We start from the raw sequence: 288,358 nt of genomic DNA on the forward strand, positions 1-288,358 counted from the left end.
TACAGAAAGTGAAGAATTGACCCCCAATGCATCTCCAGTGGCTACACTGAAATAATACTATGAATAGAATTGACTTACATATAGTAATTCATTACAAATCAGTCCAGACCAACCTCAAGGCTTAAAGTAAAAAGAAAAAGGAATAAACTTTGCTGCTTCTACAAAAACAAAACAGGTAACAAACAAAAGTCCCCCACCTCCACTGACTACAAAAAAACAAGGAACAGTTCTGGTCTTATGCTGTGGAAACAAAGATCATTTCTTCTGTATAGCTTCTGCACCTTTGCTACAGGGAATCTCAGACAATCTTCACAAAATTGCCACAGGGTAACTCACAAAGATGTTGTGGGATTATTCAAACGGTGTTTTCTTATAACCTTTTCTATACCTGCATGAGGGAATCATTGCAACCTGGGCTGGTAGGGTGAAACAGGCAGAGTTCCTGCATGCCTTTTCTCAGCTTGCACTGCATTGTAGAGCAGACAGAACCTCATAAAAGCAGGCAGCAGACTCCTGCAGAGTACGTTGTTTCTTTAGAAGGGCTCCAGTATTTAGACTTCATTAACTCCAGAAGTGCAATAATGTAGATAACACTGCAAGTGTACAGTACTCCATAAAAATAAATGTAAATGCCATGCAAGAAATGGGAGAAAAAGTCAATGAGAAAAGGACAAATCTGCAGCGCTGTGCACCTTCTCAACCCATTCTTTGATAAAAACCCTAAAGAGGCCATGACTACGGTCTAGCTTAGGTTTCAAGATATAACATCATCTCTGGGAGCCTGTGATATGTAGTCTCTTTGAAGCACTGGCTAGTTCATTTCATTCATTCGTATCTGGGTTGTAGCCAAAAATTACAAATTTGTGTTCCTGTCCCACCTCCAGCATACACATCCAGAACAAGTATCCTTGTTCCAGACTGCAATAGAGATGCTTTTTTGAGACAAATACAGAAATTAGCTAGTTCTAATCAATTTGCTTACGCCAGAGGCTTAATATCCAACTATAGCAGGGATTCACAACCACTTCCACCTGTAATTTCAGAACCATGCATTTTTTTTCCACATGCTATAATGACATTTGTCTGTTTTTGTGTAGTCATCTGTGTAAAAGGTGAACCACAGCTCTTTGCACAAAAGGGTTGTTAGGCCAAAAGAAGTGTCTTTTACTCTTCAGTGGTGGAGTATCCAGTCTCAGACGCAGTATTTGGCAAACAAATAAGTCTTCCTTGACTTTCTGTTCAAGTGTGGTATCACAAGGGTAAACCCACTCTGTGTTTTAAGTACAAATCCGTTTTGCATGGAGGTGTTATTTTATTGGATGCTATGAAAATCCATAAGGTAGAAAGAAATCAACAACCTTAATTCGTGTAAGCATATCATATAGAAAACAAAGAAGAAAAAAGCAAAAGGATAAATAAAATAAAAAGGACAACAAAAAGGAAAGGGAAAAGAAGAAAAAGGAAAAGAAAAAGAAAGAGAAAAAGAAGGAGAATAAGGGAAAGGGAAAGGGAAAGGGAAAGGGAAAGGGAAAGGAAAAGGAAAAGGAAAAGGAAAAGGAAAAGGAAAAGGAAAAGGAAAAGGAAAAGGAAAAGGAAAAGGAAAAGGAAAAGGAAAAAGGAAAAGGAAAAGGAAAAGAAAAAGGAAAAGGAAAAGAAAAAAAAGAAAAAAATAAGAAAAAAAATAAGAAAGAAAAAGAGGTTGTAAACTTCCAGGAATAGGACTCTTCTTACCTAGCTTTAGATACTTAGAGCAAAAACACAGAATTATAGAATCACAAGATGGAATCATAGAATAATTTTGGTCAGAAGAGATCCTCAAGATCATCCAGTCCAACCATTAACCTAAATCTGGCACTAAACTATGTGCATAAGAAACTCATTTATACATCTTTTAAACACCTCCAGGGGTGGTGACTCACTTTGCTAGTCAGCCAAGGGTTGCTTGGCAACCCTTTCTTTGAATAAATTGTTCTTAATATCCAATCTCAAGTTCCCCTGTCTCCACTTGAGGCCATTTCTTCTCATCCTGTCACTTGGTACTTGGGAGAGAGACCAACACACTCCATGCTACAACCTCCTTTCAGGTAGTTGTAGACAGCGATAAGGTCTCCCCTCAGCCTCCTTTTCTCCAGGCTAAACAGCCCCAGTTCCCTCAGCTACTCCTCATCAGACTTGTGCTCCAGACCCCTCACCAGTTTCCTTGCCCTTCTCTGAACTCTCTCCAGCACCTCACTGTCTTTCGTCTAGTGAGGGGACCAAAACTGAACACAGGATTTGAGGTGGGGCCCGATCAGCACAGAGTACTTTCACAGATCACTTTCCTGGTCCTGCTGGCTTCCCTGTTTCTGATACAAGCCAGGAGGCTGTTGGTCTTCTTGGGCACCGGAGCACACTGCTGGCTCATGTTCAGCCATCTGTCAACCAACACCCCCAGGTCCTTTTCCTCCAGGCAGCTTTTCAGCCACTCTTCCCCAAGCCTGTAGCGCTGTCTGGGGTTGTTGTGACCCAAGTGCAGGACTCAGAGCTTGCCCTTGTTGAACTTCATACAACTGGTCTCACCCCATCAATCCAGCCAGTCCAGATCCCTCTGTATGGCCTTCCTACCCTCCAGCAAATCAAAACTACTACACAATTTGGTGTCTTCTGCAAACTTACAGAGGGTGCACTCAATCCCCTCATCCAGATAATTGATAAGGATATTAAATGGTATATTAGATGGCTTGGGCCGGAAGCAACTTTAAAGATCATCTAGTTCCAACTCACCTGCTATAGGCAGAGTCACCTTCCACTGGATCAGGTTGCACAAAGCCTCATCCAACCTGACCTTGAACACTTCCATGGATGAGGCATCCACAACTTCTCTGGGCAACTTCTTCCACTGTCTCACCACCCTCACAGTAAAGAATTTCTTCCTAATAGGTAATCTAAATCTACCCTCTTTTTTCTTAAAACTATTACCCCTTCTTCTCCAAGCTACTCTCACTCTGTTCTCTACCCAGCCTGTATGCATGTTTAGGATCGCCCCAGCCTATGTGCAGGCCCTTGCCCTAGACCTTGTTGAACTTCATTCAGTTCACCCAGGCACACCCCTCATGCCTGTCAAGGTCCCTTTGGTTGGCAACACTTCCCTCTGGATATCAGCCACACCTGAGGGTACATCTAAGCTATCTCTTCAGACTCTTTTTTTTTAATTAACAAAGAGAGATATTTTCTTCTAGACCATAAGTTACCTGATTTATCTGTCTGTTTTCAAGAGACATGAATTGCCTTCCAGGTGTGTCTGCTCTCTGAATGAACTCTGAAAGACAGCTGGACAACCAGCTTAAATGTAGACCTTTTAAAAAGCAAATGCTTAAAATTAGGTGGCAATAATATTCCTAGGGACAGAAGAGAGGAGGAAACAGCATGAGAGGAGTGAGTACATTTGTTTATTGTATTAAAAATACAAACGATATGCAGAAGACAGATTTTTCATAATGGTACTGGTGTAAACAGAGATGTTTCCACTTGCTGCTAACTGAAGTTTGTATGATTAAACCTGCTGTGGGCACATACCAGGCAATGTTAGGCTCTCAAGACAGAGAATTCAGACATGGTTTCACAACTTACCTGATAAGCCCACAGGATGTAATTCCTTCCCTAGAGAAACTCTGCAAACCACTATGTAGGGATTATTTAAGTAATTACAAAAATAACTCTAAAGCCTCATAATGATGGAAGAGAAAAGGAGAGACTGAAGAGCTGTAATTAGAGAAATACACAAGAAGCTTTTTAACTTGTATTGCCTATGTTATACTATTTTGGGAATCCTTGTAACTTGAAAGTTCCTCCTTTTTTTTTTTCTCTTTTTTTTTTTTTTGTGTGTAGTCTACAGCTGTTTCAGATACCCTTCAGTCTAGTTTAGCATTTGTAGCATTTCAAGACTGTAGCTTCTTGTTTGATTTTTTTTTAACTTACAAGTGATCTATATTTCCTGCCCAATACCAAGTTTGAAGAGGTAAGAAAAGTTCTTGAAATAAATCAATAACTCAAGAAAAAAGATACCTTCAGAAGCAAAACCCTCTTTGTAACCATGTCTTTTATGCATAGGTTGAAAGAAACATCATTTGTGGGCTTGTACACAGTACGACTGATCTCTGTGCTCTTCACCAGTGATGCCACATTTGCTACTAATTAGTAAACTTGTCATTTACATATAGCACCAATTTACACTGAGGTTCTTCTACACTGGCAAAAGAATACCTTGAAGTCAATAAAAACCATGTTGTTATAAATATTTCACATTTTAAAATAGTATTTTTTGCTGGAAAGTGTTTCACTTTCTAAAGGGAATATTAGGTGAAGAAGAGAGATTGCAGGCTGATGAAACTTTGGGAGAGCAGTGAATTAATAAAAGGAAAAAGAGATATGTCTAACATGTTACAAAATGGATGGTGTCTCCCGTCCCAGTTAAATAAATGAAGGTATGGTTTGCTGAAGTCACAGTGAGACTTCCATAAAAGAGAAACACTGTGTATGTAAACAGAAGGTGAGCTGTATATAATTGAGTATCCATGATGTTTTGTTGAAATGCACACAGAGCATTTTTTATAGGTAGGTTATTAGAACTAAGGTTATGGTTGGGAAAATCAGGAAGGTTTTTGGTACATTTAGAAGCCTCAATGACTTTGTGCAGAAGACTTCTTTTTTCCAAGTGTTCCAGTCTGGATAACTAACAAAAGGGAGTACCTCTCTCAGCATACTTGAGGAACCTTCTAAAAGAGGGTTTTAAACTTTTCGAGGTGCAGTCCTTGTTTAGCACATTACGTAAAACATAGTATCAACATTCTGCTCTGAACTCTACTTCTATTACTTGGTCTGTGCTGCTTAAATGTCCATTTTAAAGGAAAACCTATTTTAATAATCCCTAATTTTGTGTACAGTTTCCTTTGCAAACTGAATTTTAAGCCTGGTGAGAAAGGCAGGCTTGTGGTAAAGGAGACAGAAGCAGTGAAGAATCGTTGTCTTCCCCCAAGATTGCATTTGGGTTCTTGAAGTTAATTCATTAAAAACAAAACAAAAGAGATTCTGCAATAAACTAATCCAAGCATTAAAAACTTCTGTAGCTCCTTCTTCTGAAGAACAGTGACTTGCCTTAGGCCTGCTCTGAAGAGAGATGTTTTACGTACTCCTTTCCATCTGTTGTTTGGTCTTTCAGAACCCATTAGAGTCGCTAGAACTGCTCAGAGTGCCCTGCGCTTGCCTCTACAATAATGCTTTAAAATTGGAAACTGACGTTGGATCATGGGTCACATAGCATGATATCGTCATCAGACCATTCTTACTAATGTAATTTTAAATACTCTGGCAACATCAGTACTTGCAAGATAAAATAGCTCAGCTTCTTGCAGATGTTGATGGCATGCCACAAGTCCAGCTGACAGTCAGAAATGGACTATTGAAGGAAACACTTATTGCTCTCCTATTCAACATCCAAGACTTCAGGCAGTGCCAAATTGTAGCTATCTTCAGGCAAGCTGCTTAAGGTCAGTGAATTAGCATTAGCAGTGAACAATCATTAGTGCACTAAACTCTCACATTATCATCACAATTAGTGGGTCAGCTTAGTAAGCAAAAAAGTGGCAAATAACTGCCATTGAGGAATGCACTCTTTCAACTGTATATTGTGATTCTGTGCTCAAAGAATAATAGACTAAAGTTTTTGAAGCTTTTTCTTACAAGTCTTAACAGATTCGTATTTTAGATCACTTCCAAAGTCTTGACAGTGCTTTCTGAAGTTATTCACAGTATGTGGGAAAGGGCCAACCACAATTGTTATTTTGAGGAGAAAATCCAATATCTTTCAGAAATCCAACTCCAATTCCAACTCCTATTAAGTGTAATCTCTCCATTACATTGCTTTCAGCATTACTTTTCTCATGTGTTTAGGTAGTTCCAGTTACACCATTATAAAAAGAGGCTAAAGAACTGCAGTATTTCAGATAAGGTACATGACTTGCATTAATCATCCAAAGAGCAGTCTTTCACACAAATTTTCAAAGCAGTCTTTGACAAACTCACAACCATGGAAGCTGTCTTTCCTTGTATGTTTCCTCCTGACCCTCATTCACTCAACAAGCTGTTTTCTTACTGTCTTTTTCTTTTTGTTATTTCACAATCATTCTTTCCCTACATATTTTATCATTCAAATGCCATGTTATACTTTTGCCTTAATTCCTCTTGAACCTTTCAACAGCTCTTTTGCTCTCTCATTCACATGTTAGATTTCACTGCATCTGTATGCCTTCTTTGCCCTTTGACCTTTCAATTTCTTTCCCTTCTGTCATAAGGATGTGGTAGGAAGTTACCTGCATCTGGTGAGACAATACCATTTTAATCTCATGGTGGAGAAAAGGGAAGCCAGAAAAATTCATGTCCAAATGTTCAAACTTGCTTAAAAACAATGACCTGGTCTTATGGGTTTCTTCTGAGATAAAGCTGGGGAATTAGTGACTCCAAATACATTATAATCTTAAAGAAGCTGATTACTGTTTTATCTGGTTTTATTTAACCAATGAGTCTGATTCCCATGTTTATGCTTCTGTTAGGTTGTGGTTACTGGTATATTTTTTTTAATTTGAAATATAGAAGTCAATATATGGAGAGGCTTCAGATGGAAACTTACACATTACATTACTTAGTAAATTAGGGCAAGAAGAATGAGAGATTTTGATTACTGCAAAATTATTCATCAAATACAAGTATTAACATATTATCTGTGCAAAAATGACAGACTAATTTCCAAAGTGGAAGAGGAATTACAGGATGATTTCCAAAGCTGTCTCCTCTTTGATGAGTGCAGTGATGGAGTCTCCAAAGAGAAACCTGAGCACAATAGAAGAATAGTTTGCAAACTCTGAATCCACTAGGATCTAGTCATCAGTGGATAAGCAACTCTGCTTTTCAGATAGAAACAGGAAGCATTGTTGTCCCTGATTTCTACTTTACAAATTTTGTATCAGTGTCCTGTGTTTAGATTTCACATTAAAATACCTTGTTGGAATTAAGAGCAATTTTAACATCACTAGCTAACCCCAAGGCACTCTTGCGCTCTGTGTCATGATCTTTACAATGGGGTCTGTGACTGTTCGTACAGACCCTGGCACCCTACTATCTCCTCCAAGGAAAAAAAAAAATGATGTGCTGTTATTTGGGTGTTTTGAGAACTGGTCTGAAAGGAAGAAAAGTTTTTCAGATGCAAATGATTTTCATTTGCCATGGTAGAGTATAATATTTGGAGACTCTCTGTCACAAAGTAGTTTTGAACATTGCTGCAAGAACAGTTTGTTTTTTTAAAAAAATGAGACTGGGCACTCACTATTTTAATGCCCACAATGCTGTTAACACTTACTGAAGCTAGGCTTTAGGTGCTATTTAATCTGAAGCTTTCTGGAGCAAACAATTTTTCTATTTGACTTAAGATTAAATCGTTCATTTGTGAATATTTCTGCCAATATTTAGGATCTTACAGGGCATTTCTACAGGAGGGTAAATTTGCAGGAGCCACATGAAAAGTGGTGCAGCTGCTAAACTGTTTCCATTTTGTCCTTGTGAGATAACCTACCAAATCTGTAGTGCAGATATATCCACAAGGTCAGAATAAGAGTTGAAACGATCTGTACACCAAAAGGTAAAACTGAGTGCTATGTTCATAAAGCTCAGTGTTTTAACTGTGGGACTATCCTGTTTGTGCATGCTACTTTATCCGTAGTATATAAAAACTATATGGTTTTCTACAGATTCCAACCAATTCTGCTTTTGGGATCTTCACCAACCTTAGGACTCTAAGCATGCTAAAACACAATGAAAGATATGTTTAGCACACAGCGGCTAACAAGCACTACTTTGAATTCTGTGTTCCCAAAAGTGAAACATATGTTCTGTTTAAATCAAAGGGGATCTTACATCTAATGCCAAAAGAATCTCACCCGTATCTTCATTCTTGCACATAAGAGAACCTAAATTTAGAAGCTCAGTATTACATCTGGGTCTGGACACAGCGCATTGTTATACAAAGGCTGTTGCAGGTGAAAACAAAGTAAGTAGATGTCTTGCAGGAAGATTAAGTTATGAGGATAAAGTCTCTGTCACTTCTTGTTCTCCCCCAACCTTGTGGTTTTTTCTGCCCTTCTCACTCCATGTTGTGATGAGCTGAATTTCTGCATCTTTACAGTAAGTTGAGTCGGTACAGTAACACAGCTGAAAAGTAACTGAAACAAATAAATAAACTTAACAGCAGAGTTGATTATACTGTTAAACAGGCATTCTTTATTAAGAGAGCTGGGGAACAGGCACTGGGGATCATCCTCCATAAGTGCTCCAATGACTGGAGGCTCTTTTGTTGCTCATATTCATACAATTATTGCATATTCATTACATCTTTTGCAAATTTTAAGCATACAATACATCTATACTAAGAAAAAATTGCATAATCAGAAGGTTAGTATGAAGTTAGTTACAACTGATGAGTTTCTTACTCACAATACATCTATTAATTAATTACTAGTCAAATATAAGCTAAGCACTCTGCTTCTAAACAATGCATTACTTAATCTTCTGTCTCCTTCTGGTCATGCAGAAGGATCTAAAACTTGAAAAATATCCCCTCGTTTTTCAGGGGGTGAGAAATCATTTGTCATATCAACTGGTTAACTATTGGTATGTCTTTTGTATCTTAATCACAGTATACATTGATTTAGCAGCTTCTCTTTATAACAAAAGGAAACAAAAATGGTTCAGTTTGCATTTACCTACATAGCTGCTAGGACTAGCCAAAGGCAGTAGCAAGACATGCAGCCAAAGCAAGGAGTGATGGAGAGATCATCACTTTTAATGGCAGACAGAATTTCTGTTGGTTTAGGGTAACTGTAGAACCACAACCTGAGAAATGCCTTGTCACCACTTAGAAAGGAAAGAAATCCTAATGGGGAAGATGCAGTAGTTAAAAGCCGCACTGTATCTCAAAGTTGTATGGATGAGTACAGACTTTGGGTCTGTAGAGATGGGTATTGGAAATGTTTTAAACAGAAGTTTACTTTGCAAGCAGAAGACAGTAGTTGTTTTTGAAGTACATAATCAATTAAATGTCTTTTACTTAAGCTGGGCAATGGCAACTGAATTCTATGAAACCAGGGAGAATGGCACTGCATATAAAAGTGAAATGTAAGAAAATACCTCTATTTTAAACAAAGTGAAAAGAGAGCATGTGGATAACCTCACAAAAAAAAAAAAAAAAAAGTACTATAATTTTGGAGGACTGAAAACCAACTGCTGAGAGAGTGGATTAGGAGCAGATTGTGGAACAAGAAGGTTGGAGAGGTCACTAGGTTCGGGCGTGGAGCAGAGGACACAGTGAATTCCTGACAGAACAATAAGACTTTGTTAGGGACAGGAAATCAGTGTCTGTAATGAAACGAAGTAAGAGTTCACAGGACTCTGTAACTGAGCGTCCAGTACTACAAGAAAAATATCTGAGGAAGACAGGTGTTACAGTTTATCCCCAGTGGGGATCTGTGCGCCACGCAGCTACTCACTCATTGCCCCTGCAGTGGGATGGGGGAGAGAACCATACAGATAAAAGTGCACACACTTGTATTTTGAAACAAAGACAGTTTAATAGGTAAAGCAAAAGCAGAGCTCAAAAGCAGAACACACAAGCAAAGCAAAATAAGGAATTAATTCACTACTTCCCGTCAGCAGGCAGGTGTTTGGCCATTCCCTGAAAAGCCGGGCTCCATTGTGGATAATGGTCACTTGGGAAGACAAATACCATACCTCTAAACATCTACTCTTCCTCCTTCTTTATTCCAGTTTTGGTTTTGTTTGTTTTGTTTTGTTTCTCTGAGCTTGATAGTATGGGAAATCCCTTTGGGGTCAACTGCCATGGCTGTGTCCCCTTCCAGATTCTGTGCACCCCGAGCCAACTTGCTTGAGAAATAGAGAAGGCTTCAATGCTGTGCAAGCACAACTCAGCAATAGCTAAAACATTGGTTTGTTATCTACACTGTTTTAGTCACAAATTTAAAACACAACACCACACAAGCTGCTATGAAGTAATATTATCTCTATTCCAGCCAAAATAAATACAAAAGGTTAGGTGGGTAAAAGTTGCATACATATCAGAAAAAGTAGAGATGATATATATATATATATGGCCAAGTCAATTCTTAATATACGAGAAAAAGCACCAAGAAACAAAATTCAGAAGTTTACAAATAACAGGCATGTACAATCACTGTACAAAGATGACATCGGCCACATGCTTAGATGAGTTCTTCATAAGGCTGGACAATTGTGGTGCTTACACATCAGACACTAGAGGCAAAAATAGAGAGCAGAAGGTATGGTAGAGGAGTTGAATGAGATTCAGAGTGATGAGCTTATCCTGGCCTAGCAATCCCATCAGAATTTAAATAAATTAATTCTGTTCTGTGTGCTTCTGCTACCAGTTGCATCAAAACCATGGTGTTAATCAACCTTATTCATGAGTATAACCAACCAGCAAGGCATCCTACACTGCTGTTCTTTGGTCATAACTTCTTGCCTAAATTCAGAGATCTCAGTGTTATCCCATTCCCAGAGTGAACTCAATCATTTATCCCATGACTTGAGTTTGATTAGGAATCAACCCCTAAAGCATAGTCTTCTTCTTCATTAAAAAACTATCACTTCTTCCTGATAGGCTTCTTGTTTTTATGGTGGGTTACAAAAATTTTAATATAAATAGTAGTAATTAATAAGCCGATCAGAATAATTATGGCCAGATAATATTCTCTGAATTGATTTTATCAATGACTCCTGATATTTTTTTCATAAACAGAATTAGGACAGGTGGCTTGAGTGGGCCATTGCATGAAGCCTAGAAGGTATGTAATAATAGAATACAGCTAATACCAAGTTTAACTCACAGCAATTATCAAATCATTTGTATTTTTCCCTTTGTGTTAAGATGGCTGCTATGGCAAATGAAGGCAACAAAAAGATAAGCTCATTAGGAAGAGTCAAGGCCAGAAAAGGGAGAACGTATACATGCATATTTCATTAAGCCAACAAAAATTATATATAAACCACTGCAATGTCAGAAGCAATTTACTGCTACTCAGGGTTGAACTCTACTGAAAATTTCATGAGCATCGATCAGGATTATTTTGTGGGACCATCTATAGACGTGTTAAAATTGATTTATTTTCCTCTCTCTGTGTTGAGAGACTGGTGCGTAACCCCTGTAAAGTAAGTGCCATTGAATATTTCACAAGAAGGGAGGTTTGTTTTTCTATCCATCCACAATTCCTTTTAAACCAAGTCATTGATTACTTAGGAGACATGAGCAACTGATGAAAAGGTGAGATACTTCATTTGTTTGTTGGAAAGTCACTGTATTTTTAACAGTATTTTAGGATTTCTGACTCCAATCTACAGAACGTAACAAGAGGCCTGTTCTTGGTTTATATGTGTAGCATTTCACACATTATCAACAAATGTTATGCAGTAAAGAACCATGCACAAGAACAATGAGTCACTACTCTTTTTCAGTCACCAGGTTTCAGAGGAATAGAGGTTAAAAGTGAATAGCCGCTATTTGTCCCTTTCACAAAATCTTCTTAAAAGTTTGGAGGGAATAGGAAGTGAAGGAGTGAATTGCTGATGTCAGATTTTATTATTGGGTAATGTAAAAATTATATTAGAATTGTAGCAGCTTTGCATCTCTATTCTTAAATGATTAAGATATTTTAAAAACCTTATTCTATAATAGTGTGCTTTTACTCCTGGACTTGTTTGTAGGTGACATAATCCAGCTACTAAAAAGTGCTTCTCAGGTTATCATCTCCTTGCAGTTTCCCATCCTTGTCATGGTAACTGCACAGGCTTCCAGTTCTTTGAGCATAGATTCAAAACAGAATCACTAGTCATTTAAGTTTAGGTGTCTGAAGTACAACTGACCTGCACGGGACACTGCAGCAAAGCACATGACAGGAGAAGTAAAACGTAGCAAAAGCAGTGTGGGTGCCCATTTCAGCTAAAAGAAACATGAACTCCACAGGCTATCATAACTGATTGTGATCTGTGATCTGCGTGGTTCTGTATTTAATACCTGACTTGGACTATGACTGATTCATTCCATATCTCTGGATAGACACAGTAATCTTGTCCCCAGATTTCCATTCTTTGGTTGTGAAGTGTTCCTCAGACATACGACATAAATCATACTAGATAAGTCATATCCGTTTGTTGGCTTTTATCATTGAGTTTAAATATTAATTACCAGCCAGATGCTGATGCTAATCTGGTTCCAGATGCTGCCACTATGTGCCAGTTTCCATCATCCAGCTCTGTAGATGAAAACTTACTGATCTCAATAGTTTGTCAACAAAGATGCTTCTTACATGGAGGGTGTCAGTATTAAGCTTTGATTAGCTTACACCTGCAACACAGAACCTCTTCCAGTTCAGAAGGTGTTTTGGAGGCCACTGGAAAAGATGTTGAAGACTAGGGTTTGCATATACAGGAAGCTGGGAGACTTCATTCAAATAATGATTGTGCTAAAAATTACAATATTAAAATTATTACTAGGCTATGTTTACTGGTCAAGGAAAATGTTGGGTTTTATTTAATGAACCGATCCATCTATGATACTTTACTTATCTTTGGCTAAATACAGCATCATGTTTCAGGTTAGTGCAAGGGTCAAAATTAACAGCACATATCCAAGGACAAAAGTAGAAATAAATGGTAATAAATCATTATGGTTTGGAAAAGAACAATAAATAAATAAAAACAAATACTCCCTATTACAATTTACAAAAAAAAAAAAAGGGAGGGGAAAGTCATACGAAGGAATCAGACCACCTCCTGCAAAGAGCCCCTGTGTCATAGGAAACAAGTGATTTGACAAGGTCTTAGACTTGTTCAGAATGGGAAAATCCTGCTCTTTCTTTGCTCTGCTAAACACAAGACATGTTAGTAAGTCGTACCTTTCTTTAAGTCACCTAAACATTTCTCTGCAGCAAGCAGGACTCTAAATCACTCATCCACAACAGATGTTAAGATCCAAGAGAGCTGAGTAACGAAAATGAAAAACTTAAAATATAGGCAAGACAACTTCTTCAAAATCATCCCCAAATGGATTGTTTTGAGACTTGCCTTCTATAGAATACACAGTGGGTGCAGATTTGAGAAGGCGTTGCCACTCATCTGGTACTTGCATTGCATCATTGTTCTTCATTCTTCTCACAAGAGTCACCAACGATTCAGGAGGTTACTTAATATCCAGGGGAATTTTAGTGTGCTTACAGTTCAGCCCATGCTTGGTTCCCCTCCTCCTCTGAGTTGCACCACTGCAAACCCTTCATGTTGATGAAAACTGAAATTTCTCGCTTCATCAGAGAGCTTGTATTCAACTCTCAACCAACTGGTATATGTCAGTCAGTAGGCAAGTCATGGTCATACCAAACCACACAGAAAGTTAGTCTGCATTGTATGAGTTTGTACTCTGCCTTGAAGTCTCAGTCTAAATTACTAAATCGTCACCATTCCAAGTGTCTGCTGAATTTCTGTCACAATGCCAGGATTATTTCTGATTCAGATCTCACAAATGGCTTACAAATCCTCTTTACATAGCACCCTAAATACAGATGCTATTTTGGGGGATGTTAATACCAGGAAAAACCCTTATCCAGTTAATTCCATGCAAAAAGAAGCCTTGCAATGGAACTTAGGCACTTCCTGTACCCTACTTGTCTTCATAGTGTGTACTTCAGTGCCATCCAGTGTTAGAGACAAGGTCATTTACCTAAAACACGCAATCTCTGCTTCTTTAATACTTCAGTTCCTGATTTACCTCTCCAAGCTTAGAGTATGTGTCCAATATCCACCCACTTAATATTTTAAAATAATTTAGAAACAGTCTATTTTAAATTCAGTTACCAAATTTCAAATGCTAAACATAGAAAAGGAAGAGGATCACAGTGATCTGAGTAATTTTATGTCCTGAAAAAGATAATTTGAATCGTATTTATTTTAGTGTTGGTTCAAATAAATTGCAAACAATGTGCTCTCCATTCATTGTTTGGAGGGGAGGTCAGGGTTGTTTCAGTCTTAAAGTACTGAGAATCTACTCTGTAACCACCTCCTTCCATAAGAAGCCCCACTAATGTCTTCCTCTGAAGGAGAGTATCTTATTAACAAAATGTTTAAAAAAAAAAAAAAAAACACTGGTTATTTTCTTATTTTAAATGGCAGACAGAGGAGAAGACCATGGCACTTCATTTTGCTGTCTTTTAAAGCTGATGCTTATCACTCAGTGCTGAATTGATGTACTAGATTTTTTTTCATGAGCTATGGTAGTTCAGGCTCACACTTCACAGGCATTCCCATCCAGTATGCATTACTTCTAAAAAATATATGAAGACAACAACAACTAGATCAGTGGCATATGAACATTTGTTGACTTCACAGCCCTGTAATCCTACCTGTGAAGATGTGGAAAGCCATGTCAGGATGAGAGCAGGAGCCAAGAAAGAGCAAGGAATCACAACACAAAGCTGAGAGGACCAACACACAGGTGCCTCATGGACTGAAGTGGGAAGTGAACTCTACTCTGCAAGAAAAGCAACGAAAAGTGCTGTCAGCGCCATGAGGCTCTTCTGAGAATCTTCACTCAGAACCACTAGCCCCTCAGTTTAGGAGCCAAGCTGAGCTCAGGTTTGGACCAGTCCTGCGCTAAGCTATGCTGTAGGAGTGCCTGCCTCCAGTCATTTTCCTTGCTGCTGCTGGGCTGTTTTTTGGTTTTCCTGGGCAGATGTTGGACATGAGTCATCACTTCACTTTGCCTGAAGGTTGCAGGCCTGTCACTCAACTGGTGGCTGCCAATACACTGCTCTCCGAGCTCGCTGGCACATGTTATGGGAACCATCTCACCATGTCTGGGACCTGATGCTGGAGGAGACTGGATTCTGCACATGGCCTCCATTGCAGACCTGGCAGGGCGCAAGGAAGTCAATGAGATGGTGCCCTAGCTCACAGCATCTTGGGGTTTTTGGGCCATTAAGCTGGTCTGTTCTATCTGAAGCAGATCACAGGTCCCTGGGGCTAGCTCATGTCTCACTTGTGCCAGCCAGTAGATTTGCTTCCTTTTTAGAGCTGGGAAAACATGCATGACAATAAAAGAAATTGAAAAGAGAAATTCCTGTCTTGAGCCAGCTGCTCAAGGGTGGACTGTAAGGAGAAGACACCAATGCACTCCCAAAACATTTACTGTACATTTCTTATGTATATTATATTCCACTACTATAAGCAGTTTTCCTTTTTAATGTATTCTTTTTCTTCAGAAGTTAAAAGGTCTAATTTTGAATAAAAATTGCAGAATCAGCAGCTTTACTATATGAACATCTTAAATTTAATAGACATAGTAAGTTACATAAATAAGCATTTAACTAACCATTCATCCTAGCTTTTCTATAAGGTCAATATTATTCTTCCATTTACATTCGTAAAAGGTACACTGTAGAGAAAATAATTATTTTTACAGTAAAGATCACTGCATTTTCAATTGACATCTGTAAATCCTGATTTTCACATTGATAAGCTACAGGTAGAGCTCTTGCTGACTACAGTTATTTCTGAGGTGTGATCATAAACAGAAGACCTTGACCATACCTACATTATGAAGGTTAATCCCTTGAAATAACCAGTTAAACATGAGCTCCTAATGCAAAGTTGTAGCTGAGGGTAAATGTGATCCTTACATGTACAACTAGAGAAAGATCAAACAGAACAGGGAAACACCACTACATTTTTAATAATAATCATGTAGTGAGACCATTACTTGGCACACATTTTAAACAGTTTGTCTGCAGAATTAGCAGTGTGTAAAGATGTAGCAAAGATGCATTACAATGCTTGTGGTCCACTCATGCCCCTCCCCAGACATGCTTACCATGACTTATAATTAAAGTTCTGCCTAACTCACAGCCTTTATTACCTGCACAGGGGGAGTTTTTGATAGCCATAAATGCCAGGCTTTGGAACTGAATTTAGACAATTTCAATGGGAAACCTTGAGTGGTGAGAGTTATTGATTGCAGGGCTACTGGACTGGATTCTCCATCACATCAGTTCTTCAGCCCAGGTTGAATACCTATTAAAATCCAAATTGTAACATTTTATGCTGCAAGTTCTGTTTTGTTCAACAACAAAAAAAACATGAAAGAACATCCTTCAAAATCTAGGATCAGCTGAATTACAGATAATGATGAGTTATTCCTTTACCAAAGGAGTTATCATTCTCCAGAAGGATGTCAAATCTGTGCTCTGAAATAGATTCAACAGGTTGTAGTCACTTGAACCTCTTCTCTGTATGATCTGATATGATATCAGAATAGGCTGTTAGCCTGGTGAACTCATTCCTTCACAAAGGCATGAGCCTTACATTTCCTCAGCCATTTAGCTGTGCTCTAAAATGTCCTTCACAGAAAGCTGGACTTTTATGTAGCTGAGCAACATGCAAATACTAATCCACTCATCTCAGAAAGGCCGTCAACCTAAAAAACTCAGGATATTGAGCCAATATCCTCAAGAAGCTACAGTCCTTGCTTATCTCGCTCTGGGCCTGTTTGGAGATATAATCCTTTCACATAGTAGTTTCATATCCAGTTTTAGTCATACGAAGCAATCCAATGGTGGTGAATAAACTGTGTACAATAGCACACAACTATTGAAATTATCTCTCTTTTTCCATGTTCTGATCTTCGGCTTAGAGGCTAGCTAAATATTAATTTGATTGTAGAGGTGAAACAGAAAAGGCAATTAACGTAGCTAAAGAGATGACAGCCACAATTAAAATACAGACATTCCTGACTCCATAGACTGTTTATGTTAATGCAGCTTGCAACAGAACTGAATTGATTTCTAAATATGTGATTACAGTAGAAGTAAGGGAGCATTCTCAGACCTCTCAATCATTTATACCACAGGAAATTTCAAATAATTATACCCTGGGAATTCTCAAATTGGGAAAACTCAAACCCTCGTGTGTGAGAATAGTGGATAATGAAAAAAAATAAAGCATGCAAGTAAATGGAATGGATTCAAGGTCTTGTAGACGTAGAATAATATTTTGTTCTACTGAATGTAATATATCTCCCTTCAAGGCACTACAGAGTAAAAATAATGGTGTAAATAGGTTTATTCTTTTCCAGGAACACAAAGAGTGAGACACTGCGTGATGGCTACACGAACACTTCGAAAAGTTTCCCGTTTCTCCCTGAACTCCTATTTGTTGTGACCATTACATCATATCATATAATTTCACTTACCAGAGAGTGTCTCATTCAATGTAAATAATACCTAGCCTTAAAAATTGCACCCCAGAAGATAACTGGATTATTCAGATAATGAGGAACATGGGGAGACACACACAGTGCCTTCTCTAATGGAGAATCCTCAGGACAGAAGCAAATGGATCTAATTTGTAACAAGAAATTTACATTTTGGAAGACTCACATCTTTGATTCCTGTCAAGGTAAGTTAGGATTTGTGTCGGTTAAACATATGGCACTACGGAAACAAATAGAAGTCGCTATTGACAGATGCTCTGACTATAATTTTGACATTTTAACGTACATAATGAAGATTTTTGAAAGGCTTAGAACATTTAAACAACTATGAAGATTTCATATTTATATATGAATATACACATATGCATGTGCGCATATACTCCCCCCCCAACATATGTGTGTGTTTAATATATATGAGTGTGTATACATATATATAAAAGCTGTTATATATTAGAGACTTGCCCTGTGACACTTTACATAATGGCTGTAAATAGTCAGTATATTTCACACGTTAAGACACCAGTGACCGCTGCCCGAGTGACAGATCTGTTGGACATGGTGCTTCACGGCCAGGAGGAATCAAATATCCTGGCCAGGCTGTGTCAGAATTCAGCACTGAACCCATTTTTTGTGAAAGTTTGCCATCTACAGACCATATCAGGAAGCACCAAGGTACAGAATGACTATCTTAATAAAAGAAAAACAGATTAAGTGACATTTCTGGACATAGTTAGTTCAAAACAGCACTGCCTTTAATATCTTTTATGTTTAACTATGTTGGCAATATCATCTTGAAAGTGTCAACTGATACTTACCCTCAAAACAGAATCCGTTCTTCAGTAAATTTGTAACATGTATGTGTAACCTGAACCTGGTTCCAGTGCAAAGGGATTTTTTTAAATGTTCATAAAACCAATCAAAATTAGTACTTATAATCCTTTTACAGTAAGAAAGATTGGTTTAGAAGTTCTCCTTCACTGACAGAGCAAAGATTAAATAAGCAGTAAACCCAAATGTATTCATTTTAGAAACAGAATTCAACATTCGTGACAGAGAAAGGTAAAAAATTGTTTTCTTCATAAAATCAGCCTTTTTTTCCTCTAGATGGAAATTTTTTTCACTGAAAAATGCTGATACTTCCATTTTCATTTGTTTATATAAAATTATACAAGTTCAATGAAAAACCTTTAGAAGATTAAGAAACATCTTGAAAGGTATTTGGCAACCTTTCCAGCAAAGCTTGCAAAAAGACTAGTGGTGTTATAGTATTAGGAGCACATGGGAAGTAGTGACAGTTGTTTTATTTCTTCCTCTTCATTATAAAATCTAATGCATGGGTTTGGGTTTTTTCCTTTTTCTCATTGGGGTAAGTTCCTTTTTCACCCTAAAAAATAAGCTGTACTAAAAAACTCCTTCAAAACTACAAGAAACTGTGCCTACCACGATTTAAAATACAGGAAGGAAGAAAATCTTTGCCAGAGTAGGCCTGATAATTTTAGGATAGTAATGAGGTACTCAGCAAACATTGGTTTTATCTCATGATAACCACCCTCCTCCGATCCTGGCTCAGTCACTTCAGAGGCTTTTATAGGGATGAACTGGTACCTGACAGCGCATGTATTCTTCCTCTGGAAAAATCTTGCTTTGGTGACTCAAAATACCCTGTTCAGTACAATGTACAAAGAGGAACAGACAAGGTTACTTACTCTTGAATTTCATAAGTAGATGATGACTGATATTTCATGGTCTTTAAAGAGACGGATCATGATTGCTACCTGCACTGGTTTGCGAGAGCCACCTATATTCTTCTTGCTATGGGTGCTGTGGCATTGTCTATAGGCAGGAGTTGAAGGTCAAAGGCCAGAGCTCGAGCCATTTCACCAAGGTCCAGACCTCGTTCTTTCCCATAGAGGAGGCACCCCTGAGTCACAGCAAGGGACACACCAAGCTCCCAGGCTCTAGGATGAGTCTAGACCCAAACAGGCTGATCCAGCATTGTCACTGCACAACTGAGACAGTGAATTATAATCTGAGCCCTGCTCTCCAGCTTGGTGTTCTTGGAGGCTGGAAGCTGATTTATTAGACAAAAGACACACCACTGACCCAAGAAAGTGATAAATTCCACGGAAGAAACACCAAACACACAAGAATCCCTTAGTCTGCATGCTCCTGTTTTCAAAATGTTCTCTTCTTACATTTCAGAGGGGCCAAAGTAGCAAGCTATTAGTGCTGGAGGTAGGGTTTTAAAACCAATTTCTTAAAACACACCATTTAGGTTAATCCTCTCTGCATCAGAAGGAACAACTTGGTGTAGCAAATAAAACATAGTGAGAGATTTCTTCTTGCTCTTTCTACACATCTGTGTTAGAGAGAAAGCACCAGCCAGAAACAGGCTGCTTGAGGGACTGAGGAAGCAGATCTGGCAACCATTCATTTTGCATTTTTGCTGGCTCAGAAGGCTTGTGCGCACCAGCTTCTCTGTGCAGAACAGCACAAATGGTAGAAATGGACTATATTTTCTATTTCTAAGTTTAGAAACTCGAAAAGCGACATTATAGCAGCTATGATTTATTATGAGGATTTATTTTACTGTGTTGCTGGATTAGCTAGCGCACATTAAGACCTACAAACAAAGCAAGGAGGCAGGTCTCCAGAGCAGCTCTCCATGGACTGCTTGCTTAGAGCAGGCTGAAGACCGCCACCCCACTCAAAATCCTGACATAGCTGTTTGGTAGCTAAAATAATGCAGAAACTGCAGATTTTTGTAATTTTTTTCACCCCAACATTTATATCAAGTACTTAACCATGTTCTTTCTTGGCATAAGCTTGAGACCCTTCCTTAAAGTTCATCTAGTGGTAGGGCTTCCAGGTTGACACACAGGCAAGAGGGACAGAGCACCCATTTATGAGGGCACGGGGTGCAGCTGGCAGGCAACCTGTGTGGGACCAGGTCTGGAACTGCCCTAAGCACTTGTTTATTTGTTTGCCTTCTCAATACTAGAATCAGTAATTAAAATCTTGTTAACTGCCAATAAATTTATTTTTTATTACATGAAGCTGTTTTGTTGCCTGTGACAACTGGATAAGTCAAAAGTCCTTTAAGTGATCTTTTCTAGAGGCGTTTTGCAGGACGGAGAGAGGAAGCTTTTTCCTTTGTGGGAAGGGTCTGTGCAGTCCCCACGTAGCCAGCTTGCTGCTCACTCGATCAAGGCGCTGTGCTGCTGCCATCAGTGACTCGCTGCCTTCCTCATCTGCCTCTTGGGGGGAGCATGAACCCTGGCAGCAGCTCCTCAGGTTCACTCCTTAACAAGTGAGCAGTTACATGAAGGAGCTAAAGTCTCATCAGAGGAGTGGTGGACAATTGCAAAAGACTTGGGTGAAGATGCATCTATACTGAGCTACATCCTGCAGAACTTGTTTTGGTAGAGCCCAAATATGATGTTTTGGCCGAGTAAGCTTATCAAACTTATTGACCCTGATAATTTTCAAAGAAGGAGAAAATGAATCCCACCCTTAAGGCCTACACTTTTTTTGTAGAGCATTTTTGGGTCTCTTGTGACGTGATGCACAAGGGAAACAGCTTCAAATAAATAACATTTGCTGTATTTTCCAATATCTGAAAAAACTGTGACAATTCCAGCCCCATCTGGGTTTAAGGATCTCATTTTGCACACTCTCTCTCTTCAGTTGAAGCAGATAATAATTTGGTTCTGCAGCATTCACTGCTCTTGTTTACTGTTTGGTCAAGAAGAGAGCTTTCTCCATAGCCAGGTGCCCAGGAGATAGAGAAATGTACAGGGCCAGTAAAGCAAGATGTTTAAGCTATGAGAAAAAGGTAGTAGTCCAGGAAACCGTCCCCAAAAGTTCTTTGTTTTCCACATGAATTAGACGATGTTCCCTGCTCTTTCACTAAGGCAAAAGACATCAGCAAGCATTAAGATCAGCACCGAATCAGATTTGCACCAGCAGGTCTTGCAGAGCATGGAAATGAAGACAAAGTGGCTAATCTTCACAGAGCTTTTGTTCCCATTGCCCAGCAACATAAGTTATGTTGAAATTATCTTCAAATACATTTTGCTGGAATTGCTGGAAATCATATGAGCACAGTGTCCATGTATTTTGATGGATTTATCATCTATAAAACTTACTGGCACAATTTTATTGGCATTAGAGACAATGTAAATTTTTAGCTTCAGTAAAACTCTGAGGCGAATAGTTCCACAGCTCAGTTCCCACTGCACGGGAGTGGCTTCCTTGTGCTTGCTTTGAAAATGTCACCTGATAGTTCCATATGATGCCCCTTATTTCTTGCTTTGGAAAAGGTGGTGGCTGACCACTTCTAAAGATGTGTTTCTTTTTTATATATAGGGCTAGTTTCAAGTCTTAATTTAGAGGTGTAGGTGGAATGTGTTTGCATGATTTTCAGTAATTCCAATAAAAATTCTCTCAAGCCCCTGCTGTCACCAGATGTAGCTGAGCAGAAGTGTTGTGATGTCTTCCCTTTCTCATTCTTTTCTTAGAGACACCAAATAATGTACTCCATAAACCAAAAATAAGCATGGTGACATCCTAAGAAAAGTACTGGACTGACGAGCAGAAAACCTTTCTGTTTACGTCAACTGTTGAGTGATTTAGGCCAAAGAGATCTTGCTTCTGGTTCCTCACCCAGTATGAATAATGATAATGGTATCTGTTGTAAAACAACTTGATATCCATAGATGAAGAGTCACATATGTGAGTTAAATGTTATTACCACATGAATTCAGAAACCTGGGTCTTTTGGTTTTTTTTTTCAGGTGGGTTGGTCCAAAGGAATACACACTCTTAAGATCAAAGATGTGAAGAAGACAATTGATGAAAACTCTATACCATTTTCCCAAGAAAAGTGAGGGCTTGCAGCTTGGTGTTAGCTCAGAAAGGACTGGGACTAATACTGAAAAAAACCTACACTAGAAATAATTTTATTTTATTGAATTTTTAAAATACAATTAAATACATTGTACGCAATACATTCTAACCCAGAAAAAAATACAGCTTTTTCCAGGAATATTATTCTGCATTAAATACGTTTTTTTTCTACAACATTTTCTCATTTTTTCCAACATAAAGAAAACATATATTTTTAGGTAGCATCTATCATAAAGCTGGGATTTACAGAGTAACTAAAAGAAATTAGGTATTCAAAATCTCAATGATATCCCCAGTTCCTTTGTACTACTGTTCTCAGTAGTACAACCAGGAGTTACTTAGCTGCTTTTTGTACTTTCTGAATTTCACAGATGCATATTGGTTGTATCAAAAACATCCTCTCTCTACAAAACCTAAACTGGAGCTCACTGCTAATGCATTTAAAGGAAAATAATTTTTAATTTTGCATTGATTTGCAGCAATTGTCTTCAGGAATCAACCACCACACTCTTTTCTAAATAGGAACATAATTAATTCCTCTCGTTCAACAATTAATTAGTTCACAGTTTCTACTTATGTATTGAATATGCACATTGACAGTTCTCTCTGTGAAGAGGAAAGACTTGAGGAAACAGAACACAAATTTTAGTCACACTTTGCAAAGACAGGTCTTAGTAACATTATACAGTGTGTTTCATGAGAGAAGTGTACTCTTCTACCAGTTTCTTCTTCTCGTTTAATTTTTCCAGTATGGCATCCATTAAGTATGAGGCAAAAGGAAACTGGAAAAGAAACATAGTAAGAAAAATGATCATTGAACTTTACTCCTTCATGTGAAAAACATTTATGAAATATTTTTAAATCATTAGATTTCACTTAGTTCTGACAACTACCACACATGCACACATGTGCACTTTGAAGTTCACCTGTCTGGCTAACGTCTGAAAATTTGCTCTCTATAATAAAAATGATAAAAGAAGAGTGTAAAATGAAAAAAGATAAACGCCTTATTGAACAATTCATGCTTTACTGACCATGTTAATGATGTAAACTGCAGTACCAGCATCTCTGCTATTTATCTTCAATCAGCTGATCAATAAGAGGTTACAGTCAACTCTAGGGCATGCAGAAATGGTACTGTACGTTCACTGCTCTCAGGAGGGTGAGACAGAACTATGAGTACAGCCCTCAATGCTGTGGCAACTGCCTTAGACTCACACATGAAAACTTACAAATAAATAAAACACAAACAAAGGAAAACAAAACCAAACCCCAAGCCCCAAAAGCTCCAATTGCATTGACTGGGATATTATACAAGTGTCTGCTCCTCTAAAACATGATACAAAAAAAATAGTATTTACATATTCACAGAGAAAAGTGAAAAACTCTTTTATATCTCCTCCGATACAAAAGATGTATTTGCACAACCAGTGTCTTCAAAGAACGAGATTTGTTATCTTTTTCACTGTCATTGCTCTAATGCTTAAAGAGGTTTTGTTTCACAGCCATGGCACATCAGTGCACTGTATGCTGGGAAGCAGCTGAACAGTTTTCCTCCACCCTTGGAAAGCCTCTGTCAGCTTCACAGAGCTCTGTCGGCTTTCTTGAACTCCTGGTGAGACCAGCAGTGACCGAGGGGTCAGTCCAACACCAGAAGTAACAGCTGATGTTAATATCAGGAGAGAAAATTCCACCCTAATAAGGTCACCAGAAATAAATTAGGTAAAATACTAGAGGTGGTTCAGCAGGCCAGTCACCAGCTTCCTCTACTTTTCACAACGGCAGTTTGAGCCAATACTTTTGTAACTAGAACTACTCTCTAGTTCCACGCCTGAGTATCGCTGCTCTGATTTTACATTTTCACTTCCATGTTTCATCTTAAAGAGATGGGGACTTAGACCAAATAGAGTACTGCCTGTTTCCTGGACATATGAAACAAAGAATACAAAACAAACAGAAAACCCCAGACATAAAAGGACATCAAATACAAATGCTGGTCTAATGTTTGAACTGATATGTAGATAATAATTTATATACTGGTAGTTATAATTACTATCAAGTCAGAAAAAAAAATCGAAAATGGTAGCAATGAAATTCTTGTTAATAGCAAGCATCTATCATGAAGTGACTGTAATGGAAACTCTACATGTTGCTCAACAGTCACTTTGCAGTTACAGGAAAAGGACAATAATATGCATTATTCCCCTTTTGTACAGGAAAGAGGGTTTTGAAGGGCTGGTACTTGCTGGCCAGACATGTCTCCATCTCTTATAAATAACTTTTGTCTATGGTAAGAATTTTCTAGTAGTCATCTACAACTGTCAGCTTTCTCCTGTATGCTATTGTGATGACTTTTTGGGGAATACATGGATCCAATTCACTAAGCACAAATGTATTGAGTAATATAAGACATAATCTTATCTGAAATTCTGTGACACTTACTTGCTACTGTGCTTTAAAAACACTGACCCCAGCATCCTGTTCACTCTAATTGCTCTCTCTCCTCATCTAAATTTGTTTTTTATGAGAACATTATACCATTACCTCAAAGTCTCTAATTCTTCTTGCCTAGCTAGACTACATTAATTTCTGATACATTTCACTTCCTTAATGTTGTGCCTGAGATGAATGGATTCTTATTGATGCCTCTGGCTCATACCATTCTAGCTACATTTTACTTGCTGCTCACTACTCTCTGTGGCTTCCATGTCATGGCAAAGTGATCTTTCAATAACTCTTTCAATTTAAATCATTAATTTAGATCAAGAGCATTTGAAAGTTGAATGTTATGTCATTCTTTCAGCATTTGTTGGTTTCAGAGAAAGTGCTATATGTTTTTATCTGGTTTTCTTTCCATACAGACACACAGAACTGGATGATCTCTACAGTCTCAATCTTTAATAGAAGCCTGTCAGATTTACTTTTAATGATGGCTCTGTAACTATCCTGGGAAGCTTCCCGCTACATTTCTCCCCAGAACTTCACAACTGTTGAAGATGTCTCTACTCCAAAGTATTCATCCCAGCTTCCAAACCTGCCATATGCTTGGGGAAGGCTTTGGGAGTTCAGCGAGTGCTAAGTGCACACCTAAGGAGTGAAAGCTTGTTTATACCACTGATAATTATATATTTTAATACAGAATGATACTTCCTTCAAATGTTTTCCAGTTATCTGTGCCACAACCAATTTATCTGAACAGCAAACATTAACAGTGATAGTGATCCTAAATCAGCACATTATGGTAGGCTATAAGAGAAGCAGTATTTAATTCGTCTGTATAAATTCAGAAAATTTAACAGCACAAACTACATGTGGGTTTAAAAATATTTATTTATCTTTACCAGAATTATGAATTTCTTCTTTGATACTAAAAAGTCATATGAATGAAATCGTGTATTTCTTACACAACTTAACAGACAGATATCTACGTGTATGGATAACTGTAAGGTAGGACGATCCAGAAGAATCAGGACTGCTGGTAATTATTTCTGTTTCTCTTATCTATTTATTCTGACTTTGAGTTATACTTCTTTCTGAGATCCCTTCTGTAAAAAAATAAGCTAGTAATATTTATTGACTTCACACGACATGACTGAGTCTCACTCAGCACAAGTGCATAAATATACACTGATCTGTCAGTGAAAGGACTCATAATGAATGCAAGGCAGTGTTGTTACTCTAATGCGACATAGTGTCTCCACTCACAGAGTACAACATTATTTGGCCTCTGCTTCACAAAATCTGAAATGTGTTAACAAAAAAATAAATGTATTTAATTTCTGGAATACACAAATTAGTGGTTACACCTATTTTAAATCTCTTCAAATGGACCATCAGTATTATTCATTTGCCCAATGAGACTACCCAAACACACTGCAGAACTGTCTCAAATTGATTAAGTGAACCACAAAGAATAACCTGAAATAAAACTAAAAAACCTCAGATTATAATGACCAAAACCTCCTAATTTCACTATAAAATAGAAGTCAAAGTTTACAAAAAAAATTAGATAAATGCTTCAATTCACTATTGTTCATTCTGCTTTGTGATGGTCGTATATATGTGATTATATAAAGATATACGTGCCTGTCTGTATTACTATCCTGAGTAATAAAGGCAATTTCTCGCTGTTTTCAGTCCAAGACAAGTGATGTAATGTGTGGTGGTTTTTTTTTTTCTGTGCATGAGATAAAACATAGATTTATATTGTAAAGGATTGCCAGTGCAGAGGACTGAGCTCTTATTCTTGTAATGACAAGAAAATCATGGTTACTTTCTGATGGTCTGATATCCGTGTTAGTGGTGCCCAGGATATGGTTCAGATTGCGCTGGTGCTGCTTTTCCAGGTGCAGGTACTTGAAACACCTATGTGAGGAAGGAGGGAAGGCAAGTGCTGCTGTACATCTGATAAGGGACATGCTAAATCAATATTGTCATTTGGTTCAATGCTTGGAAGAGTTGGACAGATGATTACTATTTTATTAAAAAATAGTTCTTGGAGACTTCAAGCAACAACCTAGATTGGGATAACATGCTCTACTCACATACAAAATTTATTACCAGAGTGTTCTAAGATGCTGTTGCTTACACTCAGTTACAATGAATGAAAGCCTTCAGTTGTACAAGAAATCTTCTCTAAGCTATGTGAAAAGACGTCATCATTTAGCTACATCAATTCCCTATGACAGGAAAAAGCTAGAGAAGGTTGCTGTTTTGTGTGCGGTGGTTTGTGTTTTGTTGTTGTTGTTTTTTGTTTGTTTGTTTGTTTTTTTCTTTTGTGTGAGGCTTTTATGATTATAAAAAGAGAGTGTTACTATACTGTGCCAGGTTCAAACAATAAGACATACACATCCAGATGTTATGGGTAAAGTAGATAAAAGCCTCATTACTTGCCATGCAAGCTGTAAATCCACATGCATGAGATAACCATACTTGATCCCTCCTCTCCCCAACACCATGAACTGTTAAAAACTCAATGGTCTGTAATGCAATATCTCTCCCAGCTTCTCTCTCCCATGCCCCATCCCTAATGGATAATCAGTCTGATACCTGTACACGTGACTCAGCTACCCCTGTGCAGATAGCTGCATGCTCTCCTGTGAAGCCTTTCCACATACAGGTTCTTCATAGGCAAGAGAACCTTTTTCCTTTTATCCCAATGTCACTTATTAAAATGTTTCATTTTTATACTTCAGTGAGAGCACTCTAGTCATTGGATGTCAATGCACCAATCCAAAAAGGCAACTGAAAAAACATGTATTGGCTATTCAAGATGTAGGTTTAGACAATATGTTATTTTTACCAAGTCTGTGTAATTCAGAACATGACTATACTTTTTGATTTTATGGTTCTTATTTACATAATAACATATTGATGCAGAGATGTCTATCAAACTGCAAGCTTCTTAGCAGTGGTGTAGTTTCTTCACACGTGTTTTTATAGTACTTGGTAAAATAAGGACACACGAGCTCTGGCTGCGGTCTGTGAGCTTCAGGAATGAAAAAATATTTATCACGGAAATATTAACATTCTTGTAAAGCTGACAGACTTTTTCAAGTCATACGAGTATGGAAAATAAAGGTACAGATGAAATGTAAAACAGAGGTGTGCTATTCTTCATCATTACACTTTAGGGGAATCTATAAAATGACAGTAAAAAGCAACTAGTGCTTCCCTCAGTCCCCGCCAAAATTCTAATGCATCAGTAAAATGGCGTATGTCAGTAATAAAAATAAAATGTCTATGACATTTTAAATGTTATCGTACTGTCACAGCGGGATAAAATTAGCTTGAAGAATGATCTAAAGGGATATGATGCAGTTCATTATGTATAACAGCAACAGCAGCAGTTTCCCAGTGTTCATAAAGGTTTCTCCATTAAATTTACCTCCAGTCAATAATTAGGAGTCCACAAATAAACCTAGGCAATTAAATCAATACTGTTGGGCAATTATGTTCCAAGTCCTGGCTCAATGGCACAAAAAGACACTATATCAAACTGCAATATTAAGTGCTCTGATGCAGTTTTCAACTGAACATTTTCTCAGAATGAGAGAAAAGGACAAGGCTGCATTTTTGTTCAATATGCAAACGGGTATACAGTTTGCCAGCCTCTGTCGTTAAGTGAGCAGTCTGTTCTGATCGGAAATATTAGGAATGCCTACTAAAGGAAATCACAACCAAACTCTCTACAATATACGAGTTTAGCATTTTAAAGGGCATAGCATTCTTCTGTGAGCTACTCCCAAGTAGACACCAAGAAATATCATCAATTTCCATCCATGTGACTTAGCATGGACAGAAATGAAAAGCAAAGCTGGCTGCTTTCAAAAAGCACTGATTTTCTTGTGACTGTAAAGAGGGTCAGCTTGCCAAGAACTACTTCTACCTTCAGAGCTTCTGAAGAACCCCACAAGATGGAGCAAAAATCACTGAAAATCACTATTAACTTGTACACAAACTGATACAGCAATGAGATCCTCTATCCTCCGCTAACATTTGCAATCCTAGTATCATTGGTTACATACTTGACAAACCCTTCACTATCCCTGCTCTGTTTTTTGTTGTGTGTCTGTATCAGTTGAAGAGGAGTGGTAAAACTCTGCTTAGAATTTTGTGATGATCTGCCGAAGTATGATGATAAAAAACAGAGTAAGAATTCTCCAACATATTTCCTGAATATGATTCCAATTTTGGAGTCTATAATATAAATAGAATTTTGAAATTTGTAGTTTTTTTAAAAAAATCTTAAGGCTATTTTGTGAACAGAAATATTTGTGCTTTTACTGCTGAGTTTCATGTAACACTAAGAGGTTGAATTAAAATGCCAGTATTTCTGACAAAGACAGTAAAAGCAAACTGATATATCTATCTCCTCCACTGCAGCAATTAAGCAGTCTTAATGATACTAAGTTTTGATAATGGAAGAGAAAAAAACCTGTCATTTCTTAAAAATCTGGTCATAGGACACGATCTAAGCACAAAAGCTATTAATGATGAAAATATATAAATCTGGATGTGATTGTTCCCTTGAAATGGCTTTCAAAATATTTTCTGTCATTCATATTCTTAACAGAAATGAATTACACTGCTAATGGACCCATGCTAGTGAATATGCATTAAGAACACTGGATTTATAAATCAAATTTTATTTCTTTTCAGACATCAGCTACCCATCATCTGAATAAAGGAGAGAACTAAAATATAATGGAAAAGTTTCAAGAGTCAGTGTATGTTGTCAGTGATGTCCAAACAAAAGCTGACTACGGGTAGAAAAGCAGGGCTCTCACCTGCCAATAAACTGCCCTTGATCACTTACAAGAGGGGAGCATCCCAGCAGACTGTATGTGTATTAAAAAAACGACTTGAAAGAGAAGAAAAAGTATCACACAGGTCACAGCGGCAGTCTCAATGGACCCCTCAGGGATTTCTGCTAGTCTCAGCCTTGTCATCCTCTATGCAGCTTTCCTCTCTGCCCAGAAAATGTCGATAAGAAAATGTTTGAGGGGCCTCTGGTGGAAATTTTTTCATTCTTTCTGCATTGACAGGATGCCAAATCAATATTTACTTCCCACTAACAAGCTGCTCGAGGTCTCAGTAGAAAATATTGTAGAGAATGCGGGAAGACACGATAATAAACAGCTGTCTGGCTATGAGGAAAACATGAATTGACTGGAAACAGGTCCACAGTAAAAGGTCACTGAAACCCATGAACTCCTCAGGTGTCCATATCAACTACTAACTTTAAAGGCACATAATAAAAAAAATCTCTTTTTCCTAAGAGGTATGAGAGAATGGATCCTTCTTACTCTCGCAAGCATTACACACTGTCTCAATAATTCAATTAACACATTTGCCAAGGTCTGTGCTGTTTTTCCCAGCATTGGTTCACTGGTTTCAACTGTTAAGTTAGCTATCACGAATCCTTGGCTAACATCTCTTCAGTTTTATCCAGTGACTCTTATTTTAAAAGAAATAAAAAGGAAATGCTACAAAACAAGGATTTTACCTTGTCTTTTCACTGTATAGTCTGGGACCATCAATGGAAACATAATTACAAGTGAAACAGATTAATTGCAACCTAAAACCACTTAGCTACTGAGAGTAGAAAGTTATAATGCATTAAGGGAAGATGTAAATTTAGCACCTGTGCTTCAAGAAGTTTCTGTATATACTGCAGCCATTCTTTATCTTTTTCAAATTCCTTTTTTGCCTTCACTGTTTCCTAGAAATAGAGAAATATAACAGACACAGTATTTTGACACCACCTGAGAAGAACATAATGAACAATAAATGTGTACCTCCATATACATTAAATAAACAGCATGTGGAGGTGGGAACTATTGTAAAATCAGTTATCTACTGCATTTCCACCAAGTGTGAGGGCTCTATCGCATTCATAAACCTATCCTTGTCTCTCATTGTCTTTAGAAATTTGCGCAGCATGTTCTTTTCACATGAATGTACAGTTGTACATATGATCTATGTGTAAATTTTACAAGTTCAATGTAAAGGTCCCTGAGTATACACACTGATAAATGGAATTTGTATCTAAAATTTGTTCAGTGGAAATTCATCACCTGCATTTTAAATTTATTTTCTGTCTATAGTTAAGGATATTTGTGTGTTTTACCCATATGTTCACAACAGTGATTACAACAAAGTATATAGCATGTAGAAATTACTTTGAAAACGAAGTAAGGATCGAACAATTCTGACAAAGTGAATCACTCTACCAGGACGTACAGATATTGGTAAATAGGCTAGAGATTGGTCCATTTTATTTGTATTCATGAATATAATCCATATCAGTGCATATACATACAATGAATCTTTATTAACCAGCATGAAAACTCTCTTTTGTGACTTCAGTAATATAAAGCTCCAATAGGGCTAAATCTGAGTCATCACCAGAGTACTGTTACAGCCCAATAAGGGTCAACTCCTAGACACTCTTATTAAAGCAAGTGTACAGGCTTTTCCGTGTATTATTTGATCAGGCTTAAATAAATCTGGATAAGAAATCCGATTACTATATATTTAATACGGGGTGATTTCATGAAACACTATAAAATGCTTCATACGAAAATGTATGATAGAATCAACAAAAAAAAGCACTGGATTCCCCCAGAAACCATGGCTCTACTAGGAATACCTTTAATAGGTATCACAATTCAAGAAAGGAAGCATCAACAGAATCAATTTGGCACAGGAAGACACATTCTAATTTTGTTTTCATTAATGCAGAAGTCTATTTAAAATGTGTAACCCTGCCAAATACTTTCACAGAAAAGGAAACTACTAAGGATTTTCAAATAATGTCTCCACATTTACATGCTCAAAACAGTATATTTATATTTTATTTATGCACACCCAAAGTCTTGCAACCTTATGAATCTCTAACCTGACCTTTTTATTCAAATCCAACTGCTCTGTTGGTTTTGTGCTGGATGTTGCTGCACAATGAAATTCTAGTCTTTACCTGGAAATCCTTTTCCTCAAGAACAAAAAGATACAGCGTTTTCTGATCTACCCCCTTTCTAGTGAAGAGTCCTTAAAATAACTTACCTCATCTTCTTCTACTTCTAGTATCTCCTGAAGATCAGCTGTTGAAACATTAAGGATAGATGCTGCCAACTGAACAGACTCTTGAGAAAGACTCTTCGTGCACACTTTCAATTCTCCCATTTTTTTTGCCTGTTTGATTTTTGTTCTCAGCTCTTGTACGCTGTGCTGTAACTCTCTGGTTAGAGCCTGGAAGGTGCAAGCAAAAAATATTCGGTTGCAATTTTTCTTAAAGTGCGAACACTATGAAAATCACAGTATCATTTAGAATAAGCTCCTTTAGATGGAAACTATCTTCATTCTGTGTAATTGGTTCAATAGGATACATCCTGTAATATTAAATAACACTGTATTTCGAACACAAAATCTGAATTAATACATTAAACTAGAAAATTTTCTGAAATACAGGTACATTTTTTTATGTCTTCAGCAAAATAGCTATATTCATAATGCCATCAGTAGTAAGAAAAAGTGGCTTCTGCAGAATCAATTAAAAATCCTTTCCTGATCCAGTCTACCAGAAACATTATTGAAATAACAACAGAAGTGTCAGGCTTTCCTGTGGTCAGACATATTTTTAAAGCTTATTCATGCCTCACTGTATGAAGATACACCGCTATACCTCTTCACGCAACACCTGAAATTTTGGTTCCTGCCAGGACAGGGTAATTCCAAACTGCCCTGGCTACTCATTCTTCCCGATATAATTTCTGCAATCTAAATCATCACAGTACTGGTTATCTGTTGCTGATACACAGCACACCCTCGGAGCACACAAGTCCACCACATTATCTTTCAAGGCTTGCATAGGAAGGGCTGTATTCTCTAAGCAGCTGGCCCGTGCAGAAGGCCCAGCCAGGCCAGGCAGTCTCTCTGCAAGAATGCTCTTAGCAGATAGTAGGTGCTTTAAACAATAACATTAACAATAAGTAATAATATTAGAATTAATACCAGCTCAGGCAGAGGGAGGAAGATCAGGTGCAAGACCAGAATCATTGCAATTGTTCTTTAACCCTGACTTTGACGAGGTCTGAAGCAGGGGTGCCAAAAGAAAACTCAATTTTAGATCCGATTTCCATTGTTGAAGATTTTTAGCTAGTTTTAAGCAAGAATTAGAGCTTGATAGGATGCCTGATGCCGCTAATGCTGCATAATTAAACTGCCTTTATTATCGCTACTACTATTACTAGTGACAAAGACAATAATAATAAAAGCTAATTTTTCTATGATCATTTCTGCAACATGGTATGCACTGCTAAGCAAGAAAGATGCTCATAGCCTAAAAGAAATTCAGAAAAACAGAATACTACTATTAAAACAAAACTGTTTGAAAGGCTTAAATGATAGGAAAGGAGAACCACTATCTGGTAAAAATAAATTACTGAGATTTAGTAAAGCTGATGTAAAAACCTTGGAAAAGTAGAAAACAGAGAGATGACTACACAGAAAATTCTGCTCGTGGTTAACGGGAAAGACGAAACCCAGCAGGGGTGAGACCACTCTCCTTTGTTTATTTAAAACTAGAATAAAAGAAACAGTATGAAACATTCTGCTGAAAAGACTTTGTTGACCTGAGTGAAAGCTGAATGGAATCCAAACCTGATTTTGATTTTTATTCCACAGCTCCACACAACTCCTGAGCTTGAATAATACTTTTCACAGCTGAACATGCGCCAAACTGCACAACAAAGACCTGACGGTTCAAGTTTCTACCTCTCCTATTCCTAAAGTTCACTGGTTCAGTGAAATAACACTAAGTATAAATCATTGGTTGTATAACTGATTTTGTTTCATTATTTATGCAGGTATGACAAAAGCATTTCGTCAAAAGCAGAGCAAGACAATTTTATTTTAACGTTATTGGTTGAGAGACAAGAGCATTAACTCATTGTCAGAAGATCCTCTAAGCGTATTCCATTTCCGTGACTCAAGCAAAACTGTAATTGTCAACACAGACACTTTGGTTGAGTTTAAAATGAGAGAACAAGGTTTTATTTTCATCGTTATACATGCAGCTCCTCTTATTAAACTATTTCTCACCAGTAGGTGATGAAGTCCTGAAAATTCTTTTTCTGCAGAATGCCTTCATCTTACAGAAACTGACTGCAGAATTAGGAAGGCTGTTCATTGGGATTTTGGTAAAATACCATAAAGCCTCTAGTGTATTCAAAATTCATTCATTAGAGAGCATTTGCTGATATATTTCAAAGAAAGCACAACAGATTAATCCCATTCTGATATTTGTTTAATTTTCTATGACTTCGCAACTTAACAGTTTTCTGTATTTAGCTAAAATGTAATTACTAAAACCAAAATTGGTCTAGCACAAATTTGAGGAGAGTACATGCAATGAAAATCATTGTTTTCCAATTCAAGTGTAGGTGCCTTCACCCACAGTATTTCCAACAAAATATCTTGTACGTAGAGCTGAGAGAAATGAAGGAAGTTGAAATGTTATAGGCAGGGAGTTAGTGCAATTTGGACCAAGCTCACAGAAGGAAATAAGACTGAGAGACCCCTAAGTAGGAAAGTATCCACTATGAAAAAAAATCACAGATAATTCACAACATGTTTTTGTAGCATTGGAAATAGTCCAACAGTAAATTGGCTCCTGCAACATGTAGGATATGTATTTGACAATGGGAAAAAGAAAGAAAAAAAAAAAAAGCTTGACTTTACTTTTTAAATCAAACTGAATCAGCTTTCCAATTGTTGAAAATAAGGAGATCTCTCTCGGACATAGGTGAGCAGTCTAGAACATGCCCATTTGTACGCTGGTGCTAAGAGGAAGTGTAATGTAAAGGCGTAAAATATCAAGGAAATTAACGATACAGCTACATGGGAAGACTACAAATAATGATAAATAGCCGAGCACAGACAAACTATAAGCATGATAATAAACAAACTTTCACTTGAACATCTCAGATAACATACAGTCATTGCCAGGCAACTATGTTATGATAGTGTTAGATAAATTTTATTGGTGTATCCAAACTCAAGAAGAGGTTCATGATGAATGAACAAGCTGATAGGAATAGGAACAGTGGAATCCAGAAACTGCAACTACAGTGTTCTTGTGTTTTAGTTCAGAGTTCCAGAAAGAAACGTATGAGAAGAACCCCGGAGAATTTATAGAAGTAATTTGAAAAAAAGAAAAAAGAAAAAAAAAAAGAAAAAAGAACCCCCCCCAAAGGCAGTTTAAACAAAAAGCAAGGAAAATCACAATTAACAGGTTTTGATATGCAAGCAAAAATGTTATATATTATCACAGCAGATCACACATATGGATGACTAGTACTTAAATTCCTTTTTCCCTGAGCAGTTCTAATACACTAAAGCACGGGCTTTCACCATATGGGAAAAAATGGCTACCTTTTTTACTTTCAAATCGGACTCTCAGAAGCCAACTAATTTTGATCCTGCCTTCTTCACATTATTAAGTTGTAATAATAATGTTTTGATCTATGTTTTTCGCTGGTGAGGTACCTTAAAAAATTATAGCATCCCTATAATTTTAAGTTGCTTTTTCAGTTGATATTTCCTCATCAGTCATAAACAAATACATCAATGTGCTAAATTGCTTACTTATTAGTGATTTCATTTATATGTCAGTTCATGCTTTACTAGAGAAATGATCGATATCAAAGCCACACAGATCTTTAACTGAGTTACAAAGAACCACTTCCAAACTGAAAATGATAAAAATCTAAGAGTTAACCTTTACAGGTTTTGTTGGTGAGTTTACTGGAGGCAGTATAATATCTTCTTTGCTTAAGAAATGGATCTAATGCATTCTGAAGCTAAGTGTAGGATTTTAAACTAAAACATTTCCCACTGTGTATTTCAGAATTGCTTGTTTCTAAACGTATACGCATACATAGGTGATACAAACAGCCTGCAATGAAATCAGGGCAGAATATGACTCTAGTACTGTATTGATATATGCTAAAAATGCCTTTATTAGTACTAGTAATACTAGGATTTGATATTTTCTCTTTGTTTTCCTTTTGTGTCAAATCTGGTGGGCATTTTGTTAGTAAAGTCATTTTCCTGACTTCTCTGTTACCATCAGTTATTCCTGTGGGACCAACCAACTAGAATAGGAATCCTCAATTAATTCCTGAAAGTAACTCTACAACACATCTTGTCAGACCAGGGCAATTGAAAAACCTTAGAATTCTAATAACACGAGCATAAAGTACTCAGTTCTTTTTAATCAGTAGCAATTGTTGCATTATCTACCAACTCCACATGGTTATATATTATATATTACATCTACTGTGTTGCAAATGGTTACAAAATACCTCCCTTATAAGCCTTTTTACTTTATTTTCACAACTGAAAATATTCATTCTTAAGATAATAGTTTCCCATTTTGGTCTCAGCATGAAAACACTTTCTAGCACTATACCTTTTGCCAGTTTTCTGATGTATAAACACAAAGGTCTTTTTTCACTTAGAAGGTCATATTTAATTAAACGCTCAAGCTGTGGTGATACCCAGACCCTGACAACATACTATTAATAAGGTGTTTACATTCCAATGTGCTCTGACTCTAGTTGATCCTTGAATTGACACAAATTGATCAATGGCCCCAAGTAGTGCCATATGACCAAGTCAATGCCTAAAATTATTCTCGTGATTACAATGTTAATTTACACATTCTATTGTTGTTGTTTGTAGTACAATAATATTAAATAGCCCCACAACAGACTGAAGTCTGATCGTAGCACTGTAACTATGTATACCTAGATTTCAGTCTTGCACTGGTGCAGATCTTATGGATGAAGCCATAGATAACATTAGTGAAAGAAAATCTTAAGCTTTACTGTGCTTTGTACCATAGTAATAATGTGGTACTGGGTCTGGCTGGGATGGAGTTGTCTTCCTGTAGCTTCTACAGTGCAGTGTTTTCTATTTGTGACTAAAACCGTGCTGATAACACACCAGTTATTGCTGAGCAGTGCTTGCTCACAGTGCTTGTACAGTTATTTGGTCCTTATTGCCTCTCTAAAAATGACTTCAAAAATACTCCCAGTAATAATGTTTAAACTGATCTCACAGCACTATTGCTGTTTGTCAGAGAAAAGCTCTTCTATAGTAATATAATTTGTTACATATGTTATTTAAGTTACCTAAACTAGCTCCTTCACTTGAACAAATACACCTCCTGGGCATAACTTTTTTTGATCAGAAAAGGGACAAGGGTGTATACAAGAAATCAAGACAAGACAGAGTACCGCAATAGATTCATCTGGCCAACGGCTCTAACATGCCATTCTGACCCATGGGAATGAGTCAGTCTCGGAAGGTTAACTTAATTCTTATGACCCCCAGAGATCACATCTGATTTCAGAGACTTCAGCAGATGCCCTGAAAGCAGAGTGTAAAGGTGCAGAGGAGACACAGACCAGACTTATTTTCCACCAAATTCAGTATTCAGTACTGACTGAGAATGCTATTGCCAAATATTAAAGTAATACTAACACTATTTTACCAGCATCACACAGGTCACAGTTACAATGTGGTGTGTTGGTTTTATTTACCTGTCTTCACTCATAGTTTCTGCTTTGGTTCTGAAGTTTATTAACATATATATTCAAGCTACATGGCTCAGATCTTGTATTTATCTGCACATATTTGGAGGAATTAAGATAGGCTTTTACTATATTTTCCATTAAGAATAAAGTAAACAAACAAGCGGTAGAATGCATTAAAACTCAAACAAAACAAAAAGATAAACTCAAGGGAATATCCGAGTGAATATTATCTAAAAGCTAGCAGAGCTGCAAAGTTTCAAAGGCTAATTCAATAAAGAGCTGAAAGGGAGAAGTACATCCTGTAAAGCTAGGTATGTGATATACGTGATTTAAAATAAACAATCTTATGTTGATTGGCACTGAGAATAGTGCTCACAACTTCACAGAGATCAGTGAAAGATGAAAGCACACATTGCCTGAAGAAATGCCTCACCTGATGACCTGTAAGAATTCCATTTTACATAAAGATGGAGAAATTGCAGTATGCACATAAAAAATAATGTGGTACTGCAGTACTGATTTTCCACATGCATTAACATGAGCATATCTGAACACACACAAGCATAACTGAAGTTCTAACAGGCAAGGTCATTTAAAATATTACCAGCCCCTCCTATCCTTGTGGCAAAAGCCATGTCACATCTTCAGTCCAGCATTCTACCCCAATCTTGCCTTCTGCATGGCTCTGAGCAACGTATGTCAGACTGTGAACTAGAAAAAGTGAATTCAGTAATATCCCAAACCCAATTATAGTATGAACATCTGGAAAAGTGTAGACAGACAAGCACAGTATTGTTTTTCAACTGCTAAAGCTAAACCCAACACAGCTTTCCTGACAAAGCCCTTAAGTCACACAGTATAAAAGAGGCCTCAGAATTTCAGTATTTGAACACAAAACTCAGCTTCCTGTCATTTAGAACTGCAGACCCCCAAACCAGGTAAAATTCAGTAATGAAGAAGAATATTAAGGTACAATGAAAGAAATGAGAGACTATGTTGCATAAAATTTGCCAGTCTGATTCCTTTCACAGGGAAGACTTGAATTTGTTCAACTATGCTGCCTTAAGTTGTTATTCCTGCTTGCCATTAGGAGGACAGAGGGGAGAAAAATCACACTTGGCTGGCAACCGTTTAAATACCACATTTCTCCACATTTCTCCAAAATACCTTTTCTACCAATATCAGCCTACATCCTTTACCAAAATACCATTCCTTCTTGAATCAAAACCATTGAAAACAAATTATTTCTTTATAACCATTTATTTTCAAGTACAAATTTGAGAATGTTATTTTGACTCTATTTTCTTAACCAGCTTCAGGTGTGGAAAACCGTAGGGAAGAATATTAAAAATATTTCAACCTATATGACATTTATAAGAAAAGGAAATTGAATACATTGTGCTATGTCCTAAAAGACAGCTCAATTTATTTGCAAATTAATAGAAAAGTTACTTAAGTCACAGCCAGTTTTTAATTTTAGATTGTTTTCAAAACAAACCATATTGAAATAAAGATGCAGCAATGGACTTATTCTGGCCCATTACAGCGTAGTTTATAGTTCTGTAGAGAAATACACGATATACAAGTATACTTATGTGTTTTAAAATTCCCTTTGTGATTTCAAATTACAGCTTTTTGTATTATTGGGCTGCTTTTTCTCTTTTTCTTTTCAAACCCTCTCTTGATAATTGTTCAGCTATCACACTTTCATTTATGTCTGAAATCTTGTCTTAAAAAATCTGTTTCTATTCATAGCATTCTTTGTAACATGGCTTTAGGTAGAATTAAGTCCCTCTTATTGCATTAGCTGGGCACCTCATTCATAGAACATACAGCAGGTACTTACTTTCTGATATGAGGGACACTTGGTTACATACAATATTACATCTTTACAGTTATCTCATCTCTCCTGTACATTAAACTTTAAGACTGTCAAAAACTTAAACTGTAGACCCAAATATTTTCAGACTGATGCTTTTTTGTTTAAGTATCAGCAAGCACTCCATAGTTTTCATTGTACTGTCGCTAAATTTTCAACAAAATTACCATGTTTTGTGACTTATAATGGGGAAAAAATAATAGTTTTCTTTATAGCAGAGAATGAGTTGAAATATGTATAATCATTGTAGGATGACAGGCAGAATATTTCTGTCAAAATATATTGGTTTCTAAAATTATATTTATGTGAAATGGGCAATAATAATAATTTAAAGTCCTATTTACTTCAGCATTTAAGCCCTACCTCATTTACATTAATTTTTTCCCTGCTGTAAATTCTTTGGTTTCAACAGAATTACCTTTGATTTACACAGGTGCTAGCAAAACAAGCATCATTCCTTTAAAACATCGTATATTACCATTATTTACACAGAGAAAAAAAAAGAAAGGCACTGACAGAGATAAGAGCTTCACACACATTTAGTAAGAGATGCCTGGGATCTCAGAGAGTTTATTATCTGAACAGTTAGGGCAGACAAAGTCAGCATAGTTATCCTGGACATGGCAAACAAGGAATATTCAGGGCAGACCAAGAAAAACAGAGGTGAAGCAACACTCAAAGGTCACACAGCAGGTCAGCAACCAAGGTGTGCAGAGCACAAAGATTTCCTGATACTCAGTTCAGTGTCTGAGCTTATGCTATCTTTCTGTAGAAACACAGGCAAAGCATAAAAACTATAAATCAGATGCTCTGTGTAAGACCACTGCACTGTTGAAACAAACGTGTTTGAAATCTAATTCAAGAGGTCAGCTCTGGCATTCCTTACATTCTTTAAAAAAATTCCACAAATCTCACCAACTGTGTTTTCTTAAAATACTGTCACTTGTGGGTTTTTTTTTTTTTTTTTTTATGATTCCACCCTTCTAGAGCTCATCCTACCTCTCTGTAGCTCTTTGGTCATGCCATCTGGGGAATCCCCTCAAATCCCACCTCTCTAAACTACTGTGGAGCTCTATGTATGGGCACTTTCTGTTCTCTCTGCTTCAGCTTGCTTTCTTCATAATCTGATCAACTTACATTGAATACTTATTTGTACATGAACTCCTGAATAAATCATTACTGGAGATCTTTCTCCTCCTTTCCAAGTTTTGCTACTTTTCCTGTCGTTTTGACAAAAAGTTTTCCCATCACTTCAAGCCCGTAACCTTTACTATACACTTTGTACTCATATGTCCATCCCCCAAGTCTTCCAGCTAAGACTTTTTTCAAGTCAACATCATTTCTACCTTTCAGACCTGAACGGGCCATTATCTTTAAACTAGGCATCTTTCTAACAGTCTCCAGATTAGGTACAGGTCTGAGTACCAGCTTTATAAAGCAGTTTCTCCAAGCCATTTAGAGGAATCACAGGTGAATCTACACCCTTCCTGGGAGTGCAGTGCAGAGTCTCCATGTAGCTCCAGATGAGCCTGTGAAGTCTCTTATTCTCTGAAAAATTTCATTTTTTTTTTCCTGAGTCAGAAAAGGAAATTATTTCCAAGTTTGTGAAAATAATATCAAGTTCAGCTCTAGTTTGTTGGATCTGTTCACACAGTATCTACTATTAGAGAGTCATGATCTATGAGAATGGTTCCCAGGCAGTGTAAGAAAAATGAAAGTAGCATTAACATGAACAAAATCTCCTGTGTGAGGCACACATGCATCTAAACTTCGCATGAGACATACATGCACAGTACAGAAACCTGAGATACCTTGCGATCTGGTTACATAGGTTCAATCATTAAATGAATTCCTCTAAACCTGTAACACAGAGGGGGATATAAAAAAATCAACCTATTTTAAGCTACATCAGTTACCATTTTTACCTCTCATAGTCAAAAACCAAAGCGAAAAGCTATCCTTCTAAGTCTGAAAAGCAAAGAAAAAGAAGAACAAGGAAAAGCTTTTCAAAATCTATTTATTCTCCATTTTTAGTAATCAAGATTTTATCTGTTAAGACATCTCCATTATGTGCTGTTCCTGGCATATTGTATGCATCAATAACCATATGCCTTCTGTAAACTATAAGAGTTCAGCCATTCACTTCATTTATTAAAATTCACAGGGCCTGTTATTCTGTTTACAGTCTAATAGATATTCACTGTCACTATTCAGGCCTCTGATTCAATTTGCCTAAATCCCAGATGCAGAGTAATCCTGATGGAGATTAGCTTAATTTATCACCAATTTCTTCTCAGAACCAAGAAAGGTTGGTATTTCATAATAAAAGCTGTATTTCTCCCTTTTTGCTAAAGCTGCACGCACAGTGAAAAAGAAGCAATAAATGCCTGATTTTTTTTAATGGTGAGATTTTTTCAGCTACATAAATTTTGCTTTGCATATAGGACATCTCCTCTTAAAGGTGCATATTCTGCAGACAAGAATACTGATTCTCCTCAGACTAGAACACATCCTTGCAACCAAATATTATGTTGATTCCGACAGAACAGAGATTGGCAGACTCATCGTCTACTCCATATAACACAAAATAATCACTCTAGGTATACTTTTCTAGATAAAGTGGTGACAATTCGGAGCATAGTGAATGAAATATACTTATCTTTTGGTTTTTAAGTGTTCCCAGTGGGCAATATTTTCTAGCAACTTGAAGTCATATTAAAGGTGTCCACTTTCAAATCAAAACTGACAGGGCTGATTCACATAAGTGATACTATCTGCTGTTTTTTATACATGTCCCAGTGACCTACTGAAGAAACCTTTGTTTGGTCATGTAACACTTCCAAATTAGCATGGTTCATATACAATTGTGTAAACTTTTCAAAATAAATGAATTTTCATCTGCACAGCAAAATACAGTTCTATTTAAAAAAAAAAAAAGTCCATTTTGCCAATTATGAATTTTTACAATTGTTTATTATGCTTAGCACTTTTAGGTGAAGGAACAAGTGATCATTCAAATGGCATCCCACACCTAAACTGGGTACTCACATAAAAAGCATGTTCTGTACACCCTGGGCCTGGAAGAAGTTAAAGCAGTAGTACTGCCACAGAAACTGAATCCACAGGGTTTGAGAATACATTCACCAACAGAAACGTCCTATGAAGAATATCTCTGTCCAAAGAACTCACTTTGTAGCTAGAGGTACAGGCAGTAGTAGTCTACTTGTGTTCCTCTCTTTTAGGAAAGAAGCTGATAAAACCAACACAGTATTTCCCAAATATTTGATGCTACCAATCCAAATACTAATTATCTGGGGTTTTTTTTGTTTGTTTTTTTTTGAGATAAAGAACAAACAGGACATCATCTGCATATGGCCATCCTGAGAAGAACACGTTTCCTAGCAATGCTCTATCTCTCCCAACACAGAACAGGTCAAGAGAAAAAGACAATGATGGTAAATACCAGGAATTTGTGAAATGATAGGAATTTTTAACATGAAAGTGGCAAGTTATTAATTAGACTTATTTGTAAGAGGAGGAAGTTTCACGTAACATTTTCAATTAGCACTGCCACTAACGAGCAGTCCCAGCATCTCTATCCTGCAACCACGTAAATCTGTCCCTGCTCTGACCCTCCGTGGTGCACAAAAGCTGGTGCTCTGGGTTTTCAAAACACACTAGCTCACAATTGACCCATAAAATGTTTACAATAACATTTCATAAATAGAGGAGGAAGGAAGTTTCATAGCGGCAGAAATGAGTGGTGAGGGTCACTCAGAGGTGGAACTTCTTAACAGAAGTGTTAATTTATCTGAAACTACTTATTAAACTACAGCCCAAGACAGCAGTGAGAAAATATGCCATGGCAAAACTGATGCCAGGATTCAAGGTAAACTGCAGAAAGGTAAGAGAGACTGACAGATATTGGGATATAAGATAAGCTGACTGAATGGCAAATGACTGGCAGAACATCACTTGGCCAAGGAGAAGTGGAATACGGCCTCTGACATGCATGGCTGCACATAGCTGTATGTCCAACAACAGAGCAAGGGGGAAATACACCTAGCTGAAGCCCTGCTCTGAGTAGCAGAAATGAGGGCAGATGTCTTAAGAGAGGGAGTGTTGGATCCCCAAGTAGATCCACTAAGCTTGCCAAGTAAACTGCCAGGGGTCTTGATTTTGGCAGTCAATTCTATCAGATGGTTATACTGGAGACCTATCAAGAACAATGCCAGAACAGACCAGATGTGAACTGTGCTTCATTGGGTATCCTCTGTGGAGGGCACACAAGTCCCAAATCACAGAGGCATTATACAAGTGAGAAATGCACTCAGCTGACTTTGAAGCATTCAGCCGCCATCACCTATTCACTACAGCAGCAGCTGAACATAGGTTCTTTATCAAAACTTCAAAACGTCTTCCTCAAGGTCAGAAAAGTTCTAATATTTTCGGGCTCAGGCAGATGCCATCACTGAAAATTAACTTATGAAAATCAGTTCTGCTGAAGCACGGGTTGAATGGGACAGACAACACTGCTGAGTCTTGAGTTTACAAGGGTCTGTAACAGCGATATATGGTCAAAGTCTAGGTCAGCTAAAAACAAAGCAGCATAGAAATACAGAAAAACAGAATTCATAGAACCATAGAATCATTCCGGTTGGAAGAGACCCTCAGGATCATCGAGTCCAGTCATAACCTAACCTAATCTAACTCTAGCACTAAACCATGTCCCTAAGAACCTCGTCTAAATGCCTTTTAAACACCTCCAGGGATAGTGACTCCCTGGGCAGCCTGTTCCACTGCTTCACCTGCAGAACCAGGCAGATTTTTGGATAGATTCATAGCAAATTAGCATGCTCTACCCTATTTTTGATAGATGTTGAATAGTCTAATATTTTTTTGAGACTATCCAATGGCCCTTTTCTGTGCATGTTGTCACAGGTAGTACAAGCACAACAAAGAACATTTTTCTCTGGTTGCTGTGCTGCACGTAACTGGCAAGATCTACCTGAGGATCTGACATGTTATATAATACATGTTATAGAAAACACTGAACAATGGTAAATTATAGAAACTGGATGCATGTTTTAAAGATAATTTCTAGTGCTGATGGAACCTGGACGAGATGAAAACATGTAGCTTTATAAAAGGTATCTAAAATACTCTCAAAGCCACATGGTCCCTCTTACGGGCAGTTTGTTCTTCTGTAATAAAAATGTTCTATTTGGACTACCTTACATTATATTTACAGCCTTACTTGTTACTATTTACCAGTCTTCATAAATGCCATTGATAAATTTTATCAGGATTTGATATCTAATTCTGTGAAAATGAAATTTCACTTATTACTTTTTAGATCAAAGGCACAAGCAGTTTTTAATCCATTTAACATATTATTGATATTGCATAGCCTACATTTTTATCTGAAAGTCTCAGTGCTAGGTCAGACATCTTAAAAAACAGTATACTGAAACGAACAGAAACCTTTATCAACTGACGTGTACTGCCTTCTAGAAGAGAAATCAGATTTATTCAGTCTCTTCCGTGAAGCCATTCTAAGAAACATAACTTTACTCCTATGGTTTAATATTAGGTTGGTGCAAAAGTAATTGCAGATTTGGACCGTTAATTTTAAATCATTATAACTAGGCACAAACACATCTTTATTAATCAAAATAGGAAGCACTACAATCAACATATTTTTGCCCATAAGGTTATTTATTCCTATAGCATAAAAGTCCATGCTTCAGGATTTGATGAACTCTTGGAAAGCTTTTTATGCATCCTGCTGGTTGTGGATGCATTTTCCCTGCAAAAAGTTGTCAAAATGCTTGAAGGAGTGGTAGTTGGTTGTCAAGAGGTCAGATGAATATGGTGGATGAGGCAAAACTTCGTAGCCCAACTTGTTCATCTTTTGAAGTGTTGGTTGTGCAACATGCGGTTGGGTGCTGTCATACAGAAGAACTGGGCCCTTTCTGTTGACCAATGCAGGCTGCAGGCATTGCAGTTTTTGGTGCATCTCATCAGTTTGCTGAGCTTACTTCTCAGATGTAATGGTTTTGCTGGATTCAGAAAGCTGCAGTGGATCAGACCGGCAGCAGACACCAAACAGTGACCATGACCTTTTTTTGATGTGAGTTTGACTTGGGGAAGTGCTTTGGAAGTTCTTCTCTGTCCAGTCACTGAGCTGGTCATTGTTGGTTATCATATAAAATCCACCTTTTGTTGCACATCACAGCCCAATTGAGAAACAGTTCATTGTAGTTGCGTAGAATAGAGAAAACAGCACTTCAAAACGATGATTTTTTTTTATTTCTGGTCAGCTCATCATCATTTAATACCAGCCTACTTCCTTCCAGATACAAACCAAAATATTAATACAAGACTTCTATTTTCACACAGTTACAGAGTTGTCTTCTCTAATACAGGGTCATATCCACCCTGTAAAAGCTATCTTATTACTAGTACATTTTAAAATCCTGCCCCTTCACTACTGTTCTTGGCCTTGCTACACACAGATTTAATCTTGTTATCTTTATCTTCTCTGTCCTCCATAATCTATTGCTGCTCATATTTTCAGGTTATTATCTATAATCCATTTTCCACTTCCTTTATATTGCCTTTTTATTTCTAAATATTGTGTTCTCTTTCCTATTGAACTGAAATAGATACTTATAAGAAGTTACCCTGTAATTATGGAACTGTGTTTTTCTCGTTACTTAATAAACTGCTGCAGCGCACAATTGCTATTCATATTTTTTACTAGCCTATATCTTCCTCACAACAGCTTTGGAGAAATACGCTGCTCTGAATCAACATATTTTAGGTGCCCTGTTGGTTCCCACTGAACATAATTTAGATCCTAACACTTGATCCCCATAACACACTCCAACATTTAAAAATAAGTCCAATGACTTAGAACATACTGGATACAGCAACTTTTGTTTGTAATTATTTCTTCCATAATTTTTAGAAACTATTACTATATTTTACAATCTAGCAGTTTTAGCTAGTTGCATAAGTGTCCCAAACTAGGCTCCCCATAGCAATGCAATGCTTTATTGTGCATTACAAGCACATGTAACTCATCATATCCTTTCATTTGATCCAGTGGTGTATATCAGACTCCTACCAGAAATCCGTCCCCTAGGTTTTGTAACTTACTATACTGATCCAAATGGATGCAAGATCCTGTGGTTCTGAGTTATCAATAACTCTAAAGGTAGGTAACAGTGTCTTGCCATGCTCTTTTCTCTGAAGTCTCTCTGTTGTCCTTTTATTAGCTGTAGCTATTAATTAGCAACACTGAAATGTTTTAACTGCTGTATGTTACAATAAGAACTATGTAATGTCATAAACGACATGAAACAGCTAGAAAAAAAAAACCTGCATTTAACTGGCTAATGAGAACTGCAGCTGCACTCAGAAAAACAAGTCAGGCTTGTGACGTGATCAGAATGGCAAAGAAAGGTCAGAGGGTCATACAAATATGTTAAACAGGTTAAGCAAGAGACAGTTTAAACTTGATTAAACTTGTTCTCTATACAAAAAAACTTATTTGAATTACTGAAACCTGAGTGAGAACCAAAGTCAGGAGAAAATTGACAGCCACCTGGAAGGAGAAAGCAGAGATGAGGCAGATCAAACCTCCAAGGAAGGGGTGATCCAGGAAAGAGTACTGCTACTGCTTATTGTGCCACCTTCATCTTCCTATGCAGGTTATAGCCTCAGATACATAGCAGGTATTTTAACAGGATTTACCTGATGTACTACAAAATTCCAATGAAATGCCAAAGATTTTTAACCATATTTTGTACAGTGGCATACTGCAAATTAAGTCTGTTTTCAGATAACTTCTTTTCATAAATATTTATTACCTAACTAAATAAAGCAGTCTACTGAGGAACTCCCTGTTCATCAATATTTGACTCATAGACAGCATCTTTATTTTGAAAAAATCTTTCTGCAGAGCAACAGTAGTCAGCAAAAATGTTACTTGAAATATACATGCATATTCTTTTATCCAGGGGAGAAACTACATATTTAGCTTTTATTAGCTAAATATTATTATTATTTATAGAGAAACTACATATTAGCATTCTTTTCACACACAGTACAACTGTGTAGATGCTAATGAATATTCATGGTAAGTAACAGAGAAGCAGTGATCTTATTCAACAATAAAAGAAGTATCATAATAGTTGCTAATAGGTGATTTTCCTTATTACCACTACTTTTGAGAACAGATCTTTTGCTTTCTCATTTTCTAATTTTTGACAAACTTTTTATTATGGAAGTAAGTAAAGTATTGACAGTACGAACACTTGTTTATCTCCTTTGTCTATAATGGCTGCTACAGTTTATTCAATTAAGTCATTCCAAAATTCATAGCAGCCTGAATGGAGATTCAATTGAGTCTCTCTGTCATCAATGACATAGGAGTATTTCATTAACAAAAAATAGATAATACATTAGACTAATTCAGAATTTCCCATACTTAGCCTAAAATAAGCATGCAGCCGTGGAAAAAACACACATTTCTTCCTCTTAGAGGAAGCTTTCTGTATTAGAAGAAATCACATTTTCCTCCAAGAAAAATAACAAGAATAGGCAAGATACTTCCAAATCACAGGGCACAGTGATCAGTTTTATACCACTTTCCCAATGGTAAAGAAGAAGATATCCTCTATTTTAATCACAAACTTAAGAAATATCACATTTTTTAAATAACAGGCACATTTTTTTTTCATGAAAGTCAATCCTCGCTTTCACCGTAGATATTTTCACTTATAAGTTCTTTGAATTTAGGATTTTAGTGTTCATTCAACATTGTTAATCAGAATACCACTGGTCTTTACTTTGGATGCTATCAGACTGGTTCAAACATACCTGAAAGCAGATCACCTCTGAAGAAGTGAACAGCAGACAAGTGGATCTGTTTAATGCGTTAGTAAGATATAACCTTGTCTGGAAATAGGTATATAATAGATAGATACTAAATTCAAGATAGATATATAGTGAACAGGCATTATTATTCTTAGTTACGCAGTGGATATTTCAGAAAAATAAAAAACATGCATATTTCAATTATTAAGTAACAAAACACAGATTAGCCCGTTCTGCAAAACTTCACACTTAAGTAGTACGATGAGCAATTGTATAATGCCACGGACACAGTATTATTGCATGATGCACTGCAGCAAATTGTTAAATACTTAACTAAAATAAGAAAAGAATGTTTTAGATACTGCTTTTAAAACTGCTTTCAATTTTGCGATGTGGAAGCTTCCTTATTTAATATTTCTGCAATAAAAAGCAATGCATGTAGAAAATGAGGTAATTCGCACTAATCAAAAGATATTAATTATTTTCTTAAATAGGTTGGGAAATTTTTTTCTGCAGAGTAATTTGCTATACATACAACTAAGCACTTTTTCTTGGGAACAAGTACACTGTCAGACATAGGCAAAAAGATGACCAATAAAAATTATGGAAGTCTAGGCCGGAGACCCAGAGTCATTGACTGACCTTGTTTAGACCAGCTCAGAGCTGACACCAGGCCAGTGAAGGAACCTCAGAGATTGTTCCAGAACATGTAATGCACCAAGATTACCTTCATCTAATATTTTACATTTTGGTTTCACTCAAGGATACCTTTATTCATCTGAACACTCAAAAGAAAATCAAAACTCTAACCTTCACAAATGTCACAAATTGTTCTACTTTGTCATTGGCCAGCAGCAGCTTCTTCTGTACAGTTTCCAAAGCCTGTCCGCTTTGTTTTGCCAAGCCATGTAGTTGTTGAGATGCAGCTGTCTCAAGTTCAGTCATGGCACATTCAGTCTCAACCATTTTGCTCTCTAGATTGCTGAGTTTGAGATCCTGAAACACATCCACAGAGAAACAGCAGTGACATATTAAAAGCTGATAAGTAGGTATGGTAGACCACAAACAAGTCAGCCTCTCACACAATGGTTAACATCACAGAACATTCTACTTGCAACACATACAATGTCATTTCACAGGAAAAAGTAATTTCATTTTCAGTCATTACGCACATGTTTCAGCATCTAAATTTCAGTGATATGACTGAATTAAATCAGAGAAACACATTACCATTATTCTGTTCTTTTTTCCCTTTCTTTATTTAAAAAGCCTAAGCTGATGATCTTGCAACTTTTCACTTGAAAGTGAGGTATGAAAAGGTTCCAGAGTGGAGCCATCACATCTCTAATGTACCTTTTGCCCCAACTCATCTTTAGCCTTGTGATACATCTGCTCATAATGAGATTTCTCTTTCGTAGCTACATTAAGTCTTTGTTTCAGTGAGTCAATGGAAGTTTTTTTGTTTGAACAGTCTTCAGCCAGTGCCTTTACCTGAAATAACAAAAGGCCAAGAGCAATGGACTATTAGGACATAAAATTTAAACATGAAAATAAAACCAAAACTAAGCTTACCAAATTGCATAAACATACATGTAGTATATAAATAATTTGATTAAAGTACTTTTTTTTCTGAAATTACAGCCTTCAATAAATCTCTACTACTGATCCAGTAGAGATCAGTTTGCACACAATCTTGTTACATAAAGACTTGACTTGTATTAAGTGTAAGTAAAAGCTCTTCATTTGCAGAGCTGTTTGTTTATACTTTACTGTTGCAGCGCATGCAAAAGGGAGCAAACCACAACTTCCACGCATTTCTTCTATCAGGGGCAAAAACACTAATTAAAACTCAGCTGAGAAAATGATAACTGTCTACAAGCTAATAGTCTGTAAAGCCTCTTAGATAATTATAATAATTTTGCCATGTAATGCAAACACTGGTTTTGGGTAAAATGAAATAGACCGGTGCTCCTAGAAAATCATTCAGCTCTCCTGACAGCATTAATCACAAAGTTTTCCTGACAATGTCGCATAACAGGGAATTTCTTTGATCTTCTGCTGAAGTTAATGTAAAATTTATCAAGTTGATTTTGCACATGGAATAATCAAATTAACGTATGGGATTTGATTCTCTGGAATCTGAGAAATGCAGCACTTAAAATACCCAAAGATCAGTATTAAATTACTTTGTTCCATTCTAAACCATTTGTCTAAAACCAGAACCAGGTATTTTTCTCATTTCATATTTTAGTTCTCTTATTTTCTTATGCTCCCACTCCCTGTCTGCGGGTTTCTTAACACCACCTTATCTTCAGCAGTGAGAAAAAGTGTGGCTCGCTTTAGAGCTGAAAGTGCTATGTGGCTGCAAGCAGAGACAGTGCCTGTGGTATTCAGAGAGCACCCACATTCTGGGAAAACTAAAGCAAATTGCTAAATTGTTTATATCTAGTTTGGGGTCATATGCTGCATAACCTCACGAACAACCAAACACCATAAACTATTTTCTGGAATTAAAGGACAAAGCACAATACATTGGTTGTATAATATAGAAATATGTCAAAACATATAAAAGTTCTAGCATCAATGAAACCATACTAAAATTCTGCAGCAGAAAATAATTAGCTACAGAAATTAAGTTCTACCTACCAAAATAGAATTACATTAAGCAAAGAACTGTGAATCATTCATATGTTGCAACAGAAAACAGATTAACATAGTAAAGCATTTAATTCCTATAGCCAGTAGAGGAGCAGGGACTTCATTCACATATGTCATGTAAAATCAGCCTTGTTTCAAGTCTACTGTATTTTATGAACCTACAGTGCATAAAACTAAATCTCACTACTTATGGCACATCCTTTCAACCCAGTGTTCTGAACACTTTAATATTTAATTACACTTCTCATGAACATACATTAAATTATGCTGAATCCATCCGAGCTATTACCATATACTGATTTCATACAAATTATAGTGGAGGGAATTACACCCTTAAATTAACTGTATGTTGTTTGCTTAAAGCAATATATTGATTTAGTATGTACAGCATGTTGAAATGCCTTGTGCTGGCAAGAAAGAAGTACCTTTCTCTCAAGACTTTCTAATGTTTCATTAGAGGTTTTCTCATTTTCTTGATTTGCTTTTACACGAGACCTTAAGTCTTCTATCAAATGTCTTTTCATATTAAGGTCCCTCTCCAATCGAGAAATCCTAGAAGGGAAGAAGTTACACAGCATGTCACCGCTGAAAATACTGTTAATATGCAACTATTTTAAACACTAAAAGTATAAATGCAGTAGACAAACTATCATTCCTAAAATTTTAGAACATTTTTTAAAAAAAAGTTGACACAAGTATTGAAATTCACTGTATTCTCAATCGTTAAAACCAGTTTCAAGTCTCTTATTAAAAAGACCTACTTCTAAACATGCAATTTATTTGCTTTTTGCTGTGGTTTATCCTCTAACTTATTTGATCTGAAATAATAAAAATTCTACTTAAGCTTTTAACAAAAAAGGCAAAAAACCTGCTGAAAACCTGAAGCAGGTATCATTCAAACACTATTTTGCACAAAACTATTTTCAAAAGAAAGTGAGAGGGGGAAGTCTCCTTTTCTACAACTGACAACTGCGCAGAACTCAAAAAAAAAAAATCTCTATCATATGTCAGGTAACTCTTAAACACTGCAAAACCTAGACATAACATTAGAATTTTTCAGGAACTTATAAAAAAGAAACTCCCATGTAGTACAGTGTAACCTCTGTTCAATGAGGAATTATGCCTTATACAATGCCTCCACCCTTATGGTACAAATTAATATTTTAAATATAAACATAAGCAATACCTGAGTATGTTCAGACTTCCATTTCTGTTTTTTAAACGAAAGCAAAATGTATGATGGTAACAAGTTCAGGAATAAAACATTCTTGATACCATGTCAATATCACATTAAAAAGAACAGGTAAATAGTGCAACTTAAAATTTCTTTCATCTATTTCACTTTTATACTATTGTTATTTTGGTGATTATGTCTTACAGTTTATGAAAAAACAGTATCTGTTTTGTAAAGGGAGCACAATAACCAGTAACCTTCTTTTAAATTTAAGTCTTGGAAAAATTCAGTTTCATTTTGGAAAAGAAAATACACATAGTACAAAATTTAACAACTTTAAGAATTCTGTATTTCTGAAATTAACTGATTTGAGGTGAGTAAACTGCATTCCATTTACAAATAAAAAATTAGACTGGTTAGAGGAGGTAAACTCTGGGACAAGCAAAAAATTCACAGATATACTAATAGGGTAGGTTTATATGGTAATATAATTGAAGAACAGTATTATACCAGTTACAGCAGGTAGAACGAAAATCACAGTTGCATGCTTCACAACAATACATGTGAATATCAAAATGAGTAAGAAACTTTAATAAATTCAAATAGAAACAAATACAACTGTCCTTTTGAACTTTTTATGAATATAAGACTGGATATTTAATCTTGCTTAAGCATCTGAACCTTGACATGTCTCTTAGCCCCTAGGCAAAGAATTACTTTATTTGAAAGACTGTGCTTAACCGTGCTGAGGAATTCATTTAGACTTACATCAAGGATAAAACAGTCTACTCTAGGGTCTAGGTATTCTTATTGCAACACAGATACTGCACCAAGCTAATAACTCACTAGTTTAAACAAAACAGAGTTCTGGCATGTACTGCTCCAGTTGCTAAAAACACCCAGTAACATTCTGCAAGGCTGCAACAAAATGAAGAATAAAACATTCTCTTAAAAATCGATTTAAGAACGGTTGATGTTGCAACAATTATACAGCTGCCACTGGGTGGCACCAAACACAATGGATAGAAGACTAAACATACTTCGCTTGTAGTTCCCGAATCCGTTCTTCTTTTTCCTGGACTTCGGTTTTTAGTGACTTAATGGTGGTCGATTGCTTAGTGATTTCATTATTCGAGTTCTATATTGAAAAATATTAAAGTATAAATAAAGTAGACTGAATGCTATTGCAGTCAACAGTTAATTTTTTTGAAATAATAGGTTGTGTAAACTTCCACATATTTTATGAATGTTCTTAATTGGTACAAAAGAACCATTCTTATTTTCTAGCTACACTTAGGCCAAAGTACATTATTTGGAAAATATGATCACAATCAGTACTGTTCCATTGCACTAATAATGTATAATTAATGTTCCCCAGGATATGTGAAAACTAAGTGTACCTATTAGGTACCTATCAGGTTGCATAGCACAGTCAGCTGAAAAGGTAACAGAAAAGATGAGAAATAAAATTGTATCTTCCTTTGAATTACATCCGTGAATAGTATAGTTCTACAGCACAAGGGGCCTACATCTATATAGCAACAATTTCCAATAATCCTTTTCATCTTGTGCAATTAGAAATGCAAGACAATCTACAAGAGCAGCTGTTTTAGTGTCCCTTGGAACTCAAAGAACAAGACAAAGACAATTCCATTTGGCCATACAAATCCTACATTTCGTTAACAAAATGGTAGCATCCTAATTTTCAGGCATGTGTAATTCCATTGAAGAAGAATTATATAGCTGTTGGTCTTTCCTCATTGTACACAGTAAGATGTGAAAAAATCATCAATTCCTCCACACAAACACACAGATAAACAAACCAAGATTTAGATACAGAAAAACATACTCACTCTACAGAAATAAAAATACGAAATTTAACTAAGTAGCCTTTTTAGCAATCTCAGCACATGCACTGAATGCCATTACCGAAAACAGCAGTTTAAACATATTGCATATGGAGATTTCAGAACTCCAGAAGGTGTTGCGAAAAGATACATGTGTTAAGTGTATTGAAAACATATATGTGTGCATATATGCCTACAGGTTCAGTCACTGTACTAAGGCTTTTCACTCATCACATATAGACAATAAGTGAACAGATCAGACATGCTGTAAACAAAGATACTTTAGGAGAATTTCTCTGCACAGTGCAGACTTGTAACGCCTATTAACATTAATAGGAGTACTGTACATAACCCTGTGCACCTCAAGGGGAGTATATATTCTTGTGAGCATAGTTAGATGTAAAATATTGTCCTTAATAACTCGTCTAGTCTATTTACTATTATTATAATGTGAGGTATAACCAGAAAATTGTTAAAATTATGTACGCTAGCAGAATATTCCTGAGTTTCCCGAGACCTGTTTGTTGAGCTTGAACTTCATTAGTGTGAAGCACAGTACCCAGTTACACGGTTTACATTCTAGATATGAATTAGAGTACTTAGGTGGGCCTCTGCACATGCTCAGAGGCAAACACATATGCTTATGGTATTTTGCTTCCAAATTCACTACCCACACCTCACTCACTTCTTCCTATTGGCAAAGATACAAGCAGTCATTACATACAACATAAAAAAAGACTGCGAAGATAGTTCTGGAATAACAAAACGAAACAAAAAACAGGTACTTTGAGATTTTGAGCTATAAGGAAACCTTTTGCTGCTTCCACATTCGGACATTTGGGAGAGTAACTTTGTATCCCCTTTTTAAGTATGCTAGATAGTCTAGAACAATAGTTGACAACTTCTGCCAGTTTCTTCTGCAAAACATGACTTGCAAGACTTATATTCTCAAAAAAATTATTTGGTCAAAATAAGGCTAAGGCTTTCAGCAACTTGATTTAAGTAGCTCTTGAGGCCCTTACGGCCCAAACTCTCTTCCAATGCAGCAACTAGTGATTTTACTCTATTAATCTGGATTTGGGGCCATGAACTATATTTATTCTAAATGTACTTGTACATTTTTTTTTTTTTTACACTAAAAATGTAACATATCTTTAAGAAAGAATTTAAAGTCATGTTAGTATTTTTCACATCATATTTATATACACTTACTAAATGTTCCCTCTGCTGCAGAAGTAAAAAAGCTTTAATATTTACCAACACATTGTGCAGTTCACATCTGGCAGACAAATAAAGTAGGCTTCTGGCATGAGTGTTACTCTCACAGTATTTTACAAACAAATGAACAACAAAGAACCCAAACAAAACAAAACCAAAACCACAAACAAGCAAACAAACCAACCGGCCAGACAAAAAACCCAAAACATCAAACCTCTCATTTTTCTTACTGTCATGGAGCAATTGACTACCAGGTTCTGGGTAATGAGGTCACTCATCTAAAAGGAACAACCCTAATTAACAGAAATTACCACTCAGCAGCAACAGAAGCGGATTAGTCAACCCAAAATCTAAAAACAACACTCAAGAAGTCAGCGTGTATGGTTTCAAGACATGTTTCTCAGAATTAGTTAATAAATTAGATGAAATTATGTGCCTTTTCATGGCTACTCTGCTGTCCTCATCTCTGTGACCCACCTTTACTAATCGTTGAATTTAGATGTTATGCACCCAGTGTGACACAGCCAAGATCTGTAATACCACGATTACCATCAACAGTTAAGAGGTGTGAGCACTATTCACATCCCGTGTGCTAGCACAGCTAATCCAGCACTTAAAAGCCAAAGCCAGTTACACCGCCGACGTAATATGGCCTTGTCTCAGCTGATCCTTTGGCAGCTGGCTTGCTAGTGTGCCGTCTCTTCTAGCAGCAAGCTGTACCATTCTGACTTTTTCTCTTTCCTCAAATATTAACCACAAAATGATGGGGGACAAAGAAACCAAAACAACTTTAAGACATTCCGTCACACATATATTTCCTCCGGTGAGAAGAGAGGAAGAATTAATATGTTAGAGCTGAGCTACTGGCTGAGAAAGCTCTCAGATCTTGACAGTCCAGCATCTACATCATCCACATACAACAGAATCACTGGAGACTGAAAAATGAAATTATTGATAAACTAGTATCTTCCTACCAGCTAATCTACAAAAATACAAGAATGATGCCTCTTTAAAGACAAGAATAGTAGTGACATATAGGTAACATAACATTGTTACAGTACATGAGCTACCTCATCAGCCCAAATTCTATGATCCCCTTCCACAGACAGCTATTTCTCACCTCCTTCTTAGAGGAAGGAATTCATCAACACAATTCTTGGTGAAGTAATTCTACAGCACTTTCTGACAAGATGCATATGATGATTGTGTGAAAACCCAGCAAGCCCCCTGTCTGGCCTATCAGATCTTCCAAAATTGTTTTAATTGTAACTGTTAATTCTCCTGTTTTTGACTACTTTTTTGTTTAACATCAAAGGTTATCTAACACCTTAGTTGCTAATAATTGGCTAAGATATAGAAATTATATGCATATGTGAGTATACGTATATCTGCTTGACCCAGTTATGAAATACTGTTCATATGAATTATCCTCAGCACTAGATAATATGTTCTGTCACCTTCAGTTTGCACTGCAGCTGTTTCATCTCTAAATCAATGTTCTTTGAAGGAGCTGGGGTGGCTTCACTCTTGCCAGTATTTTGAGACAGATGTTCTCTCAACTTCAATTTTCCTTCTAAATCTTCCTTCTCTTGTTGCCATTTGGCCAGGTTGGAGGTCAACACCTGTTTCACAAACAGAAGAAACAATCACAATTGCATCCTGAAAGTATTTCTGTTTGATCATATGAGATGCTTCGCTGATTCATATTTCAATAGGAATGAAACAGTATACATTATCTGTAGTTATATTGCACAGTTGTTGGTTGAATTCTCTAGTCCATGCAAAGATCAAATCCAGCAGGAAAGACATGTCAAACAACATTAAAAACAAGGAATTTTTTTAAAGGCAACATAATTCAATTTTTACTTTACATATTGTTATTTTCACCATTACAGGCAAAAATTATCATATAAAACTGTAACAGTAGTTACTGTTGAACCCTGTTTACCTAGAGCCTCTCTCTGATTCTGCAATTATTTCTACACAGAGATTGAAGAAATACCAAGATGCCTCAGACACCAATGCGTATTAAAGGTGGTTAAATGTCAAATCTGTTTTAATGGTGACCCCTGTAAACTCACTTGAATTGCTGTGTTGACAACTGCTATAAAACATACACCCTTCTCTTGGCTTCTGTTTTGATATTTGTAGGGCTTGTAGAGGTTAAAGCAAAGTGGACCAGCTGCACTAAATATCTTCTGGTTGGCTGGTCTTTACTCATGTTGTGTTATTTCTTCCCTTTCACATATATGCAGCATAGCCAGAGAACCACATATTCCATAACCTTGACTCTAGGGCTGAGGTACTTAAGTGGTAAAAGCCAAGCTGGAGCAGGACAGGATAACAGATGTTAGTTGTTTATTCCACTGGGTAGGTCTTACCACCCTATACTGCAGCCAAAACGCTTCTCATTTAGCAACATAAATGCTAAGTCCAATTAGCCTAGACGAGGCTTGTTAGGGATTTAGTTCAAATAAATAACATGCAAACAAACTCTCAGTCTTGTTGCACTTGATTGACAACTGACAAGACTTATTCAATCTTTGTAACAATATATTTCACAGTACTCCTTATAGATGTAATCTTTTAAATATAATATTTGGCTTAGTTTTAAAAATATTGAATGTTGTTCTGCAAAAAGAGGAACTGAAATAATTTTCATGCTAGTAGTTGACTTTAATGAACCTGTAGCCAGCTGAAAGCCACCAATGGCCTAACAACTCTCTGTTTCTTAAGAGGGTAACCACAGTAATATCTTATTATTCCAAAGAAGATTGTAAGACAGTAGTTTAACACAATGAACAATTAAACAAAATGGAAATCTCTCAATACAAATTAAAATCTGCTGAAGGGCAAAACCCCCTTCACAAAGGAAGTGAAGAATCCTGATTAAAAACTAGACAAAATAATACAGCTTGAAATTACTAAATATGTGGCCAATTATACGCTGGTACACAAAAAAACATGAGTGAGAAGGTTAAAGACGGTGCTCCATTTCCAAGTATTTTATTATTATATTTAACTACAACATTGATTTTATACTGTTTGATGTTATTAGAAAAAAATTTATATATATGTGTGCATTTATGTAAACACACACTTCCATCCCGATCACCTCAAGATCACATATATACCCAAACAAAAGAAAAACTACTTATGGTAATGTTGATTCCCATTACGAATGACAAAAGAGTGCTTGTAGATTTTGCATTAGGTTAAAAAAAAAACACATTGGAGACAAGAAAATGCATCCTGTATTTAAAGTTAAAACTCTAACAGGATTTCACACTTAAGTGCATTTATTAAAGGCAGTAGGGTGAGATAAGTACTGTTCTTAGTAAAGGGCTGGATCTTTCCATTCTTTTCTGCATCTGCTGTCATTATTGAACAAGAGACAAATAGTGTTAACATATTTTCTAATTGGTTATTCCTTAATCTGATATATTATTCTCACACTCTGAGTAAAAGACAAAAAGAAGGCTACTTTAATAAGCAAAACCAGTAGTAGTACAGAAAGATATGAAGATTAGGTTAATTCGTCCAGTATAGCCAATATTTCTACATGCAGAATTTCATGATTCAGTGTCTCTGTAATAAATTATTCATAAAAAGAAAAGAAAAAAACATCATAGCTAGATCAATATTTCTGATTAAAATTAGAAATGCCCCTGTATCTGCCCAAGATAGCTCATGACTCTCAGAAGTTTCTTACACTACTGCTGCCGCCAAAAAGCATCTGGTCTAAAATGCCACGATTGTAGCAGCCACATTCCCAAAAATGACAGCAAATATACCAAAAAGAAAGGGCTTTTATGGCACAGGTGCCAAAGATGACAGTGCTATGTTGGTTACAGAATTTACTTAAGTGAGGAGGTAGGAATAAAAGATTCAAAATACGAATGTACATACATTCAGAAACAGCATCAGAACTATGGGGGTGAAGTCAAAGTAGTATATGATGTACAAGACAAACACTCACCAACTTGCAAAAGCAGATTAAGACAGGCACACAATTGCAATCAGAGATATCAAGAAGGTTGTCTCCTAATAGTTCTGGAGAAAATGTAAATGGTGTTTACTGGGTTGGTAATTCCATTGCATGATTCTTCTATTTGTAATATATAGAAAGGGTATGTGAAAACTCCATATGAGTCTACATAGGATGTGAAAAACAGCCACCCTGCCCTGGCAAGATATTTATGTGTAAAAGATATTCCTTGCATTTACTTACTTAAGAAGCAAGTTCATCTTGTGCTGTCTCTCACCACTTGCCAAGTTTTAAGTCAAGTCTTTTGTTCTTTTTTCTTTTCTAGACACAGGGTTTTTGGTGTGTGTGCTACCATGCATGCAAATCCTGAGTGACAGAGTAAAAAGGATTTACTCCAGGGGAATAGGTCACCAGGAGGAAAGGTAGAATCTTAAACACCAGCTAGACCAGATGTTGGTAAAGGCAGGCTACTGCTGTTCCTCCATCGTGTAGCGGCCTTTGTCTGCTGCACCACCTCCAGAGTGTTTTGGCTTAACAGATGTTTATAGATTCAATATTTTAACATCCATCTATCTTAATCTCCTTGCTCCTTGTATACCCATGACACTCTGTTCTGCTGAACACAAAGGGATACGTGATGAAATCTCAGTTTCTGTGTAGTGAATGTAAAACTTCAGTGACTCAGCAAGGCTTTTTACCATAAGCCCTCTGCTCAGAAAGACAGCTACATGGAAGGCCCAATGGATTAATGTAGGAAGCTCCTGGAATGGCCTATTGCTCCTTGGCATCAAAACAGGCCTGCAAGAAGCTTCTCACTTATTTACAGCAGAGTCACCCTCCTACTGCAACTGGCATGTATGAAAACGCCATTTCTGTTGGTGGTGGCTGCTATTGCACTGCCACTGCTGTACATGATCTCATAGATTTTGATTTGCAGAATACATTACATAGAATGTATTTCTCAGGCAAAATTATAAAACAGGATGTAAATCAGGTATTCCTGAAACCCTTTTGTAAGCAATGACACAGCCTTTTTTTACTACTTATTTTGTAATCCAGCTATAACCAATCTAAATATCTTCAGATGTGTAAAAATCATATTTCTTATGAAGCTTCCCATCCTAAAATCCTGGCAGATGAAAACATTACAATGTGCACAGAGACATCTGTAAGAAATCCAAAGTCAACATATTCCTTTTTTTTTTTTTCTTCAAGAATCGTTACTAGCGGAGGTAATAAAATACATTTGCTACATGCATAACTCCTGTACCAAGTTCTATTCTAAAAACTAACATGGCTCATCTGAAAGGTGTTAAATAGAATGCTATTTTCTCACAGCTTTAGCTTGATCATGAAAAACATCAAAGATAAGCAGTACTTGTTGCACACATAAACCATGAAAGAACTTTTCAAAACATATTTGCAGGCACAGTCTTACCTCTTTATGATTTTATGCACTCTATAAAATGTAATTATAACATAATGATAAACCTATTTACGATATCCAAGGCAAAATTTATTGAGTCAGTTCCACTAATCTTGACCCTGTTTTGTTCTCTTGAATCAAAACCTACTTCTGCCTGATGGGTCACAGAAAAAAAAAAAAAAAGTTAAAATTAATAAAGACAGTACATAGCTATCTGAAAATACAAAAATATACATACCAGACTAAAAAGCCAACTGTGCTGCATACTTAATGTGACCATATAGACAAAAGGCAAATAACACCTCAGTGAAAGCTTTTTTCATGCCAGTGCTGTAAGTTGTTCATTTCTTAGTATTCCAGACATGAAGACAAAATATGAAACAGAAATCTTTGGTGATTTAATATCCTGCCCTTAAGTTGAAACAAAGACCTCCGCAAAGCCAGAAAAAGTTCTAAAATGTAAAAATATTTGTCACTTATTCTTCTGAAATTTTAGTAAAGTCTACTGTATCACTCAGGTTTTTTCTTTTTTTAGTCAAATGCAGTTATCAGCATCTGACTCTGTTTCACAAAATGTCAAGTAAATGAAGGTAATATAGAGGACTTCTTGCCAGTGCTTTAGCTAGTTGTTAGACTTCAGTAGCCTTTAGAGACCATTAAGTACCCTTTGGCTAATTGGCCAATGGTAGATTAATCCTCTTTTTATTCTAGCAGCACTATTTTAACACCCTTTGCACTCTGTCAGTGTAGTATCTGAATGACAAAATAATATTGTGCATGAATAATAAGCAGAAAAGTTAAATTAACATTTCATGTTTCACATGCCATACCTATGTGTCAGGGAAAAAAAACCCTCTTTTAAAGCCACTGACATTCAACTTTTTAAAACAATCTCATGTTGACATCTTACTGAAGTGAATCTTCCTAATTACTGCTAATTGCCTATCAAGGAAAAAAAAATCTTTCCTTGAAGTGCAGTTGTCTAGTATAGATGAACACAGCTCCAATGTGCATAGTAAAGACAGGCATGACACTTGAGGTGTGCTACATTATTATGAGGTCATACTAAATATGGCTTGCAATGAACAAAGCAGCTTTTAAGGATGTTTAAGGCACTGAAAATGTCAATCTCTCATGAAGTGTTTAAATTAGTTCCCAGATGAGAAATACAGATATCAGCATGCAGATAAGAGGTTTATTTCTCATCTCAAGCATTTTACTGAAGAAAAACCACAGTTGTCCTATTGATAAGATCACTTTAACACAATCACAGTTCATCAGCTTTATAAAAGCAGTATTTACAGTTAGGTACAGAATTGCCCTTTCACACATTCAAATTATAAATTCAGTTATTATTGGGAACACAGCTGTAATCACTAACAAAGACTCTTATCAAAGTCTTTGAATGTCTTCTTAATCATACACTAGTATTGAACAGTATAATCACCATCTATAAAGCACTACTTGCTGTATACCATTTCATAAACAAATGTTTTACTTGCAATTTATATCAGCTATTTTATAGTTAACTTACAGCTAATTTTATTCTATAATTTATAAAAGCTTAGTCTTACAACATTTGTCCTGGCCACGACATCTCATGAAGTAATAAAAAAATAAAATCCATAAAGTCAGAGCAAATAGGTCCATTTTACATTTTGTTTTATTTTCTTTTTGTAAAGAATGATAATACCACATAGATCAAGACCAGAACACATATATCTATCCTAGAGAAACACACACTCATGCATAAATGAATTGGAGTAATATATTCTGGGCCCAATTCTCCAAGAAATCATCTGCTGTTATCAACAACAGACAAACCTGAATACAGAACTGCACATTGTGGAACCAATAATTTTTCAAATAAACTATGGAAAATAAGAAAAAAAAACTTAGTAATGACACAGATAACATTTTTTTTAATATGATGAAAATTCTTCTGAAACATGTCAACTGTATAACAATAACACCAATTCAAAGATAAGGGTTTTGACCTGCAGCAATTCTATTTCGGCTTGCATTTTCTAGCACTTTAATTTCATGTCTCTGAGTAAGTACTGCTGTATCCCATGCCTAATTTCTACATGTATTAAGAACACTATCTTGCTTTTTTACCAAAGCAGATGCAGCACTCCATCTGTCTTTGCAAATTTCAAAGGAATGTAAGGACTATTAACTATGTTTGTTGACTTCGATATTACAACACCTAGCATACCTATGCACATTAAGTGTTGTTATATACAAGCAAAAAAATTCCATCCGATGCATAAAATTTGCTCCAAGATTTTCACACCTTTGTACTTCTCAGAAAATTTTCAATATAAGACATGGAATCCATGCAATCTTTTATAGTAAGGACCAGGTTTTACTGTGAGTTTTTTTTGCAGGGTTACACAGTATTTATCTGATTTTTACCAGACAGGAGAGTTGGGGCAAAGTCAGAAAGCCAGAAATTTGAATTTCTCATCTAGGGTCAGGGATAGTGCTTGCCATATTCCTCTTGCTTAATCTTAACACATCTAAGCACTGCAAATGAACTACTTGCATGAGAGCCAGTCAGGGAATTTCACAATCCCTACAACTCATTACGAATTTAACAGCAGCAATACTAAGTATTCATATGTTTCAGATAACACATACAAATATGCTGCACTAAAACTCATTGGGGGAAAAAATTAATAATGCTTCCATCTGTTTTCTGTATAGCTCACATAAAATAGAGAAAAACCAAAATGAAAATGCTGTTTTAAAGACCATTTTTAAACTTTCTTTTGATTTACACGCTTAGTTCCAAAGCATACAGATTTATATCGTTAAAAATTAAAATTATTTTAAAAAGAATATATAAGCAAGAAAGAAACAAAACAGCTGAAAGAATAGTGAAATATTAATTTAACCTCTCCTCATTTTCATCTGTTTTAGAGAGTCAACCATTTTCTGTCGAAATGCTTCTGCATCTCAAAAATAACTGGGTAGGAATTCTGTGCTTGTAGGGAAATCTGTTCCATCTCCCATACTCTGGCCTGCTCTTTACATATATTTGTTTGTTTGTTTAAATCTCAGCTTTTCAAGTGTTAAAGACTATTTTCTGTCAACTTACAGAAAACATGTCTAAAAGATACAAAGGTTTGAGGAAGTTATGTAAGTATTTTGAGATAAAAATTACTAAAAAATGTGTATATCACAGGTATTCTCAAAAGTGGGGTGCAATATTCTAGACACAAAATTTATAAAGACAGCTCTGTATTTAATTCTTTAGAATTATTTAAGCATCTATTTTGTAATTGCTTCAGATATCAACAAAAGCTGAAAAAAAAGTCCTCAGAAGCTTTCTTGATTTTTTTACGTAGACAGCTGTGTAAAAGCAAAACATAATAAGTATAAACAGTATTAACAGACTGCATTACTATGAAAGTTCAATGGTGTCATAGAGCAGGATGAAAATACAAATACAGAAGAAAGGGTGGGGGGAAAAAGAAAGTTTAAAAACTCAGAATTTTTCTAGTCACATGAAGGTGATACTCTACTAAATACTAATGTATAAGAAAATAAAGGTATATTGCTAGCCATTTCTGCGACGTATGAGAAAGCTGATGACAGACATTGTATGGAGGACACAAAGACAGGCATTTTTCAAAATCATTAACTGCATTTAAAAATAACCACTAAAATGTAGAGCATATAAATTAAAGAGGTAATTCACCCTTGGATTCTTGTAAATGAACCCCCACAGTCTTATCTTTAATTTGGAATTTATGTTATAATTGGAACCCTTGCTAAAATTGCAAGCATAAATGAACAGTTTAGGGTAAAGTATTCCTTACATTACCTATTAAATAGCTGAAGAGACCATCATAAGAAAAAGCCATGTTTTCAGCCTGATGACTGGTCAGGCAGCCCAGTTCAGCCATCAAAGAGTAAATCCTTTTCCAGTGCCTATGAATGCTGTGAGACATGGTAGGATTAGTCATACAGTCTCCATTACTGAGAAAGAAATGAAGCTCTTGCCACATTAGGCATCAAAGGCAGCCTGGAGTGATGAAAATAAACTTGAACATGACACAAACTATGGGAACAGTCTGTGATTACCTCATTAATTGTCAATGAAACTTTAGGAGAACAAATCAGATAGTGCAAAGCATTAGTAAGGAAGTATAAACATTCTTCTACCTTCTCTAGCAGTAGTTGAATCTATGATGTCCAGGGACTTCAGGCAGGCAAACTTGACTTAAAAAACACAAAAACTCTTCCCTTTGGGTTACAAGGAGTATATTAGTGTCTGACTTCTGTAGGGATGCCAAAGAATCCCGTGAGCCAGTACTCATTGTCTATCACAACTGGGGTATAAGGCAGATAAAAATGAGGGCGATCCCAAGGGGGGAATGCTGTAGATATCCACCTTTGAAAAGGAATCTCAGGTGTAGTTTCCAGATAACATTTTTTTTCCTCAGAAGTAGTCTTGATTGTAACACTTGCCTTTTTACTGTTGTTGAAGATGCCCTAGTTCTTGACTCCTATCCCTTTATTCCTTGGAAGACCCCCAAAATATCAAATGCAGTCTGAAGGCTTATGCTTCTTCCTTGGCAAAGTGATGAGAATGGTTGTGCTCTTCTGGTTCGTACTCCTGGCTATAGATGTGTCTTTTGAAGTTTCTTCCTGTAGTTAAAGTGAGTAGCCAAGACAATGGAGCACCAGCACTAACTCTGAACATAAAAGCTTAAACAAGGGATTGTGGGAATGAGAAAGCTGGGATAAGATGCAAGCTCAAACAAAAATGCCAATTGCCTTTGTGCAATAAACTAAACAAAGAAAGCTCAGTGCAGGATAGGTAAGAAAATAGGGTGGATTATAGAAACCGGTGCTTTGCAGAAGACCTAAGAGTGCAGAACTGGTGAAGATTCCCCTTCTGAAATAAACCTTGAGGAGTTCAAAAGAACTCAAGGAGCAAATACATTTCTTTCTGACATTGTTTCCCACAGGACAAAAAGGGATTTGTTGATATGGTCCTGCTTTCTGATCACTGATAAACCTTACTAGAAAACAAAGAGTATAAGCTGCATGACGTGAAAAGAGAACTTGGTGTCCAAAGAAGAGAAGTTTGCAAGAACTAGTTGCTAACTCCATTGTTCAAACCCTTCAGTATTAAGATATTTTTCCTGTGTTAGTTATCTAGTCCTGTTTGAGGATAAGGACAAAAACATTAATTGCTGCAGGAATGGCAATGATATCAAGAACACATTAAATTCAGCACAGATGTTAAAAATTGTAAGTAGATTATTCCTGAAAATTTCAGTTTAACTACAGAGAAATTCTCTTGGCAGCCTTCTACAGAAATTCAGTGCCCTCAGAGATAAATTTTTTCTTATATCCAAATAATCTTTCTTGAAAAATTACAACTTAGAGGAGATGGAAGCACAAACTGACCACTAGCCCTTTCAAATTATTTTTATGCATTGGAAGGTGGCTATTACAGTCCTTCAGTCTTTACCATGGATACATTATTTTATAGGTTTCATTAATTACACATTTTCAATCTTTTCTCATAGCTAACATGTTCAAAACTTCACAGAATTCTTGTTCCTTTCTTTCAATATGTGCATTTTATGTGTGGTGCCCAAAACAAGATACAACATTTCACAGAGGGCCTGACACTGCTAAATAGCAAAATAAATGTAGTCTGTAAAACTCTGCAAAAAATAATTCTTGACAAGCTGGCAATGGTTCTGCTATGAGCAGTGGTAGATTTGACAAGCAGGTGGCCTTCATACTATGAAATACCATCTTCATGTTCCTGAGAAACAGACACCCATATTTCTCCAACCTGTGGAACCTTGCAAAATAAATACACATATCCACAAGCTGAAAAAATCCCCACAACCAATCAGCTGTGATTTTGGCTTTCTCCACAACTCATGAGTTTGCATTTCATATATGTCCATCTTGTAAAGGGAGGGATAACATGTAAAAATATATGCATAGTGCAGAGTGTATGCAAAGATATTTTTGCAACCAACAACTTTTCACCTCTTGGCTTACTATACTTTTATGTACAAATGTGGGAAAATATTTTTAAAAGCAGAAACTAAGCACATTACAGTGGTAACTCAAAAGTGATGTTTCATTTAAATACTGATTTGGTCTTCTGGAATTCAAACCACAGAAGTTATCTTAACGAATCAAAAGTAAATCTTTGTTATACTTGGGAAAAAATCCTAAGACAGTTGAACTCAAACCTTTAACTTCAATAAAACCTGTTTCTTCTTGCCTTAGCTAGTAACCAATTTTTAAATCAAGTGACCTAGAGACTTTTTAAAAAAAATGAATGTTAAATTCGAAAAATGTTGACAAATCATAATTGTTTTTTCTTTCATTGCTAACTTTCAGAATGTCACTATTATAACTTTTAGAAACAGAAAATGAAAACTAATATATTAATAAATTAATAATTGCAGCTTTTTGTGTCTTTTTTGCAGATAACAGCAAGTCTTTTGGTGGAACACACCTTATAAGAAGTCACATTTGACCCTTTACAAATAGATAAATAGTATATAGAAGTATATCGAAGACTGTTTTTAAAAATTATTTTTAAATTATTTACCAGAGTTTTCATTATTTTTACATAACATGCGTTTGATACTAACAAAAATGCACAGCCTTTTTCAGTCATAATTTATAAAGAAACAAAATATGTAAATATCAGTATTTTGGCAGCTTCCTGTGTAAAAACAGTCACACACCCTTTCTAACTACTATTGCTTACTGAGATCTTAATGATAAAACATGTACTGCCACATATCTCTAAAGGTAAAGTGAAGTAAGAGAAGTTAAATTCATTAGAATATACAAGCAGAGTTTTCTGGTTGCGGCTGTATAGGAACTGTCATTTTTTTACAAACAGAACAGAAATTACAGATTTCCAATGTTTAGATTGCTTTCACTAACTTAAAATATTGTTTTCTCAAGTGACCTAAAAACTTAGTAAAACAACAGTATGACAATATTGTACAGGGTATTCCTAGTGATAATCATACTTTCTTCAACACCTAATATGAAAGACAGATGTGGTTTTAACAAATACCACTTGGCTGACCTAGAAGATAGGAGGAAGGAATTAGAGAGTCACGCCCAATTCCTCATGGATTCTCAGCTTGGATCCTGGTTTTTGCACAGTTTACCTTATGAACATGATCCAAGTGACATTTCACAAATTCCTGGATAAATGTTGCTACACTCTGCCAGCAGAGAGACAGGCTGTGTCATGCACAGATCAATAATAGCACTGTGTTTCATCAGCCTCAAAATCAAAAGTGCTTCATCTGGCAAAAGTCATGGCCCTTGAGGATCTGACATATATAAACTGAATACCCTACACAGGATGTCTACTACAAAAGCCGCCAGTGTAAAGACAAGTCTGGTGATAAACAGTGATTACATGTAAATAGGAAAACACGTATTTGTATGTATGAAGAATTTTACTCTTTTTATGAAAAGCAAGAACAAATATCACAAAGCGGCAGCTGAATAATGGAAATCAGAATAAAATTTAACAATTCTTGACAGAAAAATAAAAACACAGCCAGGACAATACAATATTCAAAATATTTTGAGTAATTTGAGGAATGCAAACACTTTTTGACCTGTACACAATATGTGTGACAGTGGGCTGCAATAAAATGTACTCTAAGCTATACCTAACGTCTTCTTATTAAATTATGTTCATTAAAAACACAGAACATCAGAAAACTTTTCTTTAGGTAAAACTACTCAAAGTTGAGGTCTTGAGACTGTAAATCATCACAAACTATCTGTGGTTTCGGGCTTTCCTAAAGAAAAAATGGAAATTTATGTCTCTTGCTGCTTAGCTTTCCTCATGATTATCTTTACTTTCTTTTCTAGCGACACAGCTTGTAAAATTTTTATCTTTAAGTAAGTGCAGCACCTGTAGATTTTAGATTGAAATTACTATCAGAATGCCTTTCCTTGTTTCTCATAGTAAATTAAGTTTTCTTTTTTTATGACAAAGTTTCTATTGCAACACTACTTTGAAAACAAAACTACGAAACAACAACAACAATTAGTTGTTTCTTTTTTCCATTGGAAGCCAAGCCTTTAACAAACTATCTGAAGTTCAGTCCTTAATGAATATTTTGACTCAAAAAAGATTAATCTGTGTCTATGCCCCAAATTAAAATGAAAAGCTTTCTAACCTTTTCACTAATACCTTACTAAAAAATGTTTTCTTATGCTCAACCCCACACATAGAGAAAAGAATACAAAATAAAAATTGAGAATGGTTATTTATCTTTTTATTTTCTGAATTTTCCTTAACAAACTATGCACTACCTAAATTGCTGTGCAATCAGCAATTCTCAGGTGCTGTACCAGACCAATATAATCCTATATTTTGTGTACATTACACCACAAAAGCTATTCTTCCTTCTCTTTGTGTTTCTTCTGCTAAAGCCTAACTATCTTTTAATGTTCCTGTTCCACATTGTGGAACATTCATCTAATTTAGGTTACTCCCTTCATCTCATTACCAATTTTCCCTGTGCCATGACTCTATATTTGTATGTCTTGGGTGGGGTTGGCATCTTCCTCTGCTTCAGAATTTCTCCTCTTTCATAGAATCATAGAACAGTTGAGGTTGGAAGGGACCTTCAAAGCTCATCTAGTCCAACCCCCTGCAATGACCAGGGACATCTTAAACTAGATCAGGTTGCTCAGAGCCCTGTCCAGTCTGGCCTTGAATGTCACCAGAGATGGGGCATCTATCACCTCTCTTGGTCACCTGTACCAGTGTTTTACCACACAGAGTTTAAAAAATTTCTTCCTCATGTCTAGCCTGAATCTACACTCTTTTAGTTTAAAACCACTACCCCTTGTCATATCACAATAGGCCCTGCTAAACAATCTGTCTTCATTTTTCTTCTTGGCCCCTTGTTTGAACATCATACCACTCTTCCTTGGCTGAAGTTAGACTTTTATAAAACACTGGTTTGACTTTTCTTAAATTTATGATCCATGTTTACATTTCTTCTCCACAGCACTCCACAGCGTTCTGCGTTTCATCCCAAAGATACTGTTGCCCAGCTTTGCTCTATGAGGTACATGCATTTCTTCCACCAGTTCTTCAGATAAATGAAATGTTACTGAAGTTGAGAACATACCTTCTTGGTTTTTTCTTTCAATGAATTCAGTTCCCATCATTTAACATCTCCTCTCTCTTCCTGTCTCTATTTCAGGCTCCCTTCAGAACCGACATTTTTTTTATTCATCTCAGAAAGACTTTGCCCATTGCTAAGCACAAGCAGTTGCTATCTCTCTAATTCTTCATTTTTAGATTAATTGTCCAATACCACTGCAGTTCTCTGACTCCAACTGGCAATGGTCAATTACAGTCACATAAAAATTACAGACCCCATATCTAGTACGATTTTATCTTGTTTCAGTTCTGTGTCCTTGAATTGTTTTTCCAATCTTCCTTTGCTAGACTGAAGACTGTACAAGCAAATTTCTTTTTCTTAGATATATAAACTTGAGTTACCTTGTAACCTGCTCTCTGAAAATCTCAAATTGTTCTCTGGAATGGTATATTTTCAAATTCTTCTTGTAAGTCTTCTTCAAATGCTTTTTACTTCCATCAATCTCTTTCTTGGATTCCAGGTATTAGAACTACACAGAATATTCTAGGAGCAGTCAAATCATGGCAAGTGAACGAAAACAGATTCTCTCTGTTCCTACTGCACAGCCTCGGTTTATATATCCAAGGACTGCACTAATGTTTTCCACAATGGCAATAGGAGTTCATGCTCAGCTCATTACCTACTTGGACTCTCATTTTTCTTCAGAGTTCCTGGTTCCCAGGAGACAGCTGTTCAGCCTTGCTCCACATGAACTTGAGCAATGTCTTCGTTTTCATTGTGATGTAATAATTTCCTCATTAAAAACAATGTGAGGTCATAATGATCTATACTTTTCAATCTGCCTCTGGTGGATGATTGAAAGCTTGGAATACTGTAAATGACTGAAGATATCCTCTTGTACTGGCTTGTTTTCTTTACATTGCCACTAATTTTTAAAAAATGATTGAAAGATTTTACCTCTAAAACAAACAGCAAAAAGACTGTCATATATTTCATAGTATATCCAAAGAGAATAGATGTGCAAGGTGTAAACTATTATCTTGAGGAAAAAAATAATGTTATCATTCATGTGAGGGATCAACTGAAAAATTAATTTCATGGTACATGAGATTCTGAGCTAGTGAAAATGATTAAACAGTACTTACATGCACCAATTTAACCTTAAGGCATTAATTGAGACATTGAATCTACACTGTGTTCCATGTGTCAGTGATTAGCTCCAATCCAAACAGCAACTAAAACCAATCACAATGAAGAATTTTGGAATTTAATCTCCTATTTACCTTTTAATATGAGCAATCACTGTTGCATAGGGGTACACGACAAAAATGATTTGATGTACTTATAAGACTTCCAGATGCTTTCAGGTCATAGAGCTATTTTTGTAATCCTATGACCCTGCTCCTTCAACTTCTTAGGAAAACCAACTCCTCAAACACGGAACAAAACCATCTCTTACTGATTCACTTCGTACCTCCATCTACATTGCTAACGAGCACCCTGTTCCCTCAAGCTTGTGTTCTCTAACTTCACAAGGAGGGAAATTTAACAGATTAGGAGAGGAGCAAAGGAAAGGGAGGTAAGGTAAAAGGATGCATTGGGAGAATGCAAGAGAATCAACTCACTTAACAGTCAAAATACAAAGGAATGCAAAAGTATTTCCCCAATTTCTTATGACTCTTGAAAACTTTTCATAAGAACATAAACTGGAAAACCTTTACCTAGGCCAGGAAAGAGAGACTGTTAGATAAAGATCTATCATGAAACAGACTATTTCAAACAAAGGCAGGGAGATAAGTCAAACTTCCAAGCTATGCCTGACAGAAACCCAAGGCAACTATTTCTCACATTTTAGTAGTACCTACATAGAATGGTACACAGAGGTGTTATTGCATAGTCTATCAAAATACTAAAACATACAATATTAAAAAAAAATATGCAGCTATATCCTTTACTGTAATTCCTTCCCTGCAAGTTCAAAGAACAACCTCTCACCATAGAGAGGTCTATATTCAGGACTAGAGCCAATAAAACTTGTTTTTACCATCATACCCAGGAGGTCTTCAAATTTCATTGAAATCAGTGGAAATAAGCACATGAATAAAGTCGTTAGTAAATCACTTTCACAGTTAATACTGGTAATTACAAATAATGAATAATTCATGGACCACTCTAGTGTACAAGCCTGAGTACTGATCCAATTGCAACCCAAATTGGTTTTCTATGACAATCTATGAGAAATTCAGACTGCCAGAGCTGAAATGTAATCTCTTGTCAATCAATGCATTTTCAGGGGGTGATATTTGATGATGAATAAATATTATCTGACGAAAGTGTATATTATCCAACAAAGCCATATATTATCCACAGAAGTTTACATAGTTCACAGAGCTCTGTGTTTAGCTTTAATTAAATGATCAGATGACACTGAATTCAATGAACAGACTCCTGTGAGCACAAAATAGATCCTATGACAGTATTTGCTGAGCTTTCCTAGGTCTCAGATAGTATATTATCCAGGATTTTTTTTGTGGGGGAAAATGCAAACTGAGTTCTATTATTTGTATAATAATAAGATTCAATGCACAAGGAAAGTTTGATCAAATCACAGGGAAGGTGAAGAAAAATAAGATACATATCAAATGAAATCCAGAAAGTAAAATTTACAGGATTATATCTTCCAGTGTTTACTGTAATATGTGTACAAGCATATTCTATTACTGTATTATACTATCAGATACAAATATATTAGATATACTTATTGATACACATACCATCCCTACCTGTAACATTACAAAAACATGCTAACACTTGTGATACAGGTTCTTTCTTTCAATATAGAAGTATATCCACTATAAGGGTGAGGCACTGGAACAGGCCGCCAAGAGAAGGCGTAGATGCCCCATTCCTGGCAGTGTTCAAGGCCAGGCTGGATGGGTGGAAGGTGTCCCTGCCCATGGTGGGGGGCATGGAACTCAATGATCCTTAGGGTCCCTTCCGAGCCAAACCATTCAATCATTTTATGCATACCTTTTAGGTTCTACATGATACAGTAATATAAATCATATTGCTTATAAGTATATTCTATGAACTTCCTGTAGACTCTACAATTTTTTCTTTATTTTTCTAGAATTTACTTATCTCTTAAGTTATTTCATTTTGACAGCAATATAATACAACTCTCATAGTTCTAGTTCATGCCAACTGTTCTCTTTAATTTATGAATGAGACTCATTCCTACAAGCAATGTACTTCAACTCTTGTTCATCAATAATTCAATACGTCTATTGTAATTTTTCTTCAGAGATCAATATAAATGTAAAAGGCATTTTGCTTTATTTTTGTTTTGTAATGAAAGCACACTTTCACAATAAATATATTTTACAGTGTAGTTCTGCTAACAGAACTGACTTCAGGATGCTGTAAGTTTTCAATGCAGCAAACTATAACAATAAATTAAAAAAAAAAAAAAAATTGGAGTAGGTGCATTTGAAAAGGGCCGATACTTTCATGTTTACCATTTGGCAATTCCTCATTTTATTCCCAAGTCAACTTCTCCAACAGAGTAGAAAATACAAATTCGAGAACTGTTTTATATCAATAGCAATGCTGAATCAGTAGTTTGCCACAGGAAAAATTATATAGAGCTTTTCTGATTTAGTAAGCAAAAAGTTTGAACAAACATATTTAACTAGCTGATATTTCATTCCAGGCAGAATTTTGGACTAGGAGTTGAAAGAGGTGAATTCTAGCCTCACAGAGTCACAGAGCATTGTCTGTCTCTTTCCAGCCTTTATGACATTGTAACCCGATTTTCAACTTTTTAGGTTCAGCAAAGCGCCAAGAAAACTGCAATACATCAGAATCTATTCTTCTCTATAGTGTCAATATAGAGAAGGGCCTTGGCAGGGCCAAGAAACGGGACCTAAATTCCATAAAATTTAAGTTTGAAATACATTACAGACAATTTTTTCTGCTTACAGATAATGCTGTTGTTCAGGTCTGGAACAATGTGGAGAGTCCAGGAAAAATGGTTTTCTCTCAAAAATACATAGACTTGGGGAGTGTTTTGAGTTTTTAATTATCTGCTCTGCCCACAAAGAGGACATTTCAAGGCACACATACACAATAACAGCAGTGTGACATCAGAAGGAAAAGATGCAAACAAATTCTGAGAAGACTTCATTCTCATACTGTCACATAGTTCAGTTCAGTTACTAGATAAACCTCTGCTGTCTTAGATTGTATTTGCAAACTCTGGCAAGGACAAGCAGTATGTCCTTCTTTATTATACTTCCATCCCTTCTGGTTTACCTTTTTCACTTGTGCTGCATTTTAAGAAAAAGTAGAATAGAAAATTTGCTGGTTTGATTTTAAACTATTTTTGAGAAACCTTTACTTTCTTTTTAATAATGTCCAACGATCACAGTTTCTGCAAGTTAACCGAGACTACTCCTATTCAAAGCAGTTAGGAAACAATAACCTGTATGCTTCTGAGGAAGGAGACAGGGAAGAAAACACATTTTGCCTAATATTATTTGGACCAGACTTCTCCTAAACAGTTTCACAGAATTCTTTGATTGTTTCATTACACTCTGTGCCAAAGGCAGACATTTGCAGAAACTATTTTCCACTGAGTTTGGGAAAAGTGTTAAATAAGGTATATTTAGCTTTTTTTATTTTCAAGCTGGATACAAGTAAGACGTTCCAGACTTAAGTGTGCCCTGTAAGAGTGGAAAGGGAAATTGCTGTGCCTAACAGGGCAGAAACAAATTCTTGTTAGATTATTCTTTATTTATTAAAAGATCAGGTTATTACAGCAGCTCTGTTTTTTACATTTTTTTTTACTATTTCTATATATGAAAATCATTATTCCTGCATATACTACTGATGCAGTAGTAATGTCTTGCTCAGTTTATCTGTAAAAAATACCATTCATGCTTAACTTAAAGTCATCCAAATTCTAATTCTTCTAAAACCTTTTTATATATTTTTATCATTCTGTAGGTATGGTACTATTATCTAATGTACATAATAAAAATGTATTTTCATGCCACTGGAGGGAAAAAAACCCATACTTAATGACACCGAATGCAGAAGCTTTCTTACAAATTTAATTAAAAACCAAAAAAGGCGCAAATGCTGTGGAGTATCTCCATGAAAGAGGAGTGAAAAAGATAAAACCAGGACACATGCAAAAGTGTTTGCGGAGAAAACAAATGGATCTGTCTAGAAGAATTTCTAACTGGACAATATTTATGGAGAAAGCCCCCCAAAACTGTCAAAACAATTACACATTTGCTGTAATGAACAGAAGTGACAAGTTCCAAAAGTAACTTTAGGCCACTGCAGGGTAATTAAAAACAGCATTCAATTTACAATTGCAAGTTTCTTCCTACAATTACTTTAAAGAAATCAGATATAGAAAAATTGTTATGCAAATAACAATGCACCTTAAAGAGTGAAAAACTCCTTCATGAAACCAGAGTTAAAGTGAGGTCTTTGTGTAAATAATATTTAAGTTAATAATTTACATTTCATCTAAATTCATCATCAGTTTCTTCTTTGTTTCAATGTAATTGGATAATGCTAAATTGGTTGGTTTCCTCATATTTGGGTACCATAAGAAGAGTGAAACTGTGGTGCTGAATTTGCAGATGCAACTCTGAATTCTGAGCTGTTATGTCATAGATCAAGCAGTAAAAAATAGCGAAGAACATGTAAAGAAAGTCACAAACACACTTTAATGAATAAAAAGATTTTTCTACCCCTTTACTCTTTTGCTTTTCATGCTCATACCTTTCTACGCTTGAGATAATCCACTAGATTAACTTTTGGCAATCGAATTGTATTCTAAAAGCATAGTAAGAGCTATGGGGAAAAACTTCCCTTAAAATTCAAATAAAATTCAAAATCAAATGGCTAAAATAAAGTTTGGAGAGATTTTCAAAGTCCTAGCAGAAAAAAATATCCTAGGCTGAGTTACAGTTAAAATATACAAAGGCTTCTAAAAAAAAAGAGGCATTTTTCCCCAATTCAGCAAAAACATAGTTATGTATCTGCAGGAATACAACTGAAAAACTTTACTTAAACCTTCACATTATGCTCTCCAAGGGATCTGTCAGCATTTGACTGGTTGACTTGTTCCCATTCTCTGAGATTCAGGTTTCCTGCTGAAGTAGATTTAGACAGGTACTTTGCAAACACCTGTGGCATTCCTTTAAGAATGCAGCTTTTCCTGCAACATCACCCAAGAAACACTGGAGAACCGATGCAAAAGATCCTACAGTTCTTCTGAGCAGCGGACCTGTGAGTGGTCTTGACAGGAGTAACATAAGCACTAATGGCCTAATCTGCTTCTGATTTTAATTTTTTGTTCAGTACACTTTGTATGAGCTTTTGCAACAAGAATGACACCTATTGCAGAAAACTAATTACAATTATTGTGCTGTATGTAATAAATACATTTTTCTTATAAGCAGTCACTTTGTGATAGAAATTAGTAGAGAGAGAGAAAAATCTTAGAAAAAAATTATCCTGAATTTTTCCAACAATTCCTTTCAGATGTTTTTCTAAGAAACTAAGGATGTGCTAAATCGCTTCATTTCTACGTTAAGTATCAGCTCCAGCTGCTATTACTATACACTGATAACAAAATGCAACTGCTGTACTTCTGTACATACTGTCTTGAGTCAGTGTTGATGTGAATCCCTGAAGAATGCAAGTTTTGATGATGCCATATGCAGTCACTTTACAGTAATTTTTGCAGAAATATGCAAATAACTGTTTTTGCAGAAGCCAAACACAGCAAGAAACCTACATTACTGTAAAGAGTTTAGAAGCCAGACAAAAAAGAAGTTTAATCAAGTATTCTGAAATCCTACAAGCAGACAGACAAATATACACATATATACACGTCTGTATGGATCTTCAAGAAAAATACATAAAACCATGCATGTACACACATTCTGAAAATCAACAGATGCCAGACAGTCCTTAGGTTGTATGAACTGTAAAATCTGTCTCCAAATGAACATCTGGAACATTTAAATCTTAAATCCAGGGTCGATCTTCTAGCACTAGATTCCTTGGGGATTATAATGAAGGAATGACTGCACAAACATCTACGCTTGTATCTTATTAGATTTATTTTCTTAGCTAGATTCAAGCAACGTAGCATCTTGTTCAAGCCATGACATTAATGTTCACAGTTGCTAGAATGCTACACTTACCTCAGCTGGGCATCACAAGTTCGCTGTTAATATAAGACTACTCAGAACTTTACGATTACATGTGGAAGCCTATTTTGAGATATTATTCACTTTGACACTCTTGAAGTGTTTCAAAATCTCCCTAGATGCAGAGGTTGCCTCAGTTTTTTAGTTTTTTTATGGTTTGTTCACTTGTTTTTTACCTTTTACCTGTGCAAGAAATTTCTAAAATCTTAAGTAACAGAAGCACTGAGAAGAAACAATGGCAACAGTGTTCTTGCTAGAAAATAAAGTAGTTTTTAAAAATATAATTTCCCTTCAATATCTTAAAAAGTTCACGTCTAGATAGTATTTCTTATAAAAAAACCCCAACACAAATGTGTGCTTTACAACCATTTGATCTGTCTGAATCATGGTTCTCTCTCTTAAACATCTATGTACCCTGCAGTGACTGTGTAGGTTCTTTACCTCCTTAATTTTCACTTGGCAAGTAGCCCAAGCCTCTGCTTTAAATTTCCCACTTGGTAGCACTAGTATGGCACCTGAAGAGTAATTAGTTGTAAGAAGGGGAATTTGAATTGGTTGCTGAGAAGGAAAAAAATGTGCAAGCCTAATAAAGATTTTTCCTTCAGTACCTGCAACACCATTTATTTGTTTTTGTTTAGGATGTGCCACCCTTTAGACCAGTGACTATTTTTAAAGTCCTTTTTAAAAAGAAGACTTTCCAAAAAAACTGAGTGAAAGAAAACTGATTTGGTTTTATGACTATGTTATTTCACTTTCAGTCAATCTTTAACATTACCACAGCACATACCTGGACACAAATCTTGCCACCCCCCCCACCATTTTGTTGGTTTTTTTTTTTGTAAGTTTCCTGATAATGGCCTTTTTTATTTTATTTCTCACATTGCTCTACTATGGACACCTCAGGTGCAGACTTCTAGGAAGGCAAATCATGAATATGTCTGAGCAAGCAGAATATTTTACCTAAATTACACATATAACTCTCTGTGAAGTTCATACTGTCCATGAAACTTTACATTATGATACTGCTTGTGAGAAAGGTAGATCTCCATTGGTTCCAATGACCTTGGAAACTCTTTTGAACAATTCATTACATACATATAGTTATGCAAATTGAGTAACAGGAATGAGGTTTTCCCTCCTCTAGAAATTAGCAGTTCCCCAGCCCTAAGAAAGTGAAAAGTGCTGCTCCTGATACTGTTTCTGCCTTCTGTGCAAAGACAGAAATGCAGAGAAGTTTGAGGGGGAGGGGATTTGATTTCTCTTTTAATGTCTGCCTCCTTCCAGCAAGTCCATCTGTTGTAGCACTATAATTCTGGAAGCAGGATGTGTGTGTGACCAACAGGAGACAATTACTGCAAAAGTGTTTGTTGATTCAGCTCTATAAAGGGCAGGCCAATCACTACAGTATGAATAGAAAAGAATTCCAGCTGAGAAGCTGCATATAGATTAATGCAAAATACATATATATAAATGAGAATGGGGAAAACCAGAAAGGAGTAATAGTATGGAAAAGGATTTAGTAGGAATGAAGACTGAAGTAGAGAAGAAAGCTGGCATCTTTGGGGCTTTTAACCAACTAGATTACCAGTCTCTGTTTTCATAAATCTTGTTCTCTAGCTTTCCGTCTTGCCAGAGAGAGATAGGATTGAATAGATATGGAACTGGTCTGAGCTCCCTTTGGAAGAAAACTCCAGTTGCTTTGAGCACTACATTCTTGAGGCATATCAAGACAGCTTGTTTCTCTAAAAGGGCTTGTTCTTCACAGAGGAATGGGTGCTAGTTCATGTGGGCTGACCAGATTGTCAGGAAAGTTTTCAGACTACAGGCTAAAAGTGAAAATTCCCTCACCAATTTGAAACCAGGTAAAATGTCAGGATGAAGACCACTTATTTTTCAGAGAGATTAATTAATTGGGTTGATACCTTAGCACACGAAGCCTCAATATCATTTGTACATAAAAACTGATTCAGAATCTTATATAAATCATGCTAATACCTAACATTTCCTAATTTTGATCATAACAAATTAGGAGACAAAAATCCATGTTATAAAAATTCCACGGAATTACAATAGAGTTAAGCTAAACATTGTGAGACATCATAATAAAAAGTACTTTACCTCTATGGTCAGTTTACTAGTTTGAAGTCTCTGATCAGCCAAATGTAGCTGAGTTGTTAGTTTTTCATTGGTTTCTTTAAATCCCTTCACAGAAGAAACTGCTGTCTTTTTCTCATTCTGTAAAACAACTATCTGCTGCTGCAATGACTTAATTCTTTCCTGAAGCAGAGTAACGGAGTGCCCCGGTTTCTGGACAATGATGTTTCTCCTTTTTGTTCTGTTCACTAAGCATAAAACGTCATGTTATTAAACTGTCAGATCATGATAAATAAGATGATTTCTGTTTTTTCTTTGACTCTTCAAAACACTGTTCTTGCCCCTAAAATACTTCTCAGTAAGCAAATGGGTAAATTAATTTAGTTAACCTGTAAGTACTCTATGTTACTCTTTTTCTCAAGTGCCAACACTGCAAACTCAACAAGAACTTGGAAGTGAAATGTGGCTCAAGTTTCTGATCAGTATTACTGGAGATAAAGGCTTCGGTGCCTTGTTAACAGATTTTTTTTTGAGGTCTAAGCCAAAATACAGTTAATTTTGTTTCATTGACTGTATTGGCTACAAGGAGCAAAGAAGCATAAAAGGTAGTGAAAAGCCTTATTTTAGTCAGAAGATTCAGCTGGTGAGACTTAGTAAAAATAGAAAAGATGCTGTTTGACAGCCATTTTTTATACAAAAACTTCACTTTAAAATAATGAAGAAAATCTTTGAAAAATATACTCACCCAAACTTAAAAAAATAAAATCCTGCAACAGCATATAAGTGGGTTTGTGTAATATAGAAAAGGTTTTGCAATATCCTGCAGGAATGCTTTGTCAATCTTACATACGAAGTTGCTAAAAATATATAATATTCCTACCTTTGCTTAGAATTGATGGATAAGATGTTTTGAGACAGCAGATCTTCCTTGTTTTGAAATGTAACTTTTCTAGGTCTTCATTCCGTGAATGGTCCTATATAAAAAGAAGCACAAAGCTAGCGACTCTTCATTATGCACACCAATCGCAATACTCCAAAGTTTTCCAGTTATGAGAACAAAAAAATTACCTAAAATAATACACAAAATATTAATTAATTTTAATTTGAAAAATCAGTTCTACAACATCAGCCAGCAAAGAGTACAAGTTTCTGTCTTTCCCACCAAATACAGAACAAATAATGAACTCTTATATATAAACCATAACCTTTCAAAGAATCCCAGAGAAATATTAATGCCTACATTATGTTTTTAGATGAGCTATGAATTTACTTGTAGGGAAAAAAGATGGTGTGTATTACCTGAAATCCTACAATACCATATTTTTCAAGATATTTAAGTGCAAATAAAAAGGAGTACGGCTCTTGTTAGTTTGAAAGGAAGATCAGATTAGATACCAAACTGTAACAGGAAGATGCATGAATACATATGAACATGCAAATACAGTCCCTGTGTTTGTAGAGGGTTTAACAAAAATCAGCTGCATGCCTTTTATATATCTGATTTGTAAAATCAGATCTTTCCAGAACCTATCAAATTTTCAATTACAGAAGCATAGGCTGAATAAAAATGCTGCTTGCAATACGTAAAATGAAAATGGCCAGAACTATTACTCCAAAATAAAAGTACTATTTTCCTGGTTCTTAAATGCTCAATGTATTTTGAAACATTTTTATTCTGTAATTCTGAATCATTAGTCCAATTCTTAAAGTCTTCAGTTTGTGATTTCTATGTGATACCATGCAACATACTCCACTCCAGGTCACAGTTCTGATAAATGTACGAATTGTGAGAGAGTACCAATAACTCCCCTGATACTGCACAGGGTATTATATATTTATACCACGTAGGGCAAAGTCCTTGTGTCATAAATGATCTCATCTCCAACCCCAGGCATAGCTCAGGACTTTGGAGATTCTTCTGACCTCCCTTTGTATGAGAATACCATGACCCAGCTGGAGTGTCCTTAAAACCTCAGGAGGGATGTAAAATTCACGTTAAAATTGGTGTTTCCAATTGTCAATACTAAACCTCTTTTGTAATGCTACATTGTGTACTCACAGTCATGCTTTCAGGTGCTTTTCCTGCAACACATGATTTCTACTGAAGCATCTTTACTTGCTTAGGCCTCTTTGGATGCTTCCTGTGTATGCTCCAAGTCCACCAGTCTGCTACATACGTGTACCAGAATACATCTGTGTTTGTCTTTTCCAGTAGGAACAGAAAGTCAATACAATATAGGCAAACAGGGGAGGTATTGGCTGTGTCTACACTGCCAAGCGAGAGAGACCAGAGCCTCCTGGATACCCTGCCTTGTATATCCCCACTTAGGAGCAGCAGGAAATAACAGGAGTAGCACACACTGTCAGATTTTCACATATATCACATGCACCTGCTCATACTGTACATTCTATACCAACAGACAGCTGCAGAATTTTTTTTTTCAGCTTTTCTGTCAGAAAAACAGCTCTTTTGTTGGAAACACAAAAATCACAAGACCAGAGAGTTTGTATTTGCTTCAAAATTTTGGAGACTAAGAAAATACAATGTTTTCAAAATCTTACTGTATCGCTATACATAACAGAATTTCAAACTAGTTTTCTAACAGTAGCAATTTTTCAGTGTTTCAGTATTCTGTTTCTTAAACTAAGAAGCAACAATATCTGCTTGTGTTTAATATTTCATGAAGCTATTTATCTGGGCAAACACAGAAGGGAAAAATATTAGACAATGTTCAAAAGCCCAAAAATGAGTCATGTTTCAGATTGTATGGAGCCTCTAAAGACCTGGCAAATGACCAACTGCTCTCTTCTGTAAGAAAATGGCATATAGATGTTAGCAATGAGACAAGGGGTTCAGATCCCAGACAATGAATGTAAATGGGCTAAGAAGCAGCTAAAAGCACACTTTTCTCTAGATACAATCTCTTGGACAGAGGGCCAAAAGCATATTTCTAAGATAGAGACAACTCTCTCTGTGAACACTAAACAAACTGAGAGGTCTTCATACCTGATTAGTCCGCAGACTGTTTTGTTAGAGGGGAGGTTGCTGTTTTCTTGTCATGGGTTAGGTCACCCCATTCTACATGGCTTTTCTGATTCAGAGAGAGTTTAACGGGATGTCTGCGGCACTGTTTGTCTGGACTGTGAGAAACCAAGTCTAGCTTCAGCAGCTCTGCATTTTTTAGTCAGCTTTTGCACTCCTGACAGCCCTTCCAAATACCCTGGCAGGCTGATTGTTCAAAAAATACTGTAAACAATAATGAAACTACCAATTGAATATCTGGAAGCAGATTTTTCAGTTTACAACAAGAGTCAAATTAATTAAGAGGGGAAAAACAGTGATAATGCTAACTATTAAACTTCAACAATCTGCACAGGAGAACAAAACAAGTTCTATTGCGTACCTTTTCATTATACTGCTGATTTTTGCCTTCTAAATGAACAACATTGCAGGGCTTTTGACTATCTTGTATTTGGTTTTTCCCATGTTGTTTACTTCTGTCTGGCAGTGGATCAGTGTTTTGCACCGTCTTCATAATCACCGTTTCCAAACTTTCAGAAGCTGGTATTTCAGTGTCACTAAAACAGCACATTCAGAAAAAGGAAACAAAATACAGCTAAACATTAAAAGTTCCAAACAGCCAAAGCCTGAGTACATAGAAAAGAACACATGCAAGAAAGAAGAGAAACTAATATAAAATCCAAACAGTACTAAGTTGACCTATTCAACAGATATTTACAAATGCAAAAAAGAAGTCACTGAAACTGTCTTATCAATTTCTATTCTGCCAAATAGCATCTCACACTACAATGGATGGATGCCTGAGACTTTAAATGCTTCTTAAACGACAAGTTTTGTAACAGCTTACAAAATGGACATAATTAAAAAATTACTTGATAGTACTTCTGGTCTGTGAATGGCTCACAATGACACTACATTTCTACTTTCCTTCATTTTCATATCTGATAACACAACAAACAAATGCACAATAGTTCACTCACTAAAATTTTGTTTCAACTAAACTTTTTTTGTAGTGTTGACTGAGACAAACTCAGAAATTACACTTCAGTGAAATCTCTGCCTGGTAACCCTTTGGAGTGCTTTTAAATTCCATACACTTGGTAGTCCTTCTACTGAAATTGCCTGTCATGCAGTGAAAATGGACCTGAAGCTTTCATCCTACTTTAAATTTTTCCTTAAACTTGCACTCAATGTCTTCTTAATTTCCAGTTTTTCACTGCCTTGCCCCAGATTGGAATTTGATTTCTGATTTCAGTGAAGTCTATCTTAAAACATGAAGCCTTGGATATATTATTTTCTATATCATCAGTGGCTATTCATCACCATCAGTGCAAACACATTCGTGAAGGAATCCCTTGATAGAAGGTAATTTTGTTATGTTACTTTTTAAACCAAGACATTTTAAAAGGCACAGCTGAGTTCAAATTAAGACGCATTGTCATAAAAATCAATGGTTTAGAAATGGAGACTACTTAACGAGAGAAAAGGCCAATTGAAGAGTTCATTCAGAAACATGTTAATACTTTCCAAAACCTATCCTGACACATCGGTATGTCTTATTGACTGATAAGAACAGAAACAAACATAAGAGTTTGGAGGTGCTGCAGTAGCACAGAGATATTTCTAACTATGTACACGTTTCACTCACCTGAATGCTTTCAAAGGTATGTTCTATTTAGAACTATAAAGAACAGTATTTATCGATAAGTAGAAGAGGAAGCTAAATGAAGATACTTCCCTAACTTGTTGAGAATGACATCATGAAACTTTACCTTCAAGAATGTTCACTATTCTACAACTGAATTCCCTAATGCAATACTTGTACAATTATTGGAAGTAGCATTTATGGCTAGACATGACAACTAAAGACCTACAATGACTGTCTTCTTCAACCTCAAATGGCAGTGACAATTCGATTCCTCAATTTTGTTCTTAAAAAGCAAAACATAGTAAACCAAATAAAAAGCCCACTAATCACAACAGAAAAACACGTATGTTTTCTGTAAAATCAGATCTGCAATATTAAATCAAACAGAAAAACAAACAAGCTTCATATTAATGATAGCAACTGGCCAATTTGTTTTCTCTCTCCAGATACTGTGCTCAGGAGCCTCTTATTTTGCACAGGGAGAAGTAGCTTCATTTTCCACTGTTGATTTGCTCCGTGTGACATATAAAGCCAGCATGAAACCTACAAACAATTCTGTTTTCTATACTCTTATATCACTTTCTCCATATTTTGGATAAACACAGGCTGGAGAAATTTCTTTGCTGTCTCTTAGGACAAAGTACTGAAAGACAAGGTGTGATACTCATTTACTTGGTGGCTTACTGGTGCCTCCTCAAGCCTGCATGGACAAATAGCAGCAGAAGCAAAAATTCTAAACATTTATGAAGCTTGCCAGTGTAGCTTTCTGAGGGCCTTGTGACTCATGACTGGGACTCTATGCAGTAACAATTACCTTTAAAGAACTGACTTTTAACCATCATTCAATTAAAGTTAGTACAATGACTGTGCATAAAACATACATGAAATAATTAGTGTGGATGGTTCTTAATTTAAAGGATGTTAAACAGCTTGTAGACATCTGCTACCAAGCTGAAATGGGTCATTCAAAATTTATCTAACTAAATTAAGGGGAAAAAATGTTTCTCCTCCTGGGTCGGCATGTCACAAGATAACTAAACTGACTTAGTAGGCTTGCCTGGGAATCCTTAGCTGTCAGTGGTGAATATGCAAAGGGCCAGCAAATTAAATCAACCTGCCAAACTGTCAATTTCAAGCCTCATGACTGCATGAAAATAGCATCACTGGAAGAAATCAAGCATTGCCTTCTTTTGGGTTTCCTGGCACCTATTCAAATACTCATGCAGTTGTGGCTAATTTTGCATGCAAATTTCAGTCAATAAGCTCAGAACAAGACCTCCCAAGATATTTCAAAGGATCTGACAGTATTTTTTTTGAATACCAAATCAACAGTAGTTGAAATTCAATCTCCATTTGCTAGTGCTTTACATATGCACAGTGTCCCCTCTACAGGGCTAAGTTAATGAGAGCCGTACCTGCTTTCACTCACATCCTCCCAGCCGTCCTTACTGAAGTTCTCAAATACATTACTCATAACCTTGATGGACTGTTTGAGAAAAGCTCCATGATGTCCCACAGAGCTCTTTTTCTTGGCTGTTTTTAATTTAACCTTGGTGCCTGTTATCTTGCAATTACATTGCCCAGAGGTTGCCACTGCTTTGGCTTCATCCAGCAAACACTTCAGCTCCTGCACTTGACTCAGCAAATCTTCATTTTCGTTTCTCAACCTGTTAGCTTCTGCCACTTGCCTCCTCCAAGAGGTAGCTTCTTTTTCCTGTTCATCGATCACTAACTGCAGTTCTGCTTTGTCTTTTTTCATTTCACAAATCCTCTTATGTAGCGTTTCCAATTCTCTTTCTCTTGTGTCTGCGTCTTCCTTTTGCACTTTCACAGATGCTTTCAAATAATTTTTCTCCTTCAGCAAATCTTTATTCAATTCTTTCTGTTTCTTTAATTCCCTTTCAATAGCTTTGAGTCTTCTTTCTAGTTGTTGTACCTAACAAAAGCAATTTTAGCATTCATAATATTTCAGCCTATACAGCAGGAAAAACCCCATGTTTTCAAATGTATTTATGATATGAGAATAATATTACATTAAGCACAAGGACAAAAGCAGTCTATAGTCTTTAATCTAAAAATAATTCTAACGTGGTGCAGATGAAAACATTTTAGCTGCAATAATACAGCTGTTGAACAAAGGGCAGATGGTAAAAGAAGTTAAAATTCCAAGCAAAGTGACACAGAAGTTCAAGTATGCTAATGACCTTCCTGATGCATCTTGAGCTTATTACTGATTTGGTTATACATACTAATTGAATTTAAAAAAACATTATATGAAGGAAAACTATTTTGAAATACACACAATTCTGCACTAGCTATCTAAATCAACAAGTTCTTTCAAATGTTGTAAATACACAAATTAGGTATTAATTCAATCTTTCAAAAAAAACTCAAATCATACCAAGCTCAGCACCTAAAGAATATGAAGAACAAAATGAATTTTCTATTCCAATTAAGCTTCTTTACAAGCTTCTCCAATATAATTTGAAGAAGCATATTTAACCTATATAAGGTGCATATAATAAAATCATAGGATCATCTTGGTTCGAAAACACCTTTAAGGCCATTGAGTCCACCCATTAACCTAGCACTGTCAAGTTCACATCTAAAACGGATCCCTGAGAACCTCATCTACATGTCTTTCAAAAATCTCCAAGGATGGTGGCCCAACCGCTTCTCTGGGCAGCTTGTTCTGAAACCTGACAACCCTTTTTGCAAATAAATTTTTCCTAATATCCCATCTGAACATCCCTTGGTGCAATTTGAGGCCATTTCTCTCCTCCCATCACTTGCTACTTGGGAGAAGAGACCAACACCCTCCATGCTACAACCTCCTTTCAGGTAGCTGTAGACAGTGATAAGGTCTCCTCTCAGCCTCCTTTTCTCCAGGGTAAACAGCCCAAGTTCCCTCAGCTGCTCCTCATCATACTTGTGCTCCAGACCATTCAGCAGCTTTGTTGCCCTTCTCTGAACTCTCTCCAGCAACCAAATGTGTTCCTTGTAGTGATGGGCCCAAAACTGAACACAAGATTCGAGGTACAACCTCACCAGTGCCCAGCACAGGGGGATGATCCTTTGTTTGTGAAGTCCTTTGAAGTTTACGCATATTTAGGGCCATTAACAAGAAACAGAATCTCAATGTTCTGGAGTGTTTATTAAAGTTACAACCAAACCCCATCATTTCCAGAAATAGGAGTAAATTTTAATTTTAGTAGATACTAAAATGAAGATCTAGTCTGTGAAAAATTCCCAGAAGTTAGCAAAAGGCATTAAAGTGAGTTTTGTGCTCACTAACCACTTAGCCATTTTTGAGATATATTTTTGGTTAGCTTTGTGGAAGCTTCATCACCACTCCTACAGTAAGGGAGGTGTCAAGTACTCTAGATTTTTCTGGACATGGGTAGAAAAGGCTGTTTTTCAAGAAGCTATAGTAGAATGCACATGGTCAACTCCACCTACTCACCTTGTATAATACTGGTCAACTCCATCACATTGTAGCAATATGAAATGTCAAAACTCTCTTTGACTTTGAAAATATTGAAACCAGAGTACTTCTCAAAAAATGCTACAGATTTTTGCAAGGACATTTTGCCACTGCATTTATATTATGTTAAAACTTAAGAAATTATTTACAAAGTGGGTACTAGAGATATGATTCAGTTAAATGAGTGCTCTTAAGGTCCAGAGTAAATTAGGGAAAGAGCTGCTCAGACTTCATATACAATTGTGAATTTGATATTGAATTTGCGAGTTTGATAGCAAACCTTTAATATGCGTATCTGTCCACTGCTACCTTCCTTTGTGGGAATCCATAGCACTCCCAAAATGAAGAGAGATTGCCTTACGTCTACATAAAGTTATGGGGTGAATTTTGAAATAAAAGGGATTTTTTCCAAATGCTTCAATGCAACCAAAATCATAGTTTATACTTCCCTCCCCAATGATAAGGAGTTAGACCAGTACCTTTCTTTAAACACCTTCCTAAACTGAGATTCTGCTATTATGTTTTCAGTTTTCTAAAGCAACCTTTTACACTCACTAGCACTTAAAGTCATGTATGACAGCTGGAAGGAAACAAACAATGAATAGCTTCTACACCTATCCCTAAGGTACCGTCATAACTCTGTATATCCATAGAGATAAAAATTACATAGTATCTGGCAAACAAAATTATAGTTCTGAAATATAGATGATAAGCAAGCATAAACTGTGTGACATCTCAGATGGTAGCATTCATATTATTTCAATTACTCACTCTACCTTAAGACAAATGAATGTGAGCACTTCCTATTCTGTGTGTTATTGTTTTAACGCGGTGTTTGTCATTCAGTAATAACGAGATGACAGTCTTCATTGCCTGACCATATGGCAAGTGTTACAAGTATATGCAATCACATCATCTGCTGTAAATTACCATACTTCCTACAAGTTAATTCACAAATAAAAAATAGACATACCCGAACTGACATTCGAAGTAATAGATTTTTGTTTATTCAATTTAAGCATGCTTTTAAAGATTTATAAGTAATTAAACAAATATTGTTTTGCAAAATGACAAACAAAAGGCACGATACTGTTTGAAGGATGTCTTTTCTTTGCAGCAAACAAACCATATGGTAAAATACAAGTGAGCCCTCTTAAGTGAACACCTGTTAACATACTAAACTACTTGTGTATATTACAAATATCAATACAAATAGCAACTAGTTAAGAACATCTTGTTACTGTGCAAGGTAAAACATGTAGATTGTTGAGCAGTAAAGATTAAATACTCATCATCTTTGCTAAGCCAAAGAATACTAAATGCATAAGGCACTATCTGGTGACAAGATTGATAAACCCACATATGTAAAAAATATTTGCACATGCAATGTTGTGCTAAAATTTAAATACAACAAAAAGTGGATTTATCACTATTATGCATCAATTTTATGCTGTAGCGAAAGCTCTATGGGGATTAACATCTGATATCATGTAAAGTTCAATACTCAGCAAAAGAAATTAAGGTTATGAACTTAAAAGTGGTAAAATGCTAAGCATATGTTACTTCTAATTAGATAATTTGTTAGTTTTTAACATTATACCTCTAAACCTTCTTTTAATTTTCTCTTACATTAACCATGTTTATCTCACGTGATATGGTCACAGCTACTTCACTAAAATTAACTTCTGAGATAATTTTGGAAATCCACATTTTCAAGTTGGGAACGGAAAATCATGGCCTGAATTCATATGTACTGACTTTCATATATATGAATCTTATATTAAAATTTAGATGTGTTTGATGGGGTTGGTATCTTACCTTCTGTAACCTCTGATGTGAAACTTGTTTCATATTCTCCTTTGGAGTACTGTTCTTGACCCCGTCATGTGCACTAATTTTATAAAATGGCTCTATCAGAAAATAAATAATACATCTCTATCAAAGAATAAATAAAGTATATTGTGACACCTACTATTTCACTAAAATAATATCTAGACATTTTAAGGAAATGCATTCTTTACTTCTGCAATTATTTATAACATAGTCTGTTTTCTTAACAAGCTTTTTGGTCAGTTTCTAAAGGGTGACCTCTTTTCAAAGTGTTCTGTCACATAATTATGAATCTTTGTAGCATCACAGCATGTTTTTTTTCAGAGTGCAAGCTTTTCAAAGGTACAATAGATCTGCAGGTTAAAGACGCTGTACTTTCATTCCGATTTTTATTCTTTGATAGACTATTCCCTCTATGCCTTAAAAGCAGAATTCATTGCCTTTTTATCTACACAGTCACTACCAGTTTTGTTCTCTAGGTCTTGTCCCCTGCCAGGAGGATCAGAGTGATTGGTGAACAAAGCAAACAGTAACAGAATTAGGATGGATGAAAACTTTAAACCCCTTTTTTTGTTAAGTGAAAGATCATGTACTTCATCAGATAAATCACACAAATCATTCCATTGTAATACCATGAATTCATAACAATTAGAAACTGATACAACTAATGAAAGTGAACATGACTCCAAGCATCACTCTCAGAGACAGCTATGCACTTTAGGTACTAAAAATCTCACAAAAAAAGACAAGTTAGAAATTAGATTTATTCAAAAGAAAAATGGTAGGAAAAAGTTTCGAAGTACTAATACGTACAATAAATCAGAAGTAAAATACATTCTGTTTAGATTGGAACCAAGAGCTCAGCACTCACAAATTTTCCACTGCTCACAGAAATGAGCAATTACACACCTCAGAAGGACTTTTTCTTAGAATATGAAATATTACACTAAAGAACAAAAAATCCCAACACTGTAAAAACAACACAATATTCACAGTACTTTTCTTGCCCTTCTTCCCCAAAAATTAACTTATAGAATTAATCTTAAGGGATAAATATCTGTGCTACATGGTGGAGGTCTGCTTTAGAAGTATCATTTCAAACCACATGCAGACCCTGCAGGTCACTTAAAAACTTTTGATTTATAAACAAAGCAAGCATAGAAGAAAACAGTATTACTCTCTGTAGATTCACAATCCTCTTGATATAAACAGTGACTAACAAGTTTGTTAGAGTGAATTAGACCTTTCTTTTGTCTTTGGAAAATGTCATGGCCAATTAATACTTCTGTATTCATGAAATAAATGGAACACTATTCTAAAGATAATAAAAGCTGAAAAAGGTAAAACTATGCATCTGGGGAATATGTACCTTTACCTTGATATTAATATGTTAGTTCCCATGTTATTTCAGACTACAGTCCCCCAGCACAGTGGTACTGCATACATTTACAACATTCTTTAAGTAACACACAAAGATAATATGAACATGCTTTTCATCTTTTTCTAAATATTCACTCATTTGAATGTCTGCTGTAGCTTTCATATCAGCATTTACTGTACTCCACTGAAAAGAAAAATTATTTCCCATAGTCAAAGAAACTGATCAAAGCACACAAGGTGTTATGTTTATTATGTGGACGTATTAAAATACAATTTAAAACTCTATCTATAAATAAACATATTATAGGCAGAGAATAAAGAATATTACTGCAAAAAGAAAAAAATACACACGTTCAGTATTACCGTAGAAGCCACCAGAAGCATAAATTAAAGAAAAGCCAAAGGTCACTGATGCATAACCCTTTCTATCGAGCAGAAAGTAAATGGCCAATTCAGCCTCCTTTTCCCCTCCTCCCTTCTAATTGCTATGTAATTGTTCACAGGAATTGGTTAGGGAGGTAATGAAACAGCATCACCTATAACTGTCTGTCTGTCTGTCTATGATACCAGAAGGATTCATCATATCAGTCTACTCAGCAAGACATATGCTCTACCTATCATACTCCTACACAAAAAAAAAATAACAAGTTTTCCCTCAAGGAACAGACCCACAAGTCATAAACCCCACTATCTTTAGTTATCAAATTACTGTGGTCTTACAGAAGTATACTTACATCCCACTGAGAAAACAGTTAATTGCCAGCTTTAGAACTTGACACTTAATTCCTAATTAATAGTCACCAAATCTGATGATGAGTTAGTTCAACACTGCTACCAAAATGGCACTTGAACTATGATACTACATTTCACTACTACTATTTGCAGAAAGCCTTCTTGCACAAACAAGAAACTATTAGTTTCAAAAAAAACCAAAAACCAAAAACCAAAAAACAAAACAAACAAACAAAAAAAAACAAAAATAAAAACAAACAAACAAAAAAAAACCACAAAAAACAAACAAAACAGAGCTGTGTATCAGTCACTCATAAAGTACCTACATGAACCATCAAAAGAATGAGATTTTTGTCTCCAGTATGCACCAGGTGAAGGATTCCCCTGACAGACTGCCATACTGCAGAAAGCCCCTATGCTACTGACTCCAGTGGAAGCCACCCATGCTCCCAAAAATGCACCAAGTCTGAAAAGTGGGAAAAACCATTGTGAAGACCAGAAGAGGGGAATGCCATTCTCACACCTGAGCTGGGGACACAGTGGATTCAGAAGTCTCATAACGAAGCACGCCTTCAAACTGCCTCATTGAAGAAAAAGGGGGCCAACAGTTTATCATCTTTTAATAGGGTACTTGCTATTTTTCTGAAAAAGATTAGATGGACCCACTTCCCCACTTTTGGAGGAACTACATGAGTACCTGCCAATGTATTCCTCGCATTCATACACAAATATTGATATGAATAGCATGAATAGTGAATTTGGTTTTGATGGCTACAGGAAAATAGATGGCAATGGAGAAAAAGACAGCATGGACAAGTGAATCGGAATGGAAAAAACTTGGGAATGGCAGGAACAGTGTTTCCTTATCCCTTGACCTTATCTTTGACTGGAGGGTTTGAAAAATGATACGGAAAAGCAATAAAATTATCCAGTACTTCCTCCTGACAAACACAATTGATATCTGATCAAGTAAGAGGATAGAGCCTTTTTTAATACAGGGAAGCTCAGCCACTTTTTTCAGAATTTCTCTCTTGGTGTTATGATGCCTGATGGAAACAGGTACCTGCTAAGGTGAAACTGAATTCCAAGATAGAATTTACATGGAGTAAATTGATGTCAGTTTTTCTTTTAGAAAAGAAAACATACTTACTAAGACTATGAACAAAGCGCATTTAGACCACATCGAGTTTAGACTCTCAGCAAACTACAAACAGACCTGAGATTGTATTTTTATTTGGGAAGAGGTAAGCATCTAGCAGACACTTTAGGGCAAAGGGCATATGTGCATTTTTAGCATGTGATCAAGGATAGCTCACATACACTCATCTATGCCAAAAGATGGACATCCAGCTCCAGTCATTATGGTGTAGTCTTCTAGAAAATGTCAACCAATTGATAAAAGTGTCCACCACACCATGATACTCTAGGATTTGCAAAGAGAACAACAGGAAAATACTTTTTATGGACTAGGTGAGTGACTATGTTTTATACTTCAGTTGGTAAAAGTTTTGAAATGGTTAGAATCATCTCAGTCATATGTGGTAACAAAAAGTGTTGTTTAATACATGTCTTTGGACTTAATTTGGTATCTTATAGAAATTTCCTGTTTATATAAATGATACCTATAACAACAAATGCTGGAAAAGGTAAATAAAATTTGCCTCATGCACTTCACTCGTAGTTTAACCACTTTTCTCGGTCCCAATTTAATGACAATTAATCATCACACCAACAACCAAACTAGAAGCGTGTATCTACCACACACTTTCAAAAGAGAATATATTTCAATCTGAAAAGATAATGAAAAAAGAAGGGATAAAAGACTGATTGTTAGAGCACTAAACATGTCAAGAACTGGCAGTTTCAGGGATCTGACTGCTTTTTGGAAACACATGGTTATTGCTCAGCAGGCCCTCAACTCCTTCTCACTGTTGGTTGCCTTTCTACTTCTCTTTGTGTGAAGACTGACTAAACTGGCAAAAACAAATAAGTGATTTTTAAAGACAGTATTTGAAACCTTCACTAGATCCCTTCAGGTCTATCTGGGGCTATGGAAATAACACATAAGAAGTAACGTCAAAGAAAACAGTAACTTTCTGTCTTCAGCAGCTGGATATTTCCACTTAGTTTTACAGATACAATAAAATACATTTAAAATAAAGGTAGGAAAAATCTTATTTTTTCATTCAAGTGGCCAACATTATCACAAAAGCAGAAAGTGGCCAAGAGCAGAAAACTGAGATAAAGAATGGTAAGGGTTTATTGCTAAGAATATTTAGAGTACTTCTCCAATCTCCTACTCCCTTCCTTTGCACAATATTGTGCATAAAGGATTCACCACAGATGTGATACCCAGCTGGACTGCAACTACACGCTCTTGAATACTTCCCCCAGACCATTCAGAAACAGCAAATAATACAAAGAATCAGAGGAGTGATGGTAATGGTAATATATTACCTATCCAACTGACAAAGACCCATCTTCATAGAACCATCACTATTGTAAGGATTGCAAAGATACAAAAGAAGATATTCACGATCAGTTCTTACAAGGATTCCACCATTTTGATTTACTTTCAAGCTGACATACTTTGTGAGACTAAAAAAATAATTAAAACGTATAAAAAAAGAAATCTGAATAAGCACAAAATTTCTCTATGGCTGCATTTCAAAACTGCACAAACCATTTCTGATTCTGAGGAAAGCTTCATGAGCATATAAACATGTTTTAGATTTTGCACGTGTATATTTATATAAATAGTCATAGATATTGTAAACAAAATAACTAACTTTATATGTACTATATACACGTAAGTTGCAAACATGCATTAGTGTGTATTCATATATAAAAATTGTCACTGATTTAACAGGCATGTGGAGAACTTAAGGGTAAACATCCTTAGAATAGGTATGGCCTTATGCTTACAAAATGCACATTCAAGAAAAATAAATTAACATTTGGAAATAAAATAACCTTAAAGTTACTAAATAGACTACGCATATACATACAAAATACATCTGCCCTTTTTTGTTGTAAACACAGATTGTAAACCTACCCACAGATCGCTGTACTTTCAGCTGATCCAATTCTTCTTCAAGATTCAGTCTATAAAAGAGGAAATAAAAAATTAAGAACCACAGATGCTACTAAAATCATTAAACTAAACCAAAACCATATCAATATATGACCATGGAAAAAGTTCTCAACATCCAGGAATTAGTTCTAATTTGATGACACTTAGCATACTTCAAACATAAAGAGTCATTTGTATAACAGCTGATTAAAATTTATAAATATGAGTTTACAAAATTCAGATATAATCGTGCCTGTAACATACACTAAGAAGTTTCAGACAGTCCTTTTTAGGTAAGGAAATGCCTGAGATGAAATGCAGACCAGTAGGAAGTGGAATTCTGTTAAGAGGGGAATAATTATTCACTCTCGGGGAAACCACCAGCCAACCTGAGCAGATATATCTTACCATTCCTCTTTTTTCAGTGACTATTTAAGCAACTTATTAACAAGATCCCTTTTTCAGCCCTGATCTACCACCATATTACTACTATGATTTATTTTGTAGTATGAACCAGCTGATTTACTGTTTTTCATTTTATTAAAATTAAATGTAATTAAAGTTGCCAGGATACCAATGCTAAAGCTTCAAAGTCAAACTGGGAAATGCTAGAACGAAAAGACATTATTTTAAATGTTGCTCTTAAACTTGTTGTTTTGACACAATATTTTAATTATGTAGTTAGGTCACTATTTTAACAATAAGATTCCCACCTATTTTAACCCAGGATCCTACAGCACACAGAACAGAGGATAGTCAGTTAATATGCAATTTTGTTTAAAACATAACCTCATATCCTATACAAATACACATTATTCTAGCTCTGTTCTGAAGGCTGGGCTGCTAATTTCCTCACAGCCTTTTCTGCTGTACTCAACAGCAGTGCCTAACTGCTTCACAGGAAATTTATGCTTTACAAAATTCCTCTGAGATAAGGCACAAAAAAATCAGACCAAAATATCTCCTAACTTAAGCACGGGGTTTAAAAAAGGTTCTTTCAGTATACACAGTATTTTAAAGCACATTATATGTTTATTGCATCTCTGACTTAGCTATAACTCTAAACACTGCAACTCATATGACACAGTCTCATATGTAGTATGAAGAAAATGAGAAACATGAAAAATTAAAGCAACTTGCTTTGTGTGACACATAAGACTCCAGCTATTTTCAGGATCAGTCAGCTACATTCACAAGTTGACTTTATTTGCTCTTCTTCCATTCTCCATGCCTCAGGCATCATCAATTTCTGTAAGAGAGACTGCAGTGGCCTTTACCTCCACACCGTTCTAACTCCTCATAGCATGTTCATTTTTTGCACTAAATGGCAAAATGTCTTCTCGAAAAAATATTCACTGTTTACCTAATTAAGGAGTGTATTCAACATTACATGAATATAAGGGAATGAATTAAGTCTATTTTAAAAATGTTCCAGCTTGATTCCCTGTCTTCTGAATACGTTATTTTGCAGCTTTAAAAACATTACTTCTATGAGCACGTGTTTACAATGTTTACATGCATATGTACATACATACTGACTCCCTACTCACTATGTGACAAGCATACAACAATAATTAAAGATGACATTTTAAGAGAGTTAAATTGTACATAAAGATTTTTTAGGGTGATGAAAGACATGCAGAACTATTTAAATTATATTAAATATGGGGTAAATTTATAGTCTGAATATCTGAAGCACTTCCAAATAAATTCATTTTACTGTGAAACAGTCTCCAACTGAAGTTATGTTATATACAAGTTGGAAATATTTCAGGCCAGCCTAGACAAGAAACTACAATGTGGAATACAAGATCCAACCCATACAAGTTAACGAGTGGCTTGCATGAATGTGAGAAATGCCCAGCTGGATTAGACCAGCACTGGGTCCACCCATCACCAGTGCTCTGTCTCCAGTAGAGAGGCAAAAGCAGATGCTACTCAGGAGAGAGCACAAGCTGAACAGTTTCGGCAGTCTGATTCCAATTTTCCATCCTCAAAGTGGTACATAAGCATTACCCTTTGTTACCTCTGCTTTAACTTGTTCCCTGTTGCTAAAAGGATCTTTCTTCCAATCCTGCAGGAATGGATTTCTTTTTGTAACCTTTCATGTGGAGCCTTCTCAAAGGCAATTGGAAAATACAGATCAGATTTTATCCACATGCTTACTGTCACCCTTCTCCAATCCAGCAGGTTAATGAAGCAAGATTTCCCTTCACAGGAGCCATGCTGATACTTCCCAACAAAACTGTGTTCATCTGCACTCAGTGCCCTCTCTCTCTCTCTGGTGTTTTATTGTTTGGTTCGTTTGTGGGGGGTTTTTGTTTGTTTGTTTTGGTTTTTTTGTTGGTGGTGGTTGCCTTGTTTTTTCTCTTTCTCCTGAAGACAGACTGCCATGTTCCCAAGTGTGGTAGCAGCCAGGCTCCATGGTCTGCAGCTCCCTCTCAAGCCTGTTTTGTAGATGTGAGTCACAATGGCAACCCACCAGTCAGCCAGCACAGTGCCTGTTCACCATGAGATTGTAGTTCCGTAATTTTGTACTTCAGTTTCTTCACACCCCTTAGGATGTGACGATATTAACATCAAGATATTAAAAACTAACGTATCTACTTGACCTCAAAAGCACTGTACAGTTACTCCAAAAAGATCTAACAACTTTGATCTACCTCCCACGAAGAATGCATGAGTTGTTGCCATCTCTGTAGCATTTTCAGCAGAGAAGACCAATGCAAAGATATACAGCTTTTCTTTTATGGCCCTGTAAACCCAGTGTGTCCTTTTACACCGTTATCATTAAACAAACCTACAGATTTCCTAACTGGCTTATTTTTTAACTTATTTAAGTAAAATTTTAATATCACAGCTAAAGCATCTTTGAAAACAGCTCTTCAAGAGTTGTTAGCCTTTCCAACTTTACACTTGCATTTATCCTGCCATTGTTTATCAGCCTACCTCTTCTCACCAATGCAAGCTTAAGTTTTAAATGCTGATCTTTTCTCTGTGAGGGCCACAAAAACATCCTCACTGAGTTTCCATAGAGAGGTTTTCAACACTATTTTGGGGTGGGAGTTGGGTTTTTTGGTTTGTTTGTTTTAATTTATCTTTTTTTTTTTTTTTTTTTTTTTTTCAGTTGTAGCATATATTTCAGCAGGGTTTTAGCTACAATACCTTTCTTAACTGTCTCAAACTGTTCACTGGCTTTCTTCTAGTGTTGGCGGGGTTTGAAGGTTATTTTACCAGTTGCTTAATTTTTATGTGGTTCCCTTTCTGCAAAGTGAATATCCTTAGGCAAATTACTTTGGTCCACTCTCTTTTGCTATTATTTAAATATAATTTTAAAAAGTCAAATATCTTCTTTAAAGATTGGGCCTCACCTCTTTAGGAAAGTTACAGAACAAATCATCCTGGAAATCACATCCAGCCACCTAATATACAAGAAGGTGACTGGAAACAGCTAGCATGGATTTATCAAAGAAAAAAATTGCTGACTGCCTCTGTAAGGAGGTGGCAGTCTGTAAGAATAAAGAGAGAGCAGGCAATGGTGTATACCTTGAATTTGAGATGGTTTCTCACTTCCTTATTGCCAAACAGTTGAGACCTGAATTGAAAAGCAGATAAGGTGGCTGGGAAATCGGCGGGACTGTTAGGCTCAAAGGGTAATGATCTGTGGTGTGGACTCCAATTGGTGACTTGCAATTAAAAGCATCCCTCAGGGATCCATACCAAAGCCAGTACTGTTTAATGTCTTTATTAACAACCTCAAAGATGGGTTAAAGTGCCTCTCGGCAAGTTCACAGATCATATAAAACTAAGGGGAGCAACTGACACACTCACTAGGCACCTGGACTGCTGTTCAGAGAGACCTAATACACGGAAAAAAGGGGCTGATGGGAACTTAATGAAGTTCACCAAAAGCAAAGTCCTGCCAGAATAAGGCCTCACAACAGGACATTCTGAAAGGCCAACCCAACTGGCTCGAGAGCAGCTTTGCAGAAAAAGTGATGTCCTTCCGAGCAACAAGTTGAGCATTAGGCAGTGACATGCATTTGTGGCAAAGGGTAACAACATACTTGCTGTATAGGAAAGAGTACAGTCACTGACTTACAAAAATGATCCTATTCAACACTTCTGAGACTGACTGTGTGGCTGTGCCTAGTTTTGGGCTCCTCCAAGAAAGACATCGATTAAGTCTAGTAAAAGGATACCAGAGGAGCACAGTGGATGGTATGAGAGCCAATCGACACAAGTTAGAATAGAACAAATTCTAACTAGATATGAAATGACATAGCTCACTAAGGCTGGTCAGACCCTGGAACAGTTATCCAGAAAGGTTCAGAAATCTCTATCCTTGGTCTCAGTCTCCTCCACCCTTTGTCAAAACTTGACAAGATCCTAAGAAACCTTCCCAAATTGCCACTGCTTTGAGCAACAGGTTGGATAAGACAGCTTCCAGACGTTCCTTCCAAGTTGCACAATTCTGTGATTCACATTGTATTGAGGTAAAGAGACTTTCTCTCTAATGTTTTCTGAACTAATTTCTGTATGTCACTCAAAATAAAATCTTCTATGACTGATTGTTCTAGAAGAGTTACTTGTTCCATACAAAATTTGTATCTCTGCATCTTGTCTTGGCAAGATAATGATGCAGGCTCCATGTGGATGGTTGAAAACTTCCATGATTACAGCCTGGCCTTCACAACTCACCAAATCTTGCTTTGCATTTCTGCATCACCGTCAGCATCCTCATGAAAAGGTCAGCAGTACAATCTCACTGCTACTTATTCATTACTAAAATATAGGACTTCTATACAAAAGCATTACACAGGCTTCCCTTTTTCTGTGATAGCTGTCTGATGTTACACTTAATAATCCTAATTCTCTAAATTTCACTACAAAAGTACCATAGTCTGTGTGTTTTGTTACAAAAGTGCAGCTCAACAAAAACGAGGAAAGGGTATGATGTGGTCTTCTTGAAGAGTACAGTTCTTCGCAGAGACTGTATGATTACTGCTTTTCCCAAGAACAAGTGAACATGATCAGTCAGAAGAATCATCGAAGAAGGGTCAAGTAGGAAATTTCTAAGGAGCAAGAAGGATCTCCAAGGAATTCAAAGTAACTGAAGAAGTCACAGAAAAGTGCTTAAGTACAATGTGACACTAAAAGAAATTACTCAACCTGAAAGTACATAGCGGTAAAAAGCAGGGGTGAGGGGAGATATTTGCTTTCCAGCCTTTCATCTACACCATTTTCTCCCTCAGTGTCCCATCACACAGATGTGCCAACATAATAGGTAAGAACAAATTTATCTTCTTGATACTCTTTCCCCTCAAAAAGGTATTTCAACTAGGTCTGAAGATAAACATCTGTGTGTGTTTTTTTCCCCAAAAGGAAGACTGCCTTTAACAGACTACATCTGTCCCACCAGTCTTTTAAATGATCCATGTTCGACTCTTTTACGAAGCAGATTAGGTACTTGAAGAGATCTGTGATCCAGTCACAATGCTTCTAGTGATACGAGAAGCTTCCTTTACTGAGGGTGAAAAGGAGTGTGCCTGCAACCCTTCAGCTCAAAGGATCAAAAATAAGCTGTGTGTGGTAATGCAGAATACTAACCTGCTGGAACTAGAGCGTCAGAACAGAAGCATCAAAGTTCAGATACTGTAAGAGCTTCCAACACTATTTCAGCAGATTAAGACAACATTTGCTGTAATTATCTTAAACATATGCTCACTAGATTTTACTGCATCATTTTTTGCATCATTCAGTTTCAATTAACACATAAAATAATAGAAGGAAGAAATGCACCAGATTTTGATCCTAACTGAAAGAGGATTTCTCTGCGCTAAAAAACTTGTGTTTGATTTAGCAAGTGGTGAGCAAAGGGCATTGTGTTTATGTCATCTGAAAAGATCCAACACACAAACTGAAGCTGAGAGATGGAATCTTTGAAGATTTTTCTACAATGGAAAGGTAGTTTCTACGTAAAATGTTTCCAGCTGATTATGGTCTTGAGGCATGGATACTAAAAAGAAATGTCTGAACATTAGCACATCTCCATCTTCTGACGGTAGAAACAGTGGGAGAGGAGAAGGCGGGGGAAAACAACACAGACAACAGAAGTGATTAAGATTCTAAACTGAATACATACAGCAATATGGAACTAGAAAGAAAATCTATAGTAATCATACAGGAAAACAAACAACTTTTCTTTGGAAAAAAGGGTGTGCTCTATAGACTCAGAAAAGATAGACCTTTGAACCATAATTCAAGAACAAACAATGGGATTTGAATACAATGGAAATATGCAGGTTGAGAGGAAAGAGAAAGAAACCTGAGTGTGAGTATAAATTGGTAACTTCCAGCTCATGATAAATTCACATCTTTGGACCTTTTCTCTTGACAAAGTCAAAGGCTACTACTGCATTTTAGAGTCTCTGTCACATTCATGCTGTGTATTTATTCTACTATTTAATTCAACTTTTAAAGAGGGAAGTTCCTAGGATATAAATGAAACAATAGTGTGATACCAGACATGACCTTTGTGCAAATGTTTATCAAATGCTGTGAAGTATAATGACAAGTTGCACAATATTTTATACTGATATGTGGAGTAGGTGAAACCACGCAGGGTGTTGAAACTTTGAAACTCCAGAATCCTGTAAATAAGTTCTTAGCCATTAATAAACTGATGAAAAAACTAAAAAACAGAAATAAAGCCTAACTAAATTTCAATGTGCTCTAAAAAAAAAAAAAAATGCTGCTCAGATTAATTTCAGTAAGTTTCCTATTTTTTTTTTTTTGGGGGGAGGTTTGTGTGGAGTTTTTTGTTTTGGTGGTGGTGGTGGGTTTTTTTAAGCCAAAAGGGTATAAAACATTTTCAAAAGATGCCAAACAACTCTTTCTTGATAGCACTAGGAAAGCCTTTTCAGTACTGGATAGTTTTTAGTCAAGGTTTCCAGACTCCTAAAGAAGACTGTATAACTGAAAAATATACCCTGACAATTTATAGAACACCCTAACAAATTTGCCAATAATGAAGGTTACATAACTATGAGTAACTCACATTATTACTATTACTAATTTTAAGAACAAATACACTAATCCTGTATCTACTAGATGAACTGAAAATCTCATGTAAAATAAGTATTCAGCTCCCACACAGACTTTTCTGCTCAGGACCATTTCTTAGATTGTGAGGAAAATAGACTGATTTTCTGATGTGCCTGGAAGAGTAATAACACTAGTTGACTGAAAAAAATCCAGAATTTATTACTCCTTCCAAAAAAATGCCTTGCTCTTATTTATACTCAGATGTTGTATTTTCTAGCAGTTTTGCTAAGTCCAAATGATAGCCCATCAGACAGGAGAAAGTGACTTAAACCTATACAAAGTCTAGAAACTGGTGTACTGATTTTCACCTTTATGCAGACCTGAAATTGCCTCATGGCCTTGAGGCTTCAACATAGAAAGGTTATGCTGTTTGTAACTACATCTGATAGAATTTGACTCTATTTCTTCAGTAATTCTTTCTCAACAACATGCATTTTCTTATCTGGTTACAAAACAAGCTGAAAAACCAAAGAGACCTTCTGACAATATAATCTACTCCAAAATCACCGAATCACAGATTGTAATAAAATAAAAATAATAATATTAATAAAAAATACTTTCAAGCAAAGCTTACTCTGTTTACAAGAAAGCATAAAGGCCAGCAACAGTCTCAGATGCTCTAGGTTACATGGTCAGAGAACAACTTCCAATTCTTTCCTAGCCAAGGAGAAGCCACCAAGTTCTTGAATTAACAGGAATCAGCATCCTAAATTAGCAGGAATCTACTGGCATTTCCTAGAAGACTGTCAGTTATCTTCTAATATGGCAGGTCAGAAGTAGAATCCTGTTTGTTTTTACACCCCGAAAACAAGCCCTAAGTCCTTCATATACTGTCAATAATTTCATGAAAGCCATTCTCCTTCCTTGTAGCATAGATATACAAAAGGAATAGGAAAGCTCACAGCATCCTGTTTTATGTATCAATGCTTCATTTCTATCCTCCAAATATGATTGATTGCCACAGTCTCACTTCACAATGTTAAAACAAATAAGAAATCAAGAGAGATCAAATCTATCCTGCTAATAGTTTATGCTGGTACTGCATACATTTTTAAAGGTACTGACCTTGACCCACAATAGTAGCAGCTTTTTCAGTATCATACTGAATTCTGAATTCTACTTTTTATCACTCTCCCACTATGTAGTTATTTTTGTAGTATTCACTCATTTGGAATATAAGAGGTAGCATAAAAACTGTGCTACAGAATCAGTTTTGCCAAAGGAATTACTTCTGATTTCTTTTAAATTATAGCTAGGCATCAGCAAGAAATTCCCTGTAACAGTTGCTTACTTATCAAGTTACTAGAATAGGCGAAATGCTCATACCATCTGCATATAAGCCAGGCTTCTGCAAAATATACCTTCTTGCAAGAACAAAATTTCCTAGTACTCATCATTTTTAATTGTCAGCAGTTCTAAAGATACCATTAGGAGACCTCACACAATTCCAAATCTGAGGTACATATACACACACATGCGTACTTGGGTCTCAATGCATTAAAGAAAAGCTAATTTAGAAAGATAGCCTGAACTATAGCATAAACTTTCTCTCCACGCTTATCAATTTAAAGGGCCCCTTCCCTCAAGAGTTGCCAACCCCAGGTTAACCATTGCCAGATGACTCTAGTTAGTCCTCTCACAAACCACTGCCTCCAGAGTAACATACAACCCATCAGTCAGCCATTGCTCATCAGCAGCTTCCAGCACTCGCAAGCAGGGCCAGGCAGGAGACTCCTACACTCCTCTGCATACAGATAAAAGGAATTAAGAGAGCGGGCTCATGGCAGTTTAAAATAAACATCCAAACAAACAATAAGACTTCTTTTTTTTTTTGCATTTGTCCCAGGGAATTTTATCTGGAAAATAAAACCAAGCAGCGAATCTCTAATAGAGCTGAATACATAAGAACGAATAACCCACTGAGGAGACCGACTCCTTCCCAAGGATTACAGGTTGTAAGACTGCGGCAGGATGACTCTTTGGAGAAATAAGCAGAACTAACCACAATCTCCTAATGCATACTGTTGCTGGTGTGGACAGATACCAGGGGGCTACTCCAGGAGCTGCTGCAGTCAGGGAAGCCTTCCTGAGTCCAAGAGGTTAACTATTGCCTTTTCAAACGTTTTCCTCCAGAGTCACGGAATATTGTTAAAGACTGGAAAGCCAAATTAAGAAGAAAATCAGACAGAAAAAAAAGACTGCTAAGCAAGCTTTTCATGCTCTTTATCATTGTCCTTGAAATGAGAAGTAATATTGCTTATTACAGTAATCAACATAAGTTTTAAAGCCACCGAGTCAAAGTAGTGTCAGGAAATTTTTTGTTATCCAAAACTTTATCCAAAAGGCCTAATAATCCTTGTAAGGAAAATGGAACAGCAGAAGAAGCTCTGTTTTCTTCCCCTCAGAAAATAAAGGAGCTTGAGAAGGACAGCAGATCAACAAAGAAAGGGCAAAAGTGAATTGTATTTTCTGTTCATGAGTCTTCAAAAGGGCAAAAATTCTACTTTGTAAAACCAGAGTAGAATATACAAGCATACTACACACACACACACTCGTAAAAAGCCCATACAGAAAATATAGGAAGTGGCCGTCATAAATTAGGATGGGGAGTCTGATACATTGTAGTGCAAATACTGATTTTAATTTTCTGCTACTCAGATTGTTTAGAGTCATGAGAACCAAGTTAGGCAGAAACTTTATCCAACTTATACATGCGAAATACTGCTCTGACAGAAATTCTTCAATTTGTTCCTGCAGTGTTATGATTCAAGTATGTTTGCCTGCAGTAAGGGCAAAATATGCTCTTTTCATGGGTCTGTATATTTATGTGTCAACCGACAGCCTTGGGTGGTGAGAATAAACCTGGGAGCAGGTGTTTGATCTAGACTGTGCGAGAGAGCAAAAACCATTACATATGTCTGGGGATAATGCTGCCAAGAGTAAAGCAAAAAGTACTAGCATTACTTACATTTTGTGAACATTCAAGCTATCCACAATGATTTACTGGAACCCCTTTACAGGAAGAAAATTGTAAACTTCCAGTTTACACAAAGAAACTTTTAGCCTTAATTAGCCAAGGAAATGGAATATTTGACTATACAGAGTCATTGACCTATCTATCTTACTCTGTCCATTCGCTTCCTAGAAATATGTCCTTATCACTCTTGTTTCCCAGTTCAGTCTCTTATGGGATGGATGAAAATTGCAGGAAGCAATATGTGTTGGTGCTAAGTAAAGTCTCTCTGATTTACAACCCACATTTAGGAGCGAAAAAGGATAAAAGCAACTCCCCCCACACCAATCCAATGTCTGTTCACATAACAAAAAGTGAAGTGTCATAGTTGTCAAGACAGAGTTTTGAGATATATTTCAAATTAATAGACACTCAAAACCCAAAGATGCGCTAGTGAGTAGTGACAAAAACAGTTTCAACATGCAGCATAACATTTAGCTTTCAAAAAGGTGGTAGAAGCCTGTGCTGGTTTGACTGAAAGTGAGTTAATTTTCTTTGTGGAGTTAGAAACCTCTTTTTTGCAGCCAGCATGGTCCTTGTTTGCATTAAGTTTGAAAACAAGAAGATAACACACAGGGACAGAGGTAATGATTTTAACTATTGTTGTCTGGGAGCCAAGGACCATTTTGCAGAGGCGTCTGAGCTTTTCTACCTTTTTCTCGCCCTGGGACCGGCTGCTCAGCGCAGACAGAGTTAGTGAGGAAATGCATTATCTTTTATTTTATATTCTATTTACTTTATAGATATATTATTTTTAGTAGTAGCATATTATTTTTATTGTGTTTTATTAAACCGTGTTTATCTCAATCCACAAGTTTCTCCCTTCACTTTTGATTTTCACCCCTATTCAGAGGTGGGAAAGTGAGTGAGTACCTATCATGGCTATATTGCTAGCTCAGGTTAAACTGTGACAAAACACACACCTAAAATTTTATCTACCATTTAGCAATATTTTATTTGTTTTACTGTAGCACAAAGCCCAGCTGATTGACCAAAAGTTGTTTAAAAAAAACAAACACATTACATTGTGTGAATTTTGCTGATTATTTTAATTTCAATTTTTTCATTCCTTTCTAACAAGACCATCAGAATAGCCTCATAAACAGTGTTTACTTGTAGTCAGTTCAGAAATTATTCAACCTGAAGGGCCACAACTGAGGTACCAGTGTAATCAACATAATTCACAGAAGCACATAGGGTGAGGACTCCATTGCATGAATATTAAGAAAATTCTTTTGTTCCATCACTGCTTTTCAGTTCTGACTTGGGTCTTTTAAAAACTTATTTTAAAAATCGCACACTGTAGTAAAACGGATGCTTCTGTTTTCTTACATTTTAAATTATTTGTACTGCACTGTTCCATATTCTCTCACTTAGCCTGACTGTCATTTCCACTGAGCAATGTCCAGTCCAGCCAGTGAGCATGCACCTTTGTCAGAACCTCCCAACACCAGCTGCAGGATCTAGGCTGCAACCGCTTTCAGCAGAACAAAAGGTGGTATTTCAGATTTAGTAAGCTTTTTATCCATCCAAAGTCTAAACGAATGCATCGTCATTTTAACTATATTTGGCTTTGCAGTATAGAATTACTAATGTTGGTGAAAAGTAAAGAAGAGCCTTGAGCTATTAATGTATTTTGCAGTAAGAAGCCTGCTATGTCCCAGCACTCCTAAAACTGAAGAACAGAAAGATTACAGAAGTAGTACATATGTCAGAAGGCCTATACTCTGTAGGTGACACTTTTAAACACTGATGTAGCATGAATGCACTTCATTTCAAATGAATTTGGTACACAACATAGCTATCGAGTGTAACAAAGAAAAAAAAATACTGTGGTATTTGGACATTGCAATAGCAATGCCATGCGTTATCCATCAACATTCTCCAAACATAACTCTGACATCAAGTATTCTGAACTTCATGAAAACAGAAAACTTCATACATTTTAAAAAAGAAGTGCTTAGCATAAGTCCTACACTGTGTATTTGTTTGTGTGTTAGTGTCTGGCTTGGAAGGTGCATAGTGTTTAATAGCTTACGTGAACATCAAAGCAATCCCTCCCTGTGATGAGAGGAAAACTTTATAAAAGACCTGACAAAGTAGTGGCTGACACAAAGTCTTTCCACCAGCTTCAACAGGATTTGGAATTAGGGACCACCGGAACAAATGACTTGCCAAGCAACTTCAGTTTTTCCTGACTTAAAACCAGACTTCGTAACGTACAAACTGATTGTTTACAGTGTGCTTATACTGGTAATGACTCTATTACTGGGCCATGCATCAATGGGATTTCCTTGGTTTTCATCTATTTTCAGAGCAATATATGTGCAAGTTAAAGACATTCTACATTGTTGTTCTACCCCTCGAAAGAAGGGAGGGAGAGAGGAAAGGAAGGCGGAAGGGAAAGAGAATCTTCCTTACATGTAAAACAAACAGGCAAAACCAAATAATCCTGTGCTCCTAACATTCACTGTCTGGCCTAGTCATAGACAGAAATTACACATATTTGAAGTTAAAACAGATTTAAACCAAAATCAAATCTCTACACGGACACTATTCTATAGGCAATGCTGTGTTAGATTTGGCTTATAGATGTTTTAAATCAACGTAAGCTAAAAATCAGTATGTCTATCAAATTAAGTGTGTCCACAAAGACTATGGGCTAACCTGATTTACTTACACTGCTTGTAAAACCACACATTAAGTGCTTCCCACGGGGTCACAGACTCCTTCAGGCATCCACCTGCGCTGACATGGGTTCCTCCACAGGCTACAAGTGGGTCTCTGCTCCACCATGGACTCCATGGGCTGCCGGGGGACAGCCGGCCTCACCATGGTCTGCACTGTGGGCTGCAGGGGAATCTCTGCTCCACCATCTGGGGCTCCTCCTGCCCCACTTCTTCACTGACCTTGGTGTCTGCAGAGTTGTCTCTCCCACAGATTCTCACTCCTCTCCCCAGTTGCTGTTGCACAGCCATTTTTTTCCCCCTTCTTAAACATGTTATCCTGGAAGCGTTAACAGCATCACTGGATGGCTCAGCCCTGGCCAGCAGTGGGTCCATCTTGGAGCCAGCTGCCACTGGCTCTGTCAGACACGGGGTGAAGCTTCTGGTAGCTTCTCACAGCAGCCATCCCTGTAGCTCCCCCACTACCAAAACTTTGCCACACAAACCTAATACAACATACAATATAAAGAAGCCCTATCCAGAGATCTAAAAAGTATACTAAATTTAGTATTGCCTTTCTTAAGAAAATTAGCTCAGATCTTGAAATGCTGACTTGCTTCGACAAATTAAAGACACTTATTATTAGAAACAGACATCGAAGGCAGATATAAAAAAACCACAGGTGTTAAGTACACTTTCCTTACTTCCAACTAACAGTAAGCTACATCGCCCACAAGAAGCAAAAAGCACCTAAAGCCACACAAGGAGTTCACCTTAATGATCACAGTGGTGCACTGGTTTCTTACGAAGTACTATACAGAATTTTAAGAACTCATTTTGACTTAAAAATTCTGTATTTCAAAGAGTTCAACCATTTGCTGATGCCACTTCACCACGATCTAGTCAAGACCACTAATCTGCAATGTACTTGGCATAAGAGCATTCCCCATAACCGCGACTGCACAGGAGCTCTAGGAAAACAGTCCAACTGTACCAGCCTTCAGGGTGTGCACAATAAATAAGCAATCTCTCTTTCATGGCTTTGTGTGAAAAGGAGAGGCTTATGTTATTGCTCCTGAGTTGCTGTTGCCTGTGGTGCATGTGTTGATTAGTGATGGAGGGAGAATTACAACTGCAATTACATGTTAGCAAGAAAGTTTTCTTTTCTACATTAAAATCAAAATAAACATAAGAAGCACATGTGATAATTTGTTGTGATCATTTCAAAACAGCAAACAAAGATGTGACAATGAAGTGACAAGAACAGGCACACAATTGTAACTGGTGGATGTAAGAATACCCCATGCAACCAAATACTGACACTATTGTGTGTAACACACTAAAGCAGCTTATGGGAAACACAGCTACACACTACAAAACCATTTGCTGCTGTTGTAGTTCTGTGATAACAGCCTTCACGGTACCTCCACAAAATCAGGCTAAATTGGGACCCATTGGAAAAACATATTTTCTGTTTTAATTTTAACTTAATGCTGACAAAAATAAAGTCTGAAGAAAAGTTTCTACAACTTCTTGGTTCTCAAATTAAAAAAAAAAAATCAACTTGACTTACAGAAAGTGTTAAATACCAGCAAAGGGCTAATTATACCACACTAACTTCCTTTGTCTAGTATAAAAGGACATTTTCTTACTTTGCCTGACTGAGTATAATAGCCTATGAATTATGAGATCAAAGCAGCAAACTGTATATTTTCCAAAGTAAGAGTTTCCTTCTCCAAGTTTTACACTTACTACAGCTAAAAGAGCTGCATGAAGGGATCAGCACTAAACCCAAAGGACAGGCTGTGCACAGCAAGAAAGAGAGCAACTCCCTTGAGCTTTTTGCAGGTCACTACCAAGGACCATGTTAGCAGATCCACACCAGACCCTTAACAGGCAGCTCTGCTGCTACCAGTAATTAGCTTGGACAGCTCTGGCTCCAGGAGTAGCAGCAAGGCTACACCATAATGAGCTCAGCTGGGATTAGCAGGACAGGGCAGGGAACCAAGAGAGCTGAGGCATTCTGCATTGCGTATGTATCACAGAGATCAAACAAGGATGGCTGGCTAGGTTATCCCCTCACCACCTCATTCCAAAAATGAAGCACGGCAGTGTGTAAAATACAGGCTAATGAAGAGCGACACCTCCAACAGATGAGAGCCACATTAATTAACACAATCCCTAGATCATGGAATACAGTTTCTGTTAGTGCTAGCAAACTTGTAACTTGTCACTGATTTAAAAGGAAAAAAAAAAAAATGAAGAAAAAAAAGAGCTGATGTTTTTCTTTACTGTTTTTGGTAGAAGATGGTTTTATCTTGGAATTTTGCGAGGAATTCCTCTTATGTGGCCTGCAAAGTACTACCTTCAGAAGAAAAAACAAAAACAAAAACCAAAAAAAGCATGTTTCTTTATGTAAACACCATTTAAGGAACAAACTCACTTTTCAATCAGCAGCTTTTTGTGTTCGCTTTTGAAAAAAGCCAGTTTATTCCACACAGCATCAGAATCCTCTGGACAAAGCTGATGCAGGTCTGCATTCTGGCATCTGCTTTTACCACTTTCAATCCTGTTTACGAGTAAAAAGAGTTGTCTGTTTTCAAGTATCTACACATTTTAGGACCACAAGAATAAAAGTACCCCTGCTTTCAGAAAATACGGATTTTAAACTACAGCATCTATATTGTATGATGTATACATTCTGTGAGGCGCAAACCCTTAAATATGTTATTATGGAAAAGTTCAGTTACAAACTTTCAGACAGAAATAGTGCTAGTATGGCACCATGGCTCTCAATTTACACACAACAGAGCAGCGTCACCCGCATTCATTCTCTCACCACTCCTTATGTTACTGGTATGAGAAACCAGAAGGTGAAAACATCTCTTGCAAAGAAACAGGAGAGCCATCATCTCCCCTAATACCCCTGCAAACCAATCTGGAAGATGCACTGATGCCCACTCTAAATCAAACTGTTAGTCTACTATCTAATGAAAGAATAAGCTACCTACGGATAAGATGATGTGTCAGGAAAAAACATACTGAGTTTAGACACACAGAAAAAGAAAATAAAAATATTTCACAGTTTTTCTGTCATTAAAATGTTTTTATGCATTTTAGTAATGGAAAAGATAAAAATTGTATTAAAATTGTTTATAAAATGAATTTTAAAGTATCTGCCATTTAAATTCCTACCGGGTTTAGAAATAAACTCTCAGAGAATGTGGTAGCCTCATAAGGCCCCCATCATCTTTGCAGTCACGTATGTCAGTGAAAGTTGTATGTACCTTGACAGGTGGATTTGGTCCCATCAGCTGCCATCGCGATAACAGATTCTAATCCATGAAGAATTAGAAAGAATGGTGCCCTTTGTCACTTACAGAGGATCAGAAGTGCCACATAAGTAACTGATACTGAGCTCTTAGTGCACAATTTACATTCTACCAGTGATGGAAAGCTTTTGGAGATGCCGAAATAACGATATATGGTATAACTGTTTACATTTTCATCTCTGCATTGGCCATTTTCCTTTGTTTAAGCACATTAATAAGGAAAACCAAACCCCTTTAAAAGGGGTATTGTATGATGGCCTCATACAATTCTGTTGTGATGACAAAAAAGTGATCAAAACTCTGTAATTTTCAGATCATCTTAATTATAGATGAAAAAATCAGATGAACCAAAAAAATACTTAGCATTGTACCTTCCCCAATACCTACTTTTCCCAAATATATTCCTATCAGGACACAAGCTGGTCTCATTTATTTTAAAAAGAAACAGAAGTTGTTTTCGACTCTCTTTTGCTCTTCTTCCTTTTTTTTTTTTTTTTTAAACTATCAGAACCAGAACACTCAGTGCTTCACTTTATGCAGGTGAAACTTTTGCATGTTTTCTGCATTGGCCTCTTTGTGGTCCATGAATGCCTACTTAGCTTGGATACCGAATTAAAACATTTCATTGCATAAACTAACTATCACCCAATAGGTTTCAGTTGTTTGCACCTTGCACTGAATTTAAAATAGTGAGTTGGAAGACAAAATCATCCATGCTTTTCCTAAACAAGCAAAACCTTTCATCCTCATTTAAACAAAACTATTTGTTATTTATACTTGGATAATTTAAAAAGTCTTCCTGTCCTATCAATGCATGTAGTAGATCTGTATCTTACCATTATTTTCATCCACATTTTTTTTTTCTTTTTAAGAAGACAAACTCTTGTTACATATATGCCATAGCTATGTTAATCTTCTCAGGTAGGCCAAAGCATCACTTATATATGAGGGACAATTTATCATCCACAGTGGGACCCTTTATGTCACCCAGGACTCTGAACAGCAAGCAGTTTTGCAGCAATTTCCATTACTCTCTTTGCAGTTACAAAGTTTCTGTCAAGATTAGTCAGTATTGCTCTAATTACAAAAAAGAATCGTTTTAAGTAAAACACATACGTATTTACTGAACTGTACGTGCACGCTAAAGTACTAAAGCCGTCAGGACACAAGGACCTGCTCAAATTACTTGCTTGCAACAGGACCTGAAAAACTGTACCTTAGCAGTGTCTGATACCTGAACTGATACGAAATGTCTTCACATCTCCAAATGTGTATGTTTACCAAAAATTCTAACTTTCCACTACGGGCTATAAAAAGAAAAAAATAATTTCTGCATATATTTTTCAGTGTTCTGTATAGAATTTAAGGGAGAATTAGACAGAGAACATTCACCATTTAAATTTTTATGTGGTAGAGTCTTTCTTCCTTCCATTTATCAAGATATATTACTGCAATATTTTCATAGAATGTCCAGAAATAATTCACTTTATAATCATTTAACAGATGAAAACACCCGGCCTTTCATGCACATAATCTTTATTTCCCCTCTTAAGGAGAGGATTTTAAAATCAGCTTCAGTTAATGTTTGAATCACTAAACATTCAAGAAGCTGTTCTTTCTATATTGTTTAATGAATAAAATTATTTTTAAAACTATTTGAAACATAAGGAGCAATTGTTTTATTATTGAAAAATAAAAACATACACAGTTAACAAATTAATTGACTGGGGAATTAGACAAGCATAAATAAGCAGCCCTGGCAGACCTTTGTCCAGTTCTCTGGCTCAAAATGAGATCCTAAATAAAATAAGTCAAGGTGTCAGCTCAAAGCATTTTATTCTTGATTTCAACTGTAATTTTTCTCATATAAGGGTATGCCACGCATTTTGCTTTAACAAAGGATAAAGTCTTGATCACCACATAGTGGCTTCTTCCTTCAAATCAAATTCTCTTTTGAATACCTGTATAATATTTCTGTTCAGATTTCTTGTGTAAGGGAAATGTTTTTAATGAGCTACGTAACTTACCTGCTATCGCCCTCTTCCCACTGCTTTAATTGCTCTTTTAGTGCTCTGTAGTTGGTCTGTAACATCTGCAGCCTCTCTTTGCATTTTTCATGGGCTGCTCTCAGCTCATCAGTTTCTCGAGTCTGTATAGCACCAGAAAAACAAAATTAAAGTTGGGCATAATGTAAGAGACTTTCACACAGATCACATGAAACTAAAGCTCTGCTCAAGTAACTCTTAAGAGCCTCAGAACTCTAAGTAGAAATATGAGGAATCACAATCCCTGAGGTCAAATTTTTCTTATTGTCACTTTGGCAAATTTTGTTAATTTGAGAAAAATTACTTGATTTTTTTTTTCATGTTGCTGAGAAGTTTTAAAAAAATTTACTACCAAAATGTCAGTTTTCATCTTGTGAATGCACTGGCCTAATACACCTACACAGGCTGAAAAAGGATTGTTTGCACTGTCTTTTCCTCCAAACTTTTTTTTTTCTTTCTTAATTTTTTTCTTCTCCATGGAAAACTAATCTATGTATTTTCAAGGGAAACACTGGCCACACTGAGGTCCATATTAAAATAACTAATTTTAAATGGCTTCAGGATTTCCTCAGATATTAGTTTATTTCTGTAAATACATAAAAACCTGCAACACCTAGACTTTGTCATCTAGTTATGTAACAAGCAGGAAATAAAAACAAAATTTGCAATAGCTTTTATATAATCAAAACCACATGAAAAAAGTACTCTCTTCTTACAGTATGAAATTAAGATATACTTTGATTTATATTAGAGGATAATGTCATGCAATTTCAGAAAAAGGGTTTCCTAAGTGACAATACTGTGCTCTGAAAAAAAATTAACATTGAGTAGAACATTTCACAGTATGAAGCAAGACAAATTCTTGCACACCGCATTAAAGAATTCACCAGACACTATCCAGTAGTAAAATTTGCCCTCAGTGCTTCATTGCCAGCTCAATGGGAGCTCTGCTTGTAGAGCAGCTACAGAACATGTTCCTTGATCTCTAAGTAAATCACAATACTTTATTTGCATGCATTCTAGCTTATATGCAACAAGGGCTTTTCTGCATTAGTCAATCAATAAGACACACCAACAGTCAGAGCTGTAAGTAATAAAAATTAAGTCCCACTAAAAACAACATGGCAAGAGTTTCTACTGTAGTGCCAACTACGAAGCACCTAGACTAAGGTTGGCTTCTAAGACGCAGCCCAGCTTTCATGACACATAAACAAAGCTGAAAGATACCAGCTAAAATTTTAGGTACTAATATATATAAAATTTCAGAACTTTTCTAGAAGTGACTCAGCCAACACACAGAGCAGATTTAGGAATAAGCAGGTACCAAAGTGAGTTTACTATTAAATACATTTCGAAAGTGGCAGGGTTTTTTTTCTAAAACAACCTCTAAGCCAGATACATTTATAAATTTAGAATTGCTTAAAAAGTACTTTTGACTGGTTTTAAGTAGCTCTTAAATACTAGAATGATATTAAAAACAATCACAAAAATAATAGGATCTATTTGTGACAAATGACACAGACACAATTACCAAGCTTTGCTTGACACTAGAACAGGAAATTTTCATAAGAGTCCAATTACAGATACTGTGTTTTCAAGAGAAGTTCATTAGATCATTGTTCTGAGATTGTCTGATATTGCTAGTGAACACTGATCAAGTCTGGCAAGCTCTGTAAAATAATCTCTTCACCATAAATCCTCAGAATTTTTTAAGCGTCAATGTCCTTTCAGAGATGCAACCAAGTGTAGAATTTGGCCTTTCCTGTTTATGAATCTATATGTTTTATTATTGCTTACCTGTTCCATTGCCCATTCTGTTACAATTATTCCCTTCCCTTATCAGTTGCTCTGCTCTCACAGAAACAGAAATTAAGCAATTAACTGCCCTAATCACTCTATTTTATTAAATTATTAAATGCCGTGGTTTTGGTAAAAACAAGACCAGTTCTCTTTTAGTGATTTTTCCTTTCAGCTAAGTTCTTCTGAGTGCCTTCTAAGTAACTGCACTTTCCTGAAGTTAGCTGCATTTTTTTGGGATACTTTATTAAATTTATTAAATTATTATATCAGAACTTTACATTCATACTGTAAATTCCATAATCTCAGTTAGTTCCACCTCTCACTGATTATGTTATTATTTTTAATAGTTGTATAGCCTTGTGTACCCTTTTCTACATATTGACAGAATGGGAATGAACCACCACCTCTAGCAGTGATGTGTCTCCAGCTTATTCTCCAGCTCTCCGCTGTCATTCCATAGTACTTTCCATGCAATAGCAAAAGACAGAGTCCAATTTGCACAAGGAATAATCCAACTGCCCATAAAAAAGCCATTTTGCTATTTGCAGGCAGCTCACACAAGCCAAAATATTCTACTCACTCCCCCAAAATTTTGTTGAAATTGACCTGTAACAATTTCTGTTACAGTAAAAATTGAACTACAATGGAACTAAAAAAAATATACTGATTCAGTTTGTTGACTACTTTTCTCAGGCTGACAAGAAGTGAGGAACCCGACCAATACAAAAATAGCTTTTTCCACAAGTAGTTACGTGGAAATGCCACAATATTAACATATTTTCAGCATGTGAACAGCATACATGGAACAGGACTATATATGGTATCTAAACTAAATATAATGGCATGCACGCACTCACTCACATAAACAAGTATCAAGGTGGCCCTAAAGACTGATCTATGTATTCTAGTTCCAATTCTCTCTAAAATTTTAGAACAAAAAGGATGAGCAAATATGAAGCAAAGATCCCCTATTGCTTTTGAAAATTTTCCAGTTAAAGACAGGAAGATCTCCTCTAGGCTACACCAGGGATCATGGTTCTAGAAACATAATATAGGAGAAAAGAACATATTCTCAGTTCACATCAAATATCTAACTCTCAGCAACCAAGCTCCTGCCCACTTCATAAGGACTAACAGTAGATTGATGTACTTATGCTTCGGATGATTTTAAATACCAGCTTGGTAATTTGTTACCCAAAACTCAGGAAAACGCCCTTATTTACTTTGATATTTTGTTTTCTAAACAAGAGTACAATCTGGCATGCTCTGCTACTTTTTAGTATGTCCTGGACCACAGAAATGAAGGCAATTCTGTACCAAAACTACAGATATTCTGAATTAACATGACTACCCTATTTTTATTAGCAATAAAGACCATAAGAGTTAACGTTCCTTGGCCACAAATGAGTCAGCTGAGGACAATAGCCCTTTTCTGTGCCTTTGTAATACCAACTGGGGCACCAAATATTCCTGTTCCTGAAAATCCCTTATAAAAGCTGTTCTTTTTTTATCATTATTATTATTATTTTTAAGTTGTTGCCAATTTTGCAAAAGGACTGATAGATAAAGTCACAATTTCACCTTCAGGATATGCATCTTCAGTACATTCATTGATAGAGCAAGCATTTTTCTGAGTAAGTATATTTCAAGCAATCATATAGCAAACACTTTGTTTGAGGATGCAATAATGCAAGTGCCAGTTATGAAAATGTTGACCACATGCATTGTACAATACCAACAGAATTATTCTGACGTTAGTGTTATGATAGCTGAGTTCACTGTCATGCTGGCAATAGCCTCATTGAATTCTGAAAGCAGTGCCACAACAGCGTTTAATATGTTGACCTGGTCCTCTACAGCGTCTTTTCAAGCAATTAAAGCATTCTGCAAAAGAAGAAAAGTAGCTTTCCTAGAGAAAACGCAAGGAGTTCATATATTCAGTTTCAAGGGGAGATGTAAGTCTTAACCCTTAAAGACCTCATGGATTAACAGCTGTAATAAATAGAGATCCCACTCTTGCAACATAATAAAGCTGCATAGGTTGTTAAAATATGCTTTTAAAATGAAATGGAAGAAATTACAAAGGCAGCATGGCGAATGGTAAAAATTATGAGGTCATGCAGAAGGAATAACGATCCTTCCTCTTCTGTATCTACTTAGAAAATCAGAGTGGTTCACTTCACTTCTCTTTCCAGAAGAAAACACAAAGAAATGTGGAACTCTCTATCATGTAAGATAAGAACCAGACACAGTAATGTGCGAGCTTTGCTGCCAAGGGCAGAGCAGCTGTGGTCCACAGTGCCAGAATAATCTGTAGCATCAGTGCCTGGCAAGCCAACTAAAAGTAACAAACAGAAAGCCTGTCAAAGGCCAGTTCTCAGGTAAAGCTGGCAGGATGTGCCTTAGATTTCTCAATAGAGAGAAAAAAACCAAACCAAAACAAAAAATTAATCTTCTTACTCCCATGAACAAGGAGCAAGATGGGCTGTAAGACTAAATTTGAAGTCTAAATCTTCTTTCCTGTTCATATACTCTGTGTGTGTGTGTGTTAACACAACAAACTCTGTCAAATATACAGGGTGATAAGCTTTTGCATTTATGCTAAAATATATTCCCTACTCACATCTTTTCTAAATCTGACTTATCACATGGGTGTCTTTTTGCATGAGGCAGGAGCTCAGGACAGTGGTTTGTACAGTTCCACAATTTCTTTCACTTCGTTTATCACAACATGTTCAACGTAACTAGTCATGCTCTAGGTTACATATACTGAATATATTTTTAAAATTTCATAACTCTGAACTAACATAAGCAACCAAAAAAAAGAAGAAAAATAATAAGAAAATTAAAATTTAAAAAATGAAATTAAAAAAAAAAATTGAAAAGGAAAATAAATGAAAAAAGACAAGGGAGAGGAAAAGAGAAGAGCAGAGAGGAGAAGGAATTGTAAATGTTTTGGAAAATAAAACTCAGGATTGGGTTTTGCATTCTGAGGTGTAATTTGGAACCAACGGGTCATTCTAAAGGTACTATTTTTGAAATAAATAAGCAAACCAACAAAAATCTATAAAATGGGACAAAATGGGAAATTGTAATACATGCTCAGTTAAGCTTTTCTACCAAGGCTTGTGGGGGGATGGTGTTTATTGGGCTTTTTTTTTTTTTACAGTATTTGCTTCTGAGCCATAACTTGTAGAAGTACAAGGGGTAAATCTGTTCCAAGTAATCAACTTCAGCATTCTAAAATACTGGCTTCACTGTACAGAAAAACAATTTCTTTGCAGTTTCTGCTTCACTTTCTTTCTATATGAAAACACGAATTTCTCAGAATATATATTCTCAGACAAAAAATTTTGAAAATGTATTTAACAAGTATTATTGATGACTGCTTGAATTAACCTTCCATAGGACCACAGGAGTACCAATACAAGATTCCTAGCAGTAAAGGAAAAAGGTAAACTAATGGAGAGTGCTGTCTTATGCTAATACACTTACAGGTCATAACAATATGTACTTTTTGCATTTTTAAAATGTCTGTTTATTTTGGTATATCTTTATCTATACAGGCTTATAGCTGGAGGCTTTTTATTTTTATTTTTTAATGTTCACCTTTAGCTGTAGTGTCTTCTGTAAGTTTTCAATCTTCCTATTTTCAGCTATTTTAAGCTTCCTTAGCTCCTCTGACTCTCTAAAAGAGCTCTTTGGGGACAGAGACCTTGAACGTTTCACAGGTGGCTCCTGGAGAATAAAACAAGGACATGGTTGAACTAGTTGGAACACCGGATTATGAAAGACATGCAGAATTAAAGAAGAAGTAATTTTGAATACTAATAATGAATTATAAAAAAAAAAAAATCTGCATGGAATACCAGAGAAATAACAAGCAGAATTACCACAGCGCTACCACTAAAGGTTTCTCTGTGACTCGTTAATGAGAATATTCATTTACATTTACATTGTTTCTTTCAGAATAATGATGTCCCATTAGGGAAGACTAAAGGGTTATAGACTCAGAAATGCAAGAAACCTCATTACAAAGGAGGGGATAGAGGCTGGTCTAATTGCTCTATAAGGGTCCAAGGTTACACTTGATAGGACAACCAGAAACAAGAGGGAAAGGATTTTTTTCCCTTTGAAATAGTTTAACACACTGTGAAGTTGAAGGAACAATATGCTTGAGGAATATAAATACAACAGACAGTAGATCTTATACCGTAATGACCATATGGTCATTAACTATAATGTGACTAACTAGAGACAAGAATATGTGTTTATATTATGTACAGCTTCATATAGCAATCTGGAGAAAGAATATGCGAAAGTAACACTTAAACTGGGCAGCTTTCTTGTTCATTCTATGTCATATGTCCTTATGGCAAAGGAAAAAAGACCTCATCAAATTAGACTTTCTGATTTTCTGAATAACTTTGGTTAAGGACAGAGAAATACGAAGACACAATACCAATAAGGCAAAATGCTATTGCATAAACACATAAACTCAAACAAAAACTGAAGATCAGTTGTAATTATTGTTGTTGCATGCTGCCATTTTCACTGTAAAATGACTGATTTACAACAAAAGGAATTCAGGACAAAGTCTTCTTGAATACCATCTATCTCAACACTTTTCCTATTTCATTAAATTAATTTCATCTTAAAGAAAATCTTAACTAGCAACTGTTTTTTTCTTTGACCATTACCTTCCAATATTACATGTTTACAAGACACTGTGTACCACACTTTCACTTTATATTGTAGGGGTTTCCAAAAAGGAGGAAAAAAAATACTGTGAAATATCAGAAAATAATAATATCACACATTTAAGAACTTAAATATTGCCAGGGTGGTTTGCGGTTTGCTTCTGAAAAGTGTCTGAATGATATGGGGAAAAAACAAAACAAAACAAAACAAAACAAACAAAAAACAACACACGACCAAACCCAAACTAAAGGTACACTTAGTACTTTTTAGTACATTTAAAATCTGAATGTCAAGTGGACATATTTTGCATTTTCCTGTCAGTTCCTTTACATAACAGGAGAAACTAGAAGAAAGTTTTAATGGACATTTATAACAATATTTCCAAATTTATGGTTTTATATTGTCAGTATAACATTGTACTAAGTGATTTCTTTGAAATAGTAGGATTATTTACTTTTTTCCTAATAATTTTTCTAATAATCCAATCTACTCATATTCAAATTCCCAGATTTCTTGATTAAAACCTAGACATAAATAAAACTCTCATCTTCCACATTTCCTAAGTATTGCATATCCATACTAGTTTTTTCTTAAAAATCTAGAATACATTATTTTTCAACAAGTGTTTCCTAGTTAAACATCATGCTTGTATACAAAGACTTGGAAAATATATGAAGTAACAGAAACATTGTGGAGGCTGAACCAGAGGCTAACAAGATACAGGTCGTTTTTTTTGAGAGGAAAAATAGCAAGTTCTTGACGTTTCAACAGGAACTTTATGAATACTACAAGTTAGTTAACTCATGCCTTTTAATACCTTGACATTATAGACTTAGAGGAATGCTATAGAAAGTATATCAATAAAAGGCAATTATAACTCCCATGCATCATCATACAACAAGAAAGCTTAGCAGGGAAAAAAACAAAGGCTGTGTTACTGTATTGACCACCAGACATGAATGGTAGTTTAATTAGGTAACAGAAATCATACATATCTCACAAAGTTACACAGCAAGGGAGTGGAGCATCTCCTTTACAAGGGAAGGCTGAGGGAGCTGGGTCTTTTTAGCTTGGAGGAGACTGAGGGGTGACCTCATGAATGCTTTTAAGTATGTAAAGGGTGAGTGTCACAAGGATGGAGCCAGGCTCTTCTCAGTGACAACCAATGGCAGGACAACGGGTAATGGGTTCAAACTGGAACACAAGAGGTTCTACTTAAATTTGAGAAGAAACTTCTTCCCAGTGAGAGTGACAGACACTGGAACAGGCTGCCCAGGGGGGTTGTGGAGTCTCCTTTTCTGGAGACATTCTAAACCCACCTGGACACATTCCTGTGTAACCTCATCTAGGTGTTTCTGCTCCGACAGGGGGATTGGACTGGATGATTTTTTGAGGTCCATTCCAATCCCTGACATTCTGTGATTTTGTGAAAGTGTAAACTCTAACAAGAGCTCAAGGAAGACCGAGTAACTGACTCTTAAGTCTTCATACAAAACAGGACTCAGCTGTACCATCTTCTACAGAGATTGCACTGTGGGTGTTACAGCTTTTAACCACCACATCATCTGTCTTAGAGAGTATGACTTTAGGCATGGGATTTGAATTTCTGCAACTCACAACAAACAACACTAGACTATATGCGTATACATGTGTGTATATATATAAACATATATATATAGATATATATATAACATTGCATTCTGCAGAACCAAACATGGGTGGAAGCATACAGTTGTGTGGCCACACATCCCAATTTATCACACTAGTGGCAATCTCCATTTTGCCCCAGGGCTTTCTTTTAATACCTACAATTGCTTAATCTATCAAAATCTTTGGCTTTTTAAAGCAGAAAATAATCACAGCAGTGTCATTCTGATTAGAAGTGATTCCTGCTGATTTGTCCTTTTCATCCTGGGAATGCACATAAGGGGCAACAAAGGGTTAACACAAGAGTATTTGTGAAACCAAATGAATCATCATTGTAAAATAAGATTTGCATATCCAACATATTCTTCCTGTCAAATCATGCACTAATAACTTCTGTCATTAATACTTTTTGTCACAAAAGACTGAACAACAATGTAAGGGGAACATACGTCATTGCAAAGGAAAATCAGTGAAGACAGCAATAGTACCTTTTCTATTTTATATGTACATTTTGTGATCCTAAAGGTGGAATGTTTCCACAATTTTCCTTATTGTCTTGCCTAAATACAAAGGATTTGCAGCCTGTCAATTTAGTTCCCAAAACTTTTAATAGATAACTGTGTGCACGTGTGAAAAAGTGCACATATCAAACAACCCAATTACTGAAAGGGCATGACTAGGATCTACGTATCAAAACAGGATAATATCCTCTACAGAAGCATTTAAAAGTTGGTATTTAGTTTTACTCAATGGACATAATTCTTTTATTCCTGACACAGTTATCAGTCCATGACAAACACAGCACTCTTATTTACATCATTCTGAGGAAACAAGAAATAACATTGTGGTGGGTTAAACCAACTCAACTGTTCATTCACCAGGGCAGGGGGACAAAATAGGATGGAAAAGTTAATGGCTTGAGAAAAAGAAGTTGAGATTGCTTACCATTTACCTTCATGGGAAGACTCTAATTGGAGAAAATTCATTTAAGTTATTGCCACTTAAAATAGATTCGAGGAGTACAAAATAATGAAAATATTAAACCAACACCTTCTCCCCTAAGCTGCTTCCCAGGGTCAGTTTCACTCCTCCACTCCAGACTCATCTGCCTCCTGCTGAGCAGTGCAGGGGGGCTACAGACCGTCCATTACAGCTTCTCTCAGCCACTCTTTCCCCCTCACACTCTTCCTTTGCTCTAGTGTGTGGCCTCTCCAGAGGCTGGAGTCCTCAGGATAAACCTGCTCCAGAGTGGGGCCTCCATTGGCCACAGTTCCTGTCAGAAGAATGTGGTCCACACTCTGCAGTTTCCATGAGGAAATATCCTTCTGCTCTGGTGTGGGCTCCTCCATGAGCTGTGGTGTAGACATCTGCTCCATGTGGTCTCTCTCCATGCACTGCAGGGAAATACCTGCTCCGACACCTGGAGCACCTTCTGCCTCTCCTCCTCTGAGGTCTGCAGGGCTGTTTCTCACCTTCTATTCTTCTCTCTCCACTGCCTGTGCAGCATTTTGTCCTTTATATGCACATTTTCACGAAGGCACCACCATACACTCCTAAGCCAATGTTCTAAAATATGTCTTTTCCCAAAAAATAGCATACAGTGCAGGATATTGAGAAAGAGCAAACCATAGAGGTTTCAAACAAAATGTTACAAGATATCAAATGCGGGAAAACCAGGAGACTTCTAAAGAAGCATAATATGATGGTTCACCCTCGTAGACTATTTACACAACACAGCAGCATGTTCCTATTTGCTTCCTATGCTACAGAAATCTCTTCCAAGTATCCTATATTCTCTAAACTCACAATTTAAAAGAAGTTTTTAGATGAGGAAGAGGCTGAACACACTGAAAAACATAATGACTTTGACTAATTTATTAAAACAATTTAAGTTGTAGAATTATGTATGGATCTATTTCATTAAACATACTTCATAGATGTTACTGTTACCTCGTGCCTAAAATTGACAGCAAGTCATCATTGAAGAGGCAGTCTAGCATTACACAGAAGAACAGAAAGTTTGAAGTATAAACTTCAAAAGGACATTACTGCCATTCTTCATAGAAAAAATACCACATCGTACTTCAAAAAACAAGACTTTGAAAAAAGAATCATTTATAAAATCATAATAATAACCATTTACATTTCTCTCACTTACCTTCCAGGGAAAGACGGTCATTCTGATATACACCACAAATATCTGATAAATATTCATTTTAACAAACCTACAAAGAATTTATCCTTCAAATATTTCATTTAATTAAGAATCCCTTATTCAGTATTTAATAAGGTAAAACCTTCTACTCCCAACAGCTATTTTAACAAGTCTTTGGCAGATAACACAAAAGCCATTCAAACAAGCTTCCAGAATTATAAGCAGCATCAACAGATATTAAAATTATTATCTGGACCCTTGAGCAAAAATGTTTGGCTTTACCAGCCTGACTTAGACACAAAATCACAAGACAATAAAACTATCCTACCTTATGCTTTCTTCCAGTCCTTATATTGTTGCTTTCCAGAGTATCTGAAGCATACAAATTACACTCTGCTAGGTTAAGACTTGCCTTCTTTAATTTTTCCTGTAAAAGTTCAATTTCTGATTTTTGCACTGCAATAAGACACTCTAGCTCACTTAAAGAAGGCTGTTGAAATACCTAGAAAATGACAATATAGGTATATTACATCAACAACAAAAAATCAGAAGCATAACAGATCATTTAGATAAAATTGCCTAGAGAAACACAACATTAGCATTATTACAGGAAGGTAGGAGAGCTGTAAATAATTCTGCTTTTTAAATGACTCATGAATCCATAATCAAAACCAGACCCCAAAGTGTTAAGTAAACATTTTCAATTCAAATGTACAGCCTTAACACTGGTTGTTTTATACAGATGTTTTTTCTGCAGCAACTTATTCTGCTGTTGGTATCTTGTATCTCACATACCATCAACATTTCTTGACACAATATTACACCTCCTAGATTTGTTTCTGGTGAAATTTTAAGTTGGTAAGTATGACCACCCTATCAAACATAGGGAAAAAAACTAACAAACAAACATACAACAAAACTGCCACTTTAACTGGATTTTCTGTCAATAAAAATACTCATAGTTAAAAACTACCTCAGAAAAGTACCTCTTTAATGTAAATCTACAACATGCATCCACTACGTCCATAAATTTGGAAGGCACAAATGTTGCGGTCAAACTGAAGACTTCAAGCAAAATTAGACAGTAAACCTAGATCACAGTGTTGCTAAAGGCAGATATGTCACTGAATTTCAGGACCCTTCCCGGCTGTCAATCCACTCATAGCAATTCCCTGGCACAGCACCACACCACTGCGCACTGCTCACCTTGGCCATGTTACAAAACCTCTACAGACCAAAAGACATTTTCACTGGTACCAGCCATCTTTAAGCCATATCCCCGATGTTCAACAGCAGACTCGTATGTACACATGACCGAGAGTGGTCAAGTTACCACGGCTTGACAAATTACTCCTTGTCAGGTGAGTTTTCATTAACTGCCTGCGATCACACCCCTCTGTGTTACAACCACAAGGCACAACACTGTTAGCTTAGCACCAGCAACAGCAACCTGCCTGTGATGGCAATCTGAGGCAATCACAAAGTGAAACACTTTTATCTCAAACCTTCTCCACTGTGCTTTAAGGCTGGGGACAGACATTCACCTTGCAACAGCTGTGACAAAGAGACTATAATTCCCAGGTGGTCAACACGTCCAGGCTGCTGGATGCTTGCACTCCAGCACTAGCACTAAAAGAAGGAAGTGTATAAATGCCCTTCCTAACCGATCGCATAAATAAAAGGGCAGGTTAGTTTAAAAAGTCAATGCAAGTGGCTTGAGCTGACCCAGCTGACCTTGTATTGCACTGATGAGGGCAAACTCATGAAACCTTCATTGCCAGCGGTGCTCTGACAGCAATGACAAACAGCTAGGAAAACAGTGAAGTCTACAACCAGCAAAGCTTGATTCAGAAGACAACTTTGTCAAGACTGACTGAAAGTTTTATTTCTGACAACCTGACTTACTTGCAACTGTTTGAGAATTAAGAAAAATGCTAATTTCAACAAAGACAAAATCTGGTACAATTATCACTTGCTCCTATCTCAGCTACTGGTATGCTCCAAGCAAAACCACATAGAATGACAAAAATCAGAAAAGGCAGTATAAAAAAGGTTAGGGAAACCAAAAAGTCTTCAAATTCATGCCAATCAAGAAAGGAGATGGTCCAAAGTTGATTAAAATCATACAGGCAAACACCCTAGTGAACTTCATTAACATGCAGAGCCATTTTGTTTCTTTCTATGCAGAATATGAAGCTTTTCATAAAGCCTATTTTAAGTTCACACTTTCTACAAATAAATCCCAAAACAGAAATACTAAGCATTTAGTTCAGAAAAAGCACAACTCCTCATGCAGCAAACAAGCACAGTAAAGTTGTCAGAGACTAAATGTCGCCCATGCTTTTGCTGACTGCTCCTTAAATAATTTCTGTTGCTCATTTTGCATAATTTAGGTCATATGTTGTTGCAAACAGATGTAATTTCCACCTATGATCAGCAAAAGGCCAGTTTATAGCTAAAAGAGAACTCCACACAGAGGAAAAAAGAAGTAAAAAAAAGAAAATAGAAAAAGGAGGAGTAGAGAACACATGCACTGAAAAGAACATTTAAAAGCAAACTAGGTTTTTCTTTCATTTGACCAAAATCATGGCACTATATAAAAAGAAAAAAATTTCCAACAAAACCCAGAAGACAGAAATAGTGCCAGCAGATAAGTGAAATATAGTTATATGTAAGTTATATAATTTTTTTAAACTTGACTTTTATTCTGTCTTGTTAAGAGAAATACATCTACTAGCTTGCCTCATTCTACTAATTGTACAATTATATTGCTGGCTACAAAAACAATCAACAGCTTCAATCTATTTTCATCATTTTAATTTATATTACCTTTACTTTTAAAAGTCTACAACTTTTAAAGGTTGCTCACCTTCGAACCATAAGCATTACACAAATTTAGCTAACAATTAACTTCTTCCTCTATCATTACTTTTTAATTTCTTTCAAAATCAAATGTAGGGAACCTAGAAATGTAAATACATTTAAGAGTCACACAATATATCAAATCCTTGTTCTTCTGTGTCAATTAAGTTGTGCTACTGACTTCAATAAAACTGATACATGAAGAGTTCTCTATTTGTTTTGGATTTTTTTCCCCTACTCTCTTCTTCTCCCAAAGGAGAGCTCTAGAAATTACCATGCAGTGACACTTATTTCAAATTAAAATACTGTAAAGGCACAGTTTCTAATAAAACTCTTGAAACAGTCTTTGTCCACACACATAAAGACACATAGTTCTTGGGAAACTGAACCCCTAAAAACCCCAGTCTTAACTTATACCTCCAAAATGTCTATGGTTTTACCCTCTACATATTCAGTAGATCACTGTTACCAATACAGAACTTCCTGTATAATTTGGGTCTACAATAGCCTCAAAACCCGCTCAATTTGTTAAGTATGCTGTGAAGTTTCTTCAGTTTCAGGAATTCTAAGAATCCAGACATAACCTAAGAGAACTATTTAAAAATGGATGTTTTGTTTATCAATGGACTTCAGTTTAAGAAGAGCTAGGTAGCATTTTCTGTTAAATTTAACATATCCTTCACTATTTGATAAATCTTCTTCTACATTTCCTAGCCTAGAAGACTTTGTTTACTCAAATATCAAGAGAATCTTTAAACCTGAAATTTTAAGACATAAAAGGAGATCTTCCAAAGAGAGAAAGCTGGGTGAAATTTTTCTCTCTGGTATTTTGTTTCAGATTCATGTCTATTTATATTACTACACTTCTAAGTTCCAGATATCTCTGGTTAAGAGAAAAAAATTACAAAAATCAAATTATTTAGTGAAATGATTTGGCTATTATGAAAACCTCAATTCCTTCTGTATAAAACATGACTCTATGAACAACCCAGAGTTACAAGATTTATTAATGAATAAAGAAGTGCAATGTTGTCAGATCCTCAGAAAGAAACATGATCTTTTCTTGGCTTTTTGCTTTCTAGCTTTAAATCTGAACTCTTATTTGCAATCTAAGAACTAACGGAAATAGTATAATTAGTAAGGGAAAGATGGCAAATAATTTGGACTATAATTGAGCTCTGATTTTAAAATTCTGACATTATCAGATAAAAGCACAATATTGTGTTTCAAGACTGCAGAAAACATTCAACATCCGAGCTCTGTAGGAAAAATAGAGTTGTTTCAGAGTGAAGACCAGAAATTTGCAATTCAGAAAAATAAAAATAAATTACATGCTAAAAGGCAGCAGAGGTTCTTCCACAGCTTCTGTCTCAGAATTATCATTGTAGATTTTTGATCTTATGAACTGAAATAGTAACTCACCTCAACAAAGAGCTCCAGGAAGGTTTACTTCCTAAAGTCTATTCTCAACCCTATGTCTCAAACTAAAATTCGCATGAGACGGTCATTTCAGTGTACTCATAATATTAACCTTCTTCACAGTGCAGCAAATGAAGGCTTTCTCTCGGGCTTAAGCACCTTAGACTAGATTCTACCTGCATTACAAGTCTAGATTAATAGAATAATGGTTTCTTCTTTCACTCAGGAAAATCAGTTTATATCATACGCTACTTTATCACAAGAGATACATAATATTTTCATACTGAAACTCAACATGCAAACCATATATTTAAAATCAATGTCAGGGGCTTATTTATGTTTTAAACAACAAATACAACAAAGTACTTATTTCTACCAAGCAGACTTCTCACTCTTCTTAGGCTTACATGACTTTTCAAAATAAGACACAGTTGATGTTTTCTGGATGCATTAATCAAGATTAAGCATAAAGCACCATCTTCGCCACAAAGCTGTACCCCTAGGGGAACCATCCACACTGTACTTAGGGAAGGGAATCCAATGCCACCTTTTCAGCTCTGCTGTTGTCAGAGATCACAACCACTACCAAACAGCAGGGAGTAAATACAGCTGTGCTCCACCATACTTTTGCACGACTTTCCTGAACCAGCAAGAGAGAGCAGGGGCCAAGGGAAGGGATACTTGAGAGCTTCAGAACTAGTAACACAGCCTTATGCATACCCCTGCTCCCACTGAACTTCCTCAGCACAAAGCTGTGCTCACACTAAGTGCACAGTACCAAAACCGTTAACCAGCCAGGAGGAGACAGATGCAAGCAGATGCATCTGTAAGCAGATGCAAGAAGCTCTCTCTGCTTCAACCACAAACTGGCCAATAGGCACACGGTGGCTTAGTAAAGGCTAAGCTACCTTTTTTCTCAGCAACACAATGAAGTTTACATACACAGCTGAGACTGGAGGAAGCATGAATACCTTTATCAGAATATCTCAGCTAGGAGACATCATTTCTTACCTATGGTAACCAATGGGCCCATGACTCATACCCCAAAGTTTTCTTTTAGTCAAACTCCAGGAATCCAGTGCCATATTCCACACAAAGCCACAATGCAGGAGACATCCAGAAACAGATTATAAATAAGAATCACTTCCAATATTTCCTCTTATTCTGTTACTGAGTCAGCTAGCTGGGCAGCTAAGTCAGAGGCAATGCTCACCTCAGCATCCTTGGCAGGCTCCTTCTTTCTACAGCTTGGAAATCCAATCAGCACAGCCTCATCTCCATTTACTGCACATACTTTTAGGATGGGCACCAGTAACAAACTTCTGAAAAGCAACTTACCCAGCATGAACCTTGATCTCATGTGTCCCCATCAGTTCCCAAGAGTGGCTAAAAGCCCACCCATCCTCATAACATTTATGTTTGCATCCTCCAAAATCCGCACGATTTGTATCATATGAAAAAGAACACTCTGATCATCTGATAGAGAAGACCATGGAAGGAAATAAAGGATGCAATCCCTTTATAAAGACCATGTGGCCACCGCATCAGAAAGATTCCCCAAACCAGGTATGAATGATCTATTTTACTCATCAGAGGAATTAGACCTCCTGTTATAAAAGTAATGCTCCAAATTATTGGGGAAAATAAGTAATTACTAAAAAAAACAAATGCAGTCTGGAAAAATGTTTAGAAGAATCATCATTAAAAGTCTCAAGACAAGGAGAGATTTCATTAAGCCTTTTTGTTAAACCAGCCACTCATTTCTCCATGCTTTTGCTGGAGTGTCAACTTTTTAGTTGCAAGTACACAATAAAACTGGGCGGTTTTTTAATGAAACTGGTCAGAGCAGCAAAAAGCAAAGATCTGGGCAAGCTGAAAACATCAGTACTCCTTGCTCTAATGCATTACAATTAACAGACATTAGAAATAGAATGTAACACTACAGAAGCCCAAGTAATTGCTGGTTAGAGTATTTTATATCTTTATAGTCTTGGAAGCAATACTTTGCAACTGTGGCTTAAAAGTTTCTATTGAGTATACAAAGGCTTTTTCTTTTTTTTTTTTTTTTTTAGAATGGCATATTCTCTAGAATTTAAGTTTTTAATAAGCTTACTAATTAGTTACTCAAAAATTTTACTTGACTAACTACACCAAAATGTAGATAGTATTTCTTCAAAAAGTTTAAGATATTTTAAGATATATATTGGTATACTGGAAGTTACTAGGCAAGTTTAAAAAAGAACATTTTTCTGAGTTACAGATTCAGTACTAGAAAGCAAAAAACATATACCTGTATCTGATGGTGATACTGTTCAAAAACAAAAAACCAGAACTTTGGTGTCTGCTGAACTATTACACTATTATCACAAGTAAAAATCAAACCTGCGCACTAATGGTGTAAACTAGGGACTGTGCTTGTTATGCATTATCATCTCTGTACATTAGAACCTCAATCATACTCAAACAAATTCACTAAAGTGTGGTTTTCAATCTGCTAACTATGCATTCCATAATAGCCTGTAATTATTAAAAACTGACAAGAAAGCTACGCCACCTGTGTTTATGTGAAGCCAGGTAATGAAAAAAACAACAACGCTGTCATCACCTCTCAATTCCTGATTGCATTATCAAAACTGTAGCCGAGTTTGGCATCTGGGTGTGACCTTGTTAACTGCTAGGGTAATTAAATTTATTCTATTGGGAAAAGGGATGATAAATTATTAGCAAGAAGATTTTGTTCACATTTTATTAAATTGGCCTGTCAAAGGGTCGGCCAAATTATCAAGGGCCTCATTTATTGGAGGCCAGCCATATTGCCACATCTGTTACAATTATTTATAATTTCAGCAGTTGAAAACCAACTGAGTTAGGCATCCGCCATGTAAAGTAATTTACAAATTATCTGATGAGGGAGTGTTTTAGCTTCTCCCTCATTTCTAGCCAGCAGAAAGCCGCGCTGTAATTACAGAACACGATTAGGTTCTTTGGGGAACTTATCTTGCACTCATAGCCATAGTAAGATGCAGCAAGAACATATGGAGGAGCTTGTGCTTCTACTCCCTGAAGCTCGTGACCCGCCTGCCGCTGAGCCCTTGAGTTGAATTTGAATGAGAGTGCCATGGCTAATGTTCTACACATGCACCATTTATGCCACAAAACAAATCGGATCACTGTTAATTATGAAGCAGCTATAATCAGGCCTTCACATCTGTGTAATGTGAAGCGCAGTAGGCTGTATTCCAATAATGTATGACTACCTTTGGGTCGCAAATTGCGAGCCATATTGCCTCAGTAGTAGTTACTGAATTCAAAGTAAGTCCTTTGATAAAAGCCCATCACAAAGATATTTTTATCCATTTTTTTAAACACAAGCCTTTCTTTATCAGCTATTGACCAGAACAGTTAAAGCATATGGCACAAGTTCATTAATGAACAGTAGCACACAGCACTCTAATTTAATGAAACCACTTGAGCCATAAAAATCAGATTTAGTTAATTCCCTCTTTCCTTTTTTTTTTTTTTTTTTCCTTTTCTGCATCTAGCCTATACCCTGGACTCCAACATAATGTCATGGGTGATCTTGCTGTAAAATATAATTATTTTCTTGTACATTTATAAACAGATTTTATATTTTAAGAGCCTGTGCATTTTATAACATTGAATGGCGGGGGGGGGTGGGGTGGGGAAGAGTGGGTACAGACAAATGGAAAGAAACTGAAAATTGGAAAGAAATGTCCAAGTAGTTGCTGCTGCATAACCCAAAATTTAACCTGATAGCAATTAATAGTCCATATATCATTTCTATTTTAGAAATTACTGCCTGGCAGCTGTCTTCTAACAAAAAAATATTCTTTATTCAGTGAAAAATCTTTCTGTGAGAAAGCAGCTAAACAAGCGGCACCCAGATGGCAAACCAGCTACAGTTTAATTAATCCACTAAAAGCCATTCAGTTTTCAGTAAGGGTAATGTAATTTTGAATAATTGTAGGAAAAAAAAATCACTAAACGTTCTTAAGTTTTATTATAGCGGCATGAATAGTGCCGCTATAGAGTAGTTAAAGTTGAGTTGCTTTTTCCATTATAAGCCTCACATTTTCAGTATCTTGGTCCTTTCAGATTATTGTACATTGAAAATACATAAATAGAATGTCAAACTAAGCTAAACTAAATAAAAATTAAGCTATTCCTCAAAACTGGATCCAATTTTTCCTTTCTGTTCTTTTCACACTCTAGAACAGGACACAGATTAATTTTCAAAAGTTATGCAATACCTTCCTAAAGTATGCTGTGTTTCCTTCCTTTTATTCAAAAATAATTTCAAAAAGCTGCACAAACCCACTATTCCTTGATTTACAGACAACACCTGCCTGCATCCTGGCACACCTACAACATTGCAGGTGGAGTCCCAAATTGTCACAGTAAAGCACACCCAACTGTAACTGAAATCGCATTTTATGGTGATCAAGTGCTAGTATACTGTGATCCCAATAGCAATAATGACTTCACAGACTCTATTAGACAGTTATAACTCCACACAGCTTTTCTGAGGACAAGGGTATGGCTTGAACCACAGAAAACAAACTCCTTTGCATGTATCTATTATCCTAGAATTCTGCAATTCAAATACAAAGGCATTCCAGAAAAATAATAATACTTCTTCAAAAATACTGGTTTTCTCCTTTCCACCTTGTTTTAAAGACATATATAGAAGACATTTTAAGTGTAGTTTCATAACACTTTGGTATAAAAAATATTTGGAAACTAACAAATTCCTACTGCTTCTTTGAGAATCAGAGACATGCTTTTACTAGCTGTTTAAAAATTGTTTAGCTGTAAGCTATCGTATTAAATTTGCTAATAACGAAGATTAATATGACATCACGAATCTTGAAGATCACATGTGTCTTAGAGTCTTAAGTTATATTTGTCTATGTATTGTAAATATCAGGAATTACCAGCACTTTTCTATTACAAAAATATTTTAAAATAGAACAATTTCAAATTTACAAGCCACAATCCATACCTAACTTTATTATAAGGGTAATCTATAAATAACAGTTTATACCTTAAGGAAATACAATCATCTGAAAATGTTATTAATATTTTTCATCATTAAAGATTAATTATTTACTCAGTAAGTGGTGTTGCCTAAATTGTCAATATCAGCTCCAGTTTACTTTCTTCAAAGCCCAAGCCTTCAAACAGTGATAAAATCCTTTGCTTTCCTCTAAAATTGTGCTGCAGTGTTCCATAGTTCTAAATGTTCACTATGATTTAATTTCATCTTGTCCTAAACAAATATCTTTTCACTACAATATTTGTTTGTTGCTTAAAAATTATATTTTGACATCTTTGAGATCAATTTCAATGTTTGGGTTTTGGTGATTTTTTGTTTGTTTGGGTTTTTTCTTGTTTTGGTTTGGGGTTTTATGTTTGTTTGGAGTTTTTGTTGGAGTTTTGTTTGTTTGTTTTAATAAATTGAATATTTCTAAAAAATGGAAGATATTTGTGGAAAGCTTTGACTGAAAGGGGGTGCAAGACTAAGAAAATTTTTAATACTAATAAATTAAATACATGCGTAAAGGCTAAATAAGTGCAATATAAAAAGCCTTTTGTTAGGAATTAGTTTCAATAACAGAAATTATTCTAATCTATAGAACAAAATTTACAGCACCACACTTTGAACAGGGTATTTGCCTCCTGTTATGCTGTATCATTAACACGAAATAGAAAATTAAGCCTCAAAAGAGGACTTCAAATATTCATATTGCAACACTAAGTATACAGGACAAAAACTTAAAGCACTGAAAGAAATAAGAGTTATGCTTTCCAAGTAACTTTTAATCATTTATATTTCTCTCAAAGTCAGTATTTTAAAGACTGTACTATATAAGGCCATAAACTGAAATCACTGAAATACTGGTTAGAAAACAAGTAAGTCACACTGTGATAACAAGACTTGAAGGATTTTTCATGGCAACAATGGATGCAGTTTTTCTTGAAACATTTTATTTATGCATTTCTGTGCTGGTTTAGCTGAGATTAAGTTAATTTTCTTCATAGCAGTTAGAATATTTTTTTTCTTTTTAGTAGCTAGCACAGTCTCTTGCTTTGAGTATAGTATGAGAATTATGTGATAGTATGTTGAACTTCCCATGCTCTTCTTTCAAGCAGCTAGACTTTAAGTTGGTATGGAAAGGATGTAAGAACTCACTGATGCTTTTGGCTGTTGCCAAGGAGAACAAAGAACTTTATCAACTTCCCAGCTGTAGGTGCAAAGAGCAACTGGAAGGTGGCACAGACAGGACAGCACCTCGACTGACATTCCAGCTGCTCTTTTAACTATTCCCTATCATCAGTGTCATGCTCCTTATATAGCTGGAAGCAGCTCTTCTGGCTACTTAGTTCACGAGTCTGCCATTTTGCAGTTTTGGCTTTTTGCCACTTTGGCCTTTTGCTTTTTGTCTTTTTGCTCTCTTGCTGGGACCAGCTGTTCAGGACTAGGGTTGCTCTCTTATCCAGGACTGGCTGTTCAGGGTGATCATGTTTGAGCATGAACTGCTAACCGGACCTCTGCCCTTTCCTGATCAGCTTATATAGAATCAGCGATCATGAGCAATTGCCTTCTGCATCACTTATTTTATCTATGTGTGGCTGTATATATGCATATGTATATCAGTAGTAGTAGTAAATTATTATATTTTTCCTTTTTTTTTTTTTTAATTTTCTGTTTTATTAAATTGTTATAATCTCAACCCATGAGTTCCTCCCTTTCTTTTTGATTGTCTCTGCCAACCTGCTTGGGGACAGGGGTGAGTGAGCAAGTGATTGCCATGGTTCTAGTTGTCAGCTGGAGTTAAACCACAAAAATTTATCATATAAATAGATTTAAACTCAAATTTGTATCTTGGTTGAAAAAAGCACTTTTTTCTAATAACCTTAAATTACATCTGTGTGCAATTTATTTCATTGTTTTACTGATATTTTCTATTCTGGTTGCTTTTAAAAATTTCTTTATGAGAAATTAAGATACTACTATAAAAGTGCAAGTGAATTCTGTATTAGGTAGAATGCACATACTTGTCAGATGCTACAGTTACAAATAAAAACATTAAAAAGTCTGTTAATTACTGGTTCTTGATCACGTATCTTCTCTTAATACTGTCTTTGATGTCTGCACACATCTGAAAACTAGGAGTCAAGGCAGAAATGACTGCCTTGCTTCAGTAAAATATTTAAATATTCACCATCCACATGAGTAATAGTTATGATATACTAACCATAGACTAAAAGTATGGTATACATCTCAGGGATAAAAATGAAGACCAGTAACAAAACAGAACCAAAAAAGCAATTATTAAGATGAAATCAATCATACCCCACAGGATTATGCTTTGAAAACTATTTAAAGTTCTTTCTTACTGGGTAGCTTGAGCATAGATCTAACCAAAAAGTCTCCCAAATTCACATGCCTAATCTCTCTGATCAGAGAAAAGGTATGAGAGCTGCTGAACACATGCATACTAAGATGTAAATAGAAATTTACTCTAAATCAGATTCAAATTCTTCATCACACGCATTACCTGAATAGTCAAAATAAAATCATCGAAAAGCGTGCCCTCAATAACACAAGCACCACACTGACTAGAATAAGATTACGACATTTAAAGAGGCATATTTTACCCTTAATGAAAGAAAACTGAGGTATTCTTGGTAATAAAGCCAATAATATAAAATTCATTTTTGCCTGACTGCAAAGTAATTTCAACAGCAAGAAAAGCTGAAATCCAGGAACATATGCAACACTGATGTATAATCTTCCCAGCTAGTAAAAGTCTGAAGAAGATATATTAGTGCTGTCAATGGACTGTTAGCATGTCCCGCAGGATAAACTTTCAGCAAGGCACAAATCTGAACATGCTCAAGAAATCATTATAGCAGAAATACAATTGTCATTTAAACCAACTTACACTTTTATGAAGAATTGTTTTTAAAAATGGTAACAGGAAAACTAGTAAATGTGTGCATTGCTTTGGTGTCCTTTTAATTAAGTCTGTCTTCCAAATCCATCCTGTTCTACCGATGTTGCTATCAAGAGACAGCAGAATGAATGAGGATGTTCTCTTAATCATCTCTTAATCATAAACAACCAGGGTTCTGGTCATCTTACAGGTCACAGAAGTAATGATAGGTAATGACTTTTTTCCCCTGCAGAAACCTCAGCTGTGTAACCACACAATAATACCTTTCTAACATGTATGCAAGACAGTGAAGTTGATAATGGGAAATATAGCTGTCATCAAAATGCAGCCAACAATGAGCATTATGATACACTCCCAGAGCAAGACTGCATGTCAACAAAATTTGGTATATTTGCTACAGCAGAACGGAAGATTGTTAGTCAAAAGAGAATACTGAGCATGTTAAGCACATAAGCACAGATTGCTTAACATCTCAATTCTACAAACCTAGCAACTGTGGACACTACCTTACGTATTTCCTTCCCTATGAGGCTACTTCAGTAACGCTAATAATTTTTACCATCACAGCCTGGTTTAAGATTAATTTACTGAAAAAAGGAAGATTCATATATTGCATTTAGTATACTATATTACATCCATTATTGAAAATTATCTGCTTTTCCTTCCTACTATGTCTTCTCCACTAAAACTGGTAAATATCTGACTGAGCTCATGACAAATCACATAAATGTTCAACTGATATATTTCTGTAGAAGGTCTGACTGAACCTACATTCACTAAGAAAACAACAAATTCTCCGAATAATCATGACAAATGCACTCCTTCAAATACACTAGCAACAGGGAGTGTGCCAGGGAGTCTAAAATTCTGAGAAAGGATCAAAATGGAAACATAGCAGAAAGCCAACAGAAGGCTACAGAAAAACAATTATTTGCACCCTCATTCACTATTAAGTAATTTAGGACTGCTTCACATTTGGATCCTAATTTGTATGGAGCGTATGTTAATGTACTTCAATTTCAGGCACCACTAGAAGGAGACACAGAATAAATCAACAAAAGAAACAGTAATAATTCGGCCACACTGGATGTGATTAATTGAAAACATCTGAAAGAAATAAAGTATAAAGTTGAATCACGAATCGCAGGTTGTCACTAGCTTTTAAAATAGTCTTACTTTTAACCTCAGAAATTTCCTAAAGTTCTTTTAAGAAGTAAACAAAATTGATCCAAATGAAATTATCTACAAGGATTTGAATTGGATTTCAGCAAAGCTTCACACTACGAGCTTTTAAAGAAACTCAACTGCTGTATTTTAAGGGGAGAAAAAAAAGTTAAAGATTGCTTTAATTATAAGAAATAAGTAATAGCAATAGATGCTCCATTTACTTAGTGGGAAGGAGTCAACTGTGCTGTCCCACATGTTGAAAAATGTAGGAGGTTAGTGTAGTAACAAAATTATCAATTACTAGTAAACCCTTAAAGGTAATAAAGACAAATCCAATGTATAAAAAACTGTCACACAATATCCAGGTCAGACAATATAAATGTTGTACCTGGAGGAAAACATTCTAAAATCCCTTCACAAAGACAGTGAAGGTCTCTTTAACCTCAATTAATATTATCCACAGATATAATAAAAACTTTTCTGAAAAAAAAAAAAATCTGACAAAATAAACTGCAAAAAACTCTTCAAAGCAATGAAAAATGAATTCAGAAATACAGTCTAAGCATTCAAAAACCATGATCCAAAGCTGTGTTTAGAACAGAAAGAACTTGAGACTAATTTTATATTTATAACATTTCAAAGAAATCACCAAAATCTAAAAGAAGAAAAAAAAAAACAATTATTTCAAAGACTTGGAAAAAGGTCAAGAACATATCAAGAGGTAAACACTCCACAAGAAAGACTTAAAATAACGTTTTTTATCATTCATGAAACAAAATTATCAAATCATTAGATTAAGGGGAACTTTAAAAATCATACAAAATACGGGTTAAGAATCTTATGATAAACACTTCAGTAATACTCTGGACAAAGTTAGCACATTAGCTCTGGAACGACCATCATGAACACGTCCAGGAGATACTGCATTCTGTGATTTTTCTGTTTTACAGCAGATTGCTACTTGCACACACTTTGAGAAATTAAACACTACTTTTTTTTTAATATTCAAACTCCTTTGGGCTCGTTAATGAAATCCTTGATTACAGATCTACCTTACCTACCTACACAAAGTGTTGAATTTAATGAGCATTATCACCTTAACTATTTTCCTTTCTCTGCTTGATCAAGTGAAAGAGTGCTGTTAATAGTAAAGCTGGAATGCATAAGCACGTCTCATTGACAAATCTATGGAAGAAACTAAGCAACAGAGTTTACAAAACCATTGCAGGTAGACCATTCAAAGCCTATCAAACTCACTTTAAGTCATGAATTGGCCTTTGGAAAATGTCAGAGGTATACATATAAGATCTGGCACAGGTGTCAAGTTGGAGGCATGTTTGTGTGATGGATTTATTATAACAGTTCCAAATGGAACATTAAAGCTTAGACATTTTTAGACAAATATTTCTCCCCACCATAAATCAGGACCAATAAATTTCATTTTCACAGAGGAAATGCAGAAAGTTCAACATTTTTTCTAGAAATTTGTTTCCAGGACCAAAATCACATTGATGTCATTTTTGTTGTCTTTGTTACAGAATATAAATTAGAGTCTTGTTGAATACTGACACCACTTCTCAGTTTTTTTCCCAGGACAGATTTATTTGTGAAGTACCTTCTATGAGCGACAGCAGAAATAGTTACAATACTGCAGAAGCAGAGTTGTAGATTTTCTTAAAACAAACAAACAACAAAACAACAACAAAAAACAACCCACAACTACAATTTCCTTTAAAATTTCCTGGTACAGAAGCTTAATTTAAAACAAAAAGACACAACTTCTATTATTCTAGAAGTGGACTCACCTGTACTTCACATTCTGAAGAAGAGTTCTGATGTGCTGCTTTTAAAGCATCATGAGCCTGCTGAAGTTGTTCTTGTAGCTGACAAATCAGTTGATCTTTTCTAAGTAACTGATCCTGAAGAGAGGCACAGCTTTGCTGCAGTTGAATTTCACTTGCTTTAACAGTTTCAAAACATGAAGTCAACTCATTATAAAGCTGAGAGAGGATAAGAGAAATAACAGGATTAAAAATAACTTCAGTGCGGATAGCTACATAAATACAGGAGGAAAGTATGATTTAAGTAACTTGTCTATAAAGACCAGTCTCAAGTTTTGACAATTCTTCCAGACTACTTGTCCTCCTGCCTTTTGTCACAGTCTATACATTTGAAAATAGTGATGGCAGTAATCACTTTAAGTTTGAAAGGTGTTTTTCCATTTTTAATAGAAACGAACACCTAAAATCAGGATTTCTTTTACTTCTTAAACAGTTTATATAAGACACAGAAAATACAAAAGAAAAAAATAATCCTGCATTGAGAATAGGCAAAAAATTGAAATATCTGTCCTGGGAATGAAAATAAAGGTGCAAGAATACCAAATGCCATCCTTGTCTTTTATAGAGTACTTTGATCTGTTTAAATAATTATTTTATGGGATTTTTTTTAACATTAACTATAAAACCCAAAGACTATATTAGAAGTTCTTATCACTGGCTGCTGCTCAGCTATTCTTGCTGAAATCAGAATATTGTATACATGTCCTTTTTTCTCAAAATAAGTAATATTGCCTCCAACTATTTATTCTACCATAAAATAATCTGTAGAAGGCATGTACTTCGGCAGCTGACAGTTTTCGTTGGAAAATACATTCCTGCCATTTCATCTGAAATAAACTAATCAAATACAAAAAGCAGAATTTCCAAATCTATCAATAATGTTTATAAGTACAAGGAACTGACATGAGTAATTTTACTTGTAAAAACTTTATTTTACTCTTCATTTTACTTTTAGTCTTGTCAGTTTTACTTAAATGATACACTTCTTTCTCCCTTTTGTCTGCTTACCTCACTTACAAGTTAAATCCTTTGGAAAACAATCACAACTTCTAGATTTTGAAATGTTCTACCTAACACTTCGTAAGAAATCTGGAAATAACCTCCCTTCCTTTCCTTCTGTCTATCATTTTCTATTCCCGTGGGCTCTCAAAATCCACTTAGGACAAAGTAAACTAAATTACCTCTTGCCTATTTTCAAAGCAGATCAGAGATCACATCTTTGGGGCAAAATTAATTTGAAGCTCAGGCAGATTGATATTTTGAATGGGTGTTAAAAATCAAACTTTTACATTGAAATTTGTGTGCCTACTGAATCTTTTTTATATATTTAAGAAAGCTTACATCATCTCTAGAAATGCATGTTCAAGAATAGCCAGTTTCTTATGGAAATCATTATGTGTCTCACAGGAAAAAAAAAAAAAAAGTTCATTTATCAAAAACATGCATTTTTAGATAATGTCCTTCCAACTGAATGGAACATCGAGACACAGTTACTTCCAGCTATAACTATTTCAGCTCATTAGCTAGATCATACTGCTAAGACAATTTGCTGGTTTTATTACTAGCAGCACTTAAGTGGTCATAATTATAGTATGTGAAAGGTAACATCCCAGTAAGATAAATGGAGAACATCAAAAATACGATGCTTTTTTCTAGCTGGCAGCCACAAACCCTAATGTAGCTAATGGGTATTTTTGGTAGTCTGTATTTGCCAGGACAAGACAAACAGCATGTCTTTTTACTAGCATAAACTTTTCCAACCTTCCCTGCTTTGAAAACAGCAATAGTAGAACATATAGATTTCAAGTATAAAACTAGCTTAAAGCTATGGGCAAAAAACATATTCACATCTTTTTACACTGAGGTTTATTTATTTTTTTGAACACCACCAATGTATTAGTTTACAGGACTCATTCTTTTCTTTTTTTTTTTTCCCCAGCTATTTAGCATCAGTAAATTTCAAAATGAAAATCATCTGTATGAAAATAAAGAAGTATTATCTACTGTCTATAGATATCTGGAACAGATTCCAAATTTCCATTTGGCTCCCTGTCTTTTCATTTATGGACATGCACTGTTTTGTGAAGTAAATATATGCCTACTATTTATATGGGATTCATTTGGGATTTTCTGCTCATTTCTGACCCAGTTTTAGAAGAGGCACCACATTTAACCACACTGCAGTAAGCACATTTAAGAACATACAGTATGAAACTGGTGAAACTGGTCTACCGTTAATAAAGATGGAGAAAGACAGTTGTAGAGAGACAGTATGTTAAATACAGAAGAGAGGACTGGAGATGGAACATGGAGTAGAAAATCCAAAAGAAAACACTAAGATGTTGTAAATTATTTATCTCAGAACTAGCAAGCTTCACAGAAAAGTGAAGTCTTGACTGTACATAAGTGAGTAGTTATACCTTCCATGAATGTCAATAAGATATGAGATTTATTCAGGAAATTGTTTAATCTCCAAGAAGAGATATTAAATATAAATATATACATATATGTTTACAAGATTGAAAGAAAAAGGAAAATATTAAAAATCATTCTTTATAGGTTTTATGAAACTTGGTAGTTGAAGAGAAAAAGGCCAACAGGCAGCGACACAAGACTGCTCTGCAAAAACTGCTGCACTGACTGTATTCTGAGAATCTCTTTCTAATGCCTTAGAGCTGCCCTTTCTCTGACAGGCAACATAGATTGTTACAGGAGAAGGTACTTAACAACAAATTAAAAAAGATTGAAAGTATCTGAAATCAGTACACTATAATAAATTTAGTCTATATGACTAAAGAGCATTATTTATCAGTCAGGAAGGAAGGGTAACTTAGGTGAATTACAAAAAATAAAGTATCCCATATTTCTCAGCTACCCTAACAATTTTCTATATTGATTTAACTGATTTTACTAGAAAACACTTTTTGCTAGATCTTTGAAGAGACACTTAAAACAGAAAACTTCATTAAAGCAGAAGGTGTGCTTAATGCCACCAAGTAAACTAAAAATGCCAGACTAAAGCTAGGACTTCCAGGAGAACCAAAAGATATGACTCTAAAGCCTGCCCAAATGTGACAGAAAATATTTAACAGCCTGATAATGGTGGGGTGAGGTGAAATACTGACATACATTAAATATGTATGATAGTAAAATTAAGTTAAGTCAGATCAAAGAAACCTGAGAAATTCCAACAAAATCTAACAAAACTAAATAATTAGCCTATACTATCTACTGTATTGCATGTTAGCCAGAATCATAGCGCAACTGGAAAAAAAAAATGCAGAGTGAAACAGATGACACAAATGACCAACACTAACATTATCCAAGTGTGCAGGATCTATTTTAAATCAGGTTTAGACTGCTCCTATGTAATGAATGCCAGTTAACATCTGGGACCACTTTTCCAGTTCCAAAATAATTTTCAGTTCCATGATCCAAAAGGCACTTAGTTAAGGCTCTCATACACTTTTCTATGATATCAACTAATGCACAGGAAGTGGGGACATCTGGAAGATTTTCTTCAAAAGTATTCTCCCATGAGGAGCTAACACTATGGTAGATCCGTCCATTAAAATGCAACAAAAGCCAATTATATATACCAAGTGTAAAACAAATATTTTCCTACATTAAATGTTATATCTAAATGCTCACGCCCCAAAAAGCAGTGTATTACAAAGATCTGAGTAAATGAACCTGAACTTCAGTAATGTTGGACATATAGTAATGACACAAATGGAAAAATGTCTAAATTAAGCAACAATAAAACTACAAGGGAAACTATTACAGCACCATCACAGAAATCCATGTTACAAGATCATCTTGTTTATGAGAATTTGAAAAGAGCAAGGGCAGAAATTAGCTGGAGAAGCTCTACGGTGAAATTCAAGAGGCACCCCAGGCAGACTAAAAGAGCACATCCATGGCATTTAGTTTTAAAATGGAAAAGGAGAGGTAGAGTGATTTTTTTTAAGACGAGAGAACATGAAACTTCCCTATGATAGAAGAGAAGAATGTCGGACACAAATGAGAGCTTAAGAAGAAAAACAAAAGAAAGTAACATCAGACAACCTACAAGCAAGGGTGACCAATATAAGCTAAAAGAAAAGACATGCTTTCCTCAACTTTATGGTATTATATAATTGCAAACAGCATGGTTGTTTTGGAAACCATGTAAAATGGCTAACTTTAGCAATACACCTTCTCCAAAATAACAAGAGAGAACACAAAAGAAAAGGACATTTCCGTCTATTCGATTAGCGTTGTTACCATAAAAACTGATGAGTCTATCTGCTTAAATGAATCCAGTATGTCCCGTTTCCTGACTGATCCACCACCTCAAAGCCTGTCTTGGCCTTCCAATATTCATTCACCTGATCAGTTTTATGCAACTCTTTGCGCTTATATGGCTATCTAGTGGTAAGGGTTGTGGATTGCTTTTTTGAATATAGAAAATTTTTGATGCATTTCTCCCAGAAAAACAAAGAACACCAGCGCTAGTTAATGCACAAAAAAGTTAGTAATTCATATTGCAAATGGTATAATTTAAAATCTTCCATCATGGGACCAATCTGATTATAAACAAAATTCTAACTCTGATCAAAATTGGCATCACTCAAAAACAGATTTAAGTAAGATTAATCTTAAGATTTTTCTTCCTTTCTTGACACACAACTCTTCTTCCACTGTCTCACCAGTTTACATAATTTCTTTCATCTATAGTTCTCATATGGTGAAAAAATACAATATCATTGCCAGATACCTTAAGACAATGATTTGCAAACATTAGTGACAGATTTGGCATTATAGATTATTTACTTTTATTTTCTAAATATTTAAGCATTCTGCAAAGATCAATATACACCATTATGCACAGCACAATAAGTGTATCAGTACAGGAGTTTTCAAGCATGAAAATCATCAACTGTGAGTGTTGAGTTTAACATCACCCTGAGAGATCCTGAGTCTACCCACTGTTGCTTCAGCTTTAAACTATGGGCCCACCTGATGCCAAAATCTACTTGCTAGCATGTGACCAACTCTATTCGAGTTTGGTATACAATACATAAATATAGACTAACCTAACTAGCACACTTTCCAAGAGCAGAAAACAGTACTGAACAGCCTTCCCAGGGAGGTTGAGGAGACATTCAAAACCCGTCTGGACGCCTTCCTGTGTAACCTCATCTAAGTGTTCCTGCTCCAGCAGGGGGATTGGACTAGATGATCTCTTGAGGTCCCTTCCAATTCCGTGATTCTGTGAAGCTTGAACTGAAATATGAGATAATCTTTATTAAAGATCTGAGTTTCTCACAACTTTCACAGGCCAAATGGACTACAAAAATGATGATTCACTTATTACTGATGTCGGCTTCAGCATATTTGACTGGAAAGTTAGTTTCTCTCAGTTCCTATCATGTGTGAAAGGACTTACATTTTTCATTCAAATTTGAAGGAGAATGTGCATTGTTACTACCATTTACCCATCTGTATAGTTTTAGTTTTTAGTTTGTGAACTTAATGCTGTTTACATAAAAATAAACACATTTATATGATTCTTTACTATGCTTAAAGGTTGCTGCAGTCACAAAAAGACAGCAAGTAGTAAAATTTAACCTTAGGATAGCAAAACCAGTAACTTGACATTCTGATTACAATTTCTCAGGCTTGAAGGAGAGCAAACTCTCTCCACACACTGACACCATGAGAAACACTAGCAAAGGCAAGTGCAGGTACAAAATTAGCCACAACATCTGAAAATCTGATGCTATCATATTTACATCTACTTTCTGGTACGTTCAATGCTCCAGTACACTCGATGCAGACTTCTGCGATGCCTCCGAACTGTAAAACTCTCACTGCATTTTCTAATTATGCCAAAAATCTAACCACTGAACAATGCTTTTCCTCATCACAGACATGTATTGTGCCACTATCCACAGTATTTTCTGTTTGCTGAGTTCCAGGACATGAATCACTATTTCATATTTAATGACAAATAATGGTATTTCCACTTCACTAAAAGTGCCTTCCACTAAGAGATCTTTAATCAGTATGATTAAAAAGGAATCTAAAGGCCACATCAGATCAAGGGAAAACGCTACGTTATAAAAACAAAGGTCCTAAATTGTAAATTTCAGAAAACTGTGATAAGCTGGCTAAGGTGTTCAGAATATCTTCTTGTCTTATTATCCCTAGTATTGATTGAAGCCTCTCCACCTTGAAATTGTTGGTGAGGACAAACCTATCGAGTCTCATTAAATCCAGAAAGGAATGAAGCCCCCAGAGTATTTGGGACCACTAAAACAGATGCTAATACATTTTAGAAAAATATTCCCTATCCTTGAAAATGAGAACTACAGCTACAATACGACATGGATATCAATTTTGTTTCCATAAATGCTAAAACATAAAGCAATTATTGTAGAACACAGCACCCTTAAAATTTGTACTTAAAGAAAAAAAAATATAGCAGTACAACAAGTCAATGCAACTTGGTGAAAAAGATTACAGATATTCATATGTATATGCTGCCCACTACAGATGGACTTGAAAAATGGTCCTCAATGGATTTACTCATAATCCAGTAATCCAGTGCAAATTCATTACTTTGATTTGGATTGTCCGAAAGGGGGTTTTTTTCTTTTATTCAGTCTACTGTTTCATATTATACATTAACATCAGCACAAAGAGTGGTTCTTCCTAAATGGTAGACTATTAAGATCAACTTGGAATATGTGAGCCAACCAGATTGCCTGAGCTACAGAATATACTGCCTCTCTGACCACTGACAGAGAGGTCATTGATCTTGCTGTAAGGGAGAATATATCATAAGATGTACACACTGATTGGCTCAATGCCATTCGGAGCAGTAGGAAAATACTCTGTTGTGAGTCTACAGAACAGCTGACACATCCTTATCTAGATATTGCAGCCTGCATATTATTAATGCAGGGAAGGCAAACAAAACACACATTTGTCTACAATAGTTTGCCTTTCTTATTCAAGGGAAAAATAGGCATTTGTATTATTTTTATAGACGCTGAGTTTTCCAAAGGCGTGCTGTGACTTCAGTAGGACTGCGTATCTTGTGATTTGGAAAAATGCATGTTGCTTGAAGTAATTATAGCTGGGTATTTTATTCAGTTATTCTAATCAGAAGCATGTAACAGGATTATTGTGATAAAGGAACTCCTTCCGCCCTCCGAATTTCTCACAGCCAAACAATGTCACAAATATTATTAGATCTATTCTGCCTTTTTTTCCCCCACCTTATTTTTTTTTCACTTTTTTTACTATTTTAATGTATACTTTTTTAAAAACATATATTTATTTTTAAAAAAGAACGTCTTTTTTCCAGGTGCATTAGATATTTAGACATTATACAAAAAGACAGCTTATAACTTCTACAGTAGTAATTTGTCAGAATATTTGAGTTAGCTGTTGCTGGTTTAAGAGGCAAACCTTACTCCTCCATGTTCAAAAAATACTGAATTCAGCACCTCCAAACCAGCAAAATTTAGGGTCATCTGTGAGCTACCAAACAAAAGGACTAATCTTCAAACCCACACTATTCCTGTTCTTGTTGTATGATCAGCTAAGAAGAAGTTTAAAGTCCTGCCAAGACAGACCAAGAACAGTGAACCAGTTTTCTGAAGCAACCCTGAATTTTCAGACAAGCCCAGTTTAGAAGCGGCTTGCACTTATAGCTATATAGGTAGACCCACTTATAGCTATGTAGGTATACCCATCAATTTTCCATAATACATAGGTAACTTGAAATAGCAAAATTATTTTTCACAAAACAGGTTAAACTCTTCCCCAAATTGAAGTAGATAGTAATGCCAAAGTCACTATTATGCAAGGTGAAGTTATCTTTACAAAGAGTTTTGTCATGCTTTCAAACAGTCTCATGCAATCCCAGTTTTATTTCATGTGCTGTAGAACTAGTCTAGAAGAATATTGTCTTATAAACACTGATGAAGATCCTTAGTATTATCTTCAGTTGCACCTTTTTTTTTTTTTTTTGAATGACTCAAAGGATCCATTTAACAACTATAGTAGCACTGACTGGAGAACAGAAAATGAAACAGTAACTCCTGCTACTTACCTTCGTTACTTTTTTTTTTTAATTCTATAATTTACTTTGTCTTACCCCCAGGTAAGGAAGGAAAAGAGGTGGGAGAGCTCTGTATGTTGAGGAGTGATTTGATTGTCTGAAGCTTGATGAGGGTGATGATCCAATTGAGTGTTTATGGGCAAGAATCATGGAGAAGGGCAACAAGGCAGACATCCTGGTGGGGATCTGTTACAGACCACCCAACCAGGATGAAGAGGCAGATGAAATATTCTGAAGGCAATTGGGAGAAGTCTCCTGATTGCTAGCTCTTGTTCTCATGGGGGACTTAAGCTTACCAGATGTCTGCTGGAAATATAACACAGCAGAGAGGAAGCAGTCTAGAAGGCTCCTGGATTGTACGGAAGACAACTTCCGTACACAGCTGGTCAGTGAGACAACTAGGGAAGGTGCCCACTGGATCTGTTGTTTGTGAACAGAGAAGGACTCATGAGTAATGTGTTGACTCGAGGTCGCCTAGGACACAGACATCACAAAATGACCGAATTTTCTGTTCTTGGAGAAGTTACAAGGGTGGTCAGCAGAACTACCTTGGACTTCCAAATGGCAGACTTTGACCTCTTTGGGAGGGTGATTAGCGGAGTCCCTTGGGAGGCAGTCCTGAAGGGCAAAGGAGTCCAGTCAGTTTGGTCTCTCTTCAAGAAGGAAATCTTAGAGGTGCAGGAGCAGGCTGTCCCTGTGTACTGAAAGATGAGCCAGTGGGGAAGAAGCCAGCCTGGCTCAATAGACAGCTGTGGCTGGGACTCAGGAATAAAAAGAGAATTTATAACCTTCAGAAGAAGGGGCAGGCTACTCAAAAACACAAGGATGCAGTGAAGTTATGCAGGGAGGAAATTAGAAGTGCCAAAACACAACTAGAGCTGGGTCTGGCTAGTGCTGTAAAAGAGAACAAAAAATATCTCTGTTAATACATCAGCAACAGAAGGAAGACTAAGGAGAATCTCCACCCTCTGGTGGACGTGTGGGGAAACACAGTGACAGAGGGTGAGGGAAAGGCTGAGGTACTAAATGCCTTCTTCGCTTCAGACTTTAATACTCAGAATAATTGTGCTTCAGGTACCCAGCCCTGAGCCAGAAGACAAGGATGGGGAGCAGAAAGAAGCCCAAATAATCCAAGGGGAAATGGCTGGTGACCTGCTACACCACTTAGACACACAGAAGTGTATGGGGCCAGACTGGATCCATCCAAGGATACTGAGGGAGCTGGTGGAGGTGATCACTAAGCCACTTTCCATTATTTATCAACAATCCTGGCTAAGCGGGGAGGTCTCAGTTGACTGGAAGTTGGTGAATGTGACGCCCATCTATAAAAATGGCTGGAATGAGGATCCAGAAAACTACAGGTCTTTATGCCAGGGAAGGTCATGGAACAGATCATGTTGAGTGCCATCACGCAGCACATACAACACAACCAAGCAATCAGGCCCACTCAGCATGCGTTTATGGAAGGCAGGTCCTGGCTGACCAACCTGATCTCCTTCTATGAGAAGGTGACCCATTTGGTGGATGAATGAAAGGCTGTGGATGTTGTGTACTTATACTTCAGTAAAGCCTTTCACACCGTATCCCACAGCATTCTCCTGGAGAAGCTGGCAGCTCATGGCCTGGATGGGTGTACTCTGCGAGGCATAAAGAGCTGACTGGAGGGCCAGGCCTGAAGAGTTGTGGTGAACGGAGCCAAATCCATTTTGTGGCCAGTCACAAGTGGTGTTCCCAGGGCTCAGTATTGGGGCCAGTTCTGTTTAATCTCTTTATCAATGATCTGGATGAGGGGATTGAGTGCACCCTTTGTAAGTTTGCAGACAACACCAAATTGGGTGGGAGCGTTGATCTGCTGGAGGGTAGGAAGGCCATACCAGAGGGACCAACTGAATCGTTGGGCTGAGGCCAAATGTATGAGGTTCAAAAAGGTCAAGTGCTGGGTCCTGCACTTGCATCACAACAAGCCCAGGCAGCGCTACAGGCTTGGGGAAGTGTGGCTGGAAAGGTGCCTGGTGGAAAAGGATCTCAAGGTACTGATTGACAGCCCGCTGAACATGAGCCAGCAGTGTGCCCAGGTGGACAAAAAGGTCACCAGCATCTTGGCTCGTATCAGGAATAACATGATCAGCAGGACTAGAGAAGTGATCATCCCCCTGTACTCGGTGCTGGTGAGGCCTGACCTTGAATCCTGTGTTCAGTTTTGGGCCCCTCACTACAAGAAAGACATTGGAGTGCTGGAGAGAGTTCAGAGAAGGGCAATAAAACTGGTGAAGAGTTTGGACCGAAGTCTGATGAGGAGCAGTTGAGGGATTCGGGGTTGTTCAGCCTGGTGAAAAGGAGGCTGATGAGAGACCTTATCGCTGTCTACAGCTACCTGAAAGGGGGTTGTGGCATGGAGGGTGTTGGTCTCTTCTCCTAAGCAGCAAGCGATAGGATGAGAGGAAGTGGCCTCAAGTTGCACCAGGGGAGGTTTAGATTGGATATTAGGAAAAAATTCTTCATGGAAAGGGTGTAAAGCATTGGAACAGGCTGCTCAAGGAAGTGATGGAGTCACCATCCCTGGGGGTGTTAAAAGACATACAGCTGAGACTCTTAGGGGCATGGTTTAGAGCTAGATTTAGGTTATTGTTGGACTCAATGATCATACGGGTCTACTCCAACCAAAATTATTCTATAGATAGGTAGAACTTGCCCTGGCTTATACATGTTCTGAACAGCTATGATGGAAGTCTACTTGTAGCTTGGCTGGGCTACAATTGTAGTGAATAAAAGACATAATGTCTATTGTCACTGCAGTCAGTCATCAACTTGTGCAGAATTAAATACACAAAAGCGTACTGTGCGCTATGTGCTACAAAACGTCAACCAAACACATCCTCAGAAACCCAGTACTGATTCTGGCTTGACTTAGGCCCAGCTTGACAATTTCATCATGAACTGCATATTCTAAGCAAAATGAACCATGTAACCATAAAGCACAATGACGTACTTTTTGATATGATGTTGTTTCAGCTGTGTGAGCATCTTCTTGGTCTTTCAGTACTTTTTGTGTATCAGTATTGAGAGCCTGAAGCTGCTTTATCAGCTCAGCCTGCTGTACGGTATGCTCAACGTTTTGTCTGTAAAGATCCTGCAGTTCCTGTAACTCCTTCCTGCACAAAGGAAAACAAAAAAGAAATAAAGCGAAATTAAGAAAAAGAACAACAATGACCTCCACTAAACAATTTTGTTCAAATAATTTTATTGTAGATAATGAGCTTCCTATTTTCATTTATTTTTCTATCAATTCTCTTATAAACACTGGAAGTTACATATCAAATATTTATCACATACTTTTACAAAATATCTACAAAACAGTTAAGTTTCAAAATAGAAAGCCTTTCAATTTCCCTCTAATGCTCTAACTGCTCTAAAATAAATGGATTTTCACTACTGGATCAACACTTTCTAGTCAATATTCAGTTAACTATTTAGCATTAAGTGTCAAAATGTAAAATATTTAGAACACATGGCTTGTAAAATAAGATTTTTTTTTTTCTTTTTTTTTGTAATTAGAACCAAGATCTAAGTTTTTCTCTAACTTGTAGAGTATGTGTAATGCAAGTCTCTTTTCTGAAATGCATCTGCTCCCTAGACACATGAAGTATGTCTGGTGATAAATTACTTTTTGTCTGCAGGTACAGCATACTATAACAACCAGAACTGAAGTAAGTAAATTTGGTGGATATTATATAACACAACAATAAAAGCTCTATAAATACAATAATAGGAATCACGTTGTAATGCAACCATAGGATAGATCTACTATAACTAGTCTGCTTAAGAATTTTTCTGTACTGCTGATACAATTTATAAACTAAGGCAGAAACAAAGATCACTAGCTCTTACTTATTATAAACAACAATTTAAAACTTGGAATATTTTCTGTAACAGATTTTAAAAGTTCAGATGACTCCAATAATCCATTTTTATATATTTTCTACTTAATTCCATGTTTAATTCACATGCATGTTTCACACGAGTATTACATACAGATACTGAAATAGAAGTTTATCACTCCAACTAATTTTCTTCCTTACTTCCTCAAAGAATTTTCTTGGTGACCTCTTACACATATGCAACTTCTGTGTACCTAGAATTATCATTAACAACATAAGCTCTCATTACATTTTTATAATACTGCTGGAGATGTCCGATCAAAGACTAGCATAAGAAAGGTAAGCAGCTGCAGCAACTTTGCTGTGTTTTCCTAAGAAACTGCAGAAGGACAAAAAAGTATTTTAAAGGAACTTTCCAAAAACATTCATGAAGACCTGTGCCTCTACTTAATATGTTGATCATTCATTAAAGGTACAACATCTGAATACTTATATAAAAAGTGAAGCTACATGTACCACAATAGCACAGTCAGACAACTTAAATGTTGTTTAAAAAATTGTGTTTATAAAAGCCTGTTAACAGGCCAATACAGAAGAACACTTAAGAACATTTAAGTCCTCCTGTTCTCAATGGGACATAAAGTAACTCCTCAACATTAACAGTAGTAGAGTTGCATTAAGGACTCCATGTAATAAGGCCAAAGTACAACTGCAGTATGTATTTCATATGTGCTAATTTAATTCTGTTCACAAGCACGGCAGCACAAATAAGGATGCAGTGATGTATTAGCACTTTCTGACACCCTGTGCGAAAGGCTTCCAAACTTAGCACTTGTTTCATTTCCCTGTGAGTATATACTAGGAAAATGACATATCTTTGCACTTCAGTTACAACACAGATAATATTGATTTTGCACACTCCAATCAGATCTTCGATTTGTTGTGGAAGGGAAAAACATGGTACAGCGTTGAATCCTCAGACACTGTTGGAAATGTGGGTAGTCACGGTTGCCAAAACCACTCTGCTATGTTGCTGCTCTTTCATTTGTATGCAGACATCAATGCAGTTATCTGTGTCTGTCACCTGAGAACGCACAGTATAATATGCTCTCTAATAGTCTCCCCGCAAAGTGTATTAAAGTCAATAGGAGCCTTTCCTGCGGACTTTATCCGGCTTTGAGTCATACTCTGATGGGGAGGCGATGAGGAAGGAAACTAAAACTCGCAGGCACCCAAGAACTGCAGCACAGTCAGAACACGTTAACATGTTTGCTCATGTTAAATTCAAGGATTTTAAAACACAAGAAAACACAGTCACAGTCCCATTACATCACATTTTAAAAATCAAACTGTATTTCTTCATACACATATCCTAACTTGCTTTATTTTTCTTTTTAATAAAAAGTTCTATGAGCCAAAGTAGCTGCAATCCAAAAATTCTTGACACACGGAAATACTCAAACACTGTATTTACCTTGCAGTTGTGCACTACAGCTGCTTTCATCCTCTTCAGTGTATGCTGTACAATTTTTACATTGTAAATCCACAAGGGGAACCTTTTTTATTTCTTTTATACACAGGAAGGAGGAAATTATGCTCAGTCACACCAGGAATTATTCAGCACCCCTGGTGCAACAAAAATTCACAAAATGAAGGACCCTTGGTAACACACAGACCAAAGTGGTGAGGGCAGCTGTAACTAGGAATGGCAGGGGACAGAAATGCTGACCAAGTAACAAGTGCAAGAGCTGCAGCTTGGGCTGCCAACCAAAGGGCACAGGTTGGTGTGAGAGGAAAGACCTTGTGATAAATAATACAAGGCTCAGGGAGGCCCACCTCAAGTGTACGCACGTAAATAAGGGAGAGTTGACAAGTCATCAGTATGGGGGTAGGATAACACACATAACTGGAAGCACTGCCATGCACGGAGACAGGCTCTTTAGAAAGGACAGGCTGGGATGGCAAGAAGTTGCCCTTTATGTCAAAGAGTAGTGTAAACGGAGGGAGCTCTGCCATGCCATGGACAACGAGCCAGCTGAGAGTGTGTGGGCCAGGTATGGGCAAACCATTACGGACAATGACACGGTGGTTGCCTGTCAGTCCTTTCTGATCAAGAAGAAGAATGAAGTCCACTTCAGAAAACTGGAAGAAGATTCATGTTTGCAGGCCCTTGTCTTCATGGGGGACTTTAATCACTCCAGTATATGCTGAAGAGACAACACAGCAGGGCACAAGCAATCCAGAAGGTTTCTGGGGTGCTTTGATGATAAATTCCTGCCACAGGCAATCAGCAGGGTGATGAGACACATTTCTGGGCCTTATACTTACAAACAAGGAAGAAATGATCAAGGATGTAAAGGTCAGGTCAGCCTTGTCTGCAGCAATGTGGCAGCTGCACACGCCCTGATAAAGTCTAAGACTTCTAACCCAGCAGCTGCTGGCTATTTCATACCTTTTGTGACCCACTGTGGCTGTCATTACATACACACCTGCATCAGATGATAACCATCAAGTCCACCATCCTAGGGCATGGTGGCTCCAGTCACATACATCCAGTCCCTAGTCAACAGACAGGGTTCTCAGACAACGAGGCACCCCAGGCTCAGAGAAGTTTCTGGACCATGCTCATAATGACCACAGCTCAGATCCAACCGGGCTATAAACTAGGGCCCCCACCAAAGACTCTCTTTGAGTGGTCTTCTCAGAGCAGCAGACAATGACCAGAGAACTCCCCTTAAACAGGGACACCATTTATGGACATTTCCTGGGATGTATATCAAGCCTGCAAGTTTGTTAAATGTTGTCAGAATCCTGATTGATTTTGGACTACCGGCCCTACTTTGCACTGGTTTCTGTCCTTTGGTTTTGGATTGTTGTTTTGGTTTTGTTTCCAAATTGAAGTTGGTATAAGCTTATTATTTGTTTGGAGTCTTTTTGGAGTACCTCTATGACAAGCAAACTTGAGATGATGGGAGTTCAGGACCCGGAGAGGAGGGAAAAAGGCAAAAAGTAGGATCACATCCCTGGATTTCAGGAGAGCAGCTTGAGCATTTTCAGGGACCTACTTGGAAGAATTCAGTATAAAATTGGTCTGGAGAGAAGAAGGGTCCATGAGGGCTAGTTGATGTTCAAGGATAACCTCTTCCAAGATCAACAATGGTCCATTCCAATGACCAAACAGTCACGAAAAACTAGTAGGAGGCTTGCATGGATCAACAAGGACCTCCCCAACTAAATTTAATGCAAAAAGAAGGATACAAGACGCAGAGCAGTGACAGGAGACCGGGAGGAATTTGGAGACATTTTCTAAGTATACAATGGTAAAGTTAGGAAAGACAAAAATCTGTGTGGAACTGAATATGGTGGGGGGCATGAAGGGCAACAAGAGGCTTCTGTAAGTATATCAGCAGCAAAATGAAGGGATAAATTGGACTCGCTGCTGAAAACAGCCAGGGCTCTGGTAACAAAGGGCGTAATAAAGGCCAAAGCACTCAATGCCTTCTTCAGCTCTGTGTTTAAAGGCAACATTTGCCTCCAGCAATCCCAGATCTCTGTGACTCACAGGATCAGATTAGGGAACATTTAAACACACTAGATATACACACGTCCATGGGACTTAATGTGATGCACCTACAAGTGCTGAAAGAGGCTATTGGTGAAGGTTTCATAAGGACTGGAAGAAAGCATGGCACTCCTATATTGAAGTAGCAAGTTTGCTCATGACACAAAACTAGGGGCAGTGGTTGTTTCACCAGATGTTTGTGCTGCCATTTAGAGGAACTTCAACAGGCTGGACAAATGGGCTGACAGGAACCTCATAGAGTTCAACAAAGAAAAGTACAAATTACCACCCCTGGGAAATAACACCACCATGTACTAGCAGAGGCTTGGGCCTAACCATCTGGAAAACAGGTTGTCAGAAAATGCCGTGGCAATCCTCGTGGACACCAGGTTGACCATGACTCAGTAACGTGCACTTGTGGCAAAGGCCAATGACATCCTCAGCTGCACTGGGAAGAGTGCTGCCAGCCAGGGGAGGGACACGATCCTCCCCCTCTATTCAGAAGTGGTAAGACACATGTGGGTGCTGTGCCAAGTTCTGTGCTTCCCAGTACATGAGAGACATGGATTTAATGGAGTACGTCCAGTGAAGGACCACAGAGATGATGAAAGGATTGGAGCATCTGCCATACATAGAGAGGCTGGGAAAGCTGGGACTGTTCAGCCTGGCAAAGGGACAGCTCAGGGGGATATTATCAACATGTATAATTTACACAGTCTCCAGAGGTGTCTGCCAGCCTCAGCCACTCAGTGATTCTGTGTGATTCTGTTACTAATTTGCTTGCAGCATGCTCAAAGACAGTATACAAAACCAACCCCATGATGATAAGAAAAACAGTTACAAGATAAAAATGAATTTCTGATCAAAATATCTACTAATATGCTTACTCAAATCAGAAAACTACTAAGCACCCTACAAGAGAGACACCTGCCTGTCACTGCAGCAGGATAAGGATGTCCAGTCGTAAGTGAAATTATATTCTCAGGCAAGAATGTAACAGAATACTCAGAAAGTGCAAATTGGATCTAACAATGGCAATGAGTGGCATTTAAAACATATGTGCCTATTTAACACCCATATATATGGATGTATATAGCAACCCATACATACAGATATGTAGAAATATACATATCTACACATAAAGTATATGTGGATATGTATATGTACGCATACAAGTAGGATATATGTATACAAATATACACACATACTGATAAGATATTTTTATGTACTATACACTGTACACAAACACAAAAAGAAATTTAAGAAGAAAGTCCTCATCAGCAACACTATTTTCTTAGCTAAGCACCAAGAGTGAAACACTTACTTGGTCTACTTTTTCCTCACCATTCGTACTCTCCCCATAAAAAAGGACACCATGATACATGGAGAGTATTTAACTACATTTGACATTGAAGTCACCAGATATTACTGAGGAAAAAAACCCTGTCTCTAACCTAACACCTCAAGACCAATACAATAGGAAAACAAGAAATCTACAGAAAGTGAGCTGCACTCTTCAACGCGCTAGGAATAGCCTGCTACAACAAAGTCAGGTTTTTCTAAAGTCAAAACAGAAGAACATAATGACATTATATCAGCCACTAAAGTAAGATTACAATAACCTTAGTAGTTTTCGCTTTAAATATTGCAAGCTTGACACTATCTGAAGACACTATAAACAGGAAAGCATCAAGACTCAAAGATTTGACACCTTGTCCTGCCAATAACAACATTTAAGATTCATGGTATTGTTTAGTGTAGAGATAGCTCTGGTGCTCATACCTGACAAGAGAATGAACTAAAGTTTCCTCCTATTCTTAAAGGATAAGACTAAATAAAATCTTTATGTCCTGCACATACCAATGGTTTAAGACTAAACTGTGGCTTCCCAGGGATGTGAATGAAAGGAGTAGCTGCTGTCACTCCAGAAGCTACCTAACTGTGCTGCAAATAGAATTAATGTTCATCACACTCACCACCTCGGGTGATGCTGTTGGCTTTGTTTCGTCACCACCGTTTTGGTGAATACACTTGGATTCCAAGTACCTCAGCTGCCCCCACTACCAAGGGAATATAAGAGGGTTTGGGGTAATTCAGGAAATCTCTAGATTCCATTATCTGTAGTTTAGAAATACAACACAGTGACAGGCTCTATGAATTACAGCTTCTCAGGGGAATGGCATAGATAGTATGAAATGGTTTACAGCACACAGCAAAGAATAACCTGAAAATCCCAGAGCAGCAAAATAAGGCCCGAGTAGAAATGACTGCTTCATAATTTACAGCACAGAGGTAAAGAAGCAACAGCAGCGGGGTTGTGGGGCGCCAGGTGGATTCTGCACCAGTATTCCGTACTAGTTAAAGAAAAAACAAAAAAAAAACCCAACCTAACACTAAAAACAAAAAACAAAACAACAACAACAAAATAAAATTATTAGCTTGTATTGCTAACTACTGAAACTGCTGCCTGAAACTCTTAATTTTCTACAATATAAGCCATTTATCATAAGCCTTCTTTTTCATAATAGAAGAACCAACAAGAACACGTGTATAGTATCTTGTCCATCTTTTTGTTACCTATTGTTCAGACCTTATGTTCAAAAAATAACTTAATTATCTATTTAAACAAGATGTCTGTGACAAATTCTAAGAGGTTGTTTCGTAATGGTAAGCAAAGAATACATTTTGAGAAATGTTAAGTTCAAGGATTTCAACAACTCAGTCAGCTATACCCTAAACTGCAACCAACAAACAGTAACTTTGCAAACCTTGATTACCTTACTTTAAATATGTCTTCTTTGTTTTCCCTAGTCCTCTCACACATATATACATTTCTGAGAATAATTTCAGAAAATAATAAAACCTATTAGTCCATTGATGAATTTCATAGGTTCAAGTGATTGCCTCTTTCAATACAATTTCCCACTAAACATGCCTATATTTATTGACTTTTGAAAATCCAACTATTATAGCTTTTAAAACATAATTTTCCCCTGTAAAGATTTCGACAAATTCTAGGACGACAATTTAGGTCAGAGTCATCAAAAATAATATTTCTAGTTTTTTTTCCCAAAAAGACTTAGATACTGACTCCCTATAGTAAAATTATTTCTGCTTTGAAAGCAAAGAGGAGTGTCCATACCAATGATTTCTGCATCTCAACTGCAGCTCTCCAGGCACAGCTGCAGTTTGAAGGAATAGTGAAGGGACTTATAAACACTGTGTGTACCTCTGAAACCACAAAGTGAAAAACAGACAATTTCCTGACAATCCACTTAAAGTTACCACTTGTCTTCTGCCATTACTTTCATTTTGAGGAATTTAGTATTCTAGTCAATTCATATAATTTATTCCATCCTTCACTTCTTTTCCATTACTCAAATAATGCAGCACTCATCTTATAGATTCAGTGTAAAGAAATGGTGTGTGAGACCTAAGATAAAGCTTCAATCACTGTACCTTAAACCTTTAGTACAGGCCTGTGTAGACTTTTGCTGACTCATTCAACTTGACCCTAAAATGTTAAAGTTAGGCTTAAAACTTTTCTAAGTTTAGGGCACCTAGCCTCTCAAATTAAATGTCTATGTCACTGATCATGTTGGTATTTTGTTACTTTCAATGGAGACTGGTAGTTCTCTGACCCAGTCCTAATTATACAACTGTAATTTTTGAAGTTCATTCCTACTCAAAAACTGGTAATAATATAGTAAGAGTATACTGAGTCAAAATTTATCAGAGTCTACATAAACCATCATCTACTCATAGACTTCTAAAAGTTTTACACGGTATGAAAATACACTGTTGTACAAAAATACTTCTAATGCAAGAAACTGCTTTGTAAGTGGAACAACAGTGGGGGCATTTTTGAGAAGATTCAGACCTGAAGGTAATGAAATCATTAAATACTTACTTAGTTCTGTTCACATCACAATCCTTTTGGAAGAGTTCTTCCTGTTTCACAGCCACCTGAGATGACAAGTTACTGCATATACTGCGCAACTCTTTCATTTGTTCTTTTGCTTCTGCTAAATCAGTTTCCAAACACTGTAAAGGAAGCATTTGAAATGTATTAAAGATAATGTATAGGGAAGAGTTAAAATCTGCTATGCATATGATCTACATGTATAGACATATGCACATACATATATGCAAATATTCATTGTGGTCTAAGCAAACATATATGTGCATGTGTGCATGTATGAAAAATGGGAAATACCAGGAAAAAAAAGAAAGGGGGTATATTTCAATTTTTAGGTCATCATCTATTCTTTAGGAAGTTTTCCTAAATTCATTTGTTTGCTGCATGTGGAAGGAGAGTCCTGAATCAAATCTTTGCAAAGCAATATTACACTATTTAACTTCTGAACTGATTAAACTGATTATGCCTTGTTTTTTGTGTAGAACTCAAAACAGGAAAAAGCTACTCCTAACAAAAAACAGCTATACATTCATTGTTTTAAGTTCTCCCAAAGTTGCACAATATTGCACACATGAACTTAGAATCATGGATACAGATTCATTTTTGAGACTGCTTGTTAAATCTGCTCTGATTTTGTCCTTGTCATTCAGTGTAAGGAATAGTTTTTTCAGGAAAAGCAACAGCATACAAGAAAAGTTCTGGAAATGCTAATTGAAAACCTTATTGTAGAAGTTAATCAGCAAAATGTGAAGGTATTTCTGGGAAACACAGCAGCATGGCAGCTTACTCAAACTAGACTTTGATTTCTACATGGTGACCTGGAGGTTTAGCAGTTTAGAAGAGTACCTCAGTCCTTAACAAGCTTCATATGACTATTGTCCCAGAGTGTTTTGAGGCAAGAATGCAAATAGAAATATTACAGCAATATCTGGAGCAGAGTTTCGGAAGTTGGCAACAGCCTTAGACCTACTTTAGTTATTACACTACTCACAAACACAATCACTTGTTCTTGGTAAGGCAAATATTCCAGGATTCATGAATAATTTAAGATAAATACTTCGTACTAGGATAGCATCCTTAATCTACCATCAAGAGTATATCAGTTCATCTTCCGTTTAGATACAGTCTTAGTTAAAAAAATAAAGAAATGCACGTTTTTGCCTTTCAGCAAAGATGTCTCAAATATTGTTATGAATGAAAAACAAACAATTTATTATCTCTCTTTAAAATAGCATTAAATTGTCATACATATTTGGATGTATCAGAAGTATGCTATACCTTCTTTGAATATAGACAGGAATTATTGTGTCCTGTTAATAACAGTAACATTGCTGTGAGGAAATCGCAAAATGCATGAGTGAATAAGGTAGGAAAACTATTTGTTTCATGATAAATCTCATGCTATATACCCGGCATACCCCATCAATGAGTCATCATTCAATCTTGAAGGTTGGGTAGCAAAAATTATTTTTTCTCAGTTAACGAAAGATTTCAGAATGACAGGAGACAGCTCATTCTATCAACACATGAAAATGTTGACGTGTAATGAAGTATTTACAACGTACAGCCAAATAATCTTGGGATTTCTCCTCAGTGTTGTTTTTTTTTTTCTCCACAGCAGCTAAAATTATTGTATATGTAAACAAAAATGCTAATAGTTCAAATTTTCTGTGAATAAATCCTGTTTTCCTGTCTTTCACACCACACTACAGAGTTGCAGAGGTTCTTCATGGTAGAGACTGGAAAAATATCTGATCTTACCACTGCTTAAGTTCCCATCATCCACTGTAGGGTACAATACAAAGAATAAGTAACAAATAATTTTGTCATAAATACAACTTCAGAAGTTATACAATGGCAGAACTTGAAAACAGGGAAAAAAGTATCTTTCAGTACTTCACTCCATTTGTGACAAATATGACTTCACCTTGACTTTTTTATTCAGAAGCATTACCGGAAGGGCAAAACACACACAAAAAACGGTGCAAGGAGAGACTGCTTATATAAATGGCTTACATACTGAAATATCATATATTGAGGCATGCAGTAGAGCTTTTGTACCTAAGTCAGAAATCTAAGAAACGATAGAATACAAGTGCCACCCTTTCAGCCACCTTATCAGTTCTCTTCCTGTTAACCTGCCTCACTCAGATTTCAGTTAATATGACAAAACTTTAAAGATATATTCCCTAAATGAACAAACTAGTCACAGAAGCTTTTTCTCTCCATTTGAAAAAGCTGAAGTTTATACCCCAATCCAGCTTCTAGTAGGTCTAGAAACAAACGGTCTTTGAAAGTGACAAGTGACACTTTTCTGCACAGAAAATCATTTAAAGCCTGAAAAACATGAGCTAGTAATACTCTGAACAGAGTGATGCTTTTCCAAAAGACGAATCCCTCATTTAGACCTATCATTTCTATCACCTAATACGCATTTTAAAAACATCTGTCTTCCACAGATACAAGAGACTAATATGAATAGTGTCTGTATACAATACCATCTAAAATATTTTTAAATATAGTGTTCATTACTGAAGAGATGTACACAAAGAGATGCTCGTTCAACTACCAAACACGGGGCTGAGGCGGAACTGACTTTCCAAAGCAGATATAATTTCTGAATTCAAATTATGTGTATCTACAACCACTTTCACATTTACTTGAAAACAACAGTACAATTCAATTACTGAATTCACTTATAAATTACTTTTTAAAGTATTTGGGGACACGTTGTATTGGGGTGCATGCATTAGAACATCATCGGCAGCCCAGTATTACACACACACAGAATTACACAGAATATTAGGGATTGGAAGGGACCTCGAAAGATCATCTAGTCCAATCCCCCCACTGGAGCAGGAACACCTAGATGAGGTTACACAGGAATGTGTCCAGGCGGGTCTTGAGTAGGAGACTCCACAACACCCCTGGGCAGCCAGTTCCAGTGCTCTGTCACCCTTACTGAGAAGAAGTTTCTTCTCAAATTATGTGGAACCTTTTGTGTTCCAGTTTGTACCCATTACCCCTTGTCCTATCATTGATTGTCACCAAGAAGAGCCTGGCTCCATCCTCATGGCACTCACCCTTTATATCTCTGTAAACATTAATAAGGTCACCCCTCAGTCTCCTCCAAGCTAAAGAGATCCAGCTCCCTCAGCCTTTCCTCATATGGGAGATGCTCCACTCCCTTAATCATCTTGGTTGCCCTGCACTGGACCCTCTCCAGCAGTTCCCTGTCCTTCTTGAACTGAGGGGCCCAGAACTGGACACAATATTCCAGGTGTGGTCTCACCAGGGCAGAGTAGAGGGGCAGGAGAACCTCTCTCAACCTACTAACCACCCCCTTCTAATACACCCCAGGATGCCATTGGCTTTCCTGGCCACAAGGGCACAGTGCTGGCTCATGGTCATCCTGCTGTCCACCAGGACCCCCAGGTCCCTTTCCCCTACACTGCTCTCTAATAGGTCATTCCCCAATTTATACTGGAATCTGGGGTTGTTCCTGCCCAGATGCAAGACTCTACACTTGCCCTTGTTATATTTCATTAAATTTTTCCCTGCCCAACTCTCCAGCCTGTCCAGGTCTTGCAGGATGGCAGCACAGCCTTCTGGCGTGTCAGCCACTCCTCTCAGCTTCATGTCATCAGCAAACTTGCTGATAGTACACTCTATTCCTTATCACATAGTGTGATTATGTTGTATTTGGCCTCTGTTGATAAGGAAATTATTATCCTTTATTGTTTACAGGTGTCCTGTTAAGATGCCAAATATAACACTTGCCTCTTACAGAAAGTATTTTAATACGCATCTCAGTCCTTGCAATAGTATCATGAGAAAATCGACCTCACCTAACTGTCCACTAGTAAAGGTACACAGTCACTTGTCTAACATCACAGAAGGGGAAGGGAAAAAAAAAAAAAAAAGGCAGAATCTGGGACATCAGACCCATGGACACATGCAGGCTGGCGGGGACCTGGAAGGACTCCAGTCACAGCCCCTGCCTAAAGGACATTAAGCGTGGGGGTCCAACCAGGCTGCTCAAGGCTTTACAAAGTCAAGTGATGAAATCTCATAAGGATGGAGATGACCCAATGTCCATAGGCCACAGCCCCACACCTGAGGAAAATGCTTCTCTTTGTCTCCAGCCTCAGCTTTTCCCGCTTTAGCTTGCGCTATCACCCTTCTGCCACGCAAAGCTGTGAAGAGCCCAGCTATGTCTCCTCCATCCCCTCCTGTTGGTGCTGGAGATGCCATTTGATGGCCCCAGCCCCAGCGCCCTCACATCTTCTGGCTGAACCAGCCCATCCCATAGTCTCTCCTCACAAGAGACAAGGTCTCCAGCCCCACTGACTTACCTCCCGTGAGTTTAGTCATGTCCTTCTTGTACTGCACGCAAAAATCAGTGCAGTACCTAAAGCACAGAGCAGAGGGGTCAACTCCTCCCCTGGCTCTCGGGGCCATGTCCTGCTCATGTCTCTCTAGGTGCTGCTGGCCCTCGCTGCATGCACAGGGTTGGCTCCAATGCCGCCCACTGCCCAACAGTGCCCAGGGCTGTCCCTCAGAGCTGGAACCCAGCCACTGTGCAGCTGCAGGGTTCTGCAATCCTGCCTGTTGTCCCATTTCTGTTAAGGTCTGCCTCGATGGCAGCAGAGCCCTCAAAACACATCCACTTCATGCCAGTTTGGTGTTACCTGCAAAATTGACAAGTGTGCCTGCTGTCCCCTCTTCCAGGTCACTGATAAACATTTTAAACAAGACAGGTCAAGGATAGATCTTGCAGTACACCACTTATTACTTTCCTACAGAGTACAACCCATTTAACACAGCTCTCTGAAGCCAAATATCCAAATAGTTCTTTTAAACATGTTGTCATCCACCTATCCAGCTGTAACATCCTAACGTGCGTACAAGAATACAGCAAGACAGTGTCAAAAATCTTGCTGAAGTTACGGTCAATCATATCCAAGCTTTCTATTGTCCACTGACACAATCATTTATGACAAAAAAAATCAGGTTCTTCAAGAACAGTTCGTCCTTGGTAAATCCATGATTGTTTCTAGTCATTTTTTCAGTTATGTGCCCAGAAATTACTTCCAAGATTACTTTCTACATGATTTTTCCAGGAACTGAAATGAGGCCAACCAACCTTTGTTCTTGGATTATCGTTTTTATCAGGGACCTCCCCTGATCTCTATACTACTTCTGAAAGATGACAGGCAGTAGCCCAACAGTGACATCAGCCGACTCTCTCAGCACCCTTAGATGGTTCAGCTGGTCCAACAGATGTGTACTAATCAAGTTCTCTCAGATATCTCTCTCCCAACCGATCCACTCTAAGTACTTCTCCTTGAACTCTGCCTCTAGGCACAAATGCTTCAGGGGATCTTGTTGGAGAAGACTGAGGCAAAGACAACATTCCGTACCCCTGCTGTATCGACTACCCGCTGTCACTAATGCATCCTTCCCTTTTGGCAACAGGCACCCATTTTCCCTGTTCAGCCTTTTACTACTGAAGTAGTGTAAGAAACTCTTGTTATACCTGCCATCACTTGCAAGTCTCAGCTATAGGTAGGTTACTACCATCCTTAAGTGTCCTAGCAATGTTTCTGAACTTCTCCTTTGTAGCTTTCACTGTTTCCACTTCCTGGATATCCCCACCCTATCCTGGAGTTTGGTGATTAATTCTGATCAGCCAAGCTGATCTCCTGATACATCCACTTGTTTTCCCAAGTATCAGGGTGGACCATACCTGGGCTTGGAGGAAACTGTCTTTAAAGACTTGTTAATTTTCCCAAGCTCTTTTACCTTTCCATGTTGCTTCTCATGGGATTCTACCTATCACTTCTCTGAACAAGCTGAAGACTCTCCTCTTTAATGCCCGATCTGTACTGTGCTACTCTCCTTGCTTCATTTTGTCAGGTTCTTGGGCTCCACCATTTAATGGTCACTACAGCCAAGGCTGCCATTGATTATTATTTCCTTAATCAACTTGTTCTTCTTTGTGAACAGCACATCCAGCTGTGCCTCATTTCTGGTTGGATCAGAGAATACCCGTCTCAAGAAGTTACCTCTGTCACACTCTAGACAGCACCTTGACCTGCTTGTGACCCCACTCCGAAACACCGATACTACTTATTCCAACCCCTGGAATCACATGGCTGTGACACACCTTTCTCTTTTGAGCATGCCTTACCAGGCAGGAAGACAGACGCACAAAAAATTATTCTGACTGAAGGTGTGGGTTTCAATGTTTTTCAATGATTTATGCAATATTAAAAGCACTATGTTTGACAACTTGAAAATTATTAAATCAGTTTAGTACACACTAGATTTTCTCTCTCAAGTATCAATAAACCATTAATTGTCCTGGGAATCCTATAATCCTTTCATCATAACCACTCCAAAGGACTCAATTTGCAAGAACTTAAATTCCCATGTTAATGGGTCTGACTCAAGCTCTTTACATGGGCTTTCCATCAGCACAACAATTGCTAGTGGAGAAAAAAAGATGGTTCTGAGCAAGATGTTGATCAGATAGTACACTGAATACACCAGAAGATACTGTACTTTTATAGTGTAAAAAAGCACAGTATTTTAAGTGTTCATTAGCCATGTAAATAAAAATAATCCACTAAACAAGCACATATATAAGCAGCCATCACACACTTTGATACCACGTCTGTGGCTTATTTCTTATAGGAATTTAAAAATAACTTGCCAATTTTCACCAAACAGGAAAAGTATCATTTAAACAATAGCTACAGTATTCTGTACAATGTATTCAATTATTTCCTGTTTCATTTTTATCATAAACTATGAAAATAACATCTTAATATATTCTATGTAATAAAAAAGCTGCTCACAGAGTGGAGTCCTCTGAAGGCCAGGACAAAATTTATTCAAAACTGCAGTTAAAGTTTTAGAGTGTTCTTCCAAAACAACAAATATCAAGCCTATTGCAATCAAATTATAGGTAAGTAAATTACATACAGAAAATAATTGTGTATGATAACACTTTTAAGCTTTTATTATTTCACATATATATTTTATCTTAAAATACAGTATCTTATTTTTTATGATTACATTTTAAGATTACTATTTGAAGTTAGATTCCTGCTTTGCAACATCAATTTTTAAAAAGCTGTGGGTCTTAAGTGAAGAAATGTAAATTAATGCAAGTCCCCACTGGTAGATTTGAATATATAACTTGTTATTTAAAGAAAATAACTTGTAGTGCAAATGTCTGGAGAAGTCAATTCTGAAATAACATCCAGGAGTCCACTCCACTTCGTACCTTTATTCTAGCATCATAGCCGGATTTTTCTGTTTTCCACTGTGCCTCCTGCTTCCTCAGTTTCTCCAGGTCATTTAGCAGGTCAGCACAGCATGTATTTAATCCCTTATTTTCCTCCTCCAGGTTTTTTATAACCAGCCTGTTTTGCTCTTCCTTCTTCCGTGCACACTCCTCAGTGTCCTGTAGAACAGTACCACAAGGGCCGATAAACAAAAAAAGTGAGAACTAATCAGCAAATATAAACTGTGCAGTTTTACCCTCACAGCAGCTTCTTCTATATTTGATGGCCAAGGTCACCTGTGTACTTTTATTGGCCTCTTTCATGCAGGTGGAAGGGTCATATTTTTTAGCTGGATGACAGCTTTGATGAGTACACATTTGCAAAGAGCCCATTAATTGATCAAGCTGCCTTTGATGCTGTCCCCAGCTATTTTTGAGACCCACACAGACATATCCTCGCAGACCTCGGCTTTATCAATTAATAATGCCAGTCCCATCAGAATCTAATTACAAGAAGCCACATCTTCACACTCCTACTTTCTTTGCTCCATTTCCATCATTAACTATTTATCTGAAAGTTATAAAGCTTGGATTCTTGGCTTTAAAGCATCTTCCTCGGAGTTGGTATGTGAGAAAATGGTAAGGTACAGCAAGGCCTAAGGCAATTTTTCCTCCAAGCTTGTCACTTTCTGTGCCACAAAGGCTGACATTGCTTAAAGAACTACTTCAAAGCTACAGTCTTATGAAACTATGTACAAGTCAATATACCTTAAGTTCTTGGCTTTTATCTTTAAATTTCTGGTTCAAGTTACTGAATTCATTCTTCAGATGGGCATTTTCCTCATCCACAGCATTTTTTGTCTGTATTAAGTTGTTTATTTCCTGCTGCTGTCCTGTGAGTCTCTATTTAAAAAAAAAAAAAAATCTGTTAATAGACAAAAAGCAATTATAAAAGAACATACAGGTACTGGATTTTAGACCTGTGCATTTTAGGTCTATGAAATGTAACAATCTGGTATATGTAGTCTTATAGCATTATTTTCATTTTATTAGTACTTTAATCGTACTCAAAACTGCGTGACAACACTGCACAGTAACGTAAATGAGGAACTGAATGTCTTGCTGTCACTAAACAAAAAGAGTCCATAAATGCAGAACTGAATGGAAATTATTCAGTCAAGCTTAGCAAAGACAGTCATTTGCAGAAGTTATATTTGTGGTTATGGCTTAAGAATAAAATAGAATATTGTTTCACTTGCACTTTTAGCATAACAAAAATCAAGCCAAAATGTAGGGTTCAAAATTCTCCAGAATTTGTGAAGACAATGAGAAATAGCTATTAAGTGAGGCAACGAAATAGATTATGCTACAAAATAGCTGTAAAAAGGAAATTAAGTCTAATTGAATTTGCAACTGAAGGAAAACAACAAAGACAACTGTTCAGTGTGCCCACACATAGTAAAATCTCATTGCCATCAAAAAAAATTAACTTCCTGTGTTAGATACTTGCAGTCTATTCTTATGACATTCATATTAAAACACCTTCACTTTTAAATACTTATTAGAACTCTGCATTTTTCTTCAGGAGCCTGTTTTAATTCCACGTACTGTCCCCTTCCCTTTCTAAATCAAAATGGCATTTATCTGAAACATTTTCCTAACAGTAACACTGTAACTGTAGTAAGAAACAGATGAAATTTATCTCAGGACAAAAACACAACTGCTTTGCCTCTAATATACAACCTACATGAAATGTGTTCAGAAACATGAAAAATTATCAACAAGAGGGTACACCTTTAGATTATTCTACAGTACTGCTGAGAACATACATAAGCATTTTCAACCTCCAAATGGTTAAATCTGGTTCACAGGTATGTCAGACATGAGAAATAATAAAAATGTGCCGAGAAAAAAAAAAAAACGACAACAACATGTAAATGAATGCGTTTTAAGTCATATCCAACAACCAATGATTGTAAACCTACATGTAACAACAAGGAAAAAAAAACAAACCAAACCAACAACGGTGTCACAGTGAACTCAAAGTTGGTGTCTCACAAGGAGACAGGCAGCACAGGCAGCAGCAGCCGGGAGAGCGAAGCTGCGGGGCCAGCTCGGCGTGTCCAGCGGTGTCAGTGTCACCAAAGCACCCGGTGTGCACAGGGAAACTGCTCACAAAGCCACCACCACCAAGGGACAGGGAAGTTTTGCAGGTCTGAGTAGCAATTTGAATTCTCCTCAAGACATATACGCTCTTCTCCCTGTTCTGCACAAGCTATTACTGAGTACAAAGTACATCTTCTCTGACCTTTCTGCTGCACGATGTTGTAAGGTTTGACAACTAGCTTAAGAGACAATAAACTACCTTTTCACTATTACCAGAGTTAAAACATATAAAAAGCACTAATTTCACATAATTGATTATAAGTCTAAGGTTGGCAGAAACCATTTATTTATGAATTATTATTTAAACCACCAGTGAGCTGGTGTGACAGTAAGGCATGTGAAAAATATATATTTGAAGATGTGCAGTGAAATTAATCTATGTATTAAGCAAATGTCATAGCCAATAAAAATATGCACGACTATTTGTTTGTGTGGATTGTATCTTTGCCTCCTTCTTTGTTTCACTTCTACTTTTTAAAAGAGACCTTTGTTGTAACATTTTTTCAAATGACTTGGAACACCTGCCTCTCTTCTGTAGATGTCTTCACTTTTTCTGCACAGGACATTCTCACCTTCCTTGCAAATATTTTTATAGTTTTATTTCTTCTTCTACCACCAACTCCACATCCTTTCTATAGATTTGTTTATCCATATTTAGTAAATTTATTTTATCTCTCTGACCACTATTTCTATTCACACTGTTACAAATATGGCAGCATTTCTTACAAAATAAAAAAAAAAAAAAGGAAAAAAAATCCAGTCAAGAATAAACTCTACAACCAGTTCAGCATATGAGAAAGGTAACTTGTGTAGCAAATATTGAAAACAGACATAATGTTTAGTAAATTGTGTAGGGAGGCATGAAGGCTATTTTTTTCTGCACTAAAAATTTCATTTAATCAAGAAAATAAATATTTTCTTTGTTGCATACTCAATAGCAGCCACAGTAGAATTCAAAGAATATAGAAAACTATGTACTTTCTAACGGTGGTCTCTAAAAACATGGATAAGAAAGTGAATGTGAATTGAAGACAGTCAAAAAAATGAGAATAAAAGTTGAGAGAAAAGTGAAAGAAATACGAAAACCTCACATTGTCATATCTTGGATTTTTGCCTGAGATGTCATTCATTCCAAGAGCAGATCAAAAAAATCAAACAAACAAAACACCTAACTTGTATTTAAAAGTGTTAATTGGTAATTTAATGTTGAACATATAGCATACTGGTTTATTTTTTAAAAATATAACTAACTCCCCTAGAGAGACTCATTCTACATCACTGGCACTTTGAACAGACTCAAGTCAAAGTTTGCCTGAGATTATAGATTCATAATCATTCTTCTGTTTACTCCAAAGAAAAACTAAACATGAATTTCAGATTCAGAAATATATATGAAACTTTTCTCAGAGACACAATACAGTGCATAAACCTTCTCAGGCTAGTTCGTTACCAGTAGACATTAAGGAAGGGCATAATAAAATTGAGAAACCTCCTCTTAACTGAGGGCTCCCCTCTTTCATGTCTTGAACCTACCAGACACCAGGCTCAAATTTCACTACTCAAAAAGCAAAATATTTACTCTTCAGATATATTATTACAGTTACAGGAACAAGTTGTTTCTGGAAGAGATGATTTAGTTCTATTTGTAAAAAAGGTATGAATCCACATTACCATGGAAAGCATCAGTTATTTTGTTTGACTCCCTTCTACTGCCTGGGTCACCATAGAATTTGAATAACCATCTCCTTTGAGTCTTCCTTCCAGCTCATTACTACTTGTTCAACATTCGTGAAGACAAAACTTGTACTTGAAAAAACACCCTGAGAAATTCTACCTACTTGAAAGAGCCTGTTGGCTTTAAAAGAGTTAAATAGTCACAAATACACACTCTCACAAAATCTCAAAGTGTAGCTCCAGATCTTTAAGGCATCTAATTTTTGAGTACACAGATATAATACATCACGTTACTACTTTGTTTCATTATGCAGTGCTGAAACTGGTAAGCATATGTGTATTTATGAAGTGAAATCAAAGATCTTTGGGTCCTGTTTGGAATGGGATGTTTTCCAGCAATTCAGAGGATGAATGGAGACATGAAGGTATAAAAGTGCAACTAGCTATTTCAAATGTTTGTTCCATATTGCTGAGATGAAATTTTAAACTCAAATAAGCTACTCATTTTGCATACTTTGCAAGATAATCAGACAGACTATCCTGAATCAGACTTGCACACTAATTACTTAGCCCTACAACTGACCCACTTAAGAATTTAAATCAATCAAAAGGCAAATATGCCATATCAATCACTAAGCAGCAAACTCACCTGAATAGTCCACAAAGTTGTCTACTGCAGCAGTAGTGAAACTATTTCAATACATTATATCTGCATGAAAAAAATCCTGTTATGTTTCCAAGCCCTTTTCTTGGGTACCAATTTATTGGCTTTTATCGCTACCTCTAAATGAATTGAACTTTTACTTTCATATCTGCTCATTTCATACACTTATAAGGAAGGGGAAAAAAAACAGGAGTATTACTCAAGAGCTGCGACTGAGTAGAAATAAGGGTCATAAAGAAGAGTTTCTGAGATACAGACAATTAAGTAAATTATCATCTGCCTTTGCCTGTGCAGCTGTTTTTGCACTTTGCTTCCTCAACCTATGAATTACCTTGTGTAATAGGAGGAAGGGAGCAAAGACAGATTTCTTACAGCAGAGAAAACAAGCTGTGTTCCTAAAAGGCTACACTACTCTGGTAGGCAAGTGAAACAGCAGAAAAAAACCCATACCTGACCAACACTCAGGGCAACCTCCCACATGAGGCTATTTTGACAGACTTCAGCAGCTAAAAACACTCATCAGGAATTCAGCTATTCCCACAGTATCTAGTGTTTTTGTCTAGATACCATGAAAGACAGGGTAATGCTACACAAGAACAATCTCAACTTACATTTTGCATTGACTTCAGCTATACTTGTTTGAATACAACAGGACAAAAGCAATGTTCAATGGGCTTTTGACAGCTCGGTCCTCAAGAATTATTAAAAAAACCTCATACAACTAAGACAAGTAGAGTACACTTCCAAAGGCTTTTCCATAGACAAATTTCCAAATACAAGAGAGGAAGCTGTATTGTAGAAGTGAATTTACTCTAATGAAAACCGAAGGAATCTGACTTTTCCCTTCTGTTTATCTGGGAAGAATCAAGAGCATCCCCTTGTATACGGCTGGAGCCCAGAATGCTCCAGGCAACAGTACCTACAAAGAAAGAAACACTGTGGCCTGGTGGAGCTTGTCTTTTGATGTTTACAAGGACTGTCATTCTTTTTTTTTTTTTTTTTTTTAATTTTTTCCTCTCCCATGGCATCCCTTTAGCTACAAACACATTTCCCCCCCTAATCATGTCAAATTGTTTACCGGCAAAAACTACTACTTTTTAAAATACTTTCATATCAATCTGCAGAAGAAGCAAAACCACATCCCAAGTCAAAACAAGAAAATGAGCAACAAAAAGAACAGAACAAAACTGAAGGGGGAAAACAGTCTTTTTTTGTTTTAGCTCTGAACACCTCAGAGTCTTTTCACAGCAGTAGTATAATTATCTGTCAGCATTTCATGTGAACAGATATAGAAAAAGTTTTTTAATTAAACTTCGTTTTTATCCTGTGTGAATTTAGATAGCGTACTACCATATGAAGATGGTGAAAGTGGCTCAGAAACAGAACTCTTTCATGTTAGGAGTCTGTTTCCAAGAGGAATACAACTACCAGGAGTTATGGACTGTTTGATGTTGCGGACATCATCACTGAACTTCTGCTCTTCAGTGAGAGATTTCTTTAATCCGTTACATAAAAAACAAGCAGAAAGGCCTATGAAAAAACAGCTGTACATGCCATTACTGCATTAAGTGTTCTCTAAATTTTTACATTTTGGGGGTGGAGGGATGGGGTGGAAGCCACTCATACTTCTGCAGTTTGAAATTTGATCAGAATGTGTTATTGAACCAGTATTGCGTATCTTTCTCTAAAGAAGTTCATAAATATAGGAAAGAGCGTGTTGTATTTCACATCAAGAAGCTAACTCAAATAACTCCTGATAAGCTTATCAAAATATCCCTAAAAACCATTCTAGAAGAAACGCAAATCTGACATGTATATCCTTTGTTGTTGCTGCTAACAATACAAAGATGAAACAATGCACCTTATTTCTCTCATTGGATGCAAAAGCACTTCATGAAAAAAACTCAAGTCTCTGCACTACAATATTAATAGTGTCCATCTATGACTGCAGCGAAGGGACATGCATTCAATTTCCATTACCAAAGGGAACAGGGCAACTAATAAACACTATATGCTGTGCTTTCTTAATTCTTTATCAGAAGCTTTTACTCTGCAATAGTACACTTCTAATATAACACGCACAAAAATAGCACAAAGAAAGTAACTGGAACTGATGAAAAATTCAAGTATTTTCCCCCCAAGCAGAAACTTTTAATGAAATTCTAACATCTTAAGCAGAAACAGAATTCATTTATTAATGAAATCATTTTACTAAAACTTAAATGTGAAAATATTGGTTTTTCTTTTAAACTTCTTTTCCTCAAAATTTCTACCACAAGATTTACATATTTATTCTTGCCCTTTCATCATCTCTGTTTTCCCACCAAGTAGTTGAGATTAACTCACAATATTTCTTTCTCTTCCAACTTTACTTTTTTTCTATCAGGAATTTAACAATAAGTAGACACCACTAGAAATGCATCAGTAACATTTCATAGCTATCCTTGATTTGGCCTTTGCAAATTTCTCTTTAGAGTTTTTCATGGTTCTAGACTTGAACACTCATATGCATCTTTAACAAATAACATTCCCAGTTATATTTTCATATAGTCCTCCCAAATAAAGAAAAACAGAAAAGAAAACAAAATTAAATGAACATAAGAAATTCGCTTTCATCTCATGACTATTCATTAGATTCTTTAATTATTTTCCTATGTAGAATGAACAGAAGTTCTACGTAAATAATTCATGAAAAGTTAACCATATGTTATAGAAGTCATCTGCTGCATTTTTCCGTCTGTGTGGTATACTTTCATAGTCAAAATGACACTAGCTAGTCACAGTATAAAACACAGGCTATTTTTAAAACCATACTGCACCAAAAGTAAAATACCAACAGTGCTACCAGATTCTACAGTATCTTTCCAAAGGATGCCTCTATTCACAGTTAACTATTCAACTTAGAACTTGACTTCTAACAAGGACAGAAAAAAACAAGGAAAAACAGCAACTGATGTAAACTGGATTAAAATTTAGTTTATGCAATAGTATAATGAGTACATATCCCATTATTAATTCCTATTTTTCACACCTGCCCTTACACTATAACAATCTTCAACAAATAAAAAGAAAAAAAAAGCTGCAAAGAGGAATTGAAGTGAGGGAGTTCACTTGATTTTCATACCACCAGAAACCTGTTTGTTCTTCTTTATCCCATCCCATCTCATCTCCCTCAGATTAAACAATTAAAAGAACTGTTTCTAAGAAAAAGAAGTATGAAGCTACAAGCAGGCATCTGCACATCCATTCCCAAAATGAATGAGAATTTTTTAACACCTGTTTCTATTAATAGTAGATGTGAAACAAAACATAGGAACATAGTAAGATGTGCACAAGGAAAAACTCTTAAAACACTGTCCATGCAAATGTGCTTTACCTACCATTTATGTGTGGAGAAAAAGGGCAGGTCTTTTTTTGCAGGAGGAAAAAATGAAAGTGAAGATTCTTTAAAGCTCATTCTTAAGAGGTTCAAGTAAAATGGTTCTACTGAGAATCAGGCCAGAAATATGAGCAGCTGACTTCACCCTGCATGTAGGGAATATGTAATTACTCGTTCTACCACTAGTTGGTCTTGCTCTTGAATTCTCACCCGACCCATTGATTAAGGAGTGGTCAAACACTACAATCTATTATAGACACTATGTTCCCTTTTACCCTCTTCGAACTTGTCTAATGCAATTAATTTTGTGTCTTCAGCAAAGTCTGCTGTCTTAATCAGACCACCTGATGGAATTCCTCAGTATGTGAAGATGTGGTGGAAATAAACTGTGCCTTCATGTCATGTATCAGTCAGTCTTACAACTCCAACACCTCACCTTCACTAGCAGCAAAGGAACCATCTCCGACCAATAATCTGCTAAGTCACAGCACTGACAAAACGTTTTTATGATGCGCACCATTCCGTTCTACTGAAGCTGCTCCTTACAGCTACACTGTATCGCATTCCTTCTCTCATCCACTAAGAACAAAGCTCTACTATTCTTTTCACTTCTTACAACATTCTACAAGGCTTTGTAGCCATTCTGCTGGTTCCTCCTGCTGCACAGGGGTAGTGCAAGCGCTGCCACCAGCTGCATTTCAGCATTGATAAGGGAGCCAAATACTGTTTCTGGCAGATGTGCAATAGGTTTGCTATCTCTGAAACAAGGAATACAGAAGCTCCTTGCCCTGCAAGGAGGCAATACTTAGAGGCAGTTTTACACAAAACAAACAAACACACACACCTCTAATTTGGAAATGAGGCAGCACTGGGGAAAAAAAACTGTAGCTTCACAATAAACCCAGCACCTCTTCCAGTACAGCATGTATTGTAGTAATGCATCTGCAAGATGTAAAGAGTAACTGGCAATATAATCTGATAATCTCACCACAGCTCTAAAACCTCACTTTAACCACAAACTTCTCCAAGTAAGTCCCCTTTCCTCTTTTTTCTAGTGATTCTCTGCGCTGGGACAGACTGGATTTCTACAGGACCTCTAACACAGCTCTCCAAAGTGGCACTGTCCAATACTCTGATACGTTCCTCTCAGCAGCTACATTCCGAAACTCTGGAAAGCATCAGCCCAGCCCAGACAGCAGAAAATCCAAAGTGTCTTCTTAGCTCCTATTCTCTCTGTTAATTCCAAATCAAAACCAACAGTATGCTAAAATGGGCTTTTCACTTCATTGAAGAAGACGATCTTCATGGAACTGGGTATTTTTTTTCTACACTTTATTCTTCAGCAAGGCCTATAGAAGGTGTTTGGAGTGAGTTAGCCTCTGTCTCTGGACGAGTGCATGACTATGTGAGATCTGCAGGAAATGATGCCTACTAGCATCTACTCCTGACACAGCAATATTTCATTACACTCACATACATCAATGCTGCCAGATCAGGTGTAGTAAATAAAGAACAGCTGTTGCTATGATCAACTTTTCTGACAAGCTCCTTCCTAAGTGTGGTCAGCAGATTCGTAAGGGCAAAACCTAATCTCTAAGGGCACGGCATGATTCTTTCTGCTACCTAGTCCTTAAGAAGCAATGATTTTCTTGAACTTGAGGAAATTTGCCTGTACGTATGCAAGAAGTCATGATATATGAAAAGATTCTTTCCCAACAATGTCCTTAAAGAAGTAATAAAATCCAGCTACACTCTTACACTCTACACTCTTAAAACTACACTGACTTTAAAATTAAAACATTGTGTCACTAAGCAATCAGATAATGCACTGAAGACAGGTAAGAAGTTAACCTCTTCTACAGTAAAAACAGTTTCCTAAGGCTTTAGAATCCATTTTTAATCTCAAAAAGAAACGCTATCCCATTGTAACCCTAATTTGCTACATGATAACTATTCTTACCTGGACTGAACAAGAAATTTCTCAAACTAGACTGCAGCTCCCCAGAGGATGAATGGAATCAAAAAGATGACCTCCCCCTTCTTTCCAGTCTTGAATATTGAGCTCCGCTAACATAAGAATCGAGCATTTCGAATCAGTGGAACGGGCAGAGGACAAGAAACACCAGATTTCTTAGTGTGTTTTTTTCTGTCTAATCAAGTGCAGCTACTATTTCAGGCTATCTTTGTAGAAACACCACTGACAACACGAAGGCCAACTGCAGACTTGGCTACCTAGGCAAATTAAAGAAAAGATGAAGCATGGATTTACAGTAGACATGCAAAAACACCCAATATACCTGCTCTTTTGCAGATTAAGTAGGAAAACTCCTTCCTCAAAATGGAGTAAGCTACCTCACAGAAACATGTTTTCGACTTGCAAAGAAAGTATTCCTAGTGGAAATCCACACAAAAGTACTAATGAGCTGAAAAGGTACACTGTAGTTTACAGCTTATTAATTTCTTCAGACAATCAAGCCCACAGGTATTAGCCATAGGCATCATACCACCTACCTCAGGTAACCTTCTATCAATAAACCAGAATCAGCAGCTTTCAACTATTTGATTAATAAAAATATTTTCTTCCTCATCTTTCTCACTCAGACCAGCTCCTTAACAAAACTTCCTCCCCTTAATTCTGTGCAAAAACAGCAAGGCACAAATACATACGAATATTCACTGATGCAGTTCAAAAGGGCTACATAAAACAGGTTTCATGAATGAAGGCTTATCCCTCTTCCAAGGCACAACTTGAGTAAAATGATCTTTTAGGAGGTGGTTAAAAATAAGAGTGTCAGTGTCCTCAGATATTCTTCACTCACAATATCTATAAATCTCATTCACTGGAGAAACTTTTTTTGCAAAGAGTTTATAAACTTTGCATAATCTCATCACTACTGACACATTCATCCAAACTCCCTATTACTGAAATTATCCTCATGTTCCTCATTACACAAGAATAATCAAGGTTACATGCTACCAGAAATAAAGTGTTTAGATGGCAATAATGTGTGTATACATTTGTCTTAATTTAATAACAGCATTTTATTACAAAGAAAAACACGATCAGCTGAAGGTACAAAAGTTAAGAAAAATTTATTAGTGTTAATTAATGCTTGAAGGTAGAATTATGCTTCTTCCAATTGGACCCATTAAAGAGGCTTTAATATAGATTTGCACAGCAAGCTGAAGATTTTCAAGTGCAGATAATGAGGCAAGCTAGTACTATTTTAACCCCTCTGGAGTATAATCAGTTGGTAAGGTTTTGAAACGTTACAAGGTCTAGGACAAAAAGATTAGCTTTAGTTCTTCCAGATCAAAATTGAAACCTAATTAATTAAGAATGTTATGGTACACTGAAAAGGTTTACTGCTACTTTTTGCATCTTTAATTTCATCTTCTAAGGAAAACAGGTGAAGATATTACAACTTATCTATTGCATGAATGGTAAAAGGCTGACTTCCCTGTTCCCACATAATCCTCTAAACTAATTCATTAGATTCAAAACTTTTAATGCATTCTTCCAAAAAATTCACCTTATTTTAAAAGGAAAAAAAGTAGCAGTGATCTATTTGTGACATATGCAAATATTATAAATTTAATATGTCAGGCAGGAAATGTTCCCAAAGAAAAGGGAGAAAGAATTAAGGTATCTGTAGCAGTCAGCCTTCAGAATAATAATTAAAATTCTAGGATAGCAAGTTATCCACTTAAAGGCAGTAGTTAAAAATTATTTAACTTCCAGCTCACAGAGAAATTATGTATATATGGCAAGGATATATCACTACTGAGAAAAGAGTTTTGAACCAGTGTGTAAACCAAAAATGACAGCAGTAAGATCATCACAGCAATATAGCCACTAACCTCAAAGGAGTAAGATTTTTAGGACACAGCATTTAGAATATACGTTGTATGCAAGATGAGGCACAGCAGTGACTATCAAGACCAAAAGTTACCAATGAACCAATTATAGAGACAAGAATTAAAAAAAAAAAAAAAGAAGAAGAAGGAACAAAGGGAAAAATGCAATGGAAAATTCCAGTACAATATATTTTGTCCTTACTTTATGTGCAATAACAGATGAAAAAACAACGTATTTTTCAATAAATACTATATTTATTTGAACACTTGAATGGCACATTTTAAATGCTCTACATTATTTCATATTTAAAATGTGTAAGAAATATGTAGCTATGCAATAAACTAATGGGAATAAAAAAAAAAAGTCATGCATTTATCTAAAACTGAAGGCTCTAACATTATAATTTAGGAGAAGTGCACAATAGACTGAAATACATTAACAGTTCAATGCATGTAACCTGATTCAACGATACTAGACAGAAGTAGTTTTGGAAAACTCTGATTTACACTGATTATTGCCTTGAAAGTCGCAAGTCCCATTCTCATCAATATTTGGGCACTTTTTTCCCCATTTTCGTTACACAAAAATGACTAAAGACCACAGTGCTTCTCAGTCATAAGTTTCTAAATTAATCATTTTAGTTGATGTTCAGTAATATCCATTAAAACTGAAACTGTTCAAACAGCTGAAATATCTCATTACAAATCAAGCTAATTTAGATCTTCATTAAAATAACTACATGCATCTCACCCAGGGTGTAGGGAATACACTTTCTTATTTACAGTAATTTTAAAAGGGCTCTTAAGCATGTCAGGACAAAGGCCAAGCAGAATACAAGAGAAGACTGTCTCATGTTCTCTTTCAAGGGATTTGTTGTTGTATCTGGCAGCATACATACATACATACAAGTTGAATTATGAGATACATAATTTATTTTTTTCCCTTAGTCAGCATGGATTCATACAATCAGCTCTTTGGTGGCCACCCAGAAATTTCTCGTAAATAAATACTCTATGACAAATTATACTGTTGCAAATGATATCTCTGCATGGTGCATGAAGCGGAGGGAAAAGCAACAAAAGAGATGACTGGGTAATCTCATCTTCCTAGACGTAACAGATTGGTAGACTACAACACACAGCCTTGAAGTCTCACTGTCTATACTTTACAGAAAACAACATTCACTGTCATTACTGCCAAAACTAACTGTTTCATAAGCAACCTATTTGCATGTTAATGACACAAATAATATATTTTTCTCCTTAGATGAACAAAGAATAAATCCAGAAAAACAAAATAAATGACAATGTTACTTACTACGCTGTTCTCTATGCCAGCTCCAGTCTCTGATTACCAAACCTACTGAAAATACTCCAAAACCTCAGAAAATTATCCCCCTCTTGTTTCAGTCCTGCGCCATCCAAGCCAATGGATGTGGCAAGAAGGTCGGAATGGCACCACCTTTGTAATACAGCTTTTGTACACAGCATTGGCCATTGGCACCATCTGGTGCCCTTCACACTCCCACCCCAAGTCAATGATACTCTATGGAAAGATAATTGGAAGTGCTGCATTACAACATGCATTAAAGTTGTGAGGATCATAAAAAAAGTAGCTTCTGTCCTGCTCATCTGTTAATTTTTCCCGTTCTGTTGACAAGTCCTGTTTTCCCAGCTGCCACTTTTCCTTGGTTCTAGTTACACTTGGCAGCTTCTCTCCACTTCCAGATGGTAACTGCATCTCACTATCAATTTCAGATTTCTGATCAATTTCAGTTTCTGAAACTAATCTAAAAACCACAGAGAACAAACTCATGGAGGTGCACACTATAGGTTCAGAATCTGCCACAGCAAGCAGCCCTTCTTAAAAAAACATTGCTGTACACAAATTCTTATAAACTTCTTACAAAGTTATTTTCTGTTTCAGCTAACGATAAGGTAGAAATGCAGGAATAATCATGCATTGCTTGTTCATACAAATTATAAGCACGTCTGCACGAGACACATTACAAATCACACCTACAGCCATGAGGACACAACAACACACAGAAACTCCAGACACAGCTGTAATACAAAACAAAAGGATGAATAACCTAATTTCAGTGGTGTTTCTCATCAGGCAGAAGGTGTATCAGAAGTAGGTAAGCTCTGGAAACCTGAATTCACACCAGTGGCTACACAACTTAATTCAAGAAAGACCCTAGGGAGGGCCATCAGAAACATGAGGAAATTCACTAATGATCTGCATAATGGGGCAGAGTGCACTTTCCGAAAGTTTCTTGATGACACGAAACCGGGAGGAGTGACTGATATGCCAGAGCGTCAGGCTGACGTTCTGCAGCTGGACAGGATGGAGAATGGACTGAAGGGAACATCATGAAATTTAATAATGGGAAATGAAAACTCCTGCATCCAGGCAGAAAAACTGCACACAAGCTTGTATGCTGGGGTCCATGCACCAATATATGCCAGGGGCTGCCCAGCTGGAGAGCAGCTTTGTGGGAAAGGACCTGGGGGAGCAGAGGTGGTGGATCAGATGACCTCGAACCTCTACCATCCAGTGATTCCACGAAAAATCATGTATCAGACAGCCTTTTATCCCCAAGAACTGCAGGATATAGACATCTGAAATCACATCTTAACCTCTGTCTGTTTTTTTGCTATCAGCAAAGAATTCTTTTGATTTTTAGAAAATGGGCTCGTACTTCCTCAATTTCACCAATGGCTTGATTCAATACATGGTGCGTTTTTTGTTTTGTTGTTTTCTTTTTTTACTGATACACAGCACCCAGTTTTGAGTAAGCAGTTCAATACAGAATTCACATGATGCAATATATGTGATATTTTGGATTTGTCAGTATTGTTTTATAGTTCATGTTTACAGTGAACTTACTAAAAACTTACAGTTGAGTGTAACTAAAGCACATAACTGTATTGTTTTTAGGATACTACGTTTAGTCCTCGTGACTGTAGAAATGTTTTATTTTTGTGTTTGTCAGGATGGCAAAACTTTCAAAACCACAGCTACATTAAAAAAAAAAAAACCTAAACAAAGTCAGAACTCTTCTAAATCAAAATCCAAGTTTAGGTCAGTCCATTAGGCAAAATAAGGCAATGAGCTGATAAACCTTTTCAGAAGAAGTTTCATCTAAAATCATAGGAGCTTTTTAGGTGAAAAAATCAACTGTTTTAACAAGTCAGAAAAGTTTAATTAATACTTTATCAGGAGGTTATCACCTCTGAATCACCTGCAACTTTCACCTTAAGACACAACAGCAAACTATTTTCACATTTTAGGAAATATAGATTTGATGTTGAACGCAGAAGTTTTCTTAATTGCTCTGTTTAGACTTAATACAAACCTGTTCTAGGGTTTCTATTTTGCTGTCTTTGGCTTGCAAAATCTCTAAAACCCTTCTGTCCTTGACTTCAGCTTTCTGCTTTTCTCTGGAAACAAACAAAAAAATAGACACTTTATTAGTCATAATTTGCAGTTAATCATTTGAATTTTTCATGTCCTGATAATGAATGTCATTTTAAAGCACAGAAAATTAAATTATCTGAAGCTGACAGGCCTTGCAGAATTAATCAGGGAGCATATGGCAAGTGACAGCAAATTACATCTGTAAACAGCTAACACAACTTTGTTGAAAAAGGAACAGAAGCAAGAGGTCTTAAAATCTATTTTTAAACAGATAAAATTATTTGTCTCATTCTTTGCCAAATACAGAAGATGTACCCGCCCACAGACCGAGCAAATGCTTTTTTCCCCTTCTTGACAATGAAGATCCACTAAGCTGCTTGGGTTTGTGAAGTCCTCTCAACTACATGGGATTTCTGTGTCTAAAACAACACTTTTGAACACAATGGATAAACATTTTACTATCTTTCACATGGACAGAAGCCATAACTTTTACCAGGGTAAAAAAGAGCTCAGAAGCTCAGGTAATGGGGATGAGAAGATCCTCTCCACGTGGTTAATAAGCACAGGGCTATAAACATCTCTGCAACACATCACAGAAAACCAGCTGATTAGCACTTTGTTTAACAAACCACCTCATTTTGTTTCTATCCTGCCTCTTGACTGAGTTTTAAATGTTGATGCTCTTACTAACTTCTGGTTTAGGCAGAAACAAAACAAATGCTGTAACAGTAAGGATACACAGAGATTCCTTAGCGTACAACAGAGTTCCTATCATACATCTGTGACAAAACTTCTAAATAATGTATAATCTCTAAAACCAGCCAAATACTTCAGGCATCCCCAGCACCACCGGGGGCAAAGAAGCAGAAATTCATTCCGTTACCCCTGCACTCACAACACAGTAAAACTTTCATTAAGCCATCTCTAGAAGCCAGAGAATCCTACTTGCACAACTTCTGCTCTACCAAAATGGGGAAGGGAAGGGAAGGGAAGGGAAGGGAAGGGAAGGGAAGGGAAGGGAAGGGAAGGGAAGGGAAGGGAAGGGAAGGGAAGGGAAGGGAAGGGAAGGGAAGGGAAGGGAAGGGAAGGGAAGGGAAGGGAAGGGAAGGGAAGGGAAGGGAAGGGAAGGGAAGGGAAGGGAAGGGAAGGGAAGGGAAGGGAAGGGAAGGGAAGGGAAGGGAAGGGAAGGGAAGGGAAGGGAAGGGAAGGGAAGGGAAGGGAAGGGAAGGGAAGGGAAGGGAAGGGAAGGGAAGGGAAGGGAAGGGAAGGGAAGGGAAGGGAAGGGAAGGGAAGGGAAGGGAAGGGAAGGGAAGGGAAGGGAAGGGAAGGGAAGGGAAGGGAAGGGAAGGGAAGGGAAGGGAAGGGAAGGGAAGGGAAGGGAAGGGAAGGGAAGGGAAGGGAAGGGAAGGGAAGGGAAGGGAAGGGAAGGGAAGGGAAGGGAAGGGAAGGGAAGGGAAGGGAAGGGAAGGGAAGGGAAGGGAAGGGAAGGGAAGGGAAGGGAAGGGAAGGGAAGGGATGGGAAGGGAAGGGAAGGGCCCATGAGTCTCTAAATCGGATCACAAATATGGTAGATATGTGGGCAATCATTTTTCTCCACTATTATGTATGGTTGTGTATTCTACTGTTATTGGTGATTTTAAAGGCTAAACTACATTGTCCCCACACACCATGCAATACCATGTTTTTTTCAATAAAGCTCTGAGACTGCTAAAACATCTATTCTGATCTTGAATAAATAAAGAATTAAATAAAAATGGCCTGGAATTTAAAGCAAGGTTTTTGGAAACTGAGGTCTCAAGGCATAACTCTAAGCAGCACTCCTATTGCAAATACAGCAACACAAATGTGTTGTAGCATTGGAAGAAAACTAAGAATAACCTAGCTGAAAATATTTGTATTTCAATTACATTTAGCTAGCAGAAACTAAAATACAGGGACCTTAAGCAGCTGTATGGCATTAAAAAAATCTCCTTCCATAAAGAAAATAATTCAGGAGCTGTAACGAGCAGGGAAAAGTGAAACTATGAATATTCAACAAGTATTCCAAAAGACATTTCATGTCTGAAAGGTATTTAACTCAAACAGAAACTTAACAGAAAAATACACATCAGATCCTGACCTCAAAGCATCTGAGCACCTGTACTCAGAAGCATCACAGAATTGTCATGATAGGTTGCTAGGAATACATGAACAGTGAAATACACAGTACAGCGAATTTTTCACAGTTTCTCTTCGAGCATCTACTAAAACTGAACTAAATAGATTGTAATTACAGAGATCCACACAAATATGAAGTAATCAGGTTTTAAAAAATGGTAAAAGACTTTCTGATAAGCTTATAAAACTTTGTACTAAAAGATGTTGGGCAACTCTAAAAGCTAGGAATTCCTAAGGAAAAAATGTCTGCAAATAGATTATTTCTATAATACTTACCACAAAAGTTTGTGCATGTTGCTGAAACAGGTATAGTGTTCATGACAAGTACTGCATGTTATTCCACAACTCAAATGGACCAAAAACTGTTCTGGTAAAAAACTACCAATGCTTCTTCACACTTAATTACTTTGCTGTGGGGTCTTTAACAGTTACCAACAATTAACATTTTTCAAATATAATAGTTGCATAACATAAAACTCAAATATTTTGAGAAGGTCTCTCTCTCCCATAAGCGTGTTACACCATAATCTGAGGAAGTGACGGACCTATGTCTAAACTGTAATTATAGCACTCCATGTTTCCTTATGCCTTAATTACAGGTAGAGAACTGAAGAATTTAAGATCAGACACATGCATAACTGCTTGATCTAAAATTTTAAGAGCTTCAGAAGACAAAAAGCAGAACAGACCTTTACTACAATGTACTTAGAATAGTAATGTGTAGACACAGAAGGAATCATACAGTACAATATATACAGACATAAGGCCCACAAACCAGCAGAACAGCATTGCCTGCAGCCCTCAAAAGTATCCTGACCTTCACTGCTGGCTGACATGTCCTATCCATTCTTCATTCCCACAGTGATGGGGGGATTTTCAGCTCATATTACTTTATATTTCTACCTAAATTTAACCATCGCTCTAACCACTTATTCTATAGCTACAATCCACAACATGCCACTGTCTTCTCAAATCCTCCAATCACTACCTCCTATCACAAAACCAACCTTTTTAAAAACAAGGTCAAATCAAACACAAACACTGGATTATTATCCCCTTAACTCAGCTATGCAATCACCACTTGAAAACTTATACAAACTTGTTTTCTAGATTAATTGATCTGAAAACCAAAGGGTCCAGATAGATTCCCCAAATCAAGGCTCAAAAGAACACTTAAGTTGTAAGGTTTTGTTTGGTTTGGGTTTTTTTCCCTCGTTTTGTTGGGGTTTTTGTTTGTTCATTTGCTTTTGGATTTTGGTTGGTTGCTTTTTTGTTGTTGTGGGGTTTTTTGGTTGTGTGGTGGTGTTCTTTTGTTATTTTTTGATGGTTTTATTATTTGGTTGGGTTTTGTGGGGTTTTGGTGGGTTTTTTTGGTGTGTGTTGGTTTTTTTCCACTTTTGGGGTGGTTCTTTTGTTGTTGTTGGGGTTTTTTGTTGTGGTTTGTTTTAGGGCTTGGTTTCTTTTGTGGGGGTGGATGGAGAGGGGTAATAATTATTTTAAAGAGAGCATGGGAAGAAAGTGAATAAACCAGAATAGAACCAAGCAAAAGAACAAACTGCTCTGGAGAACTAAAAAATAGTATACAGAGCTAATTCGGGTGTACTATTGGTAATCAAGAATTTATAGAGCCCTGTGACTTTATGACAGAGCTGCATGAAAGAGGTCTGAAAAATAAAGTCTGGGATTTGAGAGAAAACACAGACCTTCATTAAACCAAAAGATGCGCCTGTGACACAGGCACACACTACGCAATGGTTCAAAGTGCATTTCTAGTTAAATGCAGTGTTCTCCCTGTCTATTCAATCCTTGGTCAAACAGCCCTTTGAACAAAGTTTTCAAGGTATGAAGTTTAACAATACAGATCTATCAGCATCATAATGAGTGGGAAAAGTAACTTCAAGTTTTTTCAGCTTTCTGAGGTTTTCTTCCAGACAGTCAGGATAGCACAGGATGCAAATAGTAATGCCCCCAAAACCAGTATCATCAGTTACCACCCATAGCTAAAGAAAAAATCCTAATTATCAGAATTTAAGCACACAATGGATACTGTCAAAAGCCTAAAGCATAAACTGAAACCTTCATCAGCAGCTTCTCCTGGTGGCATAGAACGACTTCCAATGTTCATTACAGGGCATTTCCCTACAGACACTCAAGGTAGCATGACTGCCTGGCCCTTACATATCATATTTGGATCTGCTGTTTCACCTTGAAATGAGATTTGACAAGAATTGCAGCAATCTTCTCTTTTTTCAGAGGAGTAACAAGTATTACGAAAAATCTTCAAACAACTTTATTAATTGAGTCGTTATGCATTCACAATATATTTTTTAAAATCCACTGGAATATGGGGGGGGAAAAAATCTTCAGGCACTGTCAAGAAGCTGATGATGATCAATGACTGAGACAAACTCCTGTTTAGCTAATTAGAACCACTGATGAGCAATAATGATGTGAGCTAAGAATATTTGCAGACTTCTTTAGGATGAAAAATGGAGTGAAGAGAGGCTGTCAATTTGTACAAGTTTTAAGCTCCGATCAGTTTTCCCATGTGTACTACCTATTTTAAATGTTTAACACAGATGTATTTAGCTACAAATATTACAATATAGAGTATTAGCTTCCCACAAAAATGAAAAAACTGAGGAAATAGTCTTAAGCTTAACATTTTTCCTGTGTTATGCTATACTTTACACAACAGGACAGGGTAATGTTTTTGAGGTTTGGCACATTTTTAATAGCTTGTCAAAAATGAAACATTAGACTATGAGGAAACATTTAACTATGAATGAGGTATGAAAACAAAATATGCACAACAAAAACCTTAAGATTAAAAAAAATGGTTACAGTTTATAAAATACCATGCTTCTTTAAATCTTCAGCAAAAGCAGTCTGAAGAAAGTGTCTTGTACCTTACCACAGGTCCTAATCAGTCAAGCAATTAACCATTTGTCAAGGAAAAAGTGATCCAGTGTTGTATATAATTGTCATTTTTACATCAAATAAAATAATTTTAACTACTAAATTGAATTTGCTGTTTAAAGGCTTAATGGAATACGTCCTTTCAATTTTACAAAACAGTAGGATCTTAAAAAAAAAAATTAATGTATCTACAAATTTGGTCTTAAATAACATTAAAAGTTCTGGTTACGCTGAAACCTGTGCGCTGTGTGGTAAAAGAACAGAGGCCATATTTTAACAGTATACCTATAAAACTACAAATGAACTGTTTCTATTTTTTTTTTTAATATATTTCTTTGAATATAAAGAGATGTAGAACCAGAAAGGTTACAAAATATCAGCTTCTGTGATAAAGCACTTAATTTGATTATCGTCTCTCCCAGTTTTCAAATATCCAACTATTTTACAGACAGACTTACAGAAGTGTATACATTCAACGTCGGTATAAATAGCAGATGAATCACTCATGTGCAAAGAGAAGTTGTAGAGTACACATTGTCAATGTTACTGTAAATATGGCACCAATATTGTAATTCACTGTGTACAGCCACAGCCCTGTGGTGGTGCAGTCAGTGGTCAGCAGACACAGAGCCCACGCCTCAATCTTCCAACTAGAAACACTACTGTGCTGCTGTGTACCTATTAAGACAAAAAATAGAGCTAAATAGTTTTTTATTTAATAGGGTTTATTTTCACCTCAGATTCTAGAAGATTCTTATACTTCATCATAAATTATAATTGATGCACATTTTTCTTGTCATACTTACAAACAGTACTTTTAGAAGATTTACACAGCATGAAGGAAAAAGTCTAAATCAATACCACACATTTTGCACTTTTCTAAGACAGCAGTTATTTTCTATAGCAAAATTGCAGATGCCTATTCATGTTTCTTTACAAAAATAATTTAAAATCTAATTAAAGAAAAATTGTGACATGAAATTATTTCCTTAGTAAATTATTTATCTAGCCATTCTGTGTTCCATGATATGTACCAAAATGGAAATGCATCTTTACAGAAATGTAATTTTTCTCACATCTCTAACTCCATAGATTTAATTCCTTACATGATTTATTAAGGTCTCTTCTTTTAAGCAATGTACATAAAATACTAAACATATTTTTACACTAGAGTAGTAAAGAAAACACTGACATTCTTCCCTAATAATTTTGCAAACATTTTTCATCTAAAATACACAAGTCTTACAGTGTTCAAAATATCAGCACTTCAGAACAGACTGCTTTAACATCTGCACATCACCAGGATTTCCCCCAAGGATTTTTAAATGATGCCTGCCTGTGCTGAATAAAGTGCTAACTTGCACCTTGCATTTCAAACTGTGTCCTGAGCAGCCATCCAGTTGGTACAACACCAGCTGAATTCCCAGAGGCAACTGTTCAATCAGGCTTGACTGCAATTATCATGTCAATATTTTGTGCTCCGATATGCAGATATGCACACATGCAAGCTGCATAATACCTTCTTCTCCATGGAATGTTGACTTATGTTCAATGTTCTGAGAATTTTTAATGAAACAGGATATTAAACTTTCATCAACTGTAGAAAATCACAATTATTTGACCTTAGATAGAAAGGTTGTACTCTTATGCTCTATTATTCTGTCCACTTTGAGTGATAATAACTAGGGAGTCCACTTTATTTTAAACTCATAGTGACAAAACAGTTATGGTCTTTAAAAATGTGTTAGCTCTTGTTTACTTCTGTCATTCTCTTTCCTGTTAATTTGTGCAAGAGTGAAATGGCAAGTGGTTTAAGAAAGCTTCTGCAAGCTATTTATCATCTCTTCAAAATATGCCAGATAGAGTTTTTTAAATTATTTTTCAATTAACATCAGTCATCTATATTCCTCATTCATAAAGCACATTCACTTATCCTTTTACATAAAAAGTACTTGTCATTTTTAATACATCCGCACATCATCAGTCAGTGAAGAATCTGTGTCCACCTGTTTGATATTTCTTTCACAATTTGCTATTCACAGGATGCAGTAAACCACAGGGTAAGATCCTGTGATTACCTTTCTAAAAATTATTTGCTTATTTCTGATCGCTTGGTCTTCAGTCATGCTTTTGTTAGTTTGCACACTTTTAGACAGATGTAACTTCCCACTAAGAACAATAGCAAAGCTCTCTCAATCACTGACACTAATATTCAGGTTGTCACTGTTCCTCAGTGGCCTGAAATGATAAATCCATGCTTTGCTCTTTGGTAAGACTTGCAAGACACAGCACACATGGAGTTCAGGTGTGGAAAAACATATACATAAGGCAAGCTTGCCAAATGTCACTACCTGCAAAATTATCATCTAGGGCAATACAATCCCCGTTTACATCTACCAAATCTAGAATCACTGCCACAGTTTGATCACTAATGGATCCTGCTACATCTCCCTTCCACAAGAAAGGAGTCAGCTAGAAGCCCTAGAGGAAAATTAGAGTCAGTTGACCTGTCAAGATTTCATGTATTATAAGAGAAAAGGCTTAAAGGAGAGCTCTCGAAGTTTACAAAAATATTTCAGAACCTTTCATACTCTCCTCTGAACCCAAATTCTATTTAAGTTTACACATGCATTTACCTGTGAAAGGTACTTCCTAGCACTTTTTTCAACTCATCATCAAAAAAAAAAAGGAATGTTTCAAAAGGCAGTGAACTAGAAATAGCATACTCTTTACATAATACTGAGATCAATAGTATTTAAAGTAGCTGGAAAGTACACTAACATGAGTAGTACTTTTACAATGGCTTGTTTGAAAATACCTGGAGGCTTTTACATATCCCAAAGGCATTTCTCATTTGCACAGTAAAGATAATTTTTTGTTTATATCTGAATATTAAAATGGGAATATAGTTGCAGTTATCCAGCAAGAACTGCAAAGACTGCTGAAAAGTAAAATATCATTGCTGAATTACAGGAATCAACAACACAGACATAAAAAGATACCAGCTACATTTTTACAATTTTAGGGCAGGCGAACTTCTATTTTGGGACCATGAAAGCACTTCAAAATAGCAGACAAATAATGGAAGCTTACTATTAATTCCCCCCATGACCCCCAAATTATGCCTTTTACATTTTTCTGGTTTATTTGAGCAAAAGTTACTATAAGGAATTGTCTAATGCTACAAATATAAATTAATGCTACTGACATAATTGCCTGACTGTATGGCTAGTACTGCCCATTCAATTTCTTCTAATATATGTTTTTTCTTTTTTCTTCATCACACAATTGTGGTGTACAGGATTTTAAGTGATCATTCTCTCCTTTCACACTTACACCTTTTTAATCCTATCACTATAATCCCCTGGAGAAAGTATAGCTGTTGCTTCTGTCAATTTAAAAACTGAAATACACTGGACAGTATTATTTGGTTCATTATATATGTGATCTAGGATACACATTACTATGCTTTCTCAGTCTGCTTCCATTAGGTAGCTGGCTTCTGATATCAAGCAGTCTATATTACGAAGGCTTGGTTGTCACTGAAAGTTTCTCTGTTATAGAACTTCGGGTGGAAAGAACATTCTCAAAAATGAAGCTTTGCAAACATTGGTGGTATCCATATGACATAGTCCCAAGCAGAAACAACAGAAGTTTTAAATCCATTTTATTCTATCCATCTCAAAATCTCCTAGTAATCCAGGGCAAGACAACAAACATTATCAGCTTGGATAGGACTGGGTCAAGGTTGTTCCTAACAGATGAAAAAGGAAAAAAGCCTCTGAAAAGACTCAAGCTTTTTTTTTTTTTAAATCAGATTTCAGTGTAAATTTTTAATTTTCAGCTCTTGATGCAACCATGTAGAATACAGAAAATAAGGCTGTGACCAGCAGAGATGGGCCAAGTGACAGAATAATTTTGCTTATAACTGCTACTTGGTAATCACACCCCTTTATCCTTTAAATCCGTATATTTTTCCAAGATTAACAAAGCCAGAAAATCACTTATCCTGTAATTTTCTGCACAGCAGAAGTGCAAGGTAGCAGATTCCCTGGAAATCTAATCAACATATTGGAATTGAGATAAACTGACACTGTAGCAACATAAAAATATATTTACTGCAATAAGGCAGGGAATAAGACAACAACTTTTCAGAAAGGATGAGAGTATGAAGAGGTACAGTCATAAAACTGCAGCTACTTAGGAAAAGATTATGGATTAAAATAAAGATTATAGCCAGAAAAGTTAGGAGAGAATATATGAGGCTGTAATCTAGTTGTATAGAAGATTGACAGGTAAAACTGGGCTAGAAATAATTTCCAAAGCAGCAATTAGAGCAGTCTCAGACAAAAGAGATGAAGCTACATCCATTAAAGAGAAAAATACACACTATTGCTCCATCTGTCAAATCAAAGCAACCCCAAAGTTTAAAGCCATGATTAACAGAACTCCTATATAGTGAATGGGTTTTATCCAAACCTATTCCAGAATTCTCTGGGGTAATGATAACACCTAAAAAGATGCTGAGGAAGCAATTTCTTCTTTCTTAATTCCACAACTCTGAGAAGCATGGGAAAGGTATGACATATATGTATAGCCTTGACTTCACAAGAGGTGTTCTAAAGCATTATTGTTACTTTGAAAGAAGAAAGGACATTTGAAAAACTAGACAAGCACCTTAATAAAGTATGTTGTCACACTTTCACACAGAGTACCAATCACCAGCCTCTACACAACATCCAAAGCACATATACAGAATATATCTTTACCTTCATATATAATAGACTATTATTACAAACCAGATTTCTTCAGCAAGTCTTCTGATAGCCTGAACACCACATTAAAAGGGTTTCACAAGTATTTCCTATCATTGTAAAAAAAGTCACCTCATGTTCATGCTTGTGGGCATCAAGGTGGCATCTAACATTATATCAGTCAGGATAACACACAAAGTTATCGATTTCTGTTCTAAATAAAGCAGAAAAAAATCTAAAGCAAGGCATAACTACCAAGCATAAAAATATTCCTAGACATGAAGAAGGATAAATAAGGAAGACAGACTGTATCTTATATAGGCATACAATTCAAGAACTTCAAATAAATTATTGTAGTCAAAATTGTTTAAATACATGATTTCTACCACCTCTATGCTTCAATTATTTTTTATTCGCAACATGGATCAAAAATGTTAATGTAAGCCTGAATATATCTACCTTATGGGGCTTCATGTTAATGAGGTAAACTGTTCCATTATTTTTAGGATAAGTGTAAAATGTGTTACAGCAAAACAATTTTTTTTCAATACACTTGTGCTTATATACATATATGTTTACACACATTAAATACTATACTTACGTATTTTAAGCAGTTCTTGCATTTTTTTAATGTTTAAATAAGGACAATTGATACTACCACCTCTGTCCTCATGAAAATATGACCAAATTTGATGATCAAACAAGTCAGTGAAAATCTGCATTTCACCATCAATGAGGCACACTGTAAACTTCATATGTCTTCCTCATATATTAAAACTACTTCCCAAATCAAAACATGCAAGTAGTTGAAAGTAGTACACTGTCCTAACAGCCAAGCTATTTCTCTCTGCAGGTGAGTGTCCTAATACAGAGTCAGAACTTATTTAACACCATTGTTGGTGACCACATGTGAACTCTAAGGTAACAGCTGTCCTAAAAAAATCTGCATGTGTGTCACGGAGGCACCCCGAGGCTAATTTAAGGGACAACAGGGTCCAAAACAACTTTTATTAAACCAGTGAGAAACAGGGTTTTAGCACTCCAAAAGTGACTTAAATATAGGTTCGGGTATCAGTTGACGAAAATTATTAAGGGGCAGCAACTAGTACAACAGGCGTTCCACAGTGTGCATGCACGTGGCTTCACCCAAAACAATGCCGGAACCACCCCCGAGTCCCAGAGGAGTACTCACTTGCCTGAACACGGTGCGGGATTATTCTTAAAGCGATAAAGGTAAAGCGTACGCTCGCGATTCCGCGAGCGTAAATTTATAATACACTCGCAATTGTGCGAGGAAATAAAGTTACACTCACGACTGTGCGAGGAAATAATTTAAACACCATTGTTGGTGACCACATGTGAACTCTAAGGTAACAGCTGTCCTAAAAAAATCTGCATGTGCTTACATTATCCGTTTATTCCCCTGGACAGGAATGGTTTAGAATATTAACTCTAGTTATCTGATCACATTGAATTTTTGGACAAAGTATTAATTGCTTTGTGCAACGCAGAAGATGGGACAACACTATAGTGAATGAACTCCCAGATAAAGAACCTAAAGTTAAATGCAAGAACGTTTACTGAACAAATTCAGAAAGAAAATATGTGAATAAACATGTCTTTCAGGATTAAAGCACTGAAAGAGAATCCAAAGGAGCTTTTGCCCATGGCTTGGACAAGTGCACTCTCTGCTGGGTTAAGAACTGGCTGGAGGGCCGGGCCCAGAGAGTACTGGTGAATGGGGCTGCATCTAGCTGGCGGCCAGTCACTAGTGGTGTCCCCCAGGGGTCAGTGTTGGGTCCAGTCCTGCTTAACATCTTTATTGATGATTTAGATGAGGGGATTAAGACCATCAACAGCAAATTTGCTGATGACACCAACCTGGGAGGGAGTGTCGACCTGCTGGAAGGCAGGAGGGCTCTGCAGAGGGATCTGGATAGACTGGAAAAACGGGCTGATTCCAATGGGATGAAGTCCAACAAGGCCAAGTGCCAGGTCCCACACTTTGGCCGCAGCAACCCCCTGCAGCGCTACAGGCTGGGCACAGAGTGGCTGGAGAGCAGCCAGGCAGAAAGGGACCTGGGGGTACTAATTCACAGGAAGCTCAATATGAGCCAACAGTGTGCCCAGGCGGCGAAGAAGGCCAGTGGTATCCTGTCCTGTATCAGAAATAGCGTGGTCAGCAGGACAAGGGAAGTGATCCCCCGTACTCTGCATTGGTGAGGCCACACCTGGAGTATTGTGTTCAGTTCTGGGCCCCTGAGTTCAGGAAAGATATTGAAGTGCTGGAGCGGGTCCAGTGAAGAGCAACAAGACTGGGGAAGGGACTTGAACACAAGACCTATGGGGAGAGGCTGAGGGAGCTGGGGTTGTTTAGTCTGGAGAAGAGGAGGCTTAGAGGTGACCTCATCACCCTCCATAACTACCTGAAGGGAAGTTATAGCCAGGTGGGGATTGGTCTCTTGTCCTATTGCTAACTGCCTAGGAGAAGGGGGCATGGGCTTAAACTGTGCCAGGGGAAATTTAGGCTGGATATTAGAAAGAAATTCTTTATGGAGTGATCAGGCATTGGAATGGTTTGCCCTGGGAGGTGGTGGACTCACCGTCCCTGGAGGTTTTTAAACTGAGATTGGACATGGCACTTAGTGCCATGATCTAGTAAACAGACTGAAGTTGGACCAAGGGTTGGACTTGATGATCTCTGAGGTCTTTTCCAACCCAGTCGATTCTGTGATTCTATTGCCCCCCTAACTCTGTGACAACCTTCTCAAGTACCATTGGCAAGCCATTTTAAAAAGTTAAAATTCGTATTTTTCTGTTTAAAAATACACACCTTTTCATTTTAAACTCATGGTACCCTGAGAGGCAAAACAGACAAATCTTTTGACCATAAGAAAATCTAGTGTTTGAATTCTGACAGTCATGTTACCAACTCGTTCACATTCACCCTATCTTGCCTACAAAAATTCTGTATTTGTAAACATTAGCATTCTAAAACAATCAATCACATACTGTGATGATTAACATTTACAGCAATCAGATGATAATATGTAAGTATCATGAGGAAATAGTCATCATTAATATCCTCAGAGGAGCAATAATTAAACTGCATAGTCATCTCTTCTCTTAGCACGTCTTAGCCTTTCACTTCTTTAAGAATGCAAACACAACTGCTTACTGTTATCCAGCCACTTACGACACCAGAAAATGTCATTTACCTCCTCTTGCTCTTTCAATAGAAAGACTATTCAGTACCTTTACAATTTAAAAATTCAATTCAACTGCAGCATAGCAAACTCAGTGAAAACATATCTTTAAGTACTTGAACTTGTACCAAAAAAGGAAACTTGCTACATATTCCAGGTACTCTTGACAAAATTTAACAACTGAATTTTTGCAATATATTTTTAAAATCCCACATGGTTCACAATTAAAGAATAACACATCATCACGGATTTTTGTTTGTTTTTGGTTTAAGTATCACATTGAATCTTTAAACTCACCTTTCCACAACCAAGCTGACAGCTTGAGTAAGATCTGGATTTGACACTTGCAGACGCTTCCACAAAGACCACACAAATTCTTTATCTGCCTAAGAGACGGGAAAAACAGGTAAGAACAAGATTAAATGTATGCTACACCTTTTTTAGAAGAAAAAGCAATACTGTACATATTCAAAGGACAATTACAAAAACCCTTCTATTTTAGTAAGAATTCCCTACAAATTACTCACTGCCCTGTGAATAAAAAACCATAGCAAACAGTTCTCTTGAATAAACAAGGTTTTAACCACACAGAAGTTTGAAGGAAGACAACGATCTACAATCAACAACAAAAGAGTAGGCAACACGACATAAGGCAACAGAAATTGACATTATTCAAACAAGGCTGCCTTTTGCTATATCATTTACTGTACTTCAAGCAGCAAGATACAGTTCCTATTAATAAACATTGAACCTGGAGTACATGCTTTAACACTGTTTTACCGTATGCAGCTCTTAAATTTTATTTAAAAATAGACAGTAAATCAGTCTTCTAACACACACAGCTAACCTGCGTTACATAAAAGCTTCTGAAAAAAATTCTCAAATGAAAGCAGGAAAACAATGTTCTTTAAAAATATACTGAAGTTCGTGAAAAGTAGATGCAGCTAAAAGCTTTTCCAGATTTATATTTTCTACTAGATGTAAGTTGTTATTTTGCAATGATGTGTATTTATTCCAATACAGTATTACTGGAAGCACCAATATTGATATACTTACAATAAAAACTAAAACCATAATGTGTTAATTATATAAAAATGGGCGGGGGAGTAAGACAGAAGGGGCAGAAAACAGTAAAATATAAAGAGATAAATGAGAACAATAAGAAAGCAAATGTACATAAACAACAGACTAGAGTAAGACATAACCTGCTAAAATCAGCCGAACACAAAATTAGAAATTAATAAGACAAAACCATCAAACTGGCAGTTAGGTCTGCTCAAGAGGTAAAAAGCACAGGAGCCTCAGCCTACCTTTTACTATTTTTTTAATGTTAAAGAGAAATAGAATTCAAATAAGGACAATACATTGTCTAAAATGAAAACAAACACTATTACGGCTATCCATTTTCCTGCTTCCTCCTCCCAATCTTTCAGAACCTAACAATCTACTAAGATATAGCAGGTTTCATTAGTTAACCAGAACCCTCACTAAAATTGGCTACAAAAACCCAGAACAGTATCTAATTTCTGCACAAGTCTATCTTAATACCAATTATCCAATGAAACAGAAGACCTGAGTTCTCATCTTCACCTCTACTGTTTGGTTTCTTCACAGCTTCCCCACTTGATTTCTTCTTTCCCCAATTCCTCATTTTTAATGAGTAAGAACAGATTGCACCTTTGGTCACAGTACTGTGTGCCCATGACTCAAAACAGCTGAAAGCAGCGGTCACCTAAGACACAAAACAGCTCAACACAACTACAAGTTCGACAGGCCTCACAAGAGCCAAGGGCCACGTACTGTATGATTAGAGCAAATCTCAGGAGTAGAAATTGCCTTTTCTCTTTTTGTCATCTTTTCATTTGCTGTCGATCAGTTTTGCCTTCTAGGAAGCAGACACGAGCTTTATTTACAAGCAGTATCACTTCCCGCACATGACAATCACTCCGTTCAGAACAAGACAACAACTATCTTCAATACAAAATCAAAAGATTTCTCTAAAGTTAGCAGACTTCTGAAATTTATGAGTGCACTGAGAATAAATTATTTTATCAATAATACCGCAACAGCCGAATACATTGAGTTACAGATTTAACAAACTTGAACAATGATAACGGAAAAAAACAGGAGATACGGTTGTACCTATTTAGTCCATGATTTATGAGCAAAGCCTTCCAGATTTTTTAATTAAAACATTAAAAAGTTCTAATGTGTCTTTCCTTCAAATTTAGAATTTATCATATTTTTAATTTTAAAATTCCATAGGGAAGCAAGGCAATGCTGAAATTATGAAAAAAAAAAATGCTGAGCAAGTGAGAAATGAGGAGTTTTATGACTGCTAGTTTAAAAAAAAATCTTCTTATTTCAACTATTTTAGTTTCTAGTTTATATTTCCTAAAATCTTTAAATGACATCAACTTCTTCAACCAAGCAAGGAAAAAAACTTCACAGAGATCTGATGTCTTGTCAAGGTATTGCTGTAAGCCCAGAAAAAAAAAAAAAATCACCCACCTACTGTAAGAATGCACACCACTAAGAAAGCCAAATAGCTTTCTGATTGTGTTAGAAAGTAAATAAAACAAAGGCTCTGGCCACAAAGATCATATCATTCAAGACTGTTATCATCTTATGCAAACTGGACCACAGCAGAAAGCATTTGTCTTTCATAAAAATTTAATTGCCTTTGTAGGATGTATTTAACTTTTAAAGTGTTGACAGGCAAACTTCATTTCTGGCATTTACAAACAAAACCTAACAATTAACAAAAAACTTTGGGTAAAAAAGAAATGGGGCACAAAGTGCTCATTAAAAACTTTTGAAAGGATCACAATTATTCTCTTAACAAATTGGGCTAGCAGTGTAAGGCCTTTTTTCAAAACTGAAAGTGACCCCACTGTGTGAAAGCAGATTGTAACTAACTGTATTATGGTGCACTATGGTGCATGACCACATTCACTTTTTGAAGATAGATAACACCAAAACTAAGCCATACATCATATAAATAAGAACTGTAGTGACATTGCATCAGTATCCAAGTCTTTATTCAGTAGAAGTCCTAAAAATAAGTTAACTTTCAGCTAGAAATTAAGTTAAAAGACAAACAGCAAGCATCATATTAATCAGGTTACTCAGTTCAGGCCAAAAAGATGGTTATCCACCACATGTTTTGTTTGTTTGTGTTTTTGAAGTACAACTTCTCACTGTGTTCTGTCACCTTATTACAATTAATATCCTGGATTTCTATGTATCTAGTCTGAAAGGCTATAAAAAAAATGTGTACGTTTTCCATGTGTCCACAAAAAAGCCACCACCTCTTGAAAATGTCTTACCATGCCACCTGAAAAGTCACAGTGTGCATACATTGTGAACTATGCATGACCTAATGATGCTTCTCAGGCAGAAACAGAACGAAAAATAAAAATGTTTTTCAAATTCGGAAAAACTGCTGCAGGCATCCCAAAAGCATTAAGCATGGATTCTGAGTATTTTTAGCATTTAAAAATATCTTGTGTTTATATTGGGAGCCCAGCAAAGAAAAAACACAAAGCCAAACAAAAACTCACTAAATAATAGCAATGGAAATATGATTTCTTTTCAATAATTTAGAAGGACAGTAAGTCAGCAGTTCTTACACTCTAAATTAAACCACTCTGAGTACAAGTACATCTTTGAACAATAGTGGAGGAATAAACCACTATATCTAATAAACCATGTCTAACTGTAATTTTAATATAATTTTAATTCAAAGCTCTCAGTTAATCAGCCATATGGAGAGCAGAACTGAAGTCATAATAGTACTTGAATATTCTTTATATCTCTAATACAGAATACACTGTGTATTTTTACACTGAACTACTTAAAACCACTAGCAAGTTAGTCTAAGGGCCATGAAGCCACCGCAGCACAGAGGAAACCCAAATATAACGAAGTGCCAGCAATATGCCATCTCCAAACACCCAAAAAATCTTGAGTCGAACAATCAAAATTTCTGATGCTGATTTACGCGCTCAAAAGCTTTGTTCAGTTTTGTTTACCTGTTCAAAGATCTGGATTTGCTTACCATCAGGCTTCCTTAGCTTTTCCCTTTACTGTTCTGTATACAAGACCACAGAAGTAGCTCTTAGGTTTTCTACCTTTTCATTTATTTGAAGAGCTGAGACACTTGGGTTTCTGCATGACTCCAAGAAGCGCTATGGAATATCACGTGTCTCGCTACAAGCAGTGGTGCTGCCTGTTGTCCTGCTCTGCAGGTTCCTGTGCGCCCCAGGTCCCAGCTGGTGAACAGCACAACGCATCATAAGACAGAATAATGCACAACGTTCAGACACAAACTTCCAAGCACAGCATTGCTCCACTACAAGAAACAACAGGGGGAAACTACAATCACATATAAAGAATTGTTCCTAATGAACAAATATATACCAAATATACATATGTGTATAATCCAATGAGAGGGAAGTATTCCCATCCCTCCCCACGATTTTTGCCAAATATCCACCATATATTGAGCCTCTGGCAACCTAGTTTCTACCTAAAATTTGCTGAGCCAATTGACCTTTTGATACATATAAAATATGAGGTTGCAATGAACCTTGTCGTTCTAATGAGAACACAGCCACTCAGGTACAAATAATCTCTTTTAATTGAATAAGCAGTTCAGATTAACCACAAAGCACCTATAACTATCGCACAGATTGCTTTCAAAGTTGTCCAGGGAAGAGTAAAATCAACTCCAAGTTGTACTCATGTCAGTGAAATTGCCATTCCTAACTAAGTTCTGCAACATTTTCTGTCTATGCTGGAAGAATGGTAGATGAAGTAGGAATGAAAAAGCCATCCTAACCTAAAAATAAAACCTTTCAGTAAGGAATATTGAATGCGAATGGTGTGCACTAAATAAATTTCAAAGAAACAGCTTAACAGAACAGGTTAAGTAGTGTCCATTGCAAATAAAAAAAAAAAAAAAACACAACATGAAACACAAACACGCACCTTCCCAAGTCATCTGGAAATAAGTGAAAAATCACTGGAATTTCCAGAACTGCAAAACAATGCCATTTCAATAAATGCTGGAATGCTGGTTTCTTCTTTTTTTTCTTTTTTTTTTTTTTTTTTATTTTTTTTATTATGGTAGGAACTAGTATTTAAAGTTACTAGTGGAACCTACGAATGAGCCCACACAGCAATGTAGTAATTATATCAACAGGTATTCTAACTGAAATGGACAAATGCCTTTCACTGCATACTTGTATTTCTGTAAATGCACACAAAACTCAGTCCTGCCTAAGTAGCCTTTCTGCCAAAAGAAAAAGGACACAAATTATTTAACAGCATCTTCAAATACGAGTTATCAGTTTAAAGAAAAAAAACAAAACACAGAACATCATCTGCAGTTAAAAATCTGTGGACTTTATTAAATAAAAGCTTAAACAGCAAGGTACAAAATTTCTCATTATGACAACATTAGTCAAACATCAGTCAATGAATGGTAAGTTACCATAAAATGTGATTTCTCTTTAATATGCCAAACATTTTAATAGCTAAAACTGTTTCATTTAAATCTATAAGTAATTAAGCATAACAGAATATTAGCCAGAAATTATTACAGTTTTAAGAAGTTTAAACAGCCTTTTGAAGCTCTTGGCACAATTAATGGACTTGGTAAGGCTGTTCCCTGAATGGTCTTGGGAGCCAATTTCTTCCAAAAAAGGGCTGCTTAGACTGCCTGAAGTTGGCACAGAAAAACACTACAGCTGTCAAGGCCTGGGATGTATCAATCTTCAGCATACCCAACAAACATTCAGCCTACTCAAGTGTATGTCAACAGCTCAAGAGGTCAGCAAGAGTGTACCTTGAACAGCTGAGAACTGACACACACAAGGCAGTATACAGACGTCATTTGAAAGTTAGTGAAAATTACTCATTAAAATGATGATTATTCACAACTCATCTAATGTCAGATAAAGACATTCATTCTGCACTAAAGTTTGCACACCAGAACTAGAGAATTACGCAAGAAAAATACAGAGCATTCTGCACATCCCCTGAAAAGCGGGATTTTTCCCTCAGCCTATAGTGAAAATAATTGTAGTTCATCATCATACTGAAAGATGTACAGTAATGAAGAGTAACTTAGGCCTTGAATGTGTTCTTTGCAAAACAAACTGGATTTTTCTTACTGATTTTTAACAGCAGCAAGCTCAGAAACAGGGATAAACATGAGATGAGCCACTGACACAGGATATATGGCATGACTAGCTACAGCAGAAGTATTAGCTTGTGAGTGAAGTTATGAACTTATTAAAAATTAGTGTAAGTCAAAAACACAGAATGCCTCTGCCTTATTAGCAGGAAAATACAAATTCAAATTAAAACAACTTACTTTCCTTTTCAAAGATAAATCCAAGCATAAATACTGTTCTGGACACTTGATATCAAAAGTATATAGAACTGAGTCAATATTGCATACAGTTATTTGCCTAAGGGAAACTTAAAAGTGACTGAACCACAGAAAGTTTTGAGTACTTGCACACTGCAGAGAACTAGCTGGCATTCTTTTAAGTAATGATACAAACTGCTATAGGAAAAGCTTTTAAATAAGCAGTGAGAGGAGTGCCAAAAGACATAACAGTATCTCTCTTTTTCTGCTCACTGGAACTATACATTCATGACAGTTTGGATATTAAATTTATAGGTACGTTTAATTTTTGTTTACCTGTCTATCATGCACTGTGTTGAGAACAAGGATAAGCTGAGAACCTTCCTCTTTTAGCATAAATTCATATGTCAAGCATGTTAGCTACCTACAGCTTGAAATCATTACTCCTCAAAGTTTCACTGTATTTATTTCAAAGCATGTCAACTGTTAGCAGTGTTCATATCATACAGCATTTTTACAGCAATACAAATTATTATTTACTAATTAGGAAGATACCACCTTCTGAAATCTGGAAGAGACCATCACCAGAACAGGGCGGGAGGGAACAAAAAACAAACAAAATACAAACACAAAAAACTGCTAGAAAAGTACAGAACACAAACTCTCATTTTAGGTGTTTAATCAGTAGATACCCCCAAAAGAGAAGAAACAGCTGGGAGGACAGAGGGAGCTATTGGTTCACTGTTAATTTTTAATATGAACGATATAATAATCAGATACGGACATTTTTTTCTATTACGAAGAGAATATTCCAACACAAAATGAAATACACATGACTGTCAGGCTGGAAGAATTCACATGGAAATGCAAAATACTATATGAAATTGAGAAAAAAAAAACAACACACGACATAAAATAACATGGCTGGTATAAGCATTAAAATATCTGCAAGAAAATTGTTAATATGGACCTTTTTGGACTCCTCTAACATCTAGGACACTTCTGACTAAAGAGCTCAAGCCTTTAATTGAGCTGATGTACACACTTAACATGTGAGTGACAGGCTTACTGCTCAACGTCTCACAAGACACTTAAACTTACATTGTTGTATGCTGCCAGTGCAGACTCTCTTGATCCTGCTGTGCCAGTGTTTATTTGTGATTTCCAGTCACAAATTACATTCCTAAATAAGAGGTATTCCCTCTACAACCCGAAGTCCTGCTGAGTGGTCACAGTACAGAATACTTATGCTCTACAGAGCCTATCTTTGAGGCATTATACTTTTCAACAACCTAAAAAGTCATTAGAAGATAAGACCAATCATCACCTCACAAGAAAACTTGGTGCTTTTTAATGCACAAGGGTCTAAAGATAACATTAGATTATTTTCCAGTTCACAAAAGTCAGTCACATACAGTATGCACTGTTACATCTAATTGCCTGTTAGAGATTTGTAATAAAAATGTATGCACCCTGACGAGATTGACAGCTTCAAAATAGACACCATCAGCAAACAAGTGCATCTTCCCTCCTTCTTTCCCAATTCCTTAATGTTGCAGTATAAGGGAAATGCAACCAACATGTAATTTTATGGTACCTGAAAAATAGTTTAATATATCTTCCAACCACAATTTTCTATTTAAACAATATCCTGATACCTTGTCTCTGCTGTAGTTTTGAACACAAAAATACCTTTGAATCAAAAATGCAAAGATAGCACACTGATTTACATACACACATTTGTAGAATAGAAGCATATACATAAACATAAATGCATACGCCTCCAAGAGATTGCATCCTTACTCAGAACTGTTGAAAGCATAAAGGCACCATAAAAATAATACAATGTTATATTACAATGGTGATGCAGCAAAAATATTACACGACTTACACTAAAAGATGCTGTCATTACATATGATTTCATAAATTAACTCTCAGATTAGTCCTTCAATGTGACAAAAGACAGAAATCAACTTAACTGAATAATTTTTTTACATGTTCTTAATAACTGACTCATTATGGCATTGATGGACAAGAAATACAAGATATTTCCTTGCCCATCAGGACACAGTCAAGGAATTAACCTCACAAAAGTAAGATCAGTACTATCACAGGAGGACAGGAGAGAAATAAAAACCTGTTAAATGGCAGAGAGAAGTTACCAAATAGACATGAACATATGACACACAATCCCACCCTCACTGAATAGCTAAAAGTAAATTACCTCCTTTACTCTTTGGTGAGGGCAGAGTCAGTACGCTCAGCATGCTTTCTGTCAGTGGCACAGCCATTACACTGACAATTGTCCCATGCCAAGTACTCAGCATTGAAAACTTAACTCTTGGCTGATGATTTCAAAGAGGAAAGGACAGTAGAAAGCAAAGGGTTCAGTTCAAGAAGGACAGGAGAGAGTCCTGCTGGAGATAGTCTAGTGCAGGGCAACAAAGATCATTAAGGGAGTGGAACATGTCCCTTATGAGGAAAGGCTGAGGGAGATGGGTCTCTCTAGATTGGAGGACACTGAGGGGTGATCCAATTAATGCTTACAAATACATAAAAGGTGAGTGTGACAAGGATGGAGCCAAGCTCTTCTCGGTGACAACCAACGGTAGGACAAGGGGTAATGGGCTCAAACTGGAACACAAGAGGTTCCACTTAAATTTGAGAAGAGACCTCTTCTCAGTGAGGGTGACAGAACACTGGAACAGGCTGCCCACGGGTGTTGTGGAGTCTCCTACTCTGGAGCCATTCAAAATCCACCTGGACACATTCCTGTGTAACCTCATCTGGGTATTCCTGCTCTGGCAGATGATCTTTTGAGGTCACTTCCAATCCTTAACATTCTGTGATTCCAGAGGTAAGGGTTTGCTTTAATCCCTTTATAGATCAAGGATAGGATAACTCATCTGTGACATTTCATTTTGAGCTACAAATATCTACACTACTTCAATTAAAACTAACTGTAGTCATTGAAGTAATTTGGATGGAAGATGCACAGAATAGAACAGGACACGAATTTTGTAAGTCACATAAGTGCTTTCTGGAAACACTACAATTCTAAGAATTACTTCAAAACTTCAATCACTTATCAAAGAGGACAGGATAATCTCCAAGTTCCAGCATAGGCCTCAGAGTTAGTTTTTATTTAAATACAATGTTCTTGACTAATGCAATCATGTAGCAGCTGTGATTTTCAATGCATTTGAAAATACAAGAATCCACAAGTAGTTTTATTTTACAGACAATATAACCATAGACATACATTTGGGTATATTCACTCTGAATTACCATGACTAATCAAGTAGAATTTGGGTCTATCACGTCAAGTCTGCCTGAAATGACTTTGTAGTACTTCTCAAATCCTGTGAAATTGCAGACAAATAAGAGAATATTTGCATAACCTCTGCAACATGAACTAAACAGTACCTGAAACAGTTGAAACAGTGCACACTTAATAACTATAAAGAACAAGATTATCTGAAGTTATTCCCTAAGAACAGCATACCTCCTCCAGAACCAAAATATACCTGACAGAAAAAACAGACCTGCTTCAGCCATTCTCCTCTGGGCTGAATCTGTGGTAAATGTAGAAATAAAGAAAAACTATGTGGTAAACGTAGAAATCTCAGCATGCTCCAGAGGCTTCCTCAGTGCAGCTGGAAAAATTACAAGCATGAAAAACACAACTGTCTTTATTGAGAAACAACAATGTTCCATTGTTCCCATAAAAGTATACTTTTCACTCATGACTTTCTTATGGCAGTCGGCGAAGTCCCCAATGACTAGAGGAAAGGGACTATCACACCTTTTTTAAAAAGGGTAAGAAAGAGGACCCTGAGAACTACTGACTAGTCAGCTTCTGTGCAATGCTCATGGAACAGACCCTCCTGGAAGCTATGTCAAGGCATATGGATGACAAGGAAGTGATTAGAGACAGACAACATGGCTTCCATCAAGAGTAAATGGTGCCTGACTAAGCTAATGGTCTTCTACAATGGTGTGACTGCATCAGTGGACAACTAAAGAGCTACACGTCATCTACCCAGACTTTGTAAAGCCTTTAATACAGTCCCCAATATTCTTGCCACTTCATTGGAGAGATATGGCTTTAATGGGTGGACCGTTAGATGCATAAGGAATTGGCTGGATGGCCCCATCCAGAGAGACACAATTAGAAGCTCAACATTCAAATGGAAACCAGTAACAAGGTCCATACTGGGACCAATACAGATCAATACCTTCATAAATTACACGGAGTGGGACTGAGTGAATGCCCCCTCAGCATGTTTGCAGATGACACTGAGTGCTGCAGTCTTTACAGCAGAAGGAAGGGATGCCAGTCAGAGGGACACTGACACGCTTGAGGCGTGGGCCCATGTGAACCTCATGAAGTTCAACGAAGAGAAGTGCAAGGTCCAGTCCCTGGCTCAGGAGAATCCCAAATATTAGTACAGACTGTGGGACTGATTGATTGACAGGAACCCCAAGGAGAAGGACTTAGGTATACAGGTGGATGAAAAACTGGATATGAGCCACCAAAACACACTTGCAGCCGAGAAAGCCAATTGTATCCTGGGCTGCATTAAAAGAAGCATGGCCCGCAGATTGAGGGAGACAATTCTCTCTCCCTGTTCTGCTCTCGTGAGACCCCACCTGGAGTACTGCACCCAGCTCTGGGGACCCCAGCACCAGACAGACACAGCTCTGTCCGTCCAGGTCCAGAGAACAGCCACAAAAAAAAAAATCAGACCTGGATCACCTCTCCTGCAAAGAAAGGCTGAGAGAGTTGGGGTTGTTCAGCCTGGAGAACAGAAGGCACAAAGATGACCCTGCATATGGCAGGGGGCGTGGACTAGATGATGTTTAAAAGTCTCTTCCAATGCAAACCATTCTATGGCTCTGATCTGTACACCCAATTTCAGATTCCCACTCACATGGTGGAGGTAATGTGAAATATTCACACACAAACATATTGTGAATAGGTAACCACTTCGGCAAGTGGCAAAAAGCTTTTTTTAATTTAAATCTCACTCTCAGTTCATGTTCAGTTTTGCTCAAATATTCCAAACTTGTATATTGCAGAAGGAAAGCCTAGGTATGCAAAAATTCTTCTAGTTAGCTGACATTTATCAAACATAAAAAAGACAAAAATAAACAAACAGCTATTCAACAACATTGCTTCTGTCTATAATATATAGAGAGTAAGGCATTTACTAACAACACCTGTGTTGTCTGACTCATGTGATTTAGGCTCTTTATGGCAAAATACACCACTATAAAATAACAAAAAAAAAAAAACAAACACCACACCCAAAGCACTAAACAGCTGGCATCCCTTGACACCAATAAATATGTGGTCTTGGCTTAATCACTAATAAAATAAATTAGTATTTAATGAATGGGAGCATTAAACACTTTGCCCCACTTCGAAAGAACAGGATGGCTATCAACAATTCATCCAGAAGAAATACTAATGCACTCAAATTGTCATACTAGTAGTTTACAACCATTTAAATTTCGGTCACAAATTAAGAAGAACCAAGTCAACATAAAAGCACATTGCTAAGGAAGAACTATTGCCTTTTAAATTTAATCTTTGTTTCAATTCTCAGCTATTGATTTAAAAACATTTCTAATATGTACAATCAACATGCATCTCAAATAGCTATTCATTTATCATGAAAAAATGTGATGTTTTGTTATTTAATATATTTTTCAAATTTACTTGTAAATACAGTAGGAGCATTTTAAAACTATTTACAAATCACTGTTATCATGCCTACATTAGATTTTCAGTGGGTGTCCTGGATATTAAATGGGTCCAGAATGAAAGAATGCATCTCTTTTCCCAGCTAATGAAATACTTTTCATAAGAAGAAATTGTTATAGCAATCCTATCTGTTATCAATGCTAGTGATAGCAAGTAGAATATTTTACATCCCTTCTTAACCCACAAAGTGACCAAAACTAGACAGTCCAGCTGTCCACAAAGTAATGTTCTTTTTCTGCTAGCACAGCATAAAATAAAACATGAAGACCAGAAAAGATCTACACACAGCTTTTGACAGTAAGCAGGAAACATAAAACATGAAACAAAGCCAGCAGCAGGTGAAGCCCTTATCTTTCCACTTCCCACAAAGTAATAGCCCAACTTCCTTGTTCCTTTTCCACACAAAAATGCTTACGGATACACACAGCCCATTCTTACAGACTTTTTCCCCAATCCCTAGCAACGAAGAGAAGCAACAGTGACAGCAACTACAGGAGCATCTTTCTTCCCCAATTATTTATCACCTTTTGACAGAAACTGTGAGAATTCTACCAGCAAATCTACTGCAGCAGAATACTTGTAGACAGATTACTGATGAGCTCTTAACTTTCTGACTAATGGAGAATTTTCTGGTTTTCAGTCTATAAGCTACATATGTAAACTGAAAAACATAAGCAGCAGTATTGTTTCTTTGACTGAACACTATGGTCTGCAGACCACTGGCAGCCAGTGAATTGCACCTTCTGAGTCAGAGATATAAACTGCACAGAGTACCATGCAATGGTGAACTCTTGAGAGACCTGTTACTTAGTCACAGCTATATACACCTATAATTTCCTAACACAGCAAAGGAGCAGGCATTATTGCCATCATTGACAAGAAAAGCACAAGCTAGAGAAAACAACGCTACCGAGAGCTCCCTAAAAACAATATATACAACCACAGAAAAAAGCCAGAGTACTCTTAGTTTTTACAGAACCAGAAAGTTAGAAAGGAAGTCTTAATTAGGAAAATCCACCTTATTTTAGTAGTGAGAGATGCCACGCCACCTTTGAAATCAAAGCTGCAAAAAATATCATCAAGACTGTCTTTTTTTTTTAACTAATAATGGCTAAATTGTTAAGACACTTGTTTGAACCCAAAACAGCACTTTCAGGAAATAAAGAAAGAGATCCTAGGCTGGTAAATATGAAATGAAGCTGACCAAACTAAACTCCTTTTGTAACTATCACCAGTAGCATAAGTAAAAACAGAGGACATGTGCTTGCTGCTTCTACCTCTTCCTACTTCCAGCAACATAAGACACTCAACTGGATGTGCAAAACCCTGTCTCATATCATTGCTCGTTCAAAGCCAGGATTTGATGAAGTTTCCCACCACAAGATACTTTAAAAAACGCTTCCTATCTTTTTAGTTACAGTATAGGAAACATGGAAGTGTCTGTACTTCAGCAGTTAAGAGACTGAGAGCTAGAACACCAAATACAGATCTTTTGCTTTAGAAATGCATATTGTTTTGCACCAAATGAAACATCTTTGGGCAAAAAAAAAAAGACCGCAAGAAACTAACCACAGAATATACTAAAAATCAATTATTAAAATATAGAGTCAGCAGTTGGTTTAAAGAAATACAGAAGATTAAACAGAAAGCACATGAACGCTAAATAAAAATACTCTTGGTCCAGAAACTCCACTCAACAGAATGAGTTTCCAGAGATAGAGTGAATAATTTCCCTTACAAAAAAAGAGAAACAAACTACTCTGATTTCCTTTATCAAGAGCAACTATGCTTGCAAAAACACCTCCAGATGGCCCCAGAAAACATAGATTCACAGGAGAAAACAAGATGGGGGTTAAATACATGCCAGATCTTTTAAACACCAAAAAGAGCCCAAAATTCCAAAGAGCATGAAGAATGTAGGTGTTGAAAATTTTCCACAGAAGAGTATTAAGGTGGTAGGCAGCAGCATAAAACCCTAAAATAGAATGCAGCAGTTAAAGAAAGTAACTGAGAGCAGCTGTGTCATAAACTATTGTTGGACCCTTGCCTTTCCACTGCCCCCCAAAAACGTTGAGCCAGTCACAGAAAGGGAAACAAGGTCTCAAAGCAACCAATAAATTGAAAAATTAAAAATTCCATGTTACCTTTGCAGTTGTTTTCAGGAAAATTACTCAGTTATTTAAGTAATTCTCAAGTAAAATTAGGAGAAGAGGAGCACTGAAATTAGAAGTTGTTTATTAAGTGATTATCAGAATAATTACACAATGCTCTACTACAGACATCGAAACAGCATAATACAGAGGCAAACATGCTTTAGATTTATTTTTTAGAATCAAGAATCTTGATTCTAAAAAATTTTTACTCCAAGATCTCCTTTATTATGATTCAAGCTCCCACAATGTTTTTTAGCAGTACTAAAGAAAATATCAAATACTGCAAGCCTCAGCTGCTGAGGACAAAAAAAAAAAGGAGAAAAAAAAAAAGTCTTCAAAATACCATATTTGGGTCTTGAATGGAAGAGTTACCTCAAAAGACAAAACAAATGTGAAGAACAAAAAGAATCTAGGTTTCAACATAAAGGCTACCATCCTAGATGAGAAAAAGGGTCAGCTACTCCAGGACCTCATTGTAGAAAACAGACAGTAGCCAAAAGGAGATGCCTGGAATACCTGTGGGAAGAGTAAAGCCAGCACGTACAATATTTCCACTAAGACTCAGGAGCTTCATTAGCCAGAGGTGGTGTGGCAGAATGTAAACCCCCACCTCTCCCCCAACCTCCTTCAGTATCCAAGGAGTAGGCACATCTCCCTCTCTCTCTGCTACTTGAGACTGACAGCTTCTTTTGTTTGGCCCCAGAGCACCCTGGCCAGGGCCATTAGGAGAAGGGAGTGCCGAGGCGCCAGTGAGCCGCTGGGCGCCTGCGGCCAGTGTGGGGGATGTTTGGAGGCTTCAGGGGCACCCCACAGCCAGTGTGGGGGTGCAGAGAAGCTTCTGGAATGCCTACAGTCAGGTCTGATCAGCCTATAAAAAACAGGACTCTCGACGAGACTCCGCCCATTGTCGCGGGTCTCTCAGAGCACAAACGAGATGCTGCCGCCGAGAGCCCCCCTGCCCGGGATGGAGACTCCGCTTGCCTTGCCGCCACGAGTGTGAGTAAAACTTCTCACAGGATTGCGAGTATATTTATACTTCTCAGGCATATATGCACGAGTAACTTTCCATGTTTAATACAAGCACGAGTAACTTTCCGTGTACATCTGCACGCGTACTTTAAATTATTTCCTCACACAATCGCGAGTGTATTTTCCTCCCATGCTTCCATATAAGCACGTGTAGTATTCCGTGCACATTTGCACGTGTAAGTAAATTAACCCTCGCAGGATTGTGAGTGTATTATAAATTTACCCTCGCGGAATCGCGAGCATACACTTTCCGTACTCACTACAAGTACGTGTATCTCTTTAAGAATAATTCCGCACCATGTTCAGGCAAGTGTGTACTCTTCCCAGACTCAGAGACGGTTCCGGCATTGTTTTGGGTGAAGCCACGTGCATGCACACTGTGGACCACCTGTTGTATTAGTTGCTGCCCCTTAATAATTTTCCTCAACTGATATCCAAACCTATATTTAAGTCACTTTTGGAGTGCTAAAACCCTGTTTCTCACTGGTTTAATAAAAGTTGTTTTGGATTCTGTTGTCCCTTAAACTAATCTCCGGGTGCCTTCGTGACAGGTGGCTTCTGTATATTTAGCCAATGGATTCCAAATCATCAATGAACTCTGGTTCTCAGGGGACAGACTTTGTTTTCAAAGTGAGTTTATGTGACAGTGAATAGAACAGCCCAAGAAGGTGTGAAAATGTAGAAAAGAAACTTGGCACATTTTTTTCAAGTGCTAGATAACTGTTGGATATATACACCTCTATTTGCATAACCTTGTTTAATGTTCCCTAGAACAAATTAAAACTTTCAGCCTCATTTGATAAGTGAGGTTTTTTTCTTCTGAAAAAGAATATCCAAAAGTCAATACATGAAGAAATACTTAAGGCTAATTCTTTAGTTATGGTACACTGTTAAACTGTATTTCAGTTGGGAAGTCTGTTTTGGAAGTGCAGCTTATGTGTCCATGTATGTAATACTCAGAAGAAAAAAAAAGAAAAGAAGAAACAGAGCAAAACAACAAACTCATGCAATTTTAACCAGTTGCTGGATTAAAAGCTAACACCTCTCACTAATGTCTCTTCTGTTCAAAATCCCTACTAAGGAAGTCTCCAAAAGCGATAACCCTACCCAACAGAACTGAACATAGGACAAGAAAAATCTTAACAGAAACTGAAAAACTTATACTGTGAAGGTCTTTGCATGCTGCACAGGTTGCCCTGAGGGGTTGCTGAGACTCCAGCCATGGAAATCCTCAAAACCTGACTGGACACCATTCTGGGCAACCTGCTCCAGGGTGAGGTGGAACAGATGCTCTCAAGTGGTCCCTTCCAACTCAAAGAGTTCTGATTAACAAGACCTACAAATGTCAGGTGATGACTTCAGGCAAGAAACAAAGAAGATCTTACATCTAAATGACACTACGGAAATCCCAGCAGGTGAAATGTGATTCCTGTAAAGGAATTAATTGGTCCGTAAAAACTTCGTATTTCAGCTGTGAAGACATTAGAAAAGCGCAACATTAACACTGTTTACATACATTAATGTTTTCAAATGAAATACAAACATAAAATGGATTAACCATCACTGAATAATTATATCAGTTAACTTTTAAACCAGCTGAAGAATCTTAGTGACATCTATTTCCCATCCAAATTCAGAATAACTTCAGAAAACTTCAAAGAAGGTTAATTATTTCAGATACATCCTACATTGGAAAAGCTGTAAAACTGACTAAGTTATCACTTCTTCTACATATTAAAATCTTTTTTCCCCCTTCTTTATATAACATACAGATCCTTAAACAAGGCTCTCTGCATTTATTGATGGATTAGTAAAATGATAAAGCATGTAGACATCTATACTGCAGTGCTTTCAGAGAAGAATCTCTGCTTATACATTACTGCTTCACTTTCCTTTGCTTTATTAATAACCCAAAATAAATCCCAAAGACATGCATCCCCTGTTGTTAGAAGGATAGTATGCGTTGGATTCTACCTGAAGTCTCAGAGATTAATGCAGAACACTGACTGGGTTCTGTTTTCAAATACAGGAGCTACTTTAATGCTCCTTTTTGCTTGGTTCCCTCCCAAAAAGCTATTTGATCCGATACAAGACAATACAAGAACAGCAAGATAATACGTATGAGATTTAAAAGAAATACATTTTAAAATATTTTCTGGTTGCTGACTTCAAAATCATTGGAATCATTTCAAGGAACAAGGAGAAATGCACAGGTAATTGCAAGAATCTAAAGGGGAAATCACATACTTAACTACAATTTGTGTACATCAAGTTACATTATCAAAGTGATTATAAATTCAAATTTGTACAGTTTACTTTAAAGTTTCTATTATTTATAATGCTCTTAAAAATATTTTACACCACTACGTTTTAGTAATATATAATTTATGTTCAACTAGCAAATGAGCAGAGCACAGAGCCTTCCTGCCTCCACCAAATTTTGTCTGATACTGCACATCTGCATACAAAGAAGAGGAAACTAACTGTATTACCATTATAAAGTGTTTTCTAAACTTCTCCCACAAGACACTTAAGATATCCCCAAATCATTCATTGTTCAGCATTTCTAAACAGAATTTTTATTGACAGCTCACTCTTCCTGCAGTTCTCCTGTGCAACAAGATTTTATAGGAAGTCTGGATTCTATCTACAACAGAAACCCAGCACCAGTTTGTGAGGTGTTCCAGTGCTGCTTGAAGCAACAAACCACTACTAACGCTAATGTGGATGCTTTTTTCTGCTCACAGATATAACTAGGTCAGCCCAGGCCTTCATGGACTTAACAAGACCATGCCCCACAAGAAAATATTGTTTCGGCTATCATGAAGTAAGTGAGAAAACAGCCAGATCATTACCTGTCACCTTACTTTCTGCCATACCTTCTAGGTGTAATCCACTTGTTTCACAGAGAATTAGCACAGATTGCTGTGACTGGACCTCATATTACCAACATTTTGTTTTTTTCATTAAATGTACCTAAACATAAAGGTTGAAAAGAAAGAGGGAACAGTTCCTGTGAAGAGAGGTCACAGGGAGATGGTCTGGGGGAACTTTTAAAAGCACAAACATAATTACTCATAAATCCCTCCCTTTCAGGAATGGTTTGGATATACTTAATCCTGCTGCAAGGTAGAGGGAGAGGTTAAATGACCTCTAAAGGTTCCTTCAATACATACATTTCTATAAAACCGCTCTATTTGCTCGTTTTTGCAGAAATTGCACTAAGCAGCACCTCAGCACTCTTGCCATTACACATCAAGCAAATTAACGGTGACTTCTTGCGAAGAAGGAAAAAAAATGCATAAATAAAATGAAAAAACGCTTTCTGGCCAACTGCTTGCTTTTAAAGCAGAGTAAGAGCCCGGGGCTGCAGGCCCAAGCAGTCGGGTTCACGCTTCCACAGCGGCTGCGGGGGGACCCGACCCAGGGACTGCCGCCCAACAGGTGGGTGCCGCAGCCCCCCCGGCGTGGTGCCGCGGTGGATGCTGAGAAGAACCCCCCGCCCGGGGACCCGCCGCGGCGGCCACTCGGACCTCCTGCCCCACACGGGCTGGGCACCCGTGACCGTTCCCCGCCCTCCCCTCCGTGTCCGCCGGAACCGGGACGCGACCCGCCACACTCCCGAGCTACGGGCAGAAGACTCTCGGCCGGCAGGCACCTCAGCCGCGCCGCTCCGGGCAGCCCCTCACCGCTGCTCTCAGGTACCTGGCAGCGGCTCAGCTCCTCCGCCAGACTCCGCAGCTCTTCCTCCAGCTCAGCCACCTGCGGTGTTGCCGCCTCCGCCTGCCCCGAAGCCATCGCTGGCGTCGCGGTGAGAGCCTCTGGCCGCCTCCTTAGGGACGGCCAGGAGAGGGTGCGCAAAGCCCCAGCCGCCCGCTCCTGAGGGAAATGAGAAAGAACCAGTACTGTGAACCACACAAACGAAAACTTTCCCCCCTCTCAGCTGCACTTACCGCGCGGGCGAGCGCCGGAAACCGCAGGGAAGAAGGACGCGGTGCAATGACGTCAGCGCAACTGCTACATCCACCAAGCGAAGGGTCGAGAGGCAGGTTTGAATTTGCCCGCCCGAGAGGCCTGGCCGCGCATGCGCCGTGTGCCGGGGGCGCCGGCGCTGTTGGTGCTCGCGGCCATGAGGGAACGGCCCGTGCGGGTTGCGGGGGCCGCGGAGCAGGCTGTGTGAGAACCTGCCGAGGGTGGCATTTGAGCCCCATTTTCTCCTCACGATGTAGGAACGGCTGCTGTCTGGCCAAGACTCTTAAGTGCAGATTTCAGTAGTGCTTGGGAACTCATCTCTCCAGTGACCAATGACAGAGCCAGAGGGAATGTCAGGAAGATGTGCCAGGGGAGGTTCAGGTTGGACATGAGGAAAAGGTTCTTCACCCAGAGTGTGGTGGAGCACTGGAACAGGCTCCCCAGGGAGGTGTCACAGCCCCAAGCCTGACTGTTCAAAAAGAGACTGGACAACACCCTCAGACACACCGTGTGAACTGTGGGGCTGTCATATGCAGGTACAGGAGTTGGATTCCGTGACCCTTGTGGGTTCCTTCCAACTCGTGACATTCTATGAATCTAGGAGATTCTGCTCTCCTTGAGCTGTAGGAACACCTAGAGTTGTTTCACATCTCTGCTGGATACTAGTGGTTTGCATATGAATGGCGCAAACATTTCTGGGTGTTCTGCTATGGGGTGCTGAGGCTCCAGCATATTTTAGTTTAGTAAGACATGGCATGCCTTTTTGGATTTTTTTATTTTTTTGTTTGAATGAGGTACTCACATTTTGCAGGACAAGGGTTGCAAACTTTGTTTTAGGGTAAGTCATGATAGTGCATTAGGATCCACAAGCACGCAAACTGTCTCATGTGGGAAGAATATTCAGATTTGTTATTTCCAGAGTTGGATCTGAGAGCCTACAGCTAAGGAAGGTGTGGAAGATCTAACTGTTATAGTACATGAAATATCTGGACTGGTGCTGCTACATTAAGTACTGGATTTAAGATCAGGATATACAGAGTACTTGGTTTTGAAATAAAGGATTGAATGAACAGCGTTGCGAAAGCATATCCTTGCATGTTTCCTGTAGCCTACATGGGAAGCAAAATAGTAATTAAAAGACTATAATATTTCCCAAACTGAAGAAGAAGAAAGTTGAAACGTAAGGTCAGGATATTTTTTAGCCTGGAAATAAGCATCAATAGAATTGCATTTCACTGATGTCATTATCTTGCTATAGGGATATCATATGTGTTTTTACAGAAAAGTGTGTTTTCTTTTTCCCTCTGTTGACACTTTTGCACAAATTTTGGAAAAGTTGCTCTGAATGTACCACTATGGCAAGAAATAAAATTCTTACTGTGTGTGCATGGAGAGACGCAAAGGAGGCTTACATATTGTGTGAATTATAATATGCGTTAAAATGTCCATTCCCTCCACCTGTGGCCCTGACAAAAGAATTCCAGTATCTTTCGCGGTGGTTTTGCCTGTGACCATTGTTTTTTTGCAGCACCCTGGTCCCTAGAGTCCGTTCTCAGAAGAAGGAAGTGACTACACTACTCAAGGCCAAAATGTCTATTTTTATATAGTTTCATTTAAAAATTATTTTTATTATTACTGCAATTATTATCTGTGAAATTACAAATGTAAATTTAAAGGTGAGAGACCACATCTGAGTATTCTCTGTACAGTTATATGAACATGAAAGGAGAGTCAACAAATACCTGATTAATACCATGTCTCTCCATAAAACATCCTTTATAATTGTTATTATTGTTCATCACTCGTTGTATATAGTATCATGTCATATTCATGATCTTACACTTTCAATTATTTATCTTTATGTGTTATTACCTGTTCATTTAACCATAATGACCATCCTGTCATAATTCTAACATGTTTACATTTTTACATTTTTCTTTCTTTAGAGGTTTTTAAATTGTTTTTTTTCCCTTAAATTATCCATTCAGTCTGTAATATGTAGCCTTCATTTTTTCCACATCCCCGCCTTTTAATAACTGTCTTGTAAACTTTTCATCTCTTTCCTAATACTTTTATCATTGTCCCCTTGACCGTTTGTTCCCTATTACATGTGGGCAAGAAGAAGCTAACCTTATTTAAAAAACAATATACTTGGATTAGCTGCTAAACAACCCTAATGACTAAATGGGATTTAAAAACATTTTCCAAGTACAAGGTCATTCAAAGTTTAGCTGAAAAGATTCAGTTATTACAGGGGCTAGGTTCACATCTTGACACAACACAAAACAGAAGGCCACAATCTCCCTAACTTTACCACTTAAAAATAAATTTGTGCATTTGCTATTAGTGGAGACACAACATTTTATCACAATAAGCACACAAACAACACTTTCCTATGGTCAGATACTTATTTTATGGACATAATATTTTTGTGTATAGTTTAATCATCTTCATATTTGTTTTCCTGCCATTTCATAAGCTAGTTCTCTATATAAAGGTTCTAGTTATTAAACAGCATTCATGACAATTCTTGGAATATTTTAGAAAACCTAAAACACACAGTTGGTGAGTTTTCATTAATTGGGAAACCTTGCCTTGTCTTGGAGAATTTCGTACATTATTTTCCTCCCAAATCTTTGCATTTTAAAACACCTATGTATACAGCTGTCAAATATATGAGACTGTTAGAATTCTTTCAAGCCTAAGTATTTCACTTTAGATTTCACTTTTTCCAAATGAAACACATTCAGTTTGACTTGAATCAACACAGATTTTCCCAATACACAACTGTTAGGCATGTAATTCTTTGTGGCTTTTCCACTTGTAAGGTATCTATTAGAACTACATTACACAATTGAAATGTAGTTGCTATGGCTTTTGTCACTTAGAGCATCTGTTAAAATTACATAAATAAAAGTGCTCCCTAAGTTGCCTCAGTGTGAGGAAGCATAAATGTTTTTTGTTTGGGTTTTTTTGCAGTTGCAAAATTCCACATCTTTCAGTGAAACATGTTCATGTTACAAATATGTTGCAGTTACTCCTCATCACAGTTTTTGTTTGATTGTGGTTTTTGTTTGTTTCTGTCTGTCTATTTCCTCTCCTTACCTAAATGTGGAAAAAAATACTACTCCATCCATTGTGGCAAGCCCCCAATACTGCATAAGAAGCATAAATACATCATAAAGCATTCTCGTTTTCTTTTAAACAAAAGATGTCACTAGACTTCTGATTTTACTTAGAATTGTGAACATTTTCTACTAATGAATTTGCATATCTCCTAAGATATTTATGTTGGCAATTCTTGTTCATCATTGGTAGTTTGGTAGGGAACAGCACCATCAGACAGGTACTTTCTCAAAGATGCTTTTCAGCTACAGTGAACAAAAGAAGCCAAAACCGCTGAAATTATTTCTAGCAGGTTTTGGCAAGGTCCTCAATATTTTAGTAATTTATATGTTTCTCAGGACAGTAAAATAACCCTAGGAATATCTTAGATCTTGCTTAGACAATTAATTCAAAACACACTTGCTTCCAGTCAGGGTTTCTGGTGGATTTGTGGTATGGTTTTGGTTGGGGGTCTTTTTTTGAACTGGCTAGTTATAAGCCAGTTTATCTGTACATTCAGGGGACATTCTTTTGACTTTTGTGACAGCTATAAATAATAACATGATTATAGATGTAGGAAGAAGAGTTTTAGGATATAAAGTGGGAAGATCGGTAGGTAGAAGTAGTATCGGGTATTAGACCACCTCTCATAGCTGAGAGAAAGGCAGACCATTTAGATGGAACAAAATGGTGAAAAAAAGTATTTGACCAAAACTACCCATTTTTTCCAACCGCATCTAATAAAAGATACTGTTTTAGACCTCATTCCTACCATTATAAAACATTCAATTTAATTTGCACAGTTAAAAAATCAGAGGCAAAAAAGGTCAGCATAGGAGCCTGGATCCACTGACATAGGGTCCTCAAGTTCCACCACTGGCATGACTCACTTTTCACTCAATGAAGAGTGGTGTTTTCATCTCATGAGCAGAGAAGAAAGTAGCAGAGGTCCACTCTCCCCTTGAAAAGACTAGAGCTAGAACTAAAGAACCTCCAGAAATTGCTCAAAATGATTAGGATATGTCTTTGTAGGTAACTTTGCTTTGGTTTACTGTCTACTTCTTTACTACACACAATGCCTTGTGTATAGGCTGGGTATGTACAGACAAGTGAGATAAACAGGTTACATTCCCCAGGGTTGCTGTAATACCTCATATTGCCTGAGGCTCCTCTAGCATTGCCTTGGGAGTCACTCCTCCACTTACCTGCACAACTAGGAAGGCTGTGGTTTTTCATTGTCTTACAATAAGGTCACAGACCGTGGCACTGCAGCCTTCAAGCCAAATTAAAACACAAACCACTAATATAAAGTAGGGCACATCCGTGGAACAAAGCACTGGGGCAGGAGGTAGTTAAAAGTGTCCTGAATGTGCGGATGAAGTTTGCCCCACCCCATAGCACCTGCCAGAAACATGAGGCCTAGAGGGAGGGACCAACAGCTGGAGGTAATTTAGAGGAGGAAGCAGATTCCACAGTTTCGCTGTCCTGGCAGAAGGAGATTGGGCTTGTGTTGCAGTAAAATGAGGAGATGGGTTTAGCTGAGCCTTGGGAGTTGATTGTTTCATTGTTAATTTGTTTCTTAGTGAAATTAAACCCCAGGAAGCAGCTGAGCTTTGACCTTGCATGTGGTGTACAGACTGTGTCATAGACTAACTGGGAGAGTCACCTGGTTATAGAAGGGTTGCAGGGAAAATGAAGAGCTAAGTTCCATCACCCTGTGAAAGAGGGTGTGAAGAGTACGTGGCCACCCAGGCTCAAGACATGATACCCTTCTTAACCCAAGGAGTGGTTGCTGGAAGGGGCAACACAGTCCACGACCACCCAAACTTTGTAGAGTAAGCAGAGGACACAGATGAGACTCTCCCTAACCCTAGGGATGGCAGCTGAGAACATACACCTACACATCCTCAGACTTATCAGCCCATTACATTCATGCACATGCATACAACACGAGAGCCACAAACATATGCAAGCACCTCATAGTCTACCAATTTTGAATATTAGAAATTGGTTTTCCAACAGTTTGTCTGTCTTAGTATCGCACACTGGTAAGAAATGCACAGGAATGTATTAATTTTCTGACTGTGCACAGATTAAAAGTACTGGAATTAATTAAATAAGAATTTTAGCTTTAATTTTAAAAATATAAATTCCTACACTTTAAGCCTCTATCATTCAGCAATAATAAGAGAATTATGAACTGAAGTTTTAATGTGACTATCTCAGATAAGCTTCAAAATTTAGTAAAGTATAGCTTACCTGCTATTACGTGGTGAAGAATTTAAAGTGTAGCCAGTTTAAAGTGTAGCCAGGTTAAGTCACAGCAGAGTGCACAGTGGTAGCCTTGGTAAAGCTACAATTATTAGACAGGGCATAAATCAGAACCCAGAAATGTTTTTGCTCAGAACAGAGCCAAGACATATGATTTTCAGTTCTTTGTTTAGTGATTCATACTGTCTTTAAGAAAAAAAAAAAAAAAAAAGGACCTTAGGAAAAGAAACAAATTGGAACAAAATATAAGCACTGATAGTTTAGTCAAAAAACATTTGCAATAATTAAAATAGTTTTCTAGTCTTATCAATGTACTTATATTACTGTTTTACTGTTCATGTATTATTTTACAGGCACTAGCTTTTTAAGATGAAAAGATACTAGCTCCCACCCTAAGATAGGGGATTTTGACATTTTGGTATGATACCACTTTTGCCTCAATTGTCTTGCTGGACTTTTTTACTTGAAATTCTAAGTTACATGTATTTGTATTTCTCTCAGTTGAATACCAGATTTAAGTTTCAGTTATTTACAATCACTTGAAACTGACAATTCAGAAACTAGTTCAGATGAACAAGCAAGATTCTATTTTTATTATCTGTGCGCACTGTGGCAGTAGCTAAGAGTTGCTGGGAGGCCACTTTGTGCTGCAGTATTTCAGTTACTAACACTGTTCCCAAAAGCAGTGTTTGCTATAAATTCCCAGCCCGAGGGAATACAAAACAGATACTGCACATTGCATTCTAGGGTGGTACTGCAGAGTCAGCCCAACATGAACTCTTCTTGCAGCCTGAACTCCATCATCACAGTGGGACTCAACTGACTCAATCCAGTGAGATAGGGCTCGTGTATTTTGGCAGTGATGCAAAGTTGTAACTTTGAACTTTCCTTTCCTACTGTGGTTGAGTTTAGAGCAACAAAGTGAGACTCTGTGTCTGTTGATTTAAGTTTTTAGACATACTTTTTACTCAAAAGAATTGCTTCCTTTAGAGACAGAAAATATTTAAGAATAAATATTACATAAACGTCTGTATTTTCCAATAAACGAAAATATTATAAATATAATGCAGACTACAAGTAAAATTATTTGTAATAAATTCAGAAACAAAATATATTTTTGCATAAATTAAGATTTTTTTAAACTGAATTTACATAAATGTCCTTGACTGTTTCTGTTAATTTCCTCAGCAGTTGTATCCTAGTAATGTGCACAAGATAATAATTGGTTTAAGCATGTAAAAGAAGTTAATTAAGTTCTGAAGTCAGATGGTGAGAGTCCAGAAGAGAGCTTTTCATGCTTGCTCATTTATATAGTGGACTGACACTTGTCAGATCATATTCAGTTTCATGTTGATAAAACAGCATAAGAGTATGATTCTTTGTATGGGTTTTAATTCTAGTATAAAAATAAATAAATAACATCCTATTAGAGTGGTCTGCCAATTTTTTTTTTTTTTTTTTTTTTTTTCAGAAAATGAAGTTTAATTGTTGCTGGCGCTCACGATTTTGTTGCAAGCTGCCCATTATTGTTATTTTCCTTAAAACCCCTTCTGTCGTTCTTTGATTACATAAGGATTTCTAGATTGTTTCTTCTCCTTCTAGCACTTTTGTCCATCACAGCTGCATAGAAATGTGACACAAATGTGATCTAAGAACTAAAAAAACTGAAAATCAAGTAAAAATAGCTATTAGAAATCACTACTTGATTTCCATACTGACTTGTGTTTTTTGGACACTTAGTGTAGGTAATACTAGGTATCTCTTGTAAATAACAGCAAGAAAATAAAATCTAATTGTGTTTTTTATTTCCCAAACAATGGTAGAGATATGCCAATGAAGACTAGAAACAGATAGTAAAATAACTGGTATTAATATTTTTCACTGCTTTAATTGTCTGAACTCTTACTACAATATAATATATCGAGGCTGTGAAAAATATAAAGGAAATATGTTGTTGAGACAGCAATTACATTAGATCATGCATCGATTTGCCTTCACTTCGGGAATGAGATTTAGCTACAAATAGAAGGTTATGTGTGGTCTTCTCTTGCAGACTAACTCTGCTTTTTAATTATAGTTAAGTAAGGCTTTGTGTTCCTAATGATTGTCAGGTTGTCACCTGTCTCCCCTGACCAGTCCTACATCACGACCACATGGCTCTTAACCACATATTCTGTTTTAGCAGTATGCTCAAAATGATGCAGTCCCTGAGTTGCTCTGATATTCCACACATGCTTTCTGGCAGTGTTTCATGACCTAGAAAATCGTTCGCGGTGTTCGGTCTTTTATCTTCACTGAGGTATCATTCTTGAGCATCCAAGGTACCAATGAACCAAGGTAATTTAGATGTTGGTGCTTTGACAAACAACTTCTGAATAATCTAGCAGCAGCAGTTTATAATCTTAATCATCTCTAGCCCCCTGCAGATGGAAAAATCTCACATAGAAGCTTGTAGGTGAGGAGCAGAACAAGCAACGGATGATGTATACCCTCCAGGAATACTCAAGGATATAACTTAGACTATGTGCGTAATTGTGGTGTTGTCTCCTATAAATGGGGAATACTCAATTAGCGTATCTGAACAATCTATCATATATAGTGTTAATGGAATTATTATATTTTATTTTGCAGTACTTTGCAGCATTTCTGCCAGATACCTTGATTTTTTTAAGGGAAATTTTGGCAAGCTTGGTGCTAATGCCTACTCTGTACCTTGCTCAGTCACCACTTCGAATATTTCTGTTGGTGCTAATAAGACATAATTCTGCCAAGTCGAGGAGACCCACTTCATTTTGAAACCTCTTGGTATCAGAATAGACAGAGGAAATTTAACCAAACATGTGAGGGTCATTCAGCCCACTACTAGTACTTACCCAACCTCACAGTATTTGTTAGGGTGTGGTTCTGACCTCATGCTTCACAAAAAAACTATGGTATTATTCTTACAACATTCATCATAGGGGAAATAGCTATTATATTGATTCATATTATAGATGAAATGTTGTTTGTGGGACCAAGGTTGCACTTATTCTCCCCAACTGACTTCAGAAAGCAAACATTCTCAGTCATTGTCCTTTTTCTTTATCCCACCACTGTGTGGTGAAAGGCTTAACCTTTCTATTTGGAAATATTTTACAATGTAGTAAATACACATAGGAAATAACCTCTGAAATAGTAGGAGAAATTAACTAGAAGACCTATGTTTGGGCAAGTTATCAAGTCACACTGGAAGAGGCACAAAAGCACAAAATCACAATGCTTCAATGCCTGGAGGACACCAGTTGGAGGGGGTTGGGGGGAATATAAAGGTTAATATTTATGCAAGGAAATTTCTGGAAAAGCCAGTAATTTCTCCCAGTAGCTAAACAAAATGTGGCTGCATGAAGATGTGTCTCTGGCCTTAAATAGGATTCTTATTTTTAAATATTAAAAATAAATCACCACGGGAGTTCCAAAAGATATGCTGTGCTTGGATACAGCAGAAGATTTAGTATTCCAGTATCTCAGACTAAATCAATAACTGGCATGCTATGTGGTCCAGTTATTGAAAGAACATAATTTGCTTTTTCTTTGAATCAGTTTAATGGATTTATTTTCCTATTGAATAATACTTCTGTATGAATACTGTTTTGAAGTTTATTTGGGTGAAAATTCCCTTTGCACAGATTATGTACTTACATAGGATCATATACAGCAGAGTGCTGCTTACAGGAGTGCTGTTACTAGTTTCTGTTATATTTTAGTAACCAAAGTAATAAAAAGCAATGTATTTCACTGGTAACTTGACAGAAAGTTTCAGGTAAATATGCAGCCTTGACTCACTTAACAACAGAAATTCTGAATATACCCAGCTTTATAGATGTTCAGGGTAATAGAAGAAAGTTAGAAACATATAATAGAAGGTAAAATAATATCCTTCATTAATGTGCTGATTTTTAAACAATTCTTTGAAATACGGTCACTTGCGTTGATAAGGAATTGTCATAGAAATTGTGGATTACAGAATCAAAATTACAGCAGGTTGGTGTGCGTGCATGTTATTCATTTGCTCATTCCGCTCCCCCCTAATCTAACTTACTGCTCTGGGAATGGAACAGTCGTTGTCTGCCACTGTCTTCAGTCCCAGTAGGCATATTGCCTTTGCCCTCAGCAAATGCATTATCCCTAATGAAAGCAGAGACTACTTTTCTCCAATCTTGGGCCTGTGTCTAGACAATATTAAGTATGAGTTACACCTGAAGTGAACAGCTGGTCCAGTACTTTCTTTCCCACCCACCCTCTTTATATGGCTAACAAAACTTCAGCTATGTGTTTCAGTTCTTTGAAACTATATAATTTTATCAATTTATAGTTTTATTATTTTATTTATTTATTTCTTCACTGTGGCACATTCAAGCCTACTCTTCAACCATCCCCATCTCCTGGATTTTTACTTTCCTTTCCTGAAAAGTGCCTGCTGTTCTACGTTAGAAAGATTCTGTTTCTAATCCTGGTTCTTCCTCATTACCATGCTTGCTCATCTCTCCATCTTGATCACCATTGCAGGTAACATGTCCCAGTGTTTCCTCTCCTTCAACCAGGTCCTTCTTCAGACCTGTCCCTGTAGTTATGTTGCTTAATGGGCCATCCTCCCTCTCCAGGAGTTGTCCTTCCATGTCCTCTTATTCATCAGTATTGACAAATTCCTAGGTATGCTTCTCCAGTTCTTCTGCTTACATTGTACGCTACTACCATCTCAGTCTTCTCTGTTCTTCCAGCTGTCTTCCATAAAGTCTGTCACTGTCTGCCCACAGTCACCTTTGTTTGGCAGTCACTATGTGGCTTTGCCAATCATCCTACCACCTGTTGCCTGTTCCTCAGTCTGGAAAAATTAAAATACTTTTCCATGTGGAATACACCAATGGTTTTCTTCTCTTCAGCCTGGTAAGCATTTTATTTCACTAAATGGCACGTGCCCATTGTAGAGGAGCCAGGGATCTTCCCATGCAGCAGCACTCACCCACCCATAATCACCAGTATCATCTGTTTGCCAGCAATAGGACCAACCCTGCCTCCTGCTTCTTGCCCCATGCCTCCTCTTCTTCAGCAGTCACAGGGAGATATGATGCCACCTTCCTCTCAGAAGTCTTCCTATCGATTTCAGAGGCAGAGACCTGGACAGAACACACAGAGCTGAGCACCCTCTGCTCAACAGAGCAGGAAAGCGGATGATGTCTTTTAGGAAGAAGGGGAGCACAGAAGAAGTACCATCTGCTTCAAAGAAAATACCCAACAAGAACAATTTACCAGAAAGACAGAGAAACTGTCTTCTTTATTACTGCTGTCTTGTTCAGCCCTTCTAATTTCAGCTTTTCAGCAGACAGCTGCATATTGCAGCAATAATGACCTGGCTAATAGATGACTGTGGTGCTGATATAGTTCTAAGAATTTAATATTACTTCAAATCCAAATGTCAGGAGAACATAACTGAATGCATTTTTAAGCCAATCCATACTGGCTAGGAACCTAAGCTGAAGACTTGTGCATGCCCCAACCCAAAAGCTAGATATAATATATATACGGTTCACAGCACATTCTGTAACGTTAGCTTCCATCATTCAGTAGAATAAAGTTAAAACTTTTGGGAACTCTTCACATGAAAAGATTTACAGAGAGGATCCAGCAACTGCCAGTGAGAGGTAGTCAACCTGATGAAAAGGTGACAAGAGAGAGATCAAAGCAGGTCAATTACAAATTGTCCTTTGGTGTTTTTTTGGTTGTTATTATTGGTTTGGTTTGGTTTGGTTTTGGTTTTTGGTGGGTTTTTCTGTAGTTAGGTTTGGTTTGGTTTTTTGGATTGTGTGTTTTGTTTTGTTTTGTTTTGTTTTGTTTTGTTTTGTTTTGTTTTGTTTTGTTTTGTTTTGTTTTGTTTTGTTTTGTTTTGTTTTTGCAGGGGGGTGGAAGCCTCATTTCTTGTCATCTTGAGTAAACTTTGATATTCAGAGCATGTCACAAAGTGGCTCCCCTCTACAAATTAGCAGTGTTGGAATAAAAGACTTAGGTGTGTCCTTGACCCCTTCATTTATTGGCAAGAAGAAATGTAACTGCTTTCAACAAAAAGTCTATGAAAGAACATGGATCTGAATCATACACTGTACTGTTAAATGTGGCAGTGTCAACTCTTCCTATTACATAAACCTGCTACTATTTTTACACCTTTTGTTCCTTTACATCTCACTATGTACTCTGTGATACTACGAAGTTCTTGCACTCTGTTTAGGGCTTAGGTGATATCACCACAGTCCATTTTTTTAAGGGACCTTAGTATAGCACGTGTCCTTATAGCACTGTATGTGCCCAGCAAATCCAGTTTGTCAAACATAAACTCATCCATGCCACATTGCACTCAAAGTAGGGCAAGTATTACATGCACTGTAAAGTTGGTCTGAACATGCTTGTATGACTGATATCCCAAGGTCTCTTGACAGCACTAATAAGCAGCACAACATTGCATAAACTGCTAGGTTGTTCTGCAGTCTCTCATGTAGCAGCATTTTCATTCCTATTCAACTAAAAATATAAAAAATAATATACTTTACTCAATATCATTATCACTGAATCACCAGGAATTATCACAGAAACACCACCATGTTTTTCTCTGAAGGAAATAAACTGACACTATAAAAGACAACCGAACTGCAGCTATCCAATAGTAAGAAAGAAAGTCTAGTAAGTCAGTAAGTATAGCATAAGTAAGATCCTAGGTTATTTAATATGATTTTATACAACTTTCCAAGCACTGCAAAAAGCATGAGAGACAAAGGAGTATTGGGCATTTGAGGTAGAAAGCCTGAAAACAACATACCATTAAGTAACTAAAGCTTAATTACAACATAAATGTATATAAAACTGTCATCACCAAAGCTGACTCAGCATTAGCCAATATGTTTAAAGATAACAATGGCCTTTTAGGTGTTGATAGATTTTGGGGGTTATTAGTGAATTCCATAAACATTCTGATTTCCAGAAAAGTTAAGCAGGCAAAATAATGAGCCTCTTACAAGAACACAACAATTTAATAGTGGCACTAAGGTTCTTGCGACGATATTCTTGTACAATTTGATTATTATTATGCTGTCCCTAAAATGAACTGTATGTATCAATAACAGCGTTTATAAATAATTTAGGATCGATTATTAAAACAATCAAACAGGACTGAGCTATATGAACCATCTGTAGGCTGACAAAGCATTCAGTTTGGTTGAGTGACTCTGCCATGCAGTACACCACAAATGATGTCATTTTATTGTTTAAGGCCCAATAAAATTGGCCAAAATGGAGATTTGACTTACAAATTTGGAAGAGTATGTGTGTAAAACATAGTAATAGTATTAATACTATTGTTATTAGTATCACTAATAGTATCAGTAATAGTAGTATCAGTAGTATTACCTCCTCGAAAAATGATAGGTGGCAAGAAATGTATGGTTATGTGTTATGGTAAATAACACACACACACATTTAAGAGTCAAAGACCATAGAAGACTATTAAAGACAATGAAGGCTTTATTTATTTTTTGTTTCAGCTGTTGTTTGTTTTGTTTTGTTTTTATTTTATTTTGCCTACAGTACCTCATGAGTCACATGACAGGAGTATGAGCAATGTTCAAATGACAGACACTTTCAAATCACAATGATGCTCCACTCAAAGGCTGAATTCTTCCTCAGCCTTGTATACAATGTATATGACTAAAAAGTGCAAAAACCTCAAAATTATGAAGGGTTGTGATCATTCTTTCTTAAAGCAGAAAATATCTACTTGATATAAAAGTTGTAGAAAATTATGCCCTCGTTGTGAAAATTCCCAGATCTTTTACAAGGATCGATTTAGTTTTTCTCAGAAAGAAAAGTAACACTGATCAGATCACTCCTTCTTTTGTGTCCAAATGACTTAGTAATTTCTGGCTCAATGTTTTTGTAGCCATTATAATACCACTTGTGAAATCTGCAGAAGGGTGAGGTCAAGAAGGAATTTTCTAGCTCTTATTTTTCTCTAGCTTTAATGTCTAATTTTATGCATCTGTATTTTAGTCTTGGTCATGCAGATGACAACATTTATAATAACACACTTTTTTGAGAATGCAATTATATGCGTTAAACAAACAGGTTAATAAGCTGAAGCCTAAAAGGGAAAAATAAAACGTCATTTATATCTTTTCCTTTCTTTCTTCAACTATAAATTATTGCCATAACAGAGAAAATAACTTACAGGTGTCTACTATGTATATGCAGTAAGAAATTTCTATATGTAACAAAAAATAATTTAAAATTTAATTAATGAAGTAGCTGAGTATTAAAACACAATCCCTATTCATCTGATACCTTAGATACTCATGTTAAAACAGGCACAGAGATTCTTCTCACAGCAGATTTGATTTTGTGTTTTTCTCTAGATACTGTTGCTGCTACACTTACAAATGGTTGAACGCCATCCCCATATCAGCGTAAGTCAGTTGTGCTATTATCTCCAGCCCATGACAGTAAGAGAAAGACCCGCTTGTCTTCAGTGTATTTTGGATTGGATCTTCTTTCACTGTTCCTTTGTACAAGTTGCACAATTACAGATTCGCGGGTTCCCCTCTCAAAAAAACAGCAGGAGACAGGCATGTCGCTGCTGCTGCCTGGAAGATGCTGCTGGCCCTCCAGTTGCTCCAGTGCAGCTTTCATTTGACAACAGCAGTAGCTGTATATGGCAAAGAGAAGTTGGTTGGTTGGTTGGTTGGTTGGTTGTTTTTGTTTTCCTTAGAAGATTCTTGCTAAGTGTACTTCTGACTACCTTTCTATTCAGAATCTGTGTTCCTCATGAGATTTTTAAAGCTACTTAAAGCTACTGGTGTTTAAGCAAACACCAGAGGCTTGGTAGAGACAGCATCTCACTATAGTATAGAAATTGCTTTTTCTGGTAAATTCTGCTTTACCATTTGTTTGTTTGGTTTTCTTATTGTTTAATTAATTGGATGCTATTTTAAGTTCCTCTGTGTATTGGCCTAAGCATGGGAATTGAATCTGTGTCTCTATTGCTATGTATCAAAAGAGTAAGAGGAGCTCGAAAGAGACAAACATTGCTTAGTAAAAGCCATACAACTATAATAGTTGAGCTGAAGCAGCACTTGATTAAAAGAAGACTAAAGTATCCAAGGAGAGCTTAGAAAAAGATTAAAAATCTGTTTACTATATGGGAAACAGTAACGGGTGAGCATTCCCAGGCGCCAATAACATAGCTGGTTCATTTTTCTGTTTCATACCTGGTCTTGTGAATATGCAGGATCAACTGCATCTAGTTGCAATACCCTTGGAAATTAAAACAGACCTTTTGTTGTCCAGTTCACTGCAGAACAATGTGGTAGTTAACCCTTCTCTCAGTTAACACCAGCAGCCCCCAAATCCTATCCCTACTCTGGCAAAAATCTTTTCTGTAAGCATACCTGCTATGCTTTACACCATGCAAGACGTCAGTTGTTGGAACAACGAATTCCAGAAGTCTCTGAGAAGTCACTGACTGGTTTTCCACTTCTGAAACCGGAATATAGAAATTAGTTCTTTTTTTTTTCTTTTTCTTTTTTCTTTCTTTTTCTTCTGATTATTCCAAGACTGAAAAGACAGATGCATGCGAAGGATTCCTACCCAAACATTAGACACCATGAAAGTGGTCAGAAATGTATTTCCTAATGATGTCCATATCCTAAAAAAAAAAAAAAAAATTAAAAAAAAAACTCTTCAGTATTACAGATCTTGCTTGACAGTCAAGCCATGCTGTAATTCCCTCAGTTCAACTGAAACTTCATCTTTTCAGGTGAACTGTGGGGAATGGAATTTTTCCTCTATTAAAAGAGGCCAAGATCTATTTTCTGTCCTCATAATTTATCTGGCTCAAAAAGACCTGAATGGGAGCAACTAATACTGTAAACAGAGATGAGAATTAGTAGAAAGGAGAAGAGAGTCTAGAGGGAAAAAGGAGGCTGCATGAAGCTTGAGAAGGGACAGGGCATAAAACTTAAATGGGGAAAGGCTAATAAGAGTCATGGCAGCTGACACCTGCAACTGTATAAATCTCCACTGTTCTGGATCTCATTAGCTCACAGGGGAAACCAGTTTTGAAGAGTGCTGTGGTTCACTTAAGACCCCTGACAGAAAACAAAATGGATTGCTTGAAAGAGATATTCCAAAGAAGCAGTGTGGAGGACATGCTCATGCATTGTAGTTTGCCCTGTAGTCTTCCTATAAATACATACAAAAGTAACCCTTCATCAGTGCTAAAAAATAAATTTATGTTTACAGAATCACAGAATGTTAGGGATTGGAAGGGACCTCAAAAGCTCATCCAGTCCAATCCCCCTGCTGGAGCAGGAACACCCAGATGAGGTTACACAGGAATGTGTCCAGGTGGGTGATACGAAAATTTATTTTCATAAACTGACCTAATAAAATATTATATATTAAATAGATAAATATAAAATATATTTTTAATAGAAAATTTATATAAAATATACATCTTTTGCATGAAATGACACACATAAACCATCATGAACTTGGCAGACATGGAAGATATTTCAGGAATATTCCTTTGTATTTAAGAGATACCTAATTTAAACAAAGACAGGTAATTACGATTTCCAAGCACTCATCTATAACCCCTTGCAGCATGAGATTCCTACATTTTTAGATTCTTATGCCTGCAGCTACAAACTGTGTCAATATTTTTTTCATGCTTTTCTAAATCTGGATAGGCTTGCAGTTCACGAGCACATTCTGTACGCATGGTACCTCACTGTGGAGACTTTCTAGATTTGAGTATCCACATTCCAGTTGCCTTGAACTCTACAGGAGTGCTGAATACCTCATAAAGCATCTCAGTAACTTGAACAATGTCTCTCCTAGAGCTCCTCTCTCTGATTTACAGTTCACCCCTTCAGGGTCATCTGAAGAAGTAGATAAAGACTTTCAAAATGTTTGATAAAAACAATCAATCTGCACTTTAGAACACAAAAGAGATTTTCAGATCTAAGTAAAACAACAAATATTCATATTGCTAGCCTTCATTTTCTCACCAGTGCTAATGTTCATGAGGTTCTCATCTGTGACACTGCACTTTTCACATCACTTCTGCTGAGCTGAACTCCTCCAACGGGTCTTCTTTTGGAAATAGTAGTATTTCTTGACTTCTGTTTCTAGTATTGTTATGTCCTATTCATTTTTAAGTGGGGTCCTTTTGTATCTAAACACATATACCAAATTTTTAATAACTTCAATAAATTTCCAATAACTTGGATTCCCATTTCTGGGGAATTTGCTCCCATGTACATCATTCCCAGCCTGTAAAAAAGTTGAGCCAATCTGGAATTTGCAGCTTCAGACACAGTGTTATTCTGAAACACTGCTCTGCAGCTGAGAGGACTAGTCACTTTTCGGTGTCCACTCTGTGTGTTTTACAGGAATACAGACAGCAGATGTGTGAATCTAGAGGCACTGTGTGATTCAATACTAAGTCAATTTAATATAGCAAAAAAAATTCATAACTTGTACATAAATATCTGAAATTCCAATTTCTTTCAACTGAGTACTGTAATTTTAAATTGTTACCACCTATATCTGGATACTTTTTATTTAGAATATTCTAAATGCAGACATAATTCTAAACCAGGTCAAAATGTAAATTTTATTTGATCTCTGGCCAAGGAATGCTTTTCCTGGGTTGTCTGAACAAATCTTTTCAGCTGCTTTTTAGTTACTGCTGCAGTAAAAACAGCAACAACACCACTCTTACCTATTACAACAAAATTCTATGCTACCTCAAGAAATAGCATAGAAGTCGTCACCTATGTAAACAGAATTAAAAACAAAAGGTCAAAAAAGGAAAATCAGGTTAACAAATTATGCATGTAAAATAAAGTGAGGTGTAATACATGAATGTTGAATAATCACAGTTCTATCTAGGATTTTGAAGAACAAAAGCTGCTCACTGGAGGCTTTGTAAGGATATGGCTGCTAAACCTTACTTTTTTAAAGTTAAGGGTATGCGCTCATAGACAGTATTTTCAAGATTAGGAGAAATTTCCTTCTTTCACTTGCTTAACTTATTAACCTGTGATTCTGTTGATGTAATAATTTCTTTAATTGTTAAACTGAAACCCATAGGTTTCAAAGATCCACAAAACTTAAAATGTCTTTAAAAACAGGAGAAAAACAAGAACTAAAATATCTTTTGCTTATCATAAAATAGAGAAAAAAGACTCATTCCTCCTTTTTTTCCCCTCTGTTTCTGATCGTTTGCTACAATACACATAAATATACACATATAAATCTCCATTGTTAATCAACTGCAGCAATAAAAGAATTTATCCTGCCCTATCCCCTTCTGAAGAATGAGATGTGGCATTCAAAAGCAAACACAGAACATCTTCTTTTTCAATTTTCTTTAAAGATTAAAAAGGAAATTAATAAATCCTTGAGACACAAATGACTCAAATTAATTAAAATCACAATAACCACCATCATTTACCTTCTCTATATTATAGTTCCTATTTCTGTAAAACTATGAATATTTTCTTGTTTAGATACTTTCTGCATTCAATATCTGTTCACTTCTGTATTAGGTATTCTTGCTTGCGTGTCTGGCTCTGTCTTCAAGGATACAAATGTAATGATCTATACGTACAACAGGCCTTTATTCTAAACCATATAGAATCTCCTATGCATTTGTACATATGGCTTATAACCAACAAAACAAAACTGCCACAACTTAACCTATCGACTTTTTGTCTATGTGCATATGCTCATAAATGGTTTCTAAACATATTGTACTACATAATTATGAAATTACATTAGTCACATAGATATGTTGGTAGACCCTCATGCTCCCAGTGGAAAAAGAACTAGCATCTGGGCTTTCACTTAAAATATTTTGTAATGTGGTCTTCTTCAGGTGAAATATTAGCACTAGATTATGGGTCTGCATTCAAAACCACAGTGAATCAGTGAACTAAATAAAAATTATCTTTTGATGGAGAGCCTCTGATAAAGCAACAAATACCACAGTGTTAGTGTAATAGGAATTAAATTGTCAATTGAGCATAATGACCCTCAGAACTAAATCTGAAATAGAATTTAGAGACTGAACTCATGGCCGTCAAAATGTCTGCAGTGAGAGAGACAGAGAACGAGACTTGTCCAATTCATGTACAAAATATTTTTTTGTTTGTTTTCAAGCAAGTAATGTTCTTTGTTTTATTTATTCATTTTGGTTTATATTTCCTATGATAATTAACTGTGATGTGATCTCTGACTCTCTTGATTACAACGTCCTTCGACATCATATGTACTAAGTCAGACACTTGTGGGTGATTTTAATTTCCCTGATGTTTGCTGGAAGGACCATTCAGCCAGCCAGCCACAGTCCAGGAGGTTCCTCCAGTGCATTGGTGATGATTCCTCATGCAGATGGTGGAGGAGCCGACCAGGAGAGGTGCACTGCTGGATCTCATCCTCACTAACAAAGAGTTCGAAGCAGTAAAGGCTGAGGGCTGCCTGGGTTGCAGTGACCACGCGATGGTGGAGTTCAGCATCTCGTGTGGCAGGAACAGAATAGCAAGTAGAATTGCAACCCTGGACTTTAGCAGGGCTAGCTTTGGCCTTTTCAAGCAATTGCTGGGGGAAATCCCATGGGCAAGGCTGCTTGAAGGAAAAGGGGCCCAAGAGAGCTGGATTGCATTCAGAGATTGCTTCTTCCATGCTCAGGATCAGAGCATCCCCACACGTAGGAAGTCGAGGAAGGGAGGCCTGCGTGGTTGAATAGGGATCTGTTGGGTATGCTCAAGCAGAAGAGGAGAGTTTACAGGTCATGGAAGCAGGGACTGGCCACTTGGGAGGAATATAAGGCTGCTGTTAGAAGATGTAGGAAGGCAGCTAGGATAGCCAAGGCCTCCTTAGAATTACAGCTGGTGAGAGGGGTCAAGGACAGCAAGAAGAACTTTTTCAAATACATAGCAGATAAAACTAATACAGAGGCAACGTAGGCCCACTGATGAATGGGGTGGGTGCCCTGGTGGCAGAAGATACAGAGAAGGCAGAATTGCTGAATGCCTTCTTTGTCTCTGTCTACTCTGCTGGAGGCTGTCCTGGGGAGCCCTGTACCCCTGAGACCCCGGATGAAGCCAGGTCAATGGAGGAGTTTGCTTTAGTCGATGAGGACTGGGTTAGGGAGCAATTAAATAGTCTGGACATCCATAAATCCATGGGTCCAGATGGGATGCATCCGCGGGTGCTGAGGGAGCTGGCTGAAGTCGTTGCTGGACTGCTCTCCATCATTTTTGCCAAGTCTTGGGAAACAGGAGAGGTGCCTGAGGATTGGAGGAAAGCAAATGTCACTCCAGTCTTTACAAAGGGCAAGAAGGAGGACCCGGGTAATTATAGACCGGTCAGCCTCACCTCTGTCCCTGGGAAAGTAATGGAACAGCTTGTCCTTGGTGTCCTCTCAAGGCACATCAGGGATAAGAGGGTCATTAGGGGCAGTCAGCATGGCTTTACCAAGAGTAAGTCATGCTTGACCAATCTCATAGCCTTTTATGAGAATGTAACAAGGTGGATGGATGATGGCAGAGCGGTGGATGTGGTCTGCCTTGACTTCAGTAAAGCCTTTGACACAGTCTCTCACAGCATCCTCACAGCTAAATTGAGGAGGTGTGGTCTAGACAATAGAGTAGTGAGGTGGGTTGCAAACTGGCTTAAAGAGAGAAACCAGAGAGTGGTGGTCAATGGTGCGGAGTCCAGTTGGAGGCCAGTATCTAGTGGAGTGCCTCAGGGGTCAGTACTGGGGCCAATATTACTCAATATATTCATTAACAATTTGGATGAGGGAATTGAGTGTACTATCAGCAAGTTTGCTGATGACACTAAGCTGGGAGGAGTGGCTGACACGCCAGAAGGCTGTGCTGCCATCCAGCGGGACCTGGACAGGCTGGAGAGCTGGGCGGGGGATAACCTGATGGAATTTAACAAGGGAAAGTGTAGAGTCCTGCATCTGGGCAGGAACAACCCCAGGTTCCAGTATAGGCTGCGAAATTACATATTAGAAAGCAGAGACCCCATCTGGAATATTGTGTCCAGTTCTGGGATCCTCAGTTCAGGAAGGACAGGGAACTGCTGGAGAGGGTCCAGCGTAGGGCAACAAAGATGATTAAGGGAGTGGAGCATCTCCCTTATGAAGAAAGGCTGAGGGAGCTGGGGCTCTTTAGTTTGGAGGAGACTGAGGGGTGAGCTTATTAATGTTTATAAATATATAAAGGGTGAGTGTCGTGAGGATGGAGCCAGGCTCTTCTAAGTGGCAAACAATAATAGCACAAGGGGTAATGGGATCAAGCTGGAACACAAGAGGTTCCGCTTAAATTTGAGAAGAAACTTCTTCTCAGTGAGGGTGACAGAGCACGGGAACGGGCTGCCCAGGGAGGCTGTGGAGTCTCCTTCCCTGGAGACATTCAAAGCCCGCCTGGACACATTCCTGTGCGACGTCACCTAGGTGTTCCTGCTCCAGCAGGCGGATTGGACTAGATGATCTTTCGAGGTCCCTTCCAATCCCAAACATACTGTGATACTGTGTGATAAGAATCTCAAGAGTTAACATTCCTGAGCCAGGTGTGGATAAACATGTACCTTTATACTTCTAAAATTATATGTAAAGCATCCCTAAATGCGTAAGGTCAAGTAGTTACACATATTGCAGATGTGCAAACTTCAGAACAACAGAATAAAACTACTTTTGAATAACAGCATAAAAAAGTGTGTTGAGCCTTTTCCACATTTACTGGCATTTTGTATTCTGTCATCTTAAGGTGAAGAAGAACAATGTCCACAATGAAAATCACATTTGGTGTATAACTAAACTGAAGAGAAATATTAAGGTTTTTCTGAACACTTATGTGAAAGAGATTACCTTCCAGAGTAATTTTAAGGGATTTTTTTGTTAACAGCTTTGCAGCTCTAGCACGATAAAATAGCTATTCAAATGAATTCAATAAAAGCATACAGAGCAAACTCATTAGAGGTAAAGCTAGCTGAAGAACACTGCAAAAGTTACAAGCAGATGTGATAAGCTGGCCACGCTAAAAACCTAACCAAACCTGCTGAAGTTCATTTCAAGAGATAAATATATGATAGTAGGATTTTGCATACATGTATTCCCATATTACAGGTAGGAATTTTAGAGAAAAATTAGAGATAAAATGATTTAGTGACTTTCTCAAAATACTGATGTTAGTTTTGAAAGTTACAACTTAGGATTTTTCAGTTTCCAAGTCTGAGGTTTTTATACTATACAACAGAACCTTCTCTTGTTTAATAGACACATTCTGTGCTCCCAACTTAGCTATAACTTGTATTCCTCTCTGGAGGAACTTATAGCTAAGGTGGCATTTTAAGACTGCTGTATGTGCCTATTTGTTGAGATTTGCATTTATTTGCTGTACTGAGACATCACACTGTTGAATGCCATCTTGCTTCATTCTCACCTCTCACCAAGGACTTACAGGTACTTCTTGATTAACAGCTTTGCCATAGGTATAAAAATCACACCTTTCCTTTGTGTTCTCTATCAATCTTTTTCCAATTATGCTTACATGGAATCCTCTGGCAAAACCCCAGTTGGGTAGAATCTATTCTGGGCTCTTTAAGTCCTATTCATGTTTATGTGATTCCATATAAAATCATAGAAAGAGCAAAGCAGCTAAAACCCAACTCAGCATTTGAAACATGAACATTGTATAGACCTTAACTTTGCTATTATCCATATTGCTAAGACTTATAACAATTATTTTTTAATGAGCATACTAAATATCTGGCCAGTTCTATGGTAACTCAAGAGATTAGAAAAGCTCTGAGGGACTTGTTACAGTCTCTTGTGTAAATAATACAGAGTTAACAAGGCAATTAATAAATATTTTTTAAACATTCTGATTGTGTATTAAATGGTGAAACTAAAGCAGTTCCAAAGGAAGTATTCCATCCTCAGACAGAAAAAAAAAAAATGTGCATTTTCAAATTTTGTATGAGGCATACATTTGCCTTAAAAAATAAAAACAAAGCTAATAAATTACATTTTAGAACTCTATTTAAAGACACTCATGGAGAGACTTGGGCTGACAAAACTCAGGAAATTCAAATGTGGAAGTAGAAACATAAATGTAAGAGAGGTGTAATTCATGCCATTATACCTGTTTGAAACAATTTGTGTGAGTTAAGGATAGAGTGCCAGCATAAACTTTGAATTTATTGGCTTTTGTTGCTTTAAATCAGACCCTTCACATTATTTAAACATAGGTTTTGTATTTAATATTCAGAGCGATAGAACACATACATTTGGCTGCAGATAGATACATAATTCATGTTGGTAGGAAGCATACCTTATAACACTTAAGTGGTTTATTAAACTTGTTTCATCTGATATAGGATAAATTCTGTAATTGACGACAAGTCATAGGCAGATCCTACATCTATCATATTTAAGATTACCTTATGTTATAGAAACTATTCTGCTTTGGACTCTCAAGGGCCTTTTTTTTTTTTTTTTTCCTGTAGAGAAAATACATGAAATATGTTAATGTTGTTTAAAAATGGCTTAAACCTGAACTCCTACATAAAATTAGTTTAGTGGTTTCAGCTCAGTCCCTAGCAGACAGTTGAGCGCACCCGGAAAACCATCACACGTAAGTGTGACACCAGTCAGGAGGAACAGCAACCTTCAGCAGTGAGTCTGGGGAGGCTGCGTGACCTCTTATTTTAGGTCCCATGAACTCCCAAAGTCAGAAGGGAGGTCCTATTGCACAGAAAGGTTATTCCTGTGCTCCTTACTCCCTCTCAAGTTTATAGTCCATAGTACAATTATTTGAAAATAACCCACCTATTTGATGAGTACAAATGGGAAAAAGAAAGTAGAGGACTGTCTCTCTGAGACAGTGGATTACACTCAGATATACTGACACCAGAATTTTCTTTTCTCTGTTATCTCTGTTACCTGTGTAGTTCTACCAATATTAACTGACAAGAGTCTTAGGGTGGAGGAGGCTGCAACTAGATTGTGATGTTGCAAGCATCATGACATCTAGCATTTCTCTTGTTGTCTGTAGTATAATAGATTGAAATGCTAATACACAAAAATAATCTGTTTGACTCTTTGCTCCTGCTATTGACAATTGATGACTATGGAGTGATATTTTGAGATGGAAGTTCTAATGCTAACATGGCATGTCTAAAACGAGTAGATGGGTCAAGGTGGCTAAAATTTCAAGAGAGTGACACAGTAGTGGTTAGAACTCCTGGTTTTTAAAGGATGGATAAAGGCAGGTTATCAAGACCATGAATACTGTCTAGTGTTCTTGCTTCAACTGCTGTTCTTTCTTTGTTCCTTTGATAGTCACGTTGTGCCAGCCTGGAATAATAATCATTTAAGAAAATTTTTTATCAAAATCCTGCAAATCATGCTTATCACGAGGACAAATGGAACCCCACTGCTAAGATCTCCCCATAGTTAATATATTATTAAAATACTTTCTGAGATGAGATTATCCCACTTTCTTAAAGGATTTCAATAAAGCAGCTGTTAATGTTCACACCTGAAGTGCCAACTCAGATTTTAGATGATGCAATGAGCAGCGCAGTTAACACTGTGGTTGTGCTAGTGCAAGCTCACCGCTCGTAAAGGTAGATGTGCTACATTAGTAACTCTTAAACTGTGTGTGAAATACCTCTGCCCAATCACGACTTCTGGAAGCTTGAAGACAGAAGAATGAGAGGGAATCTGAGCTATGAGTGGGAATTCTACTTTTCTTCAATAATTAGCTCTTTTCTGTGAAAAGATAAGCCAATACATATAGATTTAGTACAGGAATAGTCACAGAAAGATGTAAGTTGTATAAATCGGTGAAAGAACATCACAGTTGGGCTAGACAGGTGACATTTCTGTTGACGGTCGTATTTGTAGCAGATGCATTTTTGTTCATTTTTCCTAGAAAGAAATGACATCTTCAGAGGAAGTTCCCAAGAGTTATTTTATAAGGTTGTTACAGGCAAAAAAAAAAAAGAATGCTGCAAGCAAATATTCAAATGTTCACTTTGAGAGTCATTAAATGAGCAAACCATTATGAGTACTCCTGTCTGGATACGTAATATTGTATAGGTATCTGGCTACCCAAGTGTTTCCCTTTGCATTTATGCTAGGTTCTCTTGCTATGAGTTTTCTATTTGGCTGATTCCTCACAGTATCACAGTATGTTTGGGATTGGAAGGGACCTTGAAAGATCATCCAGTCCAATCCCCCTGCTGGAGCAGGAACGCCTAGGTGAGGTCGCACAGGAATGTGTCCAGGCGGGCTTTGAATGTCTCCAGAGTGGGAGACTCCACAACCTCCCTGCATCTCTGCAGAATTGGCTTACTCTGGTTACAATTATTCTATTATGCATTTGTTGACTTTTTTAAGTTCATAGTTTACAAGGTACAGACATTTTCAGAGATATGGGGTTTGGATCACAGGAGAGTAATTGAGTTTCTGTTTGCTTTTGCCTTTGTGCTCATGCATTTAAAGTCTCAGACCCTGAATGGATACAGGGAGCAGAAGAACCTGACATCCAGCATCAACCTGGATGGCACTGTAACACATTATTTTGTAAGCAAATGGTAAGAATGATAATGATAAAGTTGTTAGTGGAGCTGTAGGGTCTGATTCCTCAAGCTTTAATGACAGCAGTAATCCTTTTTCATATTGTAGACAGCAAAAATCTCTCAGGGGACTAGTTTGTGGAAGTAGGCTCAGACTTCAGGTGAACATTGATATTCTCTGTTAAATAGATTTTTTTTTTCTTTTCTTAATCGTATGATAATAAGAATATTCTCACATTTTGGACATATTTTAGAATGCCTTGCAGATTTCTCTAATTGATACTTAATTTATGAGAGCAAAGTAAGATTTTAGCCACTTTTGTGTTAACAGTCCATTAAAAAATCTTCAAAACAAGTTTGACACTTGAAAAAAATTTCTTAGGAAGAAGTCAGGCTGAAATCCAATGGAAACACTTGTTTCTTTTTACTCTATCTCAAATCAAAACAATGTTCTTGATATGGATGAGAGGGAGAAGGGGGTTGACCATTAAATAAACCAACGGCATTATGCCATTCAGATGTTACAATTCAGTGTTTGAATAAGGAGATGACTCAAGATAAAGCTCTTGAACGAGGAACCTGGTTGGCTTTGAGATGTGACTGGCAAGTAAAAAGGGGCTTGTAAATGTCACTCCAGTGGAAGATTCCAGTTGAAGTAAAGAAGCAAAGAGATTACAGTCCTACAGTCCTCAGTAAAGAAATTACAGTCCTCAGAAGATGTGTCCAGCTGTGATGTTGCTCCTTCCGAGCACCAAAAGAAAAGGGAAAATTTCAGTCTATTAAACAGATGAAAAGTGTCAGATGTGTTATCCTCCCAAAGCAGACAATCTTTTTTGGCTCTAAAATGAGAACTGATTAAGATAATCCTCATTTATATTGAGGAGATAGTGTAAATATTTTGCAAATAAAATACTTCAAGAATTTTTTTACTGTTGTAACAGCAGTTCACACAGATGATTCTTTTCCACTGAGATGCAGAAAACAAGCATTTTTTGTAATCTGTCTTGCTGTTGATCCAAGAGACCTCCAAAGTTAGTGTTAGAGAAACAGGCACAAATCATCTAATGCGTAGCAAATTTCTGCTGGCACCATGTTTCATACTCATGTGTGTTGGACTAAGTTTAACAACGGTAGGATTGGTTTGATGCTATTGGCTGTTGGCCCTACTCTGAGAGGTGGTGAAAGATCTTCCTCTCTCCTCTTATTTTGACCACAAAATACTCAGCAAACCCCAGAATCCCACTGGCCTCAACAGAAATGCAGAAATTCAGGACACTTAACACTTTCCAGGATTGTGCCCAGATGGGTATGACTATTCATCAGTTAGTTTTACTGCTTTTCAGCAGTTGTAAATATACACCATGATACGCCTTTTTTGAACAGCTGGAAAATTATGTTGCAACTAAAATTCCATCATTCAGCTTCCCATGGAATGCATTTTGTTCTGAGAGCTGAAAGACAATCTAAATAGTGGCTAGATACACCCTCATTTCATAGAATTTGGAGGGCTAGGATGTTGTTTTAGGACGAAGTAATTTTTCAATGACATTCATTTTACCTTGTATTTAACACCGGATTTTTATTGCATTTTATGTATAAAATACAGAAAACCAGAAATGATAATATGTTTAACATCCTTTTTGTAGTGTAATTAGGCATTCTATGTACTCTTACCTTTCTCAGTCGGACTATAAATCCTGAGGGTTTTTCCCCTGTGAGCCAAGTTCTGCTGTCTTTACTAATCTTGATGGGCTGTTACATTAGCCTACAAAGTAATCTCAGTGGGACAAATTCCTGTCTCCGATACATCTGCGTAAACTGAAAGCAAGCCTATAATTACAAATACACTAAAAACAGAATTTGGCCCAGTGATTTGAAAGGGCTGGGCAGACAGTATTTGCCCAGCATTATTTGCCCTCACACACTTTTTTTTCTTCTTGCATTCAGAACCACAGCCCTGCATGTGATAACATGGTCTCTTTAGCTTGGAGAAGAGGAGATTGAGGGGTGACCTCATTAATGTTTACAGATATATAAAGGGTGAGTGTCACGAGGATGGAGCCAGGTTCTTCTTGGTGACAACCAATGGTAGGACAAGGCGTAATGAGTTCAAACTGGAACACAAGAGGTTCCACTTAAATTCGAGAAGAAATTTCTCAGTAAGGGTAACAGAGCACTGGAACAGGCTGCCCAGGGGCGTTGTGGAGTCTCCTACTCTGGAGACATTCAAAACCCACCTGGACACAGTCCTGTGTAGCCTCACCTAGGCGTTCCTGCTCCAGCAGGGGGATTGGACTAGCCGATTTTTGAGGTCCCTTCCAATCCCTAACGTTCTGTGATTCTGTGAACATGTCCTGTAGAACTAAATAGACAGAAAAAGACTATGATGAGCAATGTTCATGACTTCCATTATTAAAAAAGCTGCTTCTTTCCATTTCCCACTGAAGCCAATGGGAACTTGATGTGTTGGAAGTGAAGGGGGCACTAGATCTCCACTACCTAAATTACGTTCAAGTGCATTACAAAGCGCAAATGGAAAGGGATTAGAACTAAATTAAGGCCATCAGCTACCACATAAGTTAGCAGAGAAGAAGATCATATCTAATTTCTGTTTATAGTCTTTAACAATGGTCTGGGAACTGGTTTTGAAGACCTCAAACTCTGTCAGATTAGAGGAATAGCATCCTCTTTTTAAAGATCTATTATGTCATAACACCTACCTGAGGTGCTTGTAGTATGGGAATTTTTTCTTTCACTAACAAAATTATCTGCCAAGACTTTCCAGACTGGTTATGCTACACGTGGTTGCAGCAGAAAATGAAAGTTACAGGCAACATGTCCAGTTGCATACTACTCTACGAAGTAGCATTTCAGCCTTTTCAATGCCTCTGCTTTTGCTATCTCAGATTGTAGGTGCATAGAGTCTAAAAACATAACCTCAAGCACTCAGAAAACATTAGCTATATCCAGCATTTTGAATTTGGCATTTAACATGGTTCTGTAGCAAAATTCACCTGAATTCAATAGGACACACTTTCTGATATCCTAAAGGACCAGTTTAGTTGAAGACAATGGAAGTTTTGAGTGAAGAAGAGATTCAGTAGCTACAACTTGAAATGTACAGTAGGAGATTTTTGAAATAAGGGATTTAACATTTTATTACTTCTAACATTTTCATGTTGTAATGTGCTTCACTTCCTTGTAAGTGACTTGAATTTTCACGAAAATTAAAAGACAGACTGCATTACAGGCTGACTTCTACATAACCACAAAACTATGACAGGATAAGAGGCTGTGCTCCACATTGCAATAGAAATGCACTTAAACTCTACCCAGAAGATACTGCCATAGCAATACAAGCACAATACTTTCTTAATGCATAAACTCATGCATTTGTTGAATTTTTCATCTACGAACAATAACTTTGAAGACAATGACCTATTCATATTCACAATACAACACACAGATAACCACTGAAGGATGATTTAATATTTGTCAAAGTGTGAACACTTTTTTTTTATTATTTTATCAGAAAAATCGACAGGTTTCCTTGCAAGATTTTCCATATAAAATACACTGTTAAGTGTAAGCTATTGCATTTATGTGTTGGAACCAATAGTGTGCATAAGCAGAGAAGAAATAAGTATCTTGCTTTGTTGCCTAAATATTAAAATACTATGGAGCATTTTTTTTGTTGTTCTTCAGAAGTCAAATTTGCACTGAATAAATACTAAACAAGAACTTCAAACTATGACTTCAGTACTAATTGTGTTTATTTACTTCTATCATGTGTACTACTAACATTTTAGATTTACCTGAGAATACCTGGCAGAACAGAACTGTTTACAGTCGCAGAATATCACTTGTATGGAGAGGTCATTGTGAATGAGTCTTTTGGCTCTTAAAATCTTGAAATGCCAGGTTTATACTGTCTTCTGTTCATAAAAGCAGAACTTTGCAAGGATCCCTGGCAGAGATTTCCTCTGGCCAGTGTATGACAAGGGGCAAGACTCCAGACGCCCGATACTCAGCAAAGGAAGGAGGAATTTTGAGTTTCTGAGCCTCTGAGATTGTCAAGAGGTGAGGGATATTAAAATTCATTTTGCTGCACTACTGCCACACTGTCCTCAGTGTCTTTTAACCACTCTGACTGTTATCATGAGACCATTGGAACTATGATGCCACCAGCATGTAAAAGCCCACTGGATTTTGAACAGTGCTAGCACAAAACTTTCACTTCTGTGTTTCAATGGAGATGGTTTTTTGTACCTTTCTTCTAATTAGCATATTGCTGCTGCTGAAGGTAGCAAGCTGATTTTCTAGGAACATGTTTTTAAACGTTCCATTTATCCTGAATGCTGCAAAATTTCTCCTACTTTCATGGTATGAGAGTCAAACTTCTGGTGAAAAATTTCATGATAGTTATCAGCAAGTCAGCTGGTACACATCGAAAATCTTAGCCACGCATTGTAACAAAATAATTATACAAGAAGGAAAACATTGATGAGCAATCTAAAAAAGGATAGCCTTCAAAAGTAGGTAAGTAGTACCATCAAAAACCTTTTATATTTGTGTCTTATTTTCTGTTTTAAATGCCCTTAGTAAAAATTGAGCTCTATAGAGAAATATACCTGAAAGCTTTACCTGCAAATAAAGAAAGAAATTAAGAAACAAATGTAGCTGTTTATTTTTTAAATAAGAAGGAAACAAAACAGGTGACCTTTTTTTTTCACTTTATCTTTGTTCATTCAATTTACAACAAAATGATGGCTAGCCAATATGTGTATTAATTGCTACATTTTAAAATTCAAAATATACAGTATTGCTGTGGGTTTTTTCAGTGCAAACGTTATGTTATTATGAAATCATTGCAGCATATCATATATATACTCTAACATATTTGTGTGTAAATTACAGAATCTCAGAATGGTTGGGGATGGAAGGGACCTCTGGAGATCATCTAGTCCAACCCGCCTGCTAAAGCAGGTTCACCCAGAGCAGATCACACAAGAATGTGTACAGGCAAGTCTTGAATGTCTCCAAAGAAGCAGACTCCACAACCTCTCTGGGCAGCCTGTTCCAGGGCTCTGTCACCCTCAAAGTAAAGAAGTTTTTCCTCATATTCAGATGGAACTTTCTATGCTTCAGTGTGTGCCCATTGCCCCTTATCCTATCGTTGGGCACCACCGAAAGGAGTCTGGCCCCATCCTCTTGATACCCACCCTTGAGATATTTCTAAGAACTGATAAGATCCACTCTCAGCTTCTCTTCTCCAGCCTGCACAAACCCAGCTATCTCAGTCTCTCTTCATAAGAAAGATGCTCTAGGCCCCTTATCATCTTTGTAGCCCACTGCTGGACTCCCTCCAGTAATTCCTTGTCCTTCTTAAATGGGGAGCCCAGAACTGGACGCAGTGCTCCAGATGGGGCCTCACCAGGGCAGAGTAGTGGGGAAAGAGAACCTCCTTCTACCTGATGGTCACACTTTTCCTGATGCACCCCAGAATACCATGGGCCTTCTTGGCCACAAGGGCACATTGTTGACTCATGGTCAACCTGTTGTCCACCAGAACTCCCAAGTCCTTCTCCGCAGTGCTGCTTTTCAGCAGGTCCACCCCCAGCCTGTACTGGTGCCTGGGGTTGTTCCTCTCCAGGTGCAGGACCCTACTCTTGCCCTTGTTGAACTTCATCAGGTTCTTCTCTGCCAAAGTCATCCAGCCTGTCCGGGTCTCACTGAATGCCAGCACAGCCTTCTGGTGTGTCAGCCCTTTCACCCAGTTTGGTATCATCACCAAACTTGCTGAGGGTGCACTCAGTCTCTTCATCCAGGTCACTGATGAACAGGCTAAACAGGACTGAACCCAGTACTGACCCCTGGGGATCCCACCAACTACAGGCCTCCAACCAGATGCTGCACCATTGATCACAACCCTTTGGGCTCTGCCATCCAGTTAGTTCACGATCCATCTCACTGTGCATTCACCCAGCCCGCACTTCTTGAGCTTGTCTATGGGTAGGTTGAGACAGTGTCAAAAGCCTTGCTGAAGTCAAGGTAGACAACGTCCACTGCTCTTCCCTTGTCTAGCCAGCCAGTCACACCATCATAGAAAGATACAAGGTTGGCCCAACATTATTTCTCCTTGCTGAATCCATGCTGACTAGTCCTGATAACCTTATTTTCCTCCACATGCTTGGAGATGACATCCAAAATGAGCTGTTCTATTACCCTTCCAGGGATGGAGGTGAGGCTGACTGACCTGTAGTTTTCTGGGTCATGTTTCTGTAACAAGGACTGCAGATGCAAAACCACATTGAGATGTCTTTCTTCAGCTGATGGCTTTTAAGAGCATCCATCAGGTTATCTTTGTGAAACTGCCACTTGTATAGGATTCTTGATGGTTTTTATTTGTCTAATTATTGTATGTACCATATCCGTTAAGAAGGAAGCTATTTTGAATATCACTTCTTAAAAGCAACTTCCTCAGTTGGGACACATAATTATTACTGCCAGTTCCAATCCTTCAGCCAGGATGGGATGTCAGACTTCAAGTAGTTTTATCTATTTATGTATTTGCCTGAACGCATGCAACAACAAGGTACATGTTTTATAATCTGCCTTTAAAACCAGACTAAAACCCAGCTGAAATGTTTGTGATCGATTTGGCATAAGGCTGGCAGAGACACTGCAAATGCAATAGGTGTTCACAAAGGGTGGCCTGCTGGCAGACAGAGTTTTGTACCAAAAGCTGCCCAATGCTCTCACCTCCAAAGGTCCCAACTGCATCAGTACAGCATGTACATGCACTCAGGAAGAGACAGAGGTTCACATTTCCCACTGCATTCTCTGAGGACAAAAATATGATAGAACAGTATGAATTAATACAAGCCATACCATTCAGTGATGAGAAAAGGCTGTTTACAGTGCTTGCTAGCACATGTAACTGGAAATGCTGAGTAGACTGAAGATGGAGTGTCTGTCATAGTTGGAGACAGCAGCTGGAGACTGTGATTCTGCTGCAGAATCTCAAGGACCCAAGCCACATTGTACAGATGTGTATCTCAGACCTTTACAGGCTGCTGTAGTCTGAGGTACAACCCACATCACTCGGAAGATCTGTATGCAGTTTGTCCCACAGCAGCGCAGATTTGTACTAGTAATTCAGCGTTGCTGAAAATTACAGTAACTTGCGCATTTTTCAAGAGATATTTGTGGGATGAACAAGGTACAGTAACAGAGTGCGGCTCCACTGAAAATCCTGCCTGCCTGTTCCCCATTCCCTGTCTCACCTTCCTTGTGTGCCAAGCCCTGGCACTCTCATGGATTCACAGTCAGGGGCACACAAGATTCTTAAGGAGTGTCCAGGTGATTCTCTGCTTCATACCTGTGTTTAGTGCAACAGGTCCACTGCACTAGGAATAATGATGGAAAGCTCCTGCCACACAAAACTGCCAGATCTACAGCAGGTAGTGTATTTTAATTTGCAGTTGAACCTTGCCTCTAACTGCAAACTGTGGTGCCAGTTACCCTGTTCTTCAGAGTACAGTTCAGCGCAGACAGTTGCTAAAGGAGCCTTCAGGCAGCAGTTGCAGGCAGGGTTAAAGGAAGAAGGAGGCTTTTCTCAGCTGATTCATACCCCTTCCTGCTTTCTGAGAGCAGCTGTCCGCTTAACAGACTGAAATTGTAGATGGAGGCAAAGAAAGTACAACAGGGCCTGAGGGGGACAGTGCAGTTGTTGCCAGCAGATGAGAGCATCGCGGTGTGACTCAGGTAGGAATTCCAACTCAATCCAACCTCCCACCCAAAGCGGTGAAGTGTGGGAACCTCCTGCAGTGCAGAGGACTCATGTCAGGAATTCACACTGTGTTTCATTTCCATCTATGGCATGGTAATCAAGAAGATTTACCTTCCTTTTATTTCAACAAGATACCAGTAGAAATAAGCCAAACATACATTTTAAAAATCAATTTTCAGGCTGCAGCCTATAAAATGCACATTTATATTTTTTTTTTCTCAGGAAATCTGAGCTACACTAATTATAATTCTCATTATAATTACTTTAAGATTTTGAGGAGTAATGGAAAAATATTTTTAACTGTTACCTATTTCTTATTAGGACTGTGACTGAGTCAGACAGCAGTGGCTGTACAACAATACGTTGCTGGCCTACTTTTTCTTTATTTACAGATGTTCCCCAAACGAGTTTTCTAGTCTGGATATTTTTTTAATATTCACAGAACACAGTCAGAAGGGATCTTACAAAATGCAGGATAGTACAAGACTATACCCAAAATCTCTACAGAAATTATATACAGACACTTCGATAAAAGTACATAAACAAGGGAATGCTGAGGAGGAAATAAATTTGTGTTTTCCCATTATGAAACTGAAAACAATGGTGGAAAATTAAAAAGTTTAAAATTGGAAAATTCAAAATAGATTTTTATTTATATGATAAATAATTAGAGTGTGGGACTCATTGCCACCCAAAGCTGGTAAAATTAAGAACTTGGATAAGACTTTAAAGGGTCTGGTGATGTATAGAAATAAAGACAATGCAGAGGTCATCATGGGTAAAGTTGACCAAAACAAATGACTGACTAGAACACCCTTTTTCTTCATAGCTTTTAACAATTAAAGAAGATACTCTTTGCCACTCTCTGTAATACCAGAGCTGGAGAAACCACATTGGGTCAGCTCCAGCATGACAATTCTAATTTTATGTTTGTCTTTATGAAAAATTTAATAAGTGTCTTGAAATTAGTAACTGCAAAATTATATCAAATGAAAGAGGGAAATACCAGTTCATGTAGCATGATAATGATAAAATTCACTGTTAGACAAGGTCATAGAGCCAAATGCTGTGGCTGAGCTTTATTAAAATCTAAGTAAATATATGACCAATAAAAACTTTTACAGTGTTGCGTTCTAACCTTGGGGCAATCAAATTTTATGTGGATCTGGACTAGTTGCCTTCAAAGTTCTGTATTTCACAAGTGAATTGGAGTTGTGGACTATCAGCTATTTTGTGTATGAATGGGCTTTGTTCTGTGTTTCTGCAGCTCAGCACTACCTGCTGTTAGAGATAATAGGATACAGAACCCAAGGAACCAACCAGCTGCTGCCAGATATTGTATCTTGTATTCTTATGAACTGGAGGGCTCCAAGAAAGGAGACTATTAGAAGCCACAGCCCAGTCAAATTAACCTAAGGTACCGTATTTCTTCCTCCCTTTCAAGGGGAGGAAATTACACATTTGACTCAAATTGCATACATTTCTGATGTTTACTATAAAAGAGGAATGCATTTTGTTGGATAAAATAATCTTACTTTCTTACTGTTGTCTCCCTTCATTAAAAAAAAAACCTTCCTGATTTTGACCATCATTGCAATCAGGAGATACCGGAGTGGAATTCTTGCACTGTTTAAGGAGAAGACAGTATTTTAGTTAGATGAAGTGAATGATCACTTGAATTTCCAAAAGGGGATATATGTGCACTGTGTGAGAGTAGACTGGAGTGGTCCGGCCATCAGACTAGATGAGCGTTGTAGGTCCCTTCCAACTGGAACTATTCTATTCTATTCTATTCTATTCTATTCTATTCTATTCTATTCTATTCTATTCTATTCTATTCTATTCTATTCTATTCTATTCTATTCTATTCTATTCTATTCTATTCTATTCTATTCTATTCCCCCATAGCTCTGTGAGTTTATTATGCTTTGCAGTAAAAAGAACAATTTAAGAAAATTGTTCTTCTACATGCTAACAAGTGTACAGACAAGGTAAAGGACATCACAGAAGCCAAGTTCTGCTTAGATGACACCTGTCATTGCATCATGGTTACATTCCATGCTGAGCACAGCTTGATAATGGAAGTGGAAGGTAAAAAAGAATCTGGGATGAGTAGCTGAAAATGTAGGATGACTGAAGATTGCATAAATTCATCAGAATGTCCTATGATATGGCAATTAAAAGGAATTTAGTTTCTCAGACTATCCAAGAAAAAGCTGATTATTATTTTACAGTATTAATGGAAGTATACTGTTAGAATCAGCATTTTCCACTGAAAGTATTTTTTTCTTCTGCATGAAGATCTATTAATGAATTTTCTGAATTATTTCATAAACTATTATTTTCCTTGCAGAAATACTCAGCATGGACACCTGCAAACTGAGAAGAAGGAACAATGATGTATGCGAAAAATCTTTTAAAAATGTGAGCTGTAAACACTGTACTATGTTTGCATGGATGTTTAAGTGAAAACAGATTGGTCAAATAGTAACTAAGAGCAACACTTTCAGCTGCTAGAGGTAACAGAAGTAGAGGAGATTTGAATAATAATTCTCAACTTTAAGTGTGTACAAAAGATAATACAATCTATATCAAGGAAATCTTGGAGTTTTCTTATTTAACTGTGAATGATGGTGTACAGTTCCACATTTTCACTGTTTTCTCTCTCAGTTCAAAATATTACAGAGCTTGAGATTATTGTACAGAATTTGTTTCCTCCATCACATTTTCACCATGAAATGATAAAAATGCAGTAGATTTAAGTAATGACACCTGTCATGAGCACCATATTTTAATAGTAAGAAATTGTTGATGTTTTAAATGTATCGTCATGGAAGTAAATTAACTCTACTGAAGGCAAAGATAACATCCCAAGGAAATCTGTGCATATAGAGCAGTTCTACATTCAATATTATTTCTCTTGGCATATAACTGGCATATAGCTTGTTTCTTCCACATGGTTTTGAATGTATTGTATATTTGTCCTTTACTGTAACAAGTGAGTCAGATATTTTCATGTCTCACCACAGATACAGTAAATGAACAGATGTAATTGTATTCCATCAGTTTAAAATCCAATTCTGATCTTTGTAAACAGAACTTGAGGCATAGGCATGTGTCTAAGGTCATTAAATTTACTGCACACGGTGACAGACAGAAGTTCGTGTTTCTTACTCCTTATTCTTCTGTGTTTCTTATTCCGTGTCCTAATTCAGCAAAGCACTTAACTTGAGTGCTTGGTCTTAAACAAGTACTTAAGTCTTTTCCTGCCAGAGGTTTGTTTTGTTGGGTTTTTTTTGTTTGTTTTTTTTTTTGTTTGTTTGTTTGTTTTTTTCAAATTAGTGTCCAATTTCATCAAATAATGATATTCTCTAAACCCTCCAAATAAGCTAGAAGTTTATCAGTCTGGATTTTCTGCCAGAACTCAGCACATGACTTTGTATATAACATGGGTCTCTTCTGGGGAGGTTTAGGAAGACAGTGCAAAGCAGTTGCCAACAAGCCATATCAGTTATCCTTTGCAACTAAGCATCTGAAGAAAAACAATTACCTGCCTCAGTTTAAAATAAAAGACAGTGTGGGCCAAATAATGAAAGAAGTAGATGTCTTATTTTGCCAGACAAGACTAAAATAATCTAGGACTAATCTAAAGCTGCCCAGGGCATAACTTTGCCTGTTTTGGAAACTACTGTCTTAATTGAGAAGATCTGCTACTGTCATAAAATTTTTCTCTTATATGCAACAAACAGAACCTGTTTCATTATGACAAATAGAGGAGAAATTCTGTCTCAGAGCTTATCAGGACAGAATTTTCTTTTATTGTAGTTATGTTCGTTTGCCATGCTAATAATCACCAAGGACAGCTGTCATTTGTTATGTAATTACACCCAGTATGAAACAGAATGTCTTGGTTTTGTATGGTTTGGAGGCGGTCACTTAAAGGGCAGCAACAAAGGGGATGGAGGATCTCTCCTCACAAGGACCTACACAGACAAGACAAGACACAGCAGATACAAGCTGCACTGAGAGAGGTTTCATCTTAAGATATGAAATTTTTTTTGCAGTGAGAACAATCATTCACTAGAACAATCTCCTCAGCGACGTGGTGGAGTCCCCTTCGTTGGAGGTTTTCAAGATGTGACAGGACAGGGTGCTCGATAATCTCATCCAGGGTCCCTTTCCCATGAAGGCCTGGACCAGATGATCTTTCGAGTTACTTCCAGCCTGGGCTGTTCTGTGATTCTGTGATTCGAAGAGATTAACACAAATGTTTAAATTGCTAGAAAGTGGGTATCTCTTTCTTTGTATAATGACTAAGGATTTAGAAATTTAGAACTTGCACATGCTCTTATTTCAGTGCTCTCTTGTGAAGAATACCATAGACCGGAGGTGTCTAGACATCATTGTATAATTTGATGCATGTCTGCCACTTGCACAGAAATCTTCCACAACCACAGTATACCATTGACTCTGAACTGTGACCCACAATGCAGAAAGACTAATCTGTAATTACAAAACTTGGTACATAATTAGATTTGACACCATGTTTATGGCATTATTTTTTGATCTCTTCATACAGGAAATGTCTATGCAGTCCTAGTTTAAGGTCAAAATTACTCTCTAAAAGAGTAAAATAATTATCAAAATACTGATTCTGCCTGAGCTTTTGAAATCCACCTGATACCCCATTTAGTTTTATTGCTAAAATTCAGTTGTTACAACATACAGAGTTGAAAAAGTTAACTCATTTGGATTTTTTCCCCTTCCTCAAATATTTTCTGTATGTTTCTTTTTATTTAAAAGCAAATTTAAAAATACTGCCATATATTCCATTGGGGCCCTAATGGCCCTGACAGGGCTCATGGGCCCTGCCCAGCCTCCCCCAGGGCTGCCCCTACCCTGCCATGTCAGCCCCAGGGCCTCTCCAGCCCGCCCAGCGATGCTGCAGCAGGGCCAGCCTCCAGCTGCCCTCAGCCCTGCCCAGCGGGGCCCCGGGGTGATGTCCCAGCCTGGACCTGCCCATCCTGGTCCCCACCAGGTGCCTGATGGCTGGGATTGGGGCTGACCCTGCCTGCTCCCACCCTGGCTGCCCTGCCCTGGCCTGCTGCCCCAAGTGCCTGGGCAGCACCTGACCCTCCCTGCGCCCTCATAGATTCTCCATGTTTCTTTAAAGTATGCTTTGTAGCTTGTCCTTGTCAAATAAATACGAAACTTCTACCATCATTTATGGACTTGATGATCTCAAAGGTCTTTCCCAACCTAAACAATAGTGACTCAACACTTCCCTGAGCAGCACATTCCAACGCTTGATAACCCTTTCGGTGAAGACAATTTTCCTGATACCCAATCTGAAGCTCTCCTGGTGCAACGTGAGGCCATTTCCTCTTCTCCTATTGCATATTCCTTGGGAGAAGAAAATGACACCCATCTCTCTACAGCCTCCTTTCAGAAAGGTTTTCCAAAGAAGAGAAATTGCAAGTCAGAGTGATTTCAGTGCTGTAGAGGGATGCTTAGAAAGCAAATCCATGGCAGTTTGTTGGGTCTGTGATGGAAATAAATTGCTGCTCTGTGTTAATAACTTTTCTGTATTGTTTATCTATCTACTTCCAGCTCCTTATCCTGTCTCCCAGTGCCATGAGGGCTTTGTACTTCCAAAAGGACCATGCAGGGCTGCTCCAACACCAGCCAGCACACACTGCCCATGGGTGCTCTGTGGTTAGAGCTGACTGCAGCCACTGTCATTAAGCTGTTCAGCTTCTTTTTCCTTTGATACTGCATGGCCTGTCATCACAAATAATATAGCACCACATGCAAGCCTCAAGAAGACAAAGTTCAGTCACAAAGGTGAGAATGTAGCAGTTCTCAGAACATTTTTTTTTTTAGAGTAGAAGTGTACTTGTTTGCACAATAAGCTAAAGGAAAGGGAAACACATGCTCCAGACCACACTGCAAACAAAGGCAGAAGTTCATCATTAGGCCACAAACACACATGTGCACATACTACAAACTTGTTTTTTGAAAGGTTTTTAGGAAACTAAAAAATAAATTATTCAGGAAAAAAAAAAAAAAAAAACAAACCAAAACCAGTATTTATTCCTGAGTTTAAATACTGTTTTATCCTGTACATAAATTTGCCCTATAATCCCTGCTACAAGACTTCTATAATTGCTTCAACCATTAAAGATTACATTCACTATCAGATTTATTTTTTGGGAAGACCCAATTTCTGAGAAAAATAATAGAAAGTACTGTCAGTCTGCCCAAACCCTCACCCCCCTGAAGTGTAGAAACTGTCTGCTGAGGAGCTCTAGCCAAGGAGGGTTTAGAGAAGGAACCAATCAATTATTGCAAGCGGTAGCAATGTATAGGCTTTCAGAAGCAGCCACAATCAGCAAATGTTCAGTGGAGACTTCTTAAAGAAGACTGAAGTTAGACCTGTCTAACTAAGTAGCTCACTTTTAAGACCTGATGAATATCTCAATAAAGAGTATATTAAAGTCTTCAGCTAAGCAAGACTTCTCCTTGAATGATGGATGTCTGTCCCATGCAGTCAGATGCTTCTGCTTGCGTAAGCCAGACAAAAAGAAGTGGTAAAATGGAACCCACTATGAGAAAGATAAAAAGAAAACATTACACGAGCCAGACAGAAAACAAGCTGAAGAGGGCTGGATAGAGATATGCAGACTTTGGAAGCAGACATCAGTCAGAGATGGAAAGGAGTTGCTTTCTGAGTTCACAAAGTAGGTAGGCAGCAGCAGAAAAAGTGGATGCCTACAAATGAAGAGACAGACAGCTATTTAGAGGCATGAAAAAAAGGAGAAGGAGTAAAACTGAGCCAGAATGAGTAGGATTAGATGTAAACAAAAGCAAGGGGGATGTACTAGACAGTAGAGCAGAAGGGTCTCTGCAATAATGGAACTTGATATTTCTGTGCCCTTTGTCTTTGCATTTTTCTATCCTCTGTAAATAACATGAAACCTGTTAGCAAAAAAATATATTGCAGCCCTTTAAAATGTTGTTCCTTGTGCAGAATAACACACTAATCCTGGGACAATTTTACCTGTTAATCGTAGTGTTAGGTTTGTGGTGTGCGCCTAATGGCCCAAAGATTGCTGATGGAACAACTCATGTTCCATGTGACGTATTTTTGTTTTGACAGGTGTAGGTTTTCAAAACTGCTGCAGGAAAATAGCTCAAGATAACCCTCATTACAATAGCATTGTCTGCAAATTTAAGTACTTACAAATTATGAACAAAGGAGAACTTTCCATCTGCAGTCTGAAGTCAGTATCCATGTCACAATGCAAATTACATTCCAGGCTAATGGGTTATTTTTTCTCCAAAACCTTGATTTGTTCAGTGAGCAGAACTGACAATAATCAGGGTGTTAAACAGAGTTCTGGTCTGAAGCAGGCTATTGCTGAGGCAATCTTTCAGATAACACAGAACTGGGAACAGGATGAAGAGGCAGTACGAAGGACTCCTCCTCCAGTCTTGGCCTCATCCCTCTCTATTTCCAGTTACCTCAGTCACTATTCTGACCTGTTTCTTCTTTCCTCTTTCCAGTTCTGTTCTCCATCAACACCCAATTCCTTTCTCAGGAATTCCATTAGGGCATGACAGAGCCCCTCTTGGGTCTCCTGGGTCAGTGAGGGTGAGATGCCATTTAGATGGCAAAGGCATGGCTCCAAAACAAAGGCCAGTATCCTGTTAAATACTAAGTCACCAATTCATGGCATTGCTGACAAAAGAATTATCAGAATTTTTTTTAGTGTCTGGTGTGATTTTTCTTGGTAAAGAATTTAATGCTATTACAACAAAATTAAGTCTCACACTTTCCATTCTACAGAATGAATCAGTTCATGTACCCTGAAATCACAGAAAAAAATGTTACGTTGAGACTAAAAATATTATGGCAGACATGGAAACATGGCCTGATAATCTAAGCCTCTGACTTAAGCATAAACCTTAATTTCTATGTCTTACTACTTTTAATGCTGGAATAACTCTATGCTGCAAAGTATGATCAAAACTGATAGTCTCCTTTTTCCCAGCTATTAATTGATTTATTTTACAAATATGCATTGCTTACTGCTGAGTTTGGTGAGAATCATTCTAGTAGAAATGAGAAAAAAAAGTACATGTTAGATCACTAGTCTTTGTGATATTTACTTTCTGTACAATATAAACTTCCCCACTCAGAAACTGTGTCACCTGTGATGCAGGGCCAACAAGAAATTCTCCAACAAGAAAAAGTCCCATATATATTTATGGTACCAGTGCTGCTTTCTCAGAAGAAAGCAAGTAACACTTAGATATTCTTCATCAAAGAATAATATGGCTCTGTGGCTGGCATCACCACCACAGTTTTGGTTTATTTGATAGTGGGGGATCTGCATGGCATCAGGCCTGTTGGCATTTAATGGAACTCACCTTTCTCAAAGTGGAAAGAGGGTCTTTCTTCTTGAACCAGAGAGGGTCCTTGACAGAGCTTTAAACTAAACTTGAAGGGGGAGAGGAATAGTACCAGTCTTGCCTGTGGCAAGCTGTGGGAGGTTAGAGGGACGATGGGCTAACGCGTGCCCCCAGCCTCCTGTTCTGAGACATGCTGGGTACGCTGCAGAACAGCTGAAGTCTTGGAGAGATGGGCCAGGGGATCCTGAGGTAGTAGGAGCCAACAGGGGAACACCAGGAAATACCTCAAAGGAATTAAGGGGTGTTCTCTAGAAAGACAACATAGCTGACAGCCCAGCTGAAGTGCCCCTACATCAATGCACGCAGCATGGGCAACAAACAGAAGGAGCTGGAAGCCACCATGCTGCTAGAAGGCTACGAGCTAGTTGCAATTGCTGAAACTTGGTGGGACAAATCCCATGACTGGAGTGTGGCTATTGATGGGTACAGGCTGTTCAGAAGGGACAGGTGAGGAGGGAAGGGTGGAGGGGTTGCCCTCTTCACTGAGAAATGGGTAGAGTATGGAGATCTGTCTCTGAAGAATAGCCACAAGCAGTCTGGAAGCTTCTGCATAAAAATTAGTGACTGAGGCAACAAAGGAAACCTTGTGGTTCGTGTCTACTACAGGCTGCTCAATCTGAAGCCTTCTTACTTCAGCTACAGATGACATCACGCTTGCAGGCTCTTGTCCTGCTGGGGACTTCAACCACCTCCCTATCCACAGGGAAAGTAGCACAGTGAGCTGCAGGCAAACCAGGAGAGTCCTGGAGTGCACTGAGGATAATTTCTTAAGCCAGGTAATAGATAGCCCTACCAGGGCAGATGCGATATTGGATGTGAGAGTCACCAGCACAAGTGAGGTAATTGGTGATGTCAAGATTGGAGGCAGCTTGGGCTGCAATGATCATGCACTGGTGGAGTTTGCAGTGCTGAGGGATGTGGGACAGGCGAAGAGTAAAGGTCAGGACTCTGAATTTTAGGAAAGCAAAATTCCAGCTGTTCAAAGAATTAGTGCCACGAAAACTGCCCTCAGGAACAAGGGAGCAGAACAGAACTGGCAGATCTTTAGGGATGTTTTCCATAAAGCACAAGAGCTCTCGATGCCCAGGTGTAAGAAATCAGGAAAGGAAGGCAAGAAAATGTCATGGATGAGTCAAGAACTGCTGGTCAAAGTAAAGTCAAGAAGGAAGCACACAGGCAGTGGAAGAAGGGACAGATATCCTGGGAAGAGCATGCTGGACACTGCCCAGTTGTGCAGAGCTGGGGTCAGGAAGGCCAAGGCGCAGCTGAAACTGAACTAAGCAAGGGACACAAAGAATAATAATAAGAGCTTCTACAGGTATGTTAGCTGAAAAAGGAAAATCAAAGAAAGCATAACCCGGCCTGGTCAACAAAACTGGCAAACTGGTAACAACCAGAAGAAGGCTAAGGTACTAAACAACTTTTTTCCATGTCTTCACTGCCAATCTCTCTTCCCACACCTCTCATGTGGAGGGACCTCAAAAGATCAAGTTCCTGACCACCTGAGGAACCTGAATATATGTAAGTCTATGGGACCTGATGAGATGCACCCCCGAGTCCTGAGGGAATTGGCTGATGTAGTTACCAAGACACGTTCCATGATATTTGACATGTCATGGCAGTCAGGTGAAGTCCTTGGTGACTGGAAAAAGGGAAACATGGCACTAATTTTTAAAAGGGTAGAAAGGAGGATCCATCAGCCTCACCTCTGTGCCTGGGAAGATCATGGAACAGATCCTCCTAGAAGCTGTGCTAAGGCACATGGAGGACAAGGATGTGATTCAAGACAGCCAGCATGGCTTCACCAAGGGCAAATCCTGCCTGACCAACTCAGTGGCTATCTGTGATGGAGTAACTGTATCAGTGGACTAAGGAAGTGCTACAGATGTCATCTATCTGCTCTTCTGTAAGGCCTTTGACATGGTTCCTCACAACATCCTTCTTTCTAAATTGGAGAGATATGGATTTGATGGGTGGACTGTTCAATGGATGAGGAATTAGTTGGATGGTTGCATCCAAAGAGTGGTCAGTGGCTCATTGTCCAGATGGAGATCATTGACAAGTGGTGTCCCTCAGGGGTCTGTATAGGGACCAGTACTATTTAATGCCCTCATAAATGACACAGGCAGTGTCAGCAAGTTTGCAGATGACACCAAGCTGAGTGGTGCAGCTGACACACCTGAGGAACAGTATGCCATCCAGAGAGATCTGCACAAGCTTGAGAAGTTGGCCTATGTGAACCTCCTGAGGTCCTGTAGCACAGCCAGGGCAACCCCTGGTATCAGTACAGGCTGGGGGATGAAGGGATTGAAAGCAGGTCTGCAGAGAAAGACTTGGCGGTATTGGTGGATGAAGGATTGGACATGAGCTGGCAATGTGTGTTTGCAGCCCAGAAGGCAAATCGTATCCTGGGCTGCATGGAAAGCAGCATGGTCAGCAGGTTAAGGGAGGTGATTCTGCCCCTCTGCTCTGCTCTGGTGAGACCCCACCTGGAGTCCTATGTCCAGCTCTGGAGCCCTCAGTACAGGAAAGACATGGACCTGCTGGAGAGGGGCCAGAGGAGGGCCACAAATATTATTTTATCTGTTATGAACACTAGCTCTTTCAATATGCTTGTATACTAGCACTGATTTTTTTTTTTTTTTCTTAGTTAAATAAGAAGACTAAATGAAGGACAGAGAATTAACACCACCAGAACATTTAGGTTTCAAGTGTGCTTTTGTTGATCTTATCCATGTAATCAGTGTCTGCTCAGATGAAGTTTTCAGCTGTTGAGAGGTAACTTTTCCTTCTCTTAATAGCAATTGCTTCTCTAGGAACCTAAAGCATGATCAGTAGATACTGATTTTTAAAGTATCAGCCCTCAGAGATGATGAACCTTCCCTAAAGGGTGTTACATTGATTAGAACGGCTTTGTCTAGTGACAGCATGTAAAGGGTTTATATGCAGCCTCAATTCAAAATGCTTTTTAGTCTGTCAGCCTGTCAAATATGAGGTATGTGTGAAGATTTGCTTTCATTCAAGTAAGCTTTTGATATTTGTATTTACTAGTATATTTTTTGTTTATTAAAATATTTTGACAGTTAATTTAATAATAAGTAATAGTAGCACAGAGATAAAAAAGCTAAACTATTTTATACAGTTTAACACTAAGTTCTGTGTAATGTCAAGTGGCTATAGCAATGTAGTGTTTACTTCTCTATGTACTGGTAGGAACCCTTCTCAAACTCAATGTTTTACACATAGGGTTAATTCTGTTAAATCTGCTTACAAAACCAAGAAGAAATCTGGGGAGGAAAGGAAGAAAGGGCCATTTTCATAGAGAGCCCCTTTAAAGCTGAAGAAATAATTCCTCCCTGGTTCTTACTATACACTTTATATACAGTTAAAACTCCTTCTATACCACAAATTCCATGAAATGCTAACTTCTCATTTGAGGCTACTATCTATGATAACTTCTCTTCTGCATTTATGCACAATATAATCAAGTCACAATCACTACATTACTTGCTATTCAGAAATTTACATGTGAAATTCTTTAAAATCCTGAGAAATTATCATGACCACTACAGTTTTCACCAAAAGTCTCTTTGTTAGGCATAAGAGCTAAGACAGAATCACAGAATGGCTGAGGTTGGCAGGGACTTCTGGAGGTCATCTGGTCTGCAGGGTCACCTACAGCCAGTTGCCCAGGACCTTGCTTTTGAATATCTCCAAGGATAGACAATCTACAACCTCTCTGTGTAACCAGTGCTAGTGCTTGGTCATCCTCACAGTGGAAAAGTGTTTGCTGTTCTAGAGAGGGAATCTCCTGTGTTTCAGTTTGTGACCATTGCCTCTGGTCCTGTCACTGGGCACCACTGAAAGAACCTGATTCCATCTTCTTTGCACCCTCCCTTCAGGCATCTATATATATTGATGAGATTTCCCTGAGCATTTTCTTCTCCTGGCTGAAGAGTCTAATCTCTCTCAGCCTTTCCTTATAGGAGAGATGCTCCAGCATCTAAATAATCTTCATGGCCCTTTGTTGGACACTCTCCCATACCTGCATACCTGTCTTTTACTGTGGAGCCCAAAACTGGACACAGGACTCCAGGTGTGACCTCGCCAGTGCTGGTCAGAGGGGAAGGATCTCCTTCCCCAAGATGCTGGCAACACTCCAAATGCAGTCAAATGCATTTGCCTTCTTTGCTGTAAGGGCCTTTTGTGTGAACAGCAGTCAATTCACTCTCTTGAATAAAACCATTCTTGAGTCTTCAAAGTCCTGAAGAAGCTGATTTTCATGATTTTTAGAGAACCTCAGTCTGTTTTAATTTCTGATAATCCTCTTTTTAGTAAAACTGGGCATCATACAGTCTAATGTCTACATTAATATTCTAAGATACTAGTACATAGGTAACATAGAGTCTCCTGACACACCTGTCAGGGCAGGTAGTTTACAGATTGTAAGCTAAAGCCAGCACACAGTAAGGACAATTTTTTTTAAGTGATTTGATGCTAAACTACCATTGAAATCCTTGGAAAATACAATCAAAAAATCTTTAAAAATTTATCTGTAAGTTAGCCGCTTTAAAGTCACTTAAAGTCACCAGTAAAATGGAATATAAATTCCAAATCTTTTAAAATTCTGGTGAGCAGCACAGCAACAAGCTTAGCCTCACTATCATAGGAGATAAAACTCCTCTTCTCTCCCTCTGTAACCCACCTGCTGACAATTGCTCACAAAAAGCTTCCAGCATGACATTTCATTGAGAAATGGAGAACTGACCTAGCATTAGATAAGCAAGTAGAAAGTCATTATGTACATTAATAATAGCTTTAAAAAGGTTTGTGAAACAGTTCATGAAATATTGCAGCTAGAAATACAATGTGTTCTTCATATAAACATTCAAGATGAAGATGCATAAACTATAGATACACTAAATTACTAATCTGCTATTCTCTAACAATTAACCGGTTTTAAGATTTTTGCTGATCAAGGTTCTTTTCTCCCAGTTACAGTTTTACAATAGAATCATAATCAATGCAATGTTACAAATTTTCTTAGACTCCACACTGTATGTCTGTCCTTCAGGGACTTCCCCAGGGCAAAGATTCTTCTTAACTAAATCATACTTTGAAATAATTAGAAATACATAGTTGATTTCTTTCCCAGCTTACTGTTCTACCCAAGGAAACCTTATGCCTCCTCCCGCCACCATAACTGTGACCTTCTTGATTTTACTGTAGTTCAACAGCAACTGCTAAACATTCCTTACCGAAGGCTTCAGAGATTGGTTATTCTCAAGGTTTGATCTAATCTTTCTGGGTGGTTCATAAATAGAGTTTATTTGGGACATAGTGGATAAATTCAGTAAAGGTCTCCAAATGCAAAAGTATTCAGAAGAAAATGAAGGTGTCTTCTTACCCATTAGTATACCAGCTCCAGAGTAAATTCCTGTTATGTAGTAGTTGTTGAAAAGTGCTCCAACTATAAAACAAATTTAGAAAGCAAAATTATACTGTACAACCTGAGCAAGTAATGAAATAAGTCTACGGAAATGTCACAAAGATGATGTTTATGATATTTTTCCATGCTTTATTCAGATTTCACACAGAAAAAGTTAAACAAAGATTAGTTAATATTTGGACATGAATAATAGAAACAAAAATAGTAAGAACATTGAGAACAGAAAAAAGAAAACTTGTCATTTCATTTTACTTTGATTTGACATAGTAACCTGGAATTAAAAAATACAAAATATATTAAAATGATCTGCAATATTTCTGAGATACAGGAGATAAATACTGAAAACTAAGAGCTTTTCTATTCTTTCTAAGATAAACTGGTATACCAGTTCAGTATCTATCATCATGGCTGCCATTCTATTTCCAGCACTTAACAGAGTAGCCATGCTTGAGTTTATACCTTATTTGTGTGTTGGAAAGAGATAAATTATTTTGTATATTACTGTATAGAAATGAGACAACTATACAACATTGGTCTTCAAAACTCCTCCCATTTTGTAGGGAATATTCTACCTTTCAGATGAATTACACTAAACAGCATTACATTTCTCTCCATCTATGACTTCAATTTTTAAAATCAAAGCAAAACAGCTGCTCCTTCGGCAAGACAGCAGGAATGTGAATGTCTCTCACTGCTTTATTTTTTTCTTAACCATTAGGTTGTAGGGAAAGCTAGTCTATCTTGCATTTACAATGACTGAAATATATGACCTAATAAGGAAGAATTCCATCCACCTACCATTAAGTCATGAACTGTAAAGGCTGGTAAAAAAGAAAAAGTAATGCAAAATTTAAAAACAAACAAAAGGAAGCATTATAAATGCCTCTTCTTTATTTCTGGCAACAAAAGAGATAATGATAAATATACATATGGTTTTCTGTTTTGAGGTCTGATTGGGACAGAATTCTCACTGCCATATTTATCATCGAGAAAACCTTGCATTTACAGGAACAATTGAAATGCTGGATATGGAAGAATTTCTGAACATCTTTAGCAACAGTCTTTTCTCACAAGCTGGAATTGCTGGTCACTTTCAGGGAAGAGTGCAGCAAATAATAGTGCCTGAACAAACAGAATTTGTCTGTCAAAAGGCTTTTCCTTCTACAGTCATCAAGACTGAAGGGCATATTTTTAATATCAGTGCTCAGTCCACCCTGTGCTTGGAGTAGAGAGTTCTTCATACGTTTTGTCCTGAACCAGAAAACAACTATGCAAAAAGAATCTGACCATGACACACTGTGTGTTCAATCTCTACCAAAGAAGCTAGAGCACTCTTACTACAAGTTCAGAGCGCTGGTGTGAAGGACTAAGTTTTGTGTGTAAGTGTGGGGTGAGGAAACTTCGGAAGACATGACGGAGTAAGAAATATTTGTTACACAGATATTAATCCTAGGTGTATTCCTATTTGTGATCAAAACACAGTTTTGAACATATTTTATCAAGTCTTCTGCTGAGAGCTACTCCAGCTCATGCCAGAAGAGGGGGGTCTTCTCTTTCACGGCAACTACATGGGCGTAATAACTGTTTGTCTTGGGTTGGACGACCCTTGTTTTCACAGTTTGTTCAGAATGAACCTATTTTTTTTTTTTTTTTAAAAAGGACTTAGTATTCCAGATGCAACTTATAAATAAAAGTACCTCCACTAAGTCTGTATGCTTGTTTATGTGTACAGTATGCTTTTTCATAACAACCTTGAAAAGCCTGTACCAGCCTCAAATTCTTTAAAAACTACCCTAATGTTCTGAGTACGAGAGGAGAGTAAGAAGAAGAAATTACAGACATGTCACGACAGTGAGATAATAGGGTTACTCATAGGCTCTTAAGGCCTATATTATTAGATTCTATATTTAATTCTGACTTTTTCAAATGTTGCACAATTAACACCACCTTTGCTATAATCCTCTTACAAATATACTGCGTGGCAGTGCTGAGGAATGTTTGACTCTTTTCTGTCTGGACTTCTGGGGGAAAAAACAGGCTTTGGGGAAGCATTTTTGAATTAAAAGGAAGATACATGACTTGTATTTTATTTTGAGAGTAGCACAGAAAGACATCTAGAGATGCAATGAAAAAGAGTGATAGAATGAAGGGAAAGCAGGAAGATAAAGTGTAGCTAATACAGTGTTATTATAATAATCCTAAAGAGAAGGAAAAGAGATATCTAAAATGTCAGATTTTAAAACCTATTCAAGGACTGTTACAGAGGTTTCAAAAAACAGAGGGAGGTGATCAGATTTCAGGAGGACAATGCCATTAGCAGTTTTGTTGTGAAATAACTGGTCTGAATTTCCATGTTCAGCTCTGATCCATGACCAGAACAGACCATGCTAACACCATAAACAGTGTGGCAGTTTCTTCTGCAGCCAGATACAAGAATGGTTTGGCCATTTCAACTATTTCATTATTTAAATAAACTCACAAACTCTCTTGGAGTTTAAAAATATACAACAATCATCTTTGTAAAACTTGCCTTGCTACAGCCTGGGAGTAACTAGCTTGGTTGGCTCTCAGTATGGTAAACTGCCACCACCATTGCTAATACAGGACGTCCTTGGAGACATAATTAAAAGTCTAAAGAGGAAACTGTCACACTGCTGGTAAGAAAGAAAAAAAGAAAGCCCACCAGGGGATGGAGATCAAACAAAATAGAACAGCATTTTACTGATCCATTAAAATAACAATTAAAAACCAATACTTTTGTCACAACAGAAAAAAATAACTCTGGTATAGTTAACTTGTACATACAATATACATTGTACTTAAATAACACCTTTCTGATGGGTCTGCCAAGACATTTCACAGATATTAATGGCAATGCTCAGTTAATCAGTTTAAGTCAAAGGAAACCAGTGAGGTTTGAGCTCTGATCTAAAACCTCAAGTATGTGATACATCTTGTCCCTCCGCAGAAAAGACTCAGTTTTGTCTTTGAAGAGAGTAGCACCTGAGAGATATAAAAAACCTTCAAATAAATTTGAGTTGTCAGGCCATAGGTCAGCAGTGTAAGACCTCAGGAGGTGAACTGCAGGCATTTAGTTAGACAACAGACTCAGAAAGTGGATGTTCTGTGTTGCAGTATTGTTTTACAAGTCGAAAGTATTCTTGCAAGAACAGTAAAACTGAATGTGCTGTCCATACAACTATTTAGCAATGTTGTGTGAGACAAAAGCACAATAAGAATGCTGATTTTACCATTTTGTACAAGCTGGAGCTTATATAGGGTTATATCTTAAAAGTCTGTGCACCTAAAGCACACAACACTGCCTCAGCTTAACAGGAAACAGTTCAGACTACAAACTATGAATATTTCTAAGCTACAAAGCAAGGATATTACTGCCAATGTGTCCCTAATTGAAGCAAGGGCTATCTAGTACTAAACAGCTACTGAAACATTTCTCAAGGAACAAGCCACAAGAAACCCACAAGCTCTTGACAGGTCAGAAAATGACATTTGTATTTCTTCTATTTTTGGTTTAGAAAGAGTAAAAACTACTGCATAATATCAATCAAGTGAGGAATGAATAGTAAAGTAGCTTTAAAAAAAACCCTAATTCATCTAATTTCAAACATTTGAAGAAACAGAACTGGAAACAAATGCCAGGGATGTGTCAGATACGAAAACGAAAAAAAATGTAGTATCTTTGACAACTTGTGTGGCAGCATAGAAACACGAACATAGTGACATTTGGGGGAGATCTCAGGAAAGATTGTACACAAATCCTTTGGCAGCAATCTATCAAAACAAGATCAAAAAATTAGATGAAAACTAATGTTTTGAGATAGAAAGGGTATACAGATAGATAATAAATTTCATTTACTTTGCTTAGTGAAATAATGCACTTGAAATTCCCAGAGGTACCTCATGAAAAATATGGAGAATGAAGACTGAAACTAAAGAAGACAGAATTCCACAGAATATCGTTAATCTCTCTGAAAAGAAATGATCCTTAAAATATTTATTATTTACCAAATAATCTTTCTATAAGTAAACTACTATAATTCACTAGGAAAAGCATTTGACGTTAAAGAAAATATAAAACATTAAAGTCTGCTGGGGAAATTCTGATCACAGCAGCTTCTTCAGGATCAGAATTTCTCCCACTGAGAAAATTAAATGAGGTGGTGGCACCACAGAGAAAAGATCCAATCCCAGCTAAGTGAACTGAAACAAGTGAATCAGAAAAAACCCTACTAACAGATATAACTAGTATGGAAAATAAACATTCCTCCCACAAGCCTGCCACATTTGTTTGCAAAAACTGACAAGACAAAATGATTTGTGATGGTGATTGAATTACATTTGGGTAAACAATACTGCAAATATTGTTAGTTATTATAATTTGTTTAGTCAGAATTTCCTTAATATAATGTAACATTTCACCTTTTCCTTCTAACCTATAGTATACAAAAAAAATCACACATTCAGAGGTTTCCTTTAGAACGAGCTAGACCTTTATTTTTACAGTTCTTCAGTAAAACTACGGAGACTAGAGAACAGAATATAACACCCCTATTCTGAGTGTCACTATCAACATGTAGTAAGTTTCACAAATTTGTTCACTCTAAAGCACCTGTGTCTGTATCTAAAGAGGTTACCAGTTTTGGCAGGGAAATGGAAGTGAACAAGAATCTTGTTTAAATTAAGTAAATTTTCTGGTTCATTTACTAGTGAGAAAAAAAAAAAAAAAGAGAAAGATGTTAAGAACAGGAACATCCAGAACTATGTAGTGCTTGATAAAGGAAGAAGTACACAGAACCTAATGTTTAGTATAAAAAATGATGTATCTTTTTTGAAATTAATTTAGCATAAATTAGATGGGAACAGAATAAGAAATGCTTCAAAAATTGCAATGTTGATATGGCTTTAAAACATTTTCCACAGCAATTCTACAGATAGATAGAAATATGTTGCGGGATTTTCTCATTTTTAAACACTCAGCCTTCTACAATATGCATACTATCTGGATTTTTTTTTTTAGAATTAATATGCCTATGGTAATATAAACTTATTAAAATAGATTTTCCAAATTTAGATCCTACATTCCTAGCCAGCACTTTATCCAAATCATCTCCATGGGGGTCTGGACCATCTTTCTTGCAAGGAAAGACTGAGAGAGCTGGGTCTGTTTAGGCTGGAGAAGAAAAGGTTGGGAGGGGATCTCATCCATGTTTATAAATATCTCAAGTGTAGGTGTCAAGAGGATGGACCAGACTCTTTTCAGTAGTACCCAGCAATAGGATGAGGGGCAATGGGCACAGACTGAAGCATAGAAGGTTCCGTCTGAATATGAGGAGAAATGTTTTTATTTCAAGGATAACAGAGCACTGGAACAGGCCGTCCAGAGAGGCTGCGGAGTCTCCTTCTCTGGAGACATTCAAAACCAGCCTGGACACATTCCTGTGTGATCTGCTCTGGTGAACCTGCTTTAGCAGGTGGGTTGGACTGGATGATCTCCAATACCAGGTTAAAGTTCTCTTCCAATGCCATCCATTCTGTGATTTTGTGATTTGTTTAGTAAATTAATCTTAAAATAACCATCACTTTGTCCCACTTGTCTCTACAGTTGTATTGTATGGTTTATGAAGCATTAAGGAGAAATGTTCAGTTTTAAATGCATGTGAATGTCAAGTTTAAATATTAAGTTTCACAAACACCAACAAGTATTGCTGTTTTCTTTAAAACATCTAAAGCTAGCACCCAAACTACCTGATATTTTCCACTATAAGAAAGACACCGAAATGCACAGAAAACTGGAAATCTGAAAGAAAGATATTGTGAACTACAAACTAGACCAGTAGACTGAAAATGTTTTTGGTTATTCTCCTTTACATAGTTTATAAATGAAAAACATGTACTATTATACTAATGTATCATGTACATAATAAAATATTAAAAAATATAAATTACAAAAGGATGAAATAAAGACAAACCAAATATTTTGGTTTTATTAGTTTATTTATTAATGGTACAAAAAACTATTTTCTTCCTGCACCCCAGTGGATTATATTGTGCACACCACACTTTGGAGATCACTGGACTAGACCACTGAGGAATGATGGACATTCTCTGTAGGACTGATTGCTTTCACCTCAGCTGAACAGAGGCTACAATGAGTTTCACTTCCATTCTCAGCAACATCTTCTCCTCTATTTTTTTTTTTTTCCCCAGTCTTAACTATCTAGGAGTTTATAGAGCTGTTACAATCAGACTGCATCTATTGCCTCTGCAACCACTCATCCTGTGCCCAGTGTTGGCAATTAGCAATCATAGTCTTAATTAGCCTGACCCACCTGGCTATTTTGCTACTAATAAATCAATTAATTCAATTCACATGGAGGAACTTCTGTGTAGTACCATAGCTTAATCACTACTGGTCATCCTTGTGTATGACTGTTTTACGCACTAGAAAAACTTAGTATCCAGGTTAAATTTGTATTCCTCACTGATATGCAGCCTGTCAAGCAAGTACAGAGTGTGGTTAGTATTTTTAATGTATGTAGGGATTTGGCAAAAGCCTCAGCAGAGCACAAAGGAGAAACTTGGGATGTAAGCTATGAGCGCTCTGGCACACTGAATTGGATGATCTTTACTTCTCCCTGGATGGTCTGGATACAGCTCACTGTGGGTCTCAGTTTACTCACCTTCCTCAGGAGACTCTGTTACTACTCCATTTCTTAGTTTCTGATGTGAGGAACAGAAGCTTCTAAAACCAAGGTAACTTTGTCACAGGGATCTCTAAGGAGGCTTTTTTTTTTCCTTCCCCTGTAGAAATATTTGGTCCATTGGGGGCTCTTAAGCTATGTGATCTTGTACTTACATCCAAAGATGTCGCACTCCTGTCTTTGATTATTTCCACTGGAAAGAGATTGTCTGTCCCTGTCTCTTTATTTTCCTTTCCTAGCCAGTGTCATGAGGAAACAGAAAAAAAAATCACAGGAATAAAATACATTTTACTGTCTGGCATTTTCTTCTTAAGCACAAGTATATGTTTTTGCACCATGTCAGTGGTGCAGACTTCTGCCAAACGTTGTTTTCTGTCATCACCAGTGTTTCCCCTGTCTTTTCCCACATAAGGTGACTATCACTTTGCTTCGTGAAACATTAGTGAGATTCTCATTAAATGCACTTTCCCTCACAAAAAAAGTGAAGAATCTGCTCTTCTACACTGACATGCTTCAAATTCTGGGATCAAAAATGAGTGCAATATTGCTGAAAAGTGTGGAAAGACATGCTGGATTCAGCAACTATTGAGTAGCTGAACTGTTTGGCACATCTATTAAGTGTTCACAGTCAGAATACCTTTACCATTCCCCGAAAAACTTGAAAAACATCTGCATATCCGAATTCTTCTGCCACCTTGGTGAATTGGTACTGTCTACTAAAGAGTCAGTGCATTCTCAGAATACCATATGAATTACTTGCTTTCACAAAGGAAGGAAGTCCTGCAATGGTGCAGGAAAAAAACTTCCAGTTGCTGCAAAGTGTTGATATCTTTTCATTGTTGGTCATATTCTAAAGTAATATAAAGTTAATAGACCTAAAGTAGATAGTAAATTGATCAGGAACCTTTTTTGTTCCCAGATGTTAGAAAGGCACGTGACTTGCTAGTTGCAGCTGAATGGTTTTAGGAGCATTCTTTTAGGGAAGGAATAAAAACATGCAGACAGAAAACAAAAAAAAAAAAAAAAAAACAAACCAAAAAACAAACAAACAAACAAACAAAAAAATCTTAGATATCATGACCATTACCATACCATTTTATTTTACTGCATGATGCAACTCATATTATTGTGCGTGCTAGTTCTCCAAAGTAAAAGAATTTTATTGCTTTTCACTAGTGGCTATGTTCTATGTAGCATAATTTTTGATAATGTTGAAATCTTAAGGAAAATATTTCTTCAACATACAGAACTAAATGAAATTTTAAAAGCACCAAAGATGGGCTTGGAGGCAAATGGTAGAAAGGTGTTTGATGGCAGGCAAATGACATTACAGTGGAAAAGGAGAAATATTGTAACAACTCTGTAAAAGATTTGAAAGACAGTTGAACACATGCCTCAAATCAGGAAATAGAATGTGTAAATTGCATTGTGGAATTACAATACTAGAAATAGAATGTTTAGATACTCCTTTTCACTTGCAAAAATTACATAAAAAGTGAAAGGTAGGAATGAGCATCAAGAGCAGGTATTCCTCTCCGTTGTCCATTCCTGTTTCATATGCAAGCTCTTCTTTATCTGTCTTACATGTTCATTTTTCTTTTTACTTACATTTATTAATAATAGGGGACTTCACAAACATTACTAGGTTGCCTTGCATCACAATCTCCGTTTTCCTGCCTTTGCTACAAGCTCTTAAATGAAATCTGTACACTGAGCCTTTTTGTTACTCTTCTCACAATTGTATCTCAGTAGTGCCTCAGCAATGTAATTTGTATCTATCATCTCCTGTGCCCTCCCAGCCTCTTCCTACCAGCAGAAAAGTGCACACTGGAGTGTTTCAAACATACCTATAATTATATAAAAACCTACCCTGCCACGTATTTACACGAGATGTAAAAAATCATGAAATGCACCTTGTATTTGGAGCAGAAATTGTGTTTTGTGCAGAAATTCGTAAGAATTGGCACAGAATTCTACAGTGCCAAGAAAGTTTGATCTCCTGTACAGATGAAAAAAAATTCCTTTTTTTAGCAAAAGTTGCACTGTTTCGGTGGAGTTCTTTAATGACCACAGTCTTTATCTCACAGCTTTAGCTGAGTGTACATCTCTCCTGTACGTTGGAATCTTCTTAAAACACTCATTTTACACAGTAGGAACTGAACCACAAAGTGCCTGTAACTTAGCCGAGGTCACACAAGAAGAACAAGAAGGAAACCAAAATTGAACTCAGTTTTCCCAAGTATCCCTAGGGTGCCCCATGAGACATCCCTTCTCTAGAGTAACTGCTTCTAGCATTTGCACATTTGGTATGTACCTCTGGCTATGAATAGCATATTTATTAATGTGTAAAAGTAAGTACAATCTTGAAAATTTATTTTGTTGATACAAAGAATTTATAATATATGTTAAACCTGAAGAGATCTGAAGACATGCTTGTTACTACTAAGAGGAACTCCAAAGTAAGAAGTATATTTACTCATGTAACATATGTTATATAGATTATTCTATGTGGAAAACTAGTGTAGTAGTTTATATACTTCCATGTCATTTTCTTTTTTTTTTTTTTTTTTTCATCTCAATACTTCATCTTTTTCCTTATTTTTAATTCATGGAAGAAATGCTCTCTCAGGATGGAGGGGGAAAGAATAAAAGATAAATGGCTTGAGGGTTAAAAGAGGAATTGTACTGAATGTTACCAGCCTATGAAGATTACCTAACATTGAGAGCAGACAAAGAAGTGGAGGGAGTTTGAGAATAAAACTGTTTATGGTGACTGGAGAAGCAGAAGCCAATGATAGCATGAGAAAATGGCAGACCTAGAACAAGGAGGGTAAGCATTTAGTTAAATAAGTCACTTGAAAGTATTAGATCAGTATTGAAGGCAAAATACATCGGGACAGGCAATTCTGAGCATTTCTGAGTACTCACAGAAATTCTGCAGTAGGATGAAACTAAGTTCCAGAGTCAAGTAGACTGTCTAAAAGTACAGCTGCCATTGTTACTAAGTATTGAGGATTGAATGACTGGTGTGAACAGGTGTTCTTCAAACTATTTGCTTATAGTTAAACATCAATGTACTTTTTGTATGGATGATCTGCTAATGATATGTAAACTGCATTCTTAGACAATATCGACATTAACTTACCTGAAGTGTTTGAAAAGTAGTTAACTACTTCCTGAAATGGACTACTAGTTCTTTCTAAGAGAACTGAAAGCAGTTACTTTTGTTCATTTCATGCATTCAACAGAATTTTTACTATGATCTACTTTCAATTATTTGCCCTTCTATCAGTGTTAATAAGGAAAAGCAAAGACTATGTTATTTTTCTTGCTATATTAAAATAAATTCAAAGAAATATGTAAAGTCTGAAATTTCTTTTAAAAAATAGAACAGGACTTAGTCTGAATTTGAATGTGGTCCCTTGCACTAAAAGAGCCATATGTCTGTGCAAATGAGGTAAATATATCTATTTGTCTTAAATAATAATAAGAGCAACAATAACAGCAATGTTGTTGTCAATCTTGCTGTTTATCTCAGATAAATACACTACACTTTCTAACAGAATCAGATAACAAATGGATATTCTCCACCCTTTCTGGAGACATGTTTTTTCAAGCACACACCCAAGCTTTTACCCAAAAGTGGGAAAAAAAAGCACCATAACCTAGGGTGTCCAAAGTAAACTATTCAGGGTCAGTAATAGCGGCTGTATGTCTCTTTAATCATAACTATTTTCCTTCCTAGCTCTCCGCATGGAAACCTGACTGCCAGTAGAACTGATTTTAGTGACAAATGATTGAGGAAGTTCACAAGTCACATGAACATTAACACAAAGAGGGGATAAAGTATACCCATTCCCTGTTAAATGGTGCCTAAGTTCTGCATTAAAACATAGGGTCAAATTATTTAATACTCTTAACCTACCTATCAGATTTAATTCACAGATCCAAACTTTATATTGTGTGGAGTAAGTTTGTGTTTCCTGCATGGCTTGAAAGCTTTTATTTTTGAGCCTCTGTACTGATAAAGAATACTGTAACCAATTTCAAATGCTGAATAATTTCTGAAGTCAAATTCAGATGCCTAGTACTGTCAGCATGAGACAAATTAATTTCTTCTAATATACCTGTAAGTTTTGCAGCTTTGCAAGTGTTACATGTCTTTGGGCAGCCTTTATCTGAAAGCTATCTAATTCTGCTGTTTGACTTTATTCTTGTTGCTTACATAAAAACATTTCTGCAAATAAATACTTTTGTACTCTGAACAGACAGTCCTATAAGCTTCATAATTTTATAATTTTGGCTGTGATATGAGATGCATTTAGATGCATCACTCATACTGGAGATATGTCTTATTTAAAACTTTAACCACAACTAGTATCTGAAAAGATTTACAAGAAGACAAAACAATCATCCTGCCCTCAGTCCAAAAGTTATTGCTTACTGAGAATACAGTGATTCAAGAAATCCCCAGCCTGGATATGACTTAAGTATCACATGTTAGTTCTGGGCCAGCCAAATATCTTTACTGTGGTTAGCAGTCTGCAAGACAGTGCAAAAGACTTTGAATTTGATTCCCTGCTTTGTATACTTGACCAAACAGAGGGCTATGTTCATGCCTGTATAACATCTTTCATCCAAGAATCTCTGAAGATGCACAGCAGGAAAATGCTGAACTGTTGGTGTCCTTAGGGTGATTTTACAAAGAAGGGGCCCGTGCATGAGATACCAAAGAATCCGAAATCAATTTTTCAAACTTGCAAATATTTTATAATGGGAGATCTAGTTTTTACTAATGGGAAGTATTTCTACTAATGTTAAGTGAATGCACAGGTCTATGTCAAGCCAACCAGAACCTAGCACCCTCAAAAATTGTTATCCTGGGTAACTCTTAGAAGGTAGTTTTCAGAGAAAAATGCACAAGCCTTCACTGCCTTGTCAATGTAACTCCATTGTGCTGTGTTTGCAAAGCTGTAGTTAAACCTGAATGAATAAGTTTTTCAGGATACAAGCTATTCTGCACACAGCTACCAGGCTATCTACAATGGGTTTCAAAAGTAATGTCCTAGTGATAACATCTGTACTGTTTTGTAACTGAGCTGGCAATCTTCGGATAAGCAGAGTCACAACTACTTGGCTCAGCTGTGTCTTGAAACACACGGCATGGCTTATTGGAACAGAGGAAATTTGACAATATTGGCCATAATTTTGCTAATAACTTTGGTGGCAGAGTAAAGCATATTTTATAAGGTTTTGATAAACTGAAAGCAGATCAGAATGGACCGTTTAAAACGAACTGTTAAAGAACAACACAGAGTAAGGTAAAAATTAAATTAAAAAAAGACTAGCATCTTGGATACTGTGTATCACAGTAATACGGATGGTGAGATGAAGTTAGAGTGGAACATAAACTGACTAGTTCAGTATGACATTAAAAGGCAAATGCCATTTTGAACTATATTACCAAGAACACTGTATAAAAATATGTATGAGGTAATGACTCTATTGTCTATGGATCATACGAAGCTTCAGTTAGAGAACTATTTGCAAATCAGTCCAGTGAACTTGCTGACATTTATGTAAGTTGAGTAGTACTCAGGGAAAAACAAGAAGAGTGCTAGTAATTTTCAGAAATACAACCTGTGAAGAATGCTTCAAGGAAAAGGCATTTTCTGGTCTATGAGGTAGACAGAAGTCTGACAAGAACATGACAAAGTTCTTCCAGTGTTCAAAAGTCTGCTATGAAGTCTGTCTAGGATATGGCAAGAAGGTATCAGTTTCTTTATAGGGAAAAAATATTTCCCTTAGCTATTAGGAAAATCTAATATTATAGGCAGTGAAGTACTGGAGTAAGCCACTTACAGATAGTTGGATTTTTTAGAAAATTCTGGACCATCATCTCTTGAAGACATGCTACACATATTAATCTTGTCTCAAAACAGATTAGAAGTCTTGAGATTTCATCCAGATCCAAAACTCTGCAATTCCATGAATTCAGAGTGACATACACACTGCACAGTGCAGTTTAAAATGAAGTAACATATCCCTGTTTGGCATATACAGCGGTCATGCTGAATGGCTTGTGTCTTCTGCTTACTGTCACAATACCTGCTTTTCATTTCAAAGGCACAATACCAGTAACCTGTTGTTACTTTATATCAACAGATTTATTTTTCCTGGTATTGGTGATTAAATTTTGAGCATAAAGTATTGGCCTAGCCTTTCTAATAATACCATTAAGTATTTTAAAGGCTGGAGGTAACACTTTTTTGAATAAGGCAAGTAAAGAGTGAAATACTAGATAAGCTACAAGTAGCTCATTATGTATTTGTTTTGATGCCTCTCTGTTACAAAATGAGGTATTCTCTGCTAGTTGGACTCCTGATGAATAGCATTTTCCTTTGGATCTGGAAAAATATATCCATTGATATGCTTCTACAACAGATTTCTTGAATAAATGCCTCCTACTAAAACTATACATGGAGTACCAGATGTCTGTGTCTTTCCTCTGCATAAGTGTGGCACGTAAATTAGAGATCGTCCTTCCTTTAATATACAGAATTTATTTTAGCTCCAATTTTGAATCAATTATTTGAATCCTATCAACATCTCTTACTAAGCACATACGTATATGTGCACGTGTGTGTGTGCTTAGTCTGTAAAAAAATAAGAACATGAAGAAGGTGAAGAAGCTACAAGGAAGTACTTTTTGTCTTTTAAGAGAAAGATGTGAAATGAGTTAGAAGAATGCAAACAGTAACTATCCAGCTTCCTTTTAAAAATGTGACCTGGACTATATTTCAATCATTCTTTAAACTTTCAGCAAAAAAAAAAAGAGAAGAAAACATATTGAAACCCTAACCTATCCTGTATTATTAAAGACTGAAACAGGAAATAGCAATAATATTATGGGAGGCACTGACAATAAAGCTACAAGACTGTAGCCACTAGGCATGTGTATCAGAAGATTCAGCTAATTCTGTGACTAGTCAGTTACAGACTACGGAGTAGAAAAGCTGATATTTTAAGTTAAAATATTTTATTTGCTAACCATGTCACTGAACTGAAGATGTCAAATAACTACTGCTGAGATCTTGACATTGTAGCAGTTATTATGGTTATCATATCTCACAGCTTGCAGCATTTCTTCTTTAGTAGTCCCACATTTAGTTTGCTACCAGTGCAATACCCATTAACAGGCAACAGGTCAGGCAGAAGAAACTTGACCTCATCACAGTAATCTGTGGAACAATGTTGCCACCTTTGACTGGCATAGGTTTTAAAGCTGTTTACTAGATCAACCTGGGGGTGGCGAGCAGGACCACATGGGCAGGTTTATTACAATGCTTCTATTTTTTTTAAGCAACTGTTATAGTTGTTTTGATGCTTCTAAGTACTAGAACATTTAAAATTATGGTGTCTGTATCACAGAGGCAATCAGTGTGCTACCAATTTTTTTTATATATGTGTATCAAACAACAGCAAGTCTTGCTTGTACACAGTGTATCTGTTTGCATTGAGCCATTAAGCAAACGGTATAAGCATATAGAAGCCTTTCAGATGCACAAAGAAATCAGAAATAGAGGGTCAAATTAAAATGTTTACAATATACAGCATAATTTTACAAAGAGAATCTCAGTTGCTACAGATTCAATTCCATATTCAGAGAATATGGAATTCACCTAGCCTTTATGAGTATTTCACAAAGAAGAGTTGCAGCTGTTCAAATAACTCCCTTTGTCACCTCTTTAGAGCATTGCCTCGACCTCCTCACATCTGGCTCTGCTCTGAGACAGGTATTCAGTGACAGTGCTGGTAGTGTGGATTATAGAAAGTTTCTCTAAACATTTTGTAATTTAACTTTCATAGCAGAGAGCCATATTTTTCTATCCTTGAAAGACTCTCCTGCCCTGCATAGTTGAAACTCATGAACTAGAAGAGTTACAAATGCTGAAAGATCCACATTTTAATTTTGAAGTGACTCTAAAACATTCTGAGGTTTTAAAATAACCATTTAGTCAACAGTTTGCTATTCATCTTGTTCTCATTGTCCATCCATGCACACATGGAATAAATTCCTTTTATTCCTTTCATATATAACATATATATATATATATAGGTGGGGTCAATTTAGTAATTCAGAAAATACAACATCCAAAAACTTGGAGAGTTTGGTCCAAGGTCCAACACCAACCCTCTGGATGTAAAATCAAACTAACTGAAAGTGGGGCAGCTAAAGGATAGATATGAAATTTGGAGTTCTATTTGCATAGCACTGTCAATTCCAAACAGTATTTGGCTTATGATCCGGTGACAGAATGGCAGGGATGAACAAGCACTTTAAAAAGGAAAGTAGTTTTTGGACAAAATATTTTAATTTCCCAGTTTCTCCAGGTTCCTGAGATTTTATGCAATGCCTGTAGCAAAGTCTACACCTTCTTTTTGCAATTGCACCTGATCACAATGTGAGAAAGAAAAGAAGTCTAGTAGACATCCTCAACAAAGTATTTGTACTAAGGAGCAGTGAGAGTACCCAGCACTCTGACTAGATCTTTGGATGTGAGGCTTAGAACCCAGTTGAAGTTCAAACAAGACCTATTAAGTGGTGTTAAAGCAGCTGAATCCTCTGCTAGGATAGTTCAAAATCTAAAAGTCGGCCTTTGGAAAGAAGGCAAGGATCAAGCTCTCAATTATTCTGCCTTTTCTTTCTCTTGACATAAAGATAAAATTGAATTTTAACATCTGAAGCGATTATAAAAGAAATAAAAAAGGAATACAGAAGTTATAATGCATAAGGAATCATGATTATGTCACTGCTTTAATGTTCTGCACTGTATTCAGCTTAGATAGTCACAACCATTTTAAGTCTCCACTTAAGCAAGGTGTATATAGCAGAAAAAATGTTCTGCTAAACGAAGGGAAACCTTAGCAGTGATCTTAAAAGACTGGACATGATAGATTTTGTTACTTCCCCTGCAATAGTACATCTGACATTTTTGTTGCTTTTAAGATACTGAGCCACCAATAACTTTCAGCTGTGACTGAGGCATTTTATTTGTTAAAACTCATTCATGAAAGCAAGATAAGTGCACCAACGCTCACTGCAAGATACCAGGATAAAAGAGGTAAAATCCCATCAACAATTATAGTTCAAGGCTAAAGCAGTTAAACTGGATAAGAAAAAAAAAAAGAGACTTCTCCTATCATGCTTACACTGAACTCTCCAAGGCAATCACTTTTTACTGGAGTAATATAAGGAAAACAAATGGTAAAACACTAAGAGAACTGGAAAACATTGAGATTCACTTGGGAAAAATACCCTCAAGTGTTATATGAGATAAGCCAAGACATATTCCAGAATGCGTATAGAACACCACGTGTGGTCTCTGACTAGCAATTACTAAGCTATAGAAAACAATTTTGATGGACAGAGATTGGAAGTGACAACAGAGAAAGAAGAAACTTCAATCTAGAGAGCTCTTAAAAGTAAATGTGTGTATTCTTAGTGGAGAAAGGATAACCATAGAATGAGCAAATATGTCTTTTTACTTTCTTTACTACTTTAAGAAAGTTGCTGAAACTTATTGGACCTTATTCCCTTCATCTCTAAAGTGGGTTGAACAGTTTTGTTTCTTTGCTCATGTTCAAAACTTTCCCATGTCCCTTGCAAAAGCTGTTGTAGAACTACAAAGTAACATCTGTATCTATAGCTTTTAATATATGTTCTTCCAGCTGAGGTCATAAAGTACTGGAAGCACATTTGTCTTTAAGAACATCTGCTAATGCATTTGCAAAAGTCCAGGATAAATCAAACTGTGTGGTACTACTCTCTAATAGAGTGTTAGAAAAGATTGGGTACAGACGGTATCGCACAAAACTGATGGATATGCTGCAGACAATCTTTTCTCATCTTAAAACCCCACAACTATGACTAGGAGAATCTAGCAATACTTAAGTGCTGGAAAGACTTCAAATCACCTTCAGCATTTTCGTGCAAAATGAGGCAAAAGAGACATAATTACCTATTCTTAAATTAACTTCCTGAATGACAAAAATGCTTTTTGATCCAGAACACTAAAGTATCTGTATTATCTGACATACTTTCATGAACCTTATAGTGAATGTTGTCAGCTGGTTAACGAGGGTTAGAAAGTTATATGTTCAGAAGTTAAGAAATGTTGTCATTACAAGTGTCTACAGAACATTAATTCAGCTTTCATGTGATGAGTACAGAGTGTCTGAAATTATATGATCATGTACTGTTTTCTCCCTGCAAGCTCTGTCTGTATCAAGTACACAGAATGAGTGATGTCCTTTAAATGAAAATAAGTGTCTGTATAAGAAATGAAGCTTCCTTCTTCAGAGTCCGGCTTAATCTTCTGCTGAAGTTTTAAGGTATGTGATGAATGAGACAGGAAGAGAAAGACAGATGTATGGTTAAAGCAGATGAAGCAGTTAAATCCCACCCTGGAGAACTAGATTCTACCCCTGTCTCTGAGATCCTGTATAATCCCAGGCAACTCACTTTAAACAAAATGTTTAGTTGGTCACTTGTTTTTTACCTCCTGGCTCAGGTCTCTGCGGTCCGTAGCTAAGTTCAGGTGAACTCCTTCAGAAGCAGTATCCTTGATACCCTGCTCACATCATGTAAAATTTCAAACTCTTCCTCTAAAATACCAGGAAATTATAGTTTACCAGGGAAAGTATCAGACTCTTTTTTGTAAGCATCGGCTAACAAGAATCTTACAGAGTTCAACAAATATAATTGTACAATCTTCCACTTGGGAAAACATAATCTAGGTGTGCAGCACAGGCTGGTACATACCAGGTTGGGGAGCAGCTCTGTGGAAAGGGACCTGGGGGTCCTGGTGGACAACAAGCTCAATACAAGTGAATTGTGTGCTGCTGTGGCAAAGAAAGCCAATGGGATGCTGGGCTGCATCAACAAGGACATCACCAGCAGACATGAAGAAGTCATTATCCCCACTCTACTCAGTGCTTGTCAGGCCACACCTGAAATACTGTGTTCAGTTTTGGTCCCCACTGTGCAAAAAACATGTGGACAGGCTGGAGAGGGTCCAAGGAAAGGCCACAAAGATGATCAAAGGACTGGGAAGCCTGTCATAGGAGGAAAGGCTGAGAGAACTGGGCTTGTTCAGCCTTGAGAAAAGAAGGCTTAGGGGAGACCTCATCACCATGTTCCAGTATTTAAAGGGTGGCGACAAAGAAGACAGAGGCTCCCTTTTCACAAGAAGTCACATGGGAAATACAAGAGGTGGTGGGTACAAGTTACTCCAGGGGAGATTCCAGTTGGACACAAGAGGGAAATTTCTCCCACTGAGAACAATCAGCCATTGGAATAATCTCCCCAGGGAAGCGGTGGATTTCCCAACACTGGACCCTTTTAGGATTCAGCTGGACAGGGCGCTGGGCCACCTTGTCTAGACTGTGCCTTTGCCAAGAAAGGTTGGATCAGATGATCCTCAAAGTCCCTTCCAACCTGGTATTCTATGGTTTTGTGATTCTATAATAACAAAAGCACAGGTATTTTTTTCCTAATTAGATCACTGAAAACAGCTGAAGTTCTCCTGAAATGTCAGACACCGACAGATCAACTGGCATAAAACTCAAAAATGTTTAAAAAGAGGAAAAAAAAAATAAAACAGGGAGAAGAGAAATCTCTAATAGGAAGTAGGAGCCTGTCTTTTATGTAAGTCAAGCTACAGGCCATCTTACCTATTGTAGCATAGGAACTTAATATAAATATTCAGTATGCATATGGATGCTACATACATATTTCTGAATAAAGTGAATGACCATTTAAGGATTTCATAATGGTATTGATCTAAAATGTTGATGATTATTTTTATCATTAATTGGATTTTTTCCCCCTTACTGGTTGTGAATTACAGGAAACAGGTTTTACATTCCGGACTGGGCATAATTTCTCTGTTGGAGAGTCTTTCTACTGGTAAACTGTTTTTTTCATATACTTTTCAATTATACTACTATCTAGAAGTGTCCTTTCTCACTTTGTCACCCATCAAAATATGGAGGATTTCAGTCTGATACATTGCTGTAGTCCCTTCTAGGCTACTGGTGCCTTATGTCCTGCCTCTGCTTTGTTGGTTGGGCACATTCTCTGAACTGCACCTCCAGGTTTGCAAAATGGGCAGAAAATTCAAGTAAATCATAAATCTATTTCATGAGAAGGAAGATCAAGACAGCAGAGAACTACCACAATCTGGAAACATCACAATTTAGATGACTTATATTTCCATTCCTTTCAAGTTGCAGTTCCTACTCAAACTCTATCTCAGACTTGCAACATCTCAGTGCTTCAAACTGGAAAATCAAAATGAAGAAAAATACTTTTCTAACTAACTTTGCTCATGCTAATTAATCTCAGACCAATGAGTACTACTAATTCTTTAAAGTGGTTATAATTGGTTTTGAACAAAAACTACAGTGAGAAAGTACTTGCTGTATAGAACAGATATTCCTGTTGATGAGGCTGAAATTGTTAGAGACACTGCTCTCTTCACTAAACAAAGATCATTAGTCTAAAAAGCAAGGAAAAGTTTAGGTTTTGCTCCTACTCTCTGAAACTGTACATACAATCTCAAAAATTTAAGATAATTATGTACTTTGAGAAGTCATTAAGACAGTTCTGTGACACAGTTTAGGTCTGTATTCTGTCTTTTGAGCTTTTCATTGAACTAAAAGTAAAGATGTAATTTCCTGCAGTATCTATGATGTATGCTGATATGACAGTCATCACAGCAATCTCAAGAAAAAAAAGTCACTGTTCAGGTATTTTAACAAGGGCCCTATCTTTTTAGGATTATCTCAGAATATACCACATAGTAGGCAAATTTGAAAGCAAGAACTCCATGCACATTCAAAACATTATTGTATATGTGACTGAAAGTGTTATTCTGAAAGATGTAAAATTTTTGAATAGCTTGGAGCTTGTTCAGTCTGATGTCTAATGATGATGTATATTCAAATGTCACCAGTTAGCTATGTTGCTGCTGATCCTTTGAGCAGAAATGTCTTATTCCACAATGTTTATCCTGTAATCCCATACTGTCAACCCAAGAATCAGAACTCCCAACAGCCAGCTTGCCTCCAGCTATTTTACCTCCTCAGCAGCTTTCAAGAGGCTGTAATATACTGTCAATACAAAAGCCACTGGCTTATTGACAGGCAGAAGAAAAAAACAGGTTTAAAAAAGCTGAATATCAAGAAAGGTAACAAAGGCATGACTCCATGAAGCATTATTAATTTTAATACAAATTACTTAGTCTTTAAAAATAAAGTAACTAGCAGCTATTAATGATTGTTACACTTAATAGGTTCTCTGCTTGAAATGATACAACAGTGTGTGTGATACAGGTTATTATCACTGTAATCTACTGGTTTAGTGTATGTAGGAATATCTCCTCCAGATGCCTACCCCAATTAAGAAAAATCTCACTTTTCCAAAGTTGTAAGGAAAACTGGTTTTAAATTTAGTTGAATGGCTGTCTACTTACTATAAGCCTTTTCTTGCACAAAACTGTTTATAGACTTTGATTCACTTCTGTGAAACTGCATAGTAAAGATTAGCCTTGTAATGAGCATGGCATATCTTTATTCTAGCAGGTGACCATGCCTTTGTGAGCCGAGATTGCAGAACCTTATTTTAAAGCTGCATCAAGCTGGCTTGGACCCTCCCTCCCTCATGTGAGGAGACACGGATGTGACCTTGTCAAGGCTTTAACCACTAGGGGGCTGTGTGAACACAATTTTTTGGCAACTTCTTGGCCCTTCACTGGTTCAAAAGGGCAGATGCATTTTTACGTACGATAAAACGTGACTCTGAAATAATTAACCAGGTTTTTCTTATCTCTCCCCTTTGACAGAAAACGCATCAAATCATGGCTTAATTAGTCCCGTGAATTTTTTAGAATGATGAAAAATTACACAAAATCTTTGTTGGTCATGGTGTTTGCATTGAAAAAAGAAAAATCCTAAAAAGTGCAAAATCCTTTTGAAATCATTGTCTGAGCATGAAACACACTCTCTACAGCTCAAGGATTGAAACTAATCCTGACAAAGTGTGGACACTGCAAATCCTGTCCATAAGCTGGTATGTATAATGCCTAATCAAGTTATCCAACAAATACCCAGAAAACAGAATGAAATTTCCACAGAAACACAGATAATGTTGAGATGTATCCAATCAGCTTTTGTGAAAACCTGGTTTTGATACTAATATAGATCATTTACCCTTCCCTCTTCTGACAGGCGTAGGAAATGCACAAATAACAAAGATGTCAAAACCTGGTAAAAAGCCTGGAAACCTTGTAATTCACAAGGACATGCTGTTCATTACATTAACAGTTACCTCTGATTTTAACCCATAGTAGATGCAGGAAAAACAAGTGCGAAGCAGCTCCCTATCTCACATACTTGACACATCACCTCTTGATTCTTCTAAGTAGCTGCTGTGTCATCAAGGTGTGCAGTCACACCAAAAGGTGGCAGAAGGCAAAATGTCCTTGTATTTATATTTCACATCACCTGGAAAGTTCTGCTAATGTTCACTTTTTAAAGATCCAGTCCTGCTCTCGCGTGAATACGGGGCCTGAGGAGGGGAGCGGGTTTTGGCAGCACTGGTGACCCTCAGCGCCTTCACGGGCAGGATGGCCAGATAGGCTCGGCCACCGGTACCTGTAAATAAAGTGCCTCAGGCCTTCTATCGTCTTCTCTTTGACAAGCAGCCCCCGCCACGCATTAAGTCCTCACCACCCTCTCAACGCCGCGGCCGGGGGACACGTGTGAGAACGCTCTACATCGCCTACAAACGGGGTCGGGGAAGATTCCGCAGGCGAAAGGCGCCAAGACGGTGCTGACGACCCGCAGCCCTTCCCCCGCCGAGGCGCGGGCCGGGCAGAAAGGTCGCCGGCGCGGAACGGGAGCGAAGGGCCCCGCCTTCCCGCCGGCAGGCCGAGCCCGGGGCGGGCGGTGCGTGTGCGGCCGCGGGAGGGCGCGGAGCCGCCCCCGCTCCCGGCCCCCGCCCCGCGCTCGCCCGCAGGGCGCGCGGCGGCCGTTGTGTGCCTGCGCGCCCAGGGCCGCAGCGCCTGCGCCTCCTGGGCTTCGCTCGGCTTGGCTCCGTGTCACACACAGATGTGACTCTTGTCTGTTCCCTGCAAACGTACAACCGTGACGGCTCACCTCCTCCCGCCTCCCTTCCCCCCCGCAGCAGCAAAAAAAAAAAAAAAAAACAAAACCACACAACACCCTTTCACTAAAATTTCTTCAGATCCCCACATCGAGCAGCAGCCGCCGCCGCAGAGCCCCGGGAGCTGATGGAGCAATGGGTGGGAAGCGGGAAACCGGCATCACAAGCGAAAACTTTCCATCTGCCTAACTTTTCGCTACCCTTCTAACGCTCTCCCCTCTCCCGCTCCGGCTCCTTACCCCCTCTTCTGGGCTACGCTTCATTTTCCGCCGTTCTCTCCCCTCTCCCAGCCCTCCCTCCACCTCTCTCCTTGCCGCTCTTCTCGCTTGCCCGCTCGGGCGGCGCAGGAGCTGATAAGGAAGAGGAGAAGCAGCGGGAGAGGCTGCAGCCGCTGCGCGGAGGAACCGGGCAGAGGAGCGGGAAGGGGAAAGAGGGAAGAGGGAGGCAGACAGGGGCGGCAGCCCCGCCGGCCGGCCTCACCGCAAAGTTGGCGGCGGCCGCTGGGCGTTTTTGACAGCTGGGCGCGGGCGGCCTCTGCCGCAGCCCCCGCCAGGCACAGAAAGTTTGGAGGGGGTGGGGGACAAGGCGGAGGGGATATTTTTCGCCCCCCAAGCTACTCTTTCCCCTTCCCTCTGCCCGCCGGTCTGCAGCGTGGTGTCGCGGGAGGCAGCGCTGCCCTCGCAGACCCGCTCGCAGGCTCCCCCGCCGCCTCCCCTTCCCAACAACCCAACAACAACAAACCAACCTGTGGAGGCTCTGACCCGAACCTGGGTCCCTCCTCCCATCACTTCTAGCTCTCGGCTGAAAGCTTTTTCTTTCTCTCTGCTGCTTGGGCTGAACTTTGGGGGCTGAAGTTTTGGAAGAGTCAGAGAGGGCGGAGGGAGAGACTCTCGCTATTGCCGCTGCCTTTTTTATTGGGGGGGGGGGGGGGGGGCGAGGAAGGCATATCTTTTTGGTTTTTAAATATCTTTTCTTTTTAGTTCAAATCACCTGAAGGTGTGAGGGTGAGAGAGAGTGAGGAGGAAGGGGCGGGGGGGAGCGGGGGGGGAGAAAGAGAGACGGGGAGAGAGGGGGGAAGAGAGAGAGGCGTTGAGAGCCCAGAGGCAAAAGGAAGGGTGCAGGCACTGCCGCTGAGAGGAGATCGAGAGACAGGGGGTGCACTTGACAACCAGCATGCAAAGATGGTAAGAAGTTTCCAGCAGCCTTTCGTTTTCATTCTAGCCTTTAATTTGGTTTAATTTCATTAATAAATCGTGCAGTAACACAAGCAGCCCTGCTCGCTATACGGTGTGTTTAAGCCTTCAAATAAACAAGCAGCCGGGCAATGCGACGGAGGAGGATAATAATAAATAAATAAATCAGCCCTGTGCTGCGTGGATTGGGGGAAGAATGACTAAGAGGCTGTGCTAAACTTTAAGCGAGTTGGGGGGGTTGAAATGGGATGGCCACATGCTTTTTACCGCCTCCTCCCCTCCACTAAAGATGAGGGGTTAGTGTAAAAAAAGTGTGCATATGGAGGGAAGGAGAGCGAAGGTGGAGTGGGGTGCAATCGGACATACGGTGGTCTGATCTTTTTTGGATACCACCTTCTGCTCGGAAATGAGTTAAGTTTGCACGCAATGTAAAGGTAACCTTTGAGAGCGGGGGAAGGAACTGTGTGTTTGCGTGTAAAACAACGCCTGAGGCAAGGAGACAGAAGTGTAAATCCACCTTCCCTCCGTAACTCGTTTCTTTTTGTTGTGCATGTGCTTGCAGTTTGCACCTCTCCAATCAGCGATTGTTAGCAGAACTTGCAGAGTTACGCTGATGCCCTAACTGTAAAAGGGATGGGGACCTCCAAAAAGGCAACTTGAAGCCAAGTTTTTGCTGCTTACTTCATGTGCTGTGGAAATGCACGTCTCCTGTACCAGCATGGGTTTTGCAAAGCAGGGTTTGGGCTTTCACGATCTTTTAATTTAAAAATTAAAAATCGAAATGACTGAGGACCTCATTTGACTGAAGTCCGTTTTTCTGGGTTGTAATGTGAGGATAAGTTAAACAGCTGCGAAGAGCAAACACGTTTAGAGCCATGAGTAAACTTACCATGCATAGTGATAACTGTTCGTATTAAAAAGTGAACTGACCTCAGTTAGTGATGAATAGTGATTGGGCCATATTCAATAAAGTAGTATATTTTCAGTTGATGTTTGACTACTGCCTTGCTTTCAGTCAGCTTTTTTCACCTCACTCCAGGGATGTTATGTATGTGTCTTGTGTGCCTTGAATATACATATGTGCACACACACACCCACACACACGTGTATATACGTATATGCATATATATGTATATGTATATACAGCACTCAAACTATACGTACAGTGTGTGTCTGAATGAAGGGAGAGCTTGAGATGGAGGGTTTGTATTTTTCCCTTTGCTCCATAACATGACATGTCTTGTTTCAGTGATCAAAGCCACAATTGGAGTGCAGGAGATGTAACTGTCAAATGTAGGCAACAATAAGAAAAAATATAAAAAAAAAAAAAAAAAAAAAAAAGGAGGGGGAAAAAAGCAGCATGTGCCCAGGACTGTGGTTACAGTAACGCTGACAGAAATTAAAGTGGTTTTGAAAGCAGCATGCGATTTATGATGGTTCCCATTTACCCTAGAGTCAAGCTGTTGTAAAATTGATGCACAAAAGGCATCATGTAATAATCTGGTGTACCCAGGATTAAAGTGGCAACGAGTGTCTTTTTTTGTGTGCGTGTCTGGTCGACAGTTAATATGGTTTGAAGCTATTTTAAAGTAAGAAATCAAAGCAGGATATTACATGTATCTTAACCTCTGTGTTAGCCGTGCATAGCAGTCATTGAAATATTTTTTAGTGGAAGTGGGCTTTTATTTCTCATTATCTTCCATTTCCCCTCTGTATTATAGCCCATCTCCATATACAAATTTTGAAATGGGGTAGCATTTTTGTCATAGTTTCAGAATACAAATGTTCACAGTTTAATTACTGAGTTCATTTCACACAGTAATATTTAATAAGCCTGATCAGCAGATCTGCACAAGAATACCAAGTTCCTGTAAAAGTATGTGGAACTTTCCTTGTCATTAAAAATTGCAGGAATTTTTAATCTGAAATTTAATGGGGCATATGAGCTGTGTGATACACTGTAGTTTCATTTTAAGCTGTCCAGTATTAATGAACCATCTCGCTCTATGTATGTTCTGCTTTAAATTTCTGAAGCACATGAATTTTAAAATTTACTCACTAAATATTTCAAATGATCCATCTTTACCCAATCCAGGTGCAGGAAAATCTAAATGTAAATTATAAAGTAATATGTTATGAGGAAATTTTGAAACTCCTTTTAAGACTCGTGATTGTGAAAATGTTCCTTAAGCACACATCTTCCACACATAACGGAAAAACCTTGTCTTGATACATTATTTTACAAAAATACAACACTGTGACATTTTACGGGAAAGCACTGAGCAGATCTGTGTCTTTAATCACATTGCATTTTTTTTATTGAGGTGTTTGTGAAAAACGGGTATGCGATTACATTAAACAAAGTAAAGGAACAGACAAAAGCAGAGATGACTATTACTGTATTAAAATGTAAGTGTTACGGTTTGAATTTTCTAGTGAGTTTTTGAGTTCAGTGCTTTACATAACATTTTGTCCTAATCTTGCTTGCTGTCAGAGATGTTTCATGGTTGTGCAATTGCTGCAGTCAAGAATGCCAATTTGCATTCCAGGAGTGTCATTTGATTACTTTTATCTGCACAGCTCGAAGACCAGCCCAGACCTCTCATTTCATCTTGCCATGTCACGAATCAGTGCTGTGTCGTCTTTTCAAAAATCTGCCTGATTTAGACAAGAAAGAAAAGTACTTTCATGTTGCAGCCCCAGTCCCCTGCTAACTTGTCAGCAGCAGGATATGATTCACTTGGGCCCAGAAGAATGGTACAGAGACGAGGGTTAGGCGGTTCAGTAAGCCCATGGACAGGTAGTGTGTGACGTCCTAAGGGAACTTAAGTTAATGAAGAACAGGTCTGCTTAGTTCTTCACACTCTGACCTGGTGCTGTCCCCACAGTTTTCTCATTTGATCTTTCTCAGCAAATTGATCTTTTCTAGTACTTTTTTGCCTTCCAAGTTAGTCCTTGTGGGACTGAAATTAGCAGAGCAACTTAAGTTGGATAATACAGCTGTTCAGAAAAGAAGAAATTGGACACTAGCTCAGAAGGGGGAAGGGGAAAGTAAGCTATTCTTTCTGTTGTTACTCAGGTTTGTTTTTTCTTTTTTCTCTCTTTTCCTTTATTTTAGAAAACTTCACAACAGCCATATTACTTTGGAAGTTCACTTTCTTATTTATAGTCTGTATGGATGGTCCATTGCACACTGCATTAAATGTGTATAGTTTAAATAAAGCAAACATTCTTGCAGCATAGACTGCAGGTTTGCTTTGGTATTTGTCAGTTGAACTTGCTTGTTAGAAATGATTTGCTAGTTTGTAATGAGGCTTTTACAGTTGTCGTAAGACATTTTAAATATCAATTGCACATGCCAACTACAATATTTATAGCCTGCTAAATAACTGTAATTCCATAGTATCCAATACTGAAATGCAGTGGAGATTAAACAATAAAAGCCATTACAAATGGTATGTGTAAATATTATGGTAGGTGAAAATACAGTCAGCAAATTACCACTGGCATTACTGTTTTTTTGAAAAAACGGTGTATACAAACAAATTGGTTTTGAACTAAAACACTCTGTAACTAAAATCTGGATTCTGATATGGGGCTATGGTATTATCATTCCTTTTTGCATTATTTTGCACTTAGTAATTGGAAAGTTGAATGGATGTGTGTGTCTGTGTGTGTTTCAATACATACATGGCTAGTTTGTCAAACAATATAAGATTCAAACTAGAATTTAGTAAATAAAGTGTAAGTTGGAAATGATTAAGAGCGTCTTCAGTACGCTGCACAATAATAAGCAGTATTTAACTTTCGGTATTTCATAGCAGATGTCCTTACATATTATCCACATTCTTTCAAGTTGTAGAATTGAAAACACTGCTGAATGAAAACAAGAACACTTATTATGTAAGGGAAATACTGCTCTCACTCTCTCTCAGTATTGCTTTTGAAAGTGGGTTGGAACTGTAAAGGATCATTGGTCAGTTAAGCTCCTCTGCAGAGCTAGAGGGAGCTTCATGATTTTATTAGATATGCCACAGTTAAGAAAAAGGGCAAAAATATTCTGAATAAGGGAGGGCTGACTACTAACACTTTTCCAGAGCCAAAGATCTTAGACTTTGAGCTGGTTTTTTTCTATGCTACATGTACACGTATGTCAGTGGGATTTGAGTCTGGCTACAGATCTTGTCAATTTCAAGCAAAACAGAAATGACCAATAGAAAAGTAATTACATTAAAACAAGTAAAACGTGATTTTATACAAAAGCAAAATTTATTTTTTTTTTCTTCTCAAAGTTGTGAATTTCTGACAGTGTCCCTTTTCCTTTTGCACACTGGATAATATCACTAGAATTTGAAGTATTTTCTTTGCTGAATATTGTTTATTGGAAGAGTCCTGACTTTCAGTCTGCAGGTTTGCACAGGGCTTTGGATTTAATGTTTTAATTTGATTTAATGTCCAGTATTAGTATGTGTTAGGAAAAAAAAGTGAATGTCTGGAACTGCAAAAATTCCCCATAAAATACAAAGACAGAGTGTATCTGTCATTTTGGAAATGTGTATCACTTCCTAATCTAGCCAGAAATTTGTACTTAATTTGGAGGAATAGCATTTAACATGGCTTAATAAAAAGCATCTGTTTAAACCTTGTATTCTGTATCAGTTTCATCCCACCTAAATTCTGACATATTTGTTCTAAAAATGCATTGATCATAATTGCTGCTTAATAGTTATATGGCAGCTTTTACAAGCATTACTTTGGAAAAACTTATTTACCATTTAAGTAAATGATGTAGTCCAGTGAGATAAACTACCAGATTTGTTTCCTTTATCTCCTGCACAGTAGCTCTTATTATGTGCCACGCTAGTAAAAGCCTGTATTTGTTGATTATTAGGATCTTAGTACACTCAGGAGTTCTGTAATTGAATGTGGTTGTTCAAAGAGATTCTCTCATTTTAGAATCTTTCCATAGTACTCTCACCACGTGTTATAAATATGTATATTTTATACTCCAGATACATACGCAACCACTTTTTTCTTATTCCAGGTAAATCAAGGTTTTTGAGAGAGAATTCTTTTCATCTGCAGCATCTAGTTCAGTACTTCTCTCTTCAAATACTTTATGTAAAACAAAACAAAACAAAACACATTCAGCTTAGTCAGATTTGTTTCTGATTTGTTACTTTACAGAGCTCTGGTTTGGGTTTTTTTGTTTTTTTTTTTTTTTCTTCATGGAATTAAAATGTTGTACTTTGTACTTAAATCAGATTTTTGTAGAAAATTATAAAAAGCTAGAGAAGTTTTAAAAACATGCTGGGCATTGCAATTCTTTTTTCATTTTGAAAACCAAAATGTCCATGATGCTGATTTGTAAGTCGCGAGTCAAAGGAAATCAAAATGCCATAAGCTAACCACTAAAAAGTTTTTAAGTCACCATGGTCTGGTGCACTGTCTGGAAGTTTAGCTATGTCTTTGCAGTGTATTACAATTGGTTACGTCTACAGTTCTGCTGCATATAAAATGTAAGGAGCTAGGCCTGCCAGAATTTTTCAGCTACGGAGAAAGTTTTAGGTGGTATGCAAAGCTTATTATGAACTGTTATCAGCTGTAAATGAAGCTGAGTGTACCCATCATGCTGACAGCTGGAATCACACTGAATTAGTGTTGCAACTTTATTGTATTTGTCAAATATGTATTATTTTGAAACTTGTGATTTGTGCTTTTAGTCAATGCTTTTTAATGTTGCGTACAAAGATGTAACAGCAAATAAAAAACATTTTTCTCTTTTTGTGACCTGACATTTGCCAAAGTGCCCCATGCTGAAATTTCTTTTCAGTATCTTTTTTTCTTCCAAAGCCAGACATGTACCCAGACACAAAAGCCTCTGTGTATAGCAAGCTGTTTTAAATATTGTGACTCGACGATGTGCTGTCCTTTCTCTGCTTGAGCCAAAGATCTCTGCTCAGTGTCTGTGGATTACCAAGTCCCTTCTTTATTGTACCTCTTGTCAGCTATTCCTATTCATTTAACCTTTCATTAGTGTCTGTGCAGCTTCACTGTCTGGAAAGGCAAGGAAAAACCTAAAGGCCTACTGTCACAGTTATTAGATTTCTCAGTTACATCCCAGCAACCATAAAGGAGTAAGAGTCAACACTATTGTCATGCATGCTGCTATCCTGGGGTGCAACTCTTCTGTGCATGTCAAGGACATGTGCCACATGTTGATAATGCATCCCGGGGATAAATGCACGACATGGGGGATAAACCAAGGCTGGCACTAATGAGCTTTGTAGGAGTTATTGCAAAGACAAACAGTTGTGAAGGAA

General features: G+C 37.2%; 2 protein-coding genes and 1 long non-coding RNA gene across 11 annotated transcripts in view; 1 reads left to right on the plus strand and 2 right to left on the minus strand.

Annotated features, from left to right (window-relative positions):
- Positions 1-22,316: 22,316 nt before the first annotated feature.
- On the minus strand, positions 22,317-212,177 carry CNTLN (centlein). Of its 5 annotated transcripts, XM_065860629.2 has the most exons (27): positions 212,101-212,177; positions 211,853-212,026; positions 193,114-193,202; positions 179,719-179,803; positions 165,384-165,518; positions 164,616-164,795; positions 157,313-157,446; positions 148,952-149,114; positions 137,811-138,005; positions 122,904-123,077; positions 117,682-117,810; positions 112,255-112,376; positions 109,339-109,464; positions 94,092-94,141; positions 88,913-89,004; positions 85,026-85,546; positions 82,345-82,519; positions 79,821-79,914; positions 78,965-79,188; positions 56,503-56,667; positions 53,021-53,118; positions 51,232-51,358; positions 49,502-49,639; positions 48,959-49,144; positions 31,847-32,032; positions 30,426-30,503; positions 22,317-23,061 (listed from the first exon to the last, which is right to left on the minus strand). In XM_065860629.2, exons 2-27 carry the CDS (start codon positions 211,943-211,945, stop codon positions 22,960-22,962), a joined length of 3,861 nt encoding a protein of 1,286 aa, XP_065716701.1. In that variant the 5' UTR covers positions 211,946-212,026; positions 212,101-212,177; the 3' UTR covers positions 22,317-22,959. The 5 variants fall into 5 exon arrangements, with proteins under 5 accessions (XP_065716701.1, XP_071657826.1, XP_071657825.1 ...); XM_071801725.1 differs by lacking the exons at positions 211,853-212,026; positions 212,101-212,177 and adding an exon at positions 185,315-185,534 and having other exon boundaries at positions 193,114-193,198; XM_071801724.1 differs by lacking the exons at positions 109,339-109,464; positions 212,101-212,177 and having other exon boundaries at positions 211,853-212,091.
- Positions 212,178-245,375: 33,198 nt separating this feature from the next.
- LOC136115048 (uncharacterized) lies at positions 245,376-281,736 on the minus strand. Its single transcript, XR_010653165.2, has 3 exons — positions 281,588-281,736; positions 258,850-258,912; positions 245,376-249,209 (listed from the first exon to the last, which is right to left on the minus strand). It is a non-coding gene; the product is annotated as an uncharacterized lncRNA (long non-coding RNA).
- Positions 280,933-288,358, plus strand: part of BNC2 (basonuclin zinc finger protein 2) — a 327,906-nt gene continuing 320,480 nt past the window's right edge. For 3 of the 5 annotated variants that reach the window (XM_071802893.1, XM_071802897.1, XM_071802898.1), the window contains exon 1: positions 280,933-280,981. In XM_071802893.1, the coding sequence (XP_071658994.1) occupies positions 280,970-280,981 (12 nt within the window). In that variant the 5' untranslated portion in view covers positions 280,933-280,969. Of the gene's footprint in view, positions 280,982-281,919; positions 282,027-288,358 lie in introns of those variants that run through there. The other 2 variants (XM_065860664.2, XM_071802894.1) reach the window with 2 other exon arrangements.

Source organism: Patagioenas fasciata, chromosome Z (genome assembly GCF_037038585.1).
Source record: "Patagioenas fasciata isolate bPatFas1 chromosome Z, bPatFas1.hap1, whole genome shotgun sequence".
Classification (NCBI taxonomy): domain Eukaryota; kingdom Metazoa; phylum Chordata; class Aves; order Columbiformes; family Columbidae; genus Patagioenas; species Patagioenas fasciata.

Coding starts and splice junctions, on each gene's coding strand:
- CNTLN (XM_065860629.2), bottom strand. CDS start 211,945: ATGGCTTCGGGGCAGGCGGAGGCGGCAACACCGCAGGTGGCTGAGCTG. Junction 138,006..148,951: donor AAACAACATCATATCAAAAA/GTACGTCATTGT, acceptor ATCCTCTCTCAG/CTTTATAATGAGTTGACTTC. Junction 89,005..94,091: donor GAAAGTACAGCGATCTGTGG/GTAGGTTTACAA, acceptor ATTTTCTGATAG/AGCCATTTTATAAAATTAGT.